General features: G+C 35.8%; 5 protein-coding genes and 1 long non-coding RNA gene across 8 annotated transcripts; 2 read left to right on the forward strand and 4 right to left on the reverse strand.

The window, feature by feature from the left end:
* Window positions 1-23,481: 23,481 nt before the first annotated feature.
* Window positions 23,482-28,426, reverse strand: fam89a (family with sequence similarity 89 member A). The gene is made up of 2 exons (XM_030129034.1): window positions 28,023-28,426; window positions 23,482-24,833 (listed from the first exon to the last, which is right to left on the reverse strand). Exons 1-2 carry the CDS (start codon window positions 28,269-28,271, stop codon window positions 24,552-24,554), a joined length of 531 nt encoding a protein of 176 aa, XP_029984894.1. The 5' UTR covers window positions 28,272-28,426; the 3' UTR covers window positions 23,482-24,551.
* Window positions 28,427-44,313: 15,887 nt separating this feature from the next.
* sprtn (SprT-like N-terminal domain) lies at window positions 44,314-51,500 on the reverse strand. Of its 2 annotated transcripts, none has more exons than XM_030129100.1 (5): window positions 50,926-51,500; window positions 50,725-50,824; window positions 48,620-48,748; window positions 48,264-48,541; window positions 44,314-45,541 (listed from the first exon to the last, which is right to left on the reverse strand). In XM_030129100.1, the coding sequence occupies exons 1-5, from the start codon at window positions 51,246-51,248 to the stop codon at window positions 44,599-44,601; spliced, it is 1,773 nt and encodes a 590-aa protein (XP_029984960.1). In that variant the 5' UTR covers window positions 51,249-51,500; the 3' UTR covers window positions 44,314-44,598. The 2 variants fall into 2 exon arrangements, with proteins under 2 accessions (XP_029984960.1, XP_029984959.1); XM_030129099.1 differs by having other exon boundaries at window positions 44,314-45,536; window positions 48,259-48,541; window positions 50,926-51,499.
* A 1,622-nt stretch (window positions 51,501-53,122) lies between these two features.
* On the forward strand, window positions 53,123-59,845 carry exoc8 (exocyst complex component 8). Its single transcript, XM_030128953.1, has 4 exons — window positions 53,123-54,411; window positions 55,270-55,523; window positions 56,859-57,107; window positions 59,103-59,845. Exons 1-4 carry the CDS (start codon window positions 53,265-53,267, stop codon window positions 59,508-59,510), a joined length of 2,058 nt encoding a protein of 685 aa, XP_029984813.1. The 5' UTR covers window positions 53,123-53,264; the 3' UTR covers window positions 59,511-59,845.
* A 13,716-nt stretch (window positions 59,846-73,561) lies between these two features.
* trim67 (tripartite motif containing 67) lies at window positions 73,562-236,531 on the forward strand. 2 transcript variants are annotated; one of them, XM_030129112.1, is made up of 12 exons: window positions 73,562-74,460; window positions 150,854-150,949; window positions 161,415-161,537; window positions 180,771-180,881; window positions 194,492-194,645; window positions 205,371-205,451; window positions 211,158-211,321; window positions 218,295-218,433; window positions 228,400-228,524; window positions 229,222-229,400; window positions 233,594-233,756; window positions 235,998-236,531. In XM_030129112.1, exons 1-12 carry the CDS (start codon window positions 73,615-73,617, stop codon window positions 236,043-236,045), a joined length of 2,229 nt encoding a protein of 742 aa, XP_029984972.1. In that variant the 5' UTR covers window positions 73,562-73,614; the 3' UTR covers window positions 236,046-236,531. The 2 variants fall into 2 exon arrangements, with proteins under 2 accessions (XP_029984972.1, XP_029984973.1); XM_030129113.1 differs by lacking the exon at window positions 205,371-205,451.
* Window positions 82,739-102,905, reverse strand: LOC115415523 (uncharacterized). Its single transcript, XR_003934832.1, has 3 exons — window positions 102,821-102,905; window positions 84,849-84,853; window positions 82,739-82,749 (listed from the first exon to the last, which is right to left on the reverse strand). It is a non-coding gene; the product is annotated as an uncharacterized LOC115415523 (long non-coding RNA).
* Window positions 236,532-260,820: 24,289 nt separating the features above from the next.
* On the reverse strand, window positions 260,821-275,687 carry hey2 (hes-related family bHLH transcription factor with YRPW motif 2). Its single transcript, XM_030127892.1, has 5 exons — window positions 274,975-275,687; window positions 268,586-268,661; window positions 268,423-268,506; window positions 265,870-265,951; window positions 260,821-262,133 (listed from the first exon to the last, which is right to left on the reverse strand). The coding sequence occupies exons 1-5, from the start codon at window positions 275,058-275,060 to the stop codon at window positions 261,463-261,465; spliced, it is 999 nt and encodes a 332-aa protein (XP_029983752.1). The 5' UTR covers window positions 275,061-275,687; the 3' UTR covers window positions 260,821-261,462.
* Between the last annotated feature and the right edge of the window lie 699 nt (window positions 275,688-276,386).

Genomic DNA, 276,386 nt, shown 5'->3' on the forward strand with positions numbered 1-276,386 from the left:
CCAATATGTAGCATAGTTCAGAAAGTTGACCTGATTGAGCAAAATGAATGTGATTTTTGGATTCAGCACACCAAAATGATCCTAAATCAGCTCAAAAAACTGAAACAATACATTTGTTGTTGACCAGTGTAATAAGTCGAGGCATAATTTTGTTAAAATTGCACTATTTTTTCAAATGAAATTTCTGTTTTTTCAGGTTATTCACATCTTTTTTTGTAAAATGTAAATATTTTCATTATTTAATTGGGGTTTTTTTGTACTAAAACAAAAAGAAAAACTTGGATTTGTCATTATTTATAGGTTATTAAGTCATTATTTTACTGGTCTGGCCCGCTTGAGATCAAATTGGGCGAAATATGGAACTGAACCAAAATGAGTTTGACAGCCCTGCTCTAATACATGTAAATAATTGGTGTAAAATGCAGTTTTCCATCTTTTCGTGGTCACCAGTGGTTGTAGACACTTGTTTTTATGGTCAGATAATCATATATTTTGCTGAAAAAGTCACATTTTCTACAGTTTTCTAATATTTGATTAACCCTTTCATGCACACTGGTCACTACAGTGGACAGCTATTCTACAGCTGTTCTCTTGTATATTCATGGATTTTGTTGTTCTTTTTTTTTTTTTTTTTTTTTACACATATTTTTATGAAAGTTTGAAGACACTACATATCTTTTCTGACATGAATTGGTAACATTATGTAGATCTCTCCTGAGCATAAACGCCCAGAATCACAAACCCTCCCCATAGTTTTCACACAATTTATCAGTAAATTCATGTTTCTGTGCATCAAAAATTAAACATGTGGTGTCCAGCTGAGTGGATATTTTTGCAACTTAATGAAAAATAGGTTCATAAGAATTTTTTTTCATTATTATTTTTTATGTATTTTTGAATTTTTAAAAAATTATTATTATTATTATTATTATTATTATTATTATTATTATTATTATTATTATTATATTTATTTATTATTTTTCAGAAGAAATTTTTCAATCGCATTGTTTTTTTCATGCCTAAAGAGGAATAAAAACTCTCAGGAAAAATTTTTGATTAAGGTTCTAATAATTTGTGCATGAAAGGGTTAAATAACCTTTGAATTTACTCTGAGCTTTTATGAACATCTACATGATCAGTGAATTAAATACAGGAAAATACATGATTTTCACCAGCTTAGATTTAGAAGGTAGTGGATGTTTCTACCAATCCACCTTTTTAAACCCTTTGTGACTGAAAGATTTAAATGATTTTGGATGCTTTTCATGCCAGTTTTAACTTAATAAAGGACCAGGAGGTTGTTTCTAAATGTGGACTGTTGGTCAGTTAGTGCAACATGCAGAGGTTTAATCTGAGTCTAATCAGATTACTGGAACAACAGTCACCTCACAGACATTTAGCAGAGCTGAACCAGTGTGGAAACAACAGGAAACGAACACCGACGACAAGTTACACCGGTGCCATCGGTAAAACTCTGAGAGAAAACCTAAAGGAATCTGCAGTCGACTTTTTCAGAAGTACTAAAACACACTTTAAGGGGTTTATATGTGATTTTCTAAATGACTGATAGAAGTATTATATACTACAGGTCACTGTTCACGCATTTTCACATTAGTTTATTCATTGATAAAACCTTAAACAACAGTAAAACACGTAATGAGCTGAATTATATTTATTATTTCAGTACATATGGAGGTAAAAATTAGGTTTTTCTTGTACTTAGAGCTTTTATTGGTGTAAAAACAGCAGTATCAAAGTGTAAAAATGCTAAAAGTACAAGTGAAAGTGTAAAAGTTTAGTGTAAGGATCAAATAATTAGTGAAATAAAAGTAAAAATGCAAAATTATTTCAGATTAATGACTGGATTATAATTATTGATGCAACAGATAGATAGATAGATAGATAGATAGATAGATAGATAGATAGATAGATAGATAGATAGATAGATAGATAGATAGATAGATAGATACATAGATACATAGATACATAGATACATAGATAGATACTTTATTAATCCAGAGGGAAATTCATTAATGTATTCATCATTAATTTTCCAGCTCTTACAAGGGGCTTCATTTTAATTATTCTACATACTGTTCAGTTGATGAATCTATGTTTAATCAATAATACATGCTTTTTTATTTTTTTTAAATGTATTTATTTATTTATTTATTTATTTTAAATCAATAATACATGCTTTTTTATTTTTTTAAATGTATTTATTTATTTTAAATCAATTATACACGCTTTTTTAAATTTTTTATTTATTTATTTATTTATTTATTTTAAATCAATAATAAATGCTTTTTAAAATTTTTATTTATTCATTTTTTAAATTTATTTATTTATTTATTTTAAATCAATTATACATGCTTTTTTAAAATTTTTTATTTATTTATTTATTTTAAATCAATAATACATGGTTTTTAAATATTTATTTATTTATTTTAAATCAATAATACATGCTTTTTAAATTTTTATTTATTTATTTATTTAAAATCAATAATACATGCTTTTTAATTTTTATTCATTTATTTATTTTAAATGAATAATACATGCTTTTTAAATTTTATTTATTTATTTATTTATTTTAAATCAATAATACATGCTTTTTAAATTTTTATTTATTTATTTATTTAGTTAGTTAGTTAGTTATTTAATCAATAATACATGCTAATACTGTATTTGATTTGTTGAGGAACTACCAACTACAGTTACTTGGAATGAATTTAACGCAGTGAAAAGTATAGTTTTTGTCTCTTGAATGTAGTGGAATAGAAAGGAAAGAAACTGAAAGAAAACGTACTATTTTTACCGTTTACTGTCTTTACTGATTTTTTTTTTTTTTTTTTTTTAATTATTTCACCATTGTTGATGCAACGCTGTCATAAAAACAGAGACAGAGCGTCGCGAGGCCACATAATTGTTGGAGTGTAACCACTTTAATTACAAGGAGGTTCATTCCACACAAAGCAGTGATTATGGTCCATAATGGATCAGACCAGACCAGACCAGACCAGAGCAGAAACAGGTCTGTCACAACACAAACACCCACAGAAGGATCTAAATCTATCAGTTGGATTCAGGAGAATTCCGGTTGTTGTTTTTTATTTATGTGTGGTTGTGACAGACGAGGCTCCAGCTGATGTTCTGAGCATCCATGTGGAGAGAGTGATGCGCACCTTGGATTTACTCTCCCAGTCAAGATTATGTTAATCTGCTCTAATCTCCTGACAGACGCTCCGACAGCAGCACGAGACCAGGCCACGGACTCACAACACAGGCTGAAAATGATGCAACACGGCTACACAAACCGCATGGAGCCTGTTCCAGACCCAGCCAGGCCTCAGGTTCCGCTGGTTTAGGGGCTGATGGGACGCACCTGTGGGTCCACCTCAGATGCAGGTGATTGTCACAAGTGGGCGGGGATAAAAGGAGGTCGGAACTGAGGGTTCAGTTTGGTTTTGGTCTCTGAAGAGTCCACATCCCCTTTTTGAGCTCCTAATTATTACCCTGAAAAGAAATGACTGTTATTGCATTTGATTTATGTTGTCCACTCCTGACCCCCGAAGCATTTGAGTCCCTTTGAGTTTTTGGTTTTGTTTGTTCAGTGACTTTATTTTTTGTCCGTACTGATAGGTTTAGTGGGTGGTGAACGTTTATGAAAAGAGGTGATGACATGCACATCCAGTTCATAAAAGGTGTGCAGGATCTGAAAGAACAATGAATAAACTAGAACTAGAAAAGCACTCAGAGAGCACAGACCTCTGCCAAAGAAGATCAGCCCCCCCCCCCCCATCACTACCAAAGACCCAAGTTTAATCATTTGTTCCTTGTGCCAGTATTAACATTTCCTGAAAATTTCATCCAAATCTGTCTGTAACTTTTTGAACTAGAAAAGCACTCGGAGAGCACAGACCTCTGCCAAAGAAGATCAGTGCCCCCCCCCCCCCCATCACCACCAAAATGTAATCATTTGTTCCTTGTGCCAGTATCAATATTTCTACAAATTTTCATCCAAATTCGTCCATAACTTTTTGAGTTATCTTGCACATGGTTGGATGGATGGACGGACAGACACCGGCAAAAACATGACCTCCTTGGCGGAGGTAATTATCTTGCTAAAAGACAAACAAACAAACCTGCCCCCCCCCTCCCCCAATGATCACCACTAAAATTTAATCATTTGTTCCTTGTGCCAGTATCAACATTTCCTGAAAATTTCATCAAAGTCTGTCCAGAACTTTTTGAGTTGTCTTACTAACAGACAAACCCCAATGAAAACATCACCTCCATGGCAGACTTAAAAATGAGATAAGATCCGTACAACCCGTGAACTCCCAAGAAGATGTTTATTCTCCAGTGATGTTTCATTCATTGGCCCTTTCATTCTGGAGACTATTTCTACGAAAACTACCTTTTAGAACCCGTTTTTGGCCCATATCTGTTTAGTGTTTTTGTTGGTTTCCTTTAGTTCTTCCCCAAACCTTCACTTAGGCTACGTTCAGACAGGAGGTCTTAACGCACAATTTGGATTTTTTTTTTGTGAAATCAGATTTTTTTGTGTTTATTCATATTAAACATTAAATGCGATTTCTATCAGTTTTGAGTGCGAACTGAATGCAACCCTGAAGTGACCCACATGCGCAAAAGAGGTCCTGATGTAATACGTGATAACGCAGACACACACTGCGTTTACGGAAGTAACCCTCCTGGGACGCAGAATTGTGATGTTTGTCACATTTGAATGATGTAAAGGTCGGATAAATGCGACCTGGCTGTTCAGACTGAAGTCACATTGCAAAATATCCTATACGTATCGGATTTAGGACCACATCTGAAAGTGGCCTGGGTTGGATTTATGCTGTTCAAAGTGTCTTTAACAGATTGGATACAGGTCACATATGGGCAAAAAAAACTGGATTTGGGCCACATTTGCCTCCAGTTTGAACATAGCCTAAGTCTGTTCCTCAGAGTTCTGACTATAAATTGTGAAAGAGGCCATTCTTTATTCATATGAACTGGTGCCAGAGGCGTACAGGCAGCAGTTCAGAAAGAATGAGGCTCAGACTCAAGTAGAATTTGTCAGAAAACAAACTGTTTCTTTCAAATTTCTCCCCAGTTTCCAACAAACCTTCCACACCTGGACTAACCTGAGAGCCATCAGCCCCACCCCCTCCTCAACAACCTTCAAACTTTCACACAAAACCCACTAATGATTGTGAAACCCAGGCCCACCCCTTCTACGACCCCAATACTCGAGGTCAAGACTGATCTCATGAAATCGCATTGTGTCACGCCACTTCTTATGGCATTTGGTGTGCTATACGTACACAATTTCGTCCTTTTGCATGTTATTCAATGCCATGTGATCACATGTCAATTTATGCCAAGCTCTCCGGTTCACATAACCCTAAGCCCTAACTGTCAGTACGCGGTATTTGACATGGCATGAACATGCATGCAGAGAGCTTATAATGTGTACAAATAACAGGCCAGTTAAAAGTGGCGAGTATATTTACACGATTTCATGATATCACGTTGCTCAAGGTCTTTAACAGATGAAGAAACGGCCTCCACAGACCACACCCCCTACAGGTTTAGAAGTCCACGTCCCCCACCAGGTATTACTCTTGGATGAGACAAAACATTTTCATGACAGTAAAACTAGTCCAGTTGAACCTGGAAAAACTACCAAGAATGCCAGAGAAGACAGTTTTTTTTGTTGTGTTTTTTTTAGTGTTCTTGCAAAAAATCTAACTGGAAAAAGATGACCTTGTTGGAACGGTTCAAGCGTTGTGTTCATGAAAGAGTGGCTACCGACCTGAACGAAAACTATGATTTAACTTTAGAAAAAGCTGCCGTCCCAAGTTTATATTCACTTACAAGCTCTTCGTTCCAAAGTCACCAAGCACTAACCTTAGACATGATACAATAAAAGCCCAGATCCATCTACATTTGAGTCGTCCTCAACCAAGAGAAGGGGAAACCAGACTCACTTTTGGCACTAAAGGTCATATTGTTTGTGAATGTCCAGTATTAAGTGAAACCAGAGGCGCTAGTTTTACTCGGTGGGCCTCAGATTGAGCTCTTGGTCCCAGACAGTGAATGTGGAAGACAGGAAGTGCCAGATGAGTTTAAACCTTTTACACTGAAAGGTCATGTGTCTGTCTGGAGACGGAGTTAGCCAGCGGTGGGTCACACTAGTACCAGACACTGCAGCCTCAGCCAGTCTGACTATGGGATGTGTGGCCCTGAACTGGAAAAAGAAAACGGCGCTCTGATGTGTGGAGTGGGGATGAAGTGGTTTAAAGAACCAGTGTTTTGACATGATTTTGGAATCCAGTGTAGACACTGGTCCAGTGGAAGTAACTGAGATGGACTACCTGTGGGAGGAGTCACGTTCATCTGAGGAAAGGACTAGACTGGTGAAAGTCACGGATCAAACCCATTAGTTATTAAAGTGTCTAGAACTCAGGAAGCTGATGATTTGGGGAATAATGCTGCGTTCCAGGCCGGTTTTTGAGCGCATAAGTCACAACTTCAAACCACGACTCACGACTTTGTAACGTTCCAGGCAAGTCACTAGGAATGGGAATCGTTAAGAATTTAACGATTCCAATTCCATTATCGATTTTGCTTATTGATCCGATTCTTTATCAATTCTCTTATCGATTCTCATTGGGTGAGGGAATAAAAGAGTACAAACGGGTGTGTTTGCATTAACTGTCTGTTATATTTCCATCTGCACAGAAAATATAACATACAGTATGTACAAATAACAACAGATGCCGGGCCAATTGGGGGGGGGGGGGGGGGGGGGGCGTACTGTGAAAGTGAAACTACAGACTCTTTACTAATTCCTCTATTGCCACATTTCTACTTCGTGGAACCGGTTCGACTCGGCTCGGCTTGTCTCCCGTTGTTGTGCAGCTCATTTCCTTTCCCTTCTTACCTTCAGAAACTTGTGTTTGGGTACGACGTTTGTTTCCCACACCGGAACCGGAACCGGCCCGGCGTTCACTCTGCTGCTACATTCACAAGCGCCACTAAGTAGCGAATCAATACGTGACATTCCTGTAAATGACTCACATGCTGTGGACAAATGTTGAGGACATTGGAGGGATTCCACCCTTTTGAAGACATGGAAGCTTTGACAGTGTTCAACTGGACCTGGTGTCGTCTGTTTAGACCGTTTCTGTCTCAACGCCATGTTGGCTACGTTCTGACCAAAACAATGCAGCGTACATGTGACGTCATCGCGCATGCACAATGAAGGTGGAATCGATAAGCAGAATCGTTAAGGAGGCAGGCAAACGATTCCAAGGAAACGAGCTACTGGGAACCAGTTCTCAAAAAAGAACCAGTTCTCGATTCCCATCCCCACAAGTCATGCCAAACTGCCTGAGCGCACGGTAGCTAGATGTAAACAGACCATCATGGTGGACCGCACGTTAGGCTCATTTACAATCATTTCTATCCCAGGTGTTTGTTCTTTGCTTATCTGAGGTAAACACAGGAGGAAAAAATGACGCATTAGGCAAGAGAAGCTGTTCTACCTTTTACGTTATGTTATTTGTATATTTGGATCCGTATCTGGTATTAATTTCTTCTTGCACTCATTGGACTGAAAACTAGCTAACGCTAGAGCAGCTGCTGATTATACAGAACATTTGCAGATAAATAATATCAAAGCAATACCTCGTTTTAATAAACAATTTGTATAAACACTGCATCCATGGGGGCTGCCATTCCTATGTGACGTCAGAGCTCTGAACTGGGAGAACATGGATCTAGTACAAGTTCACAGGTGGGAGGTCACAGGTTTGACTGAACATTCCAGTGCATTTTCACCAGTAGAAGGTTGGAAAAACATGAGTTACTGGGTGCCTGGAACGCAGCATAAGTCTCCTGGTGTGTTTGCATCATGTAACTTTGCACATGCAGTACATGTTGATGGTGTTCATGATACTTTGATTTTGTCTGAGACATTGAGTAAAACTGACAAACTCTCATAAAACAGTTTCAGCTGGAGGTGAAAGTGAGCATGTTAATGTTGACGGATGCTGAGTCTGTCTGGAAACCCCTGAGTGGACACCCCAGAGGTGGGTCAGTCTGCAGAGGATGAGGACAAAGTCTATGACGGGCAGAAGCATGTCCTGTGAACAGGTTATCGCAGAGCAGCAGAAGAATGTGTCTTAATCTTTTTAAGTAAACACACATTCAGAAGAGGAACGCAGCAGAGGTCATGTGACTTTAAATGAGTCGTCTTTTTGTGTTTGTTCGGTGCTAGACACTATTTTTGTGTTTATATATAAAAAAAGTTTTATGAAAAATTAGGGGAATTTTTCTGTTCTCATTATGACCCAGCGCTGACTGTGGGGTTTATTCAACAAACCTTTTGGGGTTTTTTTTGGAGGGAGGTGTTCCAGACAGATCTTGCCTTCAGGTTCTGTTCAGGTGTTGATCAGATCCACCTGTGGGTCCACCTCAGCTGAAGGTGATTTTCCTGATGGGGTGGAGATAGGTGTTTGAAACTCACTGTTCAGTCTGGGTGTGAGCTCCATGTATTTGTGCCCTTAAAAGAAAAGACCAGTGTTGACCCCCAACCCCCTTTCAGTTGTGTGTTTTTTTTTTTTTAAAGTTAATCAGCCTTTATTTAACCAGAAAGTCCTATTTTAGATCTTGTTTTACAAGGTTGACCAGACCAAGAGGTCAGCAGCACACACCATGAGGGAACACAGATTTACGACGGGTAATAACAAATTAAAACAATTTAGTAAAAAGTTAGTTTTAAAGTGCAGTGTAATTGAGGTCAACAGCATTTTAAAAACAGGCACTGTTCAATAGATTCTAGTGACATGAGTTCAGGTATTTTCAGCTCCAGCTGAAGGGTGTTCCAGGTGGGGGGGGGGGGCAGTGAAACTGAAGGCTGACTTCCCCAGTTCAGTCCAAACTCTGGGTACATTCAAATAATATAACAAGCCATGAGGAATATTACCGGCTAGTGCAAGTTTTGGCCTTTAGTGTCGATTCAGATCACATTTTAAAACCTTTTCAAAATTAGAAAATTTCAAAGGGCTCGTATTTTTCTTGCCACTCTATACGAAGTGCTTTCAACCTAATTAATTGTGGTTTATTGATGGAATATTTTCAATTATAAGTGAAGTGTGCAGCTGTTCTGTCTGCAGTATTAGGAGTAAAGTGTCTTTTACACACTCCACTGTGAAATGTTGATGCTGATCGACATGAGACAAAAACATGCAGCTCGTGTTGAAAGCCAACATGTGAAGCCTGACCCAGTTCTCCAGCCTCAGTGGGAACTGTTGTGAATTCTCTGCATATGAAAATGTAAACGCTATTATCATCATCAGTAATTCATCTGCAGCGCCTCATCCTGCCGCAGCGATCGGCAATTAAAGCAGAACGCCAGCAAATCCAGACCAAAATGCAGATCGGTGCATTGAAATGCAGGTCAGATGCATTCGGGAAGGAGAAAAGTAGGGCAGCGAGGGAAGGAGGAAGAAGAGTGGAGTCTGTTTATGGAGGATGAGCTGGGATTTTAGCATGGTTTTAATATTTAGTCACATTTAAAGCAATTAATGTCACAGTATCAAAAATACTACTATTAAAGCCAAAAAAGACATTATGTCTAGACTCCAGGTTTTAGAGAAACCGGTGCCAATAAATCCAATGTATAACATCAAAATACCAAATATAGAGCAGTAAATGCACCTTTTTTTTTTTTTTTTTTTTTTTGCTGTTTTTATGAAAACTACAGAGTACAAATTTGGGATCTTAAAAGGAATTGAATGATTTTTGTTCAAGAGTAAGTAGAAACATGTATAAATAGTGTTCTGCCCATTTGATCTTCTTCTGTATGTAGGAGAATGTTCTGTTTCTGTAAATGTATGCATGTACTAATGGGGATCCTAATAAAACAAACTTCTTCTACAGCTTTAACCCTTATGCATCCCTCTAATTTATTACCTGTGGGACCCTCAAGTCCAAAATGTACATGCACAAAATAAAAAAACACTAGAAAATCATAGCTTTTTCTGCTTTTTTCATCTCCTGCAGTGAAAGAATGTTACTGCTGATCTTTGACACGTCCATTATATAGAAAATATTTCACATTTTATGGTTCTTTTTTTTTTCCATAAATATATTTATTATCCATTTTCACTGCTTTATAAGAACAAGCAAAAAAAAAAACATAAAAAACAAAACAAAACATAACACACCAAAACAATCCCTACCACCCCCACCCACACAATAGCATCCACTCTCAGTGCAACAAAACATACTTGACAGACACAACTTAATTGACTATACAGACAGGTCCTTTAAAAATTGCAAAAAAGGTGTCCAAATCTTCTAAAAGTCTTTGATCTTTCCTTTAGCCTGGTACGTCAGCTTTTCCATTGCCAGGTTAGAAGACATTTCTTTAATCCACTGGTTCGTTGTGGGTCCTTGAATATCTTTCCATTTCAAAGAAATGACTCGTTTGGCTTGTAATAAACAAAAAGTTAAGTTTCCTTTTTCCTCCAATTACTTGAAACTGCTCAGGGAAGATGTGCAAAATACAACATTTTGGATCCACAGGAATAACACATTCTGTAAATCTATAAATTATATTAAGAGTCTCTTTCCAAAAATTCTGAAGTTTCTCACAGGTCCAAAGTGCCTATTTCCTTATTACACTTATTACAAATGTCAGGAATGTTAGGATTAAACATTTTATGGTTCTTTTAATAATAAACTAAGCATCATGATGTATTCCAACTGACATTCAAAGGATTAGAATCCTGAAAATGATTCAACTTCTGGTTTTGAGCAGAGCTGAAGTGGTTTAACCCATGAGGACCCAAACATCCCCTGGTGACCAAAATTAGACACTGATAGAAAAAGTAAAATAACTGTTGATCCACTAATCCTGTCAATACATGTAAATAATTGGTGTAAAATACAGTTCTTCATCTTTTCATGGTCATCAGATATGACCCATTTGGATGTTCAGAGGCTCCGTAGTTACCATGGAAACAGTCATCTTCTACAACATTGATTCACCAGTAAAATCCACAGAGTTGGATCAATGACAGTGGATGGACACACTGGGTTTATGTTCAGTTAATGAGATTTGACTGAAAAAGTCACTTTATTCAGTTTTTAACCCTTTCATGCACGAACTGTGAGAACCTTAGTCGCGATTTTTTTTCCCTGAGTGTTTTTATTCCTATTTAGGCATGAAAAAACAGTGCAATTGAATTTTTTAAATAAACCTGTTTTTTATGAAGGTAGATTTGTTTCTTTATTGCTTTAACTAAAAAAAAAAATCAATTTAAAAAAAAGTGTTTGAATGGAAAAAAAAAAATTATGACCCAAAAAATTGCATTTGAACACCTTTTTTCTTTGAAGTGATTTTTTTTTTTTTTTTATTGAAGAAAAAAAAAATTTAATAAAAATATTTTTTTTGGTTAAAGCAATAAAGAAACAAATCTACCTTCATAATTTTTTGTGGAGTTCCAAAAATGTCCACTCCGCTGGACACCATGTGTTTAATTTTTGAAGGAAGGAATGCAATATCAGAAAGTGATATACTGTGTGAAAACTATAAAATCAAAACATTTTTAATGCAGCTAATCTGATGTTTTCTCATATTTTATCATATTCCCAATTTTTTATTAGCAATTGATTTACACTCAAACATGTCGGTGCAGATCAGGTTTATCAAGTAATGCAAAGTTAAAGTAATTGAATGAATGTCAGTGTATTATGGGATGGTGCATAAGCGTCCACTGTGTTGGCTGATATGGAACGAAAACAACAAAATCCATGAATATATTAGAGAACAGATGTAGAATAACTGTCCACTGTAGTGACCACTATGCATGAAAGGGTTAATATAATAACCCTCAACTTTAATCTGAGCTTTAATGAACATCTACATAATCAGTGAATCAAATATAGGAAAATACCTGATTTTCAAAGAAAAATGCCAAATACAGAGGATAATATCAGGAGCAAAAAAAAGAACTCACTTAAAGATCAAAAATAATGAACATTAATTTGGGAACTGCTACAAAATTAGCTCTGGGTCTTTATGGGTTAAGAAAAGAAAACATGAGATGTGATGGATGCAAAAGTATCTGTAGTGTATAGTCAGTCTGTACCAGTAATTCACATTATATTCAATAAATATGTCTGAAGATACACTCTAGTAGAAGTTCATACCATTCGTTGTAACACATGCAAATCAACTTTTGCTCATTCTTGGAATAAATACCAAGATACACAAACACGACTGCCTTTTTCCACTGATCAACTGTCTGATGGCCTTATCTCTTACATTATACTTCATGTATTTGTCTTTTACTTAGTTTTTAGCTTAGCGGCTGACAGACTGTTAGCTATTGTCGCCGTCTGTTACAAAATTTCAATTGTCTTCTTCTCCGAAACTACAATTCCGATCGACTTCAAACTTGGTATACAGCTTCTTTATGATGATGTCAACAAAAGTTAGTGAAATTATTTGGATCTGGATCTGATTCTGGATTTGGTGTAACTTTGAAAAATTTCCCCATTATAAGAGATAGGAAGCGGATGGATGCAATAACTCAGTAAATATAAATGATATCCAGTGTAAATTTCTACAGTCCAGCCCTGGTGGGGAGATGACCAAAACATAATGTCCACATGCTGATCAGGATCTTCTTCTGGATCCGGGAACTTACGGAAAATTTAACATGGGCTCTTATGGGGAAAGAATTTCAATCGTCTTTTTCTCTGAAACTCCAGTTCTGATTGACTTCAAACTTGGTATACAGCTTCTGTATGATGATGGCAACACAAGGGATTCAAATTATTTGGATCTGGATCTGATTCTGGATTTGGTGTGACTTTGAATAATTTTCCCGTTATACCAGATAGGAAGTGGATTGATCCAATAAATCCGTATCAATGATATCAAGTTGGAATTTGAATTTTTTACAGATCTGATTGGAATATGAGCAAAACATGGACTATTTCTGTAATAGAATAAATACACAGAACTGGGTGAGAATAAATGGCATCTGGATACATTTCCCAAAGCTTTTAATTTGGCCGGTAAGATACAGGGCCATTTGGTCCTATTTTTTTCATTATAACTGATGTCTGACCTGTACATTTCACATGGTTTTGATGAGTTTTATTAACTGTTCTGTTACTGTTTTGTTTTTTTTGTTTTTTTGTTTTTTTTTATATCTTACTCTAAAACACAGGTGTCAAACATGCGGCCCGGGGGCCAAAACTGGCCCGCCAAAAGATCCAATTTGGCCCATGGGATAAATTTATGAACTGCAAAAATTACACTGAAGATATGAACAGTCAAGGATGGTAAAATAATTTTAGGTCAATTCAATCTGAAGTGGGTCAGACCAGTAAAATACTATCACAATAAACTATAAATAATGAAAAGGTTTTTTTTTTTCTCTTTGTTTCAATGTAAACAAATGTTTCCATTTACAGACTAGCCTTTTACAAAAAATGTGAATAACCTGAACAAATAAGAACAGCCTGAAATGTCTTAAAAGATGTGGAATTGTACCAATATTCTGTCTGTTATTAAATGTTTTGTGCATTTGCAGATCCACTGTGATCTGTAAGTTTATATTGTTAAAATTGCACTTATTTTTCTTCAGAATTTTCAGGTTGTTCATATATTTTTGTTATGTTCAAGTACAGTTCGTAGATGTAAACATTTTCATTAAGAATTTTACTTTTTTCACTCAAAAACAGAGAAAACTTTGGAGTTGATATTATTACCTCCGCCAAGGAGGTTATGTTTTTGCCAGGGTTTGTTTGTTTGTTTGTCTGTTTGTTTGTTTGTCTGTCCGTTAGTGTGCAACATAACTCAAAAAGTTATGGACGGATTTGGATGAAATTTTCAGGGTTTGTTGGAAATGGGATAAGGAAGAAATGATTAAATTTTGGTGGTGATCGGGGGTGGGGGGGCCCACGGGGGTGGGGGGGCGCAGACCACAAAATTTCATCAAAATCTGTCCATAACTTTTTGAGTTATGTTGCACACTAACGGACAGACAAACAGACAAACAAACCCTGGCAAAAACATAACCTCCTTGGAGTGGGGGGGCCCATGGGGGGGCCACTGATCAGCCTTGGCATAGGTCTGCGCTCTCAGAGTGCTTCTAGTTTATAAATTCTTATCCTATTATTTTGCTGGTCTAGCCTACTATATATTCAGTTTTGTTTGCTGTACTGTACATTGTACTGTGCCGTCAAATGACAAATAAATTCTATGCTATATCATACTAGGCCACAGGTGTCAAACATGCGGCCCAGGGGCCAAATCTGGCCCACCGAAGGGTCCGATCTGGCCCTTGGGATGAATTTGAATTTGTGAAATGCAAAAATTACACTAAAATATTAACAATCCTTTTAGTTCAGGTTCAACATTCAGACTAATTTAATCTCAAGTGGTCAGGACCAGTCAAATACTATCATAATAACATAGAAATAATGACAACTCCAAATTTTTCTCTTTGTAAATGTAAATATTTTCATGTATTTACACTAAAACGAAGATTAATTTCGCAAAAAATGTGAAAAAATATGAACAACCTGAAATGTCTTAAGAGAAGTACGTACAATTTTAACAAGATTCTGCCTGTTACCAAATGTTTTGTGTGTTTGTAGATCCACTGTGATCTGAACGTTATAATGTACATATGTAAATGATAAACTGAGGCAGAATATTCTGAAAATTACTCTTATTTTTTCAGTGTGTTCATGTAATTCACATCTTTTGAAAGGATAGTTTGTAGATGTGAACCTTTTCATAATGTAAATTTACTTTTTTCACTCTAAAACATAGAGAAAAGTTTGGAGTTGACATATAATAACATGATATATAAATTTTACTGGTCTGGCCCACTTCAGATCAAATTTAGTTGAATGTGGTCCCTGAACCAAAATGAGTTTGACACCCCTGCTCTAAAATACAGATGATGCACTCCAAAAAGTCACTCAAAGCCTTAAAAGTATGGAATCACTTTATTAAATTCATAATAATAGTAACTATGAACAGTAGTATGGTCATTCACGGATTAAAGAACAAGAGCAGATGGATGATACTGACACAACCTTCACACGTTAATTACCGTCAAAGCAACACAAAACAGGATCCAACCTTTTTCCATCACAGATTTAATGAAGCGTACGATGAATGACACAGAATAAATAAGACATTTTATTGGTTTATACCGACGGATCAAACCGGATACAGACTACAAATATGGATTATAATCTGGATTGATGTTTTTAAATATGAATAAAATGCTATATTTTCTTTAGCTGATGAGAAGAATCAACTCAAGTTAAATTTTATTTTTTTAAGCGACGAAAACGTCTGATTTGCAGCTCGACCCAGGATAAATCACCCCTCTGACGCTCTGTAATTCCGTTTTGACTGTTATAGGCCTGTATTTTCCAGCACCCACGTTCACACTGTTGCTATTGTTTCTTTACTCTTGATTGTACAAGACTCTTCATTTAAGGTGAACACGTCCAGTCTTTGAGGCTGCATTGCATTCTGGTCTATCGTGGAGTCTCGCTGTCACCCTGTGTGCATTTATTTGAATAAAACCCTAAATCCACGGGGGAAAAGTGGCGTTATTTACATTTGTCCAGTTATTCATGCAACTGATTACACCACCGACAAATGCTTTCTTTTTTTTTTTTAAGCTTTATATCTTTTTTTTTTTTCCCCACAACACAATAACACTTTGCCACAGATTTACCCTGAGAAGGCATCACCACTTTAAACATCCAACATCCACGTGACAAAAGGGGATTTATTAGACGTAGGAAAACGTGCCAGAACGACACGGTATTAGGAACGATTTGCTGGTGTTTTCCGAAAAGCTCCTTTCTTTCTCTTTTTGTGCTGGATTTAGTTGCTGTAAAAGCAGCTCCGACGGGATCAGGTAGTTGTAGTTTTAACCCACAGCCACGAACGAGTGCAACAAGAAAATGTTGGGAGTGCGCAACGAGGACGATTAACGATCCGATTTTTAAGGCTGTTCCGAAGTTAAAGCTGCTACACTCGACTTATTCTACAGCGCTGGTGTCAAACGTGCGGCCCGGGGGCCAAATCCGGCCCGCCAAAGGGCCCAATCCGGCCCCTGGGATGAATTTGTGAAATGCAAAAATTACACTGAAGATATTAACAATCAGTGGTGTCAACATCTTTTTAATTCAGGTTCCACATACAGTCCAATTAGATTTCAAGTGGGTCAGAACCAGTAAAATATTATCATAAGAACCTATAAATAATGACAACCCCAAATTCTTTGTTTTTTTGTTTTAAAAAAGTAAAATTACATGAAAATATTTACATTACCAAACTATACTTTTACAAAAAATGTGAATAACCTGATCAAATATGAACAAACGGAAATGTCTTAAGAAAAGTAAAAGCAATTTGACCAATATTCTGCCTGTTACTAAATGTTTTCTGCGACTGTAATGCACATGTGTAAATGATAAACTGATAAAACGAGGCAGAATATTGTTAAAATTGCACTTGTTTTTCTTAAGACAATTCAAGTTGGTCATGTTGTTCAGATTTTTAAGGAAACTTTGTCGATGTAAACCTGATCATAATAGAATTTTACTTTTTTCACTGTTAGTATTTCACTGGTCCGGCCCACTTGAGCTCAAATGGGGCTGAATGTGGAAGTGAACTAAAATGAGTTTGACACCCCCGCTCTACAACACAGGTGTCAAACATATTAGCCTGGCCAGCCATATGTGTTTCTCAATGAGAAATCCATCTGGAATCGCGGGGCTTGAATCCAAATATGAAGGCGGGACTAACAGGCGCTGACTAAACCAATCACAGATTAAACGGACGTGACTCTTTTGTCAGAGGAACTTCAGAATACAGGGTGTAATCTGGTATTCATTCGTTATCTCTGAATCAAGTAAACAACCGACAACAGTTGTAAAAAGATTTGTGAACTTAGAACTTACTTTGAGTCACGACAAAAAGACGTCTGTGCGTGCGACGCGTTGCAAAACACCCGCCCCCAGACTTGTGATTGGTCAGTATAGAATAGATGGTGCATATTTCACAATTCCAGACTGTTTTTCCAGTACTGAATACACTGAGAAAACTGGATAGCTGGACAGGCTACAAACATACGGCCCGTGGGCCAAAACCGGCCCGCCAAAGGGTCCAATCCGGCCAGCGGGGTGAATTTGCAAAATTAACAAATTACACTGAAGATATTAACAATCAAGGGGTCACCTACAGGTCAACATGGTCACTGTTGGGTGGAAACCTCTTATGTCCAAAACGCATATTTTTCAGGAAACTGTAAAAAACGATGTATATTCTAAATAAATGAATGGAGTTAAAAGATGTAGTCACAAACTGTTTTCAACACTTTTCATTGGTTAAATATTTCTAAAATGATCAGGCCAATGTGAAGACTGACCAATAGAATCATTTTATGACCACAAATAGGCTTATTAGGTTTCCACCCAAGAGCGATATGATGGAAAAGTGGATGGGACCAGTAAAATAACGGCATAATAACCTATAAATGATGACGCCTACACAATTTTTTTTTTAGTGTAAAAAAAGTACAATTACATGAAATTGTTTCCATTTACAAACTATCTTTAAGAAATTTCAGGTTCATGGTTTTAGATTATTCAGCTCAAGAAAAACAAGTGAAATTTTAATAATGCCCTGCAGCATAATATTGTTGAAATCGCACTTTTTTTTTTTTTTTGCACGAAAACAAAGGAAAAAATTGTGATATCCTCCTCAGACCAAGGAAAGTGAAAATTTTAGTTTTTTATGTTAAACAATTGTCTTGAATAGAAATTGCACAATACAACAGCTTTTTTAGGATGCATTTTTAAAATTATATTTTATTTATATTTTCATGGAATATCCTTTGCAATGGACAGCATTTTTTAAGTAAAGCTGTGGAACTCTTGTCCCCTACAGAGGACAAAAATGCATGGCTGGCTCTCAGGAGGATATTAACTTATATTAGTAAACTGCACTTAGTTTTCTTAAATTTCAAGTTGTTTGGGTTATTCACATTTCCCTAAGTAATTTTTCTGTTTTCACACTAAGAAAAAATTTGGATTATTATTTATAGATTATTGTGGGGTTATTTTACTGGTCTGGCCCCCATCAGATCACATGACCCCTGAACTAAAATACCTTCGACACCTCTGTTCTAAAGTACATTTATGCTCAGATTTATAGGAAAAGCATCAGAATGCAGATGCACAAAAGCAACGAAAGTTGACACAAGACTGAGGACGATTAGTTTTCACATGACGCCACAGCTTCTTAATGAGCTCCTCTTGGATATGTCGACTAGTAAAAGTTACCAAAACATCCAGCTGTTACCAAAAGATGGAGGAAGTCGCTAAAGTGTGGAACTGTACTCGCAGCAGCTTTAAGTGCATGTCCGATTCGAAACATTTTAAGGTCAGTTCTTATCTTAAACAGTAAGCATCAGGTCTGGACCGAAGCTCTGCCAAGGCACTGAAAGACATCTGCAGAAAGACCCGTTGGACGTACAGAAGCTGAGAACGGATGCTTTATTTTAAAGGTTCTGTGTGTGGTGTTTAGCGACATCTAGCGTCCTGCTACGTCCGATGTACTGCGGTAAGCGTCTTACATCATTTCCTGTTGAGTGTTTGCTGTGGCAACTTCATAGTTTTAGTAGAAGTGCCGCTGATACCGTCGTCATTGTTACACGTATGTGTTTACGTAAATGGTAGATAAGTCCATGGCTCAGCTGGCGCCACTGTCTCTGTGTGAGGCCTTGACACCCTAAGATTGTTTCTAACGGCTTGTATGAACTTTATACATAGTAAAAGTGTGTCCAAAGTTCACATAGTATAATATGGTTAAATAATGATATAATAACAGTAAAAGTAAGAGTAAAAGTAAGCATCCACAATACCTGGTGACATTCTAGATTGCCCGTGTGTTAGAAAGTTGCCAGTTATTTAATTAGATAGCGAAGGCTCTTTCGATTCGTTTAGTCCCGATAGCTAATCTACTGTAGCTTAGCGGCTAATGTGGCTTCTCTTTCTCCTTCCTGTTCTCCCTCTCTGTCTTGCTTGGTGTGTCAGATGCTTAGTTTTTCACCCGCTTCCTTTAGTGACAATGGTACATGTAACAAATGCAGTATATTTGCAGCCATGGAAGCGAGGCTTAGCCAATTGGAAGCTCAGGTCCGCTCCATGAACGAAACATAGCTGCGACAGCCGTCCCCCAGCGACTCCCGAGCAGCCGGGAGAACAGGAACAGTGGGTGAGTGTTCAGAGGAAGCGTAGTGGCAGGTGAAAGCCTCAAGTACACTGACCACTTCATGTTTCAAATCAGTTTTCCCCACTCAGCGACACACCAGCGACTGGTCAAAGGCATTCTGGGGCCAGAGGGGGCGACATACAATCATATTTAAAACTGCTGGCTAAGGATAAACCTAAATACCATAAGATTAGGGGTGTTATAAAATATCGGTTCTGCGATATATTGCGATATTTCATTTCACGATACTGTATCAATATTAAAAAGTACTGTATCGATATTTTTAGGTATTTATTCAAATGCAGATATGGCGGAAGTTCATTTTAGTTTTTTGGTTTTCTTGTTTATATTTATTATTATTTAACACTGTTATATTACTGTCTGAGAGACAGATTAGATTAGATTTGAAACATTTTGTGATAGCATTAGATCCTGCTCTGATCAAATATAAATGTGTTTAGTATTTGTACATATTTCTGGTGTAATTCAATTCTTCCAGGAAATAATCTTAAAAAAAAAAGAAACAAAATCGCTTTAACAGTATCTTGATATATCGTGATATATCATATCATGATCCGAGTATTGTGATTTGTATCGTATCGCCAGATTCTTGCCAATACACACCCCTGCGTAAGATTGTAATTCATGTCAGTGGTGATGACTCCTGATTACGACAATCGGAGGTCACTAAAATTAATACTGAGTCGGTGTGCACCTACGCCAAAAGTATGTCAGACTCTGTAGTTTCCTCTGGTCCTCTACCTAATCTGACCAGTGATGTCATGTTTAGCTGCACACCTTCACTCAATTGCTGGCTGTCTAGGTGGTGTCCTGCAAATGACATACGGTTTTGTGGACACTTGGCGGACATTTTGGGGAAAACCTGTTTTTTTTAGAAGAGACGGCATACATCCGACTTGGAACGGCGCTGCTCTCCTTAGTGAAAACCTGGCTAGGTTTATTACCGACCCGAAACCTTGACCCATAGTTGACACCGGCATGCATCTGTCCGTAGTTTGTTATACTGATGTGATTAAATCGTGTTCTTGAGATAATGACAGTGAAGAAATACGCGATTTTTATCCGTTCTCAGCTTCCGTAGACATGTTTTATATCGCATTACTCGTGTGCTTTCGGCATCAGATCTCGACTTTTCATAAAACATATGTAATGTTCAGGTGCAGGTTTTACGTACAGACAACATCGTAAAAGAGAGAACAAACATTCAACCCAAGTATTAGAGAATAAATGAATACCATCGTAGTACATCGGGGAGGCCCCTGTTTTAGTTAGAACAGAACAGATCGGATTTCATTGCGATAACTTTAGCTTCTCAGTGACGGTTTTGGGAACACACTGACACTTTTACTGACCATTTAGAAGCAAAAACTGTCATTTATGCAACAGACAGAGCAGATATGTTGACCTCTACTGCCTAGCTAAATTCATCAGCTGGTAAAGACATTCCTCATCAGATATTATGCACCGTTTTTAGATTTTAAGGACAATAAAGCACTGTTTTGTTCAGTGCGTTAAACCAAATACATTTCATTTTGTGAGTGTTCTTTCTTTGGTTTGTGGTCCACACACTAGAGTGAATACAGACAATATGACAAAGTGACGGAGGAATAACGTTCATGTACAAACGTCACATGCTACAGACTCAGTTTAGATAGAAAGGAAGACCATTTACACATCGGAGAGAATAAGAATAACTGAACATCCAAACATCTTCGCAAAGACATGTCATTGCCGGAGTGTAGCATTATTTCACTTGACTTTTTTTTTTGTCTATTCTGTTCACAGACGTTTAAAGAAGGCAAATCATGACTTTTTGTTACAATCTTAGTTTTTAGTCTCACTGGAAACTGTTACAGATTCAGGATGAGCCTCAGGAAGTCGACGAGTCCCACTAATATTCGATTATATATAAAAGCGACATTTAGTTTCATCAAAATCCCTCTGACCATGTGAAGAACCATGTGGTCGATGCGATAAAAGGGCTGGGCGATAAAACGACAGCGGGATACGATACTGGCGTACTGATATGTTAGTTTTAGATTACGATAATTTGCCTTGCAAACGAGTAGCTAACAGAAGTATTTTGCGTCATTTGCATCATTTTTGTCTCGCACATTTTCGTCATTGCATTGTTTTTATCGTACTGCGTCATTTGCGTCTTGTTTTTCTTTCACATCGTTTTCATGTTCTTACATTGTAACATTCTTAAAATGTCGTAACATTGTTTACATCTTGTTGCGTTGTTTTAGACATGCTTTTCTCATGTCATTGTCACATTTTTTCCCATTGTTTTCATATTGTTACATTGTTTATCTTTCACATTGTATCTTGTCGTTTTTATCTGGTAACATTGTTAAATATTATTACGTTGTTTACATTGTTTTTTTTTTTTTTAATTTATTTCATTTTTGTCATTACACCTGACATTTTTTATCTTTCCTTTTTTGCAATATTTTTCTACATTGTTTAAATCTTGCGTGGTTTTTGTCTTGTTGCATAAGTGGTATTGTTTTTGGTTCGGTTTGTTTGTTTCTTTGTTTAACACTGTAGCAGCAAAACTGTTGGTTGAATGCAAACCAAATTGGGTTTATAGATTGCCAGTGACCTCGAATAGATGTGATTACATTTTGGGAAAAATAAGTCAAAGTTCAAATTTATTATGAATTTTTAAAATATTTTTTCATCTCCCACTTACTTACAATGGGCAAAATTTCAAATGTCTTTAAAAACATAAATTTAGTTTCAATTTACTTCAAACTTGGCACATATATAGAGGCAATTGTTATGATGACATCAGCTGGATCGATGCCAAAATAAGCTACAATACGTGCGGGGGCGGGGTTTCTTGTGATTGGCACCACTTGTTTACATATTTTTTCCATTCAGACAAATGGGAAAAAAAATGTCTTTTGCAACATTTTGTCATTTCATCTGGTTACAGCTTTCTTTTTTAAACATATGTTTCAAGTCTTTACATCTTTTATCATTTTATGTTTTTATCCTGTGATTAATGCAACAACACAAATAATGATCTGACGTCTTCAATTTTCACCCAGGATCAAAAATCAACCTTTAAACTACCAATAATCTGACATTTTCATACTAATCAAAGCTGATATTATTAAACTCTTATCGCCCAGCCCTACCACCAGGTTTTCATTCGCTACAGCTGTGTGTGTTACACTGAAATACGCAGATTATCTGGTGTTTTCCAGTCGACGTGAGTCTCAAAGCGAGTAAATGGGTAAAATTAGATGCAAAATACGTTTATATAAGTAGCAGTTTCTTAGTCTTAGGTTGGTTTATGTAATCGATTACACTGAGTACAAAGGTCTCAAAGCTGCTACACGGCTGAAATCCCCGACTTCACAAATACTTTCACTTATTTTCAGTTCATGTAAGGTTGTTAGTACTTGTTTCCTTGTGACATATTTCAGTTTCTGTCATTTCTATCGTATAATAAAATAACACTGCAGTCAACCAAGAGCTGAGATGGGGGAATAAAGTGACTTATAATCACAGATTCCACCATATTTTGGTTATTTCACCTCCGTATGAACTACAGAAAAGACTTATAAACCAGGTGGGCATATGAGAACAGTCTGTTTTTACTAAATTAGGTGTTAAAATGCAAAGATTTGGTTGATTTTTAAAGACATTATTTGTCATGTGAAGCTCAAAATGACAAAAATAATAGAATGAAACTGAACAAAAATGCAAAACAACTAAAATATTTGGCCGATGACTACAAAGGATGCCCATATGTTACTCAATTTAAGAATATTTAGAAGAAAATTGAAAAAATAATGGCACAATATCAACTTACTGAGATAGATTTAGGTTTAGTTTGTTGATTCTAAGTATGTGTGACTGATCTGTTTAAAAAAAAAAAAAAAAAAAAACGGCAGCTAATTTCAGATTTTTATTTCCTGCTCCTTTTTCTGTCCTGGAATGCGTACAGGTGTATTGTTTGTAACATTTGTTTAGGAAGTTATACACAGAAACGAGCAGGATTATCTAAAATCAAGCATTAACCACCTGTTTTTCATCTTTTTTTGCACTGATTTCAGTCTTGTTTTCAGGTCTGATTATTCGACCTGTTGAGTGCAGTGTTATTATCGATAGGTTTATGGACTGAAGCTACAAAACTGCAAAAGGAGACCTAGAATAGACTGGAATTGCTACGTATACCAAACTGTTTTCTCACATTCTATTATAAGAATATAATCCGAGCCCCTCCGCGGCGGCGTAACGCTGACACATCAGAGTTGCTCGTAGCGTTTCTGAGCAGCGGCGGCCTGGAAATATTCAGGAAAACATGCCATCTGTAGCTGCGTAAACAGGGCCTCGAGGTTCAACGTGTCCAGCATTTTGAGTATTTCACATTTCAGAGCGATAAATCTGCTCCACTTGAACTAAAAAAGGCAAAAAAAATAAAATAAAGAAGTTGAAGCCTTCGCCTTGTACACTGACATCACTCTGCACTCAAGCATTTTTCCACCGTAAACAGGGATGAAGACTTCAGCTCTTCGTCCAGACCCTCTGGATTCATGTCTATGGATAATTTAACACACACACCGTCTCCAGAGTCCAGAAATCCCATCTTGTCTTGTAAAGTTTCCATTTTTGGAATCCTTACCCTGTAACTGCTGCACCCTTGAACCCGGGTCACAGGACAAAACTTTCAGAGAGTAAAAGAAAAGCAAATATCTTGATATTTATAATATATAATAAATAATAAAACTTTGTTCATATATTTATATGTAGAAAAGTTCGGCCAAAAAATGTGACTGGCTAGCAAAACCACTTGATATAGAAGCAGCAGCAGAGCTGGTTATAAAAAGAAAAGTATATATTGCCTAATGTTGAGCACATGGAGTCTTTGAATGCACCGTTTCAACTCCTGAGTTTCACCGGGTGTTGGCGACACACCGTCAAAACATCCAGCCGCTGATAAAGCACCTGGTCACACTGCAAAAAAAAGCCTTTCTGCAGCACAAGCAGGATGTGTTTGACCTGAGGAGCTGAAGTTGAACTGGAGCTTCATGTTTTTAGTCCATTATGGTCAAAAAGGAACCAGAACCGTCCATCTGGAACCGACCGGATCCGATCCTGTGGGCAAACGTCCCCCTTTTCCTCCCAAAATACACATCCATCTGTAGACAAAACACCGGCCCCGACCTCAGATGGTGACGTGAAAGGAGTCCCAGCTGTCGTCTTTACCGCCCATGCTCCCGTTCTTGGCCGTGGCTCCGCCTCCGACGCCCCCCTCCGGCTGCTCCCCGGTGGGCGTCACGCCGGGCTCCGGGTAGAACTCGTCGTCCTCGTCGAAGTAGCCGTTCTCCATCATGCTGAGGCTGGAGGCGGCGCTCAGGTCCTGGCAGCTGCCCTTGTACTCCTGGATGGACTCGTGGAGGGACCAGAGCTGACACAGCAGAGACATGTCCTGCTGACGCAAACCCACCTACAGGGGGCGAGAGAGAGAGAGTTTGTGTTTTTGATCAAGGCATTTTTATTTTCAAATGTATAACAAAAAACATACTTCAGTTCTGAACTAATAGAATATGAACATTTGAGCAGGATCTTAAACTGTAATGTCTGTAAAACAGAATTTCAGTTTGAACACAGGAACATTTTGTGATATTGCATTAGATCCTGTTCTGATCAAATAAAAATGTGTTTAGTATTTGTACATATTTCTGATGTAATGCAATTCTTCCAGGAAATAATCATTTCAAAAAAAGAAACAAACAAAAAATTGCCTTTTTAACAGTATCATGATATATCGTGATATATCGTATCGTGACCCTAATATTGTGATTTGTATCGTATCACCAGATTCTTGCCGATACACACCCCTAATCGCAATACTTTTTTTTTTTCATGTCGCCCAGCCCTAGTCCTACTTGGAGGGGTGTCCCAATACTTTTGGCAACATAGCGTATGATTTTCTGGACATGAAATGATCCATATTGGAACAAATTTGACAGATTTCAGTCGGATCAGAGACAGAAAACACGTCTTCATCTGTAAATAGTGGCTGTGATGCCATCATTACAGGGTTGGAAAGGCGGTTTTTCTGCAAACAACGGAGCTGCCAAAGCGTTCTGAGCTCAGGGTCACTATGCATTGTCCTCTGAACAAACCACAGCAGGCAGACGATCTCCACCACTGAACACAGCTGTGTTTGCCGCCGCAGCCGGTTTACGGTTTCCATAAAGACACTAAACGGACAAGGACGACCGTCACGTGACTGTAAATAATCCCATCTGTCCGGTGTTTGTCAGGAGAAAGTGAAACGGATTTAGCAAAGTGTGAAACAAAAACCCAAATGTCAACGGGTTCCAGTTTCAGTCGGACGGTTTGACCTTTTTGATGCAAACGGCTGGATCTGAGGAAACGTGAGATTATTGAACAGCAGCTGATCTGGTCTGAAGTCAAAGTTTAGACTGAGAAGAATAAAGAAGTTTAAAGGTTTAACATCGACACACGCCTGAGGGAGTAACTCTAATATGTGACAAAGGCTTAGAATGAAGAGTTCTGTGGAGGTTTCTTTGATAAAATGTACAATAGTATTCTTCTTTGGTTTATTTTTCTGCTTTCAGATGCTTTTTAAACTGTTGTATACGTTCTAGTACCTTTTTAAAAATCATTGGTGGTGGTTTATGTGTTTGTATATTTTCTGTAGCAAAAGAGAATTTTAATCATTTTTCCTGCTTAAATAAAGGTTAGCAAATACAATAACAAACAAATCATGTGTCACAGCCTTATAATTAAGAAATCTGTGGGATTTTCTTTGACAACTAAAATTTTATTCTTTAGTTCTTTATTCTTCAACTTTGAGGTGCTTTAAGGAATACTGTATGCTTCTTAAATTGCTGCTAGACTGTTATATGTATGTTATTTTTTTGGTGTTTTATCTGTTTTTAGTCTGAATATGTGGCTGAAATATCCATTTTCTGTTGCAAAGGAGATTTTTAATCTCAACAAATGATTATTTTTCCTGGTACTATGCAAGTTAATAAAGGATTGTAAAAAGTGAAAAAGCCTTATAATTACACAATGTTTGGGACTTTCTTTGTTAAAAGTTAAATTTCATTCTTCTGCTTTAAGATGCTTTTAAGGTACACCATTATTGACTTAAATTACTGCTGAAGTGTTATATGTATGTTATTAATATGACTTATGTAGTTTTAGTGTTAATATATGGCTGAAATTTCTAATTTCTGTCTCACTATAGATTTTTAATCGTAACAAGTCATTTTTTTCTGGTTAAATAAAGGTTGATAAATACAGTAATAAACAAATCATGTAAAAGCCTTATAATTACAAATCGTCAGATTTTCTTTGATAAGAGTAAAATTTTATGCTTTGAGATGCTTTTAAGGTCCACTGTATACTTCTTATATTACTGGAATGTTATGTGTTATTATTATGGTGCTATGTGTTTTAGTGTGAATATGTGGCTTTTGTTGAAAAACAGATTTTTAATCTCAGCTAATGATTATTTTTCCTGGTAAAATGCAGGCTAACTAAAAAAAAGCAAATTCTGTCAGTTTTTCTCTGATAAAATGTAAATTTTCATTCTTCTGCTTTGAGATGCTTTTAAGGTCCAGTTTACTTCTTAAATTACTGGAGTCTTATGTGTTTTATTAGTTTGGTGTTTTTTTTGTTTTTTTTTTAATCTGTTTTTAGTGTCTATATGAGGCTGAAATTTTTATTTTCTGTAGCAAGACATTTTTAATCTCAACTAGTGATTATCTTTCCTGGTAAAATACCGGTTAATTAAAAAAGAATTGTCAGATTTTCTTTGACAAAATGTAAAAATTTCATTCTTCTATTTAAAGATGCTTTTAAGACACACTATTACTGCAGTGTTATATGTATGTTATTAATATATTTTGTGTGTTTTTAGTCTGAATGTGTCTTAAATTTCTATTTTGCACAAGAGACTATTTTTCCTGGTAAAATGCAGGTTAATTAAAAAACGAATTCTGTAAAATTTTCTTTGATAAAATGTACAATTTATTTCTTCTGCTTTAAGATGCTTTTAAGGGCCAGTTTACTTCTTATATTACTCCAGTGTTCTATGTATGTTACTAATATGGTGTTTTAAGTGTTTTTAGTCTGAATATGTGACTGAAATGTCTATTTTCTGCAGTAAGACATTTTTAATCTAAACTATTCGCTTTGTACCAGTTTAAACACTAGTTACTGAACTAAACTGAGCTTAAATCAGTTGTTTTTTCTTTATCTTTGTGGTTTCATGTCCAGATAAACCCGGTGTTTTAGTCCCATTCCTCGGTTCTGGTTCAGTGTTTTTAAACCTAATCTAGAACCAGGACAGTGGGATCTAGACCCGGGTCCAGCTGGTCTTTCTGAACCCGGGTCCAGCTGCTCTTTCTGGTCCCGGGTCTAGTGAGATCTGAACCCGGGTCCAGCTGCTCTTTCTGGTCCCGGGTCCAGCTGCTCTTTCTGGTCCCGGGTCCAGCTGCTCTTTCTGAACCCGGGTCCAGCTGGTCTTTCTGGTCCCGGGTCCAGCTGCTCTTTCTGTCCCCTCTCTGTGGTATCTGTACTGCGGGGTTCGGACCCTGTGCTCCGGGCACAAACAGCGGACAGTCCCGTTGGTTCCGTCCGTTGGTTCCGTACTCACCATCTCCTTCCGCAGAAGCGCCAGGGCTGCGTCCAGGTTGGCCGGCTTGGTGGCCAGCAGGCTGTCGCTGTTGTTCCGGCCCCGGCTCAGGTCGTCCTGGATCATGGTCTTCTTCACGTACATCCGCTCCATGTCCCTCCAGGAGCCGCCGCTGGAGTTCAACAGCCCGCTCAGGCTCTTGGGCAGCGGGGGGAGCCCCTCGATGCAGGCCATACCCCCCACGGAACCGTTGGCAGACTTACCGTTCATCTTCTACAACCGGAAACTGAGAGGGCTAGCAACGGCTCCGGTACCGACGGTTTTTTAGTCCGAACACACTCACACACAGGAGCTCAGTTCGTAAATCCAACCGAGTGTGAGACGAAAAGAACCGAAGCAACAGCCGAAGGTTTTCTGCTCACAGGGCGACGGACAAGACACGTCAAAGCAACGGAATGAGGTCACTGGACTTCCGGTGAGACCTCCAAAATAAAAGCAGCTATGGAATGAAATAGCCTCTAGAACAGCAGGGGTGTCAAATTATTTTAGTTCAGTTCCACATTCAGCTAAATTTGATCTGAAGTGGGCTGGACCGATAAAATAATAGCATAATAACCTTATTTATATAATGACAACTCCTAATTTTTATCTTTGTTTTAGTGAAAACAAACAAACAACCAAAAAAAAAAAAAAAAAAAAAACAATTAAATTATGCAAATACTTTTATAAACTGTCCAAAAAAAGTAAATAGCCTGAAAAAAAATGAAATTTAAATTAGAAAAAAAAGAAGAAAATTCAGTGCAGATTTAACAATATTCTGCCTCAACTTATCATTCCTACATGTGCATTATGGATCGGATCTACAAAGACACTAAACCAGGGCTGTCAAACTCATTTTAGTTCAGTTCCACATTCAGCTAAATTTGATCTGAAGTGGGCTGGACCGATAAAATAATAGCATAATAACCTTATTTATATGATGACAACTCCTAATTTTTATCTTTGTTTTAGTGAAAACAAACAAACAACCAAAAAAAAAACAAAAAAACAATTAAATTATGCAAATACTTTTATAAACTGTCCAAAAAAAGTCAATAGCCTGAAAAAAAATGAAATTTAAATTAGAAAAAAAAGAAGAAAATTCAGCGCAGATTTAACAATATTCTGCCTCAACTTATCATTCCTACATGTGCATTATGGATCGGATCTACAAAGACACTAAACCAGGGCTGTCAAACTTATTTTAGTTCAGTTCCACATTCAGCTAAATTTGATCTGAAGTGGGCCAAACCAGTAAAATAATAGCATAATAACCTATCAGTAATGACAACTCCTAATTTGTATCTTTTTTTTTTAGTACAAAAAAACCCAATTAAATTATGCAAATACTTACTTTTATAAACTGTCCAAAAAAAGTGAATAGCCTGAAAAAAATGAAATTTAAATTAAAAAAAAAAAAAAAGAAAATTTAGCGCAGATTTAACAATATTTTGCCTCAACTTATCATTCCTACATGTGCATTATGGATCGGATCTACAAAGACACTAAACCAGGGCTGTCAAACTCATTTTAGTTCAGTTCCACATTCAGCTAAATTTGATCTGAAGTGGGCTGGACCGATAAAATAATAGCATAATAACCTATAAATAATGACAACTCCTAATTTTTATCTTTCTTTTAGTGCAAAAAAAAAAAAAATTTAATTATGCAAATACTTACTTTTATAAACTGTCCAAAAAAAGTGAACAGCCTGAAAAAAATGAAATTCAACCCTTTCTTGCACGAATTATGAGAACCTCAGTCAAGATTTTTTTCTTGAATGATTTTATTCCTCTATAGACATGAAAAACAAACAAACAATGTGATTGAATTTTTTTAATGAAACTATTTTTCATGGAATTACAAAAATGTCAACTCAGCTGGACATCTTGCATTTAATTTTAGAAGCAAAGAAACATGTATTTATTGATATACTATGAGGTAAAAACATTTTTAATGCAGCTAATTTGATGTTTTCTCATATTTTGATAATATGGAAAAAGAACAAAACAAAACTATTAATTACAGTTTAATAACAATTTTTTTTTTTTTTTTTTTTTTTTTTTTTACAGTCAAACATGTTAGTGCAGATCAGATTTATCTAGAACAGCAAATTTACAGCAATGGTATGAATTACAGTGTATGGGATGATACATAAGTGTTCACTGTGTTGGCTGATATGGAACTAAAACAACAACATCCATAAATATATAAGAGAACCCCTTTAAACAGCTGTCCACTGTAGTGACCACTGTGCATGAAAGGGTTAAATTAAAAAAAAGAAAAGAAAATTTAGCGGGAACATGTTTCCTCATTATGCATATGAAAATAAACGCTTTGAATTTTATTATAATATTATAACACGTTTTCAGTTGAACATTTGACAAAATTTGCAAACGTCTGAATCAGGGGTTTGTTTTGAACTCGACTGCACTTTAATGAATCTCATTTATAAACAAATAGAATGATTTACAGCAGAAATACACCAATGTATCAACTGGACATCGACATCAGTCAAAAACAAAACGAAACAATAAAACAGCCAGCAGATATTTGTCTATTGTGTTACATTAATTGTTTTTTCTCCTTATAGTTCTAAAATATGCTTCATGAATACAACACAGATTAAATGTGTTATATCTTCCATACTTTAATAAGATTAATTGGAAACAAATAACCAAAGTGCTGTTATCTGTTATTTTCAGTGTATATGATAAAGTGTTATTACACATTAAGCTAATTCACACAATTTCACATTTTGACCCAAAACTGTGTCTGTGAAACTACAACCAACCAGCATTTAAATGAATTTTTTCTTATTAGCAACTCCGATTTGGTAAAGTTTCACTACTTTTATTCTGATATCTGCATATTTCTTGGTAGAAATAAACACACACCCATTACAACCCTGCAAAAACAACAAAGTGCACAGTACTGTATGTCCCAAACTAAAGAACACCTCTGACAAACACTACTTTGAGCCCAGTTTTCATTCATTTAGCAACTTTTCCCCCCCCATTAAATCGTATTTAAGTCATTTTTTTCCAGAGTAACATGACACAAAGTCACTTAATTTTGCTTTAGGTCAGACATCATCATGGTTTTATTTGGTTTTTTTTTTGTGTTTTTTTTAATTGTTTGAGTTAAACATTGGATGGAAATCAGTTTTTAAGATCAAACTACATTTTTTTTCTTGTAATAATTACCTCAAAGTCCAGTTTCTTATCTTTACTGAGCTTAAACCACATCTCTTGAGTTCCTGCAGCAGTTGAACTTTGCACAAAACAAACAAAAAACGTCTTGTAAAATCAGTTCCTATAGCAGTACACTGATCATACATGGGTAGAATCAAGTGTGGATTCTGTACTTACTGATAAAGACTGAAATAATCTTCTTACACTCATAAATTTTTATATTGTTTTGAGAGAACAGGGTGTTAATGTGCATTGTGTTCGGTTTTCTTCATTAATCCTGCCTGGTTTGAACATTCCTTTTATTGTGAAGGGTTACTTCCTGTCTCTGTCTGTGCTTTTTTACTACAAATTTGATGCAGTTGGATTCAGGCTCAGTAGACAAATCCTCTTCCTGTCGTTTTAACCCACAGGCTGCTGGGCGTCTCCCTGCAAACACTCACACTGGAAAAACACTCTTTCTAAATGCATTTTTTTCTCCACAGTATTCACTTACCTCATCATGGTATGACTTAATCAGGCTTATTTGCAATGATTCATATATTTCAGGAGCTGAAAACAGTAAAACTTTGGCCTTTTTGCCTGAAAAATGACTCAAAACTTTTGGATGATCATCAAAATAACTACAGATTCAAGCCTTTATCATCAATATTAATCTGTAGTTTTAATATTTTACTTTATGACAGTCAAAAAGGAAACAACGACGACGTAATTCACCCCTTTTCTTTAAGTAAAATTAATACAAATGACGTTTAACCCTTTAACAACTGCAGTTTCTCCGGTGCTGCATTTTACACTTTACATCATTTAACTTACTGTCACTCCTAAACCGTTTATGCTATTCACAAAATTCAAACGGCATCCGAAAGCTGAGATTCCGAGCTTTCCGACAGTATGTAACAACAATATATAGGCACCAATATGGGACTCTAATACAAGTAGAAAGTACTGTTTCAGAGACTTCCACACAGGCTAAAAACACCTGGAAATAACAAAAATATGAATTTGTTCAAGACCAAAAAGCATGTTCAAGCAAATGTAAAATAGTTTAAAGTTTATTTCTGCAATCTACAGTTGTTTCTGATAATAAATATGCCAAAAAAAAAAAAGTCAAGCCTGTTTTTTTTTTCTTTTTTTACTAAAACACACTGTTTTAAGCATTTATTATTTATAATACTGATAATTAATCACCAGATATTAAAGGTAAAGTTGTTCCTGAAAACAAAGGTGCAAAAGAATTGTTAAAAAAAAAGACATTTTCTGAGACTTTTTTTGCAAAGAAAACACATAGACATGTCTTAAAAGGGTGAAAAGTTAATTACTGTGTATATTTTTGCTATTTTTCTGTCATTGCTCCCCTGTATGACTGTGTTTTTGTTTGTTTTTCTTTACATATATAGAAGTTTTATACAGGATGGAAAATGCTGATTAGATAATGCTACCTGAAAACAAAAAGATAATTAAAATAAAAAGGGAAAAAAAACTAACCATAAATCTGAGGTGGTATAAAAAAAAAAAAAAATGCATTAAGAGTGAGATGTAGAACTATTTTTGTGGCAACGTCCAAATTGATTTTTCTCCACATTTAACATTTCCTGAGTGATTTATGAACATTTATTACAATATCAACCACTGCATTTTACTTTATTCAGTAAAAATCAGGTATTTCTCCAGTTTTAACCTCCTAAGACCCACGACATGTCGGCAAAGTACAAGCTTTTTTGTTTTTTTTATGAAATAAGTGCCTATATTGGAAACGTCATGATGCAACAGTTTTTTCAGATGCAGTTTTTAAAACATTTTTTTGACACCTGTGCTCTAAGTGAAGGAAATATGTTTTTGTGTTTTCTACATTTTAATTTATCTATTTATATATTAACTCTTTACTCTGAAAGCCTGTATGCCCAGACAATAATGAGCTGCTGTAAATATATATATATTTTTTTTTTACACCCACTGTATGGATGGATATAGTTTATGTGTATCTGTCCAATTTTTCAGTGTTTTCAAAAATGTAACTTCTTTCAATAAAAACAGAATTAAAAAAAGAAAAGAAACACCAGCCTCCATCCATCTGCTGTGTGTGTGTGTGTGTGTGTGTGTGGTAATACACATGCCTGTCTCTTGTTACAGAGCGTGTGCGATGCTTTTGTGTGTTGCTTTTCAGGTTATTGTTGTGTTTTTGTTGTGACGGGGCTGCAGGCCGGGGGCTGGAAGTGAAGCCCACCATCTGTCCTTTATGCTGTGTCTATTGTCCCACCGACACACACTCCTGTCGTGACCTCCAACCGGCGTCTACGCCCGACTAAACAATCACATGACACCGTCCTACATGAAGCCACAAGGCACATATTTAGGATGGAAGACAAAGTATTCACTGTGGACGTGTTGTCCGATAATAAACAAACACTGATATGAAGGAGTTTGTTTATTGTCTTTGTTTGTGTGTTTTGTGCTTTAACCCTTTTTTCTGTTCTTTTTTTAAATTTTTGTTTTGTTTTATTGTCGTTTTTCCCTACGTTTTGTATTATGTTTGCAACTAAACTACACTACACTAAACTACACTAAACTACGCTAAGCTAAACTACACTAAAATACACTACACTAAACTACACTAAACTACGCTAAGCTAAACTACACTAAACTACACTACACTAAACTACACTAAACTACGCTAAGCTAAACTACACTAAACTAAACTACGCTAAACTACGCTAAGCTAAACAATGCTAAACTACGCTACACTACACTACACTAAACTACACTAAACTGCATTAAACTAAACTACACTAAACTAACCTATGCTAAACTACGCTAAACTAAACTACACTAAACTAAACTATGCTAAACTGCATTAAACTACACTAAACTACGCTAAACTATGCTAAACTAAACTACGCTAAACTATGCTATACTAAACTACGCTAAACTAAGCTACGCTAAACTATGCTAAACTAAGCTACACTAAACTAAACTGCACTAAACTGCACTAAACTAAACTACACTAAACTACACTAAACTACGCTAAACTAAACTACACTACACTAAACTACACTAAACTGCATTAAACTAAACTACACTAAACTAAACTAACCTATGCTAAACTACGCTAAACTACACTAAACTACACTAAACTAAACTATGCTAAACTGCATTAAACTAAACTAAACTACGCTAAACTATACTAAACTACGCTAAACTATGCTAAACTAAGCTACACTAAACTACACTACACTAAACTAAACTGCACTAAACTGCACTAAACTAAACTGCACTAAACTAAACTACACTAAACGACACTACACTACACTAAACTAAACTACACTAAACTGCACTAAACTACACTAAACTACACTAAACTACGCTAAATTAAACTACACTAAACTACATTACACTACACTAAACTACGCTAAACTACGCTACGCTAAACTACACAAAACTTAACTACACTAAACTACACTACACTACGCTAAACTAAACTACGCTACGCTAAACTACACAAAACTTAACAACACTAAACTAAACTACACTACACTACACTAAACTACACTACACTAAACTACACTACACTAAACTGCACTAAACTACACTACACTACACTAAACTACGCTAAACTAAACTACGCTACGCTAAACTACACAAAACTTAATAACACTAAACTAAACTACACTAAACTACACTACACTACACTAAACTACACTACACTAAACTGCACTAAACTACACTACACTACACTAAACTACGCTAAACTAAACTACGCTACGCTAAACTACACAAAACTTAATAACACTAAACTAAACTACACTAAACTACACTACACTACACTAAACTACACTACACTAAACTGCACTAAACTAAACTATGCTACACTAAACTACGCTAAACTAAACTACACTAAACTAAACTAAACTGAAGTGCTACTTTTGTGGCAGTTCCCAGATGAATTTCTCTCTTTTTAACCTTTCTTAAGTGATTTATTGCAACGTTACCCTCTATATTTCACTGTAAATCATGGCATTTTTCCATATTTAATTTCTTATATTTGATTTAGATATTCACAAAAACTCTGCTCATTCATTATTAGAGGAAGGAGGCAGAACTTTGACAATTTAGAAGAGGAATTAACAATTTGTTAGACATGTTTGTGTTATATTATGTTTTTGTTTGTTCAAAAATAATAACATTTGAGCAATGAGACCCGATGTATCAAACATGATACAAAATTGAAACTCATACATTGAAATTGATATTTGAAATAAATGTTTTTTGGTTGTTCAGAAGGCCCAATAAAGGCTCCAGTTTTAAAGAACTGGAATTTTCTGTCAATGATTTAATAGTTAAGGTTTTACAGGGTTAAAGTTAATTGTCATAGTATCAGAAACAGAGGAAAAATTAAGAAAATGTGACATTTTCAACAAAATCTCTCATTAACTGAACATAAACCCAGTGTGTCCATCAACTATCATTGATCCAACTCCATGGGTTTTACTGGTGAATCAATGTTGTTGAAGATGAATGTTTCCATGGTAACTATGGAGCCTCTGAACGTCCAAATGGGTCATATCTGATGACCATGAAAAGACGAATAATGGTCAAAACATTAGAGAGTGAAGTCCCATCAGAGAGTGAAGTTTAATTGACTGCCATTCCAACATTTATTTCACTATGAAGTAGCTCCTAGTTTTGGATAATCCCTAATGAATTTTTAAGTAAAAATGTGGGTCATTTAGCAACACTAATCTGTCAAATTGTCTCTAAAATGTCCCGTCAGAGTGATTTTGAATACCGTGTTTTGACCCATAACTGTATTTTACACCAATTATTTACCTGTATTGATAAGATTAATGGATCAGAAGTTATTAACCCTTTCATGCACAGTGGTCACTCCAGTGGACAGTTCTCCAGCTGTTCTCTTGTATAATCATGGATTTTGTTGTTGTAGTTTTACATCAGCCAACACAGTGGATACTTAAGTACCATCCCATGATACACTGACATTCATACCATTACTGTAACTTTGCAGTTCTTGAGAAACCTGATCTGTTGCTACATATTTTAGTGTAAATCCATTGCTAATTGTTATTAGACTGTAATTAACAAGTTTTTTTTTTTTTTTTTTTTTTTTTTTAAGTTGTTGTGTTTTGTTTTTTGCATATTATTTGAGTGAGTAATAACTACTATTATAGTATGTTAAAATGTGAGAAAACATCAAATTAGCGGCATTAAGACAATTTTTTTTTTTTTTTCATAGTTTTCACACAGTATGACAGTAAATACATGTTTCTTTGCTTCAAAAATTAAACACATGGTGTCCAGCTGAGTGGATAATTTTTGTAACTCCATGAAAAATAGGTTCATAAAAAAAAATAATAATAATTCAATCACATTGTTTTTTTCATGCCTAAAGAGGAATAAAAACACTCAGGAAAAAAAAAATCTTGATTAAGGTTCTCATAATTCATGCATGAAAGGGTTAAACATTTTATATTGGTAGGTGATTTTGGTCTCCAGTGGTTGTTTGGGTCTTTATGGGTTAAATCAGTCGATGCGTTCAGTCTCTGGCAGCTGTTTTTGAGGGTTAACAAAGCTAATTTCTAATATATTTGAATGTTTCAGACCTTAAATCTGAAACAGTGCATGTATGTATTTGTGTTTCCAGAGGCTTTAAGCGTCAGCCGTGCATGGGTGAACACAGGCCGCGGTATCACATGACACATTCACCCTTGAAAAGCTCCACATCGCCTCTGTTCAGACTAATCCTGCTCTTAAAACAATTAGCCATCAGCTGACGGGCCACAGCTGCACGCTTTAGCGGGTCGCCTCAAGGACAATCTGTTTTGTGTGGGTGGTTTTATCAGCAGTGGGACCTTCAATAAGCTCCCACCACCATCATCATCATCACCATCATCATCATCACTGTCTCCTGGGATCAGAGGATTAGGCGACTGATGGTACCCCCCGGGGGGAATGACCGCCGCCGTAGGAGGTTCAGTAATCTGCCTCATTAAAAAGCACAATGAGTTCGTATCAGTCAGCAAAGTCTGGCTAATAATGACCTAAAGATATCCGCTTATGGCTCGACTGGAGAATATACGCTCCTCAGGGCCCAGAAATGTACAGTTAGTGCTGACAAAACATCAAATATCTCTAAACATCTGGCATTTTTCAGCAAATTTCCAACCGTTTGGCTTTATTTCAGGTTTGGAAAGAGAAATATCATCGAAAAACTGGACTATTCTGGTATTAAAATGAACTAAAATACATAAATAAACCAATAAATATTTAATAATGATGATTCTGACGTCTAAAATCAACTGTAGGAACAGGACCAAGGCTCTTCAGAGTTTTAAGTCTATGCATAGACTGTTGGTCGAACAAATTTCAGTGATAAATACATCCAAACACACTATATTACCAAAAGTATTGTCTCCCCCATCCAAATAATCAGAATCAGGTGTTCCAGTCACTCCCATGTCCACAGGTGTAGAAAATCCAGCCCCTAGGCATGCAGACTGCTTTTACAAACATTTGTGACAGAATGGGTCGCTCTCAGGAGCTCAGTGAATTCCAGTGTGGAACTGTGATAGGATGCCACCTGTGCAACAAATCCAGTGGTGAAATTTCCTGGCTCCTAAATATTCCACAGTCGACTGTCAGCTGGATTATAAGAAAGTGGAAGTGTTTGGGAACGACAGCAACTCAGCCACGAAGTGGTAGGCCACGGAAACTGACGGAGCGGGGTCAGCGGATGCTGAGGCGCATAGTGCGAAGAGGTCGCCAACTTTCTGCAGAGTCAATGGTACAGACCTCCAAACTCCATGTGGCCTTCAGATTAGCTCCAGAACAGTGCGCAGAGCTTCATGGAATGGGTTTCCATGGCCGAGCAGCTGCATCCAAGCCATACATCACCAAGTGCAATGCAAAGCGGTGGATGCAGTGGTGTAAAGCACGCCGCCACTGGACTCTAGAGCAGTGGAGGCGCCTTCTCTGGAGTGACCAATTGCGCTTCTCCATCTGGCAATCTGATGGACGGGTCTGGGTTTGGCGGTCTCCAGGAGAATGATACTTGTCAGACCGCATTGTGCCGAGTGTAAAGTTTGGTGGAGGGGGGATTATGGTGTGGGGTTGTTTTTCAGGAGCTGGGCTTGGCCCCTTAGTTCCAGTGAAAGGAACTGGGAATGCTTCAGCAGACCAAGACATTTTGGACAATTCCATGCTCCCAACTTTGTGGGAACAGTTTGGAGCCGGCCCCTTCCTCTTCCAACATGACTGTGCACCAGTGCACAAAGCAAGGTCCATTTGGACATGGATGACAGAGTCTGGTGTGGAAGAACTGGACTGGCCTGCACAGAGTCCTGACCTCAACCCCATAGAACACCTTTGGATGAATTAGAGCGCAGACTGAGAGCCAGGCCTTCTGTCCAGCATCAGTGTGTGACCTCACAGATGCGCTTCTGGAAGAATGGTCCAAAATTCCCATGAACACACTCCTAAACCTTGTGGACAGCCTTCCCAGAAGAGTTGAAACTGTTATAGCTGCAAAGGGTGGACCCACGTCAGACTGAACCCATAGACTAGGAATGGGATGGACCTGAAATTCATATGGAAGTCAAGGCAGGTGAGCAAATACTTTTGGCAATATAGTGTATATATTATTTTACTGGTCCGGCCCACTTTAGATCATATTAGGCTGAATGTGGCCCCTGAACTAAGATGAGTTTGACTCCCCTGAGTTATCATAATATGTTAAGTTATTATTGGTCTGTATGTGACTGAACTAAAATCAGTTTGACATCCATGATTGTTGATGTTTTCATGTAACTTTTGCATTTCATAAATTCCCTTTGATGGACCGGTGTTGGTCCGTTGGCTGTACGTCTGATACCCCTGGTTTAGATGTTCAGGCCATTGCATTCATGTGACTGAGAGGAAGTCGTCGTCCTCCTCCTGTCCAGAACAGAGGAAACCTGCGGTCCTCCTCCGTTCACTGGGGCCTTATCAGAACCTCAGACACAGTTTCACATCCTTCCTTCCTCATTTCAGAGCTTTTGTCTTTCTGACGTCCTGAGTTCAATACAGCACTGTTGTTTTTCCATGTTAATGAGATTTTTCCTAGTTATTTTTCTTTTTTTTTTTGCCTAACAGCTTGATTTTTCCTTTAGGTTTTCAGTTTTTTATACAATATACAGTATAATGGTATGAGAACTTTCGAGTGAAAAAAGTAAAATTCTGTAATGAAAATGTTTACATCTACGAACTGTACTTGAACACAACACAAACAAATATGAACAACCTGTAAATTCAAAGTGCAATTTTAACGATATTATGCCTTAGTTTATCATTTATACTGTACATGTGCATTACAACATACAGATCACAGTTTATCTACAAATACACAAAATATTTAATGACAGGGAGAATATTTTTAAAATTCCACATACATCTATTTGGCCATGTCAGGTCATTCACATTTTTTGTAAAAGGCTTGTCTGTAAATGTAAACATTTTTGTGAAATGTAACTTTTTTTTTACACTAAAACAAAAGAAAAATTAGCAGTTTTCCTTATTTATAGGTTATTATGATAGTTTTTTACTGGTCTGATCCTTTTTAGGTTGAATTGACCTTGTGTAAGGACTGGAGGTATAGCGGTGCATTTCATAAGCCCTGCAACAACCGGAATTGGCGTGAAAACTAAAGTAAAACTGAACTTTTGATTTCAGACTCCAGGCTTCTACGGCTCTCTTTAACTGCGGAGCTTACATGAAATTTTTCGAACTTCTAACCTATATCCACTGGACCCCATGAATGTCATGTTTACCCCCCTTTACAGCACCCCAGCATATGTATAATCTATAACATGCCTACTATTTTCAATAAGAAGCCCTGTGCTCCGTGCCGCTGTACAATTTTTACCCCAGTATTTTTTTTTACCCCTAAGAATTATGCAATGTGCAACCACATTCTTTTCAATGTAAACATCCGGTAGTGAAACCTGTTGTACGGAATTTACCCTGTTTATTTATTATTTGCTATAGTAAATTTCACTGTATTTGAAAATTCAAAACTACACAGTTAATGGATGTAAAAATAACACTGGTCAACAACAAATTTATTGTTTAAGTTTTTTGAGCTGATTTAGGATCATTTTGGTGTGCTGAATCCAAAAATCACATTAATTTTGCTCAATCGGGTCAACTTTCTGAACTATGCTACATATTGGCTTTTTAACATTTTTGCTTACATTTATGGGCATTTTCACATCATATGATACAAAATTCTTTCATATTTCTTGCAATAAACAAGTTCTGAAGATTTGACTTTTGCCAATTTATGATTGATGTTTTTTTTTTAATATTACAGGTGAATGAAATGGCTTTGACTAGAAGATCTTGCAAAAATAAGCCTGACGTATTCTGCTACATCTGCGGTGAATACACCATTGTACCTAACAGGAATCAAGTCACAAGTTTCATAAAGTGTGCTTACCAATCTTATTTTGGTATTAATTATTATATTTTGTGAGAAGATCAAATTTTTCAAAATCTAATTAGCAAAAAAACCTGACCTGATTGAGAAAAAACAGATGTCATTTTTGGATTTAGCGGTGCAAAATGGTCCTAATTCAGTTGAAAAAACCTAGACAACTTGCAAAAAACATTTTTTTGTAACCCAGTGTAATACGGGTGTAAAATCAACAAACTGTGTACTGGACCACATTTCTTCTTCACATTTTCACATCTTTTTCTACTTTGTTGTCCGAGCACAAGCTCAAGATTCCACACACTCTTTAGTGCATTGAAGTCCTCCTTAATTTTTCTTTGCTTGTATTAATTCAGCCTCTGTTATTGTGTAAAATCTAGATGATAAATGTGTCAGACCCTCATCCAGATGGTCACCTCCTCCACATGCTGCAGCAGACTGGGCTGTTCCTACGGGGTCTGGAGGGTGGGGTCCTGAACGGCAGCTGGGCTCGCTCTGCCTGACCTCTGACCCCCCCGACCTCCCCCCCCCCCCACCACCACCACCACCACCACCAACACCCACTGTCAGTCCGCCTCCATGTGTCTCCACAAACCCAGATCCGTCTGGCTGGCGTGTATTTATTCACCACAGGGATTAAAAGGCCAACGGGGTGAACGTGTGCTGTTTCCACTCAAGAAGAAAAGCAAAAAACTGGAGTGAAAGTGAAATATTCTGTGTTAAAAATGACAAATGAGTGAAGTGACGCTTCATATTCCTGTTTAATGACTTCAATCCTGCACTTGAAAAGCTGAGTAAGAGCTCGGTACCATTCCACCGCTGTTCTATTGCACATAGTTTTCATTTCACTCACATTATCCTCTGATAAAATCACAAATATAAGACTTTTAATAACTACTTTAATTACTTGTGAGAATTTGTTGTATTGTATTATTATTGATGGTTTTATGTATCGTGTTGCAATGCTTGTCTTTTTTATTTATCCCCTTTGTTTATTAATTACTTTCACTTAATCATTGAAGCTTTACTTAAACTATAAACATCCAGTGCTACTTTTGTACCAGTTCCCAAATGAATTTTCCTCTGTATTTGACCTTTCTTAAGTGATTTATCAGCATTTATTGCAATATTACCCTCTTTATTTTGTCTTTTTCCAGTAAAAATCAGGTATTTTCCTGTATTTAATTCAAAGATCATGTAAATGTTCATAGAAGCTTTTCAGCCCTTTTCATGCACGAATTATGAGAACCTTAATCAAAATTTTTTCTTCAGTGTTTTTATTCTTCTTCAGGCATGAAAAAAACAATGCGATTGAAAATTTTCTTCTGAAAAATAAATTTAAAAAAAATAAAATAAAAATAATTTAAAAAAAAAAAAAAATACATTAAAAAATAATAATGAAAAAAAAAATTCTTATGGACCTATTTTTCATGAAGTTGCAAAAATGTCCACTCAGCTGGACACCACATGTTTAATTTTTGACGCACAGAAACATGTATTTAGTGATAAATTGTGTGAAAACTATGGGGAGGGCTTGTGATTCTGGGGGTTCATGCTCAGAAGAGATCTACATAATGTTACCAGTTCATGTCAGAAAAGATATGTAGAGTCGTAAAACTTTAATAAAGATTGTGGAAAAAAACAACAACAACAACAAAAACAACAAAATCCATTAATATAGAAGAGAAAAGCTGTAGAATAGCTGTCCACTGTAGTGACCAGTATGCATGAAAGGGTTAAATTAAAGTGTAGGGTTATTAAATCAAAAACAGGGAAAACTGAAGAAAAAGTTATTTTCAGCAAAAATTGATCCAACTCCATGGGTTTTACTGGTGAATCAATATTGTAGAAGATGACGGTGTTTCCATGGTAACTACAGAGCCTCTGAACGTCCAAATGGGTCATATCTGATGATCATGAAAAGATGAATAACTGTATTTTACACCAATTATTTACATGGGTTGATAGGATTAGTGGATCAACAGGTATTAAACAGTTGAGATCAGTAGATGCTTTTCTTTTTTTTATGGGTTAAACAAAATATTCAGGGAAATAAAATAGGAATAACAGCCAAAATAAGACCAACACAACACACACTGTTAAAAATTAAATAGTCATTATTAGGTTTTCTTGTTCTACACACAAAACAGTGATAAAAACATTCTTAACTGCTTCTAAAAACCTTGGTATTCGTTTTTGCCTTGCTGAACTGATAAAAATAATAAAATCCCTGTTACTGAGTCCGAGTCGAAGGCGTATTCAGACACCGTTCCAGCATCTGACCCTGCGGTATAAATGTGAAGACGTGCAGAGATAAATAGCTGCCAAGTGTGAAATGTGACTCCCTCAGATCAGAGGTCGGTCTGTGTTTCCTTCAGGCTGAAGGACAACGGAGGCCGATCTGAGGATGGATCAGACTACAGGAGATGAACAGTTTATCTGCAGGAAGGAGGAAACACTAGGAGACACAGCAGCGTCTGGGTTTAAGCCTTTAAAACAGGTCAGGTTTCCTCATAAAACTGGATTAACCCTTTAACCCCTGACACGTTATTTCGATGAAACGTGCCGTTGTGAACTGTCGTCTGTTTCAGGTTCATAAAAGCTCCTGAGTACGTGCTTGTGACGGCGTTTCCACGGTAACTACAGAGCCTCTGAACGTCCAAATGGGTCCTATCTGATGACCATGAAAAGCTGAATAACTGTATTTTACAACAATTATTTACATGGATTGATAGGATTAATGGATCAGAAGTTATTAAACAGTTTAGATCAGTAGATGCATTTGGTTGCTGGTGAATGTTTGGGTCTTTATGGGTTAAGGGAAAGGGTGCAGCTCAGAAAAACAGTACAACAGCTGAGGAAGTTGAAGACATATTTATTAAATCACACATTTAAAACAGGAAGAACAGCCAAATAAAAATGCTTTGAATGCCTGTTCAATGTCATGTGATTAAATCTTAGAAAAACAATCAATTTACTATAAAAATCCTGCCACTATTTTTGTACAAAGGCACAAAATATCACACATCTAACCTGGACAAAGGCTCTGTGTTATAATAAAGTGACAGAAAACTGTAAGGAGAGCTGTCCGACCTGGTGGTGTTTTCTCTTAAAGGAGGGATATTTAGCTTTTTTTTAAATGGAATTATACATTTTCCAACATTTCCCTGTGGTCTCCATAAACTGTAAATGCTCTGCTTGGGTCTGAATTCTTCATTCATTCAACTCCACAGGTCCATCTTCAACCCTATTTCTGAGTAATGACACCAGAAAGGTGGTTTGGAGCACTGGCCCTTTAAATGCACATAAGCCACTTCAGGCCCCGCCCCCTCCAGGTTGTTGGCTGTGCTGCTCTGTCCCGTTCAACCAACAACTGAACATTTTAGGTAATCGGTTCAAAGTTTGGACATATTTTCAGTTTTTACTACAACCGCTGCTGCTGATAAACAATTATGTCGTACTGGAGAAATATTCATCGGAAGTCTGGACCTTATATGTGCAAATGGCGTGACGTAACTAGTTACAAAACGTAACAAATTAAGCAGGAATTAAAACCGGTTGTAGAAATCCACTCGATTTTTGCTGAAATGAATATAAAGATAGCTTTGCAGCACCTGGAGGGTTCAAATTCAAACTGTATGAACTATTAGGGTCCAAATACACAAATAAATGAACCACAGACGAATAAAGGTGGGTTTGGATAAATATGACCCCTTTAAAATCAGTGATGTCATTTTAATAGCTGTCCTGGATGTTGAAATTAAACTAAAAGCCATAAAACCAGGATGTACCGTGATGTCAGATAAAACCACACTCTCTCAACATTCAAACTAAAACCTGAAACTTCTAACTTTTATTGCAGCCTCCCTTTTATGTTCCTCCTCCTTCAGCTGAGACACGAATCAAGATGTTCGTTGATCTTTGATTCCTGTACCTTCACTTGGCACACGGGACAGCTGACCATCAGCGCAGCCGAGGAGGAAGAGGAAGATAAGGATGATGAGGTAGCGCCGTGCTGTCCTGCAGAGGAATGAGGAGACGAAGCAGAGGAGGAGGATGCGCTGGCAGTTCTTTGCTGCATTGCAGGTAATTTTGCGTTTATCGATTCCCTTGATGCCGCTGAGTTGCTGCTCAGCGTCTTTTGGAAGAAGTCGAAGATGCTGGCGGAGCTTCTCGCGTCATCCCATGACCTTTTTCTAGAGGCCTGACCCCTGACAGCAGCCCCAGATGTATTATTACTACTGTTAGAGTCACTGAAATACTTGGACTGTTGTGGTTTTTTTGGGCTCGACTTGGGTGGAACTACAGATGGGGTGGATTTGCTCGGACTAGGTTTAGTTGAACGAGGAAAGTCAGAGGAGGCACTTAACGTAGGCATCCAGTCTGAATTCGACGAACTAGAGGGTTTTCTCAGGTTTGAGTTGTTAAAGAGTTCATCAATGGACCTCTGTTTTACCTTTTCCGCTCCGTTTGCTTTTGAGATCCTCACTGGTGAGCCGGTAACGTTGACAAAAACCCTGGTGTTGCTGACGGACTTCTTCATATTTGGCTTCTGTCCGGAGGGGTTTCCTGGTCTGACCGGGGGGGAGGCACTGGAGATACATTTGGTTTGGTCGTCTAGTCCAGACCGGACGGGGGAGGTGAGGCTGTTACGAGGAGATGAAAGGGGGAGGACTTTCTGTGGAGGTGAGGCGGGGCTAGAAGACGACGTTTTCACAACAGACACAAGTGGAGGTGAAGATGTGGAGGTCTGTGACGTCCCTCCCAGAGAAAAGCCTTTTCCACTGAAGGGGATGATGTTTCTGATGTCCTGTGACCTGGAACCTGAGAGAACAAAACATACACATTACATTCATTTGGATGCATGTGTTCATGATACCAAGGGAGTCAAACTCATGTTAGTTCAGGGGCCACATACAGCCCAATATGACCTGAAGTGGGCCGGATCATTAAAATAATAACATAATAATATATAAATAAAATCAATTCCAAAATGTGCATGTCTAACTTCTATGTTTTAGAGTGAAAAAAGTTAAATTATATTATCAAAATGTTTACATCTACAAACTGTCCTTTAAAAAAATGTGAAAAACGTGAACCACCATGAACAAAATTAAATTTATCAAGAAAAAACAGTGCAATTTTAACAACTTATGCCATTATTTGGCCTCAGCTTCTCATTTTCACATGTTCAGTACAACTTTAGAGATCACAGTGGATCTACAAATACACAAAACATTTAGTAACAGGCAGAATATTAGTAAAATTACACTTAGAGACATTTCAGGTTGTTCGTTTTTGTTGAGGTTGTTCACATTTTTTGTAAAGGGCTAAAAAAATTTTGTGTAATTTTACTTTTTTTACACTAAAACAAAGAGAAAAAATTGTAGTTTTCCTTATTTATAGTTTATTATGATAGTATTTTACTGGTCTGACCCACTTTACACAGAATCAACCTAAAATTATTTTAACATCCTTGATTGTTAATATCTTCAGTGTGATTTTTGTATTTCACTAATTCATCCTACAGGCCAGACTAGACCCTTTGGCGGGACGGTTTTGGCCCCTGTGCCATATGTTTGAGACCCCTCCATTATAGGGATCCAACAATTGTCAGGCCACATTTGTCCAATTTTCAGTTCATGTTTCCAGTGTTCTACTAATACCTGTCTGATTACACCAGTCTACATTTTTTTTTTTTAGACATTATCTGCCTTAGAGACTAAATGTGCTAAATGTTACATATTTTAATAAGAATGACTGGAAAACAAATGACAAAGTGCTGGTTCGCTGATGTTTTCAAGGTATATGATAAGGTGTTATTACACATATATTGGTTTATGTCCATTTATTCAATAGATTTATAAATGTTCCCCTAGATAGAACCTGTGAAGTGAATGTATTGTCATGTGCAGACAGTGTTTTGAAGTAGATCTGGTAGCTCTGACACTAATATTCCCTTGGAGTTAAACCCATTCTTTCGTTAATTCTCGAATTTCACATTTTGACCCAAGACTGTATCTTGGAAACTTCAGCCAACCAGCAATTTTTATTTGTTTTTTTACTTAAATATTTGTGGAAAAAATCAAAAGGCGTGACTGCATCAGACACAAACAAATGCAAAAGATTTTTTTGTTTATTGTTAATAAGAAAAAATATCCAAATTACATGTGTTTCATTTAGGGCTGCACGATTTTGGCAAAAAAAAAAAAAATCCCGATTTTCTTCCTCTAAAAACTCGATTTTCGATTTTGATTTTTGGGTAAAACTACAAAAGACAACAGAAGTCAGCATGTCGTTTTCGTGAGCAGCCAACAATGCAAGGCACTGCTCTGACCTCAAATCTGTGATGGTATCACGTGATGAACCCACAGAAGTTTTATTCTTAATTAAATCTTTATTGAATGAAGTAGAGTATACAAACAATGTATACAACAAGAAAATAACAGAAGTTTGTCAGGGGGAATACACTATATAATACAATGTCCAAATCAGAGCAAATACTTATGTTTTTTATAGCCTTTTTGTTTCCACATTTATCTAACAGCTTTAAATAAAGTTCAACATCTTTCAAAAAATAAATAATATTTGGTTTTGTGTAACAGAACTTACATTTGTGAATGAAAAATTTAGCAAATAAGAGGACTAAATTGTAAATATGTATGTATATATATATATATATATATATATATATATATATATATATATATATATATATATATATATATATATACATATGTTTTTTTTTTTTTTTTCCTGGGTATCTGGGCCCACAGAAGTGATACCAATGTAAGTCAGTGACAGGCATCAGTCGTGCGTGCGTGCGTGCGTTGACCACGTTAATATGACTGATCCACATGCAGTTCTATTTAAACTGGGGGATCCGTGCGTGGAATAGACCGACCCAGGACACGCTGGAGGGATTCTATGTGTGGAGCTGGTGGATGTGTGTGGGCACAGGGCTGTGTGGGCTCCTCTGCTGAGGCTGATGACCCCGAGACCCAGACCCGGATCGGAAGAAGACAGTACGGTACGAATCTGGGACAACGGAAGATGAGTGATCCGCATGCAGTTCTATTTCAGTTGCGGGATCCGTGCGTGAAGCCACGGCTTACATTGCTATAAGTACTGCGGGCTCAATAACACATTTAAAGTCCAGTCATTACACAGACTTCTGTGACAGACCACTGTCACTGATAGGAGGAGGAGCCTACGGGAGCCCGCAAGCGCGCGGCCCGCAGGTACGAGAGAGATGAAATCGATTTTACGATTTCCCTTTTTTAAAAATCGTACTAATTAAAAAATCCGATTTCAATTTAAAATCGATTAATCGTGCAGCCCTAGTTTCATTATCTGCTGAAACATCAATAGATGGAACAGAGAATGTGCAGAAGGGGGCATGTCGATTTAGAGAATGGAACAATGCTGGCAGAGTTCAATGGCTTAAGAGTGATTCTTAATGCCATATAACAACAGCTTTTTCCACCACTGCACTTAGACTCAGAAGGAAGTCGTTAAGAAAACAGCAGTACTTTCAGCTCCTCACCTTTGCTCGTACTCGAAGACTTCATGTTTCCTGACGTCGTCTTCTTATCCTTTTTCTCGCCGGTCTTGCCTTTTTTGCTGTATCCTTCAGGCTCCTTGATCTTAGTGTAAGTCCCACCACATGTCCTTCTGTGGTCCTCCCACCAGGGGTCGAGATGGGACGGAGCCCGGTTCATGGCCCTCTTCACGTACCCAAAGAAGGGCCTTCGGTTCTGACAGGGCCCGTCGCATCTCCACCAGTGCTGCCGATACACATCGACCTCATCGTGGAAACTGTGGAAGACCTGAAAAGACCAGAGGGTTTCATTATTTATTCCATAAGTCGATCTGATTTCAAAGAGTTTACAGGAGGAGACGCGTACAGTGATGTTAGCCCCACTGGCTTTGTTGATACGGTTCATGTGTTTGCAGAACTCGGGTCCGTGCCCATCTCGGTCTCTGTTGTTCTGGGTCACGAACAGGAGAGCGTGAATCATTTCGTGCAGCAGAGTCTGTACAAACAGAGGAAAAAAGATTAGGAAGTCTGGCTGAGCGTGTGACACCAAATTGCCTTCAAAATGTCATTACTGGAATGCTGATTCCAGCCCAAAGTAGTGGCGACAAACCTGAAAATGTGTACATTGTCTATGTCTCTCCCTCTGTGTCTGTGCTGAGGACAAAATTATCTCTGTTTTCTGCTGTTTATGACACAGACAACACTAGGAGGCTGTCTATCACCCCGACTATTTTTGTTGTTGTTGCATATTTACTCTATTATATCATTACTCTATTATGTTTTGCATATTTACTCATACACTACAGTACTGTGTAAAAGTCCAACATAAGGTTTGCTGGTTTAGTAAAGTTCTAATGACCACACACACGCATTTGTCAGTCTTTTAAGATCCAATGTGGATATATGTGCAGTACAGTTGTGGAAAAAATAATTAGATCATCAGAAGTCATCAAAAACAATAGTTATGTAATCAAGTATTAACTCCTGTGTGTAACATGTGACTAAAACGGACAGAAAAGAAAACATGGAATGCCTAAAAGCACTGTTTTTGTCAGTACAATGCCATAGATATTGATTTTGGTTATTATCAAGAAACCATGGAAAATGGATAGATATCAGCTCTGAAATTAAATTACTATGAGCTATTTTTGTTGTTATCATTATATTTGTCCAAACAAATGTACCTTTAGTTGTACCAGGCATTAAAATTAACAAGAAACTGAAGAAAACAAGGGGTCTTCTAATATTTTTTTCTGCTACTGTATGTACAGCAGTAAAAACAAGTGTCAGCAAAAAAAAACGCTTCTATTAACCAAAGTGGTCGTATCTAGAGGGACCTCCCTTTGCACTTAACATGACTTCAACCCTTTTGATAGACATTTTATTCATTCCAGCTGGAAATTCACAAATATACTTCACACATCTTGGAACAAATGGGAGCATTTGCAATGTGAATTGATTTTCTGATGTTTTACACCAGGTTTCATTCAACACATGTCTGATGTTTTTTATTGTTTGTGCTGCCTGTTATCACAGGGTCAGAGGTCACACTAAATAGTGATGTTACATGTCAGACAGCAGAGGGTGGTGTTTTTCTGTTTTCCCGCCTTCCTTTTTTTTCTGCAGGTGATTACAAATTGGTTTCCACCTGGGCAGGCTGATCCGCCTATGATTGGACCACCAAGACTCCAGCCAGCCAATCAGAGCTATGAACACCTTTGAAAAGCTTACCCCTGAGGACTTCACCCCCTTTTTTCTTCATCTTCCTGCTGACGCCACAGTCCTTCTGTATGAGCCATTTTCTTTTTGTTTGAAGACCATTTGGTGTGAGGTTTGGGACTTAGGTGAGTTTGGGGCGCCCTATACACTTTTGCATTTCACGTAGCTTCTTTTTTTGTTTAACTCACTAGGGTTATTGGTTGGTGCCACCCAGTGTATGTTTTGAAACTGCAGTTTGTAGAGAAGTTTAGGTGTTCCTTTTACGTTCCTTTTTTTTTTTTTTTGTAAATATATATTTAGACACTCAGTTAGGCCCTGTTTTGTTCCATTAATTTCATTTATTTGGCACAACCTTCAAGTCCCAGCCTCCACCACATTTCTCAAGTCTGTGTTTTGTAGCAGCCTGCATTTTGATTTATTACAGAAATAAATGAAGTAACTGTACGTGACTCATGTTGACTGCTTCTTTGTTGGCTGTCCTGTTACTGTCCAGCATTTGTGACATAACAAGTGACTTTAATCTTTATAACTCATTAAGTTCAGTTTCTTATGTGTGGTTTAAGGCATGTTTCCTGTATTTTTTTTGTATGTGAAAAAAGAGGGATAAATAAATACATATAGTCTTAACCCCAGTGACATAAGACTTCTGCAATGTAATTCTAAGGACGTTAAGGATCCTGTTAGTACAGGATTGAGGATAAAGTACCAACCACAGCTGTAGAAAATGGTGATTTGTGTACGTTTCCACCTCACCTGCACCAAGTCTTTTCTCGGTCTGAGCTTCAGCAGAGGTTCACTGAGTCTGATTGAACACAGTCCACCTCGACCCTCATATGAACACACACCAGCACACCTGACAGAAAACACACAGGTAAAGAAAGAGACATCAGAAACACAGCAGCTTAGGTTTACACTGTCATATCCCAAAACATCACAATTTCACCAGTTTCATACAGTGTCATCCTCGGGCTCCACTTCACTTCGACCCCACTGAGTTTACCCCAGAAGAACGTGTCATTGAACTCCAGGAACATGGCTCTGACATCGGGATTCGGGTCCAGCATCTCCCATGACTCGTCCACGACAGACATTGGCCTCTGGGGCTGCATGTAGGGGACAACATCACTGCCACCACCTCCTGCTACCTCCACTTTCCGTTTCTTACTGCTTTGTCCGAAGCCATCGACCTGAAATCCGTTTGGTGAAAGTAAAGAGTCCTGGTATTCATTGTCAAACTGCTCCTGGAGCTGAATAGCGAGCAGTAAGTCCTCATCCATGATAACAACAGTGCCAGAAAAACTGAGGCTGATCGAAGCTAATGCTAGGCTAGCTGCTAACTAGCTAAATTAGCTTCTACTAGTCTGTCAATCATCAAGTGACAGCGTTACAGGGACATTAAAAAACCTACATATATACTACTTATAAAATAATTAATGTATGCTGTCTGATTTCCGCAAAAAAACAAGATTTCAGGTTTGACAATCTTGTGTTTACAAGCTAGCCGTCAGTCCAGAGTCTAGCGCCAACAATCGCAGAGTCCAACTCATCGCAATACAACCATAGAGCTTCCGGTCTGGATTCCAAAATAAAATATTCAACTAAAATGCGAGTTCATTTTTTTTAAAAATAACTTTTATTAACAATTCTTAAAACACAATTTTAACACAAACACAATAAAAAAATTGCAATAAAATGTGAGTGGCCAGTGAAAACTATTAATGCAGCTCTATTTTTAAAAAATCACCGTGAAACCGTTGAATAATGGTTAAAAATAGAAATTAAAACGTCTAAAATATTAATACAACAGCTACAAAAAGTACCAAATAAAGTATAGTAGGGCTATGACTTAGAGGCACGACTTTAGAGGCTCTATACATAAAAAAGGGGTTGAGGAAAAAACTAAATAAGGCAAGATGTTTGACAAATATTTTATTAATCAAACTACGTAGTCATCATCATCAAAACATACGTGAATAACTACTAGGATGAGTAACTAATAAATTACAATACAATATCTAACTACCTAATAGAATAAAACAGATAAAACCACATTTAGCTTGTATAGTGTGGTAATAATTTAAACGCACCATTATTTTGCTCTTGAAACAAATGAAAGCTTTTGTTTCCGGCCTTGACTTAAGTAAGTCTCGTAGATTCGCTTGTTTAAACCTCAACGAAATTAATTGTGGGATAAGTAGTCCCTTCATTTTATTAGTTGGCCAATTTGAACATTCACTGAAGGGTTTTCGGTTCCGCTGTCCTGAAAATAAGAAAATGTCTTTTAGAAATTGTAAACATTTTTACAAAAACATTTATTCATAGAATTATGTTTTTTTTTTGTTTTGTTTAGTTTTTTCCATTTTAAACCTATGTAACTTGCTATCTATAAATACTCTTTTCAACAAACAACAACTTGTAACAGTGAAAACCTTGTGTAAAAAAAAAAAAAAAAATTAAACAATTCCATAAATATGTTTGGAAAGCCTATAGGAATTGTATTTTTAACAGCAAGTTATTCATCACAATCAAATATTGAAGAAATAAAATATTTGATAAGTATTGTCGGTTGTAAAAAGTTACATATTTATGGATACAAAATTTCCTTAAAATAATAAAGTTATCACAGAACATTTAGGTATATTTCGGGCTGTGACAATCATGTGATCAATTGATTACTTGTCAACTATAAAATTAACAAACATGTATTTGATACCATTTGGATCATCATTTTATAGGGTTTAGTCAGCTTTCATGAAAAAAGAATATGCTTGGTATTCAACCTTTTTAAAGTAATATAATTTCTGTTTTTTTTCCCTCCTCCATGAGTTTAAATTGATTATGTATGATGCGGACCAAATGTTTTTCACCTTTGTTTAGATTTTAGAGCCCAAATAACTGACAATGAAAATAATTGTTTCTTGTAGTCACAGTTTAAATTTTGGTCAAATTCAACGAAAACATACACGATCATTTGTCGATAATAAAGTAAGTTTAGGTCGTACGAATGTACATGAATAACATTAACTCTGGGTCTAATTTGTTGGCCAATATCTTCGGATTTAAATTGTCGGCCAATAACTTCGGGTCTAATTTGCTACTCAATAACTCCGGGTCCAATTTTTCGGCCAACCTTTTTCTTTTGATCCCGTGACGTTCAGGGCGGCGCTGCTTCCTGTTTTGGGTTGCAGGCGGATATGAAACAAGGACTGTAGGATAAACTGCTTTTTTTTTGTCACTGCTCTAGTCGTTAGCTTCCAATTTTGTCCATAGCTGTAAAATAAACACGATAGGAAATGTCGGAAACGGGCAACCGACTTCGTAAACTGCTGGAATCGCCAAATTTCGACCCTCAGAATTACGTGAAGCAACTGTCGCAGCAGTCCGACGGCGACAGAGACCTGCAGGAGCATCGGCAGAAAATCCAAAACTTAGCTGATGAAACGGCCCAGAACCTGAAGAAAAATGTCTACAAGAATTACAGGCAGTTCATAGAGACCGCTAAGGAGATTTCGTATCTGGAGAGTGAGATGTACCAGCTGAGTCACATCCTGACTGAGCAGAAGAGCATCATGGAGAGCATCACCCAGGCTCTGCTGTCCACAGATAAGGATGAGACCTCCAAGGAGATGCAGGCTGCTTTCCCTAAAGAGACAGAGGAGCTGAAGCAGAGGACACTCACTTCTCTGCTGGAGAAAGTGGAAGGGGGTAAAAACATCATGGACACACCAGGGAGGCATTTAATCTACAATGGAGATCTGGCTGAGTTTGATGTTGACAACATGTCCCCCATCCAGAGAGTCCATGCTTTCCTCATGAATGACTGTCTGCTTATTGCTACCTGGCTGCCCAACCGCCGTGGCACTGTCAAGTACAAATACAACGCCCTGTATGACCTGGAGAGCTTTGCTGTGGTCAACGTAAAGGACAACCCTCCCATGAAGGACATGTTCAAGATCCTGATGTTCCCAGACAGCCGCATCTTTCAGGCCGAGAACAGCAAAGTCAAAAAGGAGTGGCTGGAGATCCTGGATGAAACCAAGAAGAATAAAGTGACCAAGGACAGGCACAAGAAAGAAGAGGAGGTCCCCACTTCTCCTGTACGAGCTGAGGTGTCCACCAACCCCTTTGACGTGGATGATGAGCCGGCTGACGTAGAAGAAAATGTGGATCTCACCCTGGAGTGGATCCAGGAGCTCCCTGAGGACCTGGACGTGTGCATCGCCCAGAGAGACTTTGAGGGCGCCGTGGACCTGCTGGACAAGCTCAATGAGTATCTCAAAGACCAGCCGGTCACCCAGAAGGTCAAAGAGCTCAGGTCCAAAGTGGATGAGCGGGTTCGGCAGCTGACAGAGGTCTTGGTGTTTGAGCTGTCTCCAGATCGGTCACTTCGGGGTGGACCCAAGGCCACCAGGCGAGCCGTGTCCCAGCTCATCAGACTAGGTTTGTGTTTCATACAGAAGACATCCTGGTCCAGTTGATATTTACACTCTTAAACCACATTGTGATCCTGGTTGAAGGTCTTCTTCACTGCAGTTGTAAAATAGGTTGACTGTTCCTAATTCACTCTGTTCATCTGTGTTTACTGTTTTTCCATCCATCATGAATACTTGTAAATCACTTATTTGAATTATCAGTGGAGGCTTTGGTGTTTCACACATACAGCTTCAGTCAGAATGTCCAGTTGATATCTGAGATTATCGCTAGACATGTTAAATCATTGCATTATTTCTTTTAGGTTTAAAGGCAGACTTTTGATAGTGAGTGATTGACAAAGAAAACAGACATTTATTTGTAGTTTTAAATTATTCTTTATGGTCAGAACAATTATCATTTAATTCAGTAAAACAAAAAAAAACCTTGACAGTGTAAACAAACACACCCATACAAATAATAATAGATTGCAATAAGTATGACAATAGCAGCCTTTAATCTGAAAGGAAAATGATCATGTCATATTCAAATAAATAAATCACAATGTACATAACACAACATAATCTAGGATGATATTGCAGTAATTATCATTACTGTTTTATCAGTCAGCCCTAACTACAGCTTTAAAGACTTTGAAAAATATGAACAATAAAACAGAACCTAGTATTTTCTGAATTGATTACAATTTTTTATTTCATTTAAATCTATATGAAGACTATTTGTTATGTTTCGTCTCACTCGTTCAGGACTATAGCACATTCCTAAAAATGGTGTAGTGCATTTTAGGACCAGCAAATTCTTGAAAATATCTGCACAGTCTCATCATATATTTCAATTAAAATTGAATTGTTTTTGACTGTGTTCCAGGTCAGTCCACCAAAGCATGCGAACTGTTTCTGAAGAACCGTGCTGCCGCCGTCCAGACGGCCATCCGGCAGCTTCGCATCGAAGGAGCCACTCTGCTCTACATCCACAAACTCTGCAACATCTTCTTTACCAGTTTGCTGGAAACGGCCAAAGAGTTCGAGATGGACTTTGCAGGGAACACGGGCTGCTACTCGGCCTTCGTGGTCTGGTCCAGATCAGCCATGAGGATGTTTGTGGACGCCTTCAGCAAACAGGTAGGAAGAGGAGGAGACATGAAGGGTCTTTATGTGGTAGAAAATGATCATGAGAGTGTTTAGAATAAAGAGCTGTGAAGTTCTGTGACAGAGGCCATTGGATTGGATTATAGAAATATGAAGTGAATTCATTTCCATTGATGGGCCAGGGCATTTATGTGACCACTAGAGGGAGTAGAGAGTCATGAGGCCTTGACCAACGTGTCAGAAATTGACTAGACAGGATGAGAACCATATAGAAACAACTTTCTAGAGTCAAAAATAGTGACTCGGTGATAAAACCTAGAATCACTGTTGTTTTCTCCTCTGGACACAGCTGTAAATGTAAAGAATGGAGTTTGATGCTGAAATGGCAGCATTTCTTCTACATGGGTGACTTTGATTATGAAGTTTATGAAGGTATGAAGTTATTATGGGATGTTATTATCTTTGCTAAGTTGCCGTTTGTTTATCCACGGTTCAGACTAAACTGTGACAGTTCTGACCTTGTTTGTCCCACACAGTGGAATGTTTTAAGTTTCATCTTAAGACCCACCTTTATGCTCTGGCTTTTAACTCTGTGTGAGTTGTGTGGTCCTCTATGTCTTTCATTCATTCATTCATTCATTCATTCATTCATTCATTTCATATTTATTTTATTACTTTTAACTATTTAATTTTATTGTTTTATTTAGAGCATTGTTGTAGTTTTATGTACTTATTTATTGTTTTTAGTGTATTTCTTTAAATTGTTTTATTGTTTTTATGATGTGTAGCACTTTGGAAATGTTCTTTTTGTTTAAATGTGCTATATAAATTAAGTAGATTGGATTGGATTAGACTGGATTCCAAACAGATCTTTAGTTCAGCTACTGACAACACAAACCAAACAGAAAACGGAGGTGATTTGTGGTTTTCCTGTGGCTGTTTTAAATCGAAAAACAGCTAAGCTAACAGAGCTATAATGTAAACTATCAGCTGGCACAGATTACAAAACACATTGTTATTTTGAGCGACTATGAAAATAACAATCTGAGTTTTAGTTTGAAGAAGAAAAACTTGATGATACCATAATACAGATGTGTGTAAGCAATCACCTTTATACTTTATTCAGTGACTGATACAGTCTGTGGATACATAGGGTTGGTTCATTGGTGGTTTTGGTCCAAAGTGTGTTCTGGTACCAGACTGACCCCTACTGGTGAGAGTTTCAAATGTCAATACAACATAGAACCACTTTAATGCAAAGTTAAATCAACATCAATGTTCACCCCAGTTCAATATTTAAAAAATGTTTTTCCTGTTGAAAAAAAAACACCAGTCATACCCATTAAAGTGAACCGTTGTCTTCCTCAGGTGTTTGACAGTAAGGAGAGTCTGTCCACAGCCGCAGAGTGTGTTAAAGTGGCCAAGGAGCACTGTCAGCAGCTGACGGAGATTGGCCTGGACCTGACCTTCACCCTCCAGTCCCTGCTGGTCAAAGACATCAAGGCAGCACTGCAGAGCTACAAGGACATCATCATCGAAGCCACTAAGCACCGAAACTCCGAGGAGATGTGGAGGAGGATGAACCTCATGACCCCTGAGGCTTTGGCTAAACTGAAGGTGGCTTTGGTTTCTCTGATGCATGTCTTGATTTTTCACATTTTCTTCTGAGTAAATAGTTGTAATTTAGTCAGAAAAGGTTAGAAATCGACACAAATTCCTCTGAAATCTGAAACATCTAAGTATTTTAGAAAGATTCTGTCTGAGTTTATGGTAAAAAGCGTTCAATATTCTGGAAAATCCATCAGTTGATAGATAGATAGATAGATAGATAGATAGATAGATAGAAAGGCAAGTTTATTTGTATAGCTCTATTCATACACAGGGTAATTGAGTGCTTTACAAAGGCATAAGAAAATCACAGAAGAATAAAAGCAAGACGTTGAAATCACATTCAAATTGAAAAAGGGGAAAAAAAACCCATTAAAATCATCAGAGATAAAACATGATTTTAAAACGCATTCACAGAGTAAAAGAAAGACAGTTATATTAAAATCATACATTAAAATTAACATTAAAATAAAAAAAAGTGCATTAAAAAGACACGCTTGAAAAGAGTTTAATCTAGAATTGAAAAAACATTTTCGTTAACTGAAATAAATAAAAACTATAATTAAATGGAAAAAAATGATAAATAACTGAAACTGTATTGTGTGCTTACAAAACTAACTATGTATAAAAATTATGGATAAAATTCCCTTCGTTTTCATCTTTGTCAATGTCAGATTGATACGAAAGCAATTTATTTTGCTCTAGCAATTTTGGCTAGCGGCACCATACAGCACTTCATGGTACGTCACTTCTCGTCACTTGTTTAGAATCATCTTCTCATCCCCACTCTACCTGGAAACATGGAGACTCAAGTTGGGAGAAAGCACTAGAGTCCTGTCTGGGGTTTATTTGAATACAACAGCGAAGAAGATAAAATATACGACAAAACTAAAACTTATTTATTTATTAGGGACAGTGCATATTAATGAACACCTACAACAATTGCAGCTGTAAATATGCCATATTGTAGCAGCAGTGCTAATTTCCATCTGTAGTCCCTAGGCAGGTGACAAGAAAGACAGTTGACAAAAAGGCAAAATATTGTAAAAGACATCATAAAAAGACAGTAGACAGAAATGCAAAACATCCTAAAACACACAGAACAACACAGTGAGGATGATCTACTGATGGTCACAGGCTTGGTTTTCCTTCATCCAATGTTTAAGTTGTGATTTGAAGGAGGCATATGATTGTGAGTCTCTTATGTTGAGCGGTAAACTGTTCCAATATTCAGTCCCAGTGACTGAAAGTGTAGTTTGTCCAAATGTCGTGCGCCTGCGTGGCACCTCCCAGTCTCCTTGAGCTGTGGCCCTGGTGGCCCCTCCCACTGACAGAGTGGGATTTGATCAAATCTGTCAAGGGAGGAGGGGCAAGTCCATGGAAGACTTTATATATCAGGCAAGCATTTTTAAAATTCACAAAATTATTAAAATTAAGAAATTTATATTTTTCTAAAACAATGCAGTGGTGAAAATTAAATGTTTTTTTTTTATCAAATATTTTTATGGCTTTTTAAAAAAGTGATTCTATGGGTTTGAGTGATGTGCCAGCAGCAAGTGACCAGGAAGTTCTACAGTATTCAATATGAGAGAAAATCATGGAGTGTAAAAACATCTTAGAAGCATGTAGAGTCAAGAAGGGTCTGACTTGTTTAAAATTTTGCACATTAAAATTTACTGTCTTCTTCAGTCGCTTTATGTGTGTATGTGTGTATTAATACTAAAACTAAACTAAAACTAAGCATTTAGAAAAAAATGAAAACTAATAAAAACTAGCAAACCTGCTCTAAAAATGAATTAAAACGAACTGAATTAGAGAAAAAAAGTCAAAACTAAATAAAACTAAACTATAATGAAAAATCCCAAACTATTATAACCTTGTTGGGGACTGCCATAAAAGTACCACTGGGTCTTCATGGGTTTGTACTGAATGTTGAGCTGTGATGTAATATTCGTCCAAATCTTCCGGTAACATGAACCGTCATGTGACTGTGTTCCTCTGAAGGATGAGATGCGGACCTGTGGCATGGGCACCTTCGAGCAGTACACCGGCGACGACTGCTGGGTGAACCTGAGCTACACGGTGGTGGCCTTCACCAAGCAGATGATGAGCTTCCTGGAGGAGGGTCTGAAGCTCTACTTCCCTGAGCTGCACATGGTTCTGCTGGAGAGTCTGAGGGAGATCATCCTGGTGGCCGTGCAGCACGTGGACTACAGCCTCCGATGCGAACAGGACCCCGAGAAGAAGGCCTTCATCCTGCAGAACGCCACCTTCCTCCACGACACGGTGCTGCCCGTGGTGGAGCGGCGCTTCGAGGAGGGCGTGGGCAAACCCGCCAAACAGCTGCAGGACCTGAGGAAGAGCACCAGGCCGGTTCGGATCAACCCGGAGAGCACCACGTCGGTGGTCTGAGACTGAGTTCGTTTACCGTTTTGTACATTTGACTAAAGATGTGAGACTGTAATGAGGAAATGTAGCCTGTGAAAAACACTTCCACTACCAGTCAGAGGGTTTAAAGCACCGTTTTCTCCTGCTTTTAATGCTAATCATGGTTTGTCTGTTAAGTGCAATATTGTCCAGATAATTCAGATAGTCTACCAACACAAGCGCATTTGTATGATTGAGTTTGTTTTTTTTTTAACTGTTTTTTGTGAGAAGAAAACAATAGACTGAATGACAAACAGGCCAAACCGAGGATGAATGACTTAGAAAATGATAATACTAATAAATAAAGAAATAAAAATACATTTAACATCTGTGCATCTTTTTCTACATTTTATTTTATTTATTTGCACATTACAAACAACAATTAGAAAGAAAGAATTATGCATGTAACACTATTGTACAGGAGAGGTTAGAAGCTAAAAGGCTTTTATGAATACCTCCTCAAGCAAATAAACAAAACACACAAAAATGAAAACAAAAAATTGATATAGTTTATAAAAAAAAAAAACATCAATTGACATAAAACACTAAAATTTTTCATAAAATAGTCCTTTTCAGTTGCTTTTTAACATTAAGAAATGAAACAGAAAAAACAGACATAGGTCACTTCATATTCAAATGTTTTTCCAGGATTCCACATTTATTTGTGCCATTTCTCCCAAAAAAAAAAAAAAAAAGTAAAATGTTACATCCTGTCCATTCAGTGACTTTTGGAGCCTCTTTGTTCAACCATTTCCTAGTTACTGCTATTTTACTCCCTCCTTCAAACTGATTATTAATCTGATTTCTCTTATATTTATCCAGTATGAAACAATCCCAGGGCAAAAACAAAAAATGTGAAAATGACCAGCAGAATGTTACCATTACCTGCACTACAATGGTTAATATCAACTCAAATAAAAATAAAAATAAACCCTCATAACTGTCACATTAGATAATAATGATAATTAAAGGGCACCTGAGGTAAAGACTTCAAGATGACCAAATTAGGAAAATGTGCGATAAATACATCTGTTTGGGCATAAAAGCTGATTTATTTAAGAATATTTTGCACTAATTTGTGTACACATTTGATTAAACGATTAATGTTTCTACCAAGTCAAAGCAAAATATCTGTGTAAGATACTATAGAGATGTTTTTCCGTTACTTAATGTGCTTATGGACAACGATAAAGAAAATCAAACTCATCCAGTTTGAAACTTCAGGCTGTACCGGTACTCAGAGTTCCTGCAGGTTCTTAAAAAATCTTAAAAGTCTTGAATTTACAAATCTGCATTTAATACCTTAAAAAAGTCTTTAAAAGGTATTACATTTAATATGGTAGGTTTTAAGTTATGTTGCTATAAACTTGTTGGAGGTGTTGTGTTTAAATGTGTCTGTTAAATGTCTGAGCTGCAAAGAAAGTAACGTTAGTCGACTCAGTTCCACCTGTTTCAACCTGATCATTTATACTGAAATTAGGAAGCAGATAATCACTAACTTTGCAGCCCCCAGTGAGAAATGACAAATTTTTGCCAGTATGGCCGTGAAATTGGCATTAAATTCTGTTTAAGTAGTCCTTAAAAGGTCTTAAATTTAATTTGTAGAAGCCTGTAGGAACCCTGGGTACTAATAAACAGTATTGTTGCATGCTCAAACTGGTTAAAAAGCATCGCTGAAAAGGCATAAATATTAAAGAATAAATATTTGTGTCAAATGTTTGCCCTAAAAGTAGTTTTTTGTTTAGAGCAGGGATGTCAAACTCATTTTAGTTCAGGGGCCACATTCAGGCCAATATGATCTCAATTGGGCCGGACCAGTAAAATAATAAGCGAAAAAAAGTAAAATTACATTATGAAAATGTTTACATCTACAAAGTTTCCTGAATAACATGAACAACCTGAAATATTTTAAGAAAAATAAGTGCATTTTTAACAATATTATACGTGAGTTCATCATTTACACCTGTGCATTACAAGTTACATTACAATTACAAATACACAAAACATTTAGTAACAGGCAGAATATTGGTAAAATTACACTCACTTTTCTTAAGACATTTCAGTTTGTTCATATTTGTTCAGGTTCAAATTTTTTGTAAAAGTACAGGGTGGGGAAGCAAAATGTACAATGAACATTTAGTTGTTTTTTCTCAGCAGGCACTACATCAATTGTTTTGAAACCAAACATATATTGATGTCATAATCATACCTAACACTATTATCCATACCTTTTCACAAACTTTTGCCCATATGAGTAATCAGGAAAGCAAACGTCAAAGAGTGTGTGATTTGCTGAATGCACTCGTCACACCAAAGGAGATTTCAAAAATAGTTGGAGTGTCCATAAAGACTGTTTATAATGGAAAGAAGAGAATGACTATGAGCAAAACTATTACCAGAAAGTCTGGAAGATACTATTAAAGAAGAATGGGAGAAGTTGTCACCCCAATATTTGAGGAACACTTGCGCAAGTTTCAGGAAGCGTGTGAAGGCAGTTATTGAGAAAGAAGGAGGACACATAGAATAAAAACATTTTCTATTATGTACATTTTCTTGTGGCAAATAAATTCTCATGACTTTCAATAAACTAATTGATCATACACTGTCTTTCAATCCCTGCCTCAAAATATTGTACATTTTGCTTCCCCACCCTGTACAGTTTGTAAATGTGAATATTTTCATGTAATTTTACACAAAAAGAAAGAGAAAATTTGCAGTTTTCATTATTTCTAGGTTATTATGATAGTATTTTACTACTTGAGATCATGTTGGTCTGAATGTGGAACCTGAACTACAATGATTAACATCTCCAATGTAATTTGTGCATTTCACAGATTCATCCTGCGTGCCAGATTGGACCCTGTGGTGGGCCGGTTTTGGCCCGTGGGCTGCATGTTTGACACCTGTGGCTGAGAGTTTCTGTGAATTCTTTGATTCCTAAAACAAAGAATGTCTTACACATTATTACCATGAATATTTGGTGGAAAAATCCATTTCACACTGGTTACAACGGATAAATCTGATCATCAGACTAGTTTTTCTATGTGCTTAATACAGTTTAGTTTAAAAAAAAAAACTATCATATTTGAACTGAAATGACCTTTACGCCTCGTAAGGATTTTTAAAAAAGTCAAACATGTGCTTGATAATGACAACACAGAGGGAAAATTAAAGTTGCATTAATGTTGTTTTCTCCACTGGACACAGCTGTAAATGTAAAGAATGGAGTTTGATGATGAGATGTTGTTTCTTCTACACGAGTGAGTTTGATTCTGTGGCTTATGAAGGTATAAAGTTATTATGGGATGTCATTATCTTTGCTAAGTTGCTGTTGATCCACGGCTTAGACTAAACTGTGACAGTTCTGACCTTATTTGGACAATTCCAAACACACTGTATGGAAAACATTAAATAATACTCAAATCAGTTCTGTCCACAGGCTTTTGAGGCAATAGTGCCCTCTTGTGGCTGAAAATGTAAAAAAAAACAACAACAACTACATATAGGTAGATGCACAATATGTATTTTTGTTTTTCTCTTAAAGCAACGAATACTGATAAATGTAAATAGAAATAAATGACTCATATATGTCATCAAATAACATCTTACTAATTTGAATGTATTAATTTAATCATGATTATTGGAGCTGTCTGAGTTTGCTTGATCAACACATTAATATGATTTTTTTTTAAAATGTGAATGATAATACTTTTGTTTTGAAGGCACTGGACACACAAAAACCTAAGAGAAGGCACTTGGAATTGTACAGAACAATATTATCATTATTATTATTATTATTATTATTATTATTATTATTATTATTATTATTATTATTATTATTATCCCATAAAGACCCAAGCATCTATCATCTATCAAAACCATCTACTGATCTAAACTGTTTAATACCTGCTGATCCACTAATCCTATTAATCCATGTAAATAATTGGTGTAAAATACAGTTCTTCATCTTTTCATGGTCATCAGATATGACCCATTTGGACGTTCAGAGGCTAAGTAGTTACTGTAGAAACACCGTCATCTTCTACAACATTGATTCCCCAGTAAAACCCATGGAGTTGGATCAATGACAGTGGATGGACACACTGGGTTTATGTTCAGTTAATGAGAGATTTTTTTTTTCCTCAGTTTTCTCTATTTTTGTTAATATAATAACCCTCAACTTTAGTCTTTACTTATGAACATATACATGACTAGTAAATTAAATGTAAGAAATTACCTAATTTTAACTGAAAAAAAACACAAAATACAGAAAGATAATATTACAATGAATGGTGATAAATCACTTAAAGATGGTTAAAGATAGAGAAAAATTCATTTGGGAACTGTCACAAATGTCACACGGGGTCCTTATGGGCTATTATTAAGATTATTATTATTATTACTGTTATTACCATGATTATGATGATGATGATGATGATTATTAACAATAACAATAACAACAACAACAATAACAATAATAATAACAATAACAACAATAATAACAACAATAACAATAGCAACAACAATAACATTAACAACAATAACAACAACAACAACAATAATAACAATAACAACAATAATAACAACAATAACAATAACAACAACAACAACATCAATAATAATAATAATAATAATAATAAATCTGCTGCACATTGAGTTTATAGTGATTTCTAATGTTAATGTTATGATGTTATAGTTATTTCTCTTTGAAACGTGTCCATAAGACAAGAACTAGTCTAAAACTGAACCTTCCAGACTTACAGGATAGATCTGGTTAAAAGGATATTTGGGGTGGAAAAAAACATAAAGTTCTTGTAGCGACTTTTACAAAAACTAAAACAAATGGACTTAAAAAAAAACACAACAAAAAAACAGAAAAAACAAAGTAAGTGGAAAACAGAAGCAGAACTTGACTGGAAGCAGTACAATCCATTAAAGCCACTTTTTGTGCTGTGTTCCTCTGTAAAACATTTCCGTTGCTCCACGATGTCAGATGCAGATATTTTTAGATTCCTTCATGATTCAACAAATGATTGTTCTCTCTGCTTCACAGCTCATCTCATTATAATCACTGATGTGATCGAGGGCTGGAGGAAAGCCTCGGGTGAAGTTATCGGCTTATCCTCTGAGAAGAAACGCCACGCTGGTGAGATTATTCCACGACGATTCATTCCACACACCACGGAGGATATTTCACAGCAAAGATGGGATGAAGTGTGATGAATACCAGGATGTTTTGTCTCTTAATCAGCAAAAGATAGAATGAAAATGTTAATGCCTCTTCCATATAAATAAGATTTTTTTTTTTTTTTATCCAAGAATACATTTTTAAGGCAGGGAATTCCTCTTCCTGTTCTATTTTATATTCACAGAGGTGTGGGTTTCTGGCAGATGCACTGTGTATTATACATACTCTTAATATTTAGAGCACCAGCTTTCATCACCCCTAGTCCTTTCATGTTTTTATTTATTTAGAAATCACTAAAATGTTTCCTCACGCAGGTCTTTCTATGAATTGTAAGATCGTGCCATTGCAGATAATTGCAATTTTTATCATGTTCATTAAACGATTGCACTAAGATAAAGATAGAAAATTATCTACACAGTTAAAGGCATCTGACAGAGGAGGAATATAATCAGTTTTATCTTTGGATTGAATTATTCTGAGCTGCCCACACTCACTAGTTTGGTTTAACCCATAAAGACCCAAACAGCCACCGACGACCAAAACCATCTACTGATCTAAATGGTTTAACCCTTTCATGCATAGTGGTCATTACAGACAGTTATTCTACAGCTGTTCTCTGGTATTTTCATGCATCATCTCATACACTGTAATCCATACCATTACTGTAACTTTGCTGTTATTGATAAACCTGATCTCCAGTAACATGTTTGAGTATAAATCAAGTGCTGATTGTTTATTAGACTGTAATTAAAAGTTTATTTTTTTAAGCAAAAAGTTTGGGGGTTTTTGCATATTATCTCCATGAAATGAGTAATAACTAGTATTAGAGTATGTTAATATATGAGAAAAAAATAAGATTAGCAGCATTAAAAATGTTTTTATTTCATAGTTTTCACACAGTATATCAGTAAATACAGGTTTTTTTTGCTTCATAAATTAAATGCATGGTGTCCAGCTGAGCGGACATTTTTGTAACTCCATAAAAAATCAGTTCATTAAAAAAATTTCAATCACATTGTTTTTTTTTTTTCATGCCTAAAGAGGAATAAGAACACTCAGGAAAAAAATCATGACTAAGGTTTTCATAATTCATGCGTGAAAGGGTTAATACCTGCTGATCCACTAATCCTATCAATACATGGAAATGGTGAAAAATACAGTTTGTCGTCTTTTCGTGGTCATCAGATATGACCCATTTGGACGTTCAGAGGCTCCGTAGTTACCATGGAAACACCATCATCTTCTGAAACATTGATTCATCAGTAAAACCCATGGAGTTGGATCAATGACAGTGGATGAACACACTGGGTTTATGTTCAGTTAATGAGAGATTTTACAGAAAAATTCACTTTTTCTTCAGTTTTCTCTCTTTTTGATCTAATAACCGTCAACTTTAATCTCAGCTTTTATGAACATCCACATAATCAGTGAACTCAGTATAGGAAAATACATGATGTTCAATGAAAAAATCCAGACTACGGAGGATAATGTCATAATAAATGGTGATAAATTACTTAAGAAAAGTTAAATATGGAAAAAAAAAATATTTTGGAATGGTCATAAAAATAGCACTGGGTGTTTATGGGTTAATAAGATGTTGAAGGCATGTAAAGCAGTGGTTCTTGAATATTCTGGACATAAAATTGCCAATTTTATAGTATTCACACCAAGAAAATATACTTTTCAGTGACAGTTTCACAGTTCAATGTCATTTTTATGGGTTAAAAAGACGATACATGCACATATTTTCATCAATGCATATAGAACACATTACCCAATAAACAAAGAGAACATCAAAACTGTGTGTTATGATTCTAAATGACATTTTCGTTGTGCTATTTTAGCTCTGACATGTCACACACTTTTGTTTTAGTTCCTTTTTACTGTCAGCGTTTGGGATTCTGGATTCTTCTTGACTGTTTTTGACAATAATAAGTTCCACACAACACAGTTTTATGAGTCCAATACGTCCAATACTGTGTACTTCAGTGTTTCATGTACACATAGTTATGCGCTATTGAAAAACAGTTGTCTATAAAGTCAGCCATTAGTGGTTCTAGTGATAATAATTGTTTGAAATGTAAAACATGCCATATAAAATCAAATATGCAGCAAATGTTGCATTTTTTCTACCTATGATGCTGTAAATTGTCTGTACATCCTAAATTTACCCCTTTTAACCATTTCATGCATGACGTCCACATTTGTAAACACAGTTTAAGCTCACTTTCCAAAGAGTTATAAAGGCAATATTCTCCAAACCACATGGGGGCAGTCTCTATAGACCCTAAGTAATACAATGAAAACAAGGATCATCTTAGTTTTAGAGTTTGGACTGCTCTGTCATCTCATAAAGTTAACCTCCTAAGATCCAGCTGTGAGTTTTCTGTCCATGTTTGTGGACAAGTTTCACAGCTTTATACAAAAAAACAAACAAACAATAAAACAACAACTGTCCACCACAAAGGATGTTACATAAAAATGTGGAGAAAAAAAAAAAAAAAAAGCCAAACTTGTACTTTCCTGAGTCTCCAGAGGTTAAATATCTTCTTAATAAAAGCATATTTAAAAAAAAAAAAAAAAAAAAAAAAAAAAAATTCAAATTGCATTTCAGCTTTTAACTAATTTTGAGTAATAAAATAAATCTAAAAAAAATCTTGATTCTTTTCTCCATAATTCATGCATGAAAGGGTAAAGTAAAATAATAATAATAATAAGTTTTTAGATTTCTATTAGATTTAACTGAAAAAAATAAAACCCAAAAAATAACATAACATTGTCTTGCTGCTGCATTTTCCTCTCAGTCCAAAACAAAATCTTAAAAAGAGATAAACAGATGATCTGATAATGTTTCGTGCAGCAGCAAAACCACTTTTCCAAATGTCTGTGCCGGGAAACACAGAGGAGCGCTTAAGACAGACAAGATCTGAACTGTGATTGATCATTCCAGCTGTCAATCATAGATTTATTCCCCTCCCCCTTCTGTCTGGAAACAGCTGTGATTGGTCAGAACATCCTGTTATGTGGTAGAATTTCAACAGAGCCCAGAGAAGGGAGTCTTAGTCTTGTTTCCTTCCAGGTCACTTACATTATAGAATGTTGAAGAAATGGAATTATGTCCTAATGATGCCAAAAACTGGTTTAACCCTTAAAGACCCAGTGTTACTTTGTGTCACTTCCCAGATAAATTTTTTTTTCTCCTATATTTAACCTTTATTAAGTGATTTATCACCATTGATTGGAATATTATCTTCCTTACTTTGCATTTTTTCAGTGTAAATCATGTATTTTTCTGTCTTTAATTTACTGATCATGTATATGTTCATAAAATCTGATGAAACTTGAGGGTTATTATGTCAAAAACAGAGAAAACTGAAGAAAAAGTGACTTTTTCAGCAAAATCCACCATTAATTGAACATAAACCCAGTGTCTCCATCCACTGTCATTGATCCAACGCCATGGGTTTTACTGGTGAATCAATGTTGTAGACGATAAAGGTGTTTCCACAGTAACTACGAAGGATTTGAACATCAAAATGGGTCGTATCCGATGACCATGAAAAGACGACAAACCGTATTTTACACCAATTACACTGGGTTACAAAAAAATGTTTTTTGCAAGTTGTCTAGGTTTTTTCAATTGAATTAGGACCATTTTGCACCGCTAAATCCAAAAATGACGTGTGTTTTTCTCAATCAGGTCAGGTTTTTTTGCTTCAGAGAACTCTTCTTGCCTTTGGTCCACTGACGCAGATACTCGGTGCACGACTTGCATACCATGTGTGGCGCCCAAACTTCATCTTGGTCACCAAGTTTAATACCAAAATAAGATTGGTAAGCACACGTCATGAAACTTGTGACTTGATTCCTGTTAGGTACAATGGTGTATTCACCACAGATGTAGCAGAATACGTCAGGCTTATTTTTGCAAGATCTTCTAGTCGAGGCCATTTCATTCACCTGTAATATTAAAAAAACATTAATCATAAATTGGCAAAATCTTCTAAAATCTTCAGAAGTCATTTATTGCAAGAAATATGAAAGAATTTTGTATCATATGATGTGAAAATGCCCATAAATGTAAGCAAAAATGTTAAAAAGCCAATATGTAGCATAGTTCAGAAAGTTGACCTGATTGAGCAAAATGAATGTGATTTTTGGATTCAGCACACCAAAATGATCCTAAATCAGCTCAAAAAACTGAAACAATAAATTTGTTGTTAACCAGTGTTATTTCCATGTATTGATAGGATTAGTGGATCAACAGGGATTAAACAGTTAACATCTGTAGATGGTTTTGGTTACGTGTGGCTGTTTGGGTCATTATTTATTTATTTGTTTGTTTGTTTATTTAGCAGGGACAGTACACATTAATGAACATTTCTGTAAATGTGCCAGTATTAGCAAAAAAGCTGTTTTTCAACTGTTGTCCCTGGGTAAGATGTAAAGTGCCAGCATTCAGAAAATTAGAAACATTTAAAAAATTAAGGCTACACCCACACACTACATATGACAGGTTAATGTAACCCAGCACAGACAGTATAGTCATCAAATCTGAACAATTATGTGCAGAATGGAAGAAAAAAAGCACTAAAATATGTCTGTTTTTTCTCTGTATTGTTGCCATCACTCTCAGAATAACCCCATGTAACTGTGTTCAGTGTGAGTGTAATACTGACGGGCATGTATCCTACAAAGATGCATTTCGCTGTCATTTAGGCTTTTGAATCACTGTCAAAACGCCGATTTAACATGAGCTTTCATCCCTCGCCGTCTGTGAATTGCAGCTCTATTTTTAAAACTTTTATGTGAGCATGTCCACAATAATGGAAGGACCTAAAAAAGTCCTAAAAAGACCGGCATCCGAGGTCAGATCACACGCTGTCCATGTATCTGCCCCTGGGTTGTTGTTGTTGTGGATGCTCAGGTAATGGGACGCTAACAGGGATAATAAATGGAAAGCTATTCTATTGAGTTGGATTAGCGCTGCTCCCCCAGGGACGCCTGCTGTTTGGTCAATTACTGCTGGGCTAACACAGAGGACTCATGTCAAACAACATAAAGGTTACAGGATCGAAGAGGCTTAAGATGACGCCACTTTTTCAGCATCTGTCGTCTCATGCTTAATGCAAATATTTCACTTTATGTGGAGTTTGTGGGATACTTCGACACTTCCATCTGCCACATTATGACAGGTATATCAATGCATGATAAACGGTGGTCATTAACATTATCATAGGCACCATTACTGATGACAGAATGACTAATAATCACGCCTCCCTTCTGTCTTCAGGACCGACGTTTAGGATTATTATAGGTTATACCCTCTTCAGTAGAATAGAGGGGCAACATTATGATGACGACAGCTTTTTTTTTTTTTTTTTTTTTTTACAGTCTATTATGTTGGTAAACTCAGGTACATTAAAGCTTTGCACACACAAAGACCAAGGCCAAACAAATAACAAAATAACACATATTCAATATAATGGGTCATCAAAATTTGCTAAACTTATTTCATAATTTGTTTCAATTGCTTTCTTTTTCTTAAGGTCTGTTTTTCAGTTAATTCTACAGAAATATACACATGTTAGAGAGCAAAAATGGAATGATGATTGAAGAGGGTTGTTTGTGTTTGAAACATGTACACTAAGAACAAACATTAAATATCGCTGTTTCTGTTATAGGTGTCAAATTATGGAATCAACTGAATGATGATGTGAAATTGTGTAGCTCGTTGTTGAGTTTTAAAAAAGCTTTAATTTGTTGAATTCTCGGGGGCTACGAAAGTAAAATAATCTCTAAGTGACTTAATGTAGACTAAATTGTGTTAATGTTTTATTTGCTGCAACTTCAGGTAATTCAAAAGATGGGAGTAGGAGAAGCGGAAATAAGAATCTGGCTTCAGCTTCTTCCTTTTTTGGTTATGAATTGTGTAAATTGTATGTTCCTTATATGTATGTGTTTGGTACATGACTGAAATATAAAATATTTATAAAAAAAAAAAAATCCATTCATTCATTCAAAATGTCTTAAAAAACCCTAATAATCTTTTTTTGTAATCATTTTTCCTATTAGTTACTTCACACTAGTGACTATTTCCATGATTAAATGCATTTTTTTTTTTTTTTTTTTTTTTTTTTTTACAAAATAGCCACTCAAACCACATATTGTCTGTCATTTAATCAGTTTGTAATCCATTATTTTACAGTTGGTGCAGCAAACTCAGTGAGTTCAACTTAAAGCTAAGAAAAATGAATTAACATGTTTATCTGCATTGAGCTTCAGAAAATAAATCAAATGATGAAATAATGAAACAATAACAGACCATTCATTATAAATTTTATCTTTATTTTGCATTTGTTTCAATGTAATTCAAGGTTTTCCCCAAGTTTTTGGGCTTCTTGGGGCAGTCCGTGACCACAGTTCAGGATGTTTTTAGAAAAAAAAAAAAAAAAGAAGAAAACAAAGAAGAACAAAACATACATATACACTGAATAAAAATATAAACACAGCACTTTTATTTTGGCTCCAGTTATTGATGGGCTGAAACCAGGGATATATTTTCTATATGCACACAAACAACAGATTCCTCTTAAAGTTTTCACAGAAATTCATTCAAATCTGTGTTTGTGAGCTGAGCTGCTTTGCTGAGATCCTCCATGAACCCCACAGGTGTGTCTTATCAGCATGATGATGGTTACTGAACAGGTGTGTCTTATGCTGATCACAGTTAAAGGACACTCTGAAGGCTGTTGCTGCATGCCCACAATGGCTTTGGTGCTGAATGTAAGCCTTACAATGGCAGGGACAACAATATCATTAAGCTGCATCATATATTTCATAGTTATGTAAACAACATTGGAGTTTAAATGGTAGAAAAAGCCTGTTTTGACCTCAGGATACAGCCTTAAACCTCTGTAATGCTGCATGATAGTGGTGACATACATTTGTTAGGATTATAAAAACCTGTCTACTAAGGTTACTGTTCATGTGATAGACTTTTATTTTTTTTTTTAATTTACATTTTATTTGCATCAAATAATAAAAAAGTATCTCAGAAATAGACATAACAGAAATACTGAATGTTTTTATATTTCATATTGATTTTATAAAGACATTTGGGAGTAGTCACCCCATCTCTTCTCAATAATATATAATGTATTTAAAAAAAAGGATGAAAATATCTTCACACTGAAATGGATTATTGACTCTGGCTTGGACTGACTGCAGGAGGTGGAAACTGGAGCTTCATGGTAAGACCTATTTTCTAAAAACAGAGGTCCTGTACCAAAAGTAGGGCTACATTTAGACAAATGTTTTCAACATGTTAATTTTAAATTCCTCATACTTTTACTCTACCACATTTCAAGGATAAATATTGTTGTTGTAAGTTGAATAATGGCTATTTTTGCTATCTTGATGATGAGCTAGCTTAATGATGAGTGCGGAGGAAATCATTACTAGTTAGCTCTAAAGTTTTAGGATATGGAGTTTCAATTTTTCAGGTTCTTTAGGGAAAATGTTGATTTCAGTACTTCAGTAAGTCAAATTTCTGTATTAATATTTTACTTGGATTAGGACTTAATTTCATAATATTAATTCCTGTTGTACCCAGTTTTACTTTCCAGTCTCTAAATTAGCCAATTAGCAAGGCTTCAAGGGTTTCCTTTTTCTTTTTTAGTTTGTATTTAATTCCTCTTCTCCATTTCATCAACATTTAACTAGTTTATATAATTTGACAGCACAATTGTGTTTTTCAACCACTAAATGAGGGGAATCTGTTAAAGCCTTGCTAATTGGCTAATTTAGAGACTGGAAAGTAAAACTGGGTACAACAGGAATTATCCCTCCGGTATCCCGTCCACCAAGGCCCTTACTAAACACCAAGTGTGCCAAAAAGGCACACTTGTGGAATAATGTCAAAAAAATTTCATACAGTTTGTTTTTAATTCTTTTACACTTTTTTCTATTTCATCAACTTGAGCCGTAAATAAAAATACCAAATACTCAATAATTGTCACTTTTTTTTTTAACCCTTTAAATGCCGTGTTTGTAATGTAAACAAACCATTTTTTTGGATGCAAAAAACACACAAAAATATATTTTTTCAATATACTACATAAAAAGTGGATCACATATTTGATTTTTGCAGCCTGGCATATGTCAATGATTAACAGCAATATTTTTAATTTGCATTATTATTTTTGGCGCTAGGTCAAATATGCAAAAATACTAACATCTGTCACCAAGTGTGTGTAAAATGCACACCTATAAATCAAACTATTAAATATTATATATTGATTTATTTTTTTTGCTCTAATTTGATTTTATTCTTGTAAATCCAGGTCAGCCCTAATCATACATATCAAATGGAAGAAATAGTGTGTTTTAGGCACACTTGGGAGACAGATGCTAGTCTTGTAATTTTCTTTTGTTTACAATGTGCACATATTAGTTGGTGGCCAGAATTTTAAAGATCATGCAAAAATGAACAACTTTTGAATTCTAACCTTATTTAAATTGTGAAAAATAATATGAAGTTTTTTTTAAAACAAAGTGCAAAGTGTGCCTAAAAGGTGCACCCGGATACCGGAGGGTGAAGTTCTAACCTAAAATATGACGACAGGAATTTGACGTAAGTGCTGAAATCAACATTTTTCCTAAAGAAACTGAAAAGTTAAAACTACATGAACCCAAAACTTTAGAGCTAACTAGTAATGATTTCCTCCGCACTCATCATTAAATTGATCAGATCAATTAAGTCGAACCACAATCCCCACAACCCCCACCATCTCCGCGCAGGCGCAGATCGGCGTAGGGAGCTGTCCGTGTCAGTCGGTGCTGAAGTGTTTTCACTGAGGCTGCTTCTCTCCGGTACACCGACCGAAACGGACGGGAGCGATGGAGGAAGAGTTAAAATGCCCTGTTTGCGGTTCTCTCTTCAAGGACCCCATCCTGCTGCCGTGCTCCCACAATGTCTGCCTGGTGTGTGCCCGGAACATCACCGTCCAGACCCCGGAGGGAGAGACCCCGGTGCAGAGCAGAGCCTCGGGCAGCTCCGACTACGACTACCTGGACATGGACAAGATGAGTCTGTACAGCGAGACCGACAGCGGCTACGGCTCCTACACACCGTGCCAGCTCAAGTCTCCTAACGGGGTTCGGGTTTTTCCGCCGACCCTCCCCCACCGGCACTGCTCTCTCACCTGCCCGCTGTGCCACCGGAGCGTGTCTCTGGATGAGCGGGGTCTCCGGGGCTTCCCTCGAAACCGGCTTCTGGAAGCACTTGTAGCTCGGTACCAGCAGAACCGCGCCGCCGCCTCCTCCTCCGCCTCCTCCGCCTCCGCCGCCTCCTCCTCCTCTTCCGCGGTCAAGTGCCAGCTGTGTGACCGGAACCCGGTGGACGCGGCGGTGATGTGCGAGCAGTGCGACGTCTTCTACTGTAACGCCTGCCAGCAGCGGTGCCACCCGTCCCGCGGTCCCCTGGCCAAACACCGCCTGGTGCCGCCTCCGAACCGAGCGGCTGGAGGAGCAGCTGGAGCCGGTGGCGGAGGAGGCGGCAGCAGCGGAGGGCAGCAGCCGCCCGCGACCGCACGGAAACCGGCGACATGCCTGGATCATGAAGCGGAAAACTTCAGTATGTACTGCTGCACCTGCAAGGCTCCGACCTGCATGAAGTGTCTGGAGGAGGGGAAACACAACAAGCATGATGTCAAACCTCTGGCTGTGATGTGGAAGCAACACAAGGTAAGATCAACACACACATGCACACACATGCACACAAACCCCCCCCCAGAGTCACTGACCCCACCACAGACAACGTTTAACTGACAGTTAATCATTACACTGGTCAACAACAAATTTATTGTTCACATTTTTTGAGCTGGTTTAGGATAATTTTGGTGTGCTGAATCCAAAAATCACATTAACCCTTTCATGCACAGTGGTCACTACAGTGGACAGTTTTTCTACAGCTGTTCTCTTATCGCATTTTCAAGGATTTTATTGTTTCAGTTCCACATCAGCCAACACAGTACATTCATGCATCATCCTGAACACTGCAATTCATTCCATGACTGTAACTCTGCTGTTGATAAACCTTATCTGCACTAACATGTTTGAGTGTAAATCAGGTGCTTGTTATTGTTGTTAGACTGTCATTAACATTAATTTTGTGTGTGTGTGTGTGGGGGGGGGTTTGTGCATATAATCCCATAAAGTGAGTTTGTTAAAATGTGACAAAACATCAGATTAACAACATTTTTAAAACATATTTCATAGTTGTCACACAGTGTATCGGTAAAAACATGTTTCTTTGCCTCAAAAATTAAACACATGGTGTCCAGCTGAGTGGACATTTTTGCAACTCCATGAAAAACAGGTTCATAAAAAACAATTTCAATCACATTATTTTTTTTTTCATGCCTAAAGAGGAATAAAAACACTCAACACTCACACAATTGAGGTTCTCGCAATTCATGCATGAAAGGGTTAATTTTGCTCCATCAGGTCAACTTTCTGAACTATGCTACATATTGGCTTTTTAACATTTTTGCTTACATTTATGGGCATTTTCACATCATATGATACAAAATTCTTTCATATTTCTTGCAATAAACGAGTTCTGAAGATTTTAGAAGATTTTGCCAAATTATGATTAATGTTTTTTTTAATATTACAGGTGAATGAAATGGCTTTGACTAGAACAGGGATCACCAATCCTGGTCCTCAAGAGCCAGTATCCTGCATGTTTTAGATATTTCCCTCTTCCCGCACACCTGACAGTCATTATCAGGCTTCTGCAGAGCTTGATGATAGCCTTATGGTTAAATCAGGTGTGTTGGAAGAGGGATACATCTAAAACAAGCAGGATACCGGCCCTCAAGGACCAGGATGGGTGACCCCTGGACTAGAAGATCTTGCAAAAATAAGCCTGATGTATTCTGCCACATCTGCAGTGAATACACCATTGTACCTAACAAGAATCCTCTTAGAAAATGATTTTTTTTTCTCTTAAAACCTATTTTGGGTGAGAACTATATAAAAAATCAACTGATAAAGTCACAAAAATGTAAGCAATTTTGTGAGAAGATCAAATTTTTCAAAATCAAATTAACAAAAAAAACTGACCTGATTGAGAAAAACAGATGTCATTTTTGGATTGAGCGGTACAAAATGGTTCTAATTCAGTTGAAAAAACCTAGACAACTTGCAAAAAACATTGTTTTGTAACCCAGTGTTATGGATGAGGCTGCTGCTGAATGCAATCAGCTGTGGAGATAATCTCATATAGCAAACTCCTGCTGTATGTAAATTATTAAGCCATATGTTTCATACTGGGGTTTCAGAGGGGTTCGGTACTCCTTTCCACTGTTTTCACCATGTTTGCAGAAGATTTGATGTTTTGGGTGTCTTCTTCTACCGTAAATATGATTTGCGGTGAAAGGGAAATGCTTTCCTGTAGGGCTGGGCTATCATTATCATATATCTGTGAAACTGTAAAAAGCTGCAGCACATGATAAACAGCATCTAAAAAGCTGCTTTTACTTTGTTTTTTATCTTAGGTGGATGCTGCACTTAAGCCTTAGGGAAAACCTTGCCTGTACACACTCTGCTTACGTAATCAGAGTAAAATTTGCACACACATTGAAAAAGATTTTGGATAGACTGAGACAAATGTGTCAATATATGTAGAATTTATGTTTTCACTTAATATATACTGATAGTTCGTCTATGGAAATTCAGTAAAATACTTGTTTTTCTGTCTACATAAACTCAAAAGGACACAGAACCACTGAAAAGGCACCATTTATATTGTGTATATAACACTGGGGAACACAATTTTTGTTGAGTTAGGTCTGACAGCTGTTCTTAACTAATTTTTGGGTGCGGAATCCAAAACTGATCTCAGTTTTTCTCTATCACGTCAAGTTTTTGAACTATAGGATCCCCGTTTTCTTAAAAAATCTGAAAAATACTGTACTTAACAGATATGTGCTTGTTTTATAAAAATTTTCAAATACTGACAAACAATGAAATATCGAATCCCCTACGAACTGAATCCTCGTGAATTTCAAAATCTGCATCATTGCTGTCGCTGCGTTCTTCAACATCACTCAGATCTTCTAGAAGAGGTAGTTGTTTGAAAACTGGCGCTGGAATTTCAGCTGAACGAAGCATTGGTCTTATAGCTGACGGTAGATTAGGATATTCTATTTTTCTTGTTAAATCCTGATGTTTTCACTAAATAAAAGTAACATTCTGTGCAATCTTTTTGCTCTGGCCAAACCATGGGGATACCAAATGCCAACTGCTTGTACACTTTGTGAGGGGCCCATGGCTTGTCTTGATCACCGACTTTTACTTTAAAATATGCAAAATATGCTTGTTTGACAAATGCACTGATGTTTGCTCTCTGACTTGGAATGGTGAAACTACCACAAATAAAGCAAAAGGAGTCAGGGTTGTTTAGGCATTTACGACGAGAAGTAGCAGGAGCAGACATGATCTGGAACAAAGGAAATATATACCTATGTAAATAAAACACTAAGATGGAATAGTTACAAGCTTTGAAAACTAAAAAAACATCATAAAATGAAATAGAACTCACAACGGTATGCCCATGGTTACAAGGTTAAGAGAAAAGCCAGCACCAATCCTCTTAATTCCTACTATGCTAGATTTCTGTTTGTAGATATTGATAGTACTGACCTATTGTTAGCTGCACACACCTCTCACCGCACTGTCTCAGTTGTGACTGCACAAACAAGTTGCCACGTAGCTGTAGATGAGTCCAGTCGTTATCAGCTGGCAAGTCTTACTGCAGCTCATCAGTGGAATTTTGCTTATCTGGAGGGTAAGCTGTGGAGGAAAAACTTGACGTGCTAGAAAAAAACTGACTGCAATTTTGGAATCGGCATGCCAATTTTAGTTTAAATCAGCATAAAAATCTATCTCAACAGAATTTTTTTTCAAATTGTTCCCCAGTGTAATGAATCTACATTGTTATATTCAGTGTTTTGAATGGACTTAAGTGATAGTCCTCATGCAATGTAAGCGAAATACCTCACCAGACACTGAGCAGACACATACAGACAAATGGTAGGAGTGGTCTCTGTCTGGATCACAAAGCCCTCCTCCACAGGGAACATGGGCTCATTGAACAGTTTGAACATGAATCTGATGTGAATCACGCTGTGGTCTTAACACTCACCACGTTTTAACCCAACTGAACTCCTGCTGGAGATTTCAGACTGCCTCTCCACTTCCATTATCAAAACACCAACTAAGGGAGTATGTTTAAGTGCTTGTACCTCAAGCAGAGTTTAGGGACTTGTAGAATCAATACCAAGGCTCACTAAAGCTGTTTTGGAGGTGCATAGCAGCAGATGTGCTTACCAAGACACTGGTTTGCTGGTGCTGGATTTGACTTTATTTAGTCAATTATCTGAACCTTTAACCCTTTCATGCATAGTGGTCACTACAGTGGACAGCTATTCTCCAGTTGTTCTCTTGTATATTCATGGGTTTTGTTGTTTTAGTTCCAAATCAGCCAACAAGGTGGACAGCTATTCTTGATAAAACCTGATCTGCAGTAACATGTTTGAATGTAAATCAATTGCTAGTTGTTATTGGACTGCAATTAAAAGTTTTGTTGCACAAAAAGTTCTTTTTTTTTTTTTTTTTTTTTTGCAAATTATCTCCATGAACTGAGTAATAACTAGTATTAGAGTATGTTAAAATGTAAGAAAACATCAGATTAGCATTAAAATTGTTTTTATTTCATAGTTTTCACACAGTACAGGGTGGGTGACCAGGTGACCACACTTTTCATGTTGCACCCTAGGGTCCCCTAGCTGGGGCGTAACACCAAGGAAAATAAAATTCTCACTTTGTGCAGTAATCTACAGGGTGGGGAAGCAAAATTACAATATTTTGAGGCAGGGATTGAAAGATAGTGTATGACCAATTAGTTTATTGAAAGTCATGAGAATTTATTTGCCACAAGAAAATGTCCATAATAGAAAATGTTTTTATTCTATGTGTCCTCCTTCTTTCTCAATAACTGCCTTCACACGCTTCCTGAAACTTGCGCAAGTGTTCCTCAAATATTCGGGTGACAACTTCTCCCATTCTTCTTTAATAGTATCTTCCAGACTTTCTGGTAATAGTTTTGCTCATAGTCATTCTCTTCTTTCCATTATAAACAGTCTTTATGGACACTCCAACTATTTTTGAAATCTCCTTTGGTGTGACGAGTGCATTCAGCAAATCACACACTCTTTGACGTTTGCTTTCCTGATCACTCATATGGGCAAAAGTTTGTGAAAAGGTATGGATAATAGTGTTAGGTATGATTATGACATCAATATATGTTTAGTTTCAAAACAATTGACATAGTGTCTGCTGAGAAAAAACAACTAAATGGTCATTGTAAATTTTGCTTCCCCACCCTGTATATCACTTTCTGGTGATGGGTTTTAAATATATGTTTCTTTGCTTCAAAAATTAAACAGATGGTGTCCATCTGAGTGGACAGTTTTGTAACGCCATGAAAAATAGGCTCATTAAAAAATTTCAACTGCATTGTTTTTTTTTTTTCATGCCTAAAGAGGAATAAAAACAAAAAATATTGACTATGGTTCTCATAATTCATGCATGAAAGGGTTAAAATGAAATATGGCCTCAAATGAAAACTACTGCTCCTGTTGCTGCTGAGTGAACGTTATCATGATCTTCTGTTGTGTGTGTCAGAATACTTGGCAGTTTCATGTCCACATACACTGAAATACACTCACCATCCACTGTATAAGCTGCACCTTTATAGTACCAGGTGTGCCTAATAAAGTGGCCGGTGAGTATTGTAGCCCATCTGCTTCAAGGTTCAACATGTTGTGCATTTATACATGCTATTCTGCAAACCTCAGTTGTAAAGGTTGGTTATTTGTGTTACTGATGCCTTTCTATCAGCTCCAACCAGCCTGGTTATTCTCCTCTGACCTCTGGCATCAACAAGGAATTTTCACCCAGAGAACTGCCACTCACTGGATATTTTCTCTTTTTCATTCTCTGTAAATCCTAGAGATGGTTGTGTGTGAAAATCCCAGTATATCAGCAGTTTGTGAAATACTCAGACCCACACTTAAATCACATTTCTTCATCATTCTGACACTAGGTTTAATCTACAGCAGGTCATCCTCACCATGTCTACATGTTGCTGCTACCATGTTATCGGCCTATTAGAGAGTTTTGTTAATCAGCAGCTTAACATATGTACCTAATTAAGTGGCCAGTGAGGGTAATTAATCACCATTTCAACACAAGCCTAAAATACCAATTTACTCACTTAACAAAACCAACATTTGTTCTTACCTAAGATTTATCTTCCTTACTGTTAGCCTTTTTAAATAGCACAAATAATAGCAATTAACAGTGCTATTGTGTCCATATGTTTGTGACTGAAAAGAGAAACAGTGGTGTTTACCTGTGTGGAGTGTGCTTGTTTGTGGTATGTGGGCCAACACATAAATTAGAGGTCTCTGACTCATGTAAATTAGTGACTGTAGGCATAAAACACTAGTGTGTGGACTGTAATTTGTGTTATGAATAGGTCACATTTGAATGAATGGGACTGTGGAGGAGGAGGTTGTTGCCTTTTGCTCTAAGACATCAACAGACGACATTGGTTTTACTTTGCCATAATGGAAGATAGGGATGTAAACAACTAATCAACTATCAATTAATTGTCAATAAGAAGTTGCTCGATTAAACTACAATAATTGTCGGTTAATTCTAAGGGATGATGACCCTGATCGTGGCCCTGTAGTGTCTGAATTCACGGACCGGTGTAGCACGTCCTTTTTAAATGTGAATGTGTCTAAAACCGAAGAGATGATTGTAGATTTTAGGAAGAATCCTCCAGTCTTCTCTCTTGTCTGTCATCATTAATGGACAGGCTGTTGAGGTGGTTCAGTAGTAGAAATATCTCAGAATGGTGCTGGACCACAGGCTAACTTTTGAATCTCAGGTGGATGCTGTATGTAAAAAGACTCATCAGAGGATGGATTTTTACCGTAAACTTTGCAGTTTCAAAGTGGATAACACTTTTATGAAAATGTTTTATTCTTGTTTTATTGAGTCTGTGTTGACCTTTTCTTTTATCAGCTGGTATGGGCTGCTTACTCTTAAAAACTGGTGCAGGTCTGCTCTGTGTTCCCAAAGTCAGAACTAAACATGGAGAATCAGCGTTCAGTTTCTATGCTCCATATATCTGGAACAAACTACCAGAAAATATCAGGTCTGCTGAGAGTCTGAGTTCTTTTAAGACAAGGTTAAAGACTCACCTGTTCACTGCTGCCGTTGACTAAAAGGCTTTTGACTTTTTAAATTTTATATTCTCTTTGAAACTCTGCACTGCAACTCTTACTTTAATATGTGTGTGTTTTTATTTTTATTTTATTTTATTTTTTGATTTTATGTGTTGTTTTCTTACTGGCTGTTTTTAATCACCTTTTACATGTTTCTTTTGTAATGTTTTAAATGTGTTTCTTTTTGTTTCTTGTATTTCAATGTCCTGTGTGAAGCACCTTGAATTGCCTTGTTGCTGAAATGTGCTATACAAATAAACTTGCCTTGCCTTGCCTTAAAAACAGGAACAGGTTGCAGGGCAGAACTAAAGTGTGCAGCAAAATTGCGGTCACCACACTCACTGACCTGACTGTGTTGTACCAGAGGTGGAGTCTGAAGAAGGCTCAGTCAGTCCTGGATGATCCCAGTCATCCCCTTTATGATGTGTTCAGGTTGCTTCCATCAGGTCGCAGACACAGTGTTCCTAAATGTAGGACCAATAGGATGAGGAATTCTTTGGTTCCGGCTGCCATTGTTCTGCTGAATAACTCTTTGTAATGTCGGTGCTATTGTTTTTAATGGATTTTTTATTTATTGTATTTACTGTTGGTTTGCTGTCCGTGTGAAACTGCTGGCTGTAGAACAACTTGACCTTGAATTACCTGGCATCTCCCCGCTCCTGGAGATCCGTCCTCCATGTGAACCTCCTCCGTGCTGAAATCTGGCTCCATCCTGTCGGGTAGTGATGCAAAGTCAGAAATGCCCATTTCTTCCAAACTGACCCTCTTCAGATCCATTTATTTTATTGAATTTCTCTGCAGAATTTATTTAGTTCTACTCCATAAATGTCATTGCCTGTACTTTATCCCTAATCATACAACAAATCAATCCTTAAGGAATATGACATGCTTTTTTTATGAAGTATCTAAACAATATTTAGCTTTTATTCTTATAGACCCTATCGAAAGAGAAATTCATGCTTTCAGGAAAATCACCACTTATCAGTTAATCGATACAATAATTAATCGATAATTTGCATCCCTGGTGAAAGGTGTTCCATGGGTCTGATTTTGGGCAATAATGGGCTTGTGATCCAACTTCATTCCTTGCCCCCCCCTCCCCCTTCTCTAAAATCACCAGGCCCATTTCATCTGGGGATGATTAAAGTGATTTACGGTTTAATTCATTTTTTAATGACTCTACCATTAATCTAAAAGATGAGTCTGCTCTGGCGTAGAGGTCACTTTGAGTTCACTGTTTTCAGGTTATAGTGTGAAAAGATGAGGCTTCAGACAAATTTCTCGCACAGCCGCCAATGCTTACTAAAATGGGGGTGTGTTTACTTCCTCAAGGTCACTGTCTCGCAGTGCTGCCACTTGCTCATGTCTGCCAATACGCACTTCAAAAATTCCCATTTTTTTTGGGTCACCCTGTACTTGTACAGGGTGACCATAGTAACCATTGGCGGCTGTGCGAGAATTGTTTGGTAACCGTGTGATCTCAAGATTCGGTAACGTTCCCTGGCCCCCTAGATCGCCAGATTTGTCCGTTTGTGATTTTTTCGTGTGGGGCTATCTCAAGAGTAAAGTGTACACGACTCGACCAAGAACTCTGGATGAGTTCAAACAGAGAATTCAGGATGAAATTCACAGTATCCCAGCTGAGATGTTGCAGCGGTCAATGAGGAATCTCAACAGCAGATTTCAAGAATGCATTCGTACAGGAGGACGCCATCTACAGGAAGTGATTTTTAAAAAATGAAAATTCCATCATTGTTTCTTAAATGGCATGTTTTAAGGTTTCAATTACTATGAATAAAATATTTTTCTTCTATCACTCTTGGTTTTATTGGATTGTTAAAAAGTTCGCGTTTTTTTGTGTCACCCTGTATATAACAGCAATAGAACAATGACAACATCCGTTTAGTGTGTGTATGTTTGAAAATACATGATTCCATTTAAAAAAGCCAAACATCACTCCTTTAAGTAGCAGTTTGCTCCTGTGCTGTTTTTTTTTCTCACCTCTAATCCGGGCAAACCACTACTTGAATGAGGCAATTTTCATTATTAATTCTCATTTATAAATAGGCTTCGTCACCATCACCCTGACACTCAGACTTCCTAAGTGCAAATTAAAAGCCATTTTTGTCCGTTTCCTGCTAAGTGGGTCATTGGAAATAATCTCTCTGTCTGTTGCTCTTGTTTTTTTTCGTGGGATCAGGAGCTTCCAGTTACTCCATTCATCATTTAACAGCCCGTGCATTTCACCCTCTTTCGCCTCCTTTGCAGCCTGCGCTTATCTTCCTCGTACGTCTTCCTCCTGTCACCTCTCCATCTCTGCTTCTTACGAGCGCTCTCTCTCCTCCCCCTCATTTACCCATATCCTCCCACCCTTCCTTTTTCCTTCCTTTACCCTGATTGTGACGAGTCCGCCTCTATCCCCCCCCCCACCCCCCCGTCCAACAAATGGACCGTGAAAATCCCATCACAGTACAGGAGTGAGAGGGCGTTGATAAGTAATGAACAGAGCATGAATAAGAGATGGCTGCTACTTAGTTAATATGGTGTCCTTCATGTTGAGAAAGATCAATGACGCCGTCTTCCTCGCTCCGTAAACATCGTGCGCGTCTTTGTTGCAGTGCAGACAGGTTTTGAAGTGTCAGTCAGTGAGTTGGAAGCCTGTTCTTCTTGTCTTGTTGCATTTTAGAGTCGCTGCATCCAATTCTCATTCTATTTATAAAAAGTAAATGCTCCTTCTGTGGAGAGTTCTTTTTCCAATAGAGCTCATTCACTGGCGTGCAGACAGATGCTTTACCTTCCAATCATATTCACCGACGGTTGCAGTGATTCAGCAGAAGGTGATTTTTGTTTTTTTGTTTTTTTTTCGTCAATGTGTTTGTACATTACAGACCTGCAGTAGTAAACTATGAGTGAGTCAAGTGGATTAAACAGACCTGTGGTTATCAAGGTTCTAATAGTTTTGGATTTTTCATTATAGTTTAGTTTTATTTAGTTTTGACTTTTTTTTTTTTTTTTTCTCTCTAATTCAGTTAGTTTTAATTCGTTTTTAGAGCAGGTTTGCTAGTTTTTATTAGTTTAGATTTTTTTTCTTAATGCTTTGTGTAAGGCTAAGAAGTTAAAATAATTTATGTTGAAGGAATGTAAGGTTTAACAATGGAGTAAATTACAGGGAATAAGTTAACTCAGGTATTTGTTAAAAAAAAATTATTGACAGTATTTACACAAATAACATTTACATTTATGTTGCAGAATTATTATTTACACATATACAGGGTGGGGAAGCAAAATTTACAATGACCATTTAGTTGTTTTTTCTCAGCAGGCACTACGTCAATTGTTTTGAAACCAAACATATATTGATGTCATAATCATACCTAACACTATTATCCATACCTTTTCAGAAACTTTTGCCCATATGAGTAATCAGGAAAGCAAACGTCAAAGAGTGTGTGATTTGCTGAATGCACTCGTCACACCAAAGGAGATTTCAAAAATAGTTGGAGTGTCCATAAAGACTGTTTATAATGGAAAGAAGAGAATGACTATGAGCAAAACTATTACCAGAAAGTCTGGAAGTGGAGGAGGCAACAAAAAACGTACCAAAGCTTTTATTAAAGTTCTCAAATCCAAAATCCTAAAGGATCCAACCAAATCCATGAGAAAAATGGCAATTGAACTTGAGGTAGACAACAAGAGCGTTAGAAATGCAGTAAAATATGATTTGAAGATTTAAATTCTCATGACTTTCAATAAACTAATTGGTCATACACTGTCTTTCGATCCCTGCCTCAAAATATTGTACATTTTGCTTGCCCACCCTGTACATTTAATTATTTTCATTTGCTGTATATAAGCAGCAAAAATAATGTGTTGAATGTGCCTTTTCTAAGTCATTTACATTTACCGGTCTAGGTACTGCTAGTTCCTGATTGGCTGGTTTGGTCATGTGACATGTTTTTCAGGAAGTGTTGTTGTAGCTGTCACGGCACATGAAAAGTAAAACACTGTTGTATGAAGAAATCCGTCTCCATCCTGCAGTCTCATTTTATCAAGAATGAACTATTAACCACCAACGAACCCTCACATTACACTTAGTTTTAGTTTATTTATTTATTTATTTATTTTTAAGCTTTCTCTTCTCCGTCGTATTCAAATAAATCCCAGACAGGACTCTGCTGCTTTCTCCCAACTTTAGTCTCCATGTTTCCAGGTAGAGTGGGGACCAGAAGACGACTGGAAACCACAAGTGACGGACCGTCAAGTGTCGTATAGTGCTGCTAGCTAAAATTGCTAGAGCGAAATAAATCAATTTCATATCAATCCAACATTGACAAAGGCGAAAACGAAGGGAATTTTATCCATAATTTGTATATGTTTTAGTTAATTTTGTAAACACACAATACAGTTTCAGTTAGTTTAGATTTTTTTACTTTAATTATAGTTTTTATTTATTTCAGTTAACGGAAATGTTTTTACAATTCCAGTTTTGGTCATTTCGTTAACAATAATAACCTTGGTAGTTATCAAATTTCTTGGAGTATAAATGAAAAAAACCTAATGGTTATGTGTTATATTTTGCACAAGTTCGTCCTTCCAACACTGTAAAATACTGATATTGCAGTATTTTTTAAACATGCACAGTCATGCGCAAAGTTTTTTTGGCTGATTGGGATTTATTTCTTTTTTTTAGTCTGACTTTCCAATTCTGATTTTGTTTGCTTTTAACTTTCAACTCTTTCCATTCACATTTTCAGTGTCTGCATTAAAATTCCGAACCATAAACTCAAATAAATTGAAAATATTGTTTATATAAAAGGTAAAAGTGAGCAGATTTGGTGAATAATTACTTGCATTTGCTCTACTAATGACACTGAAATAACACAAGAACCACACAGAGATGTGACATTGGATCATAACCGTATTGAAATCGTTGTGAGGAACTGCTGGAAATGGTAGATAAAGGTTTTGAGAAGAGATCTAAAGCAGCGTCATGTTTTTGTCAACATACCCATTGTCTGTCAGCTGCTCAATTGACAGCAATTGTGTAAAATACTGCATCTAACTGGAAAACAGTGAAACCATGATGATGATGATGAACCAGCTCTTAATATCTGTTGAATTTGTTGTCATTAGGACTTTGATGAATGTAAACATGCATTTTCTTCAGCAGATTTACTGAAAATCTGGATAAAATTTGCAATAAATTTGGATGGGAACCCACACACTGATCATCTTTCAAACAAATCTCAAAATATAAGGGTTTATAACTCATGCTTTTTGAAGTCTGTGAATGAATGAACATCCGACATGATGAACACATTATCTGCTGTGTGAACACTGTGGCACTGGCAGACGAACAATTACTCATGGCTCAACAGACCTTTTCACAGCAGACATTTTGGCTCGTCTCAGCAGGAGAAATCCTCATAACATTAATGATGGACGTGTTTCATGTTAAGTATCCTAGAACCCCCCCGCCCCCCCCCCCCCCAAGTGTGCCTGCATGTGTTTATTTCTGAGTTTGCTTGGGTACTAATTATCAACTGTGAGGCACTTTGTAACTGCTGTTTTGCTGTGAAGTTTAATAATGGGGCTTCCATCCAGATTTTAAGACTTTCCAGTTTAATTTGGACCACATTTGCAGATATGAAACCTCCTAAAACAACAACAAAAAAAGGATAAGATAGCTTTATTTGTCACATGCACAATTATACATAGTATAATGCACAGTGAAATGTATTTTTGTTTCTACAGCTAACAGTAGAATAGAAAAAAATTACATAAGATAAAAGTGTATGTAAATATAAATGTCGGTATATATAATAAACTATCCCTAGTATGTACAGACAGTTTATTTCCAGGTGTATAGTCTTTCTGTTTTTGTATTTTCTCAATCTGTTTCAACAGTTTTACAACAAACTGTGGCTCTCTTGACTTGTGAAATTGTCTTTTAAACTGACAAACGTGTAAATGACAGGCTACACCACAGGTGCTAAACAAATGGACGTCCATCAGTCCTGGTGCATCTATAGCCTGTCCGTCCATGGGAGTGGATCTCTCCTTCACTGTGGTTCTCCCCGAGGTTTCTCCCTTTTCCCACTGGGTTTTGAGTTTTTCCTTGCCGAGAAGGAGGGTCTAAGGACGGGGGATGCCCTGGACACTACTCATTTTCTTGCTGTTTATTTGACTGTTGTTTACTCCATTGACTCTGTAAAGCCCTTTGAGATAACCTTGTTGTGATATTGGGCTATACAAATAAAGCTGAACTGAAAAAAAAAAAAGGTGTCAAACATGTGGCCCGGGGGCCAAATCTGGCCCGCCGAAGGTTCCATTCCAGCCCACGGGATGAAAGTGCAAAAATGAACCTGAACAGTCAAGGCTGTCAAAAATCATTTTGGTTCAGGTTCCACATACAGACCAATGTGATCTACAGTAAAAATATCAACACAATAACCCATAAATAATGACAACTATAGGTTTTCTTTGTGAAAAATTATGTGGAAAAAATGTAAGTGAAAAAAAACATTACACTGTAAAAATATTTACATTTACAAAACTATTTTCACAATAAAATGCAAATAAATACATAAATAAAAACAAAGATGAACAACCCAAAGTGTAGAATTTAAACAATATTCTGCCTGTTACTAAATGTTTTGTGTATTTATGGATCCACTGTGATCTGTAGTTGTTAATAATAAGAGATGGAATATTGCAGAAATTGTTCAAATTTTTGTTCCAAACTCCAAAATTTTAACAACATTCTGCCTGTTACCAAATGTTTATGGAACATTGTCTATAATGTACATGTATAAATAATAAGTCGAGGCATAATATTGTTCAGATTGCACTAATTTTTCAAAAGAAATTTCATTTTTTTCAGGTTATTCATGTCTTTTTGTAAAATCTAAATGTTTTCATTATTTAATTGGGGGTGTTTTTTGTACTAAAACAAAATGAAAAAACTTGGATTTGTCATTATTTATAGGTTATTAAGTCATTATTTTACTAGTCTGGCCTGTGTGAGATCAAACTGGGCTAAATATGGAACTGAACCAAAATGAGTTTGACACCCCAGGATAATAATACTGAAGCAACAGAGAAAAGAGTTAAAATGAGATAAATTATACCATGATAAGATGATGGAAAAACCAAAATGACAGTGTGAGAGTGAGACTAAGGGGACAAAATGTCTGCAATTCAACAAAAGCTTGATCCATGGTTCTTATTTATTATTTATGTTCAGGCCAAATCCTGACCTGATGCAACTACTTGTAATGCAGCCACTGGGAATTAAAATACACCTGTTCATTTTCTGCCGCAAGTCAAAATATTTGCTGTGAAAAAGCTCCATTCAGCAGCTGGTATCACTGCCATAGCGATGTGTGAGGTTCATTTCACTGGGCTAATTTACAAACCCATGATTTGATCCGTGAATGTAGACAGTCAGCAGCCCAACTGGATCATCACTGTAGTTGTAAATCAATCACAGAGTCTAACGTGGAGCATCCTGGAGGTTTTAATCCAACCGAAACACAGCAACACTCACACAAACCGACACACGTTCAGAAGGAATGAATATGCATAAGTGAAGCGGATGAACTTTCACTGAGGGGATGCAGTGCAAGACACACTGATCCAGTTTCCTCTGATCAGTCGAGCAGAAACGGTCTATTTAAAGCACAAGGCGCGTACACACATATGCATGTATGTTTATGTGTGACCCAGCTAAGGCTAGTAAAGAGCAGCTACATCACTCTGGCTCTGAGTTAAATATTTACAACCACAGATGCAGTTACTGCTTCAGTGGCTCTGTGCATTCCACTATTTGCACTGTCATCTTAACATTCTTTTAAAATCCTAAATGGGACACTATGCTGTAGGTTTGTTGTTTTTGCAGGGTTGGAATGATCATTCATATTTATTTCTCAGTCTCCTTTTTTTCAGATAAAACAAGTGTTCTTAGAGCAAGGGTTAGGTGACCTTAGTTAGAAATAGGGATTGTTGTCATAATAAATTTTACTGTTTTGCTTAATGTCTTGGGCCCCTGTTAATAACACTGGTCTACAATTTTTTAGAAAGGATTTGCTTCAGACATCAAATGTGCTAAATGTTACGTATTTTAATACGATTAACTGGAAAATAAATGACAAAAGTGCCGGTTTGCTCATGTTTTCAAGGTATATGATAAAGTGTTATTATACATATATATTGGTTTATGTACATTTTTATAATAGTTTCATAAATCTTCCACTAAATAGAACCTGTAAAGTGAATGTATTCTAATGTGCAGACAGTGTTTTGAAGTAGATCTTGTAGCTCTGAGACAAATACAGGGTGGGGAAGCAAAATTTACAATATTTTGAGGCAGGGCTTGAAAGACAGTGTATGACCAATTAGTTTATTGAAAGTCATGAGAATTTATTTGCCGCAAGAAAATTGACATAATAGAAAATGTTTTTATTCTATGTGTCCTCCTTCTTTCTCAATAACTGCCTTCACACGCTTCCTGAAACTTGCGCAAGTGTTCCTCAAATATTCAGGTGACAACTTCTCCCATTCTTCTTTAATAGTATCTTTAAGAAAGTGGACATTGCTGTGTGATGTTCTATTGGTAGCATGTTCTAAAACACCCCAAATAGCAGAATCCAGAGGGTTTAGATCTGGGCTAGAAGGCGGCCATAAACATGATTCCCAAAAATTGCTAAAGTTGGATTTGTTGCTGTTGTCAACAAGTGTTTTGGTGTTCTTGTGTAAGATTTTAACTTCAAATCATATTTTACTGCATTTCTAACGCTCTTGTTGTCTACCTCAAGTTCAACTGCCATTTTTCTCATGGATTTGGTTGGATCCTTTAGGATTTTGGATTTGAGAGCTTTCATAAAAGCTTAGGTACGTTTTTTGTTGCTTCCTCCACTTCCAGACTTTCTCGTAATAGTTTTGCTCATAGTCATTCTCTTCTTTCCATTATAAACAGTCTTTATGGACACTCCAACTATTGTTGAAATCTCCTTTGGTGTGACGAGTGCATTCAGCAAATCACACACTCTTTGACGTTTGCTTTCCTGATTACTCATATGGGCAAAAGTTTCTGAAAAGGTATGGATAATAGTGTTAGGTATGATTATGACATCAATATATGTTTGGTTTCAAAACAATTGACGTAGTGCCGGCTGAGAAAAAACAACTAAATGTTCACTGTAAATTTTGCTTCCCCACCCTGTATTCCTTTTGAGTCAAACCCATTCTCTCGTTAATTCTTGAGTTTCACATTTTGACCCAAGGCTGTATCTTGGAAAGTTCAGCCAACCAGCATTTTTGACTTGACTTTTCTTTATCAGTGACTCTCAAGTGGTAAAATTTCATTACTTTTATTCTGGAAGCATTTTCTTTGTAGATCAGTGTAAGATATGGATAGCTTCTGGGATTACCCTTTTTACAAAATCATATCTTGCTGGAAATTATGAAGACAACTTGTATACGTATTTTAAATGATTTGTATAATAAATGTGTGAACTGAACTGAAGTGGTGTCAGGCACAATAAACCTTGCCCCTCGCATGTATTGTAGCTTATTTTGGCATTGATCCAGCTGATGTCATCATGTCTATGTGTGTGCTGATGTCAGCATATCAATTACCTCTATATATGAGCCAAGTTTGAAGTAAATTGAAAAAAAATTGATCTTTTTATAGACGTGAAATGTCACCCATTATAAGTAAATGGGAGATAAAAATGTCAAAATTCATAAAAAATTTGAACTTTGACCTACTTTTCCCAAAATATAATCACATCTGTTCTGCGTCACTGGCAATCTATAAACCAAATTTGGTATGATTTCAACCAATAGTTGAAGAGCTAGAGTGTCAACAAACAAACAAACAAGCAAACCGAACCAAGATCGATACCCCTTGCCTCCCCTTCGGGGGGTGGGTTAATAACAAAATACAGAAAATATGTGCACAGCCTTAAAAAAACAGAAAAAAAACTGGACTAAATGTGTTTGAAAGAGCCTATTTAGTGTGACCCTGATCCCATGATAAGAGGCAATACAAAAATTAGAAACATTTAACATATGTTGAACGAAATGTATGAAATGAAAGGTATCTTTAAATTTTTTTGTTTTATTTTATTCAGTTAACATGTTCTGAAATATTTGACAATTGTTCTATCAGGACAGAAACAGTGTTTTTGTGTTTATGGATGGCTGAGGCAGTGTTATGCTATGATGGTTTCCCTCCATGGTTTTTCCTGTCTCTTTTGTTTTTTGATTGATTGATTACACTGGTCAACAACAAATTTATTAAGTTTTTTGAGCTGATTTAGGATAATTTTGGTGTGCTGAATCCAAAAATCACATTAATTTTGCTCAATCAGGTCAACTTTCTGAACTATGCTACATATTGGCTTTTTAACATTTTTGCTTACATTTATGGGAATTTTCACATCACATGATACAAAATTCTTTCATATTTCTTGCAATAAACGAGTTCTGAAGATTTTACTTTTGCCAATTTATGATTAATGGTTTATTTAATATTACAGGTGAATGAAATGGCTTCGACTAGAAGATCTTGCAAAAATAAGCCTGACGTATTCTGCTACATCTGCGGTGAATACACCATTGTATCTAACAGGAATCCTGTTAGAAAATGATTTTTTTTCTCTTAAAACCTATTTTGGGTGAGAACTATATAAAAAATCAACTGATAAAGTCACAAAAATGTAATCAATTTTGTGAGAAGATCAAATTTTTCAAAATCAAATTAGCAAAAAAACCTGAACTGATTGAGAAAAACAGATGTCATTTTTGGATTTAGCGGTGCAAAATGGTCCTAATTCAGTTGGAAAAAACCTAAACAACTTGCAAAAAACATTTTTTTGTAACCCAGTGTTATATTTCTATTTCAAACATGTAAAAACAAAACAAGCAAATGACATAAAGTTCAGGGCTTTTCCTAGTGGAGGCTGTACCTTCTTTTTCACAAGTTACATTTAGAGGTAGCAATAATTTCATATTAAACAGTATGGTAACTTATTTTACTGTTGGGAATAAACTGCACCTTTTGTGGAAGTTATTACACAAACTAAATAAATATAAAAACACAATTAAGGTATTGAAATTGATTTATTTTCATAAATATATATGTATCATTTACAAATTCAAGTGACTGAATCTTGATAGAACATGATGACAAGAGATACAGGGCCATTGGTTCTATTTTCATGGAGACAGGATTGGTAATGGCATCTCTACATTCGTTTTGCATCCATTACAGCGGTATCTTTGGACTTGATACCTTGTGAAAATGTATGCGTACAGCCTTAAAGATTAAACTGAGTGAGAAACGCTGTAAAAGCGGCATGCGGCACCAAAATGTAATTGCTTCCTCGCTGTTTTGAGCCGCTCTCACACTGAAAGGCTGTCATATCTCTCCTCTCACCTCCTGTTTACATCTTTGTTGTGTTCATTTTGTTTTCGTGGGATTCTTTCTCCTGTTTGACTCACTGTCGTCAGTTGTTGGTTGTTTCTGATACTGTTACAAAGCGGCCGCTGCTGTTCTCTGTATTCTTATATATTGTTTTCCATATGTCCCTGCAACACTTTTTAGATCTGTTCGCACCTCAGTCACCTCTGTTATTGTCTTGTGAGTGCTTATAAAATCCACCTGCTTTATTCTGGGTCACAGTGTTGATTGTGCTCACCATCTTGGATATGTAGCAGAAGGATAGGAACTGTCAAACCTGCATGAAAACCAGCCAATCATAGCAGTCCTTAGCTGAGTTTTAGCTGCAGAGATTCTGGTGGGCAACAATTAAGATCCAGTGTTACGGACAATTCCACATGTAGATCGGCTTGGAGAAAAATATTAGGTCTGACCATAAGTAAATGTACTCGTCTAATTCACATATTGTGATGTCACAGGGTGGCGGCCATGTTGGATTGTTAGGTTAGGTTAGTTTATTTCAGACACAGACATAATACAAAACATATGAAACAAAAATAGAAATAATAATAAACAATACACAAATAAAAAATCAAACAACAGAAAAATAATAATAATAATGATGATAAACAATACACAAAAAATCAAATAATAGGGAAAAAAAACCCCAAAAAACTGTTGTGCCTGAATTGTTACTTTTAGTTAAATTGAACTTTGAAGATATTTACATGGAAGTTTCCTTTGTGTTGTGTTTTTGGTTTTTTGTTGTCTTTCCTTTTTAAAAATACTTTATTTACAATTTTCAACTTTACAAAAATGGTACAAAACATGCCCCCCCCCCCCAAAAAAAAAAAAAAAACTCAAAAAATAAAATAAATAAATAAAAACCACACAAACATAAAGGCTGCCATACAGTTCTAAACTACATAAATAGACTTATAGAAATTTGTCATCTTATTCTTGAAACAAGTGGTTCCAGGCACAACAAACCCCACCCCTCACATGTATTGTAGCTTATTTTGGCATCAATCCAGCTGATGTCATCATGTCTATGGTTGTACTGATGTCAGCGTATCAATTGCCTCTATATATGTGGCAAGTTTGAAGGAAATTGAAACAAAATTGATGTTTTTATAGACATGTGAAACTTCCCCCATTACAAGTACATGGAAGAAGAAAAATTCATTAAAAAATTTGAACTTTGACCTTCTTTCCCCAAAATGTAATCACATCTATTCTGCATTACTGGCAATCTATAAACCATATTTGGTGTAAATTCAACTTTACTTACTAACTTACTAAACCAGCTTGGGACCATGTCTTTAAACTGGATTTTCTTCTTCACTTTGAATAGAAACATGCCCTGAAATGGTGTTAGGATTGAAGGGGCACATGCCCGCCATCTATTGGTGGGAGGTGGTAACAACATTTGGAAACTCTATCAACTCGCTCATTTTCTACAGTTCCTTAGCTGCTACCCACCCGCATTTCATTTAATTTTGCCCGGACCTGCCAAAATTCTTATTTTTTTTTTCAATCCATCCCCGCGCGTTTTTGCAGGTTACCCGTCAGGTATCTGAGTGTAGGACTCTGGCATTTTCCCTACTTTTAACTTCTTGATTCCTTCACAATACTGCTGATGTTTCCCTGGTAATCCTCTTCCCAGAAATGCCGGCTATGCATGAACATACTTCCTGATTGGATTCTGATGTTCGGCCCCTCATCTCGATGAATCGTGATGAGCCATTTCTTCTTAACTAAATCTGAAGGAAAACCATGAAAACTTAAATATAGTGACACTTCAATGTTGCCTCAGCCATTGTTGACAAGTAAACCGGAAGAAGCGATACACAAAGTCAGTTTCAAACCGTTTCCGGGTCATGCGTGAAAAACAGTGGCGGCTGCTCGTCTTTCAGACAGGGGAAGCTCATTGTCGGCTTACATCAAAAAAAAATAAAAATTGTCAAGTTATTTAAACATACATTCGGCCCTCTGTTCCTTTTTAAGAAAATGCTCAGTGACCTTATCGTACCAGTAGGCTTCTTTTCCAGGGACTGGACCAGTGTCCTCTCTGCTCAGATTGCCTTGGCCCAGTGTGTTGTGGGTGTAAGACTTCAGCCTTTTTAAACTACAGATGCTCCTTTCACTCCGACCTAGCCGACAGTTTGATTGATTTAACTATCTACAAAACCATACTCAACTCGAGCAAGAAATGATTGAATTATGTAACTGAAACAAGAAAACACTGAAATTATGTTAAATTGAAACAAGGAAGTCCAATGAGTGTGTTTTATTTACAGTACAAGAAATGAACGAGTAATTTCGTAGTAGTTTCTCTCTTGATTTCACAGCAGAATGATCGACAATATTAAACTGAACTGTGTCAGTGAAGGAGGAGATCTGAAAACAGCTGTCAATCAAACAGGATTCAGCCTTTCGACTGATCCTCCAATCAGCACATGGGATTCTGGCATCCAGCCCGGCCGAGCTCCGCCCACAGCTCCATTCACCCCCAGAGACGCCCGGTGTCCGGGGGCGGGACAACATCGTGCCATTTATCCAATTACTGTCCAGTTTTGAGGCAATGAAAAAAACTGTTCCACTCAGTCCCATTGAAGCCCAGAGACGGACACAGTCTACGGACAAATGCACTGAGCAGAGATGGAGGAGAAAACACAGACACGGGAATGGAGGAGAAGTGAACAACATCTCGTCCGTTGATTTGTGATAAAGCTGATTTTGAACAAACTCGTCTGTGAGATGAACGTGTTCTAACACATTTGTAGTCAATAAAATGTCAACACAACCGAACATATTTAACCATTTAATTTTCATAATTTTAGGGGAAGCCGGGCTTCCCTTGCAGTCTATGAGAAATCGCCACTGGTGAAAAACCCCTATTATGATGCTTGTTGCAATATTGAGACTTTGGTATTTAAAGTGTTAATGAGGTGTAAACGTAGGAAGATGGCACTGACTTCAAACTGCAAACACTACCTTTCACACCTTACCGACTCCAAAATGAAAAGTCCCCACAGATGATACTGGAAAGACTGTGAGAAGTAGATGATCGCCAACTTTGATAGTACAGATGATGTCGATGTGTTCTGTCGCTTCCAGCTCAGCTGATTTGGCTCAAAAACGGGTTTGTTCCACCCACCTCCTCCTCAGCCTCATCTGCACTAAATTGCCTTATATCTTGTTTTCCAGAGCTGCTTATCCACGACAGCAGAAAATCATCAATCAACAGCGGTTTGTGTTTAAGTGGTGGATGTTTTCCCTGTGATAACCTCCAGTGGGAGACCTTTGAGTTTCTGTGTGTTTTTATTTACTGAGCCTCATCACTGCCTGATGTGGTTTAAGAGGCAAAAATAACACCTAGGACACACTACCGTCCTAAATGAGGAAATATGACGTGATGAAGACCGTCGCGCTGTGTCTCTTTTCACATTGACATGAATCATTTACTGCACTGAAATGAATCCCCAGTACAGTTTGTTTGGGGCTGAAATTACATTTCTCCCTCCCATGCCAGAATCGTCAGTTTCTCTCGTGTTACATTATTTAATATTGACACTAAACACATTGTCTCGCTTGTTCCTCGTCCGCTGGGAATCTGACAAAACATCCTGACAGCCGTGTAATTGTCTGAGCTGCTCAGCTGTTTGTTTTTATTTATGTCCTGTGATGTGCTTTATTTCTGGTCATGAAGATTTTATGAATGCAGTTTTACATCAGCAAAGAAGGATATTATTTTAGCTAATGATTCATCTGTCCACTATTTCTTTCAGTTAATTGATTTCCTGTTTTCTCTACAAAATGTCAAATATTTGTGAAGTTTTCTTTAGTCTCACGACCCAGTGATGCAGTTTGTCTCCTCATAAATTTCCCACAATGTCGCATTTTGTATTTATTTGTTTATTTATTTAGTTACAGGCATTAGTTGCAAAGAACAAGATGCATGCACCAGATTTAGCTGAGAAGCTAATTTCTTTCTGTTGTCCTGGACAAACGACCAACATAATAAAACCCATAGATTACGAAGTACTAATATACTGGAAGAAAACGTGACAGATACAGGAAAGACTGCTCAGACTGAACGGTTACAGCCGATTACATAAAAGGGGCTTGTATTCTAAAAGTACAATAATATTTCCTAGGATAAGATATAAAAGAAAGAAAAAGGAAAAAAAAAGTCCTCCTGCTACTATGAATAAAAGAAAATAAAGAATAAAGATTGAACCGATTATTTGATTTTTTTTTTTTGTTGGAGAGTCACTTTATGTTGAACAAAATAAGCACGTAAATAGATAAAAGAAGAAAACTGAACGTAAAGCAAACAAAAGTATCAACAAATTAAGAAAAAAAATTACAAAATAAGCACAAAATCAACAAATGTTAAAAGAAAATGAACAACAAATTTTAAGAAAATTACCCAAAAATGAAAAGGTCCTGAATTCAAAATGATAAAAATGAACAAAATAATAATCAAAATGAAGAAAGTGGGAACAAGAAAGATAGAAAAAATTATCAAAAAAGGCACAAAACACAATTTAGTCAATAATTCTGTTCTTTTGTTCATTTTGGTCAGTATTTTGTTCATTTTTGTTAATTTGAATAATACTTTTGTTCATTTTGGACTTATTTTCTTGGTTTGGTTTGTTCACTGTGTTTATGTAGATTTATTCATGGATAGTTTTCTTCATTTTGGTTCAGTTTTCTTCTCTTTTTTTTTTTGTAATTTGGTGCTTATCTTGTTCACTTGTGTCCCTTTACTCTTATTTAACTTTTTTATTTCTTTTACTACCAGCATCAGGAGGAGAAACTGCCAAGTCTTGTGAGGTAGTTATAAGCATTTGCACCATTTTTCTGATGTTTTATAGCGGAAAAGACCATGAAAGCTGATCTCGGATCTGCTGGTGGCACGGTCAGCGCTGGTTTTCCTCAGTATGTTTGGTGATTTAGTGTTAGAGAGCAAGAAAAAGTGTCCTCACATGAGACAAAAACCCCCGTCTGATTTCCACAGTGTAACGCTAGCGTGTCTTAATACACCCTCTGGAATTAAATTCACCCCTCTGGCTGCGATACAACAAATGACTACACTTTTATCAGCAAAAATATGTGCTTTCAGCTGGAGGAGGCAGCGTTATGGAGGCAATTTAGAGGAAGAGTGTGGACTGGCCGGGCTGGACTAACCCCATTCCAGATGCTGAGTGTGACAGGTCAACGGTGCTGGCATGTTACCTATGGAATTATATTTGTGCCAGTTTCTTGAGCGAGCAACAATAGATTCTGAGCACACAATTAGAGATTTTGAGCACATAAAAATATATTTTGCGAGCACATCAATTATATTTCAAAAAGAAATTACCCTTGAGCAAACAAAAATCGATATTGTGCTCCATAAATGCGTTTGCATGTTAGTTTTACTCATAATGTTCTCTCACAAATTCTTTCCGTGGCGCACAAACAGACCGCTGCACTCGCTCACTTTCCCCTTCCCTCTCTCGCTCAACCTCCCTCTCCCTGCGCGCTCAGGTTGTCGTGTCCGCACGCTCAACTTGACACACATGTTACAATTGTGCCACAAAACCAACCAATCGGAGAGCTTGCGGAAGTACACTCTGATTGGCTGTTCACTCTCCAATTAGCTCGCTAGTTACATTTACCCGAAAAAACAGCGCTCAATGAGACAGACACGGACCGGAAGAGGAGGAATTGATTCTACACAAACTTATACAAATAAACAGATATAATGTAAACCCAGACAACGCAGTCCTAACATTACGGCACTATAGTACAAAAACTAAACAAAGCAGTGGTATGACATGAGACAATAATCATAATAATAATAAATACTGACCCAAGTTTGTGTAGAATCAATTCCTCCTCTTCTGGTCCGTGTCTGTCTCATTGAGCGCTGTTTTTTCGGGTAAATGTAACTAGCGAGCTAATTGGAGAGTGAACAGCCAATCAGAGTGTACTTCCGCAAGCTCTCCGATTGGTTGGTTTTGTGGCACAATTGTAACGTGTGTGTCAAGTTGAGCGTGCGGACACGACAACCTGAGCGCGCAGGGAGAGGGAGGTTGAGCGAGAGAGGGAGGGGGAAAGCGAGCGAGCGCAGCGGTCTGTTTGTGCGCCATGGAAAGAACTGGTGAGAGAACATTATGAGTAAAACTAACATGCAATCGCATTTATGGAGCACAATATCGATTTTTGTTTGCTCAAGCGTAATTTCTTTTTGAAATATAATTGATGTGCTCGCAAAATATATTTTTATGTGCTCAAAATCTCTAATTGTGTGCTCAGAATCTATCGTTGCTCGCTCAAGAAACTGGCACAAATATAATTCTATAGTTACCCCCAGCCTCACAACACACACACAGACACACACTACACTTCTACAGAGGGCATTTCTGCAGTTACTGGAACCTCCTGAACTCTAAAAACTCTTAAAACTACAGCTGTTCATCTCAAAGATTTTTATACAGGGTGACACAAAAAAATGGGAACTTTTTAACAATCCAATAAAACCAAGAGTGACGGAAGAAAAATATTTTATTCATAGTAATTGAAACCTTAAAACATGCCATTTAAGAAACAATGATGGAATTTTCATTTTTAAAAATGACTTCCTGTAGATGGCGTCCTCCTGTACGAATGCATTCTTGAAATCTGCTGTTGAGATTCCTCATTGACCGCTGCAACATCTCAGCTGGGATACTGTGAATTTCAACCTGAATTCTCTGTTTTAACTCATCCAGAGTTCTTGGTCGAGTCGTGTACACTTTACTCTTGAGATAGCCCCACACGAAAAAATGACAAATGGACAAATCTGGCGATCTAGGGGGCCAGGGAACGTTACCGAATCTTGAGATCACACGGTTACCGAACAATTCTGGCACAGCCGCCAATGGTTACTAAAATGGGGGTGTGTTTACTTGCTCAAGGTCACTGTCTCGCAGTGCTGCCACTTGCTCATGTCTGCCAATACGCACTTCAAAAATTCCCTTTTTTTGGGTCACCCTGTACAAGTACAGGGTGATCATAGTAACCATCAAGATTTGGTTTGGCTTATTTTGTTTTTATGTTCAGTCTATTGAAAATGTTCTTCATATTTTGTTCTTTGTTTGGCCTCCAAACCCACACATGATATTTTTGTAAAGTGAATGAAAAATACCACAGATTTAGCATATTTATTTAGCAGATTTATAACCCGCCGGTATCCCGTCCAGCTAGGCCCTTACTAAACACCAAGTGTGCCTTTTTGGCACACTTGTGGAATAATGTCAAAAAAATTTTCATACAGTTTGTTTTTAATTCTTTTACACTTTTTTCTATTTCATCAACTTGAGCCGTAAATAAAAATACCAAATACTCAATAATTGTCACTTTTTTTTACCCCTTTAAATGATGTGTTTGTAATGTAAACAAACCAGTTTTTGGATGCAAAAAACACACAAAAATATTTTTTTCAATATACTACATAAAAAGTGGATCACACATTATTTGATTTTTTTCAGCCTGGCATATGTCAATGATTAACTCCAACATTGGTTAATTTGCATTATTATTTTAGGTGCTAGGTCAAATGTTCAAAAATACTAGCATCTGTCACCAAGTGTGCGTAAAATGCACACACATAAATCAGACTATTAAATATTATCTATTGATTTATTTTTCTACTCTAATTTGATTTTATTTTTGTAAGTCAAGGTCAGCCCTAATCATACATATTGGACATCATCCAGATCATCATCCACATCATTCATTTTAGATTTTTTTTTAACCCTTTAAATGATCTCTTTTCATTGTGATGTCACTACATTTTTTGATGCAAAAATCACAATGTTTTTTTTTTTTTTCAAAATACTACATAAAAATTGGATCACTTATTTGATTTTTGCAGCCTGGAATATGTCAATGATTAACAGCAACATTAACAACGCTAATAAATTAATTTAGACCCTCACCTCTCAAATGAAGCCCAGATATCAGTAAAAGCAGGATTTATGCCTTAATGGATTTCAGATCAAAAACAGTGGATATAATGGAAGAAATAGTGCATTTTAGGCACACTTGGGAGACAGATGCTAGTCTGGTAATTTTCTTTTGTTTACAATGTGCAAATTTTAGTTGGTGGACCGAATTTTAAAGATCATGCAAAAATGAACAACTTTTGAATTCTAACCTTATTTAAATTGTGAAAAATAATATGAAGTTTTTTAAAACAAAGTGCAAAGTGTGCCTAAAAAGTGCACCCGGATACCGGAGGGTTAACTTTAGAGCAAACTAGTAATGTCGATAAAACTTAACATTGTCACGATAAACCAATGATGGACAAGTGGGAATAAAGTGTCCGCTAATGGTACATGTCAATATTAGAAAAAAGAGAAATTCAAGGATGGGAAACTAAAATCTAACAAAAACATGTCTCTACCCTAAAACTGAAAAAAATAGATAATGAATGAATCATCTTGGTGGGGCTGGAGTTGCCCTCACAGCAGGTGAGTCCTCTTAATGTGATTACATGTAGCCCTGTCACATTATTACATAATCATTGTGATTGAGTGCAGTCACATGCATAATCATAATCAATCATTAAAATCCTTCCCATTCAGCTGCATAACTACAATGGATGAAACTAACAGAAATATCATGTGACCGTCACTAAACCAATGCTCTATTTTTGACATTTGATTGGATATTTATGTATATTTTTAATAATTTTTTCAATTGTGTCATCTGTTAACATCCTCCTCATGGTTTAAGGGCATCATTTTATTTTAGGGCTGCCTATAACAGGCCAGGGACGACAGATGGAAATGAGCCCTGCAGACTAACTCTGGCTCATTTACAGGTTTTTATGTTTCTGTTCATTAATGTGGCCTGTCCTTGTCAAATGAGGCAATAAATGCAATTCACACCACCAACCTCAGACCAAAAAAGTCTGGAGGAGGAACAAAAATACAAGTTTACCATGATACGAAATGGATTGTGTTTATGAAATTATTGTATGGATTTTTTATTTTTTTAATTTTGAATATAAAAACAAAAACAAAAACAAAAAAAATGAGGGGAAAAAAAAAAAAAAAAAAAAAAAAAAAAAATTAAAAAGGAGTTGGATGACGTACGGCTCATATACTCCCACCCCCTGACCCCATCTTTTACTGACCACAAAGTCCTATATCAGTAACTCAACAAATCTTACACATGTCAAAAAAAATTCTTTCAAAGGTCTTTTTTTTTTTTTTTTATTATTAATAACAGAACATAAACGAAACATTCACTATACAGGAAGGTAATTTTTGATTTTCTGAACATCCACCCATGACACAAGACATAACCCTACCCAAACATGAACAGATACAAACAAACACTGAAAAAAATCATGAAAAGACAGAATGAAAATGATAAAAAAAAAAAAAATTACAGCCATGTTTAAACAGCATAAGTAAGTGCAGTGAAAAAAAAACCAACAAAAAACCAAGACAATAGAAAAAAAAAGCAAGGGAAAAGAAAATAAATAATAAAAAATAATAAATGCATCATTTTTTTTAACGTGTCAAAATCTAAGGTTTCAGATGCTGCAGCTCTTTTATAATTCATAGTTTGAGTTATTGTTTGTTCAGTGTTGATTTGCAGCCTTGGACTTGGACAGCCAAACTGGACTAACTGTACATATCCTGACCAAGTAAAATAAAATCCTCACTTTGTGCAGTAATCTACACCTGGCTTTTCTGCCTCTGTCCATGATAATATATATTATATAGCCTAAATGTCGTCTAAAATTAACCTTTATTTGCAACATAGTACATTACATAATCAAAAATAATAATAATTGTAGCAAAAAAAAAGCCTCCGTTTGGAATGTCAGGGGTCGCCAGAAATTTGTGATGTTAAAATGGGGTCACGAGTCAGAAAAGGTTGGAAACCACTGCCATAGGGCCCTTGAACAAAGCACCAGAAAGTGACCATATGGGATGAGAACCATGAAGAAACAACTTCGAGAGTCAAATAAAGTGACTGACTGTACATATCCTGACCAAGTAAAATAAAATTCTCACTTTGTGCAGTAATCTACACCTAACTTTTCTGCCTCCGTCCATAATAATATCCATTATATAGCCGAAATGTCATCTAAAATTAACCTTTATTTGCAACATAGTACATTACATAATCAAAAATAAAAATAATTTTAGCACAAAAAAAAAAAGTCTCCGTTTTGAATGTCTGGAGTCGCCAGAAATTTGTGATGTTAAAATGGGGTCATGAGTCAAAAAAGGTTGGAAACCACTGCCATAGGGCCTTTGAACAAAGCACCAGAAAGTGACCATATGGGATGAGAACCATGAAGAAACAACTTTTAGAGTCAAGTAAAGTGACTGACTGTACATATCCTGACCAAGTAAAATAAAATTCTCACTTTGTGCAGTAATCTACACCTAGCTTTTCTGCCTCCGTCCATAATAATATATATTATATAGCCTAAATGTCGTCTAAAATTAACCTTTATTTGCAACATAGTACATCGCATAATCAAAAATAATAATTTTAGCAAAAAAAAAAAAGTCTCTGTTTTGAATGTCAGAAATTTGTGATGTTAAAATGGGGTCACGAGTCAAAAAAGGTTGGAAACCGCTGGGTTAAACATACATTCTTAACTATTTTTAGCAGCGATCGTCATCAAATAAACCTTGATGATCGTGACCGGCCTAACTGCACGGACAGTCTGTCCCCAAAATGTCACGTGTGGACGGCGCACACACCAAACACTCACCATGGATCTGTCCTCAAGGCTGTGCTACTGGACTGGAGTGGCGAATGTAGGTTAACACACACTTAACTGTGCACTTCCTCTCCTCTGGCCATTCCACACTAGACCTGCTCCACAAAACGGACTCAGGCTGTGTGTAACTGTACTCATATCAATGGAGTACAGCCAGTATATGTGTGTGTGGGGAGATTGTTTCTGATCTATTTTTAGTTACAAAGTGCCAGACCTTCCGACGAGAGCGCGGACATCCTATAGTGGAACAGTCGGCATCGTTACCATGGCTACAGCTGCTGATTCGGACTTATTAGACAGCTCAGTAAATCAAACGGCAGATTACAGAAACGAGTCGTATGTGCGTCCGCCGTGTGCACATCTGTCACCCTGTGTAGCGCTCGCTGTTTCCAGTCTGGAGTCTGAACACACACACAAATACACACTACACCCATCCCCTGATAGTATGTAATAGATTTATCATCCCCAACCAACCTAATTTACACCCGTTTTATGACAATCATGCCCCAGGCGATCTACCTTCCCTCTGCATTTATTAATATGGAAGATGCCCTGATCAATTATTGATTCGAAAGGCTGTTCTTTGCTTTGCAGGATTTGTATTTTTTATTTTTTCCGTGCTCTCTCTCCCTCCCTTTCTCTCTCTAACCCCCACTAGGAGAAGCCAGGGTGATAAAACGATGCTTCCTCTTCCCTTTTGGAGTTCATTCAGGCAGCCTCTGATCCCCGCTATGCTTTATCTGACTCGACTGGGTACAAATCCATTTCTCTGGGGAACTTGTGAAATTGTTGTGCTGTGGTTGGGCGGTAAACTGTGAAAGGAATGGAAATGGATCGCTTTTTTTGTTTCTGCACGTAGCTCGTGGTCTTGTTTGTGGCTCATTGATACACTGAAGGCGACTTTGAATCACTTTATACAGAGGTTTTTATTTACTTTTTACATTTTACGGCTCATAAATGACTCACGCTTTATTTTAACCCTTTCATGCATAGTGGTCACTCCAGTGGACAGCTATTCTCCAGCTGTTCTCTTGTATATTCATGGGTTTAGTTGTTTTAGTTCCATATCAACCAACACAGTGGACACTTATGCATCATCTCATAAACTGCAATTCCTACCATTACTGTAACTTTGCTGTTCTTGATTGGTTCTTGAGTGGAAATCAATTGTTAATTGTTATTTTTTCCATATTATCTCCATGAAGTGAGTAATAACTAGTATTAGAATATGTTAAAATGTGAGAAAACATCAGATTAGCTGCATTAAACATGGTTTCATTTCACTGTTTTCATATCACTTTATGATATTGGGTTTTAAATAGTGGTGGGCAGCGATTAAAATTTTTAATTGTGATTAATCGCATGGCTTTCTGCGATTAATCGCAATTAATCGCATAGTTGTTGGGGGGTGGGGGGGACGCATCAACAGCATGTATTGCCTTTCAGTGATATTCCAGACTGGAAGTACTCCGGTGATAAAAATAATTCCACATGTCAGTGCTTCCAAACAACTGTGTCCTTCTCTTCCCCACCATCTGACGACATTTAAAATGAAAATGTCCATGTAAAAAACCACTACTTTTACACATGTTTGTCCCCACCAGTGTATTTACAGTTGTGAGTGATTGACAGGAGTCTTAAGCCCGCTAATCAGTACTAATACTAATAAGCCCATTAATATGTGATGTTCAGTTGTTCAAAGCAAGTAAAAGGGGCCCTGAAGTGGTCAGAATAAGTTGCACTAACTTATGTTTTGTCCTTTCCGTGTTATCGTAGTTAGTTTGGACATAGAACTAACAGGCATGTTTCTTTCACTCTTGTTTGTATGGCCTCAAAAACGTTTGCCTGTGAGTATTTTATGTTCAGTTGTTGTAAGAATGGATAGTATCAAATATCTCTGATGTGAGCCTTTGTTGCTGAATAAAAAGACGTTGTAAATCTTTAATTAACCTGTAAATGCTAATCGTTATCGTGTCTATGGATTTTCCCATTCAAGTTAGCATCGAGATAAAATGACTGCTAATACAACATTCACATCGTAAATAAGTAAAGGTTAGTTCAAAGGCTGACATATGAGACCTAAACACAACCAATGAATTTACATAAACTTAGCGTGAGCCTGCATAAAGAATTAGCAACCCATCTGCGACTGCTTGCATGAACAAATTAGCTTAAACATCAGCATTACTTGTAAAGTTCGCCGGTTTGAAAGGCAGAACAATAATAAAACGGTGTTAACGTGAGATAAAAAAATTGTCGGTGTTATTTAATGAATGCGTTAACGCGGTGATAACGCATTAACTTGCCCACCCCTAGTTTTAAATACATGTTTTTTCGCTTCAAGAATAAAATTCATGGTGTAGCTGAGTGGACATCTTTGTAAATCTATGAAAAAAACCTAATCTCATTGTTTTTGTTTTTTTTATGCCTAAGGAGGAATAAAAACATTAAAAAAACAACAACCCTCAACTAAGGTTCTCATACTTCATGCATGAAAGGGTTAATGTTTCCAGATCCTGACTCATGCACCTCCATCGGGCTTTTTTTATCAAGTGTAAATTGACAATTCCTTTTTGCACAGATGCTGCAGCTTCACCGGACATGAGTACGGAACCTTACAGTCATGAATATTGATGCTTTACTTATAGATAAACTCCATGATGGAATCTTAGCTTTCTGCTCTATATATTCTACAAAACATCTGTGTCAGGGTGTTTAGCGCAGCACATTCTGCTGTGACTCTGGGGGTTTTGACAGATTAAGTCAAGCTGAACTGAAAAATATATATAAAAATGTGTGGACTACATATACCTGCTGCTTTAACTCAAGTCTTTATACATTATGCAGCATATGTATGTGTTAAATTTAGCTGCCAGAGATGTGACTCTTTACTTATGACTTGATTCAGCAGCCAAGGATGCGCAATACATTTTAGTGTTTTCTACCTTACAACACATAGTTACTTTTTCATCAGATTACAGGTACATCTGAACACTCTTTTACCTAGAAAGTACTATAGATGACTAGAATCTATGCTGTACACACTCCATACTCTAACCCTTTTTTGTCGAGCTCAAAAACTGTTCTCATAAAAAGGCTCAGGATAGTTCCACTTCTGCGGATGAGGATGATGATGATGATGATGATGATGATGATAATATTGACTGACTGATTGATTGATGTATTTATTTCGAACATGAATGTCAAACAGAAGAAAATAAATAAACAAAACACTTAAACATAAGACATATAATACATATTTGAAAAGGAGTGAGAAGAAGTACAACTTATAAATTCCCACCCCTTCTCCTTATATAATTAATAACAATAATAACCTTCCTTGTCTACTCATATCCATACACTATGCCATAATATGACTGATACTTACTACTAAATAATTAGGTTTCTGGCTTTATATTATTATGAACAAATATAATATGATTTACATAAACACATAATACAATAACACACATATGTCAATACATATTCATACACAGATCTATACACATATACACCTACATATACACACACACACACACACACACACACACACGTACACACCTATACATACATATACATACTCATACCATATACAGGGTGGGGAAGCAAAATTTACAATATTTTGAGGCAGAGATTGAAAGACAGTGTATGACCAATTAGTTTATTGAAAGTCATGAGAATTTATTTGCCACAAGAAAATGTACATAATAGAAAATGTTTTTATTCTATGTGTCCTCCTTCTTTCTCAATAACTGCCTTCACACGCTTCCTGAAACTTGCGCAAGTGTTCCTCAAATATTGGGGTGACAACTTCTCCCATTCTTCTTTAATAGTATCTTCCAGACTTTCTGGTAATAGTTTTGCTCATAGTCATTCTCTTCTTTCCATTATAAACAGTCTTTATGGACACTCCAACTATTTTTGAAATCTCCTTTGGTGTGACGAGTGCATTCAGCAAATCACACACTCTTTGATATTTGCTTTCCTGATTACTCATATGGGCAAAAGTTTCTGAAAAGGTATGGATAATAGTGTTAGGTATGATTATGACATCAATATATGTTTGGTTTCAAAACAATTGACGTAGTGCCTGCTGAGAAAAAACAACTAAATGTTCATTGTAAATTTTGCTTCCCCACCCTGTACTTGTACATCTTTATATCCCACAGTGATCCCCAAGCCCTCCCTCATCCCTGTACCTCTGAAAAATTCTGTCTTTGTACCTCATTAATAACAATAATACATTTTACTACCTCTGTCAGGAGGTATTGTGATCACTTTGCTTTGCGTGTGTGCATGTTTGTTTGTTTGTTTGTTAGCAGGAAAACTCAAAAAGTTATGGACGGATTTTCATGAAATTTTCAAGAAATGTTGATACTGGCACAAGGAAGAAATTATTCAATTTTGGTGGTGATCGGGGGGGCAGATCTGTCTTGGCGGAGGCCTGTGCTCTCCAAGTGCTTTTCTTGTTTGTAATGCACTTTACATTTTACACCGAACCTCAAAGTGCACAGTACAAAAAAAGCAACAATGTACAATAAAAAAAAACAAACTAAAAACATATAAAATCAACCAGAAAAGTTCTGTAACTGCTGCCTCTCTTTGACCAATGAAAATTGCTCCTACATCTTTCCATACTTCCTTTATCAACTTCAAGTCAGCATCAGTAGAAAATGAATAAAACATCACATCCAGAAGGTTGAATGGGCTCTATGCACAGCCCCACTACTTCCTGAACTTCAGGTGGCTCCTTCATTTCCTGTCTTTCATTATTGGACACACTGACTGACAGGTGTGCCTAATCAATCAGTTGTCCCAACAAGTAGCAGACACACCTGGATTAATCAGTGTGTCCAATAACACTGGGTTACAAAAAAATGTTTTTTGCAAGTTGTCTAGGTTTTTTCAACTGAATTCGGACCATTTTGCACCGCTAAATCCAAAAATGACATCTGTTTTTCTCAGTCAGGTCAGGTTTTTTTGCTAATTTGATTTTGAAAAATTTGATCTTCTCACAAAATTGATTACATTTTTGTGACTTTATCAGTTGATTTTTTATATAGTTCTCACCCAAAATAGGTTTTAAGAGAAAAAAAAATCATTTTCTAACAGGATTCCTGTTAGGTAAAACGGTGTATTCACCGCAGATGTAGCAGAATACGTCAGGCTTATTTTTGCAAGATCTTCTAGTCGAAGCCATTTCATTCACCTGTAATATAAAAAAAACCATTAATCATAAATTGGCAAAAGTCAAATCTTCAGAACTCGTTTGTTGCAAGAAATATGAAAGAATTTTGTATCATATGATGTGAAAATGCCCATAAATGTAAACAAAAATGTTAAAAAGTCAATATGTAGCATAGTTCAGAAAGTTGACCTGATTGAGCAAAATGAATGTGATTTTTGGATTCAGCACACCAAAATGATCCTAAATCAGCTAAAAAAAAACTTAAACAATAAATTTGTTGTTGACCATTGTAATGAAAGACAGGAAATAAAGGAGCCACCCACCTGAAGTTCAGGAAGTAGTGGGGCTGTGCATAGAGCCCATTGGAGCTGAACAAGAGGCAAGTAAAGCGTCACAAAAACCCTAATTTCTTTGTTGTAGTGTTAATTCTGCGATCACTGTTCTGCTACGTGTCATTATTTTTACACTGTTTTATCTTACAGTGAATAAGATCTGTTAGTTTTTGATGCTCTCCACATTGATTTAAAATGAATTTGGCTCAGGCGGTTAACACAATGGATTTATGTCATTCTGTGTGATCAAAACATACAGGAACAGAACATGAGTCCTTCTTCTACAGTGCATTTCAAGCAGAAATATGAACATTGCCTGGACTTGATACAAAGATGTTTTTTCCATCAATATCCATCTTTTAAATTAGAACTTCCGACACCTCCGGTTGCCGCTTAGACCAAATATGTGAAAATGTTTGATCTTTACCATTACATCAAGTCGGAAGTGTGTCTTGCATTGCATCACCTTCATTCGCAAAATTACATAACATGCAAAAAATAAAGTGGCTCCATGTAGTATTGATATTGAAAACTCTCGACATCAGAAGGAAGTCTGGTACCAAAACACACTTAGTTCTACTAAAACTATGAATGAATCAACCCTATGTATCCACATGTAACAGGGTCAGTTATTTAGCAGCAATGTGGGTTTGTATATTGTGTTGTGTATTGTTAGAATTACACAAAATCTGATCATTTTCTTTTCATTTCTTTTGGTTGGTACCTGACACTGTGGGCCTCCGGGTCAGTGTGTGAAACTGTTGGTTTTGGTCTGTTCCCCAGCGGACAATTTACAGTGTGACACTGCGCACTATAACTGGAGTTTTCGCACCTTTGCCTCTTCCCTTTTGTTCCGGATTTCTGTGGGAGAGGTAAGCAGCCGTACAGTTCGTAAAAATTTTTGGTTTAACCTCTGTTAATTAAATTTTTTTTTACATGAACCAGGTAGTTTAGGCTGTATTAGGCGCTTATAATGTACTTAAACACATTTCTTTATCTTTTGGTTTGTGCAGGAGTATGTTTAACGGGGGTTGCTGACCGGAGATCTTTATGTTTTATCATTTTTGTCAGGTATGCTATATTTTGTTTTAATAATTTAATGTATGCCCTTTGCCCTTTTGTTCCGGATTTCTGTGGGAGAGAACAATAAACGGAGACTGCCTCCAAGGACACACGTGCAGGTCTTGTCATTAAAAAAAAAAAGAACACAACGCAGAGTCCGACACCACCGGTTACACACAGACTGTATCAGTCACTGAATAAAGTCTAAAACTCATTATTTACACACATCTGTATTATAGTATCATCAAGTTTTCTTCTTCAAACTGAAACTCACAAATGCTTATTTTAACAGTCATTCAAAAAACCACTCATAATTTCCACATGCTGCGTCAGCTGATAGTTCGCATTATAGTTCTGTTTTTAGTAAGAAAACAGCTGCAGTAAAACTATGAATCACCACCTTTTTCTGTACGATTTGTTTTGTCAACAGCTGAACTAAAGATCTGTTTGAATCCAACAAACAAGGTCAGAACTGTCACAATTTAGTCTGAACCGTCGATCAACAAACAGCAACTTAGCAAAGATAATAACATCCCATAATAACTATATACTGTCATAAACCTCACAGTCAAGAAGAAACGCTGCCATTTCAGCATCAAACTCCATTCTTTACATTTTGTATCTAGTGGTCAAAATAACAAGGGCGATTCTAGTTTTTATCAATTTCTCACTTTAACTCTAAAAGTTGTTGCTTACTGGTTCTTATCCCTTATGATCACTATCTGATGCTTTGCTCAACGGCCCTATACCAGTGGTTCCCAACTTTTTTTTGGCTTGTGACCACAATTTAACATCACAAATTTCTAGCAACTCCAGACATTCAAAACGAAGCCTTTTTCTTTTTTCTTTTTTTTTGCTAAAATTAATTGTTTTGGTCATGTAATTGTTTGTGATACTATCTTGCAAATAAACCTTAATTTTCGATGACATTTAGTCTATATAATGTATATTATTACAGACAGAGGCAGTAAATCCAGGTGTAGATTACTGCACAAAGGGAGAATTTGATTTTCCTTGGTCAGGATATGTACAGTCAGTCCAGCTTGAATTTACAAGGCTGACAATTAATACTGAACAAACAAGAACTCAAAAAACTATGAATTATGAAAGAGCTGCAGCATCTGAAACAGACCACAATGAACATTTGACAGATAAACAGAACCACAGTGCTTCAGTTTCAGCTTCATAGTTTGCCGTGTCTTTTATGGATTGGGATTGTCTCTGTCAACTCACCATATATTTTTTACTAGTAAGTTTTTATTTTTATGAATTGCTAGAAATTTTAGGCGACCCCACCTTGGGTCCTGACCCCACAGCTGAAAAACACTGCCCTATGGTGTGAGTTTCCGTCACCATGGGAAATGGGTAGAGTGACTCACTACTCCCTCTAGTGGTCATATAAATCCCCCAACTTGTTGCTGGAAATATATTCAGTTCATATCTTGACAATCCAATATATTTCTGTCTTTTGCAGAACTTCACAGCTCATCAGCACTATATATAATATATAGATAATAAAGTGTCATTTTATGTAAATATCTACATCTATATTTAGTTATTTATTCCATTTCTTTGCTCTATTTATTATTATTATTATTGTGACTTCAAATTTTAAAATTTTAAAATTTTATGTTCTTATCCTGATTTTTATCCCGGATTGTTTTTATCTTTTCTGGTTTTCATATTTTTATTGTGTTTTATTGCATCTTGTTTTTATTTATTTGATCTTATCTATTTTATTCCTTTACTTATCCATGCTGCTATACCGATGAATGGTGGAACACTGAGCACTTTTTATCCTGTCTTTTTGTCTGTAAGCGTGATCAAGCGCCTGTCTTGCATGTTTAATGTATGTGTTGTTATAATGCCAAGGCAATCACCTAGACTGCAAAACAAATCTACCTACAGGTATAAATAAAGTGACCTTGACCTTGATATCTTGTAAATATACGTATAAACAAATAAGTATAAATACTACACAGAGACCCTTTTTAAGATAAGGAATAAAAATACACATATTAACCCTTTCATGCACGAAATATAAGAACCTTAATCAACATTTTTTCCTGAGTGTTTTTATTCCTCTTTTGGTATGAAAAAAACAATGCGAATAAAAATTTTCTTCTGAAAAAAAAAAAAATAAAAAATAAAAATAATTTTTTAAAAAATTTAAAAATACATAAAAAAAAAAAAAAAAAAAAATCGTATTGAAACTATTTTTCATGAAGTTGCAAAAATGTCCACTCAGCTGGACACCACATGTTTAATTTTGGATGCACAGAAACATGTATTTACTGATAAATTGTGTGAAAACTATGGGGAGGTCTTGTGATTCTGGGGGTTTATGCTCAGGAGAGATCTACATAATGATACCAATTCATGTCAGAAAAGATATGTAGTGTCTTAAAACTTTAATAAATATATGTGTAAAAAAACAAAAAAACAAAAAACAAAACAAAAAGAACAACAAAATCCATGAATATACAAGGGAACAGCTGTAGAATAGCTGTCCACTGTAGTGACCAGTGTGCATGAAAGGGTTAAATATAATATTAACTGAGGATTCAACATTCAAGGCCTTTCCATACAGACTAGACTGGCTAAAGTACAAAAGACTACATCATGGATCAAAGTGTTTCCTTCCTGAGATTGAAGGAGGTCCTTTATGAACGAGCGAACCAATAGATCCATGTTTTGTCTTTGCTTGGCTGAGTGTGCAGTTGAAACATATTCAATTATCTCCTCACGCTTGAATGGTACAGGTATGAGTAATGTTCTGCTGAAGCTGTTGTGTAGAAGCTGGTGGTGCTGCATTAGCCTTAAAATGGCCGTGTAAGCAGAGGATTGGGAGGCCAGGTCGTAGCGGATGAGAGGATGAAGAGCAGGAATAGAAGATTGGTTTTGACCTCCAGCAGATGTGGACCAGTTAATACTGTAACACAGCTGGATGAGTAGACTAAGGGAGGCAAAGGTCAATGACTTCAGCCGGTCATATACAAGTATATGTTTATAGACATGGATGGTAACGGTTTAAATGTTGATTAATGTAGATATAAGTTTAGATTCTTAAAGTTCAACATTATTATCTCTCAGAATTATCCCTCAGACCCAAACAGCCGCCAGTGGACAAAAGCTTCTACTGATATAAGATGTTAAATAACCTTTTAATCACTATACTGTCCATATACATGTAAATAATTCAGCTAAAATGCAGTTTCTCAGGTTTATAGTCTTCTGATACAACCTGTTTGGATGTTTAGGCTATGTTCAGACAGCAGGTCTTAATGTACAATTCAGATTTTTTGGTGAAATCTGATTTTTTTTGTGTGTGATTGTCCACATTATACATTAAATGTGACTTCTATCAGTTTGAATATGAACTTAATGCGACCCTGAAATGACCCGCGTGCGCAAAAGAGGTCCTGACGTAATAAGTGATTATGCAGACACACTCTGTATTTATGGAAGTAACACTCCTGGGACGCAGAATTGTGATGTTTGTTGCATTTATTTATTTATTTATCCCATAAAGACCCAAACATCCACCATCTACCAAAATCATCTTCTGATACAAACGCTTTCATCCCTGTTGATCCACTAATCCTATTAATCCATGTAAATAATTGGTGTAAAATACAGTTATTCATCTTTTCATGGTCATCACATATGACCCATTTGAACGTTCAGAGGCTCTGTAGTTACCGTGGAAACACTCTCATATTCTACAACACGGATTCACCAGTAAAACCCATGGAGTTGGATCAATGACAGTGAACAGACACACTGGGTTTATGTTCAGTTAATGATGGATTTTACTGAAAAAGTCACTTTTTCTTCAGTTTTTTCCGTTTCTGATATAATAATCCTCAACTTTACTCTAAGCTTTTATGAACATCTACATGATCAGTGAATTAAATGCTGGAAAATACCTGATTTTCACTAAAAAAAAACACAAAATACAGAAGATAATATTACAATAAATGGTGATAAACCACTTAAGGACGGTTAAATACAGAGAAAAATTCATCTGGGAACTGCCACAAATGTCACACTGGGTCCTGATGGGATATACATTTTATTTATTTATTTATTTATTTTTTACTTGTCTTGTCCAGCATCATAACAACAGAATGGTAGTCTGGCTGCCTTGTTGTGCTGAACACATTTGCTTTGCCAAAGGAAACTTCATAAAATATATGAGGCTCCCCATGATATTCCACTGCCTTTATTTTGGGTTTTGTTGAACCACAGTTTTAAAATTTGTCACATTTCAGTGATGTAAAAGTCAGATAAATGCAACCTGGCCATTCAGACTGAAGTCACATTACAAAACATCAGATACTTATCAGATTTAGGACCACGTATGAAAGCGGTCTGGGTCGGATTTGAAAACATTGGATTTCCGAAACTGTCTTTAACAGATTGAATACAGGTCATGTATGGGCAAAAAAATGGGATTTGGGCCTACATTTGCCTGCAGTCTGAACAGTTTAAGAGGTTCAAAAATCCCCCAAATAAGCAACAACATAAAAAAATAACAACAAATGATCAACACAATGAATAAAATGATTAACAAAACTAATAGAAAAATTCTGTGATATACTCTGAGACAAAAGACGGAGTCACTGGATTCTGGAATCAGAAGATTTTACTTGCAAGGAGTCAAGTACATACAGTGAGACGCAGCAGTTGACTATCTACAGGAAGTGTAAGATCTGATGAAAGAACATGAATATTACAATCATTGGACCAAGTGTACAAATATTATGACGTTGATCAGGTTCACCATTGGCTTAGGTATGCAAAACACGGTGATGCATGGGTTCAGTGACCGCGTTTGTACTCTTCCCCCACCTGCCCCATGGCCTGATCTCCTCAATGGCAGCAACCCGCTCTGGTCCCAAACTGGATGGACAACAAGTACGCTTTGGTCCCAAACTGGAACAAAACAAGCAGATAGCAAAGAAATGGTAGACATATCCTGAGTGGATATGTCCGGGCATTCTTGCAAAATATGTCATCATAACCCATCCATGACTCGTGCTCTGGACACCTGGTATTTACAGGATATAGTCTAATAGCCTTATTTTTCTAACAAAAACAAAGACTAACAAAAGCAGAATAGATCTGAACATTTTGGTTGAGCACAGTCTCGCATCTTTTCTAAAATTTCTTTTATTAATTATTATTTATTATTATTATTAATTTCTTTCTTTAACAAAACGATAAAAAATCAGGTAAAAATCGACAGAATTCTGAGCTGGTTTCTAGAGGATTCTATGCATATCTAAATTGGATTCCAGTAACAGCTCTGAGCTCTATAATAAAAATTCACATGTATTTTCTAAAAAATTATTCAAGCCAGTTAATTGATTGTCAACATAACTGATGATTAATGTAATAATGGACAGCCAATCAATGAACAGAATAACCACTGCAGCTCGAGTCATGCTTTCTCTCATCGTAGATATTGTTCCACAGTTTAGTGATTTGTGCTATTTTGGTGTTTTTTTTCTCAGCACTTCCTCACAGAAGGAGACTTTTTCCACAGGCAGACCAACTGTTTTCATGGACAAAGTTGTAGTGGGCTGTTATAAATTTACATCTCGAGTCGGGTTGACCTCACACATGGAGAAGAAACTGCGGAGGCGTCTGCACCCGCTGTAATATTTCACTGACTGGGAGGTGGTTGTAGCCAAATGAACACCTCGCACTGCTGCCAGTCCTTTTTCAATCCTTAAACATTTTAGTTACACTGGGAAATGACTCCCAAAGGACCAGAGCAATATGTTAAAGCCACTTTAAATGTACTTCTAGTAATTCTGAACCTCTGAATACAAATGTCACTCTTCATTCATAAGCAATCTCAGCTGCTCGCTCAGTCAGAACATTCACAAAATGCCACCAGTTTGAGAAGCAGGAGAAGGGATTTGATTGGGCGGCGCCGTTTCCAGCTTTTTCTCTGCTTTGCAGTGGAGGCGGAATAAAAACAGAGCGAGAGGACGACGGAAAGGCTTATAAATGCAAATGAGAGGAAATAAAAGCAGGGTGGGGAGGTAAAAGGAGTGGGATCGGCCCCCCTCCTCTGCCGCTCTGGTCGTCCCCTGGGGATCATTTTGACAAGGTCAACGCCGCCATCAACCATCCCAAGCTGACAGCCAAACTCTGAGGAGGTGCTTATTGTTCTCCTGGGGTTCACTAACCCCATCTTCTCTTGGTGATTACTTTTCACTACTTAGTCTGTGCAATGCAGAAAAGTTTCTAGAAAGCCGAGCGATAACACGTGCAGAAGTGGATTATTGGATTCATTCAGATATCTGATTAAACCCTGCCCCTCGTCCAATAAAGCTCAACGCTGAAAACACCGGATATAGCTTTGACATTAACTGCTTTGCGCTTTTCAGATAATGTTGTATCCACCTCTCGTCTGAAGTTTATCTGAAGTTTTGTTTTTTTCTTTTTTTTTATTTGTTTATTTGATGAGGACAATGCAAAAAGTATATTTGTATTTTTATAATGTAATAATAATAATACATCGGTTTTATATAGCGCTTTTCTAAGTACTCAAAGATGCTTTATAATAAGCAGCCAAGGGACGAACACACAACAAATGGGTAAAACAGATACAGAGTTAATACAAAAGGGCAAACAAAGAACAAATACTCAAGCAAAAAGGTAGAGACGGATACGGAAAAGAAAACACATGAGAGAAGGTGGATGAGGTGGAACAGGCAGTCAGTTTTCGTAAGCCCTGTTTAGCTTACCAACCGACAGGCCATAAGCTATTGTCCTCATGTGGCGTCCGTCGTTGTCGTCCGTCGTCGTCGTCCGTCGTTGTCGTCCGTCGTCGTCGTCTGTCGTTGTCATCCGTCGTCCGTCGTTGTCTGTCGCCGTCCGTCGTCGTCGTCGTCGTCGTCGTCGTCGTCCGTCCTCCGTTACAAAAATTTCAGTCGTCTTCTCTGAAACTACAATTCCTATTGACTTCACACTTGGTATACAGCTTCTTTATGATGATGTCAACAAAATTTAGTGAAATTATTTGGATCTGGATCTGATTCTGGATTTGGTGTAACTTTGAAAAATTTCCCCATTATAAGAGATAGGAAGTGAATGGATGCAATAACTCAATAAATATAAATGATATCCAGTGTAAATTTCTACAGTCCAGCCCTGATGGGGAGATGACCCAAACATAATGACCACATGCTGATCAGGATCTTCTTCTGGATCCGGGAACTTACGGAAAATTTAACATGGGCTCTTATGGGGAAAAAATTTCATTCGTCTTTTTCTCCCAAACTCCAGTTCTGATTGACTTCAAACTTGGTATACAGCTTCTGTATGATGATGTCAACACAAGGTACTGAAATTATTTCGATCCGGATTTGATTCTGGAGTTGGTGTGACTTTTAAAAATTTTCCCATTATACCAGATAGGAAGTGAATTCATACAATAAATCACTATCAACGATATCAAGTTGGAATTTGAATTTTTTACAGATCTGATTGGAATATGACCAAAACATGGGCTATTTCTGTAATAGAATAAATACACAAAACTGGGTGAGAATAAATGGCATCTGGATACATTTTCCAAAGCTTTTAATTTGGCCGGTAAGCTACAGGGCCATTTGGTCCTATTTTTCTCTCACCATATCATGATATCCTCCTGAGACCCAGAAAAATGAAAGTTTTTGGTTCTTTAAATTAACATGTAACAGTTCATTTATTTTCTAAAGCGCCTCTGCTACAACGCATTTAAGGACACAGGTGGATTAACCGTCAACAGGGGAAAATAAGATAAAGACAAAAATGTGTTCGGCTCTGTACTGGCCTTTTAATTTCCACAGGTGAATCCCCAACCCGCACACACACACACACACACACACACACACACACACACACACACACACACACACTCTGCACTCGTGTGCATCCACAATTAACCCGAAATACCACGAATACGTCACAAAGCAGTCATATAAAGTTTTTCCCAGCACACCACATTTAACAAAAATCAATTACTATAGGTATAAAGTAATTGATAATAATTACTATAGGTATTGTCATTATTTCGATCTGGATCTGATTCTGGATTTGGTGCGACTGTGAAAAATTTTCCCATTATAACAGATAGGAAGTGGATTGATCCAGTAAATCAGTTGGAATTTGAATTTTTTGCAGATCTGATTGGAATATGACCAAAACATGGGTTATTTCTGTAATAGAATAAATACACAAAACTGGGTGATAATAAATGGCATCTGGATACATTTCCTTTTAATTTGGCCGGTAAGCTACAGGGCCATTGGTCCTATTTTTTTATGTATTTGGCTGAAGCCGGTCAGTCTGAGCAGACTTTCCTATATCTGTCATGTTTAATGGTTTTCTTCCAGTACATTGGGACTTTGTAATCTAAGTGATGTTTGTTATGCTAGTCGTTTGTCCAGGACAACAGATGGACATTAGCTTCTCTGCTAAATCTGGTGCACACATCTTGTTCTTTGTAACTAATGCCAATACACACTGTCCTGTAACTAAATAAATAAAAATACAAAATGCAAATTAATTATGGAGGCTCGAACCTGCCATTTTGAAAAATATGTACAGAAATCTTAAAAATGCTTGATAAATTAATTTCCGTACCATTTATTTATCTATACTCAGAACAAAAAGCATTACTTTGTGTAAATATGCTGGATTTAGCTGGAAGGTATTTTCCATCCGTAGTCCTCAACATTACTAACATGCCTAAACATACAGTCACAGAAAAAATTTAGACCATCAAAAATCATCAAAATAATGATTATACAATCCAGTACTAACTCCTGTGTGTATCATGTGACTAAAACAGACAGAAAAGAAACCATGGAATGTCTAAAAGCACTGTTTCTGTTAGTGCAATGCCATAGATATTGATGGAAGAACTGAAGTGATTTTGGTTATTATCAAGAAAACATGTTAAATGGATAGGTATCAGCTTTGAAATTAAACTACTATGAGCTATTTTTGTTGTTATCATTATATTTGTCCAAACAAATGTACCTTTAGTTGTACCAGGCATTAAAATGAACAAGAAATTGAAGAAAACAAGGGTGGTCTAATAATTTTTTCGGCGACTGTACATACATTACCTTAAGTAAAGCTTCAGTGATTAAGTGAAAGTAATTAATAAATAAAAGCTAATAAACAGAGGGGAAATGAGTTTAAAAAAAAATGACAAGCATTACAACACGATACATAAAACCATCAATAACACTGGTCAACAACAAATTTATTGTTGAAGTTTTTTGAGCTGATTTAGGATAATTTTGGTGTGCTGAATCCAAAAATCACATTAATTTTGCTCAATCAGGTCAACTTTCTGAACTATGCTACATATTGGCTTTTTAATATTTTTGCTTACATTTATGGGCATTTTCACATCATACGATACAAAATTCTTTCATATTTCTTGCAATAAACAAGTTCTGAAGATTTTACTTTTGCCAATTTATGATTAATGGCTTTTTTAATATTACAGGTGAATGAAATGGCTTCGACTAGAAGATCTTGCAAAAATAAGCCTGACGTATTCTGCTACATCTGCGGTGAATACACCATTGTACCTAACAGGAATCAAGTCACAAGTTTCATAAAGTGTGCTTACCAATCGTATTTTGGTATTAAACTTGGTGACCAAGATAAAGTTTGGGCGCAGACTGTGAGAAGATCAAATTTTTCAAAATCAAATTAGCAAAAAAAACCTGATTGAGAAAAACAGATGTCATTTTTGGATTTAGCGGTGCAAAATGGTCCTAATTCAGTTGAAAAAACCTAGACAACTGGCAAAAAACATTTTGTTGTAACCCAGTGTAATAATACAATACAACAAATTCTCACAAGTAATGATAGTAGCTACTTAAAGTCTTATATTTGGGATTTTTATCAGAGAATAATGTGAGTAAAATGACAACTATGTGAAATAGAACAGCGGCTCTCTAATTTATTGGGGATTTTTTGCGCTAAAACAAAGAGAAAAATTTCATTGTCGTTATTTAAAGGTTATTATTCGGTTAATTTACTGCTTGAGATCATATTGGGCTGAATTTGGCTACTGAATTAAATTGACTTTGACGCTCCTGCTTTAGTCGGAGCAGGTTTCATCCTTTTTCGGTGCAGATTGCGGGGACGTGTTATCGCGTTTAACGTTAATGTGAAGTCGTCTGTCATCATTATCCTTCTCACTGACAGAAAAACATTAAAGCTTCCCTCAGGAGTCTTTACATACTGGATGTTTGGAAGGCAGTTTTTAACAAATGTTGGAGTGTTACTGCAAACATGAAGCGGTGCATCTGCTGTCTGGAGGTAAAAAGAATCTACTCTGACAGATTCAGAGCTGGAAAGTCACGCTCTCTGGACTTTCATGTTTCTATTTAGTCATTTTGCAGTTGGTGGCCGTTTCAGCGCCCTGAGCGTTTGAGATCCGCCTCCGCCACATCCACAAACATATCAGCGAAGCAACACATCTGTGCCTCCATGAATGTCACTGGTCTCTGAATGTCACAGACTGAATAAATGGTCCTTCTTTGCCTCCTATAATAAGATAATGAGATAATAGCACTTGTCTCTGAGAGGAGCGCTGAAGGGTGCTGACAAAGGGGAAAAGAAAAATGACGGGCCTGTTTGGAGGAGCAATAAAGGAAGAAAAAGGTCAAGGGGAGGAGAACAAAAGAAACAAAAGGGGTGAAGAAATTGGTTTTTCTGAGTGTACATTTGTGCTCTTTAGGTGTGCGAGTCCGGGTCCAGATCACGTCTAGTTCCTTTGTCCTATTTCCATCTCCTTCCGCTCTGTGTGATTTCCCCGTGTTTCTGTGATTCTGTTGTTCTGAATCTCTTCAAAACCACTGGTCCTCTTTCCTGCGGGGTAGATTTGTCACATTTTGACACGGTTACACACAGTTTCTACTGGGGGCTGCTGTAGGTTGATGCGTCCTGACTGGAGCCAAATTTAGTTTTTGGATGTCGAGCGCTTTTATGCAAAACTGTACAAACAGGATTTTTCGTGGAAACCTTTTGGCTGCAGATACATGGAGAATACACCGGTAAAAATATCACTGGTCTACAATTTTTTTTAGAAATGATTTGCATCAGAGATTAAATGTGCTAAATGTTACGTATTTTAATAAGATTCATTGGAAAATAAATGACAAAAGTACCGGTTTGCTAATGTTTTCAAGGTATATGATTAAGTGTTATTACACATACAGGGTGGGGAAGCAAAATTTACAATGAACATTTAGTTGTTTTTTTCTCAGCAGGCACTACATCAATTGTTTTGAAACCAAACATATATTGATGTCATAATCATACCTAACACTATTATCCATACCTTTTCAGAAACTTTTGCCCATATGAGTAATCAGGAAAGCAAACGTCAAAGAGTGTGTGATTTGCTGAATGCACTCGTCACACCAAAGGAGATTTCAACAATAGTTGGAGTGTCCATAAAGACTGTTTATAATGGAAAGAAGAGAATGACTATGAGCAAAACCATTACAAGAAAGTCCGGAAGTGGAGGAAGCAACAAAAAACGTACCTAAGCTTTTATGAAAGCTCTCAAATCCAAAATCCTAAAGGATCCAACCAAATCCATGAGAAAAATGGCAGTTGAACTTGAGGTAGACAACAAGACCGTTAGAAATGCAGTAAAATATGATTTGAAGTTAAAATCTTACACAAGAACACCAAAACACCTGTTGACAACAGCAACAAATCCAACTTGAGCAATTTTTGGGAATCATATTTATGGCCGCCTTCTAGCCCAGATCTAAACCCTCTGGATTCTGCTATTTGGGGTGTTTTAGAACATGCTACCAATAGAACATCACACAGCAATGTCCACTTTCTTAAAGTAAAGTAAAGTAAAGTAAATTTTATTTATAGAGCACTTTTCACAGACAGAGTCACAAAGTGCTTTATCAATTCAATCAATTAAAGATACTATTAAAGAAGAATGGGAGAAGTTGTCACCCCAATATTTGAGGAACACTTGCACAAGTTTCAGGAAGCGTGTGAAGGCAGTTATTGAGAAAGAAGGAGGACACATAGAATAAAAACATTTTCTATTATGTACATTTTCTTGTGGCAAATAAATTCTCATGACTTTCAATAAACTAATTGGTCATACACTGTCTTTCGATCCCTGCCTCAAAATATTGTACATTTTGCTTCCCCACCCTGTATATATTGGTTTATGTACATTTATATAATAGTTTTATAAATCTTCCACTAAATAGAACCTGTAAAGTGAATGTATTCTAATGTGCAGACAGTGTTTTGAAGTAGATCTTGTAGCTCTGAGACAAATATTCCTTTTGAGTCAAACCCATTCTCTCCTTAATTCTTGAATTTCACATTTTGACCCAAGGCTGTATCTTGGAAAGTTCAGCCAACCAGCATTTTTGACTTGATTTTTCTTTATCAGTGACTCTCATGTGGTAAAATTTCATTACTTTTATTCTGGAAGCATTTTCCTTGTAGACCAGTGTTATTTATTCAGACCACAGTGGCACCATTAATGGAATCACAACCACAATGTCAGCCATTGCAGTTATGTTCACGCAAAAGGATGCAATGTATTAAACCTCCAGTGAGTTCCTTGTGATTCACTATATGGACAAAAGTATTAGGACATGGTGAACTCAGGTGTCTCTTTTCTAACAGGGGTCTGGGATACAAAACAATGACGACAAATGACATAATATAGTTTTGTATTTGGATAAATATCATTGCATTGGCTGGTGTGACTGAGGGAGGAGCACAAGGAACGTTCAAACATAAGACAATTCAAAAACACTTATAAGAACATGTTTTTCACAAGATATAGGGAAGAGGGTTATTAATTGTCACCATATGTTCACTGTTGTTTATGTATATATTTCCTTCCTTGAGTTAGTTATTATTTATTTATTACCTAGCTCAACTAAGAAAGGCATTGGTAAAAGATTATATGTGTATTTGTATGTGTGTATATGTATAAACGTATATATGTGTATATGGATGAATGAGTGTGTGTAGGTGTGTTTGTGTGTGTGTGAATAGATATATAAATATAGAAGACTAATGTAAAAGGAAGAGGGACATATATTATTAATAATATTGTAGGGTGAGGGGGTGGGATTAAATAAGTTATACTTCTTCCCACCCCTTTTCGGGCATGTAAATGGAATTATTGTGCTTTTCTTCTGACTAAGATTGTTATGATTCTTGATATTTGTATTATTATGTATGTTTTGCAAGTGCATATATGTTAAATTTCATTGCATGCTCGGAATAAATCACTAAATCAGAAAAAAAATCAGAATCAGTGTATTTAAGTCGTTAACTTTGTTTCCAGAATGCCTCAGAGATGGTTTTTACTTAATTTCTCTCAACATGGATTTTGTGTTTTATCCATGACTATGATTTTAAATGTTCTACCTGTAAATTTCTAGAATATTTTGGGGATTTGGGGATTTTAGAACTATCCATCTACTTTTTTCACATCTCACTTTCAGGAAATATTAATGTTTCTAAACTATATGGACAAATATTGGGACACATCATATCTACAACTTTGTAAGATGTCTTGTTCATGCTGATTTGAGATAAAAACATCAATATTGTGATGCAATGATGTTTATCCCAAAATAAAACTATGTTATGACATTTGTCATTGTAGCGGCTCTTAAACTTTTTTCTTCCGGCTAGAGAAGAGAACCACACTCCGACTGATGGTTGATGAATGGTTGGTTTATTTTTTCATATCTCAGACACCAAACCACCGTGAAAAACTGAAGTAATGTAAACCATAACATATAATATCAGAATGTTGGCATCAAGAAGCATATTTAACACAATGTTTAACATAAACACCACATACATATCAATATAAATAATAATTACAAGTAATCCATACCATGTGCGCCCACCAAGTAAGGAGTAGCTCTTCTTAAAGGTGCAGAACTAAACTCATTGTCCCTGCTATATTACATCACATGATTGATTGGATGCGTCACATAACTATGCAACCTTGAAGTGTAATTTTTCCCCACCAGCAGGAGTCATTAATTATGAGAGTTACAGCAAGCTAATACAGTTTTGGGGTGCATAACCAAACAAACAAGAATACATACATATCAAATAAAGACATATTTCAGTGACAGCTACAGTCATGATTGTTTTGTATCCCAAGACCCCTGTTAGAAAAGAAACACCTGAATTCAACGTGTCTCAATACTTTTGTCCATATAGTGCATGTTATATTCAGTGTCACTAAGCAGAGAGAATCAGAATCACGAAAGTGTCTTTTATAATCGCAACAGCTGTTTTTGACACCAAAATAGAAAGAAAAAACAAAATCTATCTGATTTCCGGGAAAATACAGGGTGACACAAAAAAACGGGAACTTTTTAACAATCCAATAAAACCAAGAGTGATGGAAGAAAAATATTTTATTCATAGTAATTGAAACCTTAAAACATGCCATTTAAGAAACAATGGAATTTTCATTTTTTAAAAAAAATTCCTTCCTGTAGATGGCGTCCTCCTGTACGAATGCTTTCTTGAAATCTGCTGTTGAGATTCCTCATTGACCGCTGCAACATCTCAGCTGGGATACTGGGAATTTCATCCTGAATTCTCTGTTTTAACTCATCCAGAGTTCTTGGTCGAGTCGTGTACACTTTACTCTTGAGATAGCCCCACAAGAAAAAATCACAAATGGACAAATCTGGCGATCTAGGAGGCCAGGGAACGTTACCGAATCTGGAGATCACATGGTTACTGAACAATTCTGGCACAGCCGCCAATGGTTACTAAAATGGGGGTGTGTTTACTTGCTCAAGGTCACTGTGTCGCAGTGCTGCCACTTGCTCATGTCTGCCAATACGCACTTCAAAAATTCCCGTTTTTTTGGGTCACCCTGTATTTAATCCCCTTTTAGATTTTACCTCAAGGTAGCTACTCAGCTGTTTCCTGTTAATGATGATTGGCCATTTAACATTATGTTTGGCACATTTATGAAAGTATTCATTCAGAATAAAGAAAACAGTTTGTTTTTTTTGTTTTTTTGGCATGCATTGGCTTGTGTAGGCTTAGTGAGAAACAACAAAACTATGAAGACGTTGAAACCGAATTTGAGTTTTGCAAAAATGTGCCCTAATGCAGCATATGACACATTTTGGTTGAAAAAAAACTAAAAGAATAGTTTTATTCTGTGTATATGCTGCACATTCATACACTTGGACAATGCAAGAATGGCTTTAAGCGTTCAGCAATGGTAACAAAAAAGGTTAAAGGTTAGAAAAGTTGAGGTTAATTCACTTCATTAGCCCCGTAGGGAAATTCAGTCTCTGGATTTTAATTGTAAACTGGCTCGAGCTGCCAAATGAGGAGATCCAGAGGCAGGAAATCTTGATATGCATCAGCTTTCTTTTTTTTTTTTTCATTTAATTTTAGCACCATGCTCACCACCAACTGATCCACACACCCTTCAAACACAGTGACTTGTATACCCGCAGGTGAATCCTATGAATAGACAGGTTCTATTCGCATATGCACATTAAATACACCAATAAAAATGTACATTAAATAAATACATAAAACCCCCTGCGTCCCTAGTTAGGATAAAGCGGGTTCAGATGATGAATGAATGAATATACATAAAACTCATCACCAAAAATGTATAAATACTCAAATATATACACACCCAAAAATTAAAAGAATAAATGCCTGTAACTGTTTACAATAAATACATTCCCAGTTCCAACAATAATAATCCTATCTACCCACCCAGAACCTGTGAAAAGGTATCTGAGCTTCTGGGGAATCCTTTTTCCTCAACACAACAGGAGGAGGAAAAGAAAGAAGTAGATTTAACACAAACCAACAATCAGTATTTTCTCCAGCTTCATCTTTATACATGACACAGACTGAAAATGACTGATTTTCAGGAGACACTACTACTAAGACATGTTCCCACCATGTAAATAAACATTTTATAAGAGTGATTTTATTTCCAATTTGTTATCTTGTGGTGAAAATGTGTTGTAATTAATATAAAATGATATAGTAGGGGTGTTAGAAAATATCAGTTCTGCAATATATCATGATATTTCATTTCACAAATACTGTATTGATATTAAAAAGTACTGTATCGATATTTTTAGGTATTTATTCAAATGCAGATATGGTGGAGGTGCATTTGTTTCTTGGTTTTCTTTATTGTTTATATCTTATTTATTCTTTTTTAACACTGTTTTATTGAATAATGGTTATTTGAAGCATCCTAAAAGCACTTTTTACTGTCTGAGAGGCAGATGGTAGTTCCTTTGGAAACGAGGAGAATTAGAAGAATTTTGTTATATAGCATTAGATCCTGTTCTGATCAAATAAAAATGTGTTTAGTATTTGTACATATATCTGGTGCAATTCAATTCTTCCAGGAAATAATTTTTAAAAAAAGAAACAAACCAAAAAATGGCCTTTTTAACAATGTCATGATATATCATGATATATCGTATCATGATCCTAGTATTGCGATTTGTTTCATATTGCCAGATTCTTGCCAATACACTCCCCTAGTCCATAGACTGGTGTCAAAACTAAAACCAGTCTTTGTCCTTCGATGTTAGAGAGCGACATTGTGTTAAATATGGAAAATGAAAGTTGCTGCTTTGTCATTGTTTTGGAGTTATGGATCTTTGCAGTACTTCGTGTGTTTGAGTTGATTTTTTTCACCGCATTGTGCAGCTCTAGTTCAGACTCATGTGGGAATCATTATTTTAACGACTGTCTTCTGTCGGCTGCTTTTCTTTTTAATGTTTCATCAGTTCTTTTATCATTTTCTTTTCTGTATCTTGCTGCTTTTCATCTTTATTTTAATTATTTGTTTTTGATTGCTTCATTGTGACTGACGTCTTTGAGAGGAGCTATAATTAAACTGCTTGCTTTCGTAGCTGGTCACATTCTGGAATAGGAGGAGAAACTTTAAGGCTTGTTGGTTATTTATTTAAACCAAAGACGCAGTGGCTGTGCCTTTTCTTTTTTTTTCGTTTTTACTGACAGTCAATAGTCACTTTTCCATTGGACATCTGCGCGAAACTTTACAGATATTTTCTAAATGTCAAAAAATCAGAAGTGCGTCATGTCAGTTTTTTCATTAAATCCCAAATGCGATGGTTTGTTTATTATCGCGAGATGACACGAGAAGTCATTCCATAAACATGGCGACGAATGTAAATTTGGTGTTGATTTACAGATATATTCATTATTATTATATATTACCCCTTTATCTCGTACTAAATTAAAAAATGATAGGTTTTCCTGGTGTGTCCACACATGCCGCGACATGTTTCTTCTTCTTCTTACTAAATTAAAATATGATTCTGTTTCCTGGTGTGTCATACCGCACCATGTTTCTTTTAAAACTCTTCTTTGCTTGTTGTAACGTACGTCAACATCCAGTTTTTTAATTCACCTGACTTTAGTTGCAGAAAAAAGTCTTTCCATTGCAGTTTTGCATGATATACCATTTGCGCTACACCCGAAAAACCACCTCTTGCCAGTGCAAAAACTTTTAATCGAAAATGAGACTTTTGGCGAAATTGTCATTTTTCCATTTTGTAAATTTTTATGTGCAAGTTATATTTGTGCAATTTGAGGGTCAATGGAAAAGCGACTAATATCAGACATTTGCATCCGGTACGTCCAAGCCCGGATTAACCATATGGGCAACTGGGCAATTGCCCAGGGGCCCGCGACCTCTGAAGGGCCCTGGGTAGCTCGGGCATAACGAAAATATCTGGTTATCTTTTGCTTATAAATGAAACTGTCCGCTGCCCGGAGCCATTGCACTGCACAGAAACCCTGCTCCTTCTGTCTGTGACCGTGAGCTGAGACCCTCTCCTCATTGGTCAGTCCAAAAAGTGAATCAGCGGTGACGCAAATCAACGTGCGTGCACTGAGCGGGATGTGAGACGTCAAGAACTACGCGACGTAAGCGACGTACACGAATCAAAACATTGCAAACATGGAGAAGCAGCTAAGTGGGAAGTTTTGTATTGGTCAGATAAGTATTTCTTTGAGAGAAATTGACGGTTTTCCAGATGTTTATAGTATTTAGTATATGTAGTATTTAGTATTAAAATGTTTAACCCTTGCCTTGACATGCCTTGAATTGTGATGTGTTTTCTGTTTAAAAGTTAAACTGGGACCAAAATGTTTATTTTAGTAGATTATACTGCATTATATTTATTTTTTCCTTGTGGTGGCTCCATGAAAATGTTGAGATATGTTTATTGTTGAGAGAAAGCAGATTTCAAGATGTTTACATTGCACTTACTTTAACTCTCTTGTTGAATTCTGAGGTGACAAGGGGATTTCTGTTTAAAATTCATATCTGATTCTCTCAGATTATGTTTGTGTTTTGTCTGTGGGCTTTTTCTGACGATTCAATACATTTGTGTTAGCAAAAAGTGTTCTTAAATAAATACTGGATACTTTGGAAATAGTTTCTTATTTATTTTTTGTGAAAATGGAGGACACTTCCCTCTCTTTCTAATGTAGTGGATCAATTTTAGATTATACTGATGCTAATGTGTTTTATTTTCATATCATCATATGCAGGTGAGTGGCCTTGACAAGAGGCTATAGTGGTGCACTTGTAGTTCTACGAGCGTTTACACATTTGTACATCAAAATGCAATTGATAATAGTTAGATATTGAAGTATGGGGTATATTTACATATATTCCTGGAACTTATTCTGTATTTTGCCAGATTATAGGGATCCTGGGGTTGTGATGATGGGGCCCTTGAATGTTGTTGCCCAGGGTACAATGAAGTGTTAATCTGGCCCTGGGTACGTCATATGTACAAATATCATACATCTGTCGTCTGCTCTAAATGGCAAAATAATGTTTTAGTTTTATGTCCACACACCAAAAAGAAATGCAGATAACCAAATAAGACAGTTTTTTTTCTCTTTGTAAAAGTAGGGACTAATCTTTTCCATACAACACAATCACTGATCTGTGAAAACAAAATCAGGCCTATACGGTGTGACAGAGTTAACCCAGTTTTCCCAGTATGAAGCGAATTTCTCCAATTTGTGATTAACAAAAGCTGTTATCCTTCATTTTATAAATGTCCATTGTGATTTCCATCCATCCATTTAACGCTGGGCTCTCCTGTAATAGCCATTTCCTGGTGATAGTCTTTTTACCGGCCACCAGCAAAATATTCATTAAATGTTTATCTCTTTTCGGCCATTCCTGAGGTTTATTGTCTATTGTTTATACGGATCTCCATTAGCTTCCACCACAGTGGTTGCGATTCTTCCTGGGGTCCATTAAAATACAAATACAGTTATAAAATACATACATAAATAAAACAAGTTTACAATTCATTGTTATCAATAGCAAGCTGAACATTTCATTTCAACACACAAACCTTAACCCTTTCATGCATTGTGGTCACTCCAGTGGACAGTTCTTTTCCAGCTGTTCTCTTGTATATTCATAGGTTTTGTTGTTTTAGTTCCATATCAGCCAACACAGTGGACATTTATGCAACATCCCATAATACACTGCAATTCATACCATTACTATAACTTTGCTGTTCTTGATAAACCTGATCTGCAGTAACATGTTTAAGTGTAATTCAGTTATTTGTTAGACAAAAAGAGTTGTTTTTTTGCACATTATATGAGGTAATAACTAGCATTAGAGTATGTTAAAATGTGAGACAACATCAAATTAGCAGCCTTAAAAATGTTTTTATTTCATTGTTTTCATTTTACTTTCTGATATTGTGTTTTAAATACATATTTCTTTACTTAAAAAATTAAATGCATGGACATTTTTGTAACTCCATGAAAAAAAAAAACTCAATCGCAATTTTTTTTTTTTTTATGCCTAAGGACGTATAAAAACACTCCAGAAAAAAAAAAAATTGACTAAGGTTCTCATAATTCATGCATGAAAGGGTTAAAACATAAACTTTTATCTTTACAGCAACTTGGATTCCCAGAGTCAAAACAGTCATTTGCATTCCTGTATTTCCTTGAGTATTTCATGTTTGAGTGTTTTTTGTTGTTGTTGGTTTTTTTTTTTTTTTAGTTCATAACAGTTTAATTTTAGAGCTGATATCTAGTTATTTTCCATGTTTTCTTGATAATAACCATAATCATTTCAGTTCTTCCATCAATATTTATGGCACTGTAATGACAAAAACAGTGCTTTTAGGCATTCCATGTTTTCTTTTCTGTCTGTTTTAGTCACATGATACACACAGGAGTTAGTACTTGATTGCCTAACCATTGTTTTTTTTCTGTTTGAGTGTTTTTTTTGAATGAATATAAGCTTTTAGTGTGTTTGTACAGTGGTAGTTTTTGTTTTGAGAAGTTCAAGATGACCCATGGTAACCTGTCTGCTACCATGATTATGTTGTAGACGTCTATGCCTTATTCTGTCCGTAAGAAAGTCAGGTTTCCCGTTCACAATAGCACTTCTCATAAGGAGGTGGAGGTTAAATTTAATTTTTGCCTCAACAGTCAACCAGGGTAGACTGTAATGCAGTTTTGTAATGTTTGTTCTGAAGGAACATGTAAGAGTCAATCTGCCGGCTCTATTTTGGACCAGTTGGATTTTTTTCAGGTTTTTTTTGTTGCACAGGACCACACAGCCATGCAATAAGTTAAATGTGACAGAACTAGGTGTGTTAGAAAATATCAGTTCTGCAATATATCGCGATATTTCATTTCACAATACTGTATCAATATTAAACAGTACTGTATCGATATTTTTTAGGTATTTATTCAAATGCAGATTTTGCAGAGGTTCCTTTTTGTTTTTCTTTTTTGTTTATATTTTATGTTTTGACATTAGTTCTGAACTAATAGAATATGAACATTTGAACGGGATCTTAAACTGTTATGTCTGTAAAACATCATTTAAGTCTGAACAGAGGAATATTTTGTGATATAGCATTAGATCCTGTTCTGATCGAAATAAAAGTGTGTTTAGTATTTGTGTATATTTCTGGTGTAATTCAATTCTTCCAGGAGATAATCTTTTAAAAAAAAGAAACAAAATTAAAAAAAAATTGCCTTTTTAGCAGTATCATGATAGATCGTGATATATTGTATTGTGATCTTAGTATTGTGATTTGTATCGTATTGCCAGATTCTTGCCAACACACACCCCTAGACAGAACCAGTGCCTGAGTCACATGACCTCTAGTTGACACACACAGGTATGATGCTGCCTTTCTTACTAATGAAATTCCCCGCCCCATTTTTGTGACAACTGAATCAATATGATCAGACCATGACAGTCGATAGTCTATAATTACACCTAATAGCTTCACTTTACTTATCTGCTCTATTGGGGTTCCATTGACAGATTGAGAGATGTGTCCCTTGCACATTTGTTCCTGATTAACCCTTTCTTGCATGAATTATGAGAACCTTGGTGAATATTGTTTTCTTGAGTGTTTTTATTCCTCTTTAGGCATGAAAAAAACAATGCGATTGAATTTTTTTTTTTTTTTATGAACCTATTTTTCGTGGAGTTACAAAAATGTCCACTCAGCTGGATACCATGTGTTTAATTTTTGAAGCAAAGAAACATGCATTTAAAACTCATCAGAGAGTGATATACCATGTGAAAACTATGAAATAAAAACATTTTTAATGCAGCTGATCTGATGTTTTCTCACATTTTATCATACTCTACAGGGTGGGGAAGCAAAATTTACAATGAACATTTAGTTGTTTTTTCTCAGCAGGCACTACGTCAGTTGTTTTGAAACCAAACATATATTGATGTCATAATCATACCTAACACTATTATCCATACCTTTTCAGAAACTTTTGCCCATATGAGTAATCAGGAAAGCAAACGTCAAAGAGTGTGTGATTTGCTGAATGCACTCGTCACACCAAAGGAGATTTCAAAAATAGTTGGAGTGTCCATAAAGACTGTTTATAATGGAAAGAAGAGAATGACTATGAGCAAAACTATTACGAGAAAGTCTGGAAGATACTATTAAAGAAGAATGGGAGAAGTTGTCACCCCAATATTTGAGGAACACTTGCGCAAGTTTCAGGAAGCGTGTGAAGGCAGTTATTGAGAAAGAAGGAGGACACATAGAATAAAAACATTTTCTATTATGGACATTTTCTTGTGGCAAATAAATTCTCATGACTTTCAATAAACTAATTGGTCATACACTGTCTTTCAATCCCTGCCTCAAAATATTGTAAATTTTGCTTTCCCACCCTGTAATACTAGTTATTACTCAATTCATGGAGATAATATCCTCCTGAGATCCAGGAAATTGACAATTTTAGCTTTTTTACGTTAAAAATTGTCTTGATTGGAAACTGCATAATGCAATAGTTTTTTTCCACATTTTAAAAATTATTTTTATTTATTGATTTATTTTTTTTAATAGAATTTCCTTCGCAATGGACAGTATTTTTTTTTAAGTTAAACTGTCAAACTTTTGTCCACTACAGAGGACAAAATGCATTGCTGGGTCTCAGGAGAATATGCCAATAAATAAATAAATAAATAAATATTTTTGTTTCAGAAAACTGTTAGAGTCTGATAACAATTAGCAATTCATTTACACTAAACTATGTTACTGCAGATCAGGTTTATCAAGAGCAGCAAAGTTCCAATAATTGGATGAATTGCAGTGTATGGGATGATTCCTAAGAGTCCACTGTGTTGGCTGATATGGAACTAAAACAACAAAATCCATGAATATACAAGAGAACAGCTGGAGAATAGCTGTCCACTACAGAGACCACTATGCATGAAAGGGTTAAAATACATTTTGTTACTGCTTTATTGTCTGATCTTTGTTTTATCCTCACTATAAGTCCATACTAGTTGCTTTATCTTGGATTAGTCCACTCTTTTTTTTTCTTTTTTTCTTACTCTGCTTATCTTCCAGCAGCTTCATATTTTTTATTTTCATATAGACCAGGTGTTGTGCTGAGACATTTTTTGTCGTAAGATAAAATCTAAAGATTATTGGGGGGTGGGGGTGGCATTTTGTCTTCGATATATATTCAGAATCAGTTTGTTGTGAGGTATGTGTCTGAAAAACATAGTCTTACTGTCAAGGGGTATTTTGCTTTGTGACGGTGCCTTTTTCAACCTGTTTCGAGGGGAGTTTGTTTTGGTACAAGATTTGCCCTGGGGAATATGGCTCCTGGTTAAATATATGCCAAAGAAAATTAACCAGTGGATTCCTTCATTTGTCGTGCAGACTCGGCGTGCACTTGGAGGTTTGGAGAAAATGCTGAAAATGCGAACATGCAGATAGTGGAAGGGGATGGAAATCCAGACTGGAGTCATTCTGATTAATTTAGTCTGATTACTTGTTTTCATGCACATTATCTGATAAGATGTGTTTATGCCTCAAAGGGTTTGATCAGAATGGAGTTTTTTTTTTTGTTTTTTTTAGATGAATAAAGTAGTTCTGCCTGCTTTGAAGCGTCTAGTCTAGAGGAAGTTTATTCGCAAACTATTACTGACATGGTATGAAAAGATGAAGAGCAGACAGAATCCACCCTGCTGTAGTTTCCATTATTTATCATTGTTTGGTGCCTTTTGACTGTTGAGGTGTTCAACAACCCTTAAATCTTTCAGTGTTTCACAGAACCGGCTTCTTTTGCTTACTTCATATTTCTGTCTTTCCCTCTTTCCAACAACCAGGGAGAAATGAGTGGATTAAGACTTAACCTGGATATTAGTGTTGATAGTTTATTGTCAAATGGATGACCATGGTGTTACAACAATCAGTTTATTCAGATTGAAGAAAAGTCTTTGCCAGATTCAGGCTCTGACCAGTCTATTGTTTGTCAGGACGGACTTAAGCACCTCATCGCCCTGAAAAGGAAATAGTGGGTGCATTGGCTTGTGTAGGCTTAGCTAGAAACAGACGAACAATGGTGAATATGTAATCAGGATCTGTTTTTGTCGTGTCTTACTTGTTGTCATATCTTTCCCATGGTTGGTTATGTTTTCAACAGCGACCACTAAGCTGCCTTGTCCCACGGTCTTGTCTTGTCCCTGTACACTTTGGGCTATGTGACCCCTCCCTCTATGTATATGTATACAATCAAGGAATGGATGAACATGTGAATATAAAGACGGAGATTGTTACTTATTCACAAGCCGTAATTAAAAACAAAGTTGTCCTCCGAAGAGGGGGTGGTGGTGGCATGTAAAAAAAAAAAAAAAAAAAAAAGAAATTATTTATTTATTTATTTATTTTATTTATTCATTCATTCATGGAAAAACTAACCAGTGTCCTCCACACAGAGATCAATCATTGCATTAGAAATGGAGAAAAAAGGAAAAGAAAAAAAAAAGAAACGGACAAAAGATGAAGATACTGGGAATAGTAGGGATGCACCGATACCACTTTTTTCCAGAGTACAAGTATGAGTACTTACATTTGAGTACTTGCCGATACCGAGTACCGATACAAGTACTTAATAATCCCATTCCAGTTGTTAGTTCCTTTTGTAAATGTGCTTTATTGTCGTCGTCATTAGTCTGACTGGAACAAAGTGCTGCTACTGACATTTAATGTGTTGGAACGAGCGTTTGTCAATTAATCCACCAGGGGGCGCCGCTCTGAATTAACCATACTGGACAAATACCACGAAGAAGAGGAAAGTTATTTGAGAAGAAGAAGAAGAAAGTCAGTAATAACAAACATGGAGACGACAGAGGTAACACTAATGTGATACTAATGTTGCAGCGTTTTCACTGGTAAGGTTTAAAAGTTTAGCTTCAGCAGGAAGAGAAAAGACAAATGAGTGATAAATTTGGTTTTCACTTCAGCTGGCGGCGGTCCGCACCGCTCCGTACTCCTGGTGGTATTCTCCAACTGGATACGCATCCGCCAGGACCCGGAAAACGGATGGAATGTACGCAGAGGACGGACAGAACGCTGCGTCTGTATCTGTGTCTGTAACGTTACTTGCAGTCAGCGTTACTTTTATCACCGTCATTTATTTTGAAAAATCTCCACACTCTTCACACTCCACACACATTATTCCTCCTCCTCGTACCTGCTGCACTGAAGTGGGAATGTCACACGGCCGTAAGTGGTATCAGTGCATTTGTATTGGATGTCTTTTACGAGTATGAGTACACACACTGAGTATCGGAGCTGATGCCGATACTCGTATCGGTATCATCCCCAGAGCATCCCTAGAAAATAAGTTTGAGGTTGTTTTAAATGCACCCAAATGTAGCTGATGACACACATTTTGGTTGATTAAATACTTAAAAACGTTTTTATTCTGTGCATATGCTGCACATTCTTTCACTAGGACAATGTAAGAGTGGCTTTAAGCCTTAACAATGAAAACAAAAGGTTAAAGTTGACTCATTTTGTAATCCTTAAAGGGAAATTCTCTGCGTTTTACCCATCCTAATAAACACAGCAACCAGTGTTGTGTTAGCATTAACATTAGCCCATTGGGGCAGTGAGCTGCTATTGAAGTGACTTGGGGACCAACTTCAGGTCTTTGGGGCTTTATGTTTTAGAATAAAACAAAATATCTTCATTGCCATTGTAAGAAGTACAACAAAATAAAAAATGCCATCAAATCTGTACATCATATATACAACCTACTCTAAAAATATGAATAACAGCAGCTAAATAAATAGGTGTGGGGTTTGTTTGTCTGTCTGTTAGCAAGATAAGTCAAAACGTTATGGAAGGATTTTGATGAAATTTTCAGGAAATGTTGATACTGGTACAAGGAACAAATGACTAAATTCTGGTGGTGATGGGTGATGGGGCGGGGGGGGAGGGGGATGTGATCTGCCTTGGTGGAGGCCTGTGCTTTTCTAGTTGTATATGTATTTGGATTTGGTATTAATTTATTACTGCACTCAATGGACTGAAAACTAGCTAACACTAGAGCAGCTGCTGATTATGCAGAACATTTGCAGATAAGTAATGTTAGAGCAATATCTTGTTTTAATAAACAATCTGCATAAACACCACATCCATGGGGGCTGCCATTGTTGTTTGACGGGCTATGTGACGTCAAAATCTGGAACTGGGAGTACATGGATCTAGTATGAGTTCACAGGTGGGGAGGTATGGCTTTGACTGCCATTCCAGTGCATTTTTACTGGTAGAGGGTTGGAAAAACATGGGTTACAGGTTGCCTGGAAAGCAGCAATATTACACATCAGATACCAGATGTGTTTTTCTGTATTGGGTGTGTTTTTTTTCATCTTTCATGTCTTTATTCTAATCAGGTAGAAATGAGTGGATTAAGACTTTAACTGGACATTAGTGTTAATAGTTTCCTGTCAAATGGACGACCAGGTTGTTATACCAATACATTTAACATGAAAATTCAGAGTCTGGCCAGTCTATTTATTGTTTTTTTTTTTTTCAGGAAAGACGTATTTATTTCTGTATTTATTTCAAATATGCAAAGAAACAAAATAAAACAAAACGAAGCAAATTAAGACGAAAACAAAACATTTAAATGAACAGAATCTATCCTAAGTACGTACAAGTCTGAATTTTGCATGGTCGAAAAGGAGTAGGAAGAAGTATAAACTTATTTAATCCTACCTCTCAAGTGCTTTTACATCTTTATCACTATCTCAACACCACAATCAAACAATACACTCTTCCTAATTTTAGCATTCAGCCACAACAAATACATAATGCAGTAACTGAATTATAGACAATATGATCATGGGAATACAGTCATACAAACAGACTCAACAATTCAACAACACTTTGTCACCTCGTCACCCTGTGAAGGAAATTCTGCGTTTAAAAAAAAAAATCAATACATGTTTAAGTCATTAATGAATGAGCACAGACTGGGGCAGGTGGTTGGTGTAATGTACTAGTTTGACCTGCTCCGGAGTTAAATGAATGTTGAACCAGACGGGACAAATAAGAGAGGAGGGGATGTGCCAGGACAGCCCTCCAACGCCACATCCGTCATCCCCTCGTTAACATCTTGGCGTGAACACACACACACACACACACACACACACACACACATGCGCACACACACACACACGCACACACACACATATCTGTATGCAGAGGCCTGGCCAGACAGCTTGGTGGGCCAGATGGCCTCTTGGTGAGGAGCGGCGAGAAGCTCCACAGAAGGGCTGGGGTGATTTGTGAACCATGACCTCCACACGTCCCTCCTCCTCCACCTCCTCCTCCTGACTCCGGAGAGCACGTGCGTAGCGGACGGATGGATGGGGATAAGATCTGTGCTGTGGGGGTGGAGTGGTTATTGTGAGGAGGGGATTATCCGTACAGTGAAAGTCAGCAGCGTTTGATTTAGATTTCAGACGTAACTGAAGCTCTGTTAATGAAGGAAACAATGAATATTTCATGTTAATTTGCATTAGCTGATAAGTGCTTATTTAAAAATTAATAACAGTGTAAGAATTTATTGTTTAGTTTTATATATATATATATATATATATATATATATCTAAAAGCCTCATTACCTCTGACAAGGAGGTTATGTTTTTGACGGCGTTTTTGTCTGTCTGTCTGTCTGTGTGCAAAATAACTCAAAAAGTTATGGATGGATTTGGATGAAAATTTCAGGAAATGTTCATACTGGCACAAGGAACAAATGATTAAATTTTGGTGGTGATCGGGGGTGGGGGGGCCCCACTGATCGGCCTTGGCGGAGGTCTGCGCTCTCCGAGTGCTTCTAGTTTTAATTGTTATTCTCTACTTATATTCTCTACATATTCTACATTCTTGACACATATTTAGAATAGATTAGATAGAACTTTTTTGATCCCTGGAAATTAATGTTCCAGAAGCACTACAACACTGAATATACAGAAGAAATATAAGACAAAAAGGAAAGAAATAGTAATAATAATAGCTATAAAAATAGTAGTGAAAAACAGGCAATTGCACATTAGAAAGTACTAGTGGAAATAAATAAAGTAGTAATAATTATGAATAATAAAAAAGTAATTGTTGTAATATGCACTGTATGTATGTGTGCGTGTATATATAATCTCAAAATTACTGATAAGAATCATAATAAAGTGATAATAATTATAATAATAAGCAGGTGTAAGAAAACTAAATTGCAAACAAACACACTGGAATAAATAATAAACAGCCTTGCAGCTCTCTATCTCTATCTCTATGTCTATCTCTATCTCTATCCCAGTCTCATCTATTTAGATCTATTATAATACACAATGATGCTCTGAAACATGATGGTAGTTTCCTTTCAACCATTTTTTAATTATTTTTTTTTCTTGGAGACGTGTTTTTGGCGATGGTATGTGAGACATCTGCGGCTTCTTTTCATGTCCAGTTATTAACAGTGGTTTTGTTGTTTTACTGAATTGCCTTTTTTATGGTTTTTATCCCCGTTGTCCTAGTTTCTTGTGATTCTTAAGGGTTTATTGTTCACTGAATTACATTTTTTATTGTTTTTATCGCTGTTGTTTGCACAAACAAGACTTGGCTGTGTTGAAAATGTCTACCTCAGCATATTCAGAGATGAGTTTCAAGTTGCTCTTTACGTTTATTATCTTTTTCATTGTAATATAATGTTGGCGTTGTTGTTTTTTTGTCATTATTTTGTTGTTGTTGGTTTGTTTATTGGCTTGATTTTTCATCTGTTTGTTGTTGTTGTTTTTCTGTCCACTATGTCTTGTTAACTGTATCACAAAAAAAAGTAAAATTATGAATTCCTGTGTCTGAAGAAGATTAATTTATCACCTAATGATTTTCAGTCAAAAGGGGAATGCTGTCATAATGTGTTAACCCTTTAAATCATCCTCTGGTTGTGTTGTATATTCATGAGATGATCATTCACAGCATTTCGGAGCAGGTGGAAAATGGGTGTGTCCACAGCAGAACAGATTCATCACAGCCTGGCATGTGTTTAACTGTGGGCTTCTCCTTTGTCCTGTCTTTTCTTTTGTTTCTCCCATACACACACACATAAACACATACACACTTGTTTTTTTCCCACACAGTTTTAATTTAACACCATCTGTATTAGCCTCAAGTATTTAACATTTTCATTTTTGCTGCATTATGGTCATTGCACTACACTGGTTAGTTTTAAAGGAGTGATATTTAGCTTTTTTAAATGGAATTACGCATTTTCAAAAATTTCCCTGTGGTCTCCATAAACTGTAAATGCTCTGCTTGGGTCTGAATTCTTCATTAATTCAACTCCACAGGTCCATCTTCAACCCTATTTCTGAGTAATGACATGAGACAGGTCATTTTGAGCGCTGGCCCTTTAAATGCAAATGAGACACTTCACGCCCCACCCCCTCCAGGTTGTTAATCGTGCTTTCTGTCCCGTTCAACCACTTGTGTTCGTTAATACAACCAACAACTGAACGTTTTAGGTAATCCGCTCGAAGTTTGGACATATTTTCAGTTTTTCAACAACCGCTGCTGCTGATAAACAATTATTGTTGTACTTGGAGAAATGTTCGTCGGCAATCTTGACTTTATATGTGCAAATGTCATGACTTAACTAGTTATAAAACGTAACAAATTAAGCAGGAATTAAAACAGGTTGTAGAAATCCACTGGATTTTTGTCAAAATGAATATAAAGATAGCTTTGCAGCACCTGGAGGGTTCAAATTCAAACTGTATGAACTATTAGGGTTCAAATACACAAATAAATGAACCAAAGACTAATACAAGTGGGTAAATATGACCCCTTTAACCCTTTCATGCCTTAATTATGTGAACCTTAGTCAAGATTTTTTTCCTGAGTGTTTTTATTCCCCTTTAGGCATGAAAAAAAAAACAATGTTATAGAATTTTTTTTTAATGAACCTGTTTTTCACAGAGTTAGGAAGACGTCCACTCAGCTGGACACCATGTGTTTAATTTTTTGAAGCAAAGAAACATGTATTTAAAACGCAATATCAGAAAGTGATAAACTGTGTGAAAACTATAAACTATGAAATAAGAACATTTTTAATGCGGCTAATCTTATGTTTTCTCACGTATTAACATACTCTAATACTAGTTATTACTCACTTCATGGAGATAATATGCAAAAAAAAAAGCATTTTGTGTAAAAACAACAACAACAACAACAAAAACAACAACTATTAATTACAGTCTAATTACAATTAGCAATTGATTTACACTCTAACCTGTTACTGCAGATCAGGTTCATTAAGAACAGGAAAGTTACAGTAATGGTATGAATGTCAGTTTAATGGATGATGCATAAGTGTCCACTGTGTTGGCTGATGCGGAACTAAAACGATAAAATCCATGAACATACAAGAGGACAGCTGGAGAAGAACTGTCCACTGGAGTGACCACTATGCATGAAAGGGTTAAATGGGTCAAAAATGACCCGATGAGGTTGTTTTCTTGCATTATCTTTGTAAAGAAAAAGTGTTGTATTTTATATTCCAGACATTCCTCAAAAAACATGTTATTGACATTATGCCATTTACATTTTTACCTTACCTTTTATAGATTTTATGAAATTATAGTTTTTGTATTACTACCCCAAGCTTCCATAGGTGGGTCAAAATGGCCGACATTCATTTACAACTGAATTAAATCTGAACCTATGATTCATTCTACATTTATTCATTATACAGCAAGACCAAATGAGGCAAATTCTAATTTTTATAAACTATTAAGGTTCAAATACACAAATAAATGAACCAAAGACTAATAAAAGTGGGTTTAGCAAAATATTACCCCTTTAACCCTTTCATGCATAGTGGTCACTACAGTGGACAGTTCCTCTACAGCTTTACTCTTGTATATTCATGGGTTTTGTTGTTTTAGTTCCATATCAACCAACACATTGGACACTTATGCATCATCTCATAAACTGCAATTCATACCATTACTGTAACTTTGCTGTTCTTGATTGGTTCTTGAGTGGAAATCAATTGTTAATATTTATTTTTTGCACATTATCTCCATGAAGTGAGTAATAACTAGTATTAGAGTATGTTAAAATGTGAGAAAACATCAGATTAGCTGCATTAAACATGGTTTCATTTCACTGTTTTTATATCACTTTATGATATTGGGTTTTAAATACATGTTTCTTTGCTTCAAGAATAAAATTCATGGTGTAGCTGAGTGGACATTTTTGTAACTCCATGAAAAACAGGTTGATTAAAAAAAAACAAACAAAAAAAAATCAGTTTTTTTTCATGCCTAAAGAGGAATAAAAACACTCAGGAAAAAAAAATCTTGATTAAGGTTTTCATAATTCATGCATGAAAGGGTTAATGTTACAACATTAAACAGCACATACACATATTTATCCCAATAGAAAACAATACTATGACATATTTCATCATTGTTTTGTATTCCAGAGCCCTGTCAGAAAATAAACACCTGAATTCAACGTGTCCCAATACTTTTGTCCATATAGTGTATCTGGTTGTTTTCTAAGATGCATTTTCCAATCATATTCATGTTTAATATAGCTGTGAGCCGTGTGTCTGCTGCCAAGTCATTTAAAATCACTTCAAATGCATCTACTGTGACCACCTCCTTCCATTTCAGGTTGTTATGCGGTATATTTGAACTGATTTTTGTCTTTTCAAGCTCCACGCAGACCTTTGATAAAAACAACTGAGCTGTTTATAAAGATTTGATGATAGAGGCCCGAAAAAGAACATGCCTGTTTTTTTGTCTTTGAGTGGACAAGGCAGACCATCCAAACTGACGGCAAACTTTGAAAAGACGAATGCATTTTTATCATACTGTCGAAGTCCTGCACTGACGTAAATGTGGAGTAACGAGCCTCTTTTAGGTCTTGAAGGAAAGACAGGATGATTCTAAAACATCAGTACTATACTCTAATAGTCGTACCTCAGGCAGTGGTTTCAGAGCAGTAAAATATTTTCGCCAAATCTTGATTATTTTCATCAATTACAGATGACCATCACAAGCTTATTCGTTCAACGAAATAAAAGAATTTAGCATCCGATGCTTCTCAAAATGATCAGCAGTAGTAGATGATCTAAAGGTAAAAATATAAAGATTCAAACAGATGACAAATTAAAGGAAAAAGTTAAATCTACTGCTGGGGTGTTTATATAGAGTCCAATTTGATCTCAAGTGGGCCGCACCAGTAAAATAATAGGCATATTAACCAGTAAATAATAAGTGTTTTAGAGTGAAAAACAAGTAAAATTACATTATGAATGACCTGAACTACCATGTACAACCAGAAATGTATTCAGAAAAATAAGTGCAATTTCAACAATATTGTCTCAGCTTATTATGAACACAACTTGGAGATCATAGTGGGTCTAAAAATGCGCAAAACATTTAGTAACAGGAAGAATATTGTTAAAATTGCACTTTTTTTCTTTAAAATTTTAAGGTTTGTTCATATTTGTTCAGGTTATTTGCATTTTATTGTGAAAAATGTAAATATTGTCATAATGTAATTGTACTTTTTTCACATTAAACCAATGAGAAAAATTGGAGCTGTCATTACTTTTATTTGAAGTTATTATTCCATTCTACTTGAGATCACATCAGGCCCCTGAACTAAAGTGAGTTGGGAACCCTTGATGTTTAATGTTGTCAGTGTCAAATTCATCTTGCGGGCTGGATTGGACCACTAGGGGGGCCAGTTTTGGGCCACGGGCCATATGTTTGACACCCCTGCTTACTGTAATATCCCTCTCGGGTCATGTCCTGCACTAACATTTCCTGTTTTTTTTTCACATGTCACACTAATGCACCACAGTTTTCCTGATTTTTGCACATTTTTCCCTTTGGTCTAAACGTAAATGTCACTTCAGTCACAGTTTGTGTTGAAACATTAACCAGCTGAGCAGTGTTTGTGACTGAAGCTGTTTGTGACCATACAATAAACCCATTTCTGATCCTAAATCAGCATCACCTAAGCATAGGTATACAAGCTGCCACAGGGCATGATGGGATATTAATTGCTCAATTGCCTCTTGCAATTCATCTGTGTTAAAATACCAGCATTTGTTGTGTTTCTTGAAGGAAAGACAGGACTTGATACTAAAATATCCACACTATACTGTAATATTTGGACGTCAGGCAGTGGTTTCAGAGCAGTGAAATATTATCGCAAAATGTATTATTTTTGTCAATTTCAGACGACCATTAGAAGCTTATTTGTTCAACAAAATAAAATAATTTACCACTGGATGCTTCTCATTTGTGAAATTCTAAAATCAGCAGTAGCAGATGAGCTAAAGCTATAAAATGTAAACATTCAAACACACGACAAATTAAAGGAAAATGTTAAATTTACAGTACATGGAAACCTCACTGTAATACTCCTCTCGGGTCATGTCCTGCACTAATATTTCCTGTCTTTTTTTTCACGTCACACTAATGCACCACAGTTTTCCTGATTTTTGCACATTTTTCCCATTGGTTTAAACATAAATGTCACTTCAGTCACAGTTTGTGTTGAAACATTAACCAGCTGAGCAGTGTTTGTGACTGAAGCTGTTCTTTGTGACCCAACACTGAACCCTCTTCTGATCCTAAGTCGGCATCACCTAAGCATAGGTGTACAAGCTGCCACAGGGCATGATGGGATATTAATTGCTCAATTACATCCTGCAGTGCACCTGTGTTAAAATACCTGCATTTGCTGTGTTTCTTGAAGGGAAGACAGGACTTGATTCTAAAATATCAACACTATACTCCAGTATTTGTATCTCAAGCAGTGGTTTCAGAGCAGTAAAATATTATCGCAAAATTTTATTATTTTTGTCAATTTCAGATGACCATTACAAGCTTATTCGTGCAACAAAATAAAAGAATTTACCATCGGATGCTTCTCATTTGTGAAATTCTAAAATCAGCAGTAGCAGGTGAGCTAAAGCTATAAAATATAAACATTCAAACACACGACAAATTAAAGGAAAAGGTTAAATTTACAGTACATGGAAACCTTACTGTAATATCCCTCTCTGGTCACGTCCTGCACTAACATTTCCTGTTTTTTCCTCACATGTCACACTAATGTACCACAGTTTTCCTGATTTTTGCACATTTTTCCCACTATACTCCAGTATTTGTACCTCAGGCAGTGGTTTCAGAGCAGTAAAATATGATCGCAAAATCTTATTCATTTAACAAAATAAAAGAATTTAGCATCTGATGCTTCTCAAAATGATCAGCTGTAGCAGATGAGCTATGGCTAAAAAATATAAACATTCAAGTAGGTGACAAATTAAAGGAAAAGGTTAAATCTACATGGAAACCTCACTGTAATATCCTTCTCAGGTCACGTCCTGCACTAATATTCCCCGTTTTTTTTTTTTCACATGTCAAGTTTTCCTGATTTTTGCACATTTTTCCCTTTGGTCTAAACGTAAATGTCACTTCAGTCACAGTTTGTGTTGAAACATTAACCAGCTGAGCAGTGTTTGTGACTGAAGCTGTTTGTGACCATACAATAAACCCATTTCTGATCCTAAATGAGCATCACCTAAGCATAGGTATACAAGCTGCCACAGGGCATGATGGGATATTAATTGCTCAATTGCCTCTTGCACTGCATCTGTGTTAAAATACCTGCATTTGCTGTGTTTCTTGAAGGGAAGACAGGACTTGATTCTAAAATATCAACACTATACTCCAGTATTTGTATCTCAGGCAGTGGTTTCAGAGCAGTAAAATATTATCGCAAAATGTTGATTATTTTTGTCAATTTCAGACAAGCATTACAAGCTTATTCATGCAACAAAATAAAAGAATTTACCATCGGATGCTTCTCATTTGTGAAATTCTAAAATCAGCAGTAGCAGGTGAGCTAAAGCTATAAAATCTAAACAGTCAAACACACGACAAATTAAAGGAAAATGTTAAATCTACATGGAAACTTCACTGTAATACCCCTCTTGGGTCATGTCCTGCACTAACATTTCCTGTTTTTTCCTCACATGTCACACTAATGCACCACAGTTTTCCTGATTTTTGCACATTTTTCCCACTATACTCCAGTATTTGTACCTCAGGCAGTGGTTTCAGAGCAGAAAAACATGATCGCAAAATCTTATTCGTTTAACAAAATAAAAGAATTTAGCATCTGATGCTTCTCAAAATGATCAGCTGTAGCAGATGAGCTATGGCTAAAAAATATAAACATTCAAGTAGGTGACAAATTAAAGGAAAAGGTTAAATCTAAATGGAAACCTCACTGTAATATCCTTCTCAGGTCACGTCCTGCACTAATATTCCCCGTTTTTTTTTTTTCACATGTCAAGTTTTCCTGATTTTTGCACATTTTTCCCTTTGGTCTAAACGTAAATGTCACTTCAGTCACAGTTTGTGTTGAAACATTAACCAGCTGAGCAGTGTTTGTGACTGAAGCTGTTTGTGACCATACAATAAACCCATTTCTGATCCTAAATCAGCATCACCTAAGCATAGGTATACAAGCTGCCACAGGGCATGATGGGATATTAATTGCTCAATTGCCTCTTGCACTGCATCTGTGTTAAAATACCTGCATTTGCTGTGTTTCTTGAAGGGAAGACAGGACTTAATTCTAAAATATCAACACTATACTCCAGTATTTGTATCTCAGGCAGTGGTTTCAGAGCAGTAAAGTATTATCGCAAAATGTTGATTATTTTTGTCAATTTCAGACAAGCATTACAAGCTTATTCATGCAACAAAATAAAATAATTTACCATCGGATGCTTCTCATTTGTGAAATTCTAAAATCAGCAGTAGCAAGTGGGCTAAAGCTATAAAATCTAAACAGTCAAACACACGACAAATTAAAGGAATATGTTAAATTTACAGTACATGGAAACCTTACTGTAATATCCCTCTCTGGTCACGTCCTGCACTAACATTTCCTGTTTTTTCCTCACATGTCACACTAATGCACCACAGTTTTCCTGATTTTTGCACATTTTTCCCACTATACTCCAGTATTTGTACCTCAGGCAGTGGTTTCAGAGCAGAAAAACATGATCGCAAAATCTTATTCGTTTAACAAAATAAAAGAATTTAGCATCTGATGCTTCTCAAAATGATCAGCTGTAGCAGATGAGCTATGGCTAAAAAATATAAACATTCAAGAAAGTGACAAATTAAAGGAAAAGGTTCAATCTAAATGGAAACCTTACTGTAATATCCTTCTCAGGTCACGTCCTGCACTAAAATTCCCTGTTTTTTTTTCTCACATGTCACACTGATGTACCACAGTTTTCCTGATTTTTGCACATTTTTCCCATTGGTCTAAACGTAAATGTCACTTCAGTCACAGTTTGTGTTGAAACATTAACCAGCTGAGCAGTGTTTGTGACTGAAGCTGTTCTTTGTGACCCAACACTGAACCCTCTTCTGATCCTAAATGAGCATCACCTAAGCATAGGCACACAAGCTGCTACAGGGCATGATGGGATATTAATTGCTCAATTGCATCTTGCACTGCACCTGTGTTAAAATATCTGCATTCGCTGTGTTTCTACACTCATTTATTCAGGTTTTTCCTTTGATTTGTCACCAGTCTGTACATCCCCTGTGGCTATTGTATGGAAATGAGCTAGAAAATCAGGGGGGAGTGCTCCATTTGGAAGAGAATAAATAGACAATTTAGTCAGCGTTAAGGAGTGTCACACACATTAGTCTCAGCGCTCAGATCACAACACTGGCTGACAAAATATTTGCCGTCCTCAAGTTCCCTCATTATACTCAAATAGCATGTTTTTATTGCTTAAAGATGAGGCATTTTCTCTGTTGACAAACTGTTACTCTAAATCTTGTGTATTTGGATGAATTTCGCTGTACTCTTGTGTTTTGGAAGCAGGGGTTTCATCCTTAATCGGTATTAACAGCACTTGCATTTGTCCACCCCAATGAAAACATAATAGAGGCAGAGGATTTTTATTTCCAAGAACTAGTCTTTTAATAATTAAATACTCAAGTCATATCCAATATTCAGAGTTTCTTACCAGTAAAATCTGCTGAGTGGATATTTTTTTCCTTTTTTTTACATGAATAAAACCATTTCCACTAATATCTGACATAGAAAAGGACACGTAGGTTCATAAATATTCACCAGAATGCAGGAAATTAAGTGTGTAATGCTTAAAATTTCATGTCAAAGGAACTGTAAACCCCCTAAGCAGGAAATATGTTACCCAAGTGTAATTATCTTGTTATCTTTGGTACTTCTTACTTATTCTGGTTATATTTGTGGGTTTGGGGCTCAAGAAGGCACCAAATTTATCTAATATGTCAATTTTGACTCCTTTTTTTTACATTAATAAAACCATTTCCTGACATAGAAAAGAACACAGTGGTTCATAAATATTCACCAGAATTCAGGAAATTAACTGTGTAATGCTGAAAATTTCATGGCAAAGTAACTGCGGGAACCCCCAAACAGGAAATATCTCATCCAAGTGTAATTATTCTTTCATCATCTTTGGTGCTTCTCACTTATTCTGGTCATATTTGTGGGTTTGGGTCTTAGGAAGGCACCAAATTTCTGTGTTATGTCAAGTGTGAGTCCCTTTTTTACATTAATAAAAACATTTCCACTATAAACTAATGTAGGAAAGGACACATTGGTTCATAAATATTCACCAGAATTCTGGAAATTAAGTGTGTAATGCTTAAAATTTCATAGCAAAGGAACTGTAGACCCCCCAAACAGTAAATATCTCATCCAAGTATAATTATCATTTTATCATCTTCGGTGCTTCTTACTTATTCTGGTTATATTTGTGGGTTTGGGGCTCAAGAAGGCACCACATTTATCTAATATGTCAAGCCTGAGTCCCTTTTTTACATTAATAAAACCATTTCCAATATAAACTGATGTAAGAAAGGACACGTTGGTTCATAAATATTCACCAGAATTCCGGAAATTGAGTGTGTAATGCTGAAAATTTCATGGTAAAGGAACTGTAGACCCCCTAAACAGGAAATATCTCATCTGACTGTAATTATCTTGTTATCTTTGGTACTTATTATTTATTCTGGTTATATTTGTGGGTTTGGGGCTCAAGAAGGCACCACATTTATCGAATATGTCAAGCCTGAGTCCCTTTTTTACATTAATAAAACCATTTCCACTATAACCTGATGTAGGAAAGGACACACTGGTTCATAAATATTCACCAGAATTCAGGAAATTAAGGTTGCAATGCTTAAAATTTCATGGTAAAGGACCTGTGGAACCCACTAAACAGGAAATATCTCATCTGAGTGTAATTATCTTGTTATCTTTGGTACTTATTATTTATTCTGGTTATATTTGTGGGTTTGGGGCTCAAGAAGCCACACAACTGATCTAACATATCAATTGTGACTCCTTTTTTTACATGAATAAAACCATTTCCACTAATATCTGACATAGAGAAGGACACATTGGTTCATAAATGTTCACCAGAATTCAGGAAATTAAATGTGTAATGCTTAAAATTTCATGGTAAAGGAACTGTGGGACCCCCCCAAACAGGAAATATCTCATCCAAGTATAATTATCATTTTATCATCTTCAGTGCTTCTTACTTATTCTGGTTATACATGATAAGCGTGAGTTGCTTTTTTACATTAATAAAACCATTTCCAGTATAAACTAATGTAGGAAAGGACACTCTGGTTCATAAATATTCACCAGAATGCAGGAAATTAAGTGTGTAATGCTGAAAATTTCATGTCAAAGGAACTGTGGGACCCACTAAACAGGAAATATCTCATCCAAGTGTAATTATCTTCTTACCATCTTTGGAGCTTTGGACTTATTCTGGTTATATTTGTGGGTTTGGGGCTCAAGAAGGCACACAATTGATCTAACATATCAATTGTGACTCCTTTTTTTACATTAATAAAACCATTTCCACTAATATCTGACATAGAAAAGAACACGTAGGTTGATAAATATTCACCAGAATTCATGAAATTAAGTGTGTAATGCTGAAAATTTCATAGCAAAGGAACTGTGGGACCCCCCAAACAGGAAATATCTCACTAGGGATGGGAATCGTTAAGAATTTAACTATTCCATTAATGATTTTGCTTATCGATTCTCATTGGGTGAGGGAATAAAAGAGTACAAACGGATGTGTTTGCATTAACTGTCTGTTATATTTCTATCTGCACAGAAAATGTAACATATACAGTATGTACAAATAATAACAGATGACGCCGGGCCTGGTTTTGGGGGGGGGCGTACAGTGAAAGTGAAACTACAGACTCTTTACTAATTCCTCTTTTGCCGCATTTCTATTACGTAGAACCGGTTCGACTTGGCTCGTCTCCCGTTGTTGTGCACCTCATTTCCTTTCCCTTCTTACCTTCGGAAACTTGTATTTGAGGAGTTACGACGTTTGTTGCCCACACCGGAACCAGAACCGGCCCGGCATTCACTCTGCCGCTACATTCACAAGCGTCGCTAAGGAGCGAATCAAATACGTGACATTCCTGTAAATGAATCACATGCTGTGGACAAATGTTTGAGCAGATTGGAGGGATTCCACCCTTTAGAAGACATGGAAGCTTTGACAGTGTTCCAGTGGACCTGGTGTCGTCTGTTTAGGCCGTTTCTGCCTCAACTCCATGTTGGCTACGTTCTGACCAAAACAATGCAGCATGCGCGGGACGTCATTGCGCATGTGCAGTGTAGGCAGAATCGATAAGCAGAATTGTTAAGCAGGCAGGCAAACGATTCCAAAGAATCTAGCTACTGGGAAGCTACGATTCCCATCCCTATATCTCACCCATGTGTAATTATAATTCTATCATCATATCATTTATTGTTTGACTCTTGTATCAAGTTAGTGATAAAGGTGTAAAAGCACTGAGGGGTAGGATTAAATAAGTTTATACTTCTTCCTACTCCTTTTCGACCATGCAAAATTCAGACTTTTATGTGCTTGGAGATAGATTCTGTCCATTTGAATGTTTTATTTATTTATTTATTTATTTATTTATTTATTTATTTTGCATGTTCGAAATAAATAAAGACAATGCAATACAATAAAGACAATCATCTTTGGTGATTATTTATTCTGGTCATATTTGTGGGTTTGGGGCTCAAGAAGGCACCAAATTTATCTGTTACATGAATAATGAAATAAGTCATTTGTGGAACGAATGATACACAGATCTGCGTGTAAACACCGTAATCAAACCAGATAAAACTAATCTCGTATATCACTTTTTTCTACTTATTTTCCTTTCCTTTTTTCTAATCTTTCAGTATTGTTTCTTTGTAGAAGACGCCAAACACGAAGCAGCGTTTTCCAACTCCACGTGGATGTTTTGCCTCCTAATCTAGATCTAGATTGTGATCTGATCTAGATTAGGAGGTTAATCCTAATTAATAAAGACAATGCAGAGTCTGGGGTCCTGGAGAATTTGGTTTAAGGGAGGATCAGGCGTAATCTGAGCAGCCAAGGAGAAAGGTCTGCTGGGTAAATGATTACATAACCAGGAAAAGCCTTAAAGCCTCCGTTTATCACTGGTTGTACTGGTGTGAAGACGGGCTTCCATTCAGCCTCATATATCCTGTATATGTGTCGTATATGGTTCTGGAGTTGTCCGCGTTCAGTGATGTGTGACTTCATCAGATATACGAACCCACTGGTGCATTTTGGGATATAGCTGTAGTTGGCTTTAGGATGGTGCTTTTCTGCCTTTTTTCCCCACTCTTCTTGACATGTAATTTAACCCACACATCAAAATAAATTGGTCCAAAACTAAAGGATATAGATATTTTTTTTTATAGATGTATTCCTTAACTGTAGGATAGCAATAAATCAGCTTACTTTATGGAAATTGAGTTTTACTAAGATTGTTATCTAGTTTTGTCCCCAATTTACATCTCTGTGGTATGTGGGATGTCCAATATGAATAGATTTGTGTGTTTTTCTCTGCAGTGCCAGCTCTCCCAGGCCCTGAACGGTGTTTCGGACAAAGCTAAAGATGCCAAGGAGTTCCTGGTTCAACTGAAGAACATGCTTCAGCAGATACAGGCAAGTCAAGTTTTTTATTTTATTAATTTTTTATTGTGCTCTTAGTTTTCATTACGGCACTTTGGTCCACTGTGGTTGTTTTAAAGTGCTTTATAAATAAAGTTGGATTGGATATGACAGTAGTTGCTTTTCCAATTGACCCTTGAATTGTGTGAATATAACTTGCGCATAAAAATGTATCTAATGGAAAAACAATTTCACCCAAACTCTCATTTTTTGATTAAAAGTTTTTGCGCTGGCAAAGAGGTGGTTTTTCAGGCGTAGCGCAAATGGTATATCACACAAAACTGTAATGAAAAGACCTATTTCCACAACTAGAGTCACATGAATAAAAATAAACGGATGTTGACGGATGTTACAACAAGCAAAGAAGAAGAGTTTTAAAAGAAACATGGTGCAGTATGACACACCAGGAAACTGAATCATATTTTAATTCAGTACGAGATAGAGGGGTAATATATAACACTGGTCTACAATTTTTTAGAAATGATTTGCTTCAGACATTAAATGTGCTAAATGTTACGTATTTTAATAAGATTAATTGGAAAATAAATGACAAAAGTGCCGGTTTGCTCATGTTTTCAAGGTATATGATTAAGTGTTATTACACATATATATTGGTTTATGTACCTTTATATAATAGTTTTATAAATCTTCTACTAAATAGAACCTGTAAAGTGAATGTATTCTAATGTGCAGACAGTGTTTTGAAGTAGATCTTGTAGCTCTGAGACAAATATTCCTTTTGAGTCAAACCCATTCTCTCCTTAATTCTTGAATTTCACATTTTGACCCAAGGCTGTATCTTGGAAAGTTCAGCCAACCAGCATTTTTGACTTGATTTTTCTTTATCAGTGACTCTCGTGGTAAAATTTCATTACTTTTATTCTGGAAGCATTTTCCTTGTAGACCAGTGTAATCTGTAAATCAACACCATGTTTACATTTGTCGACATGTTTATGGAATGACTTCTCATATTATCTCGTGATAGTAAAAAAACAAATCATCTCATCTGTAATTTAAGGGAAAAACCGACGTCACGCACTTCTGTTTTTTCAACATTTAGTAATTATCGGTAAAATTTTGCACAGATGTCCAGCGGAAAAGCCACTAATGTTGTAGTCGTTTAACCCAAGTAGTACATCTTTGCAGAAGACAAGTTGTCATTTTTGTAAAAAAAAAAAAAAAAAAAGCACAGTTTTTTTTTTTTTTTTTTTTTGTCGCACAGAGGGCGACACGGTGGTGCAGTGGTTAGCACTCGTGCCTCACAGCAAGAAGGTCCTGGGTTTGATTCCAACACCAGTCGACGGGGGGTGGGACCTCTGTGTGGAGTTTGCATGTTCTCCCCGTGTCTGCGTGGGTTCTCTCCGAGTACTCCGGCTTCCTCCCACCATCCAAAGACATGCACTAATAGGTTAATTGGTTAACCTAAATTGCCCATAGGTGTGAATGTGAGAGTGATTGTTTGTCTCTATATGTTCAGTCTGTGATGAACTGGTGAAATGTCCAGGGTGTACCCCGCCTTCGCTCCTGTGTAGCTGGGATAGGCTCCAAGTGACCCCCATGACCCTAGTGAGGATAAAGCGGGTTCAGATAACACTGGGTTACAAAAAAATGTTTTTTGCAAGTTGTCTAGGTTTTTTCAACTGAATTAGGACCCTTTTGCACCGCTAAATCCAAAAATAACATCTGTTTTTCTCAATCAGGTCAGGTTTTTCTGCTAATTTGATTTTGAAAAATTTGATCTTCTCACAAAATATAATAATTAATACCAAAATAAGATTGGTAAGCACACTTTATGAAACTTGTGACGTGATTCCTGTTAGGTACAATGGTGTATTCAGCGCAGATGTAGCAGAATATGTCAGGCTTATTTTTGCAAGATCTTCTAGTCGAAGCCATTTCACTCACCTGTAATATTAAAAAAACCATTAATCATAAATTGGCAAAAGTAAAATCTTCAGAACTCGTTTATTGCAAGAAATATGAAAGAATTTTGTATCATATGATGTGAAAATCCCCATAAATGTAAGCAAAAATGTTAAAAAGCCAATATGTAGCATAGTTCAGAAAGTTGACCTGATTGAGCAAAATTAATGTTATTTTTGGATTCAGCACACCAAAATGATCCTAAATCAGCTCAAAAAACTGAAACAATAAATTTGTTGTTGACCAGTGTAATGAATGAATGAATGAATGAATGAAAAAAAGCACAGTATCGCACATCTCAAATTTAAATCCTGTCTTAAAGGGGTCATGTTACGTTATATGACTCCCTCCGGCTCTCGACCCACCCTTGTTCACTCACTGGCCGATGTGTGCGTCTTCGTCTTTGTCACTGTTGTCATCTTTGCTAACAATTTCTTCAAACACCTTCTCTGACAAAATTACTGGTTGAGTTCATTTTAAAAAAAAATTATGGAGATTCCGTGGGACAAGTTCTACAAAGTTTGTTCACAATTTTGACAAATTTAAATATTTGAATTTTAATGAATTTTTTAAATATCATAAATTTGACTTTACTTACAATGGTCCATATTTTGATTGCTTATTAAATGGAAATCGTTAGAGATATCAACATAGTTACTATTGAGCACTGATAGGAAGTCATATATGGACTTATACATGGACTTTGATTGAAATAGTTGAGTTCTCCTCCAGTGAAAGTACCACCCACTTCTAAATCAAGACCACAGGACGCTAACATAGTGACAGAACCTGACAACCTCACAAATTCAACTTGTTATTGATTCTTGACAGAACATGCCGGTGAGATACAGGGTCACTGGTTGTATTTTTTGTCATTTAACCCTTTCATGCATGAATTATGAGAGCCTTAATCAAGATTTTATTCTAGACATTTAGGCATGAAAAACAACCCCCCCCCCAAAAAAAAAACTAAACAAAAAAACTATGTAAATTGATTTTTTTATGATCCTATTTTTCATGGAGTTACCAAAATGTCCACTCAGCCGGACACCATGCATTTAATGTTAGAAGCAAAGAAATACGTATTTACTGATATACTGTAAGAAAACTATGAAATAAATACTGATAATCTGATGTTTTCTCACATTTTAACATACCTGCATGGATATAATATACAAATAAATAAATAAATAAATAAATAATGGAACTTTTTTTCTAACAAGTCACAATTTTTTACACTCAAACATGTTACTGCAGATCAGGTTTATCTTGAACAGCAAAGTTACAGTAATGGTATGAATTGCAGCTTATGGGATGATGCATAAGTGTCCACTGTGCTGGCTGATATGGAACTAAAACAACCAAATCCATGAATATATAAGCGAACACCTTTGAACAGCTGTCCACTGTAGTGACCACTATGCATGAAAGGGTTAATACTGTCTACATTAACTTGCCACAGTCACATCCAACTGTAGCTTCAACTTTGTAGCCATGTGATAAAATGATGGGAGTAGTATCTGTGAAATTTTGCAAAAATGTTCATGTGGCTGTAGCTTTGGTAGTCTAGCCAGCAACATAATGGCCTTCAGTAATAATACAACTAGTTTCCTTCACCTTTCTGTTATGTTCAGCTCATGAAAACCAATATAAGTACAGTGGATTTTTCACACCACATTGGATGCTCTAAGGAGCTCTAAACTCCACTCACGGCTCAGAAATTAATTATGAACGTCGCTGAATCTGCAAAATACATCAAATCTTTACAAACATTTATCTTTTATTGGAAAAAGACTGAATCATTCTAAAGTCTGTTTCATGGATATCTGATAGCGCCTGAGGATTTTAGTCTAAATGATAAATTGAGTTGACTTATTATCCACCAACTGCAATCAAAACAGAATCCCCTCTAAAGATTATGGTGTATAAAAAATGCACATAGTAAAGAACTGGGACACGTCTCAAACCAGACATGCCAGTTATGAAAGTAGCAGTTTCAGAAGTTGCAGACAGTCAATGTGAGATTTCCAAATCTCATGTTTGTGATGAGATTTTCTCAGGGTCTCTACATGTCTGGTGGTTTCAGACTGTCACAGAACTGTCGTCTTTGTCTGACATGTACAGAGGTTTTCACATTATTTCTGTTTCATTTTCATGAAGTTCGTCATATAGTCCTATTCTATTTTTGTACAGGGTGTCCGTAAAGTCTCTTTCCAATTTAACACATTTATTACAAAAGCAAATGAATAGACAAATTTGTGGAAATGATTACAAAATAAAAAGTACATGTTGAAGTTTTTTTTTTTTCCTCATTTAATACACCTCTATATGGACCCCATTAGTTGCATGAAGCACATCCAGTACTGGACTTGTTCTGGATTTGTTTCCATGTTGGCAGTATCATAGCCTCATCAATGGTGTCAGTGGCAACAGTGATCTTTTCCTTCAGTCGTTGATGTCCTGTATCTTTGTTCAATACACAATATCCTTAAAGCAGTGATATTTAGCTTTTTTAAATGGAATTCTTTAGGGATGCACCGATACTGATACGAGTATCAGCATCGGTTCCGATACTCAGTGTGTGTACTCGTACTTGTACTCATAAAAGACATCCGATACAAATGCACCGATACCACTTACGGCCGTGTGACATTCCCAGTTCAGTGCAGCAGGTACGAGGAGGAGGAATAATGTGTGTGGAGTGTGAAGAGTGTGGAGATTTTTCAAAATAAATGACGGTGATAAAAGTAACGCTGACTGCAAGTAACGTTACAGACACGGACAGATACAGACGCAGCGTTCTGTCCGTCCTCTGCGTACATTCCATCCGTTTTCCAGGTGCTCACGGATGCGTAAACAGAATGAGAATACCAGCGGGAGTACAGAGCGGTGTGGACCGCCGCCAACAGAAGTGAAAACAAAACTTCTGGCTCATTTCTCTTTTCTCTTCCTGTTGAAGCTAAACTTTTAAACCTTAGCAGTGAAAATACTGCAATATTAGTATCACATTAGTGTTGCCTCTGTCGTCTCCATGTTTGTTATTACTGACTTTCTTCTTCTCATAAAACTTAACTCTTCTTCGTGGTATTTGTCCAGTATGGTTAATTCAGAGCGGCACCCTCTAGTGGATTAATTGAGAAACGCTCATTCCAACACATTAAATGTCAGTAGCAGCACTTTGTTCCAGTCAGACTAATGACAACGACAATAAAGCACATTTACAAAAGGAACTAACAACTGGAATGGGATTATTAAGTACTCGTATTGGTACTCGGTATTGACAAGTACTCAAATGTAAGTACTCGTACTCGGTCTGGAAAAAAGTGGTATCGGTGCATCCCTAGTTATTATGATAGTATTTTACTGATGTGACCCACTTGAGATTAAATTGGTCTGTATGTGGAACCTAAACTAAATGATTAATATCTTCAGTGTAATTTTTGCATTTCATAGATTCATCCCAGGAGCCAGACTGAACCCTTAGGTGGACCGGATTTGGCCCCCGGGCCGCATGTTTGACACCTCTGTTTTAAAGTGTAAAGAGACTTAGTGGACACCCTGTATTTTATATGAGTTTGTGGACTACTGAATTTCCCTGAACTCAAACTCGGTGTGGATTAAAATAACATCCAAATAAACAAGAGAAACATCCAGACTCCTCACTGTGCTGCAGGAAGGTAAATCCACTGAATCACTACTTTATTTTTGGCTCTAAACCTCACACATATCAGCCAAATGTGTGGTGAGTGTGTATGAGTGTGTGTTCCCTCTGGAAAGCATTTCGGTGCAGCTGATCTCGCCCACAGCATCTGCCAGTCATACACCGGATTCACACACCGTCCGCACAGTCATATCTTCAGTATTACTAGCAAGTATTAAGAGTCTTATTTCCAATGTAGAGGATTGAATTAGTGTAAAAAAAAGAGCCTCTTAGCTCTACTACGCTCTGTCTGAGAGCTAGAAAGCAGCCAAAGAGTTAGATGGATAAAGGGAAAAAGATGTGTGGGAATGATGAGCACATAGAGAGAATATCCAGCGCTCATCCTCTTAAAGATCTGAACCGTTTCCCTCAGCGGCGGAAGCTTGATTGAAAATCGCCGCTATCTAAGACCTCATCTCCTCAGCCTATGGACTCATGCTCTGATAAAACCCCCTAGTGGATTCTTCTCTTATTGACTGCAAAGCTGACTATGCATGGACCTGCAGGTGGAGATGATTGAACCGTCTGCAGATGAAAAACTGAAAGTCATCTTTACTTGCGCCGTTATGCAATATCAAACCAATTTTTTTAGAAAAATACAATCATTCTCCCTGTATCTTAGTGTCATGTTCTAGCAGAAATCAATAAAAAGTTGAATTTGTGAGGTTGCCAGGTTCTGTTCTGTGTTCGAGTCCTGTGGTCTGGATGCAGGAGATCAATCTCCCAATAGAAGTGGGCGGTACTTTTCACTTTCAGATGCACTTAAAACTGGATGGGAAGAGAGTCTTAGCATTTCAATTACAGAGCAACAGTGGAACTCCGCACTGACCCTTGTTCACTTGTCTTCAATTTGTGCTAGGCATAGATTAATTCAATGCAAGGTCATTCACAAGATTCACTACACTAACTCACGATTAGCCAAGATTTATCCTTCTGTAAGTGACGAATGTGGCCGATGCCATCTCTCTCCTGCCGATCATTCACATTTGTTCTGGGCATGTCCTAACTTGGGACCATTTTGGGCAAAAATATTTAACACACTAACTGAAGCATATGGTTTTTTTTGTTGCTCCTAATCCTATCTCTACAATTTTTGGTGTTTCTCCTGCTTCAAATCTACCAAAAGCGCTGAAGCGGGCTATGGCATTTACCACACTCTTAGCCCAAAGGTTGATTCTACTAAATTGGAAGGTCTCCCATCCCCCTTCACATGTCCGGTGGGTTCGTGAAGTGCTTTACAATCTTAAGGTTGAAAAGTTGAGATTTTCTCTTAGAGGCTCAATTAAATTATTTCATACCACTTGGGATCCATTTTTACAGTATTTCAATTCTTTAAATTTTCCTCAGAATATAGATGATTAAACATCATTGAGAAAGAGGGGTAAGGAGAGGAGAAGAGGGAATGAGTAATTATGTGTAGTCTTTTCCTTTCTTCTCTTATTCCTGTGTACTATACTAACTTTTTACTTTTATGATTTGAGTTCTTTTATCATTATTTAGGGTTTCTGTTTTTGATTTTCTTTTATGTTTTTCCTTATTTCTTATTTATTGATGGATTTTTTTTTTTTTTTTTTTTTTTTTGGCCTGTGGGTTGGGTGGGTGGGAAGGGATGGGGTGTTGACAGTCAGATATGTCATTCTTGATTGTGCATTGACTGTTATGAATTGATATGTCTGTCGTATTCATTGAAAATGTTCAATAAATATAGTTGGGGAAAAAAAAAAAAAGAAGTGGGTGGTACTTTGACTGGAGGAGAACTCAACTAATTCAATCAAAGTCCATATATGACTTCTATCAGGGATCAGTGAAATTTGCCAGTGTAAAAAATGCAGTGTCAAAGTATTTTAATTCTTTCTGAGTTATTCCAACAATGGACAGAGTAAAATTTAACCTGATAACTTCCAGTGTCGGTGCAAATAATTGGAGTTTACAGAGGTTTTACTCTCTCAGTGTCATATATTCAGTGTTAAAGTAAATTGACTCTCTCAAAGTTAATTCAACACCGATAAGAGCAAGATACCTTTCAGTGTTAAAAAATAATGACTCTGAAAAGCCCTGCCCACCTACCTCCGTGCTCAAACTGAGTGAGAAGTTGGACTCTGGCATCGCCATCTTCCTTGCATCGAAAAACTGCGTTTATAAGTTTGTGTAAAACTTTTGCTTTTGTTATTTCATCCAAGCAGATTCTGTGTGCAAGAATATAGTTACGTCGTCGTTGTCAATGTTGGGTACGCGTTTTCAAATACTGAATTTCAAATGGAAAACCTGATATCAGGTCGGCAGCTTTCATTTTACATGTCATTTTATGTTTACTTTTAATTGCAATATTTCATTTTTACTTAGAATAAATTGGGAACAGAAATAATTGCATCTTTTTTGGCCCCTGCAGACACTGGGACTATAGTACACCACATGTAACACCGGTAGGAAGCAGTTAGAAATCAACACTCTTTGGAGTAATTTATTTATCAACATGTAGTGTTAAGTAGGTTTAACACTGGAAAATTTATTTCTTAACACTTAACTCTTCAGTGTTGAATGTGAATAACACTATGGGTGTTACTTCTCACACAGTGTAAAACTTGATTGACACTAATTAGTGTAGTGTAATGTAAAATATTAACTCTTACTAGAGTAAAGTTGACTCTGGAAATGTAACTCTGTTCAGTGTAAATTTTACACTTTGTAAATAGGGACCATATGTTCACTGAGGTAGTGTTAAAATTAACTGTTTAAGTGTTATATAAACACTGGCGATTTTACTGTGTACTGGTATCGCTAACCATTTCCATGTTATAAACCATCAAAATATGAATCACTATAAGTAAAGGCACATTTTTAATATTTTAAAAATTCGTCAAAAATCTAAGTTTGTCAGTAAACTTTGTAGACATTGTCATAAGGAAGCTACATAAAAAATGATCGTACTTTCCTGACTATCAGCCTCACCTGACCATAAGCCACACCCACGCTTCACGCTGCCGTCTCCAACGTCTCACCATGGATTCATTGATGCTAAGCTTACGTGCAGCAGCTCTATTTCCTTCTTCGACACCCGGATCGATTGTTAGCCTGTGAAACATAAACTAGCCGCATCATTGTTTGAGCTGCAGGTTCACAGCGTCTGAAAAAAGTAGTGGCTTATAGACCAGAAATTACGGTAGAAATTAACCCGACCAGTAGTTTCAGAGAAGATTATTTAAATGTAGACAGTGATGACCTTCAGTTTGACCCTTCAAGGTCACTCAAGGTCAGTCATTGTGAACACAAATGAAAGGCCATATATGACTTCCTATCAGTGCTCAGTAACTATATTGATATTTGTAACCAGTTCCATGTTATAAACCATTAAAATATGGACCATTATAAGTAAAGGCCAAGTTTTAATATTTCAACAATTTGTCAAAAATCTAAATTTCTCAAAGCTGTGAACAAACTTTGTTAACATTGTCCCAAGGAAACTATAGATAAAATTTGAAATAAATCCCACCAGTACTTTCATCAGAGAAGATGTTTGAAGAAATTGCTAATAACAGCGACATTAGCCTATTTGGCCGGTTAGCTAAGAACGCTATACGCTCAAGGTGTAGAATACAGTTAAAAGGGAAGAGTCAATGGCTTGTTTTTTTTTTTTGTTTTTGAACTTTTTATTAAGATTTTTGCACAATATAAAACAGAACAAAACATCTGAGACAAGACAAATAAAAAAATAAATAAATTACTCCACATAGTATTATTATTGTTACAAATATTATACTACATCTTTTGATACATTGCCAAATATCGAAATATTCATATATTTGTATACATATGCACACATCTATATAAATACAAAACACCTCATGTCAGGACTTATAAGAGCAATCCTCGTCAACAACCCAAAAAGTTTAATTATACAAATAGTCTTCGACCATGTGCCATCTCCGCTTAAAAGAAATGGCTTGGTTTTTTAAAATCCATTTCTTTGTCTCTAACATTTGTAGTGGCCTTCAGTTCAGTTGTGGTTTTTAGTGAAGCTTCGTTAGCTTTGTTCCACATTTAACACAGGAGATAGTAAATACATCTAAACACTAGATGGGCCCTTCTGTAAAATGCACAAAAATGAAGTGGAAATTTATATTTAAGCTGCTGTAGAAACATGGACGTGCAGCATCTGTCTATAAATGTGTTACCCTTAGATATGACTCTATCACAGCAACATATTTTGATGTTATCTGATATTTTATGTTCATATTGTGACAATTCATTTTCATGTTTGAAATTTTTTGTCACACCATAACAAGATCTAGTGATTTCATATTGAGAAGTTTTTATGTCATAAATACAGATTTTCATTTCAGACCAGGACAAAGAAAAAACCCTTACCTGAAATACCACAGAGTCGTCTTTATCATTCAGCTGCGTTATGCACATACTGCAAACCCCAGCCACTTCGACTCCCATATTATTTGGGTAATAGAATCATCTTATTTGCATTTTGAGAGAAAAACAGTGGAGCGCATGGTGTTTGTATCAACAGAGCGTAAACGTCTGCAGTCTATTGAAATAATTAACACTGTGTAAAAGTGTGTGCGTGGCGGAAACAAAAATAGCACGAGATCTGACTCAAAAATTAACATATCAGTAACACAAGCACAAAACAGCTCTGAGCTGCCAGAAAATGAGCCGTAAAACACCATCAGATCTATTTTAGGCCCACAGTTGAATTGTAACCTTCAGCCGTAATGATGATAACTTTAACTAGGAGTTGCATAAATACAGTGGCCCAGTATGGGTTTACTTTATGCTCCAGTTTTCAGTGACGTTTGTCCCTGTTGTGTGTTTTTGCTGTTATAGGAGAGTGGAGTGGAGTTCGAGGCCTGTCTCGTAGCACAGTGCGACTCTCTGATCGAAGCGCTGACCAGGCAGAAAGCCAAACTGCTCACCAAAGTCACCAAAGAGAAGGAGTACAAACTGAAGGTGGGTCTGCTTCGTCTGTGGAAACAAATCTGTCCAACCAGGGCTGTCAAACATACGGCTTGCAGGCCAAAATCGGCCCCGAAACAGTCTAATCCGGTCTGCAAGATGAATTTGTGCAAAAAAATGACGCCAACATTAAACATCAAGGATATTGAGCTCGTTTTAGTTCAGTGGCCTGATGTGATCAGGAGTAAAATAATAGTATAATAACTTATAAATAATCACAACTCCAGATTTTCTCCTTTTGTTTAATGTGAAAAAAGTGAAATTACATTTTGAAAATAATAAATTTCTCACAATAAAATGTGAATAACCTGAACAAAAATGAACAACCTGAAATTAAAAAAATAAAAAAGTGCAATTTTAGCACTGTTCTGTTTGTTACTAAATATTCTGTGTAACTATAGACCCACTATAATAATAATAATAATAATAATAATAGTAATAATACATTTTATTTATAAGCGCCCTTCAAGACACCCAAGGACACTGCACAACAAGATAAAACAAACAATCCATAAAATACAAAGAAATAAACAGATTAAAAAAATAATGATCTCTATGATCTCTGTGTTGTGTTATTAATAAGGTGCAACAAGATATTGCTGAAATTGCACTTATTTTTCTGACTACATTTCCGATTGTACATGGTGGTTTCCATTGACCCTCAAATTGCGTCAAAATAATTTGCAAATAAAAATTGACCTAATGGAAAAATGACAATTTTGCCAAAAACCCTTGTTTTTTAATTCAAGTTTTTGCACTGGCAAGAGGTGGTTTTTCAGGTGTACGCAATTGGTATATCACGCAAAACTGCAATGGAAAGACCTTTTTCCGCAACTAGAGTCATGTGAAAAAAAAACAAAAAAAAAAAAAACAAAACAGATGTTGACGGATGTTACAACAAGCGAAGAAGAGTTTTAAAACAAACATGTCGCGGTATGTGTGAACACACCAGGAAACCCAATCCCTTTTTAATTTAGTATGGGATAGAGGGACAATGTATAATAATAATGAATATATAATCATAATCATATATATAATCAACACCATAGTTACGTTTGTCACCATGTTTATAGAATGACTTCTCATATGTCCAATGGAAAAGCCACTAATGATAGTTGGTACAGTGAGGCTGGTTCAGTGTTTACTTGATATAATCACAGTCCCATCATCATTTTGACTGCTGAATGCATTATCAGTCACAGTTTGTTGTTTGGGGTTAAATACAGTCGTGGAAAAAATTATTAGACCATCAAAAGCCATCAAAAACCATGGTTATGCAATCCAGTCCTAACTCCTGTGTGTATCATGTGACTAAAACAGACAGAAAAGAAAACATGGAATGTCTAAAAGCACTGTTTTTGTCAGTACAGTGCCATAGATATTGATGGAAGAACTGAAGTTCACAGTACAGTGACACAAAACACTTGTGTCACTGGTGTCATTTTCTGTTTTATTGTCCTTTATATCATGATATCAGAACTGTTATGTTTGAGAAAATTCAATGGAAAAAGCTTGATTTGTTTTGGATACCTTATAGGGATATGTTGAGTTGGATATTTGAAAATGAAATATATAGTTGGGGAAGGCATGGAAATTCAGACAAACAACTCTGAACCCCAAACTAAAATGACCTTGTTTGATGTAATTGTTATTGGGATGAGTTTATGTTTTATATATTGGTCATCTTCCTGTTTTGAAGTCAATAGTGTCTTATACGGTCCATCAAAAGCCATCAAAAACCATGGTTATGCAATCCAGTCCTAACTCCTGTGTGTATCATGTGACTAAAACAGACAGAAAAGAAAACATGGAATGTCTAATGGATAGATACCAGCTCTGAAATTAAACTACTATGAGCTATTTTTGTTGTTATCATTACAAATGGACCTTTAGTTGGACCAGGCATTAAAATGAACAAGAAATTGAAGAAAACAAGATTGGTCTAATAATTTTTTCCTCGACTGTATGTCTGTAGATCGTGGGCTGTACAAATCCTCTGCAGATCCAGATGCAGTTCAGAACACCATGACCTGCAGCTTGACCTCAGAGCTAGGAGATGGAGAAAGACACGGGTTAAGGTCGAATCTAACACCCGTGATATCATATCAAGTGTTGTGGCTGCTCCGTCAGGTGTCATAATCTTAATAAGATCCTGTCGTGTGTGTGATTCACCACCGCTTCCAAATCTTGTTGCGTGTGTAGGTTTGAGATCGGAAAGACGATTATCTGGATATGCTTTATGTGTGTGATGCAGAATAATATGGGTATTTTAAGGGTTTTGCCCTCTCATCCATTTGCAAACTGTGTTTTCGGTCACTGTAAGAGAAAACAAAGCTTTTTAGAAACTCCGGGTTGTGATATGCCAGTTGTTTTATTCCTTCTGCTATCAGGCTAATGCTAGTGACAGTGCTTAGTGTGAAGAGTACACTGTGTTGTTTGTTTTTTTTAGGTTCTAAAATCTTTTCTTTTTTTTTTTCCCCGTAACATTTATTTAAGCGAGATAAGATATTTCCCTCTTCCATCACACCTGGAAGTCATTACATCGTTATCAGGCTTCTGCAGAGCTTGATGATGAGCTGATCATTAATTGAACCAGGTGTGGATGGAAGAGGGAAATATCTAAAACATGCAGGAAACCGGCCCTCGAGGACTGGGTTTGGACACTCCTGCTCTGTCTGGAGCTATGGTCTGTTCCAGTCAGTTATGTTACTTGTCGTAATATTGCCACTTTGGTGCTTAAAGGGTTAACCCTTGCTATTGCAGATGCATTATTTGGATATTTTAATAATAATAATAATAATAATAATAATAATAATAATAATAATAATAATAATAATTTATTTATAAGTGCCTTTCAAGACACCCAAGGACACTGTAAAACAAGAAAAAACAAACAATCCATAAAATACAAAGAAATAAACAGATTAAAAAAAAAAAAAGAGATCTCTATGATCTCTATGTTGTGTTATTAATAAGATGCGACATGATATTGCCGAAATTGCACTTATTTTTCTGAACACATTTCCAATTGTACATGGTGGTTTCCATTGACCCTCAAATTGCGTCAAAATAACTTGCAAATAAAAATTTACCTAATGGAAAAATGACAATTTTGCCAAAAACCCTTGTTTTTTAATTCAAGTTTTTGCACTGGCAAGAGGTGGTTTTTCAGGTGTAGCACAATTGGTATATCACGCAAAACTGCAATGGAAAGACCTTTTTCCGCAACTAGAGTCATGTGAATAATAAAAAAAAAACCAGATGTTGACGGACGTTACAACAAGCGAAGAAGAAGAGTTTTAAAACAAACATGTCGCGGTATGTGTGAACACACCAGGAAACCCAATCCCTTTTTAATTTAGTATGGGATAGAGAGATACATTTTAGTTATAGGCGCCTTTCAGGACACTCAAGGTCACTGTACAAAGTTGTTAAAAATAAATAAAACACAATTAAAATTACATATATACATATATAAAACACATAGGTACATAAAATGGCAGTAGGTAAAAGTGAAATTATGGAATTGAGTTTGCCTGTCTGAATAAATAAGTCTTAAGCTGGGATTTGAAGGTGGTAATAGAATCACAGTTTAATTTAAGTTTTATTTTAAGTCATCGGGTGAGGTGGACCCACTTTGTCAATTTATAGAATATAAAGTATGTGCTTCAACCACCAAAACTAACACTTAATTTAATAATCGAACTTGTCGTTGCTGCTCAGCTTATTAACAGACTAAAGCCTTTGTGTCTGCCATGTCCAGTATTATCTGATTGTCTACAGTTTATTCCAGTACTGAGGTTTTCTAGTTGTTTTTGTGAGATATTTCACAAAACAGAGATCATGCGGGAAGAATTTTGTTCAAATTTAGGGTACAACTGAATAACTTTCCCTTTTCTTTTCAGCGTGATTTCTTTGCTGATTAGAAACTCACCTGAAATATGAAGGAAGATGTAGTGACTGTTAGGAATATTCTAGAACTTTTTTCTCCCATCAACCTCATCTGTACTTATGTACAGTTATTTCTTCCCTGAAATTGTCATGTACAGTCCGTTTCATTCTACACTGTTGTCCGTAACGTTGGAATGATTGCATTTCCAGACACATTTCTTCTTTAACTCCTGTTTCTACACATCAGTAATCACATCTGACCTGATGTAATGATTATATTTATCTATCAAGAATAAATAATATTGTCACAATCATTTCAAGAGATAAAAATATTTTATTCCAGCTTCATGGGTAACAGTGTATTGGCAGATGCTGGTTGTTACTCAGAAATGTATCATCTTTCTGGTCTGAGCACAAATTTAACCCACAGAGACTCAAACAGCAACTGGCAACCAAAAGCATCCACTATCTAAAATGTTCTAAAATGTAAAATATAGTTTGTTGTCTTTTCATGGTCATCAGATATGACCCTTTTGGATGTTCAGAAGCTCCGTAGTTACCGTGGAAACACCGTCATCTTCTACAACATTGGTTCACCAGTAATACCCATGGAGTTGGATCAATGACAGTGGATGGAAACACTTGGTTTATGTTCAACTTATAATAGATTTGCTGAAAAAAGTCACTTTTTCTTCAGTTTTCTCTGTTTTTCATTTAACCCTTTCATGCATGAATTATGAGAACCTTAGTCGATATTTTTTTCTTGAGTGTTTTTATTCCTCTTCAGGCATGAAAAAAAAACAATGCAATTGAAATGTTTGTAATGAATCCATTTTTCGTGGAGTTACAAAAATGTCCACTCAGCTGGACACCATGCATTTAATTTTTGAAGCAAAGAAACATGTATTTAAAACTCATCATCAGAAAATGATAAACTGTGTGAAAACTTTGAAACAAAAAACATTTTTTAATGCCGCTAATCTGATGTTTTCTCACATTTTTATCATACTCAAATACTAGTTATTACTCATTTCATAAGATAATATCCTCCTGAGACCCAGGAAATTGACATTTTTAGCTTTTTTACACAAAAAAAGTGTCTTTATTGGAAACTGCATAATGCAAGTTTTTTCAGATACATTTTAAAAATCATTTTTATTTATTTATTGATTTTTTTTTTCAATGGAATGTCCTTTGCAATGGACAGCATTTAAGTTAAACTGTCAAACTTTTGTCCCCTACAGAGGACAAAATGCATCGCTGGGTCTCAGGAGGATATGCAAAAAAAAAAAAAAAATTTTTTTTGTTTCAGAAAACTGTTTTACAGTCTAAAAACAATTAGCAATTGATTTATACTAAAACTTATTACTGCAGATCGGGTTCATCAAGAACAGCAAAGTTACAGTCATTGTATGAATTGCAGTATTTGGGAGGATGCATAAGAGTCCACTATGTTGACTGATATGAAACTAAAACAACAAAACCCATGAATATACAAGAGAACAGCTGTAGAATAACTGTCCACTGCAGTGACCACTATGCATGAAAGGGTTAATTACCCTCAACTTTAATCTGAGCTTCTATGAGCATCTACAATGAAATATAGCAAAATACCTGATTATCACTGAAAAAAAAAGCAAAATACAGAGGATAATATCATAATAAATGGTAATAAATCATTTACGAAAGGTTAAATAAAGAGAAAAATTAATTTGGGAACGGTCACAAAAGTAGCACTGGGTCTTTATGGGTTAATTCTAAAAATATCATAAGAAAAGAACATTAATACATATAACTCGATAAATAGCCGCGGTCACAGGTGAAATAAAATTGTATACCGATAGTATTTGTTAAATCTGCACATCCATATAAAAAAATAAAAAAAACACTCAGGCTAAAATTAGGTATGATCTGTGCTGCATCGACGAGCCCTGATTTGACTTTTACCGCTGGAGGTTTCCTGAGTCTAGCCCGTATCACATGGCCTCCTGCCCAAGCTCAACGTGCCCGCCGACCGACTGACCGTCTGGCTGGCGGCGGGGGAGGGGGGGGTCCTATTTGGATGGAAGCCCCAAGGACAGCTGTTGTCATTATCTAGAGGCTCAGGATTGAGATTCAACCAGACGGCACAGAGCTAGAGGCTGTGATGACGCCGGGAAGAGAGACAGAGAGCTGCTGGTCGAAGGCTGATAAACATTATTCAACGAGATTCATACATATTCATTTAAATGCTGTTTATCAGCAGCTGATAAGAGAAATAAACAGGCTTCCTATTCATGGGGAGAAAAAGGAAAGTTTCTCCCCATGAAAAGAAGAAAGGAGGAAAAAAAAGGAGCAAAGAAGAGCTACTTTTTAATGATTGGACTCAAAATACTGTTATATTAACCCATAAAAACCTAAACATCCACCAGTGACCAAAACTATTCACTGATGTAAACTGTTTAATACACGTTAATCCACTAATCCAGTCAATACATGGAAGTAATTGGTGAAAAATGCAGTTTATCGTCTTTTTGTGGTCATCAGATATGACCCATTTGGATGTTCAGAGGCTCCGTAGTTACCATGGAAACACAGTCATCTTCTACAACGTTGATTCACCAGTAAAACCCATGGAGTTGGACTGAAATGCTTGGTTTATGTTCAGTTAATGATATATTTTGCTAAGAAAAGTCACTATTTCCTCAGTGTTCTGAGATTTTGACGTAATAACCCTCAACTTTAACGTGAGCTTTTATGAACATCTGAACAATCTGTAATTTATATTTCGGAAAATACCTGATTTTCACTGAAGAAGAGGATAATATTATAATAAATGGTGATAAATAATCGCAGCAAGGTTAAATAGATCTCATGAAATCACGTTGTATGTGACGCCAGTTTAATATATTTGGCGTGCTATATGTACGCATTTTCATCCTTTTGCGTGTTATTTCATGCCATGTGATGGCGTGCCAATGCGCTAGCCGCTAATTGCTAATTGCTAACTGCTAACCCTAACCCCTCACCCTAACCCTAAACCTAACGCTAAACTTAACCCTAAACCTTACACTAAACTTAACCCTAACCCCTAAACCTAAATCCAACCCCTAAACCTAACCCTAACCCCTAAATGTAACCCTAAACCTAATGCTAAACTTAACCCTAAACCTTACGCTAAACTTAACCCTAACCCCTAAACCAAAACCCAACCCATAAACCTAACCCTAAACCTAACCCCTAAACTTAACCCTAAATCTAACCCTAACCTTAAACCTAACCCCTAAACTTAACCCTAAACCTCATGCTAAACTTAACCCTAACCCCTAAAACTAACCCTAAACCTAAACCCAACCCCTAAACCTAACCCTAAATCTAACCCTAAACCTAACTCTAACCCTAAACCTAACGCTAAACTTAACCCTAACCCCTAAACCTAAACCCAACCCCTAAACCTAACCCTAAACCTAACCCCTAACCCTAACCCCTAAAACTAACCCTAAACCTAAACCCAACCCCTAAACCTAACCCCAAATCTAACCCTAAACCTAACTCTAACCCTAAACCTTACGCTAAACTTAACCCTAACCCCTAAACCTAAACCCAACCCCTAAACCTAACCCCTAAATCTAACACAAACCCTAACCTCTAATCGCGCTAGCTGCTAATCGCACCAATGGTGTGTTATTTTACGCAGCATAAATATACACGCTGAAAGCTTATAATGCGTACAGATAACAGTTAAAAGCGGCGTGTTATCTGTGCGCAATTCATGATATCACGTTGTAAATAGAGAAAAATTAATTTCGGAACTGCCACAAAAGTAGCACTGGGTGTTTATGGGTTAATGTGATTTCAACCTGTAGTGAGTAGCAGACTTTCACACATCTCCCACTGTCCAGAAACCCTGTTCATCCTTTCAACAATGCATCATGGGACTCATCACAGCTTGTGTTTGTCTCCACTTGCAGGTTACGTAACCGCAGTTCAAAGAAAGCAAAAGTCGTCTTTATTTGAGAAGGTTAGCGGAGGGAGCAGCCGGTTTAGGTCGAGATTCATATTTTCAGACGGTGAACTTGAGCTTTACCCTCTCCTTTTTTCAGAATCACTTACAAGCCTTTTAATCTGTTCTCATATTCCCAGCTCCGGCCGACACAAACCAAAGTCTTTTAAAATCATGTTTCTGCACCGAGAAAGGTGGCAGATGTTACGAACGTTCACCGAAGCCTGAGCTAAATCCCTTAAAAGCTCCATACTTTGGTTTTCACATTCGAGGAACAGCCACAAATACTCATTGCTGTAATTTTTCCACAGTAAAAAATCATTCATGTTGCTATTTTACATCCATCCCATAAATGTTTTGAAGTTTGCGTGAAATAAATTCTCCAACCTGAACTGAGACGCAGCCTCAGAGTGTGACTAAGAGCTGTTAAATATTCAGAGATGTGTCAGAACTTTAAATCTGGGCCGGACTGATTAAAAACCCTTCAACCTGGCCTGATGGAAACTCATGGTTTTTGTCTCGGCAGGAGTGAAAGGTCTTCAAATAAATCTGAAACTTCATGCTGGAGCTCCTTAATGTTGTTTACATGAGATAAGAGCTGGGTTTTATCCACCTGAATTAAAAAGGAAAAGTGTGTCTGTTTGGCCAAAAGAGTTAATTCCAGATGCATGATGGGTTTTCAGTAAAATATACAGCTCTGGAAAAATAAAAAGACCCTTCTGAAAACCTCCAGCATGTGATGGAGATGAAGATAGATAGTCACAAACCTGCCAAAAAAAGCACAGCTGCTTGGATAAAACACACTAGAGCAGGGGTCTCCAACTCATTTTGTGTCAGGGTCCACATTCAGCCCGATTTGATCTCCAGTGGGTCAGACCAGTAAAATAAAAGCATAATAACCTAGAAATAATGACAACTCCAAATGTTTGTCTTTATTTTAGTGCAAAAAAACCCCCATTAAACTATGAAAATACTTACTTTTATAAACTATCCAAACAAAAAAGATGTGAATAACCTGAAAAACTGAAAAAGAAAAATACGTACAATTTTAACAATATTCTGCCTCAACTCAACATTTATACATGTGCATTATGGATCGGATCTAAAAAGAAACTAAATACTTAGAAAGAGGCAACAAATTGTTAAAATTGTGCTTGATTTTCTTCAGACATTTCAGGTTGTTCATATTTGTTCAGGTAATTCACATTTTATAGTTACAGGATAGTTTGTAAATGTAAATATTTTCTTAATTTAATGTTATTTTTACACTAAAAACAAGACAAAAATTTGAAGTTGTCATTAGGGTTAGGGTTAGGGTTATGCCAATATTAATAGTTCAAGAGTTCAAGAGTTTTTTTATTGTCATATGCACAGCAAAAACAGGTAGTTATACTATGCAATGAAATTCTTATTCTGTTCATCTCCCTTATGCCTCAGCTTATCACTTATACATGTGCATTATGGATCGGATCTACAAAGACTCTAAATACCTAGAAACAGGCAAAAAATTGTTAAAATTGTGCTTGATTTTCTGTCGACATTTCAGGTTCATATTTGTTGAGGTATTTCACATTTTATTGTTACAGGATACTTTGTAAATGTAAATATTTTCATAATTTAATGTCATTTTTACACTAAAAACAAGACAGAAATTTGAAGTTGTCATTAGGGTTAGGGTTAGGGTTATGCCAATATTCTGCCTCAACTTATCACTTATACATGTGCATTATGGTTTGGATCTACAAAGACTCTAAATACTTAGAAACAGGCAAAAAATTGTTAAAATTGTGGTTGATTTTCTTTAGACATTGCAGGTTGTTCATATTTGTTCAGGTCATTCACATTTTATTGTTACAGGGTAGTTTATAAATGTAAATATTTTCATAATTTAATGTTATTTTTACACTAAAAACAAGACAAAAATTTGAAGTTGTCATTAGGGTTAGGGTTAGGGTTATGCCAATATTATGAGTTCAAGAGTTTTTTGTTGTCATATGCACAGCAAAAACAGGTCGTTATACTACGCAATAAAATTCTTATTCTGTTCATCTCCCTTATGCCTCAACATATCACTTATACTTGTGCATTATGGATCGGATCTACAAAGACACTAAATACTTAGAAACAGACCAAAAAATTTTAAAATTGTGCTTGATTTTCTTCAGACATTTCAGGTTATTCACATTTATTTGTTACAGGACAGTTTATAAATGTAAATATTTTCATAATTTAATGTTATTTTTACACTAAAAACAAGACAAAAATTTGAAGTTGTCATTAGGGTTAGGGTTAGGGTTATGCCAAGATTATGCCTCAACTTATCACTTATACATGTGCATTATGGATCGGATCTACAAAGACTCTAAATATGTAGAAACAGGCAAAAAATTGTTAAAATTGTGCTTGATTTTCTTTGGACATTTCAGGTTGTTCATATTTGTTCAGGTCATTCACATTTTATTGTTACAGGATAGTTTATAAATGTAAGTATTTTCATAATTTAATGTTATTTTTACACCAAAAACAAGACAGAAATTTGAAGTTGTCATTTTTTACAGACATAATGTAATATTATTTTTTTTCACATCAAACCGAGAAGGAAATATGGCGTCATTATTTTTTGGAGATTATTATGCTGTTATTTTACTGTAGATCATATTGGTCTGTATGTGGTACCTGAACTAAAATGAGTTCCACAGCACTTTGCAAATTCATCCCACAGGCCAGATTGGAACCTTTGGCGGGCCACATGTTTGAGACCCCTGCACTACAGTAATGTTAAAGACCTGAAGCTGTGATTATTCCACCAATATTGGTTCTATGGTTCAAACATTACTATTGAATTTAGTTTTATAGTTCTAATTCTAGTTTAATTTGTCAGTTGTCATTGTACATAAACGCTCTAAGTTACAATATTTTTATTTGGAAATTGTGAATAAAAAACTAAACTAAAACTAACTACAATTACAGATGATAATAATGTGTTCAGGTTTGAATGATCGCTAAATTAACCCATAAAGACCCAAACCTCCATCACCAAGCAAAAACATCTACTGATCTAAACTGTTTAATACCTGTTGATCCATTAATCCTATCAATACATGTAAATAATTGGTGTAAAATACAGTTTGTCTTTTCGTGGTCATCAGATACGACCCATTTGGACTTTCAGAGGCTCTGTAGTTACCATGGAAACAGTGTCTTCTTCTACAGCACTGATTCACTAGTAAAACCCATGGAGTTGGATCAATGACAGTGGATGGACATGCTTCGTTTATGTTCAGTTAATGATATATTTTACTGAAAAAGTCACTTTTTTCTGTTTGTGATATAATAACATTCAACTTTACTCTGAGCTATAATGAACATCTATATGATCAATGAATTAAATACAGGAAAATACATTATTTACTCTGAAAAAAAACACAAAATGTAGAGGATCATTTTACAATAAATGGTGATAAATGACTTCAGAAAGGTTAGAAATAGAGAAAATTTCACAGAAGTAGCACTGGGTCTTTATGGGTTAAGATTTGATCTGCTTTATTTGTTTTATTATTATTTATATGTTAATCGAATAGTGCTACTCCTGTCAGTGCAAACAGTATGAATAAAACCAAAATGACAGAAAATAACAATAGATTGAATGTAAAATTACAAAAACTAAAAAGTTAAATAAGAAAACAGAATATAAAATTTTACAAAACGTACAATGAGAATACACTAACAGTATGTATATCAGTAAAAACTGTGTTTATCAATGAACTCAAGTTTATATAAAAATAGTGTACTTATAAATATTGAATAAATATTGCATTATTATTGCAATGCAGTCTTTGGTTTCTGGGGAAAAAATATTATACTTAAACACTAGGCCTGTAACGGTACACAAAATGTTCGGTTCGGTACGTTTTCGGTTTTCAAAGCCACGGTTCGTTTTTTTTTTCGGTTCGGTACGGGAAGAAAGAAAACCCCTCAAAATGTCTTTAATACATTTATGAATTTTTGAACAGTTTCCTCCCAATTTTTGGACACAATAGAATATAGAAAAACAGGAATAATATAATTCTGCTGCTACAAATCAAATAGAAAATAAAATAAATTATTAATATTACTAAATGTATTTTAAACATTAGTATTGCACTTTGCCCTGAAAGGTAGTTTCGAACAAACAACAAAAATCTAATCCCAGTTCTGTCAGTTCACATTCTGCATAAAAATATCAACAAAAAAATTCTGCATGAAGTGCAACATTAACAGGAGGGTAAACTGGTATTCTGTTTAAACAAACTGAAGAGAAACATTAACAACAAACTGAACCAAATTATTTATTTTAGGACAGAGAACAAACTGTTTAGGCCACTTTGTGTGTGTGTGTGTGTGTGTGTGTGTGTGTGTGTGTGTGTGCGCTCAAGGTGCGACTTGTCCGGGGGGTGGTTTGTTTGTTGTTTTTTTGTTTGTTTTTTTTTTTTTGGTCGGAGCCGGGGGGTGGGGGGGGTGCGGTCCGGTCCATAACTAACGTAATTAACACTGGCGTGAAACTTTATTTTTATTTACTTTCAACGTCCAACTCCGAGTTCTATTCCTCTGTTATACAGCGTGCATGAGAGAGACACAGACAGAACTAGTGTGTTTTAGAACTACCGTAGTTCCTAGGGGCCAAACAACGTCTGTCTTATCTCCGTCTCTTTCCTCGTTGTTGTCTTTCATCTGAACCTGAACAGATCCAAACAGGACTGGACTGATGCTGGAGGGTCTTCAGTCTCTTCCTTCCAGGTTCACATCATATTTGTTGTTTTTTTTAACCTTATATCAGCTGCTATTTCGTGTCAATGTGTGCGTCCTTCAATATGTCCGTGTGAAACTTGCGCGGATTTAAAGTTCTGCATCAAACGACGTCTTTCGTTCCTTTTCCTTTTTCTCATCATACTGTGCCGTTTCGGTACAGCTGTGTACCGAACCGAACAGGTGTGTACCCAAACGGTTCGGTACGTGTACCGTTACAGGCCTAGTAAACACATACAGGGTGGGGAAGCAAAATTTACAATGAACATTTAGTTGTTTTTTCTCAGCAGACACTACGTCAATTGTTTTGAAACCAAACATATGTTGATGTCATAATCATACCTAACACTATTATCCATACCTTTTCAGAAACTTTTGCCCATATGAGTAATCAGGAAAGCAAACGTCAAAGAGTGTGTGATTTGCTGAATGCACTCGTCACACCAAAGGAGATTTCAAAAATAGTTGGAGTGTCCATAAAGACTGTTTATAATGGAAAGAAGAGAATGACTATGAGCAAAACTATTACCAGAAAGTCTGGAAGATACTATTAAAGAAGAATGGGAGAAGTTGTCACCCCAATATTTGAGGAACACTTGCGCAAGTTTCAGGAAGCGTGTGAAGGCAGTTATTGAGAAAGAAGGAGGACACATAGAATAAAAACATTTTCTATTATGTACATTTTCTTGTGGCAAATAAATTCTCATGACTTTCAATAAACTAATTGGTCATACACTGTCTTTCAATCCCTGCCTCAAAATATTGTAAATTTTGCTTCCCCACCCTGTAACTATAAACAATAAAACCCAGTGGTTCCTTCATTTTTCCAGATCTGTAAATGTTTAACTAAACTAAACTAAACTAAACTAAACTAAACTAAACTAAACTGACCTCTCGGGTTACTCAGATCGTCTTTCATGGTCATCATATTTCAGTTTAGACAACAGTTGACAGGTGAATAATTAACTGTTATCTCCTCAACCATCAAATAAAGAAAGCGACTAATTACTGAGACGCCTTTTAATTAACTCTCTGATTCATTTAGGCAGCCGTTGGTTAACGCTGTAATTAATTTCCTCCGATTTACCAACATGGCAGTGCATTTTCAGTCTCATCTCTTTCATTCAGTGACAGTTTTTTTTTTTTATATATACTTGTAGTTGTGTTATGTACGGTGCATGCGTTAGCAGCATGAGCAGATAAAGATCACGGAAATGTACTGCACATGTTTATGAAGGGGTTAACAAAAGGCTGATAAGGCGGTGACAGTTCGCTGGATTTCAATTAGCCTGAAACGACCGACTCTGACACCCATCCAAATCTCATTTCCCTCATGTTTGGAGTTCAGTCAGCAGACGAAAACCTGTATCCGAGACAAAAACACGTGCGTACTGTGGAAAAAGCAGTGCTATTAAGTCTGCACTGGCTTAATTAATATGCCTGGTTAAAGCTGATAATAAATTAGCATAAAACAAATGGTCCTTATCATGAGTTCTTCTTCAACTGATGTTTTAATATTAAACCATGTATCATTATTATGAAACTATTAACCACTTAAATTAGAAGCAATCATGCAAAAATCATACTAATGACTGTTATTTCAAGATATACACTATATGGACAAAAGTATGTGGACACGTTGAATTCAGGTGTTTCTTTTCTAACAAGGGACTGGGATACAAAACAATAATGACTAATGTCACTATATAGTTTTATATTGGGATAAATATCATTGCATTGCACTTAATTTCTGTTTTTTTTTTTATCCATGACTGTGATTTTTAAATGTTCTACCTTTAAATTCTACACTGTTTTTCATGCACCGACTGTAAATCCTGATTTTCTGCCACAACTAACCATCTACTTTCTTATTTATTTATTGGAATTAATATCATTGCATTGGTTAGTTTGATTTAAATTATTATCTTAGTTTCCAAAATGCCTCCGAGATGGTTTTTACTTAATTTCTCTCAACATTGATTTTGGTATTTTTTGTATCCATGACTAGGATTTTAAATGCTCTACCTCTTAATTTCTAAAAAAAAAAAAATTAAGAGGTCTACCACAACTAACCATCTACTTTCTTCACATCTCACTGAGGAAGAAAAATATGATTAAACTTTAAGGAAATATTGATGTTTCTAAACTATATGGACAAAAATATTGGGACACATCATGGCTACAGCTGTAAGATGTCCTGTTCATAATGATTTGAGAATTGGTCTGCATGTAGAACCTGAACTAAAATGAAATCATAATATTCTGCCACAACTAACCATCTACTTTCTTATTTATTTATTGGAATTAATATCATTGCATTGGTTAGTTTGATTTAAATTATTATCTTAGTTTCCAAAATGCCTCCGAGATGGTTTTTACTTAATTTCTCTCAACATTGATTTTGGTATTTTTTGTATCCATGACCAGGATTTTAAATGTTCTACCTCTTAATTTCTAAAAAAAAAAAAAAAAAAATTAAGAGGTCTACCACATCTAACTATCTACTTTCTTCACATCTCACTTAGGATGAAATAACTCCCATCAAATTTTAAGGAAATATTAATGTTTTTATCTCAAATCCTCATGAACAGGACATCTTACAGCTGTAGACATGATGTGTCCCAGTAGTTTTGTCCATATAGTTTATAAACTTGTCAGTCAGAGCACAAAAAATATTTAGAACATTTGAAATCATAGTTATGGATAAAATAAATAAAATAAAATAAATTAGAAATATAAGTAAATATGTCTATTTAGAAGCAGATATGTCATTATTGTTTTGTATCCCGGACCCCTTTTTGAAAAGAAACACCTGAATTCAACGTGTCCACGTACTTTTGTCCATATAGTGTATTATTTTAGATTAGATGAACCTTTGGTGATACATTACTGTGCTAAAGTCTTACACAGCCTTTAGTTTTGTTGTTTTTGCTGTGCTGCTGGTTATAACTGGAAATTTGCTGGAAATATGTGCAGAGTATTGAAACACACACCAATCAGAACTAAAGAGCTTCTGCAGGTGAAGTCAATATTTAGTGTGACCCCAGTTTGGCTTCAGTAAATCTTCAACTCCCTGGGGTCGACTGCCTGGATGTGTTCTTAAATACTCTTATGTTGTATTATAGCACACACCATCAGAATGTTCCAGAGGCTTTCATGGTCTGTTATCCTTTTCTCTGTCCAGATGATCCCATAAAGCTTTGACAATAATAATAATAATAATAATAATAATAATAATAATAATAATAATAATAATAATAATAATATAGAGTTAAAGCAATGTCCAAGCATGAAAGAATTTAAAAAGAGGTATAAAGACACAATTTTTCAGAGGTACAGGGATGAGGGAGGGCTTGGGGATCACTGGGTGTTCTAAAGATGTACAAGTATGTGGTAAATGTGTGTAAATGTATGTATAGGTGTGTATGTGTGTGTGTGTGTGTGTAAGTAAGTACTTAAATGTGTGTATAGATCTGTGTATGAATATGTATTGACATATATGTGTTATTGTATCATGTGTTTATGTAAATCATATTATATTTGTTCATAATAATATAAAGCCGGAAATCTAACACTGGGTTACAAAAAAATGTTTTTTTTTGCAAGTTGTCTAGGTTTTTTTCAACTGAATTCGGACCATTTTGCACCGCTAAATTCAAAAATAACATCTGTTTTTCTCAATCAGGTCAGGTTTTTTTTACTAATTTGATTTTGAAAAATTTGATCTTCTCACAAAATTGATTACATTTTTGTGACTTTATTAGTTGATTTTTTTATATAGTTCTCACCCAAAATTTTTGAAGTTTTGTGCTGTTGTAATGCACATGTGTAAATGATAAACTGATAAAAACAAGGCAGAATATTGTTAAAAAGTTAAAATTGCTCTTGTTTTTCTTATGACAATTCAAGTTGTTCATGTTATTTAGATTTTTAAGGAAACTTTGTAGAGGTAAACCTGATCATAATATAATTTTACTTTTTTCACTCTTATTATTTTACTGGTTCCAGCCCACTGGAGATCAAATTGGGCTGAATGTGGAACTGAACTAAAATGAGTTTGACACCCCTGATCTATGTCATTGTACTGCCAAAAACAGTGCTTTTAGACATTCCATGTTTTCTTTTCTGTCTGTTTTAGTCACATGATACACACAGGAGTTAGGACTTGATTACATAACCATTGTTTCTGATGACTTTTTGATGGTCTAATAATTTTTTCCACAACTGTGTGTGTGTGTGTATGTGCATAACTGGAATATACAGCAAATATATAACCCCTTTAGCCCCTTTAGCCCGCAGGCCGAAAAATTTATATTAATATTCATCTACTATAAAAATATAATAAATCAGGACAATGAATGTTTTTTTTCAACTTTTGCTCAAAGTTTAGACCCTGATGTTAATAAAAATACATCAAAAGTGTATTTTAGTGCAAACTTTAATGTTCAAACATGATTTTTAATCTTTGTGGGGTGATATATACGCTATTAAAAATCTCCGACACAAACACTTAATTTATACATATCATCGTCAATCCAGCCGAAAAAAAAAAACAGGCGAGGATAAAAAGTTCCAATTTCTCTTGTAGTTTGTTACAGTTTACTCAGGCAGAGTAATAGATACAATATTTTAGACAATGGGAATAGATTCTGTGAGGTCTGTAAATGTCCACAGACACCAAGAACATCCATATGAACCTTATTATTGTGAAGTAATTCTTCATTTACTTTGGGTATGTCTGTTTAGGCGTTTTTCCCCTGAAAATATGGTCAGGGTTTAACAGGATAAACAGTATTAACTCTTAGATGCATAAGTGGGTCAAAAATGACATGGTGAGGCCATTTTCTTGCAATTCCTTTGAAATGAAAAGTTATTATTTCATATTCCAGGTATTCCTCATAAAACATGTAATTGACATTATGGATTTTACATTTTTAACTTACCTTTTATAGATTTTATGTAATTGCAGTTTTTGTATTACTGCCCCAAGCTTCCATCGATGGGTCCAAATGACGTGCATTCATTTACAACAGAATTTCAGCTCACATTGATTTTAACACGAGTCATTTTTCACCCACTCATGGAAGAGGTTAGAGTCCAGATACACATGCATCTTACAGTTAAAAACAAAAATGCTTCACTCCTGCGATCAAATGGGAAATTCCAGAAAGCGTTGGGTCCCTTCCTAAAACATTCCAGACCCTGTAAATGCTTAACTTTTAAGTGCAGTTTAATAATGCTGCTTACTCCATACTTACTCCTAGTGTAGGTTTTTGTCATGATAGTGCAGGGGTGTCAAACTCATTTTAGTTCAGTTCCACATTCAGCCCAATTTGATCTCCAGTGGGCTGGAACCAGTAAAATAATAAGAGTGAAAATAGTAAAATTATATTATGATCAGGTTTACATCTACAAAGTTTCCTTAAAAATCTAAATAACATGAACAGCTTGAATTGTCATAACAAAAACAAGTGCAATTTTAACATTTTAACAATATTCTGCCTCGTTTTTATCAGTTTATCATTTACATGTGCATTACAACAGCACAAAACATTTAGTAACAGGCAGAATATTGGTAAAATTGCATTTATTTTTCTTAAGACATTTCCGTTTGTTCATATTTGTTCAAGTTATTCACATTTTTTATAAAAGTATAGTTTGGTAATGTAAACATTTTCATGTAATTTTGCTTTTTTACACCAAAAAAAAAAAAACAAGAAAAATTTGGGGTTGTCATTATACAGGTTATTATGATAATATTTTACTGGTCTGACCCACTTGAAATCTAACTGGACTGTATGTGTCTGTATGTGGAACCTGAATTAAAATGATTTTACACCATTGATTGTTAAAATCTTCAGTGTAATTTTTTTGCATTTCACAAATTCTCCCTGCGGGCCAGATTGGACCCTTTGGCGGGCCAGATTTGGCCCCCGGGCCACATGTTTGACACCTGTGTGATAGTGACCCCTTATTATTACTTCTAGTGCACTGGCAATGACTGAGGAGGGATTATTTTATGTACTTTATGTTTGTTCTGCTTTTTTTTTTGTGTTTGTTTTTCTATGGTGCTAGTTGCGTTTAATTTACACCTATGCTTACTTTGGATTTCTTTAATGACCATTCAGCACTGCACTTGTATTATTCTGAGAAAACTTTAATAAAAAGATCTTGATAAAAAAAAACAAAAAACAAAAATGCATTTCAGAATATGCGTATTGAAGAAGATGGGATGATATTGGCTGATTAGTCTTTATTATACCAGCTTTTAAGAATCCACTATTGGCATTGGTTTGTAACTGAAATCACCTCACACTGCTTTTTACTGGAGGAAAAAAATAATAAATAAAAATGTTCACAAGTTATTGCTAAAGTTGCTAAATTTCCTGTGAAAAATAAAGTGAAAACCTGCTCCCAGTTTACTGAATTCAGACTTAAATGCATTTCCTACAATATAGATGTGAGTCTCAGGTTCAGCAGCAGTTCTGGGGTTTACGAGCTGGTGATTGTGTTTGTAAAAATGTTATAATCGTGGCTTTAGTCTCAAACTCTCTCTTTGTGTCTGTCAGGTGGTACGAGACCAGATCACCCACTGCACCATGAAGCTCCGTCAGACCACCGGTATGATGGAGTACTGTCTGGAGGTCCTGAAGGAGAACGACCCCAGTGGATTCCTGCAGGTATCTGAGCCTTTCTGTGGTTATGTCTGCGCTGTTACGAGTCTCCTATAAATCTGTGCATGTCGTGACCACAGCCTCGTGTCAAACAGTTCATAATAATGAGAATACTGCCTTTAGTAAATACACTATATGGACAAAAGTATTGGGATTCAGGTGTTTCTTTTCTAACAGGGGTCTGGGATACAAAACAATAATGAATAATGTCAGAATATAGTTTTATATTATGGGATAAAGATCATTGCATTGGGTAGTTTGGGTTAAATTGTTATCTTTGCTTCTAAAATGCCTCAGAGATGGTTTTTACTTAATGTCTCTAAACACTGATTTTGTTTATTTTTTGTATCCATGACTGTAATTTTAAATGTTTTACCTCTAAATTTCTAAAAATGCTTTCATGCTCTGACTATAAATAATAAATGGTTAGTTCTAAATACCACAACTAATCATCTACTTTCTTCATATCTCACTTGGGAAGAAAAATCTCCCTTTAAACTTTAAGGAAATATTAATATTTATTTCTCAAATTATCATAAACAGGACATCTTAAAGCTGTAGCCATGATGTGTCCCAATATTTTTGTCCATATAGTTTATAGACATCAATATTTCCTTAAAGTTTAATGGGGAAACAAAATCAATGGGAGAAATTAAGTAAAAAAAACAAAACAATTTTTCGTAGGTTTTTGAGGGGCTTTAATGTTATTTAGTTAGTTTAGTGTAGTTTAGTTAAAGTATTAACTGAGGGCCACGTCTGCTTAAGTATTGTGTAGCTTTTGCACATGCAAAACTGGTGCAAATGAGTCAATAATATAGCCTTTAATTCACAAAACACTTGGAAAGGGTGGAATTCACTGCAAACTGTGCTGCTAAATATATAGTGTGTTGCACTGGTGGTATTTTCTGTTTTATTGTCCTTTATGTCATGATATCAGAACTGTTATATTTGAGAAAACTCATTATAAAAAGTCAGATTTGTTTTAGATACCTGATGGGATATGTTGAGTTGGATATTTAAAAATTAGATATATAGTTGGGCAAGATTTTTGGGGAAGGCACAGAAACTCAAACAAAGAACTCTGAATCCCAAACTAAAATGACCTTGTTTGACGTAATTGTTACTGGGATGAGTTTATGCTTTATATACTGAACAACAAAAGAAACGCAAGTTTTGGTCGTTAATTTAGGCAAGAGTTCAGCTGTCCTGTTGAGTTGTCAACTGAGATACACATTACAATAAGTGAGTTGTAACCATTGGAGCATGTGTTTGCAGGCAAACACGACCACGAGTGGTGTTGAGCACGTGTACAAAGTATCGGAGGTGCGGTACGTTTTGAGTGATATGGTAGTGGGAGCAACGAATGGGAGTGGCAATTCCCTTTGTTTATCCGGGGGCTATAAAAAGAAATGGTACGATTCAAAAGTTACTGCATTACCACGACGCCTCGCCTTAACGATAATCTGAGAGAACGCGCCATTGGTATGCTTGTTTAACGGCTCGCAACGTTGCCAGACGTCTGCAAGTGCACGAGTCCACCATCAGTAGGCTGAGGACACGATTCCGTGACACAGGGACCACTCGGGACAGACCAAGATCCGGAAGACCACGTGTGACCACCCGTAATCAGGATCGCCATATTCGCTTGGCCCATCTCCGTGACCGTCAACTCAGTGGTACAAGGACAGCAAGAGAGAGCCACTGTAAATTTCACAGCTGGATATAAATATCTCATATGAAACCAATATTCAAAATAAAACTCCCATATAAACCAATACCGAAACATACTTGCGTTTCTTTTGTTGTTCAGTATATATTGGTCATCTTCCTGTTTTGAAGTCAATAGTGTCTTATACAGTCCATCAAAAGTCATCAGAAACAATGGTTATGCAATCCAGTCCTAACTCCTGTGTGTATCATGTGACTAAAACAGACAGAAAAGAAAACATGGAATGTCTAAAAGCACTGTTTTTGTCAGTACAATGCCATAGATATTGATGGAAGAACTGAAGCGATTTTGGTTATTATCAAGAAAACATGTTAAATGGATAGATAGATATCAGCTCTGAAATTAAGCTACTACACTGGGTTACAAAAAAATGTTTTTTGCAAGTTGTCTAGGTTTTTTCAACTGAATTAGGACCATTTTGCACCGCTAAATCCAAAAATGACATCTGTTTTTCTCAATCAGGTCAGGTTTTTTTGCTAATTTGATTTGGAAAAATTGGATTTTCTCACAAAATTGATTACATTTTTGTGACTTTATCAGTTGATTTTTCATATAGTTCTCACCCAAAATAGGTTTTAAGAGAAAAAAAAATCATGTCAACATTGTACCTGTTAGGTACAATGGTGTATTCACCGCAGATGTAGCAGAATACGTCAGGCTTATTTTTGCAAGATCTTCTAGTCGAAGCCATTTCATTCACCTGTAATATTAAAAAAAACATTAATCATAAATTGGCAAAAGTCAAATCTTCAGAACTTGTTTATTGCAAGAGATATGAAAGAATTTTGTATCATATGATGTGAAAATGCCCATAAATGTAAGCAAAAATGTTAAAAAGCCAATATGTAGCATAGTTCAGAAAGTTGACCTGATTGAGTCAAATTACTGTGATTTTTGGATTCAGCACACCAAAATTATCCGAAATCAGCTCAAAAAACTGAAACAATAAATTTGTTGTTGACCAGTGCTATGAGCTATTTTTGTTGTTATCATTATATTTGTCCAAACAAATGTACCTTTAGTTGTACCAGGCATTAAAATTAACAAGAAATTGAAGAAAACAAGGAGTGGTCTAAGAATTTTTTCTGCGACTGTAAGTCTATATGGGGTGGGCATGTAAATGTATGACATCTGAATAAAATATTTATTTATTCATTCATTCATGAATGAATGAAAATGAGAAGATATTCATACATCTTTGGTAAAATCGGCCTAAAATAGCCTTGTTGCATAAAACTCTGATTCACTAAAGACAGTGAAAATCACTACACACAGTAACATGTCCTGTTCATGCTGATTTGAGAATAGTTCTGTATGTAGAACCCGAACTAAAATGATTTTAACATCCTTGATTGTTAATATCTTTAATATAATTAATTTATTTCACAACTCCACCCTATGGGCCGGATTGGAGCCTTTGTAGGGCTGGTTTTGGCCCGCGGACCTTATGTTTGACACTAGTGCAGTAGATCATTATAAAATACCTGAATAATCACAGAAACATAAGAATCAAAGCTGACATTGTTTAACAGGCTTCATCTCACCCTTCTAAAAAACCTTCACCATGGAAATACAGATTGTTTTTTTTTTTTTTTTAACTTTATTGCCATTATCAACAAACGACAGGCAATTAACAGTAAATAAGAAGATTGCCTTGAGAGTCGCTTTCACCTACATAAATGTATGTATGAGATTTCATCATACAATAATAAGAGGAAAAAAAACAAAATGCAGACTTTCATGTATACATCTTCTGTGCGTATAAATGCACATTCCTCTGGATTACGGTGTAAAGATAAATGTATAAATGTACATTCCTATCATACATACTCCTACATTGTCCACATATACAGATTATTCTAAAAAGAATAAAACAGTTTGAAGTGATTAAACATAATAAGGTGGTAAAGTACATGGATCCATTTCTTAATTATCATGATTAAAACATAACTACTGAACTTGTGAAATGTCTTACGTGGTGTGTTTAGCTTCTGAGATCACACACAAGTCAAAAACAACATGAGGTCTCACATTAAAAAAAAAAAAAAAATGTTTATAACTAAAAAAATATGTAAATGTGAGGAGGGAGTTGGAGCTTCAGAGGAGGAATGAGCTTTGGTGGAACCTCTGATGTTTCTGAGCTGAAAACGCTGCACAGGAGGAAGCGTTCACCACTGATGTGAAGACCAAACCATCTGACAGGTTTATTTATCAGACGCATCAGATGCTCCATAGCCGATCGATGGATATTGATCCGAGCGTGTTTAGGTCAAACTGCATAAGGTCAAATGTGACGTGTAACTACTCAGAGAAAAATGGACGCGAGGTTTCCTGCAGAGATTAGAAGTTACCCTTACCCTGACCCCTGCACTGCAAAAATCCAAATCTGACCAAATGTATTTTTCTCATTTCTAGTCCAAATATCTCATCACACTTAAAATAAGACATAATCACCTAAAGAGGAACTTTTCAGTGCGATATAAGAACTGATTTTTAGGCAATAGATCTTGAAAATCTTATTTCAAGAAATCTTACTGAGATAAATTTCACTTGTTCCACTGGCAGATTTTTTTTGCTTGAAATATGACCATGAAAGATGATCTGACTAATCCCAGAGTTTAGTTTAGTTTAGTCAGACAAAAACATTTACAGATCTGAAAAAATTACCAGGTTTTATTGTTTATAGTTATGTGTTTAAGTATAATATTTTTTCCCCAGAAACCAAAGACTGCATTGCAATAATAATGCAATATTTATTCAATATTTAGTGCACTGTCTTTATATAAACTTTTGATTTATTTGGCACATACGTAACATTGATCAAAGACACACTGGAAAAACATCAAAATCTTACCAAGTGTATTTTTCTCATTTCTAGTCAAAATATCTCATTATACTTAAAACTACAGAGTTTTACAAAACATTAAATTAAAATTACAAAAACTTTACAGGTCTGGAAAAATTAAGGGACCACTGGGTTTTATTGTTTATAGTTATGTGTTGAAGTATAATATTTTTTCAACAGAAACCAAAGACTGCATTGCAATACTAATGTAATATTTATTCAATATTTAGTGCACTATATTTTATACAAACTTTTGATTCATTTTGTACATACATAACATTGATCGTAGACATACAGTGGAAAAAAAACCATAATCTTACCAAGTGTATTTTTCTCATTTCTTGTCCAAATATCTCATCACACTTAAAATAAGCCGTAATCACCTAAAGAGTAACTTTTCAGTGAGATATAAGAACTGATTTTTAGACAACAGATCTAAAAAATCTTATTTCAAGAAATCTTAACGAGGTAATTTTCACTTTTTCTATTGGCACATTTTTTGTGCTTGAAATATGATCATCAAAAGTCATTCAAAACAATGGTTATGCAATCCAGTCCTGACTCCTGTGTGTATCATGTGACTAAAACAGACAGAAAAGAAAACATGGAATGTCTAAAAGCACTGTTTTTATCAGAACAATGCCATAGATATTGATGGAAGAACTGAAGTGATTTTGGTTATTATCAAGAAAACATGGAAAATGGAAAAATATCAGCTCTGAAATTAAACTACTATGAGCTGTTTTTGTTGGTACCATTATATTTGTCCAAACAAATGTACCTTTAGTTGTACCTGGCATTAAAATGAACAAGAAATTGAAGAAAACAAGGGTGGTCTAATAATTGTTTTCTGTGACTGTAGGAAATGCAAATGTAAAAAAAAAAAATCTGTCAGATTCAGAAAACTTTATTTATCCCATATGGCCAATTCATTTGTAGCTTACCACAGACATCAGCCCACATCTAAAGTGCAATGTGACAAACATAAATAAATCAGTGCACAAACACAAGGTCATTGAAAGCAACTGCGTTTAAATGGTCAGCAATAAATAATCAATAAATACCAATGCAGACTAAAAGACCCTATTGGTTCTGCTAGCATAAAAAAAAACAAAAAAACAAACAAACTCATAACATGACTAAAATGGCTGCTGTCAGAGTTTAAAAGTGTGATAATGAAATATTGAAATGTACTTTGACTTGTATTTAATTATAGACAAAATATATATTTGGACACTGACGCAAATTTTGGAATTTTAGGCTTTAATTCAATGGATTTAACAAAAAATATGAGCCGTTTAGGAATTACTACCATTTTAACCCTTTCATGCATAGTGGTCACTCCAGTGGACAGTTACTCTACAGCAGGGGTGTCAAACTCATTTTAGTTCAGTTTCACATTCAGCCCAATTTGATCTCAAGTGGGCCGGACCAGTAAAATAATAACAGTGAAAAAATTAAAATTACATTATGATCAGGTTTACATCTACAAAGTTTCCTTAAAAATCTGAATAACATGAACAACTTGAATTGTCTTTAGAAAAGCAAGTGTAATTTTAATAATATTATGCCTCATTTTATCAGTTTATCATTAACACGTGAATTACAATCACACAAATCATTTAGTAACAGGCAGAATATTGGTAAAATTGCATTTACTTTTCTTAAGACATTTCCGTTTGTTCATATTTGTTAAGGTTATTCACATTTTATAAACATTTTCATGTAATTTAACTTTTTTACACCAAAGAATCAAAGAGAAAATTTGAGGTTGTCATTATTTATAGGTTGCTATGATAATATTTTACTCATCTGACCCACTTGAAATCTAATTGGACTGTATGTGTCTGTATGTGGAACCTGAATTAAAATGATTTTGACACCACTGATTGTTCATATCTTCAGTGTAATTTCTGCATTTCACAAATTCATCCCGCGGGCCGGATTGGACCATTTTGCGGGCCGGATTTGGCCCCTGGGCCGCATGTTTGACACCTGTGCTCTACAGCTTTACTCTTGTATATTCATGGGTTTTGTTGTTTTAGTTCCATATCAGCCAACACAGTGGACACTTATGCATCATCTCATAAACTACAATTCATACCATTATTGTAATTTTGCTGTTCTTGGTTGGTTCTTGAGTGGAAATCAATTGTTAATATTTATTTTTGGCATATTATCTCCATGAAGTGAGTAATAACTAGTATTAGAATATGTTAAAATGTGAGAAAACATCAGATTAGCTGCATTAAACATGGTTTCATTTCACTGTTTTCATATCACTTTATGATATTGGGTTTTAAATACCTGTTTCTTTGCTTCAAGAATAATATTCATGGTGTAGCTGAGTGGATGTTTTTGTAACTCCACGAAAAACAGGTTGATTTAAAAAATAAAAAATAAAAAAAAAAATTCAATCACATTGTTTTTTTGTTTTTTTTCATGCCTAAAGACGAATAAAAACACTCAGGAAAAAAAAATCTTGATTAAGGTTCTCATAATTCATGCATGAAAAGGTTAACTGTAGTCCCTCCGTTTTCAGAGGCTCAAAAATGGAAAAAAAAACAAACAAAAACAAATCATTAGAGACATAGAAACATAGAATCATGTCCAAATACCTGTGGTCCCGACTGTATTTCATGTACTTCATTTCATTTGTAAATATGCATCCCTTCCTCACATTCCAGCTGCCTGTCGTGTCTGTGTTCTGTATCTTCATTATGAATCATGAGAATAAGGCTATTAGTAACGGATGATTCACCCATGACTTTCACTTATCACAATACTGGTATAAAAAAAAAAAAAAGAAAAATCAAGTGCTCTATAATGTACTTGTTGAAACTGTTGAACTTTTGCAATTAGTCTGAAACTGCATGCACTTTTCTAAAGGATAGGAGTGAGTCAGTACTATTATTACTGTACTAAACTCTGTTTCTTCACTTCTGTGACGTTAAAAGACAAACAGGCAGCAGCAAGGGCAGCATGAAGAGTCTATATTAACCCTTTCATGCATAAATTATGAGAGTGTTAATCAAGATTTTTTTTCTTTATTCCTCTGTAGGGATTTAAAAAACAATTATGTTATTATTTTTTTTATGAAGCTATTTTTCATGGAGTTGCAAAAATGTGCATTTAATTTTTAAAACAATGAAATGTGTACAGGGTGGGGAAGCAAAATTTACAATGAACATTCAGTTGTTTTTTCTCAGCAGGCACTACGTCAATTGTTTTGAAACCAAACATATATTGATGTCATAATCATACCTAACACTATTATCCATACCTTTTCAGAAACTTTTGCCCATATGAGTAATCAGGAAAGCAAACGTCAAAGAGTGTGTGATTTGCTGAATGCACTCGTCACACCAAAGGAGATTTCAGAAATAGTTGGAGTGTCCATAAAGACTGTTTATAATGGAAAGAAGAGAATGACTATGAGCAAAACCATTACGAGAAAGTCTGGAAGATACTATTAAAGAAGAATGGGAGAAGTTGTCACCCCAATATTTGAGGAACACTTGCACAAGTTTCAGGAAGCGTGTGAAGGCAGTTATTGAGAAAGAAGGAGGACACATAGAATAAAAACATTTTCTATTATGTACATTTTCTTGTGGCAAATAAATTCTCATGACTTTCAATAAACTAATTGGTCATACACTGTCTTTCAATCCCTGCCTCAAAATATTGTAAATTTTGCTTCCCCACCCTGTACTGTGTGAAAACCTGTCCCACGTATCTCACTAAGATTCTCTTAATTCAAAAGAAATTTTTAAGAATGATCAGTTTTTCTAAGAGACTCCACTCATCTGCTCCTCTTTTCCAAAAATTCAATCTTCTCTCAGTTTTTGATGCGAACGTTTGCCAGACCTGTGTCTTCATGTACAAATATGTTCACTTAACTCACAGGTGTCAAACATAAGGCCCGTGGGCCAAAACTGGCCCACCAATGGTTCCAATCTGGCCCCTGGGATGAATTTGTGAAATGCAAAATACAGGGGTTGGACAAAATAATGGAAACACCTTAAAAAATCAACAAAATATACAGTCTACTCTCGTTATACCGCCAACTTCCGTTCACGGCCAAATTGGCGGTATAGCGAAAATGGCGTTACAACGGGTTGCGTCCATAATGTGCATGTCTTTACTATATGATGTCTGTGCTGCCTCCGTTAACCCGTTCTAATTGCGTTTCTAAATAAATCTTGATTCTGTTATGTTGTAAGGGATCGTTTAAAGTGGGGAAACATTTTAAGCATTATTATACGGTGTCGGGAAATGACACCCCATCATCTTGAGGCTTTGGCTTAATCCCACGTCCTCTTCCCGACATCCTGACCTACTGAGTGTTCTGCGATAAATGAACGGTGGACATTCCGTAGACCTACTCGTAGCTTGTCGCGATCAGCGTCTGGCGCGTTTGTTTCAGTGCATTGTTAAAATTTGTGTGTACTCGATGGCAATCATGCTGGCGGTATAACGGTCGGGAAATCAATGGTATAAGTGTTTGTGCATGGAACTGGGCTGGCGGATGGCGATAGGCGGAAATGGCGGTAGCTAATGGAATAATGCATTGGGGATTTTTGTGCAATGGTTTTGGTCGGCGGTGAGCGAAAATGGCGGTATAACAGCGGGCGGTTTAACGAGAGTAGACTGTAATTTAATATGGTGTAGGTCCGCCTTTTGCGGCAATTACAGCCTCAATTCTCCAAGGTATTGATTCATACAACTTGTGAATTGTTTCCAAAGGAATTTGAAGCCATTCTTCAGTTAGAATACCCTCCAACTCTTTTAGAGACGATGGCGGTGGAAATCGACGTCTTACTTGAATCTCTAAAACTGACCATAAATGCTCAATAATGTTGAGGTCTGGGGACTGTGCCGGCCATACGAGATGCTCAACTTCATTAGAATGTTCCTCATGCCATTCTTTAACAATTCTAGCTGTATGGATTGGGGCATTATCATCTTGAGGTGAAGGTGTTTCCATTATTTTGTCCAACCCCTGTATTATACTGAAGATATTAACAATCAATGACGTCATTATCATTTTAGTTCAGGTTCCACATACAGACAAATGTGATCTCAAGTGCAATACCATCATAATAACCTATAATGACAACGCCAAATTTTTCTCTTTAAGAATAAAAATGTAAAATTACATGAAAATGTTTACATTTAGTTACTATCCTTTCACCAAAAATGTGAATAAATTGAACATAAACAAAATGAAATGTCTTAAGAGAAGTAAATGTAATTGTACCAATATTCTGCCTGTTACTACATGTTTAGTGTATTTGTAGATCCACTATGTTGTAATAATGCAAATGTATGAATGATAAACTGAGGCATAATATTGTTAAAATTGCACTTGCATTTCTTGAGACATTTCAGGTTGTTTGTGTAATTCACATTTTTAATGAAACTTTGTAGATGTAAACACTTTCATAATGTAATTTTACTTTTTTTCACTGCAATTATTTTACTGGCCCACTTCACATCCTGTTAGGCTGAATGTGGCCTAATAGGAACTAAAATGAGTTTGACACCCCTGACTTTTCATTTCTTTACATCGTCTTCTGTTATTCACAACTCTCCGACACGATTTTCAAGCAAATTTTATCTTCCGTACTGCCGAACTTCAGTCTGTCAGTATTCTCTGAAATATGGTGGACCAAATCTGTGGAATAATCTGCAACCTGAACTTCAATCAACATCTACTTTATCATTGTTTAAAAAGCATCTGAAATGGACTTTAATTCATGAAAAAATGTAAGGCTGTATATCATTTGATTTGTATTTGATGATTTGTAATGTGGATTACATTTTTATTGTTTTTACTGTAGTTTATTATTTCAGTTATATTGTATTTTTTAATTATTTTTTTGGTGTATTGTTCATTTCGGGGGAGGTATTCATATAAGCTTTCTTTTTGGCTTCTAACCTCTCCTGCACAGTTTTGTTACTTGTTTGAATGTTGTTATTTTTTCTATTGCTTTTTGTATTTTGTGCAAATAAAAAAAAACAAACAAACAAACTATGAAATAAAAACATGAAATGCAGCTAATTTGAAGTTTTCTCACATTTTAACATACACTGCAAACAAAAAAGTTAGAGATATTTTTAAATTTTCTTACTTTTTTGTGTGTGAATTAAATTGAAACACATTTTTTAATGACCAGACACTGTTTTATTTACAAATGACAAAAAAAAACAACAACAAAAAAAGAAAAAAATATCCTTAACTTTTTATTTGTAGTGAACTCCAATACTAGTCACTTCATAGAGATAATATGCCAAAAAGAAAACAAACAAAAAAAACTTTTGTTGTTAACTACAGTCTAGTAACAATAACTAGGAACTGATTTACACCCAAACATGTCAGATTTGGTTTATCAAGAACAGCCAAGTTACAGTAATGTTATCAATTGTAGTGTTTTGTGTATTGTGTTGGCTGATATGAAACTAAAATAACAAAATCCATGAATACACAAGAGAACAGCTGTAGAATAACTGTCCACTGGAGTGACCACTGTGCATGAAACGGTCAATATTTCTACTGTCAAATGTTAAAAAATGACCTAAAATTAGCATCCTAGTGTTTAGAATAAAGAGCTAAGGTTCTGCCTAAGATGAAAATGTATTAGATTGTAAAGATATGAACTGAGTTTATTTCTGCGATGGGCTGGGGGTTTGTCACCACTAGAGGGAGTCTGGGGTGTCGTAAAGGTGGGGGGGGGGGGGGGGGGGGGGGGGGGCATGATAAATTCATGAGCCAGCATTTCCAGGGAGCCCAGTGAAAATATATTAGAAATTGTGAAAATTTTGTGTAAGCTCCGCAGTAAAATTAACGTTTGTGGAAATTACCAAAAATAGTCACTTGCCCAATACAGGGTTAAAGTTAGGGTTACATCATTGTTTTCTTTTGTACTTGTTTGTTTGATTTTTTTGGTAATTGTTATAATTGTTGTCTGTAAACATCAATCAAGATTTAAGTAAAAAAAAAAAAAAACACATTAAAGCTAAATCAAGTACTTTATCTCTATCTGTTGTGTCTGACCATGAAAATCAAAAAGTTAAATTCTTCTCATTAATGACTCCTTTGTATATTTTAAAATCTACAAATCTTTACATTTTAGGTCCTGTATTGGACATAAAACGAGGTTATTGGTTCAGTTTCAGTAGCTGTGTTTACACGAAAATCTAGCGTCCCTGCTTCTGAATTATGGCTCTTCCTGGAAAGAGAAATGTACAGAGAAATAGAGTGAAGGGAATGAGATGAAATAAGAGATCAAAGATGTTCCAGAGGGACACACTAATACACACCCCCTCCCGCTTCCATTCCATCTGAATATTTTATGACTTATTGATTATGTGCGTCTTTATGGTCGCTAATGCCTAAATCCTAACTAAAGGCTCTTAAAGGAATCAAAGGTTTATATTAAAGGTATATATTTGTTCTGAAGTGAGAAGTGGGATAGAAGCTAAATGAAGTGATCTATTTTAACGCCTGAGGATTCATTTCCAAATGCTCATATTAACTTTTGTAACAGTTTTTTTTTTTTTTTTTTCTCCTGGATCAGTATAGCTCTGAGCAGCAGACGAGGGCTTTAATTCTTATCCTTAAATATTACAACTGCCCTAATAAAAAAAAAACAAAAACAAAAAATAAAAAAAAACACATACTATACCTACAGTATATACATACCTATACTGTATATATCCTTATATGCTGTATATATTTCTTTTATCTGTATTATAGAGTTAGCTTTTTGTACATTTTAGTAGTATTTAATAGTATTTGTATATTTGAATATTTTATCTTTGTAGTTTTTGTATATTGCCAATAAGTTTCAGTACATATATTCAGTAGAATTTTGTGTGATAATTTTAATAGTCTTTTTGTACGTTAAGTGTTTGCTGCTAAACGGAAACAAAGCTGCTTGACTGATTTTTCACTGTCCCTGTAACAGTGACAGTAAATGTTATTCTATTCTATTCTATTCTGTTTTACAGCGTCTATTCTCTTCCATTCGATTCTGTTTTCCAGTGTCTATTATTTTCTATTCTATTCTGTTTTACGGCTTCTATTCTGCTCAGTTGCATTCCTTCTATTCTATTCTATTCTATTCTATTCTATTCTATTCTATTCTATTCTATTCTATTCTATTCTATTCAGTTTTACGGCATCTATTCTTTTTTATTCTATTCTATTTTATGCTATTCTATTCTGTTGTTTTACGGTGTCTATTCTATTCTGTTCTGTTGCGTTCCTTCTATTCTATTCTATTCTATTCTATTCTATTCTATTCTATTCTATTCTATTCTATTCTGTTTTATGGCATCTATTCTATTCTATTCTATTCTGTTTTATGGCTTCTATTCTATTCTATTCTATTCTGCTTTATGGCATCTATTCTATTCTATTCTGTTTTATGGCATCTATTCTATTCTATTTTGCAGTGTCTATTCTATTCTATTCTATTCTATTTTATGGCATCTATTCTATTCTATTCTATTCTATTCTATTCTGTTTTATGGCATCTATTATATCCTATTCTATTTTGCAGCGTCTATTCTATTCTATTCTATTCTATTCTATTCTATTCTATTCTATTCTATTCTATTCTATTCTATTCTATTTTATGGCATCTATTCTATTCTATTCTATTCTATTTTATGGCATCTATTCTATTCTATTTTGCAGCGTCTATTCTATTCTATTCTATTCTATTCTATTCTATTCTATTCTATTCTATTTTATGGCATCTATTCTATTCTATTCTATTCTATTTTATGGCATCTATTCTATTCTATTCTATTCTATTCTATTCTATTCTATTCTATTCTATTTTATGGCATCTATTCTATTCTATTCTATTCTATTCTATTCTGTTTTATGGCATCTATTCTATTCTATTCTATTCTATGTGGCCTGGATCCCAGGGTAGAACACCAGTGGCGCATCAGTGACTCCCAGTCGTATTAACTCCGGCGTAGTCGTATTGAACGTAGCTCCGTTTCTTTTCCCGTCCTTGTTCGCAGATCTCCGACGCCCTCATCAAGCGGGTAACGTCATCTCAGGACCAGTGGGTGAAAGGAGCCCTGGAGCCAAAAGTCGGACCTGAATTTGACCTCACCCTCAACACCGACTCCCTCCTCCAAACCATCCTGCTGCTAGACTTCTGCCAGGGCAAAGGTAACCCCCACCCCCCCCACCCCCCTAGACGCTCCTTTTAATGCATAACCTACTGTATTATGTCTGCAGGTGGAAATATTTACATAAAGGCTCTGACACTCACACTCTGTCCTTTCACTGGTGCTTGAAACATCCTTTTTTACAGCTTCATGTGAGTCCTACAGCTGATCTGTGTTTCAGGATCCAAAAATGGGCCATGGAGACGTCAGCAAGTATAGACATAGATACAGATGGATTTTATTTTGAACAAAAGTAGGCAAAAGAAATTCCAGATTTACAAGGACACTCCAATATATGGAAATAAATCAACTAAAAAAGAAAACAAATATCACACAAATGTTTAACAGTTTCCTTGTGGTTCTTTAACAATATTTAATGTTCAAAAAGGAGCAGGAAGAAGTCAAGATTATATTATCTAAGCCCAGTTTTATATGATTTAGTTAATCCGCTCACACAGGGGTTCCCAAAGCGGGGTATGTGTTCCCCCAGGGGTACTTGGAAGAAGCCCAGGGGGTACTTGAAATTAAAAAAAAAAACAAAAAAACATTAACCCTTTCATGCATGAATTATGATTACCAAAATAAAGATTTTTTACCTGAATGTTTTTATTCCTCTTTAGGCATGAAAAAAACAATGTGATTGAAATTTCTTTATGAAACTATTTTTCATGGAGTTACAAAAATGTCCCCTCAGCTGGACACCATGCATTTAATTTTTGAAGCAAAGAAACATGTATTTACTGACATACTGTGTGAAAACTATGAAATAAAATAATTTTTAATGCTGTGAATCTGATGTTTCCTCACATTTTTAACATACTATAATACTAGCTATTACTCAATCAGATAATATGCAACAACAACAACAACAAAAAAAAACAACAACAACTTTTTGTTTTAAAAGAAATTTAAATTACAGTCTAATAACAATTAGCAATTGATTTAGACTCAAATATGTTACTGCAGATCAGGTTTAGCAAGAACAGGAACAGTAACGGTATGAATTGTAATGTATGGGGTGTTGCATAAATGTCCACTGTGTTGGTTGATATGCAAGTAAAACAACAAAATTCATGAATATACAATAGAACAGCTGTAGAATAACTGTCCACTGTAGTGACCACTATGCATGAAAGGGTTAAATGAGTCATCATGTACCAAATACTAAATAAATAAAGAAAATTAATGCTGAAATATAAAACACAATAAATACATTTGAATAATAGTTTTCTTGTCAGTCATCTTGTTTAACCCTTTCATGCATGAATTACGAGAACCTTAGTCAATATTTTTTTCTTGAGCGTTTTTATTTCTCTTTAGGCATGAAAAAAACAACGCAATTGATTTTTTTTTTTTTTTAATGAATATTTTTCGTGAAGTTACAAAAATGTCCACTCAGCTGGACACCATGCGTTTAATTTTTGAAGCAAAGAAACATGTATTTAAAACTCATCAGAAGGTGATTTACTGTGTGAAAACTATGAAATAAAAATATTTGTAATGCCGCTAATCTGACGTTTTCTCACATTTTATCATACTCTTATACTAGTCATTACTCATTTCATGAAGATAACGTGCTCCTGAGACCCAGGAAATTGACAATTTTAGCTTTTTTTTTTACATTGAAAAATTGTCTTGGAATCTGCATAATGCAAGTTTTTTCAGATACATTTTAAAAATCATTTTTATTTATTTATTGATTTTTTTTTAAATTCAATTTTTCAATTCAATTTTATTTGTATAGCCCAATATCACAACAAGGTTATCTCAAAGGGCTTTACAGAGTCAGTTGGTCTTCGGAAGTGGAATTTCCTTTGCAATGGACAGCATTTAAGTTAAACTGTCAAACTTTTGTCCCCTATAGAGGACAAAATGCATTGCTGGGTCTCAGGAGGATATGCAAAAAAAAAAAAAATTCATAAAACTGTTAATTACAGTCTAATAACAATTAGCAACTGACTTCCACTAAACCATGTCACTGCAGATCAGGTTTATCATGAGCAGCAAAGTTACAATAATTGTATGAACTGCAGTGTTTGGGATGGTGCATAAGCGTCCATTGTGTTGGCTGATATGGAACTAAAACAACAAAACCCATAAATATACAAGTGTGGAATAACTGTACACTGTAGTGACCACTATGCATGAAAGGGTTAAGCTTTGCTAACATTTTAAGAACATTTCTATTTTATATTATTCAAAATGAGTTTATGTACAAGGTGGGGAAGCAAAATTTACAATGAACATTTAGTTGTTTTTTCTCAGCAGGCACTACGTAAATTGTTTTGAAACCAAACATATACTGATGTCATAATCATACCTAACACTATTATCCATACCTTTTCAGAAACTTTTGCCCATATGAGTAATCAGGAAAGCAAACGTCAAAGAGTGTGTGATTTGCTGAATGCACTCATCACACCAAAGGAGATTTCAAAAATAGTTGGAGTGTCAATAAAGACTGTTTATAATGGAAAGAAGAGAATGACTATGAGCAAAACTATTACCAGAAAGTCTGGAAGATACTATTAAAGAAGAATGGGAGAAGTTGTCACCCCAATATTTGAGGAACACTTGCACAAGTTTCAGGAAGCGTGTGAAAGCAGTTATTGTGAAAGAAGGAGGACACATAGAATAAAAACATTTTCTATTATGTCCATTTTCTTGTGGCAAATAAATTCTCATGACTTTCAATAAACTAATTGGTCATACACTGTCTTTCAATCCCTGCCTCAAAATATTGTAAATTTTGCTTCCCCACCCTGTAAGTAGATAAGTAATCAAGTTTTGTTGATAAGATAAGATAAGATAAGAAATCCTTTATTTGTCCCACAATGGGGAAATTCCAGTGTTGCAACACTCATTATAGGACAGTGCAGAAAAAGTTCACACAGAAGGATTTAAAATAAATAAATAAATAAATAAAGATGTGCATGCATTAAAAGTATGTACAATGAAAGGTTCATTTATTAATTAATGGCCTATTTATTTATTTTTCTGGTCAATGAAAGAGGGCACTTTTGCACACAAAATTTACTTAAAAAAAAAAAAAAGTATATGTATTACAGTTGAATATTTGTTGTTTGTTTACAAAGCCAAAAGTGTGCAATCTGCAGTGTCATAGGTATGTCAAAAATTTTTTTACATAGTTTTTCATTTTTAACTTTTTTTTTTTTGTATTTCAACTTGAGCCATAAACACTAAACACCAAATTCTCGATAACTGTCATATTTATATTTTTAAATGATATTTTACATGACAATATAACAATAAACAAAGGTGTGAGAGCTACTAAGCTATGCTTCTTCTCACTCCTTTATGAACATGACTCTTTTTCTCTTTTTCTTTATTTGTGTGTATTATTATTTTTTGCTTCCTTGAATTTTCATTTCTATATTATGTGGTGCAAAGAAGTCAATTAGTAGCAATCAGGAAGCTTGTACCATTTCCATATTCGAAATAAATCAATAAAAAAAAAAACATAAGGTAGCCTCAGAAATTACACCAAGTAGAACACTTAAGGGTTAATAATAGTTCAAAGAGCCTCTATAATGATAATATTCAAGAAACCTTCAAACTTATCTATAACGTGCTACACCGTACTAATCATATACTGTAATCATGCCTAATTAACAACCTCTTTACTGTATATAGGTCATCTTTTCTTCCTGTTATCACTGTTCTCATATCTTTGTTCTGGCCTAGAAAATATCTCTTAATTATACGTCTACTTAACCTACAGTGTAAACATCATGTACTTCCTGCCTTTAGAGATTCCTTCAAGATGAAGAACAATATACGCAGCTGATTAGATATTCATTGGCTGTTGCTACCCAGCAACCAGTTAACGTGCATGAGTAAACACAGCTCCCTTAATATTCCTTCTGCTGCAGTAGCACACATTACCCAGATGTAATGTTAATGTGCATTAAATATGTAATCAGCTGGATGCATATTTTATTTCTGCATTGCTCCAGTGAGGCAGTAAAGATCAGTTCTGCAGATGTGGATTTAAAACGCTAAAATGAAGCATGAATGAAGCATTAAACTTTACATCATTTTAACCCATACAGACCAAGTGCTTCTATCGTGGTAGTTCCCAAATGAATTTTCTCTATATTTAACAATTTCTTAACTGATTTATCACCATTTATTGTAATATTATTGTATTTATTTTGCATTTTTTTCCATAAAAATCACATCTTTTCCTACATTTAATTTGCTGAGCATGTAAATGGTCATAAAAGCTCAGAGTAAAGTTGAGGGTTATTTTTTAAGAAATGGAGAAAACTGAAGAAAAAGTGACGTTTTCAGTAAAGAAATCATTAACTGAACATATAAACAATTGTCTCCATCCACTGTCATTGATCCAACTCCATGGGTTTTACTGGTGAATCGATAGTCGCTTTTCCATTGACCCTCAAATTGCGTGAATGTAACTCACATAAAAATTTACCTAATGGAAAAACGACTATTTCGCCAAAACTATTGTTTTTTGATGAAAAATTTTTGCGCTGGCAAGAGTTGTTTTTTTGCACGTAGCGCAATTGGTATATCCTGCAAAACTGCAATGGAAAGACCTTTTTCTGCAACTAGAGTCACATGAATAAAAAATCCTGGATGTTGACGGAAGTTACAGCAAGTGAAGAATAAGAGTTTTAAAAGAAACATGGACAAACCAGGAAACCCAATCATTTTTTAATTTAGTATGCGATCGAGGGGTAATATATATATGATGAATATCTCTGTAAATCAACACGATTTTCATGTTCGTTGCCATGTTTATGCAATGACTTCTCATGTCATTTTGCGATAATAAATAAACAAATCATCACATTTGTAATTTAATGGAAAAAAAAGACATTGCTCACTTCTGTTTTTTCGACATTTAGTAAATATCGGTAAAGTTTTGTGCATATGTCCAATGGAAAAGTGACAAATGTTGTAGAAGATGACTGTATTTCCATGGTAACTATGAAGCCTCTGAACGTCCAAATGAGTCATATCTGATGACCATGAAAAGATGAATAATTGTATTTTACACCAATTATTTACATGTATTGATAGGATTAGTGGATCACCAGGTGTTAAACAGTTTAGATCAGTGGATGGTTTTGGTCACCGGTGGATGTTTGGGTCTTTATTTCTTAAAGGGTCATATTTCTCTAAACCCACTTTTATTAGTCTTTGGTTCATTTATTTGTGTATTTGGACCCTAATAGTTCATACAGTTTGAATTTGAACCCTCCAGGTGCTGCAAAGCTATCTTTATATTCATTTTGGCAAAAATCAGGTGGATTTCTACAACCTGTTTGAATTCCAGCTTAATTTGTTACATTTTATAACTAGTTACATCACGACATTTGCACATATAAGGTCAAGACTTGTGATGAACATTTCTCAGAGTACGACATAATTGTTTATCAGCAGCAGCGGTTATAGTCCATACTGAAAATATGTCCAAACTTTGAGACAGTTACCTTAAATGTTCAGTTGTTGTTCGCACAGGACAGAACAGCACAACCAACAACCTGAAGGGGGCGGAGCCAGAAGTGGCTCATGTGCATTTAAAGGGCCAGTGCTCCAAACCACCTTTCTGGTGTCATTACTCAGAAATAGGGTTGAAGATGGACCTCTGGAGTTGAATGAATGAAGAATTCAGACCCAAGCAGAGCATTTACAGTTTATGGAGACCACAGGGAAATGTTGGAAAATGAAGAATTCCATTTAAAAAAAAGCAAAATATCACTCCTTTAAATGATAGTTTGTAAATGTAAATATTTTTACAGTACAATGCTATTTTTTTCACAGTAAATCACAAAGAAAATTTTAGATATGTCATTAGTTATAGGTTATTATACTATTTTACTTAACTCATTAAGACCCAGTGTGACTTTTGTGGCACTTCCAGAATGAGTTTTTGTCTGTATTTAATCTTTCTTAAGTGATTTACAGTTTATGTAGACCACAGGGGAATGTTTAAAAATGCATAATTTCATTTTTTTTAAAAAGCAAAATATCTTTCCTTTAAATGATAGTTTGTAAATGTAAATATTTTCACAGTACAATATTATTTTTTCCACATTAAACCAAGAAAAAAATTTAGAGTTGTCATTATTTATAGGTTATTATACTATTTTACTTAACCCATTAAGACCCAGTGTCACTTTTGTGGCAGTTCCAGAATGAATTTTTCTCTGTATTTTACTTTTCTTAAGTGATTTACACTTTATGTAGACCACAGGGAAATGTTTAAAAATGCATAATTCCATTTAAGAAAAGCAAAATATCTTTCCTTTAATAGATAGTTTGTAAATGTAAATATTTTCACAGTATACAATGTTATTTTTTTCACATTAAACCACAAAGAAAATTTAGATATGTCATTAGTTATAGGTTATTATACTATTTTACTTAATTCATAAAGACCCAGTGTGACTTTTGTGGCAGTTCTAGAATGAATTTTTCTCTGTATTTAACCTTTCTTAAGTGATTTACAGTTTATGTAGACCACAGGGAAGTGTTTAAAAATGCATAATTTCATTTAAAAAAGCAAAATATCACTCCTTTAAGATTAGAAAGTTGCAAGTATATTCTCTAAACTTACATATTCATTAAAGCATGTGCGTTATAATCATCATATGAGTAATCAAAACCTCTTAAACCACAGATCGTCCACACATAATGGGTTCATAATGTCCTTAAAATACCCTCATATGGAGCCACTTCAGTAAACTTGGAGAGACATCGGAAAATAACTTTCATGACCGAGTTCTGGAGGTGACGGCCCAGGTTGAACTGTGCTGGAATTAGGAGTTGAACATATTGAGTTTCCGTCAGACTGATGTGAAAGGCTTTGATCGTCCCTGCTTTGTTCTTCGGGGGCCGATGCCACGAAGCTCATTTCTGTGTTTCTGCACCTTCACATCGCACTGATCATCCAGAGCAAAGCAACGGAGTTTAAAGACAGACCATCCGATTTGATGTCTTTGAATTCTAGTCTTTGACATTGCCGGCAGAACCGTCACTTTATTCTCATCATCACAGGTTCTCTGTCGCTCTGAATGTGTTCCGCTGCACGTTCTTAATGAAGCTGTAATCTGTTATTGTTTAGGACTATGACAAGAAGCCACATTCAGGCGTTATCATCCTATTCAATCCAGTGCTGACTCTGCTACTAACTGGAATATTTTAATGTTTAGTTGCAAGTTGATGCTTGAGGTTTAGATTAAAGGAAGATAAATATAGAGGAAAGAGTTTATTATAATAATTCTAGCTGTGTTTGGAATCACATGCTGAATACTTTGTTCTAAACATGATCTGACTGAAGAAAACAACTTCTAACCCTTTTAGGTGCTGGAGATCTAAAAAATAAATGAAAAAAAAAAAAAAAAAAAAAATTAAATCATAATATCAACATTTTAAAGATCTTGGAAGTGTTTAGAGATACAGCCAAATGAGGAAAATATTGGGTCTGTTATGTTTTTTGGCACCGGAGCTTTTTTTTCCCCAAAAAATATTAAATTATGATATAAAAAATGTCAAAAAGATGTAGTTTGGAAGTGTTTAGAGATGAAGTCCTACTGCAAAGGAGAAAAATACTGGGCATGATCCAAAGTTTCTGATGGGAGTAAATATACTAATCTAATTTGCATATTGTGATGTCACATGGTGGCAGCCATGCTGGTTTGTTTAACTTTTAGTAAAATTGAACTTTGAAAATATTTACATGGAAGTTTTCTTTGTGTTTTTGTTTTTTCGTCATCTTATCCTTAAAGCTGCGTATGATTTTCATCACCAATTTTTCATCAAATCTATAAAACGCGAGTCATAGCCTAAGTATCAAGAATCTGTAAGCCTTTCCGTGATTACGCACCTGAATCTCTTCCAATTTCGAAGTGTACTCCACCATAAACACTCAGTTTGTTTACAAACAGAACTGGTAGATCACTCGAGCATTTTCGGAAATTTGTTGTGACATGCACTGTGGGAAGCGCAGTTCCACACAGTCGCAGTAGCAGCAACAACAAACATGTCGACCAAGCGAAAGCTGCTGCATGGAACTCCGCTTCCCACAGTGCATGTCGTGACAAATTTCCGAAAATGCCCAAGTGACCTACCGGCTCTGTTTGTAAACACATGAATTGTTTATGGTGGAGTACACTTCGAAATTGTTCATCGTGAGGGTAGAGATTCAGATGCATAATCACGGAAAGATTAATGAGTTCATGATATTTAGGCTATGACTTGGGTTTTACAGATTTGATGAAAAATTGGGGACGGAAGTCATACACAGCTTAAGGATAAGATGACAAAAAACCAAAAACACAAAGAAAACTTCCATGTAAATATGTTCAAAGTTAAATTTTACCAAAAGTTACGCAGTTCAATATGGCCGCCATCATGTGATGTCACAATATGCAAATTAGATGAGGAAATTTACTCTGATCATAAACTTTGGATCATGCCCAATATTTTGCTCCGTTACAGTATGACTTTATCTCTAACCACTTCCAAACTACAGCTTTTTGACATTTTTTATATCAAAATGAAAAATTGATGACAAAACTCATACGCAGCTTTAAAATAAATGAACTTAAACATAAGTAGACAGTAAAATGCAATCAGTTTTAGTATCTTTTTATCCAAGCAGCAGAGTAGACAAATCTGTCCTTATCCAAACTAAAACTAAATCAGCTTTACTTACTTATTAACCCTTTCATGCATAGTGGTCACTACAGTGGACAATTATTCTACAGCTGATCTCTTGTATATTTATGGATTTTGTTTTAGTTTCATATCTGCCAACACATGCATCATCTCATACACTACAACCGATAACATTACTGGAACTTTGCTGTTCTTGATCAACCTGATCTAACATGTTTAAGTGTAAATCAATTGCTTGTTACCGTTATTAGACTGTAATTAACAACAGAATTTTATTTATTTATTTATTTTTTACATATTATCTCCATGAAGTGAGTAATGACTTGTATTAGAGTTTGTTAAAATGTGAGAAAACATCAGATTAACAGCAATAAAATGTTCTTATTTCATAGTTTTCACACAGTATATCAGTAAATACTTGTTTTGTTTGCTTTCTTTGGTGTCCAGTTTAGTGGACGTTTTTGCAACTGTATGGAAAATAGCTTTATAAAAAAATGCCTAAAGAGAAATAAAAACACTCAGGAAAAAAAAAAAATCTTAAGGTTCTTATAATTCATGCATGAAAGGGTTAAACCTGCTCGGGACCACGCCCTTAAACTGGATTTTCTTCTTTACTTTGAATAGAAACATGCCCTGAAGTGTTGTTAGGATTGAAGGGGCACATGTCTGCCATCTACTGGTGGGAGGTGGTAACAAGATTTGATAACTATCTGGAGTTGTGGTCTGTTTCAGTCAGTTATGTTGCTTGTCACAATATTGCGATTTTGGCACGTAAAGGGTTAATACATGCACAAGTAAAGCAACTCTTTTACTGCAATCTTTGCTTGAAGGGAAAGTTCATTTTAGCTCATAATGTTGCTCCTCGCATTCATTTTGCATGAATTTGATTCGGTGGTTTCCAATCCTAAACCGTTTCATCAGTAGGGAAAACATGTGGGTATGAACTGTCACATCCTTAACCCTCCGGTATCCCGTCCACCAAGGCCCTTATTAAGCACCAAGTGTGCCTGTTTGGCACACTTGTGGAATAATGTCAAAAAAATGTTCATACAGTTTGTTTTTAATTCTTTTACACTTTTTTCTATTTCATCAACTTGAGCCGTAATTAAAAATACCAAATACTCAATAATTGTCACATTTTTTTAACCCTTTAAATGCTGTGTTTGTAATGTAAACAAACCAGTTTTTTTGGATGCAAAAAACACAAAAAATTAATTCTTTTCAATACACTACATAAAAAGTGGATCACATATTTGATTTTTTTCATCCTGGCATATGTCAATGATTAACTCCAACATTGGTTAATTTACATTATTATTTTTGGCGCTAGATCAAATGTTCAAAAATACTAGCATCTGTCACCAAGTGTGCGTAAAATGCACACCTATAAATCAAACTATTAAATATTATATATTGATTGATTTTTCTGCACTAATTTGATTTTATTTTTGTAAATCCAGGTCAGCCCTAATCATACATATTGAATGGAAGAAATGGTGCGTTTTAGGCACACTTGGGAGACAGGTGCTAGTCTAGTAATTTTCTTTTGTTTACAATGTGCAAATTTTAGTTGGTGGCCAGAATTTTAAAGATCATGCACAAATGAACAACTTTTGAATTCTAACCTTATTTAAATTTTGAAAAATAATATGAAGTTTTTTAACCTGAAGTGCAGTGTGCCTAAAAGGCGCACCTGGATACTGGAGGGTTAAAATAATAATTTATGACTCTGTTATGAAACTTTTGTCGGATTTTACTTGGATTATTACTAAGCAAATTATTTAAGATCTTTCCAAGTGGTGTTAAAATGTTTAATTCATAATGACTGCACCCAAAAATAGGTATTATATGGAGAAACTCACACATTTTTTTGAGTAACATATAATATTTTATCCCTCCGTCACTTGTCAGATGGACATATTCAGCTACTAAGTGATTTCTAAAGCGATCCATTTCTATCTCTCCTGTTGTTCCACTGTCACTACAAACTGTTTTGCACTGTCTTCTGCCCCTGTAATCCTGTATTAAAACACCCAAACCGACGTGACATTTCCAGATGTGCAGGAGAGTCCGTTATTGAAACAAATGCAGGCAGCAGACAGTGGTGAGGCTGAGATGGAGACAGAGAGCCCAGGAGGTATTTCAGACATACTATTTCTCACAATAAACCTCTGTTTTCCCTCCTTGAGTTTATTTTTATCACTCCCTCCCTCCTCCTCCTCCTCCTCCTCCTCCTCTTCCCTCGGTCCCGACAGCCCTCACGATCATCCTGGTTGGAAACTCACCTGTGTTTTTCGTCCCACAGCGTCTCTCTGGTCTCTTTCCTCTGCACGTTTTATTGTTTTCCAGTTCTTCTCCATTGAGCAGCGCATCTGCAGAATTAAGCTGGCTTTACTACAATGGAAAAGGCATTTGTAGCCCACAGTACTGCTTTCTTCCTCATGCTTTTCAGTGTAAATATTAATGTTCCTTCTGTCTAATAGACGTGGTGCTACTTCATTCAGTTGCCAGACAGTGGTGGAATGGATACACAACAGTACATAAAGCACTTCAAATGAGCTCCATATTAAACAGAACATCAGGTAGAATTGTCATACACTGACACAGACCATTTTACTGCACGACAGCATATTTTCCAAACACTTTGCTGTAAATAGTTGCGTATTAAATATATGATTATGTATTAAGTTGAAGTTTTGGATGCACTACTTTGACGGTGTACTTTTACATAAATATAGTCCAGGGGTGTCAAATATACGTAATTTACTCAGACGATGCTAATTCAAGGGTGTCTTAATCAAGTTTTACTTCCGATCTCCAAAATTTTAACAATATTCGGCTTGTTTTTAAATGTTTTGTGTATTTGTACACTGAACAAAAATATAAATGCCACACTTTTGTTTTTGCTCCCATTTTTCATGAGCTGAACTCAAAGATCTAAAACTTTTTCTGTGTACACATAAGGTTTATTTCTCTCAAATGTTGTTCACAAATCTGTCTAAATTTGTGTTAGTGAACACTTCTTCTTTGCTGAGATAATCCATCCACCTCACAGGTGTGGCATATCAAGATGCTGATTAGACAGCAGGATTTTTGCACAGGTGTGCCTTAGGCTGGACACAATAAAAGGCCACTCTAAAATGTGCAGTTTTATCACACAGCACAATACCACAGATGTCACAAGTTTTGAGGGAATATGCACTGGTCATGCTGGCTTCAGGAATCTCCACCAGAGCTTTTGCCTGTGAACTGAATGTTCATTTCTCTACCATAAGCCATCTCCAAAGCTGTTTCAGAGAATTCATGAAGAAGACTGTGCGAGGAAAATGGTGGTCACACCAAATACTGACTGGTTTTCTGACCCCCCTGGACCACCCAATACAGTAAAAGTGCACATTTTAGAGTGGCCTTTTATTGTGGCCAGCCTAAGTCACACCTGTGCAATAATCCTGCTGTCTAATCAGCATCTTGATATGCCACAGCTGTGAAGTGGATGGATTATCTCAGCAAAGGACAAAGGAGAAGTGCTCACTAACACAGATTTAGACAAATTTATGAACAATATTTGAGAGAAATAGGCCTTTTGTGTTCGTAGAAAAAGTTTTAGATTGTTGAGTTCAGCTCATGAAAAATGGGAGCAAAAACAAAAGTGGGGCATTTATATTTTTGTTCAGTGTAGATGCACTGTGATCTGTAAGTTGCAATGCACATGTGTAAATGAGAAGATGAGGCATAATATTGTTAAAACTGCACTTATTAAGAAATTTCAGTTTGTTCGTGGTTATTGACATTTTTTGTGAAAATACAGTTGATAAAGTAAATATATTTATACGTAAATTTCTTTTTTTTGCGATAAAAGAGGAAAATTTGGAGTTGTCATTATTATTATGGTTCTTCTTCTTCTTCTTCTTCTTATTATTATTATTATTATTATTATTATTATTATTATTATTATTACTACTACTACTACACTGAGTTACAAAAAAATGTTTTTTGCAAGTTGTCTAGGTTTTTTCAACTGAATTAGGACAATTTTGCACCGCTAAATCCAAAATTGACATCTGTTTTTCTCAATCAGGTCAGGGTTTTTTGCTAATTTGATTTGGAAAAATTTGATCTTCTCACAAAATATAGTAATTAATACCAACATAAGATTGGTAAGCACACTTTATGAAACTTGTGGCTTGATTCCTGTTAGGTCCAGTGGTGTATTCAGCGCAGATGTAGCAGAATACGTCAGGCTTATTTTTGCAAGATCTTCTAGTCAAAGCCATTTCATTCACCTGTAATATTAAAAAAAACATTCATCATAAATTGGCAAAAGTAAAATCTTCAGAACTCGTTTATTGCAAGAAATATGAAAGAATTTTGTATCATATGATGTGAAAATGCCCATAAATGTAAGCAAAAATGTTAAAAAGCCAATATGTAGCATAGTTCAGAAAATTGACCTGATTGAGCAAAATTAATGTGATTTTTGGATTCAGCACACCAAAATTATCCTTAATCAGCTCAAAAAACTGAAACAGTAAATTTGTTGTTGACCAGTGTAATTATTTACTAGTAAGTATCAGTCATGTTATGGCATAGTGTATGGATATGATTAGACGAGGAAGGTTATTATTGTTATTAATTATGTAAGGAGAAGGGGTGGGAGTTTATAAGTTGTACTTCTTCTCACTCCTTTTCGAATATGTATTATATGACTTATGTTTAAGTGCTTTGTTTATTTATTAGCATGTAGCATAGTTCAGAAAGTTGACCCGATTGAGCAAAATTAATGTGATTTTTGGATTCAGCACACCAAAATTATACTGAATCAGCTCAAAAAACTGAAACAATACATTTGTTGTTGACCAGTGTTATTTTACTTGAGATTATATTGGTCTGAACCTGAATTAAAATGAGTTCGACAGCCTTGACTGTGGAATTTTTGCACTAAATTCATTCCACGGGTCGGATCGGAATCTTTAGCGGGCTGCATTTGACCCCCGGGCCGCATGTTTGAGACCCCTGCAGTAGACGTATTGTTAAACGTATAAAAATAAATGTGCTCAAATGGAACTGGATTACAAAAAGCCACAGTATTCCACAGCAAATAATGTCAGTAAACTGTCTTGGTGCAGGAATCAAAGACTTACTTTGGGCTGCATATGCTGTCAGAAGTGTTACAGTTAAACCTCTACAGGCTGAATGTAAAAACGTGTCTTTTCTGATCCCTCTCTTGTGACTGCTGCCTTTCCCTCGTGTTGTCATCACTACCGTTGTTCTTGTTCTGACACCAGTTGACAAAAAAAAAAAAAAGATTTTATTATCCTGAAAATCTTGTCAGAGTAAATCTTCACTTCTCATGTGTTCATTGTTTCTTGTTTATCCTTCAGTGCAGTTTTGTTTTACACGATGGCTCCAACATCAGAGTCAGATATACAGCGTTTTGATAGGAGGTTTTCTTAATTTTCTTAAAAGGAGGCCGATAATCCCTACTTGTTTTAAGCTGCTGACTCACTATAAACATCTGGCTTTTAATATGGGAGTAAGCACCTTAGGAGAAAACATGAAACACTCCAAAGACTTTAATGTTGTGGGAGGGTTTTTTGGGAGTAGATTAGCAAAGTAGAGCACAAAATGGTCACTAGATACTTTGTTTAATACACTATGTGGACAAAAGTATTGGGACACGTTGCATTCAGGTGTTTCTTTTCTAACAGGGGTCTGGGATACAACACAATAATGACAAATGTCAGAATATAGTTAATATTGGGATAAATATCATTACACTGGCTATTTTTTTTTTTTTTTTAATTATCATTGATCCCAAAATGCCTCAGAGATGGTTTTGACTTAATTTCTCTCAACATTGATTTTGTTTTGTTTGTTTTTTTAATCTATGACTATGATTTTAAATGTTCTACCTCTAAATTTCTAAAATATTTTCATGCTCTGACTGTAAATAATAATTTCCTACCGCAACTAGCCATCTACTGTTTTGTACTATTGATGTTTATAAACTATATAGACAAAAATATTGGGACACATCATGTCTACAGCTGTAAGATGTCCTGTTCATGAGGATCTGAGATAAAAACATCAATATTTCCTTGAAGTTTAATAGGAGATGTGAAGAAAGTAGATGGTTAGTTGTGGTAGAATATTATTATTTACAGTCAGAGCATGAAAAATATTTTAGAAATTGAGAAACGTAAATTATAGTCATAGTGGATAAAAAGCAGAAATGTTGAGAGAAATTAAGCAAAAAAAATTTTCTGAGGCATTTTTGAAGCGAAGATAACAATTTAAACCCAACTAACCAATAAATATGATAAATATGTGATAAATATCATTGCTTCCTTTGTTTCCAAAATGCCTCAGAAATGGTTTTGACTTAATTCCTCTCAACATTGACTTTATTTATTTATTTTTTTTTTAAATCCAGGACTATGATTTTAAATGTTCTACCTCTAAATTTCTAAAATATTTTCATGCTCTGACTGTAAATAATATTTTTCTACCACAACTAACATCAACTTTCTTCACATCTCACTTAAGAAGAAAAATCTCCCATTAAGCTTTAAAAAAAATTGATGTGGACAAAAATATTGGGACACATCATGGCTACAGCTCGTAAGATGTCCTCATGTTGTTTTGAGATTTTTCTTCCTTTGGGAGATGTGGAGAAAGTAGATGGTTAGTTGTGGTATTTGCAACTAACAGTTTATTATTTACAGTCAGAGCATCAAATGTTTTAGGGATTAATAGGTAGAATGTTTAAAATCATTTTCATTGATACAAAAAAAAAAAAAAAAAACGAGTTGAGAGAAATGGAGTAAAAAGCATTTCTGAGGCATTTTGGAAACAAAGATAATTTAAACCAAACTAACCAATGCAATGATATTTTTCCCATTAAACTTTAAGGAAATATTGATGTTTCTAAACTATATGGACACAAATATTGGGACACATCATGTCTACAGCTGTAAAATCTCCTGTTCTTGATGATTTGAGATAAAAACATCAATATTTCCTTAAAGTTTAATGGGAAATTTTTCTTCTTCAGTGAGATGTGAAGAAAGTAGATGTTTAGATGTGGTAGAAAATTATTATTTACAGTCAGAGCAGGAAAAATATTTGAGAAATTTAGAAATGTATATCATAGTCATGGATAAAAAGAAAAAAAAACAAAAAAACATCAATGTTGAGAGAAATTAAACAAAATTTTTTCTGAGGCATTGTAGAAGCAAAGATAATTTAAACCAAACTAACCGATAAATAATGATAAATATGTGATAAATATCATTGCGTTGGTTAGTTTTGTTTTGTTTACTACCACAACTAACCATCTATGTTCTTCACATCTGACATTAAACTTTGAAGAAATATTGATGTGGACAAAAGTATTGGGACACATCATGGCTACAGCTTGTAAGATATCCTCATGTTGTTTTGGGGTGATTAACAGACCCCTGTTAGAAAAGAAACAACTGAATTCAACGTGTCCCAATACTTTTGTCTATATAGTGTATGTGCCTATAGTGGATATATTGTCCTCATACACTAACCCCCCCACCCCCCAGCTGTTGCCCTGTAAATGAACCACAGCTCTTTCACCCTTTAAAGCTCTCGTCTTATCTCCCAGTAGATCCACATTAAAGCTCCAGTTTCTCTCCTTCCACTTGGTTTAAAAATGCAGCCACAGCTGATGACATCTCCCTGTTCACCCTCATCCATCCTCCCTTTGGTACCTTCTCCCATCATCTTACCCTCCTCCTCTTTTCCCTCCCCTCTTCCATTGTTGTCTCCCTACCCCCCATATCACAATCTTCAATCGATTCATCCCCTCCCACAGTGGAGTCCGGACCCTCGGTGCCGGCGGCTCCCCTCCTCCAGCTGGAGAAGTGTTGCACCCGGAACAACAGCGCCACACTGGCCTGGAGGGTAACTGCGCCCCCTAGTAACCCCATCGAGGGCTACATCCTGGAGCTGGACGACGGCTGTGGAGGACAATACAGAGTCAGTAAAACACACTCACACACACTGGTGCACCATAAAAGGGGGGTAAACATGACAAATTCATGGGGCCCAGCATTTCCAGGGGGCCTAGTAGATATAGGTTATATACTCAGTGCCAATGAAAACACAACACTTGAAGATTCTTATATTTTTTTTAAATCGATGAGGATTTTTATTCCATAAGCTCTTTGGAATTAATCATAGGCCATTTCTATACGGTAAAAATAAAAAATCACATCCAAATTTGTTGACAAAAAATAAGGATAAAAAAAGAAACTCCAGGACCCCCAAAACCAAAAGTCACAAAGCGGTCCCGGAGGTGCTGCAGCTCAGTGTAGCGGTCCTGCTGTGGCGTGGTCACACGTGCTCGTCCAGGTCCAGGTCTGTCTGCAGTTGAGCCAGTTTCTTCATCCCTCTGTTGCATCCTGACTATGGTGGACACATTGCATCCAAAACGGCGCGCCACCTGCCGAGCAGAGATTCCAGCCTCCAGGAGCCCCAGAGCATGGCATCTGTGGTCACGTGTCAGTCTAGGTATCGCTGAGTTATTGCAAATAATTTTGGTGCTTTTCAGCTTGTCTTTATATACAGAACATGACCACTCCTTAACTGACAACAATTCCTCAAGTTGAGCAGTTCATTGCTGAGCAATGAGAAAAACAAGTCTTATGAATGCAGATGAGTTCATTCAAGCGTGACAATAGCTCAACCTGTCTCAGGTTGTTGAGAAATTGTCTGGGATTATCTTATACAGGTGAAACTTAAACATATTGATGCAGCTCAGGAACAATAAAACACATTCAAGTGTTGCGAGTATAAGTTTAGTTTAGTTATAAGTGTATTTTTGCTCCTGGAGGATTCTGTTGGGTTTCTGTAAATTGGCTTAGAGTCTGGTTTTGACCAACTCTACATATAAAGTGTTATGAGAGAACTTTTTATTGGGATCTGGCGCTATATAAATAAAATTTGATTGAGTGATTTGATTGGTTTTCCCCTGTGAGTCGCTTTGGAAAAAAGCGTCTGCCAAATGCATAAATGTAAATGTAAGCTGTGAAAATTTCTTGTAAGCGCCGCAATAAAAGAGAGGCATAGAAGCCGGGAGATGGACGTTCAAAGTTAAGTTTTACTTTCGTTTGCATGCCTGTTGCACAGTACTTATGAAACGCACCACACACCCATATACCTCCAGTTGTTATAGGACGTTCACATACCCCCCCCCCCCCCCCCCCCCCAGGTCTGCCGATAAATTTCCTAATGATTTCTTTTCTGAAGGGCCCACAATGTTTGCCTTCCATGGGGTCCACAATCAGTAGTGGTGCCCATGCACAAAAACAAACACAATTATTTATGTGTTGAAGTACTTCTATTACACTGGTCAACAACAAATGTATTGTTTCAGTTTTTTGAGCTGATTTAGGATCATTTTGGTGTGCTGAATCCACAAATCACATTAATTTTGCTCAATCAGGTCAACTTTCTGAACTATGCTACATATTGGCTTTTTAACATTTTTGCTTACATTTATGGGCATTTTCACATCATATGATACAAAATTCTTTCATATTTCTTGCAATAAACGAGTTCTGAAGATTTTACTTTTGCCAATTTATGATTAATGGTTTTTTTTTAATATTACAGGTGAATGAAATGGCTTCGACTAGAAGATCTTGCAAAAATAAGCCTGACGTATTCTGCTACATCTGCGGTGAATACACCATTGTACCTAACAGGAATCCTGTTAGAAAATGATTTTTTTTCTCTTAAAACCTATTTTGGGTGAGAACTATATAAAAAATCAACTGATAAAGTCACAAAAATGTAATCAATTTTGTGAGAAGATCACATTTTTACAAATCAAATTAGCAAAAAAACCTGACCTGATTGAGAAAAACAGATGTCATTTTTGGATTTAGCGGTGCAAAATGGTCCGAATTCAGTTGAAAAAACCTAGACAACTTGCAAAACACATTTTTTTGTAACCCAGTGTTATAGCTCTGTTAGCTTAGCTTTGTTTTTAGACAGAAAACAGCCACAATAAAACCACTGATCACCTCCATTTCTGTGTGATTTGTGTTAATAGCTGAACTAAAGATCAGTTTGGAATTCAACAAATAAGGTGAGAACTGTTGCAACTTAGCCTGAACCCTGGATCAACAAACGGCAACTTAGCAAAGATAAGAACATCCCATAATAACTCTATACCTTCATAAGCGTCCATAAGTCACTTTCACCGGCTCTAAAAGTTGTTTCTTATCGGGTCTTATTCCAAGTGGTTACACACTTTGGTCATAGGCCCCATGGTGTTCGTTTTCATCACCATGGAAGGCTAACAGAGTGACTCACTACTCCCTCTAGTGGTCACAGAAATCTAAAGTGACCTCCCATCCCATTAATATGAATGATTTTATTTCATCCTCTACAATCCAGTACAGTGACATCTGTGGTATGATGTCAGAACTCTTTAACCCTTTCATGCATGAATTATGAGAATGTTAATCAAAATTTTTTTCTTTATTCCTCTTTAGGCATTTAAAAAACAATGAGATGATTTTTTTTTTTTTTTTATGAAGCTATTGAGGAGTAATGGTTAATATCTGATTTCACAAACAGAACTGGCACGATATCAATCGAATTTAACTGGTTTTCACACAGTTATACAGTGAGCAGCTTCCAGTGTGTTGTGTTGACTTTTCACTAAACAAAAAACCTGACAGATGATAGTTTTCTAACCTTCGAAAACACATATTTGGGGCCAGTTAATAATTCCAATTACTTCCATTTCTTTTTCTTTTTTTGATTATTATTATTTTTTATTTATTTATTTATTTTTTTTTTTACACATTTTCAGTATAGTAAGAGGAAATGTTTTCCATATTTAACCCTTTCATGCATGAATTATGAGAACGTTAATCAAGATTTTTTTTTTATTCCTCTTTAGGCATTCAAAAAACAATGAAATTATTATTATTATTTTTTTATGAAGCTATTTTTCATGGAGTTGTAAAAATGTGCGCTTAATTTTTAAAGCAACGAAACGTGTATTTACTGATATACTGTGTGAAAACTATGAAAAAAAAAAAACATTCAATGCTGCTAATTTGATGTTTTCTTACATTTTAACATACACTACAAACAAAAAGTTATGGACATTTAAAATTTTTGGAGCTATTTTTTTTCAGTTGGAATTTTTGCACAACACTTTTTTTAAACTTTTTTTTGTGTGCGAATTGAATTGAAACTTTTTTTTTTAATGACTAGACAGTTTTATTTACAAATGGCAAAAATGACAAAAAAAAAAAAAGACAAAAAACAAAAAGAAATATCCTTAACTTTTTGTGTGTAGTGAACCCCAATACTAGTCACTTCATGGAGATAATATGCCCAAAAAAAAAAAAAAAAAAAAACTTTTGTTGTTAATTACAGTCTAATAACAAGGAATTGATTTACACTCAGACATGTTAGATTTGCTTTATTAAGAACAGCCAAGTTACAGTAATGTTATCAATTGCAGTGTTTTGTGTATTGCGTTGGCTGATATGAAACTAAAATAACAAAATCCATGAATATACAAGAGAACAGCTGTAGAATAACTGTCCACTGTAGTGACCACTGTGCATGAAAGGGTTAATCTAAACACTTAAATAATACCTTTAGACAATTTTTAAATCTTTTAAAGTAAAAATACTTCACATTGCTTCGTTAATATGGTACCAGGCTTGTCTTCTCTGTGAGTGTGTATCTGAACTGCAACAAATCTTGTCCCAGTAGCTCTTTTCATTTCATTATTAATGTGACATATGCATGTTGATCCAAATATAGGTCACCAGTAAACAAGCTTCAGAACTTTTGGTTTTTGTCAGTGGTGGAATGTAACCCAGCACTTTGAGGTACATTATTTCAGCTTTATCCTCCTCTTTTACTACATCTTAGAGGCAAATATTAGACTTTTAACATCAATGAACTTCTCTTTAATTAATTCCCTCCTGTCCAGTCATAGTTCAGGTCTCCAAAAGTGTTGAGTTTTGAATATTTGTGATGAACTGAAAGACACAGTGTTTCCTGTTGGCTAAAAAGAAAGTTATCTTTGCTTTCAAAATGCCTCAGACATGGTTTTTACTTAATTTCTCTCAACATTGATTTTGTTTTTCCCATTAAACTTTAAGGAAATAATGATGTTTCTAAACTATATGGACAAAAGTATTGGGACACATCATGTCTGCAGCTGTGAGATGTCCTGTTCATGATGATTTGAGATAAAAACATCAATATTTCCTGAAAGTTTAATGTGAGATGTGAAGCAAGTAGATGGTTAGTTGTGGTAGAAAATTATTATTTACAGTCAGAGCATGAAAAATATTTTAGAAATTTAGACGTAGAACATTTAAAATCATAGTCACAGATTAAAAAAAAAAGGGCAAAGTCAATGTTTAGAGCCATTGTGGAACCAAAGATAACAATTTAAATCAAACTAACCAATGCAATGCTGCTTATCCCAATATAAAACTATATTATGAGATTTGTCATGATTATTTTGTATCCCAGACCCCTGTTAGAAAAGAAGCACCTGAATTCTATTGTGTCCCAATACTTAAACTGCAAAAAATCAAAATTTTACCAAGTGTTTTTTTCTCATTTCTAGTCCAAATGTCTCATCATACTTAAAATAAGATATAATCACCTAAGATATAACAACTTATTTTTAGACAATGGAACTTGAAAATCTTATTTCAAGAAATCTTACCAAGATAATTTTTGCTTGAATTAAGCAAAAAAAAAAAATCTTGAATTAAGCAAAAAAAAAAAAAAAAAAAAAATCTGCCAGTGGAACAAGTGAAAATTATCTTGGTAAGATTTCTTGAAATAAGATTTTCCAGATCTATTGTCCAAAAAAAAGTTCTTATATCTCACTGAAAAGTTACTCTTGAGGTTATTATGTCTTATTTTAAGTGTGAAGAGATATTTGGACTAGAAATGAGAAAAATACACTTGGGAAGATGTAGATTTTCGCAGTGTATATCTACATAGTGTATAAAGTCTTGGAAAAAATTATTAGACCATCAAAAGGCAATCCAGTCCTAACTCCTGTGTGTATCATGTGACTAAAACAGACAGAAAAGAAAACATGGAATGTCTTAAAGCACTGTTTTTGTCAGTACAATGCCATAGATATTGATGTAAGAACTGAAGTGATTTTGGTTATTATCAAGAAAACAGGGAAAATGGATAGATATCAGCTCTGAAATTAAACTACTATGAGCTATTTTTGTTGTTATCATTATATTTGTCCAAACAAATGTACCTTTAATTGTACCAGGCATTAAAATGAACAAGAAATTGAAGAAAACAAGGGGTGGTCTAATAATTTTTTCTACGACCATAGATAGGAAATGCAAATGTAAAAAAAAAAAAAAAAAATGTGATACTGAAATGTACTTTGACTTGTATTTCACTATAGACAGAATATATATACAGTCAGGTCCATAAATATTTGGACAGTGACACAAATTTTGGAATTTTAAGCTTTAATTCAATGGATTTGACAAAAAAATATGAGCCATTTAGGAATTACAACCATTTTTTTAACTGTAGTCCCTAAAATTTCAGAGGCTCAAAAGCACCAAAGAGCAGTCAATGCAAGTGAAAATAAACAACAAAATTTTTTTATTAGAGACATAGGAGCACAAAATCTTGTCCAAATACTTGCGGACCCGACTGTATTTCACATACTTCATTACAGTTGTCCAAACAAACGTACCTTTAGTTGTACCAGGCATTAAAACAAACAAGAAATTGAAGAAAACAGGGGTGGTCTAATAATTTTTTCTACGACTATGGATAAGAAATGCAAACGTAAAAAAAAAAAAAAATGTGATACTGAAATGTACTTTGACTTGTATTTCACTATAGACAGAATATATATACAGTCAGGTCCATAAATATTTGGACAGTGACACAAATTTTGGAATTTTAAGCTTTAATTCAATGGATTTGACAAAAAAATATGAGCCATTTAGGAATTACAACCATTTTAACTGTAGTCCCTCCAATTTCAGAGGCTCAAAAGCACCAAAGAGCAGTCAATGCAAGTGAAAGTAAACAACAAAATTTTTTTATTAGAGACAAAGGAGCACAAAATTTTGTCCAGATACTTGTGGACCCGACTGTATTTCATGTATTTCATTACCTTTGTCCAAACAAACGTGCCTTTAGTTGTACCAGGCATTAAAATGAACAAGAAATTGAAGAAAACAATGCTGGATTAATAACACTGAGTTAAAAAAAAAATGTTTTTTTGCAAGTTGTCTAGGTTTTTTCAGCTGAATTCGGACCATTTTGCACCGCTAAATCCAAAAATGACATCTGTTTTTCTCAATCAGGTCAGGTTTTTTTGCTAATTTGAGTTTGAAAAAATTGATCTTCTCACAAAAGTTGATTACATTTTTGTGACTTTATCAGTTGATTTTTTTTATATAGTTCTCACCCAAAATAGGTTTTAAGAGAAAAAAAAATCATTTTCTAACAGGATGTATTTATTATTTATTATGTATTCACCGCAGATGTAGCAGAATACGTCAGGCTTATTTTTGCAAGATCTTCTAGTCGAAGCCATTTCATTCACCTGTAATATTAAAAAAAACATCAGTCATAAACTGGCAAAAGTAAAATCTTCAGAACTCGTTTATTGCAAGAAATATGAAAGAATTTTGTATCATATGATGTGAAAATGCCCATAAATGTAAGCAAAAATGTTAAAAAGCCAATATGTAGCATAGTTCAGAAAGTTGACCTGATTGAGCAAAATTAATGTGATTTGTGGATTCAGCACACCAAAATGATCCTAAAACAGCTCACAAAACTTCAACAATAAATTTGTTGTTGACCAGTGTAATTTTTTTCCTCGAGTGTATGTGCTTACCCTTGAATTGCATTTGTCATGATGAGACTTGTGTGTGTGTGTGTGTGTGTCCTCCAGGAGGTTTATGTGGGGAAGGAGACGGTGTGTACGGTGGACGGCCTCCATTTTAACAGCTCCTACAACGCCAGAGTCAAAGCCTACAATGGCATCGGAGTGGGGCCGTACAGCAAAACAGTGGTGCTGAAGACTTCTGACGGTACGTGGTGTTTGTACATTTGGACCGAAAATGGTTTCCACACAAAAAGCAGAGAAGTAGATGATGAGAAAATGAGGAGGGGAAAGCACAAAAAGAAAAGAAAGAAGTGGGATGAAAAAAAGAGAGAAAAGATGACAAAAAAACAAAAAAACCCAGAGTCTAGTCCAGACTCTAAACCCTCCGTATTCACACTAAATCATCTCCAGCCACAATAACAATGGGTATTAGAGGCTGTTTTCAGACTGATAACCGTTCATCCCTCCTGCCCTCCTTCTTTTCCTCTCTGTCATGTTTCCTCCTGCCTACTCTCCCTCCTCTGTCTTTGTTTGAGGACTGGCGTAGACTGCAGAAACACAGAATGCAATGTGACTCTCGGTGGCTTTAACAGTAAGAGGAGCTGTGGCTGCAGCTGTAAAACCAGCATTCTAATGTAATATGTAGGATCACATTGTTTAATTCGGTTTAGATCAGGGGTGTCAAACTCATTTTCTTCCAACAGGACACATTCGGCCCAATTCGATCTCGAAATGGGCCGCATCAGTAAAATAATAACATAATAACAGAAATTATGGTAATGCCAAGATTTTTCTTTGTTTTAGTGCAATAAAAACATTAAATTATGAAAATATTTACATTTACAAGAGAAGAAGAAGAGTTTTAAAAGAAAATGGCGCCGTATGTGTGGACACATCAGGAAACCCAATCATGATCATGACGCTGCGCTCTTATTGGCTGATGTTCTGTGACACTCTGCTCTGATTGGCTGGCGTTCCGTGACGCTGCACTCTCATTGCCAGGCGTTCCGTGATGCTACGTTCTCATTGGCTGGCGTTCTGTGACGCTGCGCTGTCATTGGCTGACGTTCTGTGACGCTGCGCTCTCATTGGCTGATGTTCTGTGACGCTCTGCTCTGATTGGCTGGCGTTCTGTGACGCTGCGCTTTGATTGGCTGGCATTCTGTGACACTACGCTTTCATTGGCTGACGTTCCATGACGCTACGCTCTCTTTGGCTGGCGTTCTGTGACGCTGCGCTCTCATTGGCTGACGTTCCGTGACGCTGCGCTCTCTTTGGCTGGCGTTCTGTGACGCTGCGCTCTCATTGGCTGACGTTCCGTGACGCTGCGCTCTCTTTGGCTGGCGTTCTGTGACGCTGCGCTCTCATTGGCTGACGTTCCGTGACTCTGCGCTGTCATTGGCTGACGTTCCGTGACGCTGCGCTGTCATTGGCTGACGTTCTGTGACGCTGCGCTCTCATTGGCTGACGTTCCGTGACGCTACGCTCTCATTGGCTAACGCTCTGTGATGCTGCGCTCTCATTGGCTGGTGTTCTGTGACGCTGCACTCTCATTGGCTAACGCTCTGTGACGCTGTGCTCTCATTGGCTGGCGTTCTGTGACACTACGCTCTCATTGGCTGGTGTTCTGTGACACTACACTCTCATTGGCTGGCGTTCTGTGACGCTCCGCTCTCATTGGCTGCTCAAAACAAATAAATGAGTGAATGAAAAAAAGGCTGTTTTGTTTAAATCATGGCTTCCTGGTGCTTTTTAAGGCTAAAAACTCAAAAAAGACTGTTCTAGGTAATTTGCAAATGCCCATGTTCCTGTGACTTTAATAAAAGAAGCCTCAAATCATCGCAACTTTCACCGCAATTTTTTGGAAAAGCTGCTGCAAAATCAGGCATTTGGGTTTCGATCATATTGGTCTGTATGTGGAACCTGAGCTAAAATGAATTTGACACCCTTGACCGTTAATATCCTCAGTGTAATTTTTTCACTTTGCAGTTTCATCCTGCAGGTTGGACACCCCTGGTTTCGGTTGTGTTTGTGTGTACATATTGCCTGTATCACCACTTATTCCCCGCTGCAGCATGTGGCTGTAGTATCTCGCTGATGAAGCATTTCTGTCTTCAGGCGTAGATAATGTCCCTGATGTTTCGCCCTTCGATGTGTGGGCGTGTGCAGCTTTTATCCTGTAGCTAAACGTACTCATATATTAACAACCCGCTGGACATAATGTCATATCAACAACATGACTTTGGAAGGAAACAACAGTCAACGCATGCATTAATATACATGAGGGTGTAGCTGTGTGGCACATGAAAATATCAGTGATCTAGTCTGATATCTGCTCTCAATGGAGAAAATTACTTCCATTAAAGATCAGATTAACTGTATTTGGACAAAATGAGTTTCTTAGGACCCTGGTGTGACAAATCTGTTACACACATACTGTTCATTTTCTAATAGATTAGAGTCATAGATGTATTCAGTAGGAGTAAATAACCTCGTAAAATGGTCGAGTCATCCTTAATTTATTTTTCAGTAAACAAGGAGGGTTTTTACTCTGCTTGTTAATGGAGAAAAACATCTAATATCACCATGTATCAGCTCCGATTTTATCCTAAATACGAAAACAAAAAAGAAAAACCATGCAGATTTTTACCGAAATGATAAATAGTGACGACATTCTGACACTGTATGGTTTATTAATAGTGTTTTAAATAATATTCCGTCTATCAAACACGGCATTTTTTTCCCCCTCTAAATAAATTAGGGACTTCCTTTTTTTAATGGAGTAAATTTAAATGGATGAAATGTTATCAGTATATTTCCAACTTATCAACACTGGGCTGTTTTAGCTCCATATAGAATACATTGGAAATATATGCATCTGTTGGATGTTTTGAGATTTAAGGTGTTTCTATTTCACTACTTATGTCACTTTTTTTTTAAATCACTAACAGCACATAAGCGTTAAGGAATTAATTGCCTGATCTCCTAATTTTTGGGTAACTTGGGTAATGTATGAACTTATTCTTACTGAATAATAATGAGTTCAGAAAATGTGAAGTATGTAGTTAACCCATTCATGCACAGTGGTCACTACAGTGGACAGTTCTTCTACAGCTGTTCTCTTATATATTCTTGGATTTTGTTATTTTAGTTTCATATCAGCCAACACAATACACAAAACACTGCAACTGATAACATTACTGTAACTCGGCTGTTCTTGATAAACCAAATCTAACATGTTTGAGTGTAAATCAGTTCCTTGTTATTGTTATTAGACTGTAATTAACAACTTTTTTTTTTTTTTGGCATATTATCTCCATGAAGTGACTAGTATTGGAGTTCACTACACACAAAAAGTTAAGGATATTTCTTTTTGTTTTTTTGACTTTTTTTTGGGTCATTTTTGCCATTTGTAAATAAAACTATGGTCATTAAAAAAAAAATGTTTCAATTCACTTCACACACACAAAAAAGTAAAAAGCGTTGTGCAAAAATCCCAACTGAAAAAAAAGAAAAAGCTCCAAAAATTTTAAATATCCATAACTTTTTGTTTGTAGTGTATGTTAAAATGTGAGAAAACATCAAATTAGCAGCATTGAATGTTTTTATTTCATAGTTTTCACACAGTATATCAGTAAATACACATTGCATTGCTTTAAAAATTAAACGCACATTTTTGCAACTCTATGAAAAATAACTTCATAAAAAAAAAAAAAAAATCATCTCATTGTTTTTTAAATACCTAAAGAAGAATAAAGAAAAAAATCTTGATTAACTTTCTTATAATTCATGCATGAAAAGGTTAAATATGGAAAACATTTTCTCTTACTATACTGAAAATGTGTAAAAAAAAAAAAAAAAAAAAAAAGAAAAAGAAAAGGAAGTAATTGGAATTATTAACTGGCCCCAAATATGTGTTTTCGAAGGTTAGAAAACTATCATCTGTCAGGTTTTTTTTTAGTGAAAAGTCGACACAACACACTGGAAGCTGCTCACTGTGTAACTGTGTGAAAACCAGTTAAATTCGATTGATATCGTGCCAGTTCTAGTTGTGAAATCAGATATTAACCATCACTCCTCAGTGAGCTGCTTATTTATGTGGTGCATTCAAGTGCAGTTCGTTAACTCTGCACTCCAATACCAAAACATGGTGGATTCAAGTACAACCAAAATAATAAATTCATAAATCTGTATGTTCATGAATGTCTTATTTTGATTTAGACAAATCCATAGGTCTACATCTGTTATTCTAGTCTTGTTGTTTCAGGGAAGTATTTTTTAGTATATTTATTTATTTATTTTTAGAATTAGATATTGAATTGATAATAATCAGAAAACATCACAATATTCTTGTACAACAGCTCCCAAATACCTCAGTGATCATTTTCAAGCTGTTTTACTATAGTATTTTTATGAAATACCTAAATAATAATAAAAGTTATACCTAATACTCATACATTAGGATTTTAAAACCCCTTTAGCCCTATCGTCCCGCCCACGGGCCTAAAAAATTATATTAATATTCATCTACTATAAAAATATAATAAATCAGGACAATGGATGTTTTTTTCAACTTTTGCTCAAAGTTTAGACCCTAATGTTAATAAAAGTACATTAAAAGTGTATTTTAGTGCAAACTTTAATGTTCAAACATGATTTTTAATCTTTGTGGGGTGAAATATACGCTATTAAAAATCTCTGACACGAACAATTAATTTATGCATATCATCGTCAATCCAGCCGAAAAAAAAACAGGCGAGGATAAAGAATTCTAATTTCTCTTTTAGTTTGTTATAGTTTACTCAGGCAGAGTAATAGATACAATATTTTAGACAATGGGAATAGATTCTGTGAGGTCTGTAAATGTCCACAGACACCAAGAACATCCATATGAACCTTATTATTGTGAAGGAATTCTTCATTTACTTTGGGTATGTCTGTTTAGGCGTTTTTCCCCTGAAAATATGGTCAGGGTTAAACAGGTGCAAATTTTTATACCAGGTGGATTAGGGCTATTATTTCCACATCCACAGTGGATGTTTGGGAAAATTATGGCCCTTCAACAGGATTGTCTTTCAACATTAATAGAATAGAATAGAATAGAATATCTTTACAAAGAAATTAAAAGTGCCATCTAATCTGTACATCATATATATAAAACCTACAATAAAAATACAAATAAAAGCAGGTAATAAAAGGCTTGGGTAAAATAAATGGGTAAAAAAAACACACAACCGGAAACCCATCATGCACACAAGCAAACATTCTGTTATTGCTATTGTGATTCCTTAAAGAACATATTGCATACATGTCACTGTACGTCTCTGTTTTTTTCTGTAGATTCCACAAATTCCATAATAAAAAGGTTTGACATCTTTGGTCGTAGACATGTCATGTTCTGTAGGCGTACACTCTAGTGTTTTTATAGTTGATGACATCTTCTCAATCGCTACAAAGGATATTAACCCTCCGGTATCCAGGTGCGCCTTTTAGGAACACTTTGCACTTTGTGTTCAAAAACTTCATATTATTTTTCACAATTTAAATAAGGTTAGAATTCAAAAGTTGTTCATTTTTGCACAATCTTTAAAATTCTGGCCAACTATAATGTGCACATTGTAAACAAAAGAAAATTACCAGACTAGCATCTGTCTGCCAAGTGTGCCGAAAACACACTGTTTCTTCCATTTGATCTGTATGATTAGAGCTGAGCTGGATTTACAAAAATAAAATCAAATTAGAGTAGAAAAATAAATCAATATATAATATTTACTAGTTGGATTTATAGGTGTGCATTTTACGCACACTTGGTGACAGATGCTGGTATTTTTGAACATTTGACCTAGTGCCAAAAGTAATAATGCAAATTAACCAGTGTTGGAGTTACTTATTGACATATGCCAGGCTGCAAAAATCAAATAATATATGATCCACTTTTTATGTAGTATATTGAAAAAAAATAATTTTTTGTGTTTAATGCGTCCAAAAAAATGGTTTGTTTACATTACAAACCCGGCATTTAAATCGTTAAAAAATGTGACAATTATTGAGTATTTGGTATTTTTATTTACGGGTCAAGTTGATGAAATAGAAAAAAGTTTAAAAGAATTAAAAACAAACTGTATGAACTTTTTTTTTTGACATTATTCCACAAGTGTGCCAAAAAGGTACACTTGGTGCTTAGTAAGGGCCTTGCTGGACGGGATACCAGAGGGTTGATTAAAAAAAAAAAAAAAAAAAAAAAAAAAAGAGTTTAATAGCTTATTCAATAATGTTCTACCTATAGGTGACTTATATTATGTAAACGTCAGGTTTCGCTTCTGCTGCTACAACAGGAGACTGAGGTTGTGTCTCAGTTGCATTAGATCAAAAGTCTATATCACGCTTTAGGCAATCCATATCTCCAGCCCTGCACTTTGACTCCACTCTACATACAAGCACAAGTGAAATGTCAAAGCAGATGACGCTTTTCCAGTTTTTTTCTAAGAAGCAACTGATGATGTAAGGGTTGCAGCCGAGGCCGAAAAGAAAGCAAAGTTTTGAGTATAGAAAAATATCCAGAAAGCAGTACGTGAAGGATTGTCAGGAGAAGTAGTGGTGAAAGACTGAACAGAGTAAACACAAGAATTTGAGAGCGAGCCGGTCGAACAAATGGACTCATGAAAGGTTGATGGATTTGAAATCCTGCACTTACAGAACACAGTCAATACTATGGCCACTCATTCAACAGCAAAGTGTCTTCACATGTTATCAAATCAAGAAAAGACAGGCTTATCTCACCGCTCAAAGGCATTTATCTTTTCCAAAGGCCATGGGTTTGTTTAAAATGTAAGTGAATGCATTTGTGGATCATAATGTTAGTGTTTTATTGTTGTTTTAAAAGGGTCATATTTCTCTAAACCTGTGGTTCACTGTGGTTCTGTGGTTCATTTATTTGTGTATTTGGACCCTAATAGTTCATAAAGTTTGAATTTGAACCCTCCAGGTGCTGCAAAGTTATCTTTATATTAATTGTGGCAAATATCGAGTGAATTTCTACAACCTGTTTGAATTCCTTCTTAATTTGTTACGTTTTATAACTAGTTACATCACGTCATTTGCACATATAAGGTCATATAAGGTCAGCCCAATTTGATCTCGAAATGGGCCGCATCAATAAAATAATAACATATAAATTTGTCCAATTTTTAACCTGCCTTTTATTTTTTTACTCGGTTTTATTGTTTGTTTTATATTCCCATGTTTACTGTATGGTGTCCTTGAGTACCAAGAAAGGCGCCTATAAATAAAATGTATTATTATTATAAAGTATGTTAACTCCAAGATTTTCTCTTTGTTTTAGCACAATAAAAACATTAAATTATGAAAATATTTACATTTACAAACTATCCTTTCATAAAAAAAGAGATGAATAACCTGAAAAAAATGTAGAATAGAAGAAAAAGAAGTGCGATTTTAACAATACGATGCCTCAACTAACCATTTAAATACACAATGTTACACAAATATTTAGTAACAAGCATAATATTGTTAAAATGTTGGAGTTTGGAACTAAAATAGGAACAATGTCAGCAATATTATGCCTGATGTAATATTTAGGATCACATTGTTTAATTCTGTTTAGACCAGGGGTGTCAAACTCATTTTTTTGCCACATTCAGCCCAATTTGATCTTAGTAAAATTATAGATTTTAGATTATAGATTATTATTGTTCCGCTTTTTTGTGTTTTATTCTTAAAGGGCTCATATTTCCCTAAACCCACTTTTCTTAGTCTGTGGTTCATTTATTTGTGTATTTGGACCCTAATAGTTCATAAAGTTTGAATTTGAACCCTCCAGGTGCTGCAAAGTTATATTTTTATATTCATTTTGGCAAAAATCCAGTGGATTTCTACAACCTGTTTGAATTCCTGCTTAATTTGTTACATTTTATAACTAGTTACGTCACAACGTTTGCACATATAAGGTCCAGACTTCCTACGAATATTTCTCGGAGTACGACATAATTGTTTATCAGCAGCAGCAGTTGTAGTAAAAACTGAAAATATGTCCGAACTTTGAACCGATTACCTAAAATGTTCAGTTGTTGGTTGAACGGGACAGAGCAGCACAGCCAATAACCCGGAGGGGGCGGGGCCTGAAGTGGCTCATGTGCATTTAACCCTTGCATACATGAACTGTGAGAACCTTAATCAGGATGTTTTTCCCGAGTAATTTTTAATCCTCTTTAGGCATGAAAAAAAAAAAAAAAAAATGCGATTGAATTTTTTTATGAACCTATTTTTCATGGAGTTACAAAAATGTCCACTCAGCTGGACACCATGTGTTTAATTTTAGAATCAAAGAAACTTGTATTTACTGATACACTGTGTGAAAACTATGAAATAAAAACATGTTTAATGCTGCTAATCTGATGCTTTGTCACATTTTACCATACTCTAATACTAGTTATTACTCACTTCATGGAGATAATATGCAAAAAACAAAAACCTTTTTGTTTAAAAAAAAAAAAAAAAAAAGCAAAAAAAAAAAAATCCTTTTAATTACAGTCTAATAACAATTTGCTTTTTTTTTTTTATTTACACTCAAACATGTTACTGCAGATTAGGTTTATCTAGAACAGCAAAGTTACAGTAATGGTATGAATTGTCAGCGTATGGGATGATGCATCAGTATCCACGGTATATGGAACTAAAACAACAAAATCCATGAATATACTAGATAACACCTTTGAACAGCTGTCCACTGTAGTGACCACCATGCATGAAAGGGTTAAAGGGCCAGCGCTCCAAACCACCTTTCTGGTGTCATTACTCAGAAATAGGATTGAAGATGGTCCTGTGGAGTTGAATGAATGAAGAATTCAGACCCAAGCAGAGCATTTACAGTTAATGGAGACCACAGGGAAATGTGGGAAAATGAAGAATTCCATTTAAAAAGCAAAATATCACTCCTTTAATATAAGTTTTAGGCTTATTTGTACGTCATATGCAAAATTGTGAACTGCACATGTCTGCAACATTGCATAAAGACCTAGAGCTATTTTTATACAGACTTCCAAATGATTATTTTTCTGTACATCTAACTTTTCCCATGTAATTTTTCACTATTTATTATTATGATATTATCCTCTGCATTTTCCAATACATGTTAATGCTTCTGTTTTTTGTATCAGGCTCTAAATATCAGGATCAGGATGAACTTTGTCTCGCTACACGTTGCTGCATTCACATTCGGACAAATATAGTAAACAAAACACACTCAATCGCAAGATTTTCAGCATAATAATAATAATTATTTAATACACCTAATCTATGTTCAGTCACGTAAATAATTATTAGACCTCCCTTGTTTTCTTCAAGTTCTTGTTCATTTTAATGCCTGGTAAGGTTAATTACACACACAAAAAAAATAAAAATGCATAAATAACCTACAAAAATACACAAAACATACAGATGCACAAACATATATAGACAAGACAGAGGGGACTTGACATCTGTTGTTGTTGTCTTTATTTATTTCAAACATGCAAAAACAATAAATAAAAAAAATAAAAAAAAATACAAATAAATAAATAAAAACAAAATAAAACATTCAAATGGACAGAATCTATCTCCAAGCACATAGAAGTCTGAATTTTGCATGGTTGAAAAGGAGTAGGAAGAAGTATAAACTTATTTAATCCTACCCCTCAGTGCTTTTACACCTTTATCACTCACTTGATACAAGAGTCAAACAATACTATTTTCCTAATTTTAACATCAAACCACAACAAATACATAATGCAGTAACTGAATTACACCCAACAATCTAGAGTAATTCCATTTCTTAAAAACATTCCTTCACTTTCAGTGCTAAGGATAAAAAATAAATAAATACAAAATTCAAGTAGTTGCATGTTTATTTCTGCTGTGAATTTGGACATTTTAATGTGGTGGTTCTTAGGGCGTTGACTCACTTCTGGAGCCAGCCCCCTAGTGGACGTTCACAGTACTGCACATTTTCAGACTTCACTCTCAGTCCTGGACATTTTTGCTCAGAATTAACCCGGCTATTACTGAAAGAAAAAATACTAAATTAGGAAATGCCTTTTATATTTGTCTTTCACATGTCTTTCCCGAATAAGTGTGAGTGAATGCAGAATGTAATAGTGCACTGTCCTTTCTACAGTGGCGTGGTTCACCTTTGACCCCACCTCAGCTCACCGGGACATTGTTCTGTCCAATGAAAACCAGACTGTGTCCTGTAACAGCTACGACGACCGCGTGGTGCTGGGAACGGCTGCTTTCTCTAAGGTATTTGAGCTTTAAATCACATCTGCCGTATCAAACGTGCTGTTTGTACAACTGAAACCCATCACTTCGACTCGGTTTGGTGGTTTCATGAATTTCCCTTAGGGGTTTTATCTGAATATTTAATATGGGAGGGACTTACAGGGTGGGGAAGCAAAATTTACAATGAACATTTAGTTGTTTTTTCTCAGCAGGCACTACGTCAGTTGTTTTGAAACCAAACATATACTGATGTCATAATCATACCTAACACTATTATCCATACCTTTTCAGAAACTTTTGCCCATATGAGTAATCAGGAAAGCAAACGTCAAAGAGTGTGTGATTTGCTGAATGCACTCGTCACACCAAAGGAGATTTCAACAATAGTTGGAGTGTCCATAAAGACTGTTTATAATGGAAAGAAGAGAATGACTATGAGCAAAACTATTACCAGAAAGTCTGGAAGATACTATTAAAGAAGAATGGGAGAAGTTGTCACCCCAATATTTGAGGAACACTTGCACAAGTTTCAGGAAGCGTGTGAAGGCAGTTATTGAGAAAGAACGAGGACACATAGAATAAAAACATTTTCTATTATGTCCATTTTGTTGTGGCAAATAAATTCTCATGACTTTCAATAAACTAATTGGTCATACACTGTCTTTCAATCCCTGCCTCAAAATATTGTAAATTTTGCTTCCCCCCCTGTACATTTCAGGGCGTCCACTACTGGGAGGTCAGCATCGATCGCTATGACAACCATCCGGACCCTGCCTTCGGTGTGGCGAGGATCAACACCATGAAAGACATGATGTTGGGGAAAGACGACAAAGCCTGGGCCATGTATGTGGACAACAACCGCTCCTGGTTCATGCACAACAACTCTCACACCAACAGGTGGGTGTATACATCCAATAATATGACCGAACCCTGGAGAATGGAAATTATGTGCAATAAGTCGAGCAATAATCCTCTGTTCTTACAATAACAATGCAATATTTATTTGATATTTATTCAAACATAAATTTTTTACTTATTTATTTATTTATTTAACCTTTAACCAGGAAGTCCTATTTAGATTAGAAATCTCTTTTACAAGGGAGACCTGGTCAAGGTAGCAGCCATATAAAGTCCAAACAACATAAAACACATAAATAATACACAGTGAATAATTAAACCAAATAATTCCACCACAATGACATCAAGAAAAACAGTGACGGTCCTCCTTCACTGCATTCTCCATGATACTTTTAAAATCATTAACAGAAATGAATGGATGGAGTTTTACAGTTTGCACTATTTTCTATAGACTTTCATAGATACCCACAATATTAATACTGCTAATATTCAAAGATAGACATTCTGTGATTGCTGTTAACAGACAAAATATGGTAAAAAAAAAAAAAAAAAAAAGTTTTTATTCCTTTTTTTTTTTTTTTTTTTTACCATATTTTGTCTGTATTTTATTCTACTTCAGGTTTATTCTTATTTTACTTTTGTTAAATTCTATATTCTATTTTACTTTTTAATTTTCTGTAATTTTATATTTGATCTGTTCTTGTTTTCTGACTTGCTGTTTTTTTGTTTTTGTTTTTTTTTATTAGATCACTGACTATATTTACATGCACAGTTACATGCCAATAAATAATAAAAAAAATGATCTGATGAGCAGTTGACATGGCTAATACGTAATGAGAATTATTCATATAACATGTAGACCTTATATACATTGATTTTAACACTACTACTACTACTTCAGAACCCATATATACAGTGTAGAGAGAGAGAGAACAGGAGGTTTGAGAATCAATCTCTCTCTCTCTCTCTCTCTCTCTCTCTCTCTCTCTCTCTCTCTCTCTCTCTAATGCTAGTCAGAAAGTCTACTGAATAAAAAGCAAAAAATGACAAAGTGCTCCTGGAGTCTTTACTTATAATGGTCCATATTTTGATGGTTTATAACACGTAAATAGTTACAGATATCAATCTAGTTCTTATTGATCACTGATAGAAGTCATATATGGTCTTTGCATTGAATAAGTTGAATTTTCCTCCAGTGAAATTGATCTCCTGCATCCAGACCACAGGACACTAACATAGCAGCAGAACCTGACAATCTCACATGTTATTGATTCTTGATAGAACATGCCGCTGAGGTACAAGGACATTAAATACAGAATACAGCCTCTTTTTACTACAATTTTACAACCAACCCGTAGGACTTTATATACCAATAAATCAGATTTTTTGCAGCCTGGCATATACATCTCCTGATCATTACTGTCTTATTGCTGATGTCACATAAATCATTATTAAAACCAGTCAGATGTGAAGAATCTGGAATCAGTGGTACTAATGTGAACATTTGTAAATCAACAAAACCAGCGGTAGACACGGACCGTGTGAGGTGGTGCCGTCTGTATCCATTCATCGTTATGTATGGTACGTTAGATCTCACAAAGCAAAGAGAAACACACAAACAGACACACACTTTAGATAATGATACATACACAGGATGACAGAGGGACCCCTGGGGCTCGTACAATACCAACTAACAAACACACCAGGGAGCAGCTGAAGATGACTGCAGGCTGCACAAGACATCAAACCAGCTCTGTGCCCCATCCCTCCCTGTGTCATAAGGAAACTATCAAACTCTTATTAAACATTTATTCACAAGAAAATGTCTGTTCTTCACCAGAGATCACTCTGCTTTTCACAGCAATATGTAAACCATCAGACTTCATATATTTCTTTACTCATTCAGTTCGTCCTGACAACAGATTTATTTAGTTTCATGTCGTTAATCATCTCATGTCATAATTTAACTCGTATTTCTTTGTCCCCTGGTGTTTATTTTAGTTTAGTTCAGATATGCAACAAAACTAATCACATGATCCTACATTAGTGCCTAGAAATAAAGCATGAAAACTTATATATATACATGAAAACAACATATAATGATTGTCTACATATTCGAAAAGGACTTGGAGGAAGTGTAACTTATTTAATCCCACTCCTTCTCCACACAACAGTCTATCATTTAGCTTCCTATCAGCATAAGACTGGATGAAAAATCTTTTTTCTTTTTTTTTTTTTTTTTTATGTTTTTGTGAATTTTAATCCCAATTGTCATTTTCACAACATGTACATACATACATTACATACCCACCCACTCATATTGACATACAAAAGAACAGATATATATGTGTACATTCCTGAAGGCAACACAAAATGTTAAAATGAATGAATAAAATAAATGCATAAATAAACAGCAAAATCCAACTCATAACAAACCAACCGACAAAAGAACCAACAAAAACCACAGTAAACACCACCTTTCGTCTGTTCCATAATTTTAGTTCACATACTGAAACAGAACTTTTCTTTGTTGTTCTTTCTTGTCTATTGTTGTTCATGTTATTTCTATTCTATTCTATTCTATTCTATTCTATTCTATTCTATTCTATTCTATTCTATTCTATTCTAGTCTAGTCTAGTCTAGTCTAGTCTAGTCTAGTCTAGTCTGTTATGTCCTTGTCTATTCCATTCTATTCTATTCTAGTCTACTCTAGTGTAGTCTAGTCTGTTCTGTTCTAGTCTAGTCTGTTCTATTTTATTCAGTCATATTCTATTCTAGTCTAGTCTGTTATGTTCTGTTCTAGTCTAGACTATTCTATTCTATTCTGTACTATTCTAGTTGAGTATGTTCTATTCTATTCTATTCTATTCTGTTCTCTTCTAGTCTATTTTTATATTCTATTTTATTCCGTCATATTCTATTCTAGTCTAGTCTGTTATGTTCTATTGTGTTCTGTTCTATTCTATTGTAGTCTAGTCTGTTCTATTCTCTTCTAGTCTAGTCTAGTTTGTTCTGTTCTGTTCTATTCTAGTCTGTTCTAGCCTATTCTAGTCTAGTCTGTTCTGTTCTAGTCGAGTCTGTTCTGTTCTATTCTATTCTATTCTATTCTATTCTATTCTATTCTAGTCTATTCTAGTCTAGTCTAGTCTGTTCTATTCTATTCTATTCTATTCTATTCTATTCTATTGTAGTCTAGTCTGTTCTATTCTATTCTATTGTAGTCTATTCTATTCTATTCTATTCTATTGTAGTCTAGTCTGTTCTATTCAAATTCTATTCTATTGTAGTCTAGTCTGTTCTATTCTATTCTATTCTATTCTATTGTAGTCTAGTCTGTTTTATTCAAATTCTATTCTATTGTAGTCTATTCTATTCTATTCTGTTCTGTTCTGTTCTGTTCTATTCTATTCTATTCTATTCTATTCTATTCTATTCTATTGTAGTCTAGTCTGTTCTATTCAAATTCTATTCTATTGTAGTCTAGTCTGTTCTATTCAAATTCTATTCTATTGTAGTCTAGTCTGTTCTATTCTATTCTATTCTATTCTATTGTAGTCTATTCTATTCTATTCTGTTCTGTTCTGTTCTGTTCTATTCTATTCTAGTCTGTTCTATTCTATTCTATTCTATTCTATTGTAGTCTAGTCTGTTCTATTCAAATTCTATTCTATTGTAGTCTAGTCTGTTCTATTCTATTCTATTCTATTCTATTGTAGTCTATTCTATTCTGTTCTGTTCTGTTCTGTTCTGTTCTATTCTATTCTATTCTATTCTATTGTAGTCTAGTCTGTTCTATTCAAATTCTATTCTATTGTAGTCTAGTCTGTTCTATTCTATTCTATTCTATTGTAGTCTATTCTATTCTATTCTGTTCTGTTCTGTTCTGTTCTATTCTATTCTATTCTATTGTAGTCTAGTCTGTTCTATTCAAATTCTATTCTATTGTAGTCTAGTCTGTTCTATTCTATTCTATTCTATTGTAGTCTATTCTATTCTATTCTGTTCTATTCTATTCTATTCTATTCTATTCTATTCTATTCTATTCTATTCTATTCTGTTCTGTTCTATTCTGTTCTACATCCTCACTGTTCTTCTGGAATGTTCTCCAGATGCTTCAAACCTAAATCCCAGTACTTCATGTAAGGGGGTAAATATGTGTATGTAATAACAGTCTGTGTAGTGGATGGTGTTCCTCAGGGTTTATTTCCATTGTATATGTGTGTGTTTTCAGGGCGGAGGGGGGCATCACTAAGGGCTCCACAGTGGGCATCCTGCTGGATCTGACCAAACACACTCTGACCTTCTACATCAACAAGGAGCAGCACGGACCCACTGCCTTCGAGAACCTGGACGGGGTCTTCGTTCCTGCTGTGAGCCTCAACAGAAACGTACAGGTCAGTGGTCAGCGCTGGGGGGGCGACACGGACACAATATACGGTACCTGGAAATGTGGGATACTGGAATCAGTTTAATTTATGGAACAGCTTCATTTAGATTAATTAGAATAATAGAATAATACTTATTGTTATTGTTATTTTATTAATAATAATAATAATAATAATAATAATAATAATAATAATAATAATAATAAACTTTATTTGTATAGCACCTTTCATACAGAAATTGTAGCCCAAAGTGCTTCACATTGATTGAAAAAATAAGATTTGATTAGAAATACAATAAAATAAAAATAAATATAAAAACAGCGCACATCAAAATATTTGATTATGCATAGAATTTTTGAAGTGCAAGAAATAAGATGAAATTTGAAATACAATAAAATAAAAAATAAAAACAGAAATACAATAAAATAAAATAAAAATAAAAACCGCACATTCCTGGTTCCTGAATTGTGACCCCATTTTTATCTCCTTTCAAAGGCTGATGAGAATAAAAATGTTTTTAATTTGGTTTTAAATATATTCAGTGAACTGGCTTCTCTAATGTCTTTTGGAATTGTATTCCATAACTTTGGTGCATAGTTAGTAAAGGCTGCGTCCCCCATTTTCTTTGTAATATTTCTGGGAGTTGCTAGTAACCCTGCGTTTGATGACCTCAGTGTTCTAGTTTGTACATAATTGATCAGTGAGTTTGCAATGTAACTTGGTCCGGGTTTATTTAGAGCTTTATACGTGAGGAGTAGTATCTTCAAATCAATTCTGTAGGTTACCGGTAGCCAGTGCAGGGAAACCAACACTGGAGTAATGTGCTCTCTCTTCTTGGTTTTGGTTAATAACTAATTTTAGAAGACAGTATTAACATAATTAACCCTAAATTGTGTTTTTGCAATATTTAGTCATATAGAGTTACTTATTTGTTTGAATTTATCTATTTATCACATTATAAAACTATACTTTTACATTTGTCAGGATGGTTTTATAGTCTCTGCCTCTTGTTATATTATTATTTATTGTGTATATTACACATTATTACCTATTAACCCTTTCATGCATAATGATCACTATAGTGGACAGCTGTTCAAAGCTGGTCTCTTGCATATTTATGGTTTTTGTTGTTTTATTTCCATATCAGCCAACACAGTGGACACTTATGCACCATCCCATACACTGTAATTCATACCATTACTGTGAATTTGCTGTTCTAGATAAACCTAATCTGCAGTAACATGTTTGAGTTTTAAAAAATTGCTAATTGTTATTAGACTATAATTAACTGTTTTGTATTTTTTAAACAAAAAGTCGCTTTTTTTTTTTTTTGCATTCTATCTCCATGCAGGTATGTTAAAATGTGAGAAAACATCAGTTTAGCAGCATTAAACATTTTTTTATTTCATAGTTTTCGCACAGTATTTCAGTCAATACATGTTTCTTTGCTTCTAAACTGAGTGGATATTTTTGTAACTCCATGAAAAATAGGTTCATAAAAATGTTTCTTTTTTTCATGCCTAAAGAGCAATAAAAACACTCTGGAAAAAAAAACAAAAAACAAACTTCATTAATGTTCTCATAATTCGTGCATGAAAGGGTTGAATTGGAATACAATATTTTTACCTCTTCTAATGAAATTATTCTGACAATGGGATTTATTCATGATAGATAAAGTGTAACTGGGACTCGATGTGTAATCTTTTTGTAAATATGTATAGAGTTTTATTATTTACTACTCTTTCATACTATTTTTATATTGTTTGTCTTTTACACTATCTGTTTGCATGCACTGTTTTTTCTTGTACTTCATTCTGTTGCTGCCTTGGCCAGTGAATTTCCCCTGTTGTGGGATCAATAAAGTCTAATCCAATTTAATCTAATGTAATCTAGGTTCAAAGGTTATTACTGAAGTGTAGAAATAGGAATAAAAACAGAAATGTGACTGTAAACACAATTATTCCAACTTTATGGGAAACAGTGTATATAAGGGTTAAGGAATTAAAAAAGCTGAAACATCACCAGACACATCTATAAAAAGTCCAAAAATAAAAGCAAATAACTTGGATGAATACAAATCTTTAATTACGAGCGTGTTTTCCTGAAGTCTGCTCCTGTTTCTCCTCAAATCAAACTAAATGGACTTGACCTTCAGATGCAGCCGTGCTTTTATTTGTTGTGAAACGTCCGCTGTCGCCCTCAGCCTTGGCGATGATCTCATCCAGCGTTGGTTGTGTTTGTCCACTGCAGGTGACCTTACTGACGGGCTTGGAGGTGCCAAAGAATATCAAACAGTAGGAGCCCCTTCCTCCCTCTCGACTGAGCTCTGGATACAAACCAACGATGTCATATGCAGCCTCAGCTCAGCCCCACATGGACCTTTTCCAATCCTATCAGATGGGATTCACCCTCCTCAAGGTGCCCTCTGTCTCGCATTTTACTCTTCGGTGGGAAATCACGCTTAGATCTGAGCTGTTATCAGCTCTAAGAACAAAGGTTGAAGCTCTTAAAGGGTCGCTACGGAGACGACTGGAGTTGGATTAGTGGACTTTTGTCAAATTCCACTTTAGAAAATCAACACCTCTGTTTTCAAGCTCATAAAATCCAAAAAAAAAAACATACAAAATTTCCTGCCTGTGACCAACTAATCGGCCTTTGCACTGTCACATAATCAACGCTAAAGACTCTCACACTGTGCTAAGCTTTTCAGTTCGCTTATGGGAACCTACACTATATGGACAAAAGTATTGGGACACGTTGAATTCAGGTGTTTGTTTTCTAACAGGGGTCTGGGATACAAAACAATAATGACAAATGTTATAATATAGTTTTATTTTGGGATAAATATCAGTGCGTTTAATTGATTAGTTTGGTTTATATAGTTATCTTTACTTCCAAAATGCCTCAGAGATGGTTTTTACTCAATTTCTTTCTTTTTTTTTTTTTTTTTTATTATCCATGACTATGATTTTAAATGTTCTACCTGTAAATTTCTCAAATATTTTTAGTGCTCTGACTGTAAATATTAATTTTCTACCACAATTAACATCTCATTTAGGAAGAATAATCTCCCATTAAACTTAAAATGAAACAGTTTGTAATGATGTCAAAAGAGAATAATGCACTAATAATAGACAAAAGTATTGGGACACATCATGTCTACAGCTGTAAGATGTCCTGTTCATAAGGATTTGAGATAAAAACATCAATATTTCCTTAACGTTTTATGGAATATTTTTCTTCTTAAGTCATATGTGAAGAAAGTAGATGATTAGTTGTGGTAGAAATTTTTTTTTTTTTTTAGGTTTCAGATGTTTTTTATTTCGAAGCTTTATCACAGTACAGGTTTGAAATCCCCCAATTGGTACATTATGCTTCATTTTTGATATCAACTCAACACAACAAACACACATTCAGAAATAAACAACACTGATAGAGTGAGAGAAAGAAGAAGGGGAAAAAAACAACCCCCCCCCCACCCCCCCCCCCAAAAAAAAAAAAAAATTCTTATTGACAGCCAGAGCATGTTAACTTTTTTGTTAGAAATGTAGAGATGGAACATTTAAAATCATGGTCATGGATTAAAAACTAAATCAGTGTTGGGAGAAATTAAGTAAAAAAAAAATCTCTGAGGCGTTTTGGAAACATTCATTCATTCATTCATTACAACAAATTTATCGTTTAAGTTTTTTGAGCTGATTTAGGATAATTTTGGTGTGCTGAATCCACAAATCACATTAATTTTGCTCAGTCAGGTCAACTTTCTGAACTATGCTACATATTGGCTTTTTAACATTTTTGCTTACATTTATGGGCATTTTCACATCATATGATACAAAATTCTTTCATATTTCTTGCAATAAATGAGTTCTGAAGATTTTACTTTTGCCAATTTATGATTAATGTTTTTTTTAATATTACAGGTGAATGAAATGGCTTCGACTAGAAGGTCTTGCAAAAATAAGCCTGACGTATTCTGCTACATCTGCGCTGAATACATAATAAATGCATCCTGTTAGAAAATGATTTTTTTTCTCTTAAAACCTATTTTGGGTGAGAACTATATAAAAAAAATCAACTGATAAAGTCACAAAAATGTAATCAATTTTGTGAGAAGATCAAATTTTTCCAAATCAAATTAGCAAAAAAACCTGACCTGATTGAGAAAAACAGATGTCATTTTTGGATTTAGCGGTGCAAAATGGTCCTAATTCAGTTGAAAAAACCTAGACAACTTGCAAAACACATTTTTTTGTAACCCAGTGTTATCTGAACCTGCTTTATCCTCACTAGGGTCACAGGAGCCTATCCCAGCTACTTATGGGTGAAGACGGGGTGCACCCTGGACATATCATCAGTTCATCGCAGGGCTGATATATATAGAGACACACAATCACTGTCACATTCACTTTGCAAATAAAGATAACAATTTAAACCAAATGCACTGATGTTTATCCCAATAATAAACTATATTATGGCATGTGTTATTATTGTTTTGTATCCCAGACCCCTGTTAGAAAAGAAACCCCTGAATTTGACGTGTCCACATACTTTTGTCCACATAGTTTTAATATTAAGTTGGATAAAATAATCAGCAGACAGCCGACAGATTGAGTAAGGGCTGCCGTTGCTGTTCTTCTCTTACAGTCATGTTTACAGCTCGTAAGGTAAAAAGAATTGTAAGTGTTTCCTGTAGGAGTCGTAGCGTCTCTGCAGGTTGATTTACTCATGAAATATTCAGAAGCCAAACTCTCAGCAGCAGCAGCACTGCCTCTGCATTTCTTTTTTTATTATTTCCTCCTCAACATGTATTTAAGAGGGAGATTAACTTTCCGTCTGTGTTACGTGTAGGATGCAGGCAGCGCTGCTCCCGATCAGCCCCCATTCAAAGATGTTTTACACCCCGAGGTATCAGTTCAGTTTTCAGTTACGTGATCCACAGAGTCTGGCAGTGGTCGCCCTCCACAGGAAATGCGTAAATGTGCAGTAAATGGCGGTGCATGTTGTGTAAGAAGTGGCAGAAAAACACAGAGACGTGACAGACTGGATTCCACTATGAACACTGATGGTTTTTTTAATGCTTTCAATGAAAATAACGCATTAGAGGAGAATAACAGCTACAATAACGGCTTAAAAGTTTTAGAACATCTCTATTTTCTCTGCCTTTGTTTACACCAGGATGGAAATATACCGTAATACTGATTCAGAGGTTGTAGAAGGACAATTTAACCCTTTAGGCGCTAGATTTTTTTTATTTTATTTAAATATTCAATTTTGATATCAAAAATAAAAAAAAGTGTAGTTTGGAAGTGATTAGAGATAGTCATACTGTAAAGGAGGAAAATATTGAGTATGATCCAAAGCTTATGATCAGAGTAAATATCCTCATCTAATTTGCGTATTGTGACATCACAGGGTGGCGGCCATATTGGATTGAACTTCGAACAGATTTACAGGGTGGGGAAGCAAAATTTACAATGAACATTTAGTTGTTTTTTCTCAGCAGGCACTACGTCAATTGTTTTGAAACCAAACATATACTGATGTCATAATCATACCTAACACTATTATCCATACCTTTTCAGAAACTTTTGCCCATATGAGTAATCAGGAAAGCAAACGTCAAAGAGTGTGTGATTTGCTGAATGCACTCGTCACACCAAAGGAGATTTCAACAATAGTTGGAGTGTCCATAAAGACTGTTTATAATGGAAAGAAGAGAATGACTATGAGCAAAACTATTACCAGAAAGTCTGGAAGATACTATTAAAGAAGAATGGGAGAAGTTGTCACCCCAATATTTGAGGAACACTTGCACAAGTTTCAGGAAGCGTGTGAAGGCAGTTATTGAGAAAGAAGGAGGACACATAGAATAAAAACATTTTCTATTATGTCCATTTTCTTGTGGCAAATAAATTCTCATGACTTTCAATAAACTAATTGGTCATACACTGTCTTTCAATCCCTGCCTCAAAATATTGTAAATTTTGCTTCCCCACCCTGTACATGGAAGTTTTCTTTGTGTTTTTGGTCTTTTGTCGTCTTATCCTTAAAATAAATGAACTTAAACATTAGTATAAAGTAAAATGCAGTAAGTTTCAGTATATTTTTTATCTAAACAGCAAAGTAGCCATATCTGTCCTCATTTATCCAAACTAAAACTGACTTCCCACAGTATACATTGCGAAAAAATTTCCAAAAATGCCCGAGTGACCTACCAGTTCTGTTTGTAAACACATGGATTGTTTATGGTGGAGTACACTTCGAAATTATTCACCATGAAGGAAGAGATTCTGGTGTGTCATTATGGCAAGACTTACGGATTGGTGATACTTTGGCTATGACTCGGGTTTTACAGATTTGGTGAAAAATTGGTAACAAAATTCATACGCAGCTTTAAAGTAAATTAGCTTAAACATTAGCAGAAAGTAAAATGCGGTAAGTTTTAGTATCTTTTTTATTCAAATCTGTCCTTATCTATCCAAACTCAAACCAAATCAACTTTACTTACTTCCTAAACCAGCTCAGGCCTTTAAACTGGATTTTCTCCTTCACTTTGAGTAGAAACATGCCCTGAAATGGTGTTAGGACTGAAGGGGCACATGTCCGCCATCTATTGGTGGCAAGATTTGGTAACTATCTGGAGTTATGGTCTGTTTCAGTCAGTTATGTTGCTTGTCGCAATATTACGACTTTGGCGCTTAAAGGGTTAATATAGACAGTGTAGGTAATAAATCAGTAAAAATCATGACATCTGTATGAATTTTACTTCCAATACTGCAGAACAGTTCTAAGCTGTTTACATATTCCCTGAAAGTTTTTCCATTTTTCTTGACATTTAAGTTGTTCAAGTTCAGTGAAATGGAACAAAGGTATGCAGGAAAAACACTAATTTATATATATATATATATATATATATATATATTTTAAAAAAAAAAAAAAAGTTGTAAAATGTTTTTTTCAGGGAAGAAATAATGAGTAAACAATGTGTAATGTTTCTGCAGCAGTGGATGTAATACCCCGTCTATACTAATACAGATATTTTATTACAAAACTACTTTACTGTTCTCTACATTTGGGCTCCTCGTCCTCATATAAACAATGTTTTAGGGAGGAAAAACAAATTTTTCTTTGGCTTGTGTGGCAATTTTTTTGCAGACTTTGCACCTCTCCTGCATATAAGTAATAAAAAAAGCACAATTAATGTCGTAAGTATGAGCAGTACAGGTGCACTTTAAGGTAACACAAATTTACAACTGAGCTACACCTTCATGACAGATTAAAGCCTCTGCATCTGCTATGTTCAGTATTGTCCACGGTGTCCACATTCTGAAGTCCAACAGTGTCCAATCTGTCCTTAATAGTACATATATATATACAGGGTGGGGAAGCAAAATGTACAATGAACATTTAGTTGTTTTTTCTCAGCAGGCACTACGTCAATTGCTTTGAAACCAAACATATACTGATGTCATAATCATACCTAACACTATTATCCATACCTTTTCAGAAACTTTTGCCCATATGAGTAATCAGGAAAGCAAACGTCAAAGAGTGTGTGATTTGCTGAATGCACTCGTCACACCAAAGGAGATTTCAAAAATAGTTGGAGTGTCCATAAAGACTGTTTATAATGGAAAGAAGAGAATGACTATGAGCAAAACTATTACCAGAAAGTCTGGAAGATACTATTAAAGAAGAATGGGAGAAGTTGTCGCCCGAATATTTGAGGAACACTTGCGCAAGTTTCAGGAAGCGTGTGAAGGCAGTTATTGAGAAAGAAGGAGGACACATAGAATAAAAACATTTTCTATTATGTCCATTTTCTTGTGGCAAATAAATTCTCATGACTTTCAAAAAACTAATTGGTCATACACTGTCTTTCAATCCCTGCCTCAAAATATTGTAAATTTTGCTTCCCCACCCTGTACATACTCATCATATCAGCAAGAAAAGGGCAACTAATAAGAATAATAATAGATTTTATTTATAAGCGCCTTTCAGGACACCCAAGGACACTGTACAGCAGAGGATAAAACAGACAATACATAAAATACAAAGACGTAAACAAACGGATAAAAGACTAATTTCCATACATATAAATGAAATAATACAAGATGACAAACCACTACAGAGTTAGAGGAGCAGATCTTCCTTTAAAAGAAAATAGAAGTGGTCTAAAACCTTCAAACTTTATTAACTATTAACTGAAGTATGTGCTGTTTTGTTAGCGGTGCAGTAAAACCTGGTCCTGCGGGGGATAAAGTAACATTAAAACCGTGAAATATAATTTGTCAAGGATTAGCCTGTTTACATATTCTCACATAATTGTGTTTCGTTTCGGGTCTTCGGCAAAATTGCAAAACAAATAAATGTGCCTTGGAATATTTTCGACATTTCACACGTCATTTGGTGCACATTTACCCTAAATAACCTGACCTGTTAAAACAAAGTCAAATTTTAGACGTATTTCGGAACGTAACTGCAGCCGCTACTTTTTTTTTTTGCTCGTTGTCGTGACTGAGCCACCAACAGGTCGAGTTGAAGAGGTTAAAATCCGCCTGCAGCCTTCATTAAACCGTGAGGGCATGTGCTAATTTGGACACAAAAACTATGAAACTGTGAGCAAACGTTTTGTCTTGTTGAATTAATCAAACCGAGGTAACGGGGTCAGTTATGTGTCTGCAGGCGCTTTTCATTTCCTTAATGTTGCTCCTGTGGCCTCTTCCAGACTCTGGCAGCTGAAATGAAACTGAACTGGGGATCGCTTTTTATGTTTTTGGGGAATTCTAATGACACGACAGAGTGGACTGATTATATCTGTAATCACAAACAGAGGTTAAATGTTTTAGAGAAAGGATGTCAAACTCCTTTTAGTTCAGGGGCCGATTACATAATAGCCTATAAATAATGACATCCCCAAGTTTTTCTTTGTTTTAGCGCTGTAAAGAACCAGATTGGAACATTTTGTGGGCTGGTTTTGGCTCAGGGGCCACAGATTTGACACCCCTGCTTTTGTGAACCAGTCCATGTTCATAAAGGATGGTCTACAATGTACAACTGACCAAAATATGGTGACGTATTACCCCATCCAGACAGAACTCTACCATCAATTACACACAGTTTATGATGTTTTTGTCAATTTTAAAGCGTCAGGGGTTTCAAACTCATTGTAGTTCAGGTTCCACATTCAGCCCAATATGATCTCAACTGGACCGGACCAGTAAAATAACATTGAAAAAAGTAAAATTACATTATGAAAATGTTTGCATCCATAAACTACTCTTTAAAGAAAGTGAATAACATGAGCAATTTGAACTTCATTAAGATAATTTTAACAATATTTTGGCCTTGCTTCTCATTTTCACATGTGCGTTACTACTTACAGATCACAGTGGATCTACAAATACACTAAATGTTTAGTAAAAGGCAGAATATTTTTAAAATTCTACTTATTTTTTAAAAGACATTTCAGGTTGTTCATATTTGTTCCCATTAAATGGTAGTTTGTAAATGTACACATTTTCATGTAATTTCTTTTTTTTTTACACTAAAACAAAGAGGAAAAATTTGGAGTTGTCATTATTTATAGGTTATTATGATAGTATTTGACTGGTCTGATCCATTTGGGACTAAAACAGGGCTTTATGTGACCTCTGGACTGAAATTATTAAAATGATTGTCAGTATCTACAATGTATTTTTTGCATTTCACAAATTCATCCCACAGACCGGATTGGACACTCAAGCGGGCTGTGTTTTGGCCCACGGGCCGCTTGTTTGACACCCCTGCTCCAGTAAACCAGTCCATGTTATAAAAGACGGTCTACAATGTACAACAGAACAAAATATGGAACGTATTACCCCATCCAGACAAAAATCTACCATCAATTACACACAGTATATGATGTTTTTGTCAATTTTAAAGCATCAGGGGTTTCAAACTCATTGTAGTTCAGGTTCCACATTCAGCCCAATATGATCTCAACTGGACCGGACCAGTAAAATAACATTGAAAAAAGTAAAATTACATTATGAAAATGTTTGCATCTATAAACTGTTCTTTAAAGAAAGCAAATAACATGAGCAATTTGAACTTCATTAAGATAATTTTAACAATATTTTGGCCTTGCTTCTCATTTTCACATGTGCGTTACTACTTACAGATCACAGTGGATCTACAAATACACTAAATGTTTAGTAAAAGGCAGAATATTTTTTTAAAAAATTCTACTTATTTTTTAAAAGACATTTCAGGTTCATATTTGTTCACATTAAATGGTAGTTTGTAAATGTACACATTTTCATGTAATTTCTTTTTTTTTTTACACTAAAACAAAGAGGAAAAATTTGGAGTTGTCATTATTTGTAGGTTATTATGATAGTATGTGACTGGTCTGATCCATTTGGGAGCAAATCAGAGCTTTATGTGACCTCTGGACTGAAATTTTTAAAATGATTGTCAATATCTACTAGGGCTGAATGATATGGACAACATTTCTTATCTCGATATTCATGCCAGATATCTCAATATCGATACGGTAAGATATGACTACGGGTTCGGTGAAAACCAAGCATTTTTCAGAAAAATACAAACATCATAATACAAAAGAATGTGGAAAGTGCAGTTTTATTTATAAGAACTCACTGGTGGTCATCAACATTAACATAAAGTACAAATAAATGAAATTTGTTGTGACTTCCAGAGCTGTACATGCAGGGCAAGCGTGGGGGAAATCTGTATCGTTTATATCGCTGCTTTTTCAATATTAATATCTTGAATGTTCATATCTAGATATCGGTACGATAACGATATATCTTTCAACCCTAGTATCTACAATGTATTTTTGGCATCTCACAAATTCATCCCACAGGCTGAATTGGATGCTCAAGCGGGCTGTGTTTTGACCCACGGGCCGTATGTTTGACACCCCTGCTCCAGTTAACCAGTCCATGTTATAAAAGACAGTGTACAATGTACAACTGGCCAAAATATGGCAACATATTACCCCATCCATTCTCTAATCCAGCCAAAAGTCCACCATCAATTAGATACACTATATGATGTTTTGTAAATTTAAAAGAATCAAGGGTGTCAAACTCATTCTAGTTCAGGTTCCACATTCAGCCCAATATGATCTTAACTGGGCTGGACCAGTAAAATAATAACAGTGAAAAAGTTAACTTACATTATAAAGAGGTTTACATCTATAAACTATCCTTTAAAGAAAGTGAATAACATCAACGACCTGAAATTTATTAAGAAAATTAAGTGCAATTTTAACAATATTCTGCCTCAGTTTATCATTTACACGTGTTACTACTTACAGAACACAGAGGATCTACAAATACACAAAATAGTTAATAACAGGCAAAATTTTGTTAAAATTTGATTTTTTTTTTTTTTTTTTTGTAAATGTACACATTTTCATGTAATTTCACTTTTTCACTCAAAAATCAAAATCTTACCAAGTGTTTTTTTCTCATTTCTAGTCAAAATATCTTATCACACTTAAAATAAGACATAATCACCTAAAGAGTAAGTTTTCAGTGAGATATAAGAGCTTATTTTTTGATAATAGATCTGGAAAATCTTATTTCAAGAAATCTTACCAAGATAATTTTCACTTGTTCCATTGGCAGACTTTTTTTTCTGCTTAATTCAAGTTTTTTTTTTTTTTTTTTTTTTTTTTTTTTTGCTTAATTGAAGACTTTTTGCTTAATTCAAGATTTTTTTTATTTTTTTATTTTTTTTTTGCTTAATTCAAGCAAAAAAAAAAAAATCTTGTTTATGTCTTATTTTAAGTGTGATTAGATATTTTGACTAGAAATGAGAAAAATACATTTGATAAGATTTAGATGTTTTCCACTGGTTATTATGATAGTATTTGACTGGTCTGATCCAGTTGGGACCAAAACAGAGCTTTGTGTGACCTCTGGACTGAAATTATTAAAATGATTGTTAATATCTTCAGTGTAATTTTTGCATTTTACAAATTCATCCCAAGGGCCGGATTGGACCCTTTGGCGGGCTGGTTTTGGCCCATGGACCACATGTTTGACACCTGTGCATTCAGTCATTCAGTCATTACAAAAAAAAAAAAAAAAAAATCCCTAAACATCAGCCATTGTCAGTTGTTTTTATTATTATTTATGACTTGATTCCTTTGGAGGTGAATCTGACTGTGGGGTTGTGTGTGTCTGAGGATCCACAAACTGTAAATACTGACCTGTGAGTACTACGATGTGTGATATTAAGCATGGAACAAGCATCGAACACGTTTACAAAATATCTGAAGCTGTGCTGTAAATAGTGTACTGTATTACTCTTGTCCTTCAGTGATGTTCAAGCCAACTGCTGTGACAGCTCGCCCCCTGCTGTTCGACACCGGTACAACAGGATTACTACATTTTTTTAACCTAAATATTCATACCTTTAACCATAATATCCTCTTAAAATTCTACATCTTTTACATATTTTCAACATTAAATCAGGGACCATAAAGTCGCAGCCATTTACATTTTTACAAGTTTACAAAATATGACGTTAAAAAGCAGCACTTCAACTCGACACACCTTTATTCTTTACATCTGCCATGTGATAGAACAGGAATACAGTGAGTTCACGTAGGTATTTCTTACAGGAATTAGTGAGATGTATTTTCAGTATAATAGCAGAAACAGTTTTACATTTACTATTACTGAATTAAAAGTAAATTATTTAACTGTGTAGCACTAGAGTAGTATATTATCTATCTAATTTTCTTAAGTTTTACCTCATGTTTGGAGGTATTGTTTTAAATTATTGTAGAAATATAACTTTGGGAGTTTGGGATGGGAATCTTAATGCATATTTATATCTTATTTATGATTCTATGAACAAAGCTCTTACCTAGAATGTGAAATTCAAGACATTTACATCCAGGAAATAGCCAGAGATGATGCAAATAACTGTCTTTTTACTTTGAAGCTGCGTTCAAATGAGGTGGGAAAACTAATAGTTTGTGCAGAGATATCATGATTTTTTTTTTTTGTTACACTTTCCTTTGGTCCATATTTAAGTATCAACAGTAAAAAATAGGCTAATGAAGAAAATACGATCCGTGACGACATTACTTTTAAGAAGGTTTAAAGGGGCAATTGGTAACATTTTAGCTTAATTAAAACATTCAACATGTCATCAGAGTGAAAAGAAATAATTGTTTTGAAGATATCAGTGTGTTGTTTTGCAGAGGTATCTTAACCCGCAAGGATCCAGTGTGACATTTCCAAATTAAATTTTTCTTTATATTTAACTATCCTTAGGTGGTTTATCACCATTTTGTGTAATATTATCTTCTGTATTTTTTGTTGTTGTTCTTTTTTTTTTTCAGTGAAAATCTGGTATTTTCCAACATTTAATTTACTAATCATGTAGATGTTCATAAAAACTCAGAGTAAAATTGAGGATTATTATATCAATATTAGAGAAAACTGAAGAAAAAGTGACTTTTTCAGCAAAATCTCTCATAAACTGAACATAAACCCAGTGTGTCCATCCACTGTCGTTGATCCAACTCCATGGGTTTTACTGGTGAATCAATGCTGTAGAAGATGACGGTGTTTCTATGTTCACTACGGAGCCTCTGAACGTCCAAGTGGGTCATATCTGATAACCATGAAAAGACGACAAACTGTATTTTACACCAATTATTTACATGTATTAGTGGATCAACAGGGATTAAACAGTTTATATCAGTTGATGGTGGATGTTTGGGTCTTTATGGGTTAAGTTAGCATGCTAAACAGCTAGTATGACCTTACCTGTCACATTTTCTAACTTTGTAGTGTCCAATTTGATCTCCATTCAGACAGGTTATTCACTAAACTGAGATTTTATACTAAAAAAATCACTTGTGCTGATCTTGTTTGAGCTTTCAATCAAGTTTAAAGTACGATAATATAACCTCTGACATGTTTACTCTCTCCAAGTGGCACAAAACCAAAGATACTGTTTGGTTGTCTACTGTTAAAAATGCCAATTGCCTCTTTAATTTACTCCTTATAACCCTTCTTCTTGTACCAAATCTTAATTTCCTACTTTTTCCTCATGACTTGAAAGCAGCGTCACTGTAAAAATGCCAGGATTTGAGTTTCACCCCAGAACCTGAACCTGAACCTCTAACTATCTGCCAAAGGGGACTATTCTGACATTCCCCAGAGTGATAACTTCCACCTAAGGGCTAATCTGCTTCACGTGAGGCTTCATGGCTGCTCTGACCCCCCCATCCCCCCACCTCCACCTCCCACACCGGAGGTGAAACCTGCCCCGAGGCTGACTTTAACACAACCAGGAATAGATCAGAGCCCAGGAGCCGAGTGAGGCGTCTATCACGACGCCACAGGGGAGCCGCTTCTTTCATCCGGATGTCGGGATGATCTGGGCTTACACGTCTGCGGGCGGCTCAGATGTCAAAACGGCAGTGAGGAAATCTTACCTGGGGGGGTGTTAAAGTCTGAGCTGTGACGCTTTGATTCACAGAGATTTTGGAAGTCAGAGTTTGTCTATACACCAAACAGGCCACTATATTACACTGGTCAACAACAAATTTATTGTTTCAGTTTTTTGAGCTGATTTAGGATCATTTTGGTGCTGAATCCAAAAATCACATTAATTTTGCTCAATCAGGTCAACTTTCTGAACTATGCTACGTAATAATAATAGTAATAATAATAAATTTAATTATAGGTGCCTTTCTTGGCACTCAAGGACACCGTACAGTAAAACAGGAAAACAGGAGAGTTTAAAACAAGCAATAAAGCAGAGTAAAAATAAAAGGCAGGTTAAAAATTTGGACAATGCAATTGTGTTCACATATTGGCTTTTTAACATTTTTGCTTACATTTATGGGCATTTTCACATCATATGATACAAAATTCTTTCATATTTCTTGCAATAAACGAGTTCTGAAGATTTGACTTTTGCCAATTTATGATTAATGTTTTTTTTAATATTACAGGTGAATGAAATGGCTTCGACTAGAAGATCTTGCAAAAATAAGCCTGACGTATTCTGCTACATCTGCGGTGAATACACCATTGTACCTAACAGGAATCCTATTAGAAAATGATTTTATTTCTCTTAAAACCTATTTTGGGTGAGAACTATATAAAAAATCAACTGATAAAGTCACAAAAATGTAATCAATTTTGTGAGAAGATCAAATTTGTCAGAATCAAATTAGCAAAAAAAACCTGACCTGATTGAGAAAAACAGATGTCATTTTTGGATTTAGCGGTGCAAAATGGTCCTAATTCAGTTGAAAAAACCTAGACAACTTGCAAAAAACATTTTTTTGTAACCCAGTGTTACCTTCGAAATGATTTAAATCTAGATGTGGTATCGTGAGAGAGTTTGTATGGCATGACCCCCCCCCCCCCCCCCCCCACACACACACACACACACACACACACACATACATTTACACACACTTGCCCACCCATGAATGTGAGATATTTTCCTTAATAACAAAAGATACGGTGCTGGGGGAAAAAAAGCATGTCACTGCTGTAGGATATATTAAAAAAAGCAGCAGAAGGGAAATGGGATTTATTTACTCTATACAGTCTGTAAATATATTTAATGACATATTTATTTTCTTTTGTACATGTCCCTCTTTGATTTGTTATGTATAAAAGCTGAATCTCGACATAAAACGGCTCCAAACGTGTGCAATGTGCTGCAGATAGGCTCGATATTTCCTCATGCTCCTTTTTTTTCTTTTTTTTTTTTTTTATCTGAATATATAAATTTCATGGAAGCTGCTTAAAGAGAACGGCGTGAGAATTTGTGACCTCACCCAGCCGCACACTGCCAGACCACACGTCTTTTATTGATTTTATTTTTTAATCATCAGTGTTACTGCAGATCCATTCCGTTTTTGTTCTTCGACTGCTTTCTGTGTTTACATCTGGGTGTAAATAAGATTCTTGCTTCCTCATGGTCTGTACGTGTGTGTTACTTCATGACAACCTCTGAACTTCTATTTTTTATTTGAATAATGACCTCCCCTTCCTCTCGTCCAGATCCTGTACATCCCCTCCCCGACTGTAAACGTTTTGTACGACTACATGGTTTGTATACGAGAAATGCATTGTATCTGCATACCTTTAAAACCTTTACAGTGTGATGCACAAGGAAGCGCAAATGTCTTTTTTTTGTCATTTACAAAGGCAAAAATAAATTAACTGTGATGGAATATGATTGAACACAGGCTCCTGTTTTGTGTGCAGTGTCGAGTTCATTCAGGATGTCGATAAACTGGATTCCTGACTCTGCAGTCTTCTGACAGTTCTGTATTTCACTCAGGTTTTACTGCAATGGTGGCGTTTCCTCCAGGCTCCTTTTCCAGCTGTAGAAGGTCCTGCCTCCTCCTGTTGTTGAACATCAGGTCCATCCTCATCTCTGCTGGATTCAGGTGCCGACCTATAACACACACTACTGGGCGGCTTTGTGGCTCAGTTATTAGATTGGGTCGTCCAATGACTGCCTCCAACCATCCACATGTTGAAGTGTCCTTGGGTCAGTAGCAAGGTTATTATCGTTAACGAAAACTAATGAAATGACGAGAACTAGAATTGCAAAAACATTTTTGTTAACGGAAATAAATAAAATCTATAATTAAAAGAAAAAAACGATAACTGAAATTATATTTTGCGCTTATAAAACCAACTAAAATGTAAAAAATTTGGGATAAAATTCCCTTCGTTTTCGTCTTTGTCAATGTTGGATTAATACGAAATCGATTTATTTCCCTCAAGCAATTTTAGCTGGTGGCACCATATGATATTTAATGGTCCGTCACTTCTCGTCACTTGCAGTTTAGAGTCGTCTTCTCGTCCCCACTTTACCTGGAAACATGGAGACTAAAGTTGGGAGAAAGCAGCAGAGTCCTGTCTGGGATTTATTTGAATTCGACGGCAAAGAAGAGAAAAGATATTAAAAAAAACACTAAAACTAAACTAAAACTAAGCATTTAGAAAATAACAAAAACTAATAAAAATAGGACCAATGGCCCTGTAGCTTACCGGCCAAATTAAAAGCTTTGGGAAATGTATCCAGATGCCATTTATTATCACCCAGTTCTGTGTATTTATTCTATTACATAAATAGCCCATGTTTTGCTCATATTCCAATCAGATCTGTAAAAAATTCAAATTCCAACTTGATATCATTGATACTGATTTATTGGATCAATCCACTTCCTATCTCTTATAATAGGGAAATTTTTCAAAGTGGCACCAAATCCAGAATCAGATCCAGATCCAAATAATTTCACTGACTTTTGTTGACATCATCATAAAGAAGCTGTATACCAAGTTTGAAGTCAATCAGAATTGTAGTTTCAGAGAAGATGACGATTGAAAGTTTTGTAACTGACGACAGACGACGACGACGGAGGCCACATGACGACAATAGCTAACAGCGTATCGGCCGGTAAGCTAAAAACTAGCAAACCTGCTCTAAAAACTAATTAAAACTAACTGAATTAGAGAAAAAAAGGTCCAAACTAAATAAAACTAAACTATAATGAAAAATCCAAAGCTATTATAACCTTGGTCAGTAGGGCCTGGCACCGCCTTGTATGGAGGCAGCCGCCTACTTGTGTATGAGCGTGTGCATGAATGGGTGAATGTGAGGCTTTGTAAAGTGCTTTGGGTCAGGGTCAAGGTAAACTTTATTATCCCCGAGGGGCAATTTGTTCTACAGCCAGCAGTTTCACACGGACAACAAACCAACAGTAAATACAATAAATAATCCATTAAAAACAATAGCACCAACATTACAAAGAGTTATTCAGCAGAACAATGGCAGCCGGAACCAAAGAATTCCTCATCCTATTGGTCCTACATTTAGGAACACTGTGTCTGCGACCTGATGGAAGCAACCTGAACTCATCATAAAGGGGATGACTGGGATCATCCAGGACTGACTGAGCCTTCTTCAGAGTCCGCCTCTGGTACAACACAGTCAGGTCAGTGAGTGTGGTGACCGCAATTTTGCTGCACACTTTAGTCGTGCCCTGCAACCTGTTCCTGTTTTTAAGAGTAAACAGCCCATACCAGCTGATAAAGGAAAAGGTCAGCACAGACTCAATAAAACAAGAATAAAACATTTTCATAAAAGTGTTATTCACTTTGAAACTGCAAAGTTTACGGTAAAAATCCATCCTCTGATGAGCCTTTTTACATACAGCATCCACCTGACATTCAAAAGTTAGCCTGTGGTCCAGCACCATTCTGAGATATTTCTCCTGCTGAACCACCTCAACAGCCTGTCCATTAATGATGACAGGAGAGAAGACTGGAGGATTCTTCCTAAAATCTACAATCATCTCTTTGGTTTTAGACACATTCACATTTAAAAAGGACGCGCTACACCGGTCCATGAATTCAGACACTACAAAGGCCATGATCAGGGTCATCATCCCTAAGAAGAGACACAATCACTGAGTCGTCTGCAAACTTGAGGACATGCCGCCCCGGGTACTGAGTTTGGCACTCATTGGTGTACAACACAAATAAAAGAGGGGAGAGGACGCACCCCTGTGGCGACCCAGTGGAAGATAAAAGAACATTCGATAAAACACTGTTTACTCTCACACGTTGCGACCTCTCAGATAAAAAGTCCATCAACCAAGATATGAGGCTGGGCTCGATGCTGTGGATGCTCTTCAGTCTTTCTGCTAAAATATGTGGTTGGCACCATAAAAGTGTGGAAAAGCGCTATATAAGTACCAACCATTTACCATTACCAGTGTATTATGCCGTGTTTTCAATACGTGGAACTGGCTCAACTCAACTATCCAGGTACTATTCTTGGAGACCGTTTCCATTACAGGATACTACCGACACCATAGTGATGCTTCCAATTACTTCCGTGTCGTCTGCTCACAGAGTTGCTGATAAACTCGCTCGTTGCCTGTTGTCTCATCAAAGCTCATGCTGAATTTTATGTCGGCCACCAAAGACTGAATCTCCTCGACCGACTATGCGGTAGTTTCGCGGGCTGTCGTCATGTGAATTAACCTACTTTTACCTACCGGTATATTTACTGTCAACTTCCGCATCTGTTTTTTGTCAAACAGCGGGTCACAGAGACGACCCTCTGACCAGTCACTGGTCTGCAGTGTTTACACGTCACATTTTAGTATCTGTTCCCCAGTCTTGGAACCTTGGCGGAGGTGATACCAAAAAACCAGTACAAGGTACCAGAATTCCAGGTTCTTTTTCGTAATGGGAACGCAAAAAGGTCTAGTCGAGCCAGTACCAGGTAGTGGAAACGTGGCATTAGGCAGTGAGCACAGTCAATTTTTGAAAAGCACGGGCAAAAAAATGGTGCACTTCTTACTCAAAGCCGCAGTAATTACACTGGTCAACAACAAATTTATTGTTTCAGTTTTTTGAACTGATTTAGGATCATTTTGGTGTGCTGAATCCAAAAATCACATTAATTTTGCTCAATCAGGTCAACTTTCTGAACTATGCTACATATTGGCTTTTTAACATTTTTGCTTACATTTATGGGCATTTTCACATCATATGATACAAAATTATTTCATATTTCTTGCAATAAATGAGTTCTGAAGATTTGACTTTTGCCAATTTATGATTAATGTTTTTTTTAATATTACAGGTGAATGAAATGGCTTCGACTAGAAGATCTTGCAAAAATAAGCCTGACGTATTCTGCTACATCTGCGCTGAATACACCATTGTACCTAACAGGAATCAAGTCACAAGTTTCATAAAGTGTGCTTACCAATCTTATTTTGGTATTAATTATTATATTTTGTGAGAAGATCAAATTTTTCAAAATCAAATTAGGAAAAAAAACTGACCTGATTGAGAAAAACAGATGTCATTTTTGGACTTAGCGGTGCAAAATGGTCCTAATTCAGTTGAAAAACCCTAGACAACTTGCAAAAAACATTTTTTTGTAACCCAGTGTTATCTGTATATTGTTCCTCTTAACTGGTCACAGCCTAAATTTGGCTAAATCAATCTATTTTTCGTGAAAATGACGCAAATCATAAATTAATAATTCTAGAGGGTCCCCGGACACTTCGGCGTATTCTGATGACATCAGCAAGACGGAGCCTCAGTTAAACTACATTTCAATTTGTGTGGGACCTGGAGATGTCACACTCATACTGTGAAGTCAATGGTGTTGAAGCACAGGGAAAACCAAAGTTATGAGACACAATTAAAACAGAATTTTTCGGCAGTAGTGTCATTACGTTTGGTACGTGTTCGGTGCAGGTACAGATGGTAAAAACGGGCTTCTAAGGGAATTTATTGCAGGCCGGAAGTGCTTCCATGAAAGAAAATATATAAGTGTAAAGAGCATGTATTAAAATCTGCACCAAAAATAAAGTTGATATCTTTAACCAAACTATTTATTAGGATTTCAATCATATCATTTACACCTTGTTTACTAGCGGTGGAAATATAGAAGAAAATACAGAAGCTCTGTCTTAACATGCATCGTAAAACCTGCATCAGAGAAGTAATACTTGGATTTTTTGTCTATACGTTATCATTATTTTATTCTGGCAAGTTAAGATGAAATGAATGAAATGGTCAGTTACAAACTTTTTTTTAATAATATGATTTGATGTGGAATTACTTAAGTTGATACTACAGATCTGCTCCACACATTGACAAACACAGGAGTGTATGTTAACTTTGCATTTATGTTATATTTCCATGTTTTGCTCATTTCCAAACCTTTTTCTCCAACTTGTAATGTAAATGCTTGCAAAAGATCAACTGATAGCCTTCTTCATGTCACAGGTGAACATTTGTGAACAATGCTGATGTAACTTCATATCATTTAAAATAATCTTCATGTATGCCTGAAGTTTGCACAATAAGACCCAACTAAAACACTTGGAAGAATATTTAATGGAGCTGAAAGACAAAGGAACAAAGGGGGGATGTATTGTGATTAAAAAAATTGTCTTTGAAGTCCAAATCTGTCAAAAAAGCCAAAAAATATGTTAAATAAACATAGTCGAACATGCATTTTTACTGACAAACACACCCATAGTATGTTTCACAGCAGCGTTGAGTTAAGTCATCTTTATTTGTAAAAAGGCACACAAGGAAGTAGACAAGTTAAAATAGCAGCTGAAAGAAAATATCAGTATTTCACACATTGTTTTTAAGCTCCTCTTAATGCTTTGCTTCCATTAACATCAAGGCACAATGGGCTGAAGCCTGAGGAGGGGTCGAAAGTCTGCATTTGGACGGGATGAGATGGAGGGATGTTCTCAGCTGTGATTGGTTGGTTCACTGTCAGGTAACCAGTGGTGATTTCTTAGTGGTGATTTCACAGCCGAGTGTAAGCAGCAATGTTTTCCACGGGACTTTGTCTTCGCCTAAACTTCGAGTTTAACAGTTACTGACAGGCAAAGCGGAAAATCTACAAAAATCAATAGCAACCATGAAAAGTTTAATTCATAACACTCTAAACACGGCTTGACTTTGCATTTTATGTGTAAAAATACATCCAAGTTGAGCAAAAGGTTAATTTCAACATGTTTAACTTCATAGATTCAATAGTATAATCTGACTGTTATCAAGGCCGAATAGAGTCCAGTATGATCTGAATTGGGCCGGACCAGTAAAATAATTACATATTAACATATAACAGGGTTTCTGTGGGTCATTAAATAGCATTAAAAGTCATTAAATAGATTTTTGTGAAAAGTAAGGCCTTAACTGGCATTGAAAAGCATTAAATTTGATGTCAAGAGACATAAGAAAATTAAAAATATACTTGATGGAAAAAAGTATTGTTATTCACGATTTATTTTGATTATATAAACATTTAATCATTTTGATCAGAAGTATAGTGGGATGATTGACAGGCGGAACCCTTCAATTGACTATTGTTTATGGCCGATGCACGAAGTCATCAACACCGGATGCTTGGAATGCAACGTGCTGTGAGCATGTTCATGCTGTGGCGAAAGAGCGGAGGGAATATTCACAAATGTGGGAAAAATGGGAAAATGCAAGTTTCAGCAGAAGTGACTGGAGGAGGAACTATTCAGAACCTGGTTAAAGCCTGTCGACAGTAAACCGACATCAAACTACATATAAAACTGAATCTGCAGTTGGACATGGGCATTAAATTAGTTTAAAGTGGCATTAAATTAGATTTGCTGATACCTGCCGAAACCCTGTATAAATAATGTAAACTCCAAAGTTTTCTCTGTTTTAGAGCGAAAACAATAAAATTACTGTAGGAAAATGTTTACATCTACAGATTGTCCTGTAAAAAATGTGAATATCAGCAACAACCATGAAGAACCTGAAATTACGTCTTAATTTGCCTTAATTTGCTGTAATATATAGTTTTTTAAGGGTGCCTGTTGTCATCGGGCTTTGGATTACAGCAGGATACTAGTCATGTTGGCTAAAGCTGCCCCTTTTTACTGTTATTGATACAGTTAATTAATTGGGATTGTCCACGATACAATAAACTAATAAATGAAATGAAATGATCCCTTTAATATATTATCAAATTTATTAACAAGCATAATCTGGTCTCTTAAGACATTTCAGGTTATTCCCATTTTTTGAGAAAGTATTTTTTGTAAATGCAAACTATTTCATGTAAGTTTTTGACTAAAAGAGACAAAGTTTCAGTATTTATAGGTTTTTATGATGGTATTTTACTGGTCTAATACAGCTGTATGTGGCCCCTGAACTAAAATGATGTTTGACACAGTTGGCTGTTAAAACATTTTCAGTGTAATTTTTGCATTTCACAAATTCCTCCCACAGGCCGAATTGGACCCTTTGGGGGGTCAGCATTGGTCCATGGGCTGTTTGTTTCACACCCCTGTTCTAGATCATCTGAAGTGGTTTTGATCAGAGCAAATGTACGTCAACACAGCTGACAAGTGCAACAGGACAACCTTTGTTCAAACAAGTACCGAGATACAGGTTATGACTAGGGATGCACCAGTATCCCAGTATAGGCATCGGCTCCGATACTCAGTGTGTGTACTTGTACTCGTAAAAGTAATCCGATACAACTGCACCGATACCACTTACAGCCGTGTGACATTCACAGTTCAGTACAGCAGGTATGAGGAGGAGGAATAATGTGTGGGGAGTGTGGAGATTTTTCAAAGTAAATGACGGCGATAAAAGTAACGCTGACTGCAAGTAAAGTTACAGATACGGACGCAGCGTTCTGTCTGTCCTCTGCCTACATTCCATCTGTTTTCCAGGTGCTGGCGGATGAGTACCCAGACAGAGAATACCAGCAGAACCATGGAGGTACAGGATCTGTTCAAAGAGCCACTGTGTGAGTTAGAGAAAAACTACTGACACATTTAGGACAACTACCCAGGGCTGGGCCGGTTTCCATCCTACTGATAATACTATGGAGGTACGGAGCGGTGCGGACTGCCGCCAACGGAACTGAAACCGAAACTCATGGCTCATTTCTCTTTTCTCTTCCTGCTGAAGCTAAACTTTTAAACCTTACCAGAGAAAAGGCTGCAATATTAGTATCACATTAGTGTTACCTCTGTCGTCTCCATGTTTGTTATTACTGACTTTCTTCTTCTTCTCAAAAAACTTTCCTCTTCTTCGTGGTATTTGTCCAGTATGGTTAATTCAGAGCGGCACCCCCTGGTGGATTAATTGACAAACACTCATTCCAACACATTAAATGTCAGTAGCAGCACTTTGTTCCAGTCAGACTAATGACAACGACAATAAAGCACATTTACAAAAGGAACTAACAACTGGAATGGGATTATTGAGTACTCGATATCGCAAGTACTCAAACGTAAGTACTCATACTCGGTCTGGAAAAAAGTGGTATTGGTGCATCCCTAGTTATGACAATATTGCCTAAATAAATCAGAATATATATATTTTTTGTCGATATTGACCAAAGCGGTGTCGGAGATGTCAGATTGGTCCTGTTTGATTTCTGCTTCGTCAGATACAACCAATCACACCAGAACACTCCTCCACCTGATCCAGTCTAAACACAACCTCTGAGAGCTTTAACACATGTACAAATCCTCACAAAAATCTGAATAAAAAATGCACTTATTAAAAAGATAAAGTGATGCATCTTCTGTTTGCTTTGGACGGAAAAATATTGCATTGATTAGAAGGAAAAAGGACACTTTATGTGGTGATCCTCCTCATGTGGAAACAAACACTCAGGCTTTTCTTGATTTATCTTTGAGTTGGAAATATTATGAGACTTATTTAATTTAAAGCTGTTTACCAATATATGTACAACTGAACTAACGATGGGGGGGGTGGATTTAGAACTGTAGTTATCAGAACATGTGAAGTGGTGTGTCTGCCAGTGGGTTTGAAAATAAACTTGAATGTTTTTTTTGTTTTGTTTTTTTCCAGTAGATAATACACGGCTCACCCGGGTAAAAAAAACCCCCCCCAGGCAGTTCTGTAACCCATAAAGACCCAGTGCTACTTTTGTGGCACTTCCCAAATGAATTTTCCTTTATATAAGTAAAAAAGGTAAAACAACTCACATTTTGTTTTTCATTTTAAAATCAGTAAATGAAAAACAGAAGAGGACTCGTATCTTGATGTTCGTCATAAAATTGCAAAAATGAAAAAAATGACAAACGGCTCTTTAACTGACCTCAGGTGCTGTGGAAAATGGAAAATTGGAATTGAGAAAAATGTTATTCATTTATCGTTCTTTTTTGCCGTGGGAAGGTCTTTTTTAATGACCTGGAAGAAGTTGTTTTCCCGAGTTTTCCCACGAGAACTATGAAACTAAAGAAGACAATCCGTGTGTCATTCGTTCATTCGTTTTTCAATTTAAAAACAAAAATGAAAAAACAAAAACAAAAAAAAAGAGACTTGTTTTTTGTTTTTCATTTTCAAAACAAGAATGAAAAACGGATAACGGTTCGTTTTTCCATTTCCCGATTTTGTGCTCAAATGAAAAATGGAAAAAAAACGGATAACGACCGTTTCATCTGATTTTGCTATATAGTTAAGTTGTCTGACCCGGAAGTAGTCGTAACTATGGAAAAAATAAACAAACAGAATCATGGCCGGACTGGAGGAATATTTTGCTAGAATTAAGCAGCTGTTTATCTCATTAATTCAGAAAAATAGAGCCGAATTCATTTTATGGTATGAATGCAATACGCTTCCGAATCAAACAGCTGCTTAATTATAGCAAAATATTCCTTCAGTCCAGCCATGACTCCGCTTGTTTATTTTTTCCCCAGTTACGACTACTTCCGGGTCAGACAACTTAACTATATTGAAAATAGCAAAATTGGATTAAACGGTCGTTATCAGTTTTTTCCGTTTTTCATTTGAGCACAAAATCAGGAAATGTAAAAACGAACCGTTATCCATTTTTCATTCTGGTTTTGAAAATGAAAAACAAAAAAACGAATCATTTTTTGTTTTTTGATTTTTGGTTTTAAATTGAAAAACGAATGAACGAATGATACACGGACTGAAGACGTTTGTAGTTCGGATTTGTTAGGTGCAAAGAAGATATCTTTAGATCATTATTCTGATTTTATTAACCTTATGGAGTCTGGGAGTTTTTTGGCTGTTTTTTTAATGCTTTGTGTGTCTATTATTTCTACACTCAAATAACGCATCATTTTTCACGCACAAAACAAAAACCAACTGCACAAATGCAATTACTACTATGATTTTATGATGAACGACAGGATACAAGTCCTTTTCCGTTTTTTGTTTACCAGTTTTAAAATGTAATATGAGTCATATTTCATTTATTAATATCAAAACAGAAAGGACTAACCAGGCTGTGGATGTTCCTTTGCCATTTTACAGCAGTTTCAGACCCTAAATTTATGAAACTGAGACCTAGAGAAAGCTAGTATCCACAGTTTGAACTAATACAGTGAACAAGGCCCAGTTTACACAACAACGCTCTCAGGTGAAAATGTCAAAATATTTTATCAAACGTGCCTTTGGTTTAGACGGCAACAGTGTTTTTGAAGAAAAGTGAAACCACCTTCCAGAGTGGAAATCTTAAAAACGCTCCACTCTCGCATCACCGTCTAAAGCACAGGAGTCGAACACGCGGCCCGGGGGCCAAAACCGGCCCGCCAAATGTTCCAGTCTGGCCCGTGGTATGAATTTGCAAAACGCAAAAAATTCCAATTAAGATATTAACAATCAAGGATGTCGAACTCGTTTTAGTTCAGGTTCCACAAACAGAAAAATGTGATCTCAACTAAAATAATAGCATAATAACCTATAAATAATGACTCCAGATTTTCTTAGTTTTATGAGAAAAACATAATATTACATTACACCTATAAATAATGACAACTCCAAATTTTCCCTCTTTGTTTTAGTGTAAACACTTACTTTAAATTAGGAAAATATTAACATTTACAAACTATCCTTTAACAATGAAATATGAAAAATCTGAAATTTTGAAAGTTAAATTTTAACACTATTCTTCCTGTTATTAAATATTTTGTTCCTTTTGTAGATCCAATCCATAATATGCATGCATAAATGGTAAGTTGAGATGTAATATTGTTAAAATCGCACTTCTAAACGAACTAAAATCGCCTGTCACTTACAGAAAACCAGTTTTCAGCACATATGGTGGTGTATAGTGTATATAGGTATATAATACCTTTTTTCTCTTTTTCACGTCTGAAGGCAAACACTTCTGTTTTTCTATTTTCTTCTTCTTATTTTTTATTTTTGATATCTGCTTCTTTTAACTGTTTGCACCAACAGAACCAAGACAAATTCCTTGTAATGTAAAAATTACTTGGTAATAAATCTGATTCTGATTCTTCTTTTTCTCAAGAAATTTCATTTTTTTTTCAGGTTATTCACATAATTTTTGTTTGGATAGTTTGTAAATGTACATATTTTCATATTTTCTTTTTCATATTTTATTTGCACTAAAACAAAGAGAAAAATTTGGAGTCGTCATTATTTATTTACAGGTTATTATGCTATTGTTTTACTGGTCCGGCCCACTGGAGATCAATTTGGGCTTATTGTGGCCCCTGAACTAAAATAAGTTTGACACCCCTGGTCTAAAGGGTTGAAAACGCAAAACTCTGTTTTCTCGTCATGTAGGTTTTACATCACACGCATGTGCCGGTACAGGAAAACAACAACATGTCGGATTATTTCTCTGTGACGGACCTTCAAGTTGCCCTAGCCGCTCTGATTTACATCCAAGAGTCATTTCAGCAATCGTCATGAATCTTGTTGTTGTTCTGTTTCCTGCTTTGTGATTGTATTTCGCACTAGCAGAGAACAGGAAGAGAAATAGTTCGGTTCTACGCAGGTGCTTGTTCTTGGTGGTGATAATGTCACTTGGCGTTCATACTACAACGATAAATAGGACATTTCACACACTTCTGCGTGTCCGTCTGATGCAGAGTTTTACCCCAAAATACGGAATTAAAAGTGAGAACGCGACGCCACTTTTGTGTTTTCGGTTCAGACCGTTTCCATCTAAACGTAGCCTAAGAACAGTCGGAAAAAAACCCACAATGAACACGATTGATCAACAGGAAGAAAACGGTTGAAGTTCTTTGGAGGTTAATAGAAGCAGTTGTTTGGGCGTCAGGAGGAGGTTTGTCAGTAGGTTTTTGGGCGTAAAAGGGTCAAAGGTTAATCAGCTGATCTGTTGGTTAGAAAGCGCCCACCTCAGTTCCCCACGGTCTGTAGGGTTTAGTGGTGCTGCTGTGAGGGTTCTGGGAGGAAGAGGAGGATGAGGAGGAGATGGGAGGACTGGAGGAGGTGAAAGAGGAGTGAGGGAAGACGGGGAAACCGCCCTGGAGGCTGATGGGAAACGACTGCACTGACGCCGACAGGGAGATGAGGGAGGTGGACAGGGGGGTGGGGGCGCAGGGCAGCGTGACGGATGAGGAAGAAGAAGAGGACGAAGGAGAGGAAGAGGCGGAGTCGGCCACACTGCGCTGTGATAACTCCGCCAGCCTCTGGGGGGCGCCACATCCTCCGTCTGGAGATACAGGGAGCCCGTTCAGTCCATACGGCGGAGGGCGAAACGCCGCTGCTGAGGCGACAGCAGCGGCCGCCGCGGCCCACTGGTGGGGGTGGAAGGGGTGTGGCAGAGGGTGGGGCTGCTGGTGGTGGGGGAGGGGCAAGTGGGAGGCCATGGCGAGGGAGGCAGCGTCGCGTTGAGAGGCGCAGGACGTCAGGTGGGACAGGAGGCGGGAGCGAAGAGGGTCGGCGGAGTCCAGGCGCTCCACGGCGGTCAGGTAACGGGAAACCTCCGTCACACACTCCCTGAAACCCAGAGACAGGAAGTCCAGAGCCAGAGCGTGGGCGTCGAAGTAACCTGCACACGACGGAAATACGACAGATTTATTTATTTTAATTTTATGTTTATTTAACCAGGAAGTCCCAATGAGAGTAGGAGTCTGTTTTACAAGGGAGACCTGGTCAAGGTAGCAGCCATGCAAAGTCCAAACAACATAAAACACACACATGATATACAACGAACAATAAAACACAAGTATTCAACCATAATGGCATCAAGAAAAACAGTGACATTCCTCCTTCACTGCATTCTCCATTAACAGAAATGAACATACACTATATTGCCAAAAGTATTGTCTCCCCCATCCAAATAATCAGAATCAGGTGTTCCAGTCACTCCCATGTCCACAGGTGTAGAAAATCCAGCCCCTAGGCATGCAGACTGCTTTTACAAACATTTGTGACAGAATGGGTCGCTCTCAGGAGCTCAGTGAATTCCAGTGTGGAACTGTGATAGGATGCCACCTGTGCAACAAATCCAGTGGTGAAATTTCCTGGCTCCTAAATATTCCACAGTCGACTGTCAGCTGGATTAGAAGAAAGTGGAAGTGTTTGGGAACGACAGCAACTCAGCCATGAAGTGGTAGGCCACGGAAACTGACGGAGCGGGGTCAGCGGATGCTGAGGCGCATAGTGCGAAGAGGTCGCCAACTTTCTGCAGAGTCAATGGTACAGACCTCCAAACTTCATGTGTCCTTCAGATTAGCTCCAGAACAGTGCGCAGAGAGCTTCATGGAATGGGTTTCCATGGCCGAGCAGCTGCATCCAAGCCATACATCACCAAGTGCAATGCAAAGCGGTGGATGCAGTGGTGTAAAGCACGCCGCCACTGGACTCTAGAGCAGTGGAGGAGCCTTCTCTGGACTGACCAATTGCGCTTCTCCATCTGGCAATCTGATGGACGGGTCTGGGTTTGGCGGTCTCCAGGAGAACGATACTTGTCGGACCGCATTGTGCCAAGTGTAAAGTTTGGTGGAGGGGGGATTATGGTGTGGGGTTGTTTTTCAGGAGCTGGGCTTGGCCCCTTAGTTCCAGTCAAAGGAACTGGGAATGCTTCAGCAGACCAAGACATTTTGGACAATTCCATGCTCCCAACTTTGTGGGAACAGTTTGGAGCTGGCCCCTTCCTCTTCCAACATGACTGTGCACCAGTGCACAAAGCAAGGTCCATTTGGACATGGAGGACAGAGTCTGGTGTGGATGAACTGGACTGGCCTGCACACAGTCCTGACCTCAACCCCATAGAACACCTTAGGATGAATTAGAGCGCAGACTGAGAGCCAGGCCTTCTGTCCAACATCAGTGTGTGACCTCACAGATGCGCTTCTGGAAGAATGGTCCAAAATTCCCATGAACACACTCCTAAACCTTGTGGACAGCCTTCCCAGAAGAGTTGAAGCTGTTCTAGCTGCAAAGGGTGGACCCACGTCAGACTGAACCCATAGACTAGGAATGGGATGGACCTGAAATTCATATGGAAGTCAAGGCAGGTGAGCAAATACTTTTGGCAATATAGTGTATATACAATATTTCCTCCTGTCATGCTTGCTGTTGCACATATTTTTCTATATTCACACAGTCCTCATTTGAAGGAGTGTTTGTTCCGTCTCTGCTCTTTCCACTTCGCTGCAGCTAAACCCAAACAAACGCCGCACAGAGTCGACATGTGACCCTCCCCTCAGTGGTTTAACCCCCACCACGCTCCCCCACAGACTCCAGATCTGAACATAAAAGCCTCCGACTGACAGAGCGACACCACATCCAGCCTTTATCAGGTCAACACTTAAAGGCATCACACAGACTGGAAGTGACAGTCCAGACCAGAGGAACCAGTAGGAGCCGTCACAGTTCAGCCTGCAGAGGAAACCACAGGGTGAACAAACACACAAGCGCCACTTCTGTGTTTTATCCGAGTCCACATCCCTGTTCCGTGGTTTGGAGCGAAAACACTGCGAATGGGATTTTACAGGGTGTCCTTAAAGTCTCCAGTTTGTCCTGAAAATTGATCATTAATCCTTAAATCTGACTCTTATAGGTCTTCAATGTTCCACAGACACAAAAAATTCTATTTCTATATATTCTTTCAGTAAATCTTTGTAAATAATTAGTCAAATGTGTGATTATTTTATCCTAACGGAGATGGGAATGAGTGGAGGGGTTCAGGTATGAACTTCAGCAACTTTAACATCAGATCTCAAGTTTTTTTTAACTGAGACTTCGGTCATAAATTATCCTTCTGTCTACGTTTGTACTGATTCTGTCACTGTCAGAACACTATGGATGAAAGTCTCCTTTTTATGGGATTTTCATCTTTTTACATCTTACATTGTTCTGTTGTGTTCTTCTCATTTTGTCTTGTTTTTTATGTTCTCATCTTGTTTTCTTTTACTTCATTTTTGTCTTTTTTTTTATCTTTTACTTCATTTTCATCTTGTTTTGTCTTTTACTTCATTTTCATCTTTTATCTTTTACTTCATTTTCATCTTGTTTTGTCTTTTACTTCATTTTCATCTTTTATCTTTTACTTCATTTTCATCTTGTTTTGTCTTTTACTTCATTTTCATCTTTTATCTTTTACTTCATTTTCATCTTGTTTTGTCTTTTACTTCATTTTTGTCTTTTTATTCTTTTACTTCATTTTAATCTTGTTTTGTCTTTTACTTCATTTTCATCTTTTGTCTTTTCCTTCATTTTTGTCTTTTTATTCTTTTACTTCATTTTAATCTTGTTTTGTCTTTTACTTCATTTTCATCTTTTGTCTTTTCCTTCATTTTTGTCTTTTTATTCTTTTACTTCATTTTAATCTTGTTTTGTCTTTTACTTCATTTTCATTTTGTTTTGACTTTTACTTCATGTTCATCTTTTTTAACCTTCATTTTCATGTTTTTAATCTTCATTTTCATGATTTATCTTTTATTTTCATTTTTTTTCTTCAATTTCATGTTGTTTTCTCTTTTGCTTTATTTTCATTTTTCATCTTCATTTTCATATTGTTTTGTCTTACTTCATTTTCATCTTTTTTATCTTCATTTCATGTTTTGTCTTTTACTTCATTTTCATCTTGTTTTGTCTTTTACTTCATTTTCATCTTTTATCTTTTACTTCATTTTCATCTTGTTTTGTCTTTTACTTCATTTTCATCTTTTGTCTTTTACTTCATTTTTGTCTTTTTATTCTTTTATTTCATTTTCATCTTTTTTAATCTTCATTTTCATGTTTTTAATCTTCATTTTCATGATTTATCTTTTATTTTCATCTTTTTTTCTTCAATTTCATGTTGTTTTCTCTTTTGCTTTACTTTCATTTTTTTTATCTTCATTTTCATATTGTTTTGTCTTACTTCATTTTCATCTTTTTTATCTTCATTTTCATGTTTTTTCTTTTACTTCATTTTTACTTTTTTTAATCTTCATTTTTAAGTTTTGTCTTTGACTTCATTTTTATCTTGTCACATCTTGTACTTTTTCTTGTTGCATCTTTTGTTTTTTCATCTCATTTCATTCTTTACTTTTTCTTCTTGTTGCATCTTTTATGTTTTTTCATTTCATTTCCTTACTTTGTTTTCTTCTTGCTTCCTCAGCTTTGTCAGTTTAGATCTGAATTCCATCTGCACTGATGCTCCTTTAGTCTGAATGAAACTGGTTTGAGGATTGAACCATGGTCCTCAAAGTGGGTCATTTATGTGTGACTAAATCTAACATTTGAAGATGTGCTGAACTTCCAGGTTGAGTGACGGCAGGTATTCTTGGTCTTACCTTTCCCTCCTGTGGCCTGCAGCATCTTCAGATGATCCACCGTCATCTGGAGGATCTCCGCCTTCTCCAGTTTAGCCGAACCCTGAGAAAGCAGATGGAGGTTCAGATCAGGTCATGGACCACGTTCTACAACTGTTACATGCATCAAATACCACGTGATTAGCGGTAAGGGTAAGTTTAGGGTTACTGATGAGGGTTAGTGGTTACGGATATTTAAACCGGAGATCTACATTGATGCGATCAAATGGCGTTGAATAACATGCGAAAGGTTGAAAATCCGTATGTATAGCACGCCAAATGTCATGAGAACTGGCATGACATACAACGTGATTTCATGAGATCAGTCTGTAAAAAAAACAAAAATAAAAGCACTGTCCACTGCAAAGGACATTTTCATGCATGAATTATGAAAACCTTAGTCAAGATGTTTTTTCCTGAGTGTTTTTATTCCTCTTTAGGCATGAAAAAAAAACCCAATGTGATTGAAATTTTTTTAATGAACCTATTTTTTATGGAGTTACAAAAATGTCTGCTCAGCTGGACACCATATGTTTAATTTTTGAAGCAAAGAAACATGTATTTAACCCTTTCATGTACGAATTATGAGAACCTTAATCAAAATTTTTTCCTGAGTGTTTTTCCTCTTTAGACATGAAAAAAAGCAATGCGATTAAAAATTTTCTTCTGAAAAATAAATAATAATTTAAAAAAAAACAAACAATAATAATTTAAAAAATTTTTAAAATACATAAAAAAATAATAATGGAAAAAAAAAAAATTCTTATGAACCTATTTTTCATGAAGTTGCAAAAATGTCCACTCAGCTGGACACCACACATTTAATTTTTGACGGACAGAAACATGTATTTACTGAGGCTTTATACTCAGGAGAGATCTACATAATATTACCAATTCATGTCAGAAAAGATATGTAGTGTCTTAAAACTTTAATAAAGATATGTGTAAAAAAAAACAACATCGAAAAGAACAACAAAACCCATGAATATACAAGGGAACAGCTGTAGAATAGCTGTCCACTGTAGTGACCAGTGTGCATGAAAGGGTTAAAATGCAATAACAAAGTGATAAACTGTGTGAAAACTATGAAATAAAAACTGTTTTTAATGCAGTTAATCTAATATTTGCTCACATTGGATCATACTCTAATACTAGTTATTACTCACTTCATGGCGATAATATGCAAAAAAAAAACAACTTTTTGTTTAAGAAAACGATTAATTAAAGTCTAATAACAACTACCACTCGATTTACACTCAACATGTTACTGCAGATCAGATTTATGTCACAACTGTAAGTGTTCTATCTGCACTCTTCTCTTTTATTTTATTTTAATTGATTATTATTTATGTTTATTGATTACGTTTTAATTGTAATTGTGTGTTTTTAGCCTGCCTCTTTTCCATTTTTGTTAAGCATGTGTATTAATTATACTATATGAATAAATTTGCCTTATCAAGAACAGCAAAGTTACTGTAATTGTAGGAATGTTAGTGTATGAGATGATGCATAAGTGTCCACTGTGGGTTTTTTTTTTTTAGTGATTTATTCCGAACATGCAATGAAATTTAACATATATGCACTAGCAAAACATACATAATAATACAAATATCAAGAATCATAACAATCTTAGTCAGAAGAAAAGCACAATAATTCTATTTACATGCCCGAAAAGGGGTGGGAAGAAGTACAATTTATTTAATCCCACCCCCTCTCCCTACAATATTATTAAGAATATATGTCCCTCTTCCTTTTACAATACTCTTCTATATTTATATATCTATTCACACACACACAAACACACATACACACACACTCATTCATCCATATACACATATATACGTTCATACATATACACAACACACAAATACACATATAATCTTTTATCAATACTTTTCTTAGTTGTGCTAGTGAATAAATAAACAATAACTAACTCAAGGAAGGAAATGCATACATAAACAGCAGTGAACATATGGTGACAATTAATAACCCTCTTCCCTATATCTTGTGGAAAAACATGTTTTTGAATTGTCTTATGTTTGAACGATGTCTTATGTTTGTTTGTTGGCTGATATGGAACTAAAACAACAAAACCCATGAATAAACAAGTGAACAGATGTAGAATAACTGTCCACTGGAGTGACCACTATGCATGAAAGGGTAAAAAAAATGTGAAATATGTGAAAAACTGTTACCTCATGCTGTTTCCAATCAAGACAATTATTTAACTTTAAAAAGCCAAAACATTTACTTTCCTGGGTCTCAGGTGTATATAAGGTGTGTTTATTAATTTCCATTTAAGTGTTTATTAAAGTGTTAAAAGATAATATACATGTCAGTTATACACTCAGTCATATGTTGCCATTCTTGGGACTTTTTTGTACTTTTTTTAGGCTCGTCATCAGAAAATGAATGACTTTGTTCTTAAAATACGGTGAAATGAAGAGATTCAATGAGAATAAAAGTACATTTCCAGTCGGAGGTTCTCTGGTATTCGGATCTGGAACCGAAAACGGTGGATTTCCCGTTCCTCACCTGCTTCTCGAAGGCCGTGGGGACGAGTCGCCGTAACTCTGACAGGCTGTTGTTGATTCTGTCTCTTCGTCTTTTCTCGATGATCTGATAAAAAACAGAAGGAAGATGTAAATACCTGAACATCTGCTTCACCTGAGGCTGTTTGAGCGGACGATGACGTTACCCCGCGGCGTTTCTTCCTCGCCATCACTTGAGTGGTGGTGGTCGGTGACCCACACTGGACGAAGGCCTTCATGTGTCTGGAAACAGAGAACTGGTGAGTGATGATGAGGATGGTACAGGCCGATCATTTATTATTAGTAGTTTGAGATTCTGATGGAATGGTACTACTTTCATGACACTTTTTCACCTATTTTTTTAGAGGTTTCTTGTTTTTGCATATGAAATTAACAGATAGATAGATAGATAGATAGATAGATAGATAGATAGATAGATAGATAGATAGATAGATAGATAGATAGATAGATAGATAGATAGATAGATAGATAGATAGATAGATAGATAGAGATACTTTATTAATCCCGAGGGAAATTCAATTTATGATAAATATATTGTCATAGCCTTGGTTTTTCCAGATGAGTCTGATCAGAAAAATGCTGTTAAACCCACAAAGACCCAGTGCTACTTTTGTGGCAATTATACAAATGAATCTTTCTCTCTATTTAACCTTTATTAAGTGTTTTATCACCAGTTATTTTAATAATATCCTCTGCATTTTGCATTTTTAAAAGGGAAAATCACTCTTTTTCCTAGATTTAATTCACTGATCATGTAGATCAGGGGTGTCAAACTCATTTTAGTTTAGGTTCCACATTCAGCCCAATTCGATCTGAAGCGGGCCAAACCATTACAATTATAGCATAAAAACCTATAAATAATGACAACTCCAAGTTTTTCTCTTCATTTTAGTGCAATAAAAACATTAAATTAGGAAAATGTTTACATTTACAAACTAACTTTTCGCAAAAAAGATGTGAATAACCAGAAAAAAAATTAATTTCTTAAGAAAAATCAGCTAAATTTTAACAATATTATGCCTCAACGTATCACTTGTACATGTGCATTACACACAATGTTACACAAACATCATATTGTTGAAATTTTGAAGTTTGGAATGTGTAACTAAAATAAGAATGCTTACAATATTATGTGTCAACTTATTAACACAACTTACAAATTGGATCTACAAATCCACAAAACATTTAGTGACAGAATATTGTTCAAATTGTACTTAATTTTCATGTTGTTCGCATTTTATTGTAAGGGTTATTAGACTATTATTTTACTTTAGATCCCATTGGGCTAAAACCAGTTCAACACTTGACTGTTCATATCTTCAGTGTAATTTTTGCACTCCATAAAATCATGCCGCGGGCCAGATTGGAACCTTTGGAGGGCCAGTTTTGGCCCACGGGCCGCATGTTTGACACCTGTGATGTAGATGTTCATAAGAAACTCAGATTCAGATAAAACTCAGATTAAAGTTGAGTGGTTTTATGTCAGAAATAGAGAAAATGGAAGAAAAAGTGACTTTTTGGTCAGTGTATCTTTTGGTAATTGGATTTTCTTTTCAGAAACAAAATAAAAACTAGTGGTTAATTGATTTTTGTTTTAAAATGCAAGAATTCAAAATTGAATTTCAAGGCGTTTTTTTTTTGTTTGTTTTTTTTGTGTGTGTGTCAAAACAGATAAACCAAATTCAAAAAACTGATTGATTTTCATTTTCTCTTTCTAATAACAAAAATGAAAGTTACTACCTGACAGAAATGGAAAAACCGACCAAAAACATCGGGTTTTTTTTGCTTTCTGAGACCGGATGTTGTCATTTTGAAGTAAAAGAGCGCTAATGCCTAGGTCACAAAGATTCTAAGAAACGATGGGTTCGTACAAATCTTCCAATTCGTACGAAATCTGGAGTTCGCAGACATTCATGGAGGAAGCATGTCTACGATGTCCAGATTTTGTACAAACCCGTCGTTCATAAGAATCTTTGTGACCTTGGCATTAGCGCTTTTTTACTTCAAAATGACAACATCCAGTCTGAGAAAAAGAAAAAAACAGGCATTTTTGGTCTGTTTTTCCATTCCTGTCAGGTGGTAACTTAATTTTTTGTTATTAGAAAGAAAAAAAAAATCAATATGTCTTTTTAAAATTTGGTTTATCTGTTTTGACACTGAAAAAAAAAAAAACACCTTGAATCTTTGGATGTGGGCTGATGTCTGTGGTAAGCTGCAAATGAATTGCCCGTAAGGGATAAATAAAGTTTTCTGAATCTGAATCTGAAATTCAATTTTAATTTGCCTATTTTAAAACAAAAATCAATTAACCACTAGTTTTTCTTTTGTTTCCAAAAAGAAAATCCAATTACTAAACAAGAAAAGCACTCAGAGTGTGCAGACCTCCACCAAGACAGATCCCCCCCTCCGATCATCACCAAAATTTAATCATTTCTTCCTTGTGCCAGTATCAACATTTCCTGAAAATTTCATGAAAATCCGACCATAAATTTTTGAGTTATCTTGCTAACAAACAAACAAACACGCAAACAAACACACAAAGCAAAGCGATCTCAATACCTCCTGGTGGATGTAAAGATACACCAACCCTTTATCAGCAAATGTATAATTGAAGGAGTGATATTTAGCTTTTTCTTTAAAAAATGGAATTCTTCATTTTCCAGCATTTCCCTGTGGTCTCCATAAACTGTAAATGCTCTGCTTGGGTCTGAATTCTTCATTCATTCAACTCCACAGGTCCATCTTCAACCCTATTTCTGAGTAATGACACCAGAAAGGTGGTTTGGAGCGCTGGCCCTTTAAATGCACATGAGCCACTTCAGGCCCCGCCCCCTCCAGGTTATTGGCTGTGCTGCTCTGTCCCGTTCAACCAACAACTGAACATTTTAGGTAATCGACTCGAAGTTTGGACATATTTTCAGTTTTTACTACAACCACTGCTGCTGACGAACAATTATGTCGTACTCGGAGAAATGTTCCTCAGAAGTCTGGACCTGATAAGTGCGAATGTCGTGACGTAACTAGTTATAAAACATAACAAATTCAGAAGGAATTAAAACAGGTTGTAGAAATCCACTGGATTTTTGCCAAAATGAATAGAAAGATAGTTTTGCAGCAGCTGGAGGGTTCAAATTCAAACTGTATGAACTATTAGGGTCCAAATACACAAATAAATGAACCACAGACGAATAAAAGTGGGTTTAGCAAAATATGAGCCCTGTAAGACTTTTTAAAGACTACTTAGAAAAGAATAACACCCATTTCACTGAAAGAGGTCATTGAATACAGAAATATGGGCCGTAGTATATTAGTGTATTAGTATTTCTATTAAACTAAACAGTCTAAACAAGAGAATAAACAAGTAGACTGATACAGAAATGTAATAATTAGCAGATTAATCAACACTAAGACACAAAAATGCTCAGATTTTCAGGTTTCTGCTTCTTATATGTAAAGATTTGCAGCTTTTATTTGCTAAATTTGCAAGAAAAGTGAATATTTTGGTGTTTTTGATTGAAAAGAGGTCATTTGATAAAGAAATTTGGGCCGTATTATGTTATTGTATTTGTACTTCTATTAAAGTAAACAGTCTAAATAAGAGAAAATACTAGTAGATTGATACAGAAATGTAATAATGAGTTGATTAATCAACACTAAGACACAAACATGCTCAGATTTTCAGGTTTCTACTTCTTATATGTAAAGATTTGCAGCATTTCTTTGCCACATTTGTGAGAAAATGGAATATTTTGGTGTTTTTGATTGAAAAGAGGTCATTTAATACAGAAATTTGGGTCAGAGTATATTACTGTATTAGTACTTTTATTAAAGTAAACAGTCTAAATAAGAGAATAAACAAGTAGACTGATACAGAAATGTAATAATTAGCAGATTAATCAACACTAAGACCCAAAAATGCTCAGATTTTCAGGTTTCTGCTTCTTAAATGTAAAGATTTGCAGCTTTTCTTTGCCACATTTGTGAGAAAATTGAATATTTTGGTGTTTTTGATTAAAAAGAGGTCATTTAATACAGAAGTTTGGGCCATATTATATTATTGTATTAGTACGTCTATTACAGTAAACAGTCTAAATAAGAGAAAATACTTGTAGATTGATACAGAAATGTAATAATGAGTTGATTAATCAACACTAAGACACAAACATGCTCAGATTTTCAGGTTTCTACTTCTTATATGTAAAGATTTGCAGCTTTTATTTGCCACATTTGCAAGAAAACTGAATATTTTGGTGTTTCTGATTGAAAAGAGTTCATTTAATACAGAAATTTGGCCCAAACTAGTATATTAGTATATTACTACTTCTATTAAAGTAAACAATCTAAACAAAAGAAAATACTAGTAGACTGATGCAGAGAGGTAATAATTAGTTGATTAATCAACACTAAGACACAAAAATGCTCAGATTTTCAGGTTTTTTCTTCTTATAGGTAAAGATTTTCTGATTTATTTTTTTTTGCCAAATCTGAGAGAAAACGGAACATTTGGGTGTTTTTGATTGAAAAGAGGTCATATAATAAAGAAATTTGGGCCATATTATATTATTGCATTCGTACTTCTATTAAAGTAAACAGTCTACACAAAAGAAAATACTTGCAGATTGATGCAGAAATGTAAAAATTTGCCGATTAATCAACACTAAGACACAAAACACTCCGATTTTCAGGTTTCTGCTTCTTATATGTAAAGATTTACAGCTTTTATTTGTCAAATTTGCAAGAAAATTGAAAATTTTGGTGTTTTTGACTAAAACAAGGTCATTTAATATGGGCCGTAGTATATTAGTGTATTAGTACTTCTATTAAAGTAAACAGTCTAAATAAGAGAAAATGCTTGTAGATTGATACAAAAATGTAATAACGAGTTGATTAATCAACACTAAGACACAAAAATACTAAAATTTTCAGGTGTCTGCTTCTTATATGTAAAGATTTGCAGCTTTTATTTGCCAAATCTGAGCGAAAACTGAATATTTAGGTGTTTTTAATTGAAAAGAGGTCATTTAATACATAAATTTGTCCCATATTATATTAAATGAGCTCAATCTTCAACCATTACAGCAGTGAAATGTAATATAACAATTAATGCAGCTGGAAAATTAATCAGAAACATTAGATCTAATTGTAAAACACTGACCACTGGTGATGAAATACACAAGTTTTAGCCATAATGAATACAGGGAGTTACAACCTGCAGTTTCCCATTAATTTTTTTTTCATATTTTGTGCATGAAATCATAAATTAAAAGTCCTCAGCCTTAGACATGATGCAGCAGGAAACTGAATAAACCAATTTACGGGTATTTTTACTCAAGTAGGATTTGAAAACTCCACTTTTACTTATAGTGGAGAATTTTTACCGTATGCATATTCAACTAAACAGTGTAAACAAGAGAAAATACTAGTAGATTGATGCAGAAATGTAATAATTAGCTGATTAATCAACAGTAATATACATAAAGGCACAGATTTTCAAGTGTCTTCTTCTTATATGTAAAGATTTTCAGCTTTTTTTTTGCCAAATCTGAGAAAACTGAACATTTTGGTATTTTTTATTGAAAACATCTCATTTAATACAGAGATTTTTGCCATATTACATTAAATGAGTTCAATCTAAACAATTTTCAGCTGGAAAATGAATCAGAAACATTAGATCTAATTGTAAAATACTGACCACTGGGGATGAAATACACAAGTTTGAGGCATAATGAATACAGGGAGTTACAACCTGCAGTTTCCAACTCATTTATTTATTTCTTTTTTTCATGTTTTGTGCATGAAATCATAAAGTAAAAGACCTTAGCTTTTGACATGATGCAGCAGGAAACTAAATAAACCAATTTACTGAAGTAGGATTTGAAAAAACTTTTACTTGTAGTGAATTTTCGCCGTGTGTATTTGTACTTCTATTAAAGTAAACAATCTAAACAAGAGAAAATCCCTGTAGATTGATGCAGAAAGGTAATAATTTGCCGATTAATCGAGACTAAGACACAAAAATGCTCAGATTTTCAGGTTTCTGCTTCTTATATGTAAAGATTTACAGCTTTTCTTTGCCAAATTTGTGAGAAAACAAAACATTTGGTGTTTTTGATTGAAAAGAGGTCATTTAATACAGATATTTGGGCTGTATTATACTAAATTTGCACAGTCTTAATAATGTTGAGCAGCAAAATGTAATGTAGAAATTATGACAGCTGGAAAATGAATAAGAAACATTAGATCTAATTGTAAAACACTGGAACCATTTGAGTTTTCATGTTTGCTAATGCAGATTTTTTTTAACTTATAAATAGTTCTACAGCAGTTAATAATCAGAGTACTTCTCCTGTATTTACTTAGATGTAATATATTGAAGTTTAAAGCTGTTTAATATGGAAATATTAAAATTTGGAACATGAACTTGAAGTACTAAAGTATGCGTAATTTGCGTAAAAGTTCTTCAGTCCATTCCACCACTGACAGATAACTATGTACAGATGATGACAGTTTGGTCTTTTTAATCTGAACTTCTTACGGTGGGTAGAAGCTCTCGCTGCCCACATCGATGGTCTCTTCCACGTCGCTCTCCGCCGAGCTGCTGTCCTCACACGGCCGCTTCATGGTGCGCGTCCGGCGGGGAGCGTCTACCGTGCGTCCCCGGGGAGGAGCCCGGAGGTGGAGGTGGAGGTGTGTGTGTGTGTGTGTGGGGGGTTATTATCAGTGACCCCAAAACGAGATTAACTCCTCTGAATACGAATACCTTTCTGAGTGTTGAAAGTGTGTTTTAGATTATATTATAAAACTTTCGAAGCCATAAATACGCATGGATAAATATGGATAAAATATGTTAATATTCAGACAAAGCTGATCCGAGAAGAAGAACTGTGGAATATTTCAGATGTTTTCATATGATAATATTATGGGAAAGTACTTTTTAGTGTTATTTGTTTGTGGTTTTAGTGGAAAATTATAAGGAATTGGGGGGGAAAAAATGTGCGTAAAGTCCGTTCAACCCAAATGCGGGTGTTTGTGTCCCAGAGCAGTTTCCAACACACTGACGACGTATTTTTTTCTTCTTGCACAAAAAAGGATTGACAAAAGAAAAGTAAAGTATCCGCTGTAAGAGTTGGTGTCTGGAGTTTTTGTGCGTCTGGAGGAGCCGTTCTCCCACCGGTGTTTCCCGCTCCAACAGTCCGGGCCAGGTGTCCCGTCAGGCGGCTACAGGCTGGACTGGCGGCCGGTGTGTGTGTGTGTCCTGGTCCTCTCCCTCCTCTCCCTCCTCTCCCTCCTCCCCCTCCTCTCCCCTCCTCTCCCCTCCTCCTCCTCCTGGCTTGCAGTTTTCCCACGGAGCCTGGGAGTCACGCACACACGCACACGCACACGCACAGTGTGAACCAGACAGGCGGTATTATGCGCAGGAGGAGCGCCCTGCCCCAGACTGCGCAAATCTGCCATGGAAAACTGTATTTGAGTGCACGTGGGCGGTTCCGCAGTGTGTGTGCGCGCATGTGACAGACAAGTGCATGGGAATGAGGCCACTTCTGCACAGACCAAAAACAGTCATTATATAAGGAGGCAGGTTTCAGACTGGACTGCTGAACTGGGACATGACTTTTCAACTATTTGGGCAAATTTTAGTCTGTTTTTCCAAACTTTCACTGTTATAAAAGTGATTCTGCAAAACTATAAACATAAATGTCTAAAATCCTGATCATTATCAATATTACCAGAGCAAGTAAAACTTTATTTCTGTAGCACATTTCATTCAGGATGTGCTGCTCCAAGTGTGAAATACAAATATCAGCATCAACAATTAAAGATATAAATAGAATAAGGATTCTTATTTACTTTTCCACAAGAAAAAAACAGCACCGACCATTAGAGTGAAAAAAGAATAAAACTGTATAAAATACTGAGTAAAGGAAGATAGACAAGAGGAATACGACA

The sequence above is a fragment of the Sphaeramia orbicularis genome, chromosome 24 (assembly GCF_902148855.1).
Source record: "Sphaeramia orbicularis chromosome 24, fSphaOr1.1, whole genome shotgun sequence".
Lineage (NCBI taxonomy): Eukaryota > Metazoa > Chordata > Actinopteri > Kurtiformes > Apogonidae > Sphaeramia > Sphaeramia orbicularis.

Excerpts from the sequence above, each read along its gene's own strand:
- sprtn (XM_030129100.1), bottom strand. The coding sequence starts at position 51,248 with ATGGATGAGGACTTACTGCTCGCTATTCAGCTCCAGGAGCAGTTTGAC. Across the intron at positions 50,825-50,925 it reads TGGAGCCCGAGGATGACACT|GTGTGCTGGTGTGTGTTCAT; the intron begins GTATGAAACTGG and ends GTTTTCTGTCAG. Across the intron at positions 48,542-48,619 it reads CCAGTGGGGCTAACATCACT|GTCTTCCACAGTTTCCACGA; the intron begins GTACGCGTCTCC and ends TGGTCTTTTCAG.
- trim67 (XM_030129112.1), top strand. The coding sequence starts at position 73,615 with ATGGAGGAAGAGTTAAAATGCCCTGTTTGCGGTTCTCTCTTCAAGGAC. Across the intron at positions 150,950-161,414 it reads ACATGCTTCAGCAGATACAG|GAGAGTGGAGTGGAGTTCGA; the intron begins GCAAGTCAAGTT and ends TTGCTGTTATAG. Across the intron at positions 161,538-180,770 it reads AGAAGGAGTACAAACTGAAG|GTGGTACGAGACCAGATCAC; the intron begins GTGGGTCTGCTT and ends TGTGTCTGTCAG.
- hey2 (XM_030127892.1), bottom strand. The coding sequence starts at position 275,060 with ATGAAGCGGCCGTGTGAGGACAGCAGCTCGGCGGAGAGCGACGTGGAA. Across the intron at positions 268,662-274,974 it reads AGCGAGAGCTTCTACCCACC|ACACATGAAGGCCTTCGTCC; the intron begins GTAAGAAGTTCA and ends CTCTGTTTCCAG. Across the intron at positions 268,507-268,585 it reads CGAGGAAGAAACGCCGCGGG|ATCATCGAGAAAAGACGAAG; the intron begins GTAACGTCATCG and ends GTTTTTTATCAG.
- fam89a (XM_030129034.1), bottom strand. The coding sequence starts at position 28,271 with ATGAACGGTAAGTCTGCCAACGGTTCCGTGGGGGGTATGGCCTGCATC. Across the intron at positions 24,834-28,022 it reads CGCTTCTGCGGAAGGAGATG|GTGGGTTTGCGTCAGCAGGA; the intron begins GTGAGTACGGAA and ends CGCCCCCTGTAG.
- exoc8 (XM_030128953.1), top strand. The coding sequence starts at position 53,265 with ATGTCGGAAACGGGCAACCGACTTCGTAAACTGCTGGAATCGCCAAAT. Across the intron at positions 54,412-55,269 it reads GTCCCAGCTCATCAGACTAG|GTCAGTCCACCAAAGCATGC; the intron begins GTTTGTGTTTCA and ends ACTGTGTTCCAG. Across the intron at positions 57,108-59,102 it reads AGGCTTTGGCTAAACTGAAG|GATGAGATGCGGACCTGTGG; the intron begins GTGGCTTTGGTT and ends GTTCCTCTGAAG.